Genomic DNA, 288358 nt, shown 5'->3' with positions numbered 1-288358 from the left:
TTTTATGTATTTGTTTTAATTATTTATTTGGAGAATTTAGAGGTCAACCTCCACTCTGTTGGAGCCCCCCCCAACACACACACACAAGAGCATAAGTGAGGCTTGACGCTAAGCATGTTGTATTTAGTGTTCCAAATGATCCCAGAAGTGTTCAGGGGTGTTATGGGCAAGGCTGTTGTAAAATACTTTCAAAATCACTTTCGCTTTCAAATTTGTGGCAACAAATTAGAAAAGGATTACATGTGCACATAATGCTCAGGTGTTCATACTGTATACTTTTGAGAATATCAGTGTACATTATACAAACCTTGACAGCTTCCTCAACAGTCTCTCTTTTTATTTTGTGAAGTTAGAAACGTTTTTTTTTTTTAAATGCAGCTGGAAAAGACCTTGGAATATTTTACCATCTCAGAAATCTTATTTTCCCCTGACTGTTCCAAAGCCCTGATGCTAGAAATTCCATGATGCATTCCAAAAACACTTAAAAAACAAAAAGTCTCAACATAACAGTATATTAGCAAAATAGAACCACTTGAGGCATCTTGAAAGAGCTTTTGGAATCAATGTACTATGTATGTATCAGTGTATAAAGTACGAACATTGTGCCAAGATCATGTTGTTCTTTGTTCTCTATCCATCAGACTTACAAGAAGCGCGGGGATGCTCTGAAAAGCGATCACCGACACAACGCCGTAAAGTCTGTGAATGGCCACTCGAATGGCACGACTCATAAAGAAACAGTAAAACAAAGGAAGCCGAGGGGCGACTGAGGACCTGTACATTCACCCAGTTCCTCTTTAGCTGTGTAACACTTCTGCGAATGTGTTGATCGACTTCCCGAGTCTAAACACTGCAGAGACAGAAGCAAAATAAAAGTCAAAGGATTTTATTGTTGAAGAGAGTAGTACCATTTTGCACACTTTTGTGTCCTGTTATTGTTTATATTGAATTTAATTTAGTAAGAGTAGAAGTACAATGGAGTTTAAGAAAGAAAATAAATAATAACAGGGTCTGAGGTATGTAGAATATTTTAGAGTATATTAATATCTTGTATGTGTGACGGATTGGGAAAACCCATCAGATAGTGTGATATGCAGGTAGCTGAAGTCTTTAAGATAACATGCATATACTGTACACGTTGTGAAGGCTTTTCCATGGCTGTCACACACATTTTAATGACTTTTAATTGAAGGTACTGTTTTTAACAAAAAATTTCGATGTACTTGTATATAAAAAGGAAAATCTTTAGAAGATAATATAAGGATAAAGATCGAAAAATGGAATCTAGAAAATGAAGCAATAATGGCGGCAATCTCAGAAATGAGATCCAAAGGTTTTCTCTTTTTTAAGTTCCATCACTGACTAATTCCATTTCTTACCAATTTCTTGATTTGATTTTGGAGAAAATTTTACAACCCAAGTTATTTTGAATTTCATTAGTAAACTGAGTTAGGAACATGGATTTAATAAGTATCATTTATGTAATACATATTTAATTTTGTATAGATATTATTTGTATTCTACTAAAGTCATCTGAGGACATTAGAATAGAATGTACAAGACTGAAGGAAACTTTAACTTTGTGCAAAGCAGTTAACATGGTCAATTTCACAAATTTGCTTACATTAAAGTAGGAATAGTAGAGCAACTTGAATATTACTTTAATTTTAATACTTTCTGTTCATTTCAGCGGGTCTCAGATTTTCGGACCCTTATTGGTTATACATAAATTTATATGGATATTGTGATTTTCAAGCACATAAAATAAGCTGTATGAATATTACTGCCATCTAACTTAATATTAAGTGCAAAATCAGTTCTAAATCTAACAATCAATTTTATTTTTTGTTCTGGCAGCAGCTTGCAAAATTTGTGACCTGTTTTCTACATAAAATTATATGTAGAATATTGTTTTGAACGAAACAATGAATTACAAAAAAAGTGACTTTAGCTAGGTTTTTACAGGTTGGGTCACATATCATTTCACAAAAACTGAATTTGAATGTCACTTGCCCATGGATTACACTGAAACCTCACTGGCATCCATTTGAATGACAAAATACTCACCATTTTAGCTGGACATTTGCAAAATGCATTAGACTTGAATACATTTTTATGAACTTTTGATGCCAGTGTTTTGTAGTGACGATGCAGGACAGGTTTTCTAATGAAGGTTTTATTTGTTCAAGAAACACTGCTCAATAGAACAGTGGTCTCTAGGGTAGAGCTCAGTGGTTAAGGCATTGGATTACAAATCATTGGATTAAAGGTGCCAGGTTCAAACCCCATGACTGCCAAGTTGTTTGACCCTTGAGCAAAGCCCTTTGCCCTCAACTGCTCAGATGAATAATGAGTCTACTAAATGCTAATTTTAAAATTAATTTAATGTAAATTTAAAATTTTAGAGTGCTAGACGGCTGCTTAGCTTCTAATTGTGAGACAAGGGGTAATTTATCCATGTGGCAGTTCCTTCCTTATAATGATTGTGAACAAGCCATAGCCCTAATTGGGCTAATTAAGTTCTGAGGCCTTGGTGAATCTTATTCGAGAGCTCTTGGGATGGCTAAACTTTTGCATGATGCTCTTCTCCTTTTTTTCACCCTTAAATTGTACAAAATAAACATAGTGCACTTTTCTAACCACAGAAGCAATAAATAGTTATAAACCGAAACAAAATGTACGTCGTACAAAATAACTAAGCCATGATTATTTTAAATCAAAAGGAAACAGATTTATTTAAGTAAAGTAAGATTAGTTGGTTTATGAATACATGGGCATCAATCAGTACAGCGTCTAGAAACATACGGTAATATTCAAGAAAAAAAACGCTTTATAAACCTCAAATGTAAGCATCATTTACACGCTTTAACATAGACATGATACCTTAAGCACTGTTTAATTTGTAAGATGAATATAAAATGTTTTATTCCATTTATGTGCATTACACTTACCAAAATCTTGTGTTTAGAAGTCTAGGCTTGTGAATCATTTACACTAACTGACCACTGTATTAGGAACATCTGTAGATTGGCTTATGCTTGCAGTTATTAAATCAGTCCATCATGCAGTAAGAGTACAATAAAGGTCATGTGCTTTAGGTAGTTCCTGTTCTTGACCTGGACTTTTGCATAGTGCTGCTGAGATCATTGGCTAACTGCAGTGCATACATGTTCATAAACTCATTCAGTGACTGTAATTGTACACTTTAAATCATACCACTACCTGTGGCTATACTGTTCCTCACCATTGTCTTATAAGCATAAAGCAACCTTGCTAAAATTTTAAACTCAATTCCACTTCTCTATGTATGTTCTGTGTTAGGAGTTACATGAAACAAGGCTGCTTACTGTAACATTATGTACAGTATAGTAAAAAAATTTCTTTGGACAATGTAAGTTTTTTTTTTTTACGGCAGTGATCATGTGACGCAGAAAAATGCAGATGCTACAGTAGAAACTAATGTTATTGTGGTTAAAACAAATAAAGGCCTTAATGTTTATTCTGATGTGTGCTTGAAATGTATTTACTTACTTGACAGATTTGTAGAGTTAAATGCACTGGTTTAAGGTCATACTATATTACCCAAATGAGGACGGATCCACAGTGAATCTATCTCCCTTCAAGAGTTCCAATATTCTTTTCGGGGAGTTTTTCCCTGGCACCATTGCCCTTTGCTTGCTCATTAGGAACAAATTGATAATTTATATAAAAAAAAAGTTATGTAAATTGCGAAAATGACCATTGTAAAAAGCTCTAAAAAAATAAAAATTAATAAGAATTAAAATGATTACCATGATGTCCATGGTAACAAAGCAATTGATTTTTTCCTTCCCTTATGGCACAGCCATAAGGGAAGGAAAATTAAATGTGACTGAAACGTTGCACAAGTTTGTCAAAACAATGCTGTGCTGAATTCAAAGGTAAAGGTAGTCTAATAAAATATTAGTATGTACTGTTTTTTTTTGGCCAGGTAAATGTAAATAAGCAAAGCAAGCAAATAATTAAATGAATCTAAAAATGTAAACATTTTCTATTAAATATGAAATAAGCAAACAAACGAAAATCAGATTTCCTTGCAATAGTTTGCATTTATTGGTATGGATGAAAATGTACTGAAAACAAGGGGGGGATGGGGGCGGAGCAAGAAAACGACCTGTAGCATGTTTATTAGGTTGCTCCAGGCATTAGTAATCACACAAATCCACAAAAAACATCTAAATGAAAAGATTCAGCATTTGTGAAAAGGAAGGAGGAAACAGCTGCTCATAAACTTTTTAAAACTACTACTGTACATCTGCAGTTACAACAGTAAGCCAGTGATCAATTTAAACAGACAAACAGTAAACCTGGAAGGTAATGCTTTTCAAAGGTGCTATAAGGACTTCTAAGAAATCCCCATGTAACCCATTTTTTAAACATTCTTTAGCCTCATGCTTAAAGCGAGGAGGGGTGGGGGGATGTGGGGGGGGCCACACGTTTTTTGGAAGGTGCGTAAACAATTTTATATACTTGATGTTCTACATGCAGCGCTACTGTAGCCCTACAGGGGGCGTTCTGAAAATGCAGTGTAGCTCTTCACCCTGGCAAAATACAATGGTGTATACATTTTGTCGAGGTCGAATGCTGTGATGATCGTTTCTCCAGTTGATCTAGGAAAACAAATGTAAAAAAAAAAAAAGTAAAAAGTCAACGCAAAAGTTTGTGATGTACAAAAACAGCTATATGGTTGTATTATTCTAAAGTATAAGGTGGCTGAACCGTGACAAGTTTTAGGTAACAGCGGAGCTCTACCTGTATGTGATGTGGCAGGAGTGATGGATCCACACAAGCTTGTTGAAGCACTGGCGCCCCCCAGAGGGGAGCTGCAGCCCCACATGGAAAGAACGTTCTGACTCGGGCACAGGGTACCGCCGGCCGAACCGACTCCTTTGGTACTCGGGCACCTTCTACAACCACAAGACATCACTTTTATAATGCATTTCACAACTAAGATATATGATGGACATTAAATACAAAAACAATATCAAACAAATAAAGAACAGTTTTAAAGAACAGACCTTTAAACTATTCTTGATCACAGTTTCAGGTGATCAGAATGGCCGACAACATCCTGGCTTAGCAATAAATCGGAGTGTTTATGATGTTCATGATGATGTTTTAGTGTGCAGTATAGATGAGATCTTTATAGTCAAGTGGATTTAAGTACAAAAGACAACCTTAGAAACTAGAAGTAATTTCCCATGAAATGCAATGGATCACAAAAGACAGTTGGAATCAGACCACAGTTTTGGTCATAATTTGGATCAGCCAAAAATCTAAATGAATAAATAAATGCTTCTTATATATTACTTGTAGAACTTAAAGAACACTTTAAGGAATTTTTGCCATCATCTTAAATAAAAATAACATTCAAGAATCACATTTCAAAATCAGCCAAGATTATATGAAGCATCCTTTGGATTTTGCCATTTTTTCTGGTGATGTGGCACAGGCTATTTTTTTCAGTCCCTACTGTTCAAAGAAAGATGGTGTTGGCCTCCTTCCATTAAACCATAGTGAATGAAAAAATTAATTGGCATACTTGTTTATCATGGTAATTAAAAATGGATAATTTTAAAGTAACAAGGTTTATATCAGAGTGGACGTGTTTTCCGCATTTCACCAGGGATTCTATTTGTGTGATTTGGCAACCCTGGTAAGTGCAAAGCCTTTGCAGAAAAATAGCAAATACAAGTGATTAATGCAGACTGAGAGATTGAGTAAGTGAAAATATAATAATATAATATAATTTGTGCATGTGCTTATGAGCGGGACCAAATATAACATCACACAGCAGCCGTAAAAAAAATATATTACAAATTGTACTGAAAACAAATTGCACATTTTTTGTATAATATAGTGATGTGCACTATGGTGGTTAAATCTGGAATTAATTGGTGGTTCATGCACATGCCGAACCGTGCCGGGGAGGAAACGATATCGATCAAGCATCAACTATGATTACTAGACTTCCCTAACAATTGAAAACTTCTTTTGAATTTCATCTGGTCAGTAATTTTCAGCCTGAAAATGAAATTAATCTAACTTTCATCACTATTACCAAGTGTGAGATTTGACACTTTCACATTATTCGTATTCAACATAGTCCCCGCCCCATTAGACTCTTTCTTTTTTTTTCTTTGAGAACTTTAGAAGAATTGTAGAAGCATTACCATTACTTGTTAGCTGCGAGATGTGACATGATGTTGTAGCCCGATTTCATATTTTTGGATAGAATGTTTAATCTTTGTGAAACATTTCAGTTTATGTTTGTAACAGGTTCATTTCTGGTGAACTCAAAACATAAAAAAATTACCACAAAGAAAAGGTGCAACAACACCTAAAGCATTTGAAAAAAACTGCATCAGAACTCCTGGTGATAAACCGAGTTGAGACGATAACTGATTCTTCTTTTTGGATTATTTTTCACATCACATTAGCCGAGGCCAGTGTTAAAATGTGGAGCCAGTATCCAAAATATGTTGCCAAGGTTGACAAGTCTGCAGGCACTTACCTCATCTTTTCTCTTGGATACAACGACATAAACTTTGGTTTGATTGTCTGTGTCCTGGGATAGCCGGTAGTGGCCGATCATGATGGACTCCATTCTAAGCAAAACAGAAATCCACAAGCTGTTTTGGAAGCTGTTTCACGACATGATTGGAATGTATAGGCTAAAATGTTATCTTCAGTAGGAACTTTATTTGTTCCTGATTAAATTTACGGAGATGAATCTTTAGTTTTTGCTCTTATGAAAGTAAAGTATTAAAATATAAAATACAATTTTGCACAGTTTTGCAATGCCTCCTGGGTAAGCTCTGTTCTTGAGTTTGGCTATGATTACATTATCTCAAAGACATTTCACCAGCTACTGCTGACTTGATTCAACTTAGGTCTATAAATATTTGGACAAGGACACTTTTCCTAACATTGCACCTGTCCACCACCATAGTAGATTTAAAATGGCGCAATCAAGACGTGATTGAAGTGTGGATCTCCAGCTTTATTATGAAAGGTTTACCAAAAATCGAGCATTACCTGTTTTAGGAGGAGTTACAGTCATTTCTTTAAACAGTCCTTTCATTTTCACAGACTCAAAAGTAACAGGACAATATAAGTATAATTATAGGGAATATTTTTAATACTTGGATGCAAATCCTTCATCCTATCAATGACTGCCTGAAGTCCAAAAATCATGGGCATCGCCGAACGTGGATTTTCCTTTCTTCCTTGAAGATGCTTTGCCAGGCCTTTATTGCAGCTACCCATTCAATGCCGCTATTTTGAGGGTCCTTCTGATTTGGCCTTGTCTTTAGAAAGTAATAATCACGCTCAGCTGGGTTGAAGTCAGGTGACTGACTCAACCTTTTAAAAGCATTTCATTTCTGTCTTTTAAGAATCTCTTTTGTTGCTTTTTGCTGTACATTTTGGGTTATTATCCATCTGCACCATAAAGTGCCATTCTATCAGTTTTTCAACATTTGCCTAAATCTGTGCAGTCAAATGCAGCATAATACACTTCAAAATGTATCACTTCTTTATTTTCATCAGCAGTCACATTATCATTGCACATCTTCCACTGGCAGCCATTCCACTGCCTCCACCATGTTTGACAGGTTAGGTGGAAAGCTTTGGATCATGAGCCTTTCCTGTCCTTCTCCATATCCTTTTTCCATCATCCTTTTCCATATGCTTTTCCCATTATATGGACAAAATCTTGCATGCTCTGTTCAAATAATCATGTTTCCAAACCGAGAAGGGCTTTTTCTTGTGGCCTTTCTGTTTTTGCGAGTCACTAGTCCTACGGGAAAATTGACTGCATTTACAGTTATGAATCTCCTAATTATAGACCTTGGCAATTAGATGTTGTGAAGGGGTTTTTCCAAGGAAAGTGGCTGTTTTTTTCCAAGGTGAGGGGGTTTTACCAAGGAAAAATGATGCAATCATCCATTTTAGTAGTTTTCTTTAGCCCTCAAGGCCTTGTGTTGCTGATCTCTCCATTGCATCATTTCTTTTTTTTTTTAAAGAATTAGATAAATTATTGGACTGGAATAATGAGGACATAGGCCATAATTGAACATAAAACTGCAGCTCAATTTATTAATTAATCCAAATTAATCGAATTTATGTGAGCATGTGAATGCTTGATGCAATATTTTTCTTAAACGATTTGAATAAAAGATGAAAAGCTAAACTTTAATTATATCCTGAATGATTCATTTTAAATCCATTGTGGTGGTGTACAGACGCACTAATACTAAAACTGTCACCATCACTGTGTTAGTCACTGACTTGGCTCTCTACAGTTAACTCTAAAGTAAGGTTAACTCTTTCTTGTCCATACTTTGTCAATGTTAACAATTTCCTTGTGACTTTCATAAACATATCCCCATTTGTGAATTTTGTGCAGTTGTCAAACTGCACACACACCCAAAAAGAAGAGAGATGTACAGAATTTAAAGGAAAAATAAAAATATTAGCTATAAATGTAATGTAAATGTAAAGGGTTGAGTATAGGTATTTTTCATTTTGCTTTTCTGTTAATATTTACATGAATAAATTTAGCATCAAAACTGTGTTAAGCTCACGACCTTAACTAAAGTATTAATCGGCAAAACACCTCGTGTTCTTGCTGCGCAGTCGTGGAACTATGGCCAGGGGCTCCTCAGGAGTGGTCAACATCATTACTTGACCATCGGGGAAGAACCGTAGGTACCTGGAACATGGACATGGACATGGACATGAACACACACACACACACACACACACACACACACACACAAAGTTGCATGAGAATTTAAAAGACTTCATGTGTTATTGTGAAATTATAGTTCCCCAGCCGTACCTAATTAATCAGATGTGTATTAGATAAGTTTTGTGTTTTTACATTTGTGAACGTTAATGACAGGAAAACACTTCAACTTTCACTGTAGTTAATCTCTACCTGTAATAGTCCACCTGGTGCCATGCTCTGTAGAAGCCATCCAGCGACTCCTCTCCCTGACGGATGTATGATGTTTTACTGATATAAACACCTACAAATAAAGACCAGACAACCTAATCAATTCCTTCATTTAAACCTTGGAGAGGGACTGAAGAATCATTTTTGCACATTCTATGGACATTGTATCCACATTCATGCATATTTGCACACTCCCCGGACATTTCTATTTAAATACTATGTTAATCTCCACAACAGTTCTATATGCTCTATATTTGTACAGCAAAATGTTCTATGTTTTGCACAGCTATCTTTTATATATCTTTCATATTTTTTTATATTTTCTTATTTTCTATAGCAATATTTTCTGTAGCAAACGTTTTTCTATATTTTATTCCATAATTTATTTCTTATTGATAATCTTGCTGGGGGTTTTGTTTTTTAAGGTCACAGACAGTCGTGTAAGCACTTCACTGCATATCGTACTGTGTATGTGACAAATTAAATAAAATTTGAATTTGATGCAGTGATGTATCACCATACTGACTCGAAAATCGAATCCTACAGATGGCACAAGCTAAATTATTTACACATTGGCAGGGAGCACAACATTCTGTGTGATAGGAGTGAATTATATATCTAAAAAAAATCAAATAAAGATTATTAAAATTCAATGGTGATATTTTTAAAATCGTGATGCCAATAGAATTGCAATATAGTATTATGATAATGTTATATTAGCTGGTCCATGATGGTCCCAATATTTATGGTGGTGATTAATAATTTTTTTTTTTTTATGAATATCAAGTTTTCCTGATGTGTCTGCATCAATGCAGACCTACAGTAACTGCTCAAAAATATAAAATTAATAAACACACATACTATTTACCATCATAGCGAACACGTGGCCGCTCTAAGAACATGTCCCTCCAAGAGGTGAACGGCAGCAATTTGGTGCAGCTCCGGCCCCACACCCTCAAACAGGCTGAGCGCCAAATCTCAGGGTCTCTGTGTGGACACATCAACAGCAGATGATGAGTATTATCACAAGACGACATGCAAATTGCCTAGAAGATATATGGACAAAAGTTTTTACGGGCACCTGACCATCATACCCATCCATGGGCCATTCCCTGGAATTTTGCCACAAAGCTAAAAGTACGATTTTGGTGCAAAATTATGAATTGCCTTTACTGGAACTAAGGAACCAAGGGTTGGAATGGAAGAACTCAAGTGGCTTTCCCTGATCCCAACCCCTCTTAACACCCTTGGAATAAATTATAATGCTGACTGCACCTCAGGTGTCTTCACCTGAAATCAGTGCTCAATCTTTTCAACTGAATGAGCTTAAATGCTGCCAGCCACATGCCAAAACCTAGAGCAAATCCTTCCCAGAAGAGTGGTTATAGCTGAAAAATGGGATTGACTTCATGCCCAGGATTTTGGAATCGGATTTTAAAATGCACATGTGAGTGTGATGGTCAGCTGTAAGTGTAATTATCAAATCTAGTACCTGCAGTATCCATATGAACACAAAGTTCCCAGATTATTAGTTACCAGAATAGCAAAAGCTTACTCAAGATCAACCTTAGCCCTTAAAAAAAAATAACAGCTGAAACACAATGCAACAAAAGTTAATACTAAAAAGCTTTTATTTTATTTTTTCCAAGAAATAATGACAGTTTTTTTACACTGACCAGTGTTGTTCCATTCAGTTTTTAATGGCATGCCACAGATGATGGACAAGCTGGCAAGAGCTGTTGGGCACACTAATGCAACACTTTTGTGGCAAAAAGAACCTTGAGCTCAAAAAATTTCTTTCAGACATCATTCTTATTAGTGCAACAGAAAAAAATATGTCCTTCACCTTGCACAGATATAGAAACCCCTGCAGACGAGGGAAAGCTGCTCTAACGCCCGCATATCCAAATCCGAGCTCACCACCCAGCGGAAGATGTACATCAGCACCTCTAGTGGCAATGCTATGGGAACACGCCAGAAAAAAAAGGTAATCTTTAGCAAAAATATCATAATCAATGGCTTTCAAAAACCATCCCTGAGTGGAATTTTTTAATATTACCTGAAATATGCATCTGTGATGTCTCCACTTCGGGCTGACAAATTTTCTGGGAGGAATTCTCTACAGTCAGCTGCTGCTGGAAGTATGTAAGGAGATCATCGATCTCGCCATCATTTTCATTCTCCTCCAGACTGAACGGAGAAAGAGAGGACGTCAATGTTACACCTTATAATACGGTTCAGCCTGTAAAAGCTACACACAACATGCTGCATGCTCAACTTCTACTATATATAGGTTAAGAGCTAATATTTAGCCTTAACTAGCCCCCACCCACCGGTCTGGATCAGGAGATCTGCTGTAGTTGATCCTAAACTCGATGTCAGGAACAAGCTGCATAGCACTCTTGTAGTATTTGATGGCTGCAATGGAACAAAAAATTAGTTACACATCCAGAACACGGCAAGGGTAAGCACAATGGGTTGCAAGAACGGAAAAAGTATCAAAAACTGGGTGGTGAAATTAATTCATACAGTAAACAGTAAATAATTCAGTCCATTCTGAACAAATAAGAACAATTTTAAAAAGTACCTTCATAAACAGCTCCATTTTGCTCCTCCTCAACAGCCTTCAGGAACAGCTCTCGAGCCTGTCACAGAATTGAGTTACATTTGATGAAATGACTGATGATGGTTTTTTTGAGATTATAGATTATTTGGGATTCAAATTGGACAAGGCATGGGAAAGTGTAAAAAATTCATGGCCCAAGATCTTGGTTTTTGGTCCATCTTGTGTAAACCAAACCAAAGAAAAACATTTTTGCCAGATTTACAATATCATTATTAATAATAGAGAAGTAAGAAATCTACCATGCTGTTTGTAGTCACAGACAACTGATACACCCCCCACCCCCCCAATAGGGGTGTGTACTAAATGCGGAATAAAAATAAGCAATTCCCCCTGAACAATATGTTCTGATATAAAAGTACAGCATTCTGTACAATATTTAATTTGAAGATAATTAAGTAGAGCTTTACATTAGTTTATCTTCAAACTGGTAAGTTTTCACACACTCTGAAGCATGAGTAATATAGTAAAATTTTTCCAACCTTCTTATAGATTTACATAAATACCATATTTACTGCATAAACAATAAAACAAGTGATTTACACATGAATCTGTTCATATCTAGGGACATATACATATATAGCCTAATGGTGAAACCAGTTATAAAGGGAACTCATCTGAAAAAATAAGCCTTTTTTATTACTTTTATATCACTATTACTCATATGATTAATAATGAGTTATTGGGTCATAACATATCTATGCCACTTACTTTTTCCTCTCTGACCAACTCCTGTGTCTTTTTTAAATCAGCAGCTTTGGACAATCCAGTCTTAATTCCAGAGCCAGGACGCAGCTCTGACATCCACTGAGCCCTAAAAGCACTAAGCTCCAGCTGAAACAAACGTAAGCAGAGGAATAATACTGGGTCATAATGAGCAATCCCTTCCTATTAGGACAAAACTTAGTTTAGGCATAGGATGAAACACGATGCTGGTAAGTGCTGTTAGATATGAATATGCAATGCTCTAGGTTCCTTTTATCTTTTGTGCACGTCTGTTTGACTTCATTATGTTTAGCTCATGTTGCACTAAGATACTGACGTCATGGTAGTTATATATTGTAGCTGAGATATGAAAGTACTGTAGTATTTGGTAAGCACAAAAATATGAAACAATGTTACACTTCTTGATATAGGGATGGCAATAATGCATACTAAGTGTTTAGGAAGCACCCAAGTGAAGCTGTTGTGTAGGGAAATGGTATTCGAATTATAAATCTACAGTATAGCACTATTGTCAGAACCATCCTGTAACAGAACAGTGCTAAGTTTTGATGTTTATAACACAATGCAAAATGTACAGTCTCGTTTTATTTATAGAAATGGTGTTTCTATATGGTGCTCCTTTCCTGATACTTTTTTGGCATATTTGTGACACAAGATCATTAAACAAACTTTAATATTACACAAAAATAAAGTAAATACAAAATAAGGTTTTGGAGTGGCCTAGTCTAAGTCCAGACTTAAATCCGAATGAGATCCTTGAGCAGGCTGAATTATTAAAACTCTGCAAAGAAAAACATTGTCCTTCTAGTAGTCAGCTTTATACTTATGTCATATTATGTCTCACATGTAAGTAGCACTGGATTAACATCTGTCACCTGCATGAAGGTAAATTTCTAATTTCAAAGGAAAAATGTTGTTGTGCGATCACTAACCCTCAGATTAGAGTCCTCAGAATTTTCATCTTCCCCCTCTTCGACAGAACCAGCACTGGTATTTTGGTTGCTTTCAGCCTGGACAAAATAATCATATTAAAAATAAGACATGTTAAAGGCTTGGTTTTTGTGCAACATAATTGCCCTTTACAATGTAGCTGGACAAATACTAAGTTACTGCAAATGACTAACTTTGGCAGTTAAACATTGACAGATTTCAGGATCTTAGAATTCTCAGGGAAAACTAGTTCATAAAGACAGTACAGTATATGCTAGCAGTATTTTGCCCAGTAGGTACAGCCCCATCACTGGGTCTCTTAAAAGCCTATAAAATGGAAGACAAACAGGTAATAATAAATAAACACATCGAGGTACAATAAAGTTAATTTAACAGTTTAGTTCCCTCCCACTGAAATGTAATGGCATAAATAGATAAATAAATACCAAAAGAATTTAAACCAAAAACTATTGTGAGAGACATAATTATTATATTTACAGAGAGAAAAATATATGCTATCTAAGCATTTATAAATTGCTAAATAAAACTATTATAGGTCCATTATTTCTTTATGTAATTATTTACTATATTTTGAGCAACTGTAATGCACAGCTATGCCCAGAAATATGATAAACATATGGACTGACAGAATGTAATAGCTAAGTTAAAACAACACAAATACAGAGGAAGATAAAATATTAGTATTTTAGGTATTACAATAAAAACATCTAGACAAATATAAACAGTCAATATCTGTGTCATTTTTCAAAACAATTAATCGTTATAGAGTTTTAAATCTACCAATTATTAATTTTAATTATTAATTATAAGACTTGGTTACAAATAGTGCATACAGGTTTATCAAGAGCTCAAAAGAGGTTCCGTTTCTTTCTTAAAAAAAAAAAACCTCTTAGGACCTTGGACGATTCCAATTAAACATTCCTAAAGTCCCTGACAGAAAATAATCTCCAGGTCAAACATTGTGCTTGCTGTTCTCTGCTTGACAGACTACTTATACTGTTCAAAGGTCTTCAGTCTCTCCTTATTTATTTGTATTAAATTAAATCAATTAATTTGTAAAATTTGAAACAAATGTTTTACTATGACAGTCCACAAAGTGCTTAAAGATTTGTTTATGTAATAACCTCAGCAGCAACCACATTTCCCCCCTCACCTGATCATCTGTCATTATCTGCACCCAATTCTCACTGGTTCATGTCTTAAGTTCAAAGTTTTTTTTCTCAGTACAACTCTCCTGTTCACAACACTGAAGGTTAAATGAGCTGAGAAAGTAGGTTTGATTAACTAATAACTGATCCCCATTGTTTCCCAACAATCACTGATCACTTGTGCTTGTGAAATCATCAATCAAATCATTAATCATCAATGTTTGCCCCAAATGTATTTTTTATTCATTATAAACTTTTTTTCACAAGCAATAAAATCATTTTATTCCACTCCTCATCTTTTTCTTTATGTCTATTTATTTTAATAGCAATAATAATACCCTTAAGAAATGATAATATTAAATGTGACAGGAACTGTGTTATACAGTTTTATTTACATTTTATTGATTATATGCAAATTACCCCGTGACGTCAGTTAGCGACATCTAGCAACCTTTTTGAGAGTGTGCGTAAGCTTGTTGACTTTGCCATAAATAGCGCTCACAGCACTTCCGGGAAGCCATGACAACACTGCCAAGTCTTTAAGTTAAAGGTACACCGTGTCGAGTTGCTGTTTAACTAATTTAGCTTTTAGCCAGAAATACACTGTATAAGTTGACGAGCTGAGGATTAAACTTGTTCTGCGTGTAAACAAACTAATCGGCTTAAAGCCACACAAGCAGCATAAACGTAACACCTTCTACAGTTCTTTCTCCCACTCGTATTCCGGATAAACATGATGATTGGTTACTTATACCCCGCCCCTGTGTTCTAAACGCTGATTGGACAAGTCGGTAGGCGGGACTTGCCGGAAGGCGGGTGGGGGGAAAAGTGACGTTACACGTCATACAAGTTGCATTAGCCGAAGTACAAAGCTAATTAGCTAACTGGCTTAATTAAAGTGTGATCAGACATATTTACCATTTTGGCGCTTTTTTGATGCTTTGTCGTGACGCGTGAAACCGTTCAGTAGCGATGTTGTTTACAGATCACGGTCGGAGAAACGGACGACGCAGCGAGCAAATTTGCGAGCACGCCACACGGCAGCCATCACGCCTAGCGTCGAGCAGAAGTGCAGCAGGAACAAGGTCGCCCTCACTTCAGTTGCACACAGCATAGGCATGTGAAGCCAGCCTCGAGGAAGTGTTTCTTATCGCTCAAACACACAAAAAGTCTTTATAATAATCAACGTTTCACAGAGTCCTACTACCACCACCACTAATAATAATAATAGAAACACAACAATCAAGGGAGCACGTTGTCCTGGTTTTAATAATAACGAATATAAATAAATGTTGTATAAATTAATAACAGTTCAAAATATATATGCTGCCTATTTATTAATAAAATGAATCTGAAAGTGGTGTCTAATGATTACGATAAATGAATTGAATGAGGTCTTCAGGTCTTCTTCCACCTACTGTCTTAGAAGTTTGGAAGGAAACCCACAGACACAGGGAGAACACAAACTCACCCACATATTTAACCCAAGCTGAGAACTGAACCTGGAACTCTAGGGGCTTTAATTAATCAATAATTATTTATTTATTTTTTATAAATATAGATTTTGTAAAGTTTTTCTAAAGTTACGTAGTAGGAGAGGCGAGTTGCTCGGTCTGTCCGCTGTGCTTCGGTAAGCTTCTCTGGCACCAGGAGAGACTCAGTCAAACACACACACACGTTGTCTGTCAGAAAGGTCTCTGTTTATTAACAGCAAAAGATGGGGTTTATATATGTTTGACCAAACGCCTGTGCCATAGACATATGTTACTACAAAGAACATGAACCATTGTAAATGTGTAAATGTAAATGGTGAGATCCTGAGGAATCAAAGGAGAGGAAGATAGAGAGGTGTCCGTCCAGAGACAGATCACAAGATGTTGGCTTGAGTTAGGGGGAGAGGGGGAAGGAGACAGAGGGGGAGAGATAGAGGGGAAGAGAGACATAAAGAGAGTATGGGAAGGTGAGCGTGGGAGCGTTCACACCTTAAGGAGCAGATGCAAGAGGAGACAGGAAGATAGCAACAGGAAAGATTTAACACGTTAATATCAGATCTATGAGGAAGAGAGCAAGAGAGTAGAAATAACTCCTTTAGATATAAAGGATATTCTAACATAGGATATAAATAATTCTAACAGATTTATAAAAATCTATGATAAACTGTCTCATTATGATTGTTCCTAGTTAACTAGGAAAACTAAGACTTACCTCTGCTGAGGGATGCCAACCTCAGAAAGTACCAGCACCACAGATTTACTACTGTACATCATGTGAAGCATGTGAAAATGCTTTGATTTTGATCACAATGCAACTTCAACCATTGTTTAACTGACCACACTTCTTTCAAGAAGTTCACCACTTAGTCATGTCACCATGAAAAAATCAACAGACTAATTTTACCTACCATGAGACTTTCAAAGCAGTGTAAATTGCATTGTGCAGTGCTGACTTTGTTTGTAGCCCAAAATGCTCAGCAACATAATTTTTTTACCTGATCTTTTCTTTTAGCCGGGACCAGTATGGCCTTTTCGTCATCAAGGCATTTACACTCATATAACTGCTACTACCAAGAAGTTTTTTGCAACATTTTGTGTAAATCAAGGCTGTTCAAATCTAGCCTTGGAGGGCTAGTGTCCATCACGTCTTTTAGGTAGATATTTTTCCACTCAGACACAGCTGATTGAATTAAATTCCTAACTGGCAGTTAATTACCAGGTTTAGTAAATGTTTTTAAGTGTTCTTGAATTACATGCTGTGCTGGAGACTGGCCCTGCAGGACGATTCAAACAGCCCTCAATGTTGTAGGTTAAAAACTTCATTAAATCAGCAGTTTCAGAAATACTCAACAGCTATGTCACAAAGTCATTGACAACACATTGTTTCCAACTTTTAATGTTTAAAGTGAACATTAACTAATGATATTGTCCTTTATTTGCATAATTTAACACCTCGTGCTGCTGCCAAATTATTACATAACTAACCCATTGAATAATTGTGGTCCTATTATAGTGGTGGCTTGCAAAGGTGAAAAGCAATGAATTACATTGAAAACAGATGCCAGTGATGCAGAACCAGCTGAAAGTGAAATGCCAACAAATTCTTATAAAGCAAACCCCTGGTCATATTTAAGCGACCACATTGATTTCAAGCACAACAAAGGGAACAGATTTATTATGCAAGGGTGTTCCATTTCCACCCCCGCTGTTAAAAAAAGTAACTCAGTAACTTTTACCCTGAGTAAATTTTTAATAAGCTACTTTTTACTTTTACTTGAGTAGATTTTTATAACGGTAACTTTATAAATCACTAAAGTCACAATACTTTTACTTAAGTACAAAATTTTATTACTCTTTTCACCTCTGGTTGCCACTGTTTGGTCCCTGGGCAAGACCGATAAACCTTTGCACCATATAATCCAAGAGTGGCATGCAGTGCCAGTCCAAAGCCCGATTGGAAAAATGGGTTGGTTACGACAGGAAGGTACTGAGCCCCTTTGGTGACATGGGGTAAAAATATTGTGTAGCCATGACTTAATATGGTATGAGAACAAAATAGTATAAGGCATGGCTACAAGATGCTATGTTGTGACCATGACTTAAAACCGCATAATAATAAGATCATTCAAGTCCCAGATGTGACAGGATGATTGTTGTTTTGGAGTTATGCTATGCGTCTAAGTCAGTAAATAAAGGTAATCATACATCTACTGTATACTAACAGTTATGAATAAAATTGATTCAAATTTAGGCATAGGCTACAACAGGCAAAATGCTATGAGGTGGCCACAACACAGGATCTTGTGGCCATGCATTATACTATTTTGTTCCCATGACTTAGTAAGTCATGGCCACAACATAGTATCTTGTACCCATGCCTTACTAAGTCGTGGCCTTAGATATTTTTTGTTTTTCCCCAATGTCATACCAGAGAGGCTCTGTAGTATGGGCATCTGTCATAAAACCTCATCCAGTCAAATCTCACCGTCTATAGCACTTTATCCTGCATACAGGGTCACGGTGGTATGGATGCTGGAGGCTTTCCCTGGGGACTTGGGGCACAAGGTGGTGCCAATCCATCAAAGGGCACACACTACTACTTTTAAATAATAAATTAACCTAATCTGTATGTCTTTGGGCTGTGGGAGAAAACCGGAGTACCCGGAGGAAACCCACAAAGCATGGGGAGAACTCCATGCAAACTCCCTGCACACAGACCCAAAGTGGAAATCGAAAGCAGGCCCAGGAGGTGCAAGGTGACAGTGCTAATCACTACGCCGCTGTGCCACCTTTGTGACAGATCTTGCTTATCATATGATCCGATGCAGCAACCCTTAGAATAAAAAAAAAAAAAAAAAGTAAATATATTATTATTATTATTATTATTATTATTAAAAAATATATAAAAATAATTTATTATATCACTATAAACTAGTATCAGCCTGGGTTTGTTCTGGATTTAATGTATAAATGTGAACAGGTAATCATTACTAAAGACATGTATGACAGCAACAGGAATTTTATGATTATTTAAACGTTAAGCAAAATTTTAACAACATGGACTATTTTTAAGCACTTATCCCTTCACCCCCTACACAAACACACACACACACACACTGGTAGACAGAGTGTAAGCGCTGCGTGAGCCGCTGTGTTGTGTTTTTGGAATCCGAACGCAGTCAGTTCCCGACTGGAGAAGGAGGCGGCCGCATCTCTGGCCGGGGAAGCTGTTTACTTACATAATTGTTATTATTTTTTAAACCTTATTCACAAATAATCAAACACTAGGATATACTATAAGAAAACAAGACGCGCGTTTGAACTGTAACGGACGCAGAAAGCAGCGTTGCTCCGGGTTTAGTGGACTGACGCCTGCTCGTTTGTCTAGCGTGAATCATCCTTAGCCTAGCTAACGTTACAGCCGGGATGCCTCGCATTAAGCTGCAGGCCTAGAACATTCTGCGTTCTTTTCATCTTTTAGTCTCGGGACAACCACATTTCCGTCTCGTAATGGAGGAAATTTTCCGAAAGCTTCAAAAAGACGCTTCTGGGAGCAAATATAAGGCGATTCGTGATGGTTGCGCCGTGGCGTGTGGTGAGTGTTCCACCTGTCAGCAGCCTCCAGCGCTCCGCTGTGCGTCTCCACAACCACCGGTTTACTCGCAGTTATTTACATTACTGCGTGTCACTGTATAACAGCATGCGTGTCCAATGTACAGCTACATTTCTTTTAGATCCGTGAAAGCTCTAAGTAAATGTAATACAAGCTTGACTGCTGGATTAATTTGTATGTTAGAATAGACGAGAATAGTAAGCTTTTTACTACATGCTACAGTACTGCTTTAACAACAACAGCTGTATTTATGTGAGTCCTGTACTAAATAGTACAGGCTGTACAACTATTTTATCATACTATACTATATAGTATAGTTGTATTTATGTGATTCATGTACTAAATAGTACAGGCTGTAGAACTATTTTATCATACTATACTATATAGTACAGCTGTATTTATGTGAGTCCTGTACTAAATAGTACAGGCTGTACAACTATTTTATCATACTATACTATATAGTACAGCTGTATTTATGTGAGTCCTGTACTAAATAGTACAGGCTGTAGAACTATTTTATCATACTATACTATATAGTACAGCTGTATTTATGTGAGTCCTGTACTAAATAGTACAGGCTGTACAACTATTTAATCATACTATACTATATAGTACAGCTGTATTTATGCGAGTCCTGTACTAAATAGTACAGGCTGTACAACTATTTTATCATACTATACTATATAGTACAGCTGTATTTATGTGAGTCCTGTACTAAATAGTACAGTCTGTAGAACTATTTTATCATACTATACTATATAGTATAGTTGTATTTATGTGATTCATGTACTAAATAGTACAGGCTGTAGAACTATTTTATCATACTATACTATATAGTACAGCTGTATTTATGCGAGTCCTGTACTAAATAGTACAGGCTGTAGAACTATTTTATCATACTATACTATATAGTACAGCTGTATTTATGCGAGTCCTGTACTAAATAGTACAGGCTGTACAACTATTTTATCATACTATACTATATAGTACAGTTGCATATATGTGATTCCTGTACTAGAGTATATAGCACAGGCATTTATGTGATTCCTGTACTACATAGTACAGGCTATAGTACTGTCATACAATATAATATAGTACAGTAGTTGTTATGTAGTTCCTGTGCTGTTTCATACAAAGAAAGGCTCTGATTTGCATCACATTGCTATATCAATACCAGCTGGGTTGCATCTATATTTAATATTAATCTCCAAACCTACTTATAAAGTGCACTTTTACAATCCTCATCAGGCAAATAAATAAGCAGAGAACATCTTAATAACTGCATAACTAATATATACAGGAAACAGGTCACCTGCCTTATCGTGCTTTGTTTAAAACCCTCAAGTAAGGATAACTAAATGCTAAAAAGTAATTCAGACTAGAAGTGTGTAAAAGCTGATTCATGCTCCACACTCATAAAAGCTGAATTATTAGTGTTGAATCTATGATAGAGACTTCACAAAGATCATTTTGCAAATAAGAAAAATTGGACTAAACAATAAGCATATTGCGTATACAGGAATGAGTATTAGAGGTGTTTCTATCTGTAAATCAGTTTCATCCTAGAAAAAAGGAAAAAGCAAAGCACATTATGAACCCTTAATGTGAATCTTCTAATATTTCATGTTTCAAGATCTGCTTTTAAAAGAAATATACTGCCTTAGAAATGTGCTGAAACATGTGCTGAAAAAGGCATGAAACATCGTATGATGACCGTAATATTATTTTGTCACTGTACCTTGTTTTTGTTACTTTGTGTACTATGTGGTTACTGAACAATCTTTCCAGGAATTATGCACCAGTCCCTCATTGATGTGTTAATAACATACTGCGGCATATACAACAAAATAAGACTAATGCGATTAGGCTGGGCTAAAGGTATTTTCTAAACGTTTGCATAATACAGTTTTTGGTTTTGTTTTTTTCTCTGCTTGTAACAGAAACTCTGGAGGCTCAGAACGGATCAGTTAAGACACCAGCATTTAAGGTCAGGTAAGCAGCGTCTTGGATTTCATTCCTGCTGCCTCAGTGAACGCTCAGGCTGAGTATTATGCTGCCATCTATTTGTTCTCAGCTCCATCCACCGGACATAGCAGCGTCGGCATATACTGTATGTTTGTTGTAAACGTGCACCATGACACCTGACTAATGAGGTTTTTCTCCTTTAGGCTTGTTACTGAAATTACGTAGTGGCCTTGCAGGCTTGGAATAAATTTTTGTCAATTTGACAAATTTGGTGTAAAAAAGCCACTGATTGCAAAGTTGAAGGAAACCCATGAACCCTGGAGCTGTAATGATGTGATCGTGCCACCATTAAAATTGCTTATCGGTTATTCAGTTTGACTTTTTTGGGGTACGTCTTTCTGGTTCAACAAGGTTCCAAGCAGCTCAAAATAAACCGTAACTATTTTAAACACCATTGAGGAACGTGGTCTTATTATTTTCGTACAATAATAGATGTTGTAAGTTGAGGTCAACCTGCTCTTAGACACAAGCTGTAAGAAAATACACACAGTATGTTGGTCAGATTTTCTGTCAATGGTCTGAAACTACCTGAGGTCTCAATGCTCCACAAAAAAGCATATTAATAACAATATTGTTATTATTCACTTAAAATTATCTTTTTTATTTTTTATTTTTTTTGCTTTTTGATTTGCATGCTTAAAACCAAGTGCTTAGTGAGATGGGACCCGGGTTTGGAAATGCTTTAATGCCTGTGACTCTATGATTTTAGGGACAGATGCCTCCTACCACTTAAGCTTGCACTTGAGTCCAAAAACCCAAAGCTGGCACAGACAGCTCTCACAGGAATGCAGGTAAGGTCGTTTTTCTTTTTTCAGAAAAATACAAACCTGGTACAGTTTGCAGTTTAACAGTTACTATTCTATTTAATGTTAATTAGAAAAAGTTTTAAAGTTAAAACTGTAAAAATAAGAGCCAAAAAAGTTCTTCAGTAAGCATAAAAATTGCAAAAGGTCTGCAGGTTGAGGTTTTCAACAAGTCCTTTTCTGACAATTTTGTAATTAAATAATTTATACATTTATGTATTGCATTGCTTAAAATTATACTTTGGATTGTGCAATATTCATAATATTCTAGGTATAATAGGATAGATGTGATGAGCTGATTTATTTGTTAGTACTGTATTTTTAGCTTGTAAGAGGTGGCAGAACATTTAGGACAAAAGTGTAATTTAAAGTAAAGGATGTCTAGAGAACATTCTGTTTAAAAACCTCACTATCCCAACATGATGCTGTGACAGAAGATCCTGTGCGAGGATCGCTTTGTCACTGTGGAACCAGAAGTGCCAGACAAGCAGCTGTTAAATCAAATGCTGGATGCCGTCAGCGTGACTCCCATGCTTCATGAAGATCTACAGGTGGAGGTTATGAAGGTCAGTTCATATATTTATAGTAGGTCTTTATTACATTCTAGCGTACACAAATATACAAAAATTGTAAAATGTAGTTTTTCCATCATCTCGTGTCTAATGGAACACAAGACATTGGAATGCATCTTATTTTGGTTCTGTGGGAACTGCAAGACAAAAGTTAGACAAAGCAAAGAAAATTTCAACATATTATGACTGTATTTGTTGCCTGGTTTTATCTGAAGAATAAGCCATTCGGGCACTATTGACATTTTAGCTATCTCTAAGACAGCATTTACAGTTCAACAAAAGCCACACTTCAAGGTTACTACAATACTACAATATGCAGGATCACATTATCAGGCAATGAGAAAGTGGATATTTGGGAGATATTTCCCCATTTTCTCCATAAATTGGTCATCCTCTGTGTCGCATGGCACTAAGATGTAAAACGCTATCGATCCTCTTCTAAATACATAATCTCACAGATGCCCAGTCAGGGAGGGAGTATATCTTTTTTACACAGACAACACAGCCAATTTTGTACTTTGACCTTGCTAGGGGAGCTCAGAAGGTGGACTTTTGAATAACATCCAAACACAGAGAGAATCTTGTTGTTATGTAAGCTGAAGTTACATTTCTTTTATTAGGTTTTATCTGACCCTTTCCCAGTAAGCAAATTAATGATACGAGTCACCAATCATTTGTATAATCCCACATGTTAATCATAACTTTAGTATTATACTTTTAAAAATGGGTAGTTTTATACTAAAATATACGTGGGTGAGTCAAAAATGATCTGCACTGCGGTTGTGTTAAAACTGTTGGCCATTTTGTAAACTTTGTATTAAACTTAGTGTTAAAGAATCCTCACTGTGGGCCTGATGGCTTGCAACCCTAAACATTTTTGTGCTAATTGGCCGAGCTCTCTCATAGGGGAGGGATGAGAGCGGATAGCGCTGTCCTCCGAGTGTGTTACCCCGCCCCCAACAGTGCATGAGTGAGCAGTTTGAAAATATGCGGTCGGCTGGCATCACGTGGTTCGGAGGAAACACGCGATAGTCTTTGGACATCCCGACTGAGTGTTAGTAATAGCCTTAATGTGGGTGCCCCCTAGTGACGGGGGAGGAATTGGATACATCTAAATTAGGGAGAAAATCTGGGAAAAAGCAAGGATATTGTATCAAGAGATAATGTCTTTACATGTATACATGTGCAACCTCACACATGCACTGCTCCATCTTGGTATACGCAGGGATCAAATCTTTCTGGTTTATATTTATTCTTGAAGATAATTGACAAGCAGATAGAGCTTATAAGGCAAAGTGCATCTGTGACCTTGTATTAGAACTGTAATTTATATGAAATACTACACAAAAAATATCACAATAAAATCAGTTACAGTATTTCTTAATAATCGAGAGTTTATAGTCAGTAAATGTATCAAAATTCTTAATTTTTTTTTAAATCTTAAACATGCTGCATGTTTCTAAATTGTTATTATAAACATTTTGCTCAGTAGAAGCAGATTTTCTTTCATTTTGAATTTCGTTAATTGGAATTACGGTACAGATTTAGGCATAGCCTACTGCAGACTAATTTATGCAGCTCCATGTGAGGTGTTAACGTCAGAATGTGCTGTTTTCCATCTAGCATGCATAATCAATTCAGTGTCTCTGTGCAGTCTCTGCTCTGTTACTGGGTGCTATTCTCTGTCTCAATGTGACACTGTAGAACTTGTGGGATGATGAAACTTGGCCATGTTTTTTATTTCTGTTTCACTTTAAATTTATCTCATGTGTGTTTCGTTGTTACAGGTCTTGCTCTGTATCACATACTCCTCCAGCTTCGAGTTCAATGGAAAAAACATCTTGAGGATTGCCGAGGTTAGAATCAAATCTAATTTATTTTTTACATATGATCTAATCAGGAAAAGGACAGCTAGAGCATTAGTTGGTAAAGTCATGCATAATACATACACAGATATGCATTGAATCTACAATATCCTCCTGTAATTTCCCGTCTGTTGATAGACCTGTGCTTGAAGCATCCATTCATCATATCATTCTCACACACCTAAAAGGACGCTGGCATCAGCAGGACTCAAATAGGCGTCCTCTCACTGTCTTTCTCAGTTGCTCTCTCCCATCTGTCCCTCTTTCTGTCCCTGACGTGTTAATATGACTCAGTGTCTAGCCAGACAAGAACCCATGAAGTACGCAGCCTTGACTAACATCTCCTCCCCTCTCTTTTTTTGTATTTTCCATGACAGTATTCACCCTGAATGATTTTTTTAAAGTCCTTAACATTTTTGCCATTCTGTCACCACGGTGACCGAACATCCTGCTTTGAGACAAGATGTAAAACAGCTTGGGGATGTCTGTAGTTCATTAATGTCTTTCTTATGATGTCAAGCGATGCAAACAGGACCATGAGAAATTTTCCATTTTAGATTTTCTGTGCTGCTGTAACAGATGGCATGCATCCATTACCCTTTGTTTAGTCAATTAATGGTCAGCCTAAAAGTCAAATGACTCACCTTCACAAATGTTTAGTGTTAATAATTTAATAAGGGTTGAGGAACTTAACATTTTAGAACTGGTTGGGTTCAAATCCCCTGAGAAGCTGTTGGTGCATTAAACACAATATAATGCTGATATGGTTGTTTATTTGGAGTTACTGTTTAAAGATCCAGTGTAGCACAGTGATGATTGATGTACTGTAGCTTGGTCAGTACATTTTAGATGACATTTTATATTACCTCAATTAGCGTTTAAATGTCTAAAGCATATTGCTTGTGGGGTTTTGTATGTGCAAACAGAAAGGAGATGTTTTATATTGTGCGTGAATAAATTGGAAGAAAATGCACTAACATCTGGAAACCTGAATGATCTAGCTTATGGGGTAGCTTATGATATTATTATTAGTAGTATTATGATTATTATTATTTATTTTTTTTCATTTTGCATGTGACATACTCAAGTGCAACAGTGTTTAGAACTGTGTCCCACAATAAAATATTGCCCCCCAAATACCAAATTTATGCTTCTCCCACCCAATATTTGGGGCACGGTTGGCTTGGTGGTTTAGGGTTTGGACTACTGATCAAGAGGTCCCTGGTTTAACCCTGATCCCACCGGGCTGCCACTGTTGGACCCTTTAGCAGGTCCTTCACCCCAAGTGCTTAGATATAATCAAGAGCTGAGCTGGCAAACAAACCCCCTTAAGGAACTGCCACAGAAACGATAGTGGGTAGATCTCCAGGGTGGGTAGCAACCATCATTCCCTTTTATGTTTCAGCACCCATTAGTCACTTAGTCAATGCCTGGATTTGGTTGTGGTTTATAATAAATAGTGTGTTTGTGTTTGCGCTTGTGTGTGGTCTGCAGGTGTGTATCCTGACATATATATCAAGTTGTCATCAACGCAGCATCAACACAGCAGTAAGGGCCACACTTAGTCAAATACTTGGAGATCTTGCACTTCAACTAGACCACAGACAGGACAGCTCGGTGAGTTAAGTCATCTATGAACACAGATACAACCATGCACATACAAACACACACTGCTCCATTAGGAAAGAATGAACATTGTCAAAATTTGATCAGTGTGTTCTTGCTGCATTTGCATGTGATACAGAGCAAATTCTGGCCTTTATACATACAGCTTTACCATCCTGACTTTTGTAATAAGATTTGGCAAATATTTTGGTCTTGATAAACTTTGAGTAATTTAAGTTGATTAGATATTCAGCTTTGCAGTATTGTACAAATAATGGTCAGTTGGACAATAATTCTGCGTATTTGGAGAACAAGTTTCATTTGTCGTTTTGTCAAAGGTGATCTTAAATTTCTGTTTGTCAACAAGACATGCAAAATGTACCAGATAGAACTGGCATCATATCTAAGAATTTATTTATTTATATGTATGTATTTATTACAGTAATAATTTAAACTATTCAGTTACATATTGTGAGTCTGTTGTGTTGCAATTTAAGGAATGGCAGAGTGATCTCAATTTTGTTTTTAAATTTTTCAATTTATATTTGTTTGCATTGCATTACACAGATTGCCATAACTCTATAGCTCCAAAATATTCACACATTGACAGGCAGCACAGCAGGTTTTAGAGTTGTACCAAAATCTGGAGAAAAAAAATCTACTCTGGATATTTATAAAATCGTGATACTTATAGAATCGCAAAGCAAATTGAATTGGCACCTAGGTATCGTGCTAATCTCACCCTGGTGATTCCAATCATAAAATCGAGTTAAGTATTTGTTGAGAAGTTTTTTTACAACCTTACTGTGTTGAAAGCCATGACCTATGATGAAGCCACATCCAGATTAAGCATGGTTTAATCGTTTGTGGAAAAAAAAAAGTTATTATTTTCTTTGCTTTGTTTTTTTTTCCCAGTTCTCTAATCAGAATACTGTTATAGAAGTGAATAGTAATATTAAAAATAAACTAGCTGTTTTTTGACATTCTTTGTTTGGTGTTCATAGGGTGCAGATGAACAGGAGCGTACAGTGCCTACAAGCAAACGCAAAGGTACATTTTATTTATGATTGACCAGTAAATTATCCAGTTATCTAGTAAATTAGAATTCTGTAAGGTGCAATGACCCTAATTTATCAGTAAGTTATTTATGGACTAATCATTTGCATAAAAATGATTAAAATATAGTATAAGGTTGAGCGACATAAGTGAGCAGTGAGATCTGTTTTTTATTTGAGCAGTAATGCAGGATGCGTTTGTGTGTCTGTTAGACTTTTCTCCCACAACAGCAGCTCTGTATGAAGATGTGGTGACTGTTCTAACTATATTCTGTGAAAAACTGGAGTCTGTTTCAAGGTAAGTGTCTGGCCCTGCTGTCAAAACTAAAAAAATGTTAAACCTAATCTATATCAGTTTTTTTTCCAGCAATACTGTTACCCTGCCCAAGTGTAATGATCGTTAATGAAATGCGATTGGTGTTAACTGCCACGCTCTGACAGCTGTTTGCCTGTAGGCATTGTTATCATCCTCTCTGTCTCTGTTTCTCCTGTGGGTGATCTGTTATGGTGCTGCCATTTTGTTTTTTCTTCAACAGTGAGAACCAACTGTTGCAACTGCTGTATCTGGAGTGCATCTTAGCCATGCTCAGTAGCTGCCCTCCGACAATGCACCTGAACCGCAGCTTCACCGATCTTGTCTGGTAACATTTCTAGTATATAATAAGCTCCATAAATGGTATTCGTGTGATTGCGTGTATCATAATGTAGAAAATCGCTTGTTTGTTCTCACAAAACAACAAAAATAAAACTAATTGCTTTATTTTTACGTTACCCAGTAATTACCTTTACTCAATAATTTTATCCCAACATGCTTATGGTAGGTGTATCTGATTAATTGTTCAGTAAGTGTAGGTGTATTTGATAACATGGCCTCTTAATATGTTCCACGATACAGGAAGCAGCTGTGCCCAGTTCTAGTGGTGATCACAGGCAACCCTGTGAATGACAAGACCATCACCTCTGCTCATGGAGCTTCATCACAGGAAGTGGATGCTGCACTAGGTTCAGGGGTTAGTGATCAGGGCCGGGGTTCTGGCTGTTCCTCCAGTGCCCCTGCCATGATCGGACCAGTGATCCGTACTATTTGCTACATCGCAGCTGAGCTTGTGCGATTGGTGAACTGTGTGGAATCCATGAAACCTGTTCTGCAGTCCCTCTACCACCGCATCCTGCTTTACCCACCTCCACAGCACAGACTGGAGGCCATTAAGATCATGAAAGAGGTGGGTTTTAAATTTACCTTTATTAACTTTGCTGTTATATTAATAAGACAAATTAGTGTTTTGTATTACCAATGCAAAAATGAGAGAGTAAACATGCTCATTATTTGTACATGAGCATGATTAATAACCCTGTTAGAAGAACTCATGTTTTGTGTAGTTAAAATGTATCCAGTTAATAAAGCTTATTTACTTTTTTTGTGGTCTGCTGCTAGATCCTCGGTAGCCCGCAGCGCTTGTTTGACCTGGCAGGCCCATGCGTGATTGAGCCTGAGACCAGAAAGAGGTCTTTCTCAAAGAGGAAATCATATCTTGACCTTCTTAAGTTGTAAGTGTCAGGGTCATATCAAAACATAAAGGAGCGTGAGCATTAGATATTGTGGCGTATTAGACATGATTGTGTTCTGCTTTTGCAGGGTGATGGATGGCATGACAGAAGCTTGCATAAAAGGTGGCATTGAGGCTTGCTATTCCTCTGTTTCATGTGCTTGTGCGCTACTGGCGGCCCTTGACGAGCTTAGCCAGGGACGTGGCCTGCATATGGACCAGGCACAACTTTTGCTGCGGCGGTTGGACGACTTAAAAGAAGGGGCAGAATTGTTGAGGGAATCAGTGGAACTCAACGAAGCTGACTTCCGTTGGCAGCGCCATGTGCTGTCCTCTGAAAACCCCACCTGGGAGACTCCCATTCCTGAACGCAGCCCTGACATCAGCATCAGTGTCACCACTGACACAGGCCAGGTTACTCTGGAGGGGCATCTGGCTCAAACCACCCCAGAAGACTGCACTAATAATGCTCGATTACCCTCGCCTTCCTCCTGTGGAGGTGCTGCTGGGGAAAGTGGTGCCCCGCCAGATGTGGTGCAGCGCAGCCATGCCCTGGCCTATCCAGACCTTACCAACTTTCTGTCAGTGGAGTCTCGCATGCGCTCACATGGCTCACGCTATAGTGAGAGCAATTTCAGTATGGATGAGCAAGAGCTTTCTCGCACAGAGTTCGACTCATGCGATCAGTTCTCCACGGCTGCTGAGAAGGACTCGGGGCGCTCGGATGTTTCAGATGTTGGTTCAGATAATGGCTCATTGGCTGATGATGAACAGACATTGCGCCATGCCCCTGCCCATCGTCCGCTGCGCACTGGTGAACTTTCGCTGAAGCTGCTGAAGAACCAGGAAGCAGACCAGAAGAGTGCCCGCCATTTTGTTCAGTCTCTGGTGAGGTTGTTGCCACGCCTTCTGGCTCATCACACCCCTACTGATGTGGATGTTGAACTACAAAACTTCTCCTCAACCTTCTGCTCAGGTCTGCAAGTAGGTACGTTAACAAAAAGCATTTTAATGGATTGTTTTAATTTTTTTCAAAAACAGGTGTGGTTAAGAAGAGGCAATCTTTTCCAAAACATTAATGCTTTGAATGTATTTGTGATGGGTTCATGGTTTAAGGTCATTCACTGTGTACAGCCCCCCTTAAGTAGTAAAGGTTAGTTCAAAAATGCTTGCTCCATGCCTCAACAGTGCCAAGCCTGCATGATCGTCTGAGATTTCAACTCCTAGACTTCTGGTCATGGATCAATAATCACTTAAAGTCAGAATTTATTTCATTAGATTTATTTAGCTTTAAGCATAGTCTTTACTAAGTGAACATAACAGAATCAAATGTGCATTTATAAGAGGGAGGAATGGAATTCTGGACCCAACACCTTGCATTTCTGTTCCCCTTTAGGTGGGATCCACTCTGCTGGCTTTGAGGGCAATGAAAATCTGAGCTGCCAGGCTCTAATGAATGCAGATGGATTGTATTTGGTGTCCTACTACGCCTTGCATCTTAACCTCAAACTGAGTAACTGTGGTTACTACCAGAGGAAACCCTCTTCTCCTATTGTCACTCTGGTATGAACGAACATCTCTTCTTCGCTTATGGTGGCTTCTAAATATCTACAAATCTGACCTATCTACTATACATTTGTGCTCAAACATTTGCATACCTTGAAGAAATTGGCATTTATTTGGAAAATATGACTGATAATGCAAAGTATTTTTTTTTTCTTGTTTAAGGATAATGGTCATGTGAATTAATGAATTAAGTCAAAATCACACACTGTAGTTGTCACCCAAACAAAATCCCCCAAACAACCATGATCAAAAGTTTATATATCCTTGAATGCTTGGCCACATTATAAACATGCCAGTTAGTACAGTCCAATCACTGATAAAGAGGTGGAAAATAAGAGGTTCTGTTGATACTATGCCACAGTAAAATAATGACATACATTTATACATCTTGTAAATTCTGCCAACGGTATCCATCCACCCATCCAGGCATTCGCATATCCACAGCTTTCTTCTTGTATCCCCTTTGGCATTTAAATTGGGTTGAGGTCTGAACTTGGACTAGACCATTCCAAAATCGTAATTTTTTTTTCTTTTTGAGCCATTCTAATGTAGATTTATTGGTTGGCTTCAGATCATTATCCTGTTGCATAATCTAATTTAAACCAAGCTATAATTGTCAGACAAATGGTCTTAAATTTGCCTCTAGAATACTGTGGTATACAGAGGTGTTCCTGGTCACAACTCATTGACTGCAAGGTGCCCAGATCCTGATGCTGCAGCATCTTTTTAGTCAGAAGATTCTTTCACCTCCCAACCCTTTCAAACAAACCATACTTGTTCAGTCTTCTTCTAATTGTGCTGTCATGGACTTTAACATTTAACATTCTCAGTGAGCCCTGAAGGGTCTGAGATGTACAGTAGCTCTTGTTTGTTGGGTGTATTTATTTATTTGTATTGCACCGTCTTATGGTTTATAACCCTTTCTAGATTGAGGTATAGCAACAATTGCTTCTCTAAGACCGTTGCTCATGTACTGTATTTCCTTCTTGGCGTTGTGTTAACACCCACCTAAATACTCTAGACTAGCAAACTTTAAGAACCACTGCTTTTATAGAGTTCTGCACAGCTGTTAATAATCAATAATAAAAAACTATTTTATAATAATATATTATTATTATTATTATTATTAATAGTAGTAGTAGTAGTTAATCAAGGGCTTATGATTAGCAGCAGTAATTAGCAATACTGTAGTAGAGGTTTACCTTCTTAAATCATGTGCAAGTTTATTTATTTATTTATTTTTGGTTTCATTTTTGGTAAATAAATAATGGCATGGTGAAAAAAGTTCTGTGTTGTTCGTCTAAGGTTCTATTTGCCTAATACTAAGACCCACTATGATCAGATGATTTTTATTAATATTTTTATGTATGTTGATTGCATCAAATCCACTGCAATGATGTACATATGCAAAAATACAAAAATTGCATCACTTTGCAAATATTTATGGACCTGAGCTTTCGCTGTGTAAAAACTTTAGTTTGTTGCAACTGCTGCTTAAGCCTAGTAAATTTATTATGTGCTGCATACTGTTAAATGTGGTGGGTTTTTCTCAACAGAAAGAGTTTGTGCACCAGATCCAGAGCAGTGGTGTTTTAGTGGTCCTCTCTCAGGCCTGGATAGAGGAACTGTACAGCCAAGTGTTAGAGATAAACCTTCTAGGGGAGGCTGGGTACTGGGAGTCCCCTGAGGAGCACTCATTCCCTCTCATCACCATGCTCACAGGTAACAAACAAACTGCATGGGTGGAGATAGGGTTTGTCAATATGGTCATGTATATTAAATTGTACTTCACTTTAAGGTTGCCTAACACATAAATTTACTTGCAAAAGAAACATTTTATTTTATACTTGTTTGTATTGTACTGCATTTTTATAATAAAATGCACTGAGATAACTGGAGAAGCAGGTCATGGAGAAGCAGGTTCATTGTTAAAAAAATTTGGCTGTGTCAGAAATATTTTATTAAAATCCCAGTATGACCACGGACAGCATGCTTGTCTTAAGAGCGCTATTAGCAGGTTGGTGTAGGATGACTCTGAACACACAGGATCTGTAATAAAATACTGAGATAAAAGCAGTGGCGAAACACATGGCGAAACATGCCAGTGGACAAAAAAACCCTCAAACCAATGTGTAACAGTGGTTCTACTGGTGATACCTGTTTTTGTTTTTTGTTCTGTGTAAGCTTCGACCATGCAGAATGTAGAGGTCTCTTAAAGAATTGATTGGGGTCATCTTATACAGTGATGCATGTAATGCTTGCAATGTTGCTGCAAACACACTGTTTAAAACCTGCGTAAAACACACAGATGTTTTCACATTCACGCATTTCCTGTTCATTCTTCATGCCCCCACCCCGAGCTTTTTACATTTGCAAATATGATGGTTGTTTACTGAAATTGATCTATAGTCTTTACAAGGTTGACAGGTAGGCATGTGTAAAATCTTCCCAAGGGTAGACAGTGTTTAAAACCTTAACAAAGCCGCTACACTCCTCCCAGTATGTCAACTTTAGCGTTATTAGTAGTTAGGACCTACAAGTGATTATTAGAACTAGATGTGCTGATGTGCTACTCCTGAACTAAAAGAATTACAAGCTTGCGTTTTGAAAATATAATTTTACAATATGGACACTAACAAATATCAGCACACATTTCTGTCATCTCTCTCTCTCTCTCTCTCTCTCTCTCTCTCTCTCTTTCTCTCCTCCTTCTCTCTCTATATATATTGTTTTTCAATCTACTCATTCTGTGGTTTTTGTCTCATTTCTTTTCAGATATCGATGGACTTGGCAGCAGTGCTATAGGAGGTCAGCTGATCAGAAGAGCCTCTTCACAGTCGTCCTTTACAACTGATAAAAAAGACAATAACACTGTGTTGGCAGGTACGGTGTATGTTTTTCAGCACCTCCCTCTGTATTTGTGCACGCAGTTTGAGTGTGTGTACACAAAGAGGCGGGCGGGGGAAGCTTTCATTACAGTACAAGCACTTAGGCAGCGCTGTTTCTATGACGACATCTGTCAACCAAGATAAAGCCTAAGTGTTAGTCAAACAAAGAATGTTCCTGTTTTAGAGAGCGGGTGATGTATATCACATGGTGTGGCTGTTCATTACCTTGGCTTTTCTAAATCAGATCTTTGCAAAATACATAGACAAATGCAAATAGCGATTCTCTTTTACTGTACTGTAGAGTTTGCATGACGTTTTTGTATTATTGGAACTGGTCCCAGTCTTAATTTACACTATAGTTATCATAAACCACACACATCTTTTTTTCATAATCAAAAAAAAAGTTTGCAAATTAATATAATTTTACACATATAAATTTTTTGTTTTCAGCAGATCCTGACAGAAACACACTTTCTCGTTGCTTTAGGTATAGTGTTTGCTCGATACATCCTGATCGGCTGCTGGAAGAACCTGATTGACACTCTTTCTACTCCACTAACGGGTCGCATGGCAGGCAGCTCAAGAGCTCTGGCCTTCATCCTGGGTGCAGAAGGTGTTAAAGTACAGAACCAGAGGGAGAGAGAAACCATCTGCCTTAGTCTCGATGGTCTGCGCAAGGCTGCCGCGCTCAGCTGTGCTCTGGGTAAAGAACACATACCATCATAGCTGATGGTAAAATGGAATCAAAGAATTAAATGATGATCGTAAATCATGTACACCCTTGAAGATACTGGAAACTTTTAGACGATTAGACTAATCTAAGCCTTCTTTTAGATTGAAGATGTCAGTGTAGGAAAGTTTAAATGATCCTGACACAACTTTTTCCTTTTGACCTAAAAAATGGGTTTATTTTAGGATCATCTAACAGAATCTGCGTGTAATTCTGTGTGAGCTCTTATTAAATGTGTGAATATGTGTGCGTGGGTGTGTGCGCATGCCTGAATGTAGGTGTGGCTGCCAACTGTGCATCAGCTGTAGCTCAGATGGCAGCAGCTTCCTGTGTTCCAGAGGAAAAAGAAGAGAAGGATCAGGCTGAAGCTGGAGATGCTATTGCTCAAGGTACACTTGTGCAATTAATATATTAGCACATTTTTAAAATATATTTTAATTTTATTCATTCACCTATCCTGTATCGTTTTGTTCTGTATTTTTGATATTGGATAACACAAAGTTACATTTGTTATAAATAATTATTAAGTTTAAATGATCTGTTAGAGTATCTAACACAGGTTTAAAATCTGCTTGTATATTGCAAATATGTTATGTGGAACAACAACTATGATTACCTTGAACACTCTGGTGTTTTACATAAACTATGTAAACTTACATAAAACAACTTTTAAAAAATTGCTATTTTAATTTATGATTGGTCACCATTAATTCATAAAGACATGCATTCATAAGATACAGATCTTTTCACCCTATCCAGAAATGAGTACAGTGAAACCTCGGATTGCGAGTGTTCTGCAAATCGAGCATATATATATATATATATATATATATATATATATATATATATATATATATATTTATTTATTTATTTAATTTTATTTTCATTTTTCCAGATTTTCTCCCTAATTTAGTCATGTCCAATTCCTTTCCATCACTAGGGGTCTCGCTCATTAAGGCTATTACTAACACTAAGTCGGGAGGGCTGAGGACTATCACGTCTTTCCTCTGAACCACATGACGGCAGTCGACCGCACCGTTGGGGGCGGCCTAACACACTCTGAGGACAGCGATATCCGCTCCTTCTGCTTGAATTAGCTCACAGAAGCCCCCGATTGGCTGTACAGCCGTGATTAATGTGGGAGCACAAAGTACCTCTCATTCCTCCACTCTGAGAGAGCTCGGCCAATCAGCTCTCTCTAGACCTCTGGCTGCGAGAGGTTACAGCATCACCTGGGAATCAAACCAGTGATCTCCGGATGATAGGGCGAGCACTTTAAAACTGCGCCACTCGGAGGCCAGCGATATATTTGACTTGGATAACAAACAAGTCTTGGTTTACGAGTACTGAGTATTTTGTATCACGCATGCGCTTCTTGTTTAGATGACGAGCGTCATGTGATCACCATTTCAGCCAACATTTTTCTCTCTCTTGCGCTGTGGAATTGTGGGTAATTGTCTCCCCTGCTGAGTCTTAGTGCTCTTCTCTTACTGGTATAATCAACATCCGTGCACGCCTGTACTGTTTACTATAACACTGTGACAATGTGTGTCAATGTGTGTGCGCGTAAAATATATTTTATTTTGTGTTTGTATGGGTGTGTTTACAGCGCCTGTGTACTGTTTATTATAACACACGTGTGCGCGCATGTAAAGCAAAAGAAAGTCTTATTAGAGAGGTTAAAGATCCCTTTTCTTTCTCTCCCTCAGCATCCTGTTATGTGTGCGCGTGTGTAATTTGACACCATGGCCGTTCACACACACCTTCCTCCTCTCGACTTTACACAGCTCCCCCCCCCCTCCTCGCACCTTTACACACACATACTCTGCCCCACATACTCTGTCGTGATTCTTTTTAAAGGTAAAGTGCAGGTTAACTTGTTTATTTTTACTTAACAGCAGTGATTCCGTTAGCGTGTACTCACATGAGAGTTCTTAGCGATGTTCCTTTCTAATTTTTCCGATAAAACAGTGTGTGAAACTCAAATAAGAGAGAAGAAATTGTTACTGTGTAAGACAAGAAGAGGGGAGGGGCTGATTTCACCTCTCCTCTTACTTTAGCTTCACACACACACTCTCTCACACACACACACACACACACACACACACACACACACACACACACACACACACTTTTAAAAACCCACTGTTATTTTCACATGGGCATTAACGGAGTGCTTGTGTATGCTGATGGTAGTTAAGCATAGAGTGGAGCAGAAGTTGGAGCAGATGGGTCGGGTTCAGGGCGTTAAGCTACACACAGCTCATATGCTCTGCATGGACGCCATCCTTAACGTGGGTCTAGAGATGGGCAGCCATAATCATGATTGCTGGCCACATGTTTTCAGGTATGTCTTTTTGTTTTTCTCGCTTTATGTTCTACTTATATTTCTTTAAATAATATTACTTTGTTTATTACGTTGTCGCACTTTCAGTGCCTTGAAAAAATATTTTATTTGTAAATAGTTTTTATAATTTGACATAAAATGGAAATATGCCTTGAATGAAACTTAGTTAGAAACATAGTTAGAAACACCAGTTTACTGACAAGTCAGCAAGTCAGATATTATATACACCCCTTCTTCTAAATACCTTTTGCACCGTTTCAGAGTGGTGGAGTATGTGAGCTCGCTGGAGCACAGCCACTTTAGTGACGGGACCTCTCAGGCTCCTGTGACCATCACTCAGACTCAGCAAGCGTCATCGATAATGGGAAATCCAGAGTTTTGCTTGGAGTCTGTCTCTGAGCTGGAGCTGACCCTGAGCCACCCAGTCATTCAGCCCACTTCCATCCAGGAACTGTTGCGTGAGAACAGCTACACAAAAGGTTTTGATGTGCACGGTGGCAGTCTCCTGACAGGCAACAGTGCTGCTAAAGTTGTCTGCGCCCTCTCCACACAGGCAGATAGGTATCCAACCTAGTGAGATTTGTCTCCTATTTTTCCACTCCACTTTGAGGCTTATTAATTATAAACATGCATTAATGACTGACAGAAAAACACAGCATGCAGAGGACTATAGTTTGGGGGGAAAAAGCCTTTTGCCAAGCACTTTATTTAATTTAACGATAATCACAGCCCTGACAGATGTTAAATTATTAAGCAAAAAGTGTCACAAGAGAGTTGAGTCTCTTTTACACATCCATAAATGTAGACACTGGCTTTTAATGTTGAAGAATGTGAATATAAACATGATGAATTCTGAAGTCAGTACCAGTTCCTGCCGTGAAAAATCACCAAAAGGTTTTTAATTCTCAGCTGTCTTGATGGTTTAACTTTCATTTTCTTTAATACTTCATCAAAGCACATTCATTATCGACCCTGCATTGGCCTACCATTTCAGTTTCAGGCAACATTTATATTTTAATAGAGTTTATAATGCATGACTCTTTCCTACTTCTTGAAGACTGTTTGAAGATGCAGTGTGTAAACTTAACCTGGTGGGTCTAGTGGGATTCCTACACCAGCTGAGGAAAGCCTCACAATCTCAACTTTTCAACTCAGTCACAGAAACTGGAGACTACTCCTTAGCCATGCCAGGTGTGTCATTATTATATTTTTTTTCACCTAGACCTCAGTTGTACATCAAACACATTTAGTTTCCTTGTTCTGTTCCTAAAGGGGAGGCTAAGTCAACACAGGACAAGCGCAGTGCCCTTCACCTCTTCAGGCTGGGTGAGGCCATGCTGCATATCGTAAGAAACAAATGTCGACCCCTTCTGCACATGATGAGAGCCTGGAGTGTGGTGGCTCCTCATCTGGTGGAGGTATAGAAAAAAATTAAATGTTAATAGTAATAGAGACTCATTAAGGCTTTTATGTGTACCAGATAGGTTACCATGGAGACAGAGTAATTACTCAGTTATTTAGGTCCATGTTTATTGTAGTTTATGACATGCACCTTTCAAACCCTTTTCAAAAACAAAACAGTAACCCAAGTGATTGTGTGATAGTTGATTGTTGTTTTTTCTTTTCAGGCTGCTTGTCATAAAGAACGGCACGTATCCCAGAAGGCAGTGTCATTCATCCATGATGTGCTGATGGAGGTGCTGAGCAGCTGGGCCGAACTTCCACATTTTCATTTCAACGAGGCGCTTTTTCGGCCTTTTGAGCACATCATGCAGCTGGAGCTCTGTGATGAAGATGTGCAGGACCAGGTAAAAAGCATACTGATGCCTTTGTAGTTCCTCATGCTTAACCATAACACAGTTCATTTATGCTTATGAATATATATATATATTTTTAACCACTAGAAATTTGTCATTCATTTAGAGATTTTATTGTTTGTACGTGCGGTCACAATCATTCATACATTCTGTTCTTTCTTCATCATGGCTACAAGGTGATCACGTCCATTGGGGAGCTGGTGGAGCTGTGCTCTCCTCAGATTCAGTCAGGCTGGAGGCCGCTTTTCAGTGCTCTGCGCACCGTGCATGGAAGCAAGAATGACATGAAGGACTATCTGATTGGAGAATACTCTGTGGGTCAGTAAGCATACTCTGTAGGTCATTGAGAATACAATGCGAGTAAGTGAGAATAGACTAATAGTGTTGAGAATAAAATGTAAGTAAATATGTTTTGGGTCACTGAGAAGACTTCCTTTGGGAATGCACCCTTTACTTTACAAGTAACTGAGAATAGTTTGTGGGTTGGTGAAAAAAATGTATTACTCTTTGGTGGTGAGTAAGAATACTCTGAAGATCACTGAGAATGATCTGTAGATCCCTGATAATACACTAAGGTTTAATATACTGCTCATAATTGTTGTTTTTTCTATTACTGTAATGCAGATGCAGTGGCTTTTAATAAATCAACTGGTTTTATTTTTAGGCAAATCCCATGCACCAGTTTTTGACGTCTTTGAGGCCTTTATAAACACGGACAACATTCAGGTCTTTGCCAATGCAGCAACTGACTACATCATGTGCCTTATGAAGTTTGTGAAGGGTTTAGGTATGTTGCCTTTGCTATAGTAGTCTGGTTTCCATTCACATATTTTTATGCACATTTAAAATTTTTGTTTAAGACAACCCCGAAAAAAAGATTAAATGTAATAAAACGCAATCCTCAGATAAGGTACAAGATTGACCTTACTGTAAAAAGAAGATATGAATGATGTAGTCATGTAGAAAATATTAGTTTGTCCCTGATGCTCTCACTGGTGGCACTATTTTGTGCACGTACACAGTTGTTGTGTAGAGTTTTTTGAATAACAGTAGTAGCTGAAACATTAACTCATCTGGATGTGCATCATTTTGAATATTGAGATTGAAACAAATGCTCAATCCACATCCGTTTGTGTAATGTTATGCACAAATTCATTTGCAGGAGAGGTGGATTATAAGGAGATAGGAGATTGTGTTCATGCGAATGAATACAGCTCTACAGACCTGTGCCTTCCTGCTCTGGACTATCTGAGGAAATGCTCCCAGGTAATCATCTGATTTAATAGCTACACACAGTCACCATCTGGCCCTGTGACTAACAGTCAGCAGAAGCTTTTAAGCTGGTAAAACATTTTTGTAAGTGGAATACTGAGTTAGCCATCATGGTATATGATTCATTTGGTCTTTAATATCTGAAGGTTAGAACCTGCTTTAAACCATTTAAAGAGTTTCTGCCTAACATTTAATCTTAACAACATAGCTTTAAATGCCTGTTTCTTGAGTTTTAGAGAATTATTTTTAACACTGATGTTTATGTGTGACAGCTGCTGGCCAAAATCTACAAAATGCCTTCAAAGCCAGTGTTTCTGGGTGCACGACTGGCCAGTCTGCCAATGCGAGCCCAGGAGCGTTCGGTTACCAGCGAGGACGGTATGGACTGTGTTCTAGCAGAGTTCGATGATGGCACAGGTGATTCCTTCAACTGGCTACTTATTAGTTACACTATGTGCTTTGGTCTGTGAAAAACTTTCTGATGATACAGTGGCAGTAAATTGTGGAAAATGAAAAATCATATTTTTAACCAAATTCAGTTTTTCTGCCAATAATATATACATACGTTCATATGCAAATAAAAAAAAAAAAAACGAATAAATAAATAATAATAAAACTGTATTTTACCACACAACTTTTTGTAAGTTCTATATAAGCGCCTTTCTAACCTTTCCTTTTAAATGTGTAAGCAGAGCTGTATTTTGTATTCTGGTGAGTCAGATTCTGAATGGAAAATTTTACTTTAAAATGGGAAAAAAAACAAAAACACAGTGTAGTCCTTCCAAATATATAGTCAAATTTTTTCAGTCCATCACACGTTTGACTCATATGAAAAATCATCATTGGGGTAGGAATGTTTCAAAATTTTATTATATACATACAGCTTTGAAAAAAAATTGATTTTTATATATTCATATATAGTTTTGTTATATCAGCCATAACATTAACACAGCAAAATATTAACACATTGATTATTAATTATACCTCAGTAAACTAAGGTACCTCAGGGATGTCTTGAAACATAATGCAATAACTAGGTTTATTTATTTATTTATTTATTTTTAGAAAAAGCATAAAAATTAATGTGTTGTGTATAGAGTGATTAAAAACGAATACAACGCATGTTATAATAAGGAAAATCTTTGTCTCTTTCATTCCAGGGATTTAAAAATAGGAACAAGGGCAATTTTAAAATCGTATTTGCGCACAACCTCTTGTGGGCGAGCCTTTTTAAAAAACGTTTTAAAAGTTTTTGTGTGGGTGGGGCTAAAAAAAAAGCCATCTCAGTTGAGTAACGCACGCACGCTTTGTTCAGTTTGTTAAATTCTTTACTACATGAGCCCTGGAGGGTTCTGTAAATTTGTATACATGATAAAATATTTTTGATATTAAAATGTAAAAACAGTAAAAATGCAACACAAAATGTATACAAGACAACAAGAAAAACTAACAACCTGATATGAAATGTGTTTTCCACAGGGTTAATCCAGGTGTGGATTTTGCTGTTAGAGCAGCTCACTGCTGCAGTGTCTAATTGCCCTCGACAGCACCAGCCTCCCACACTTGAACTGTTGTTCGAGTTGCTCCGAGAAGTCACTAAAACACCCGGTAAACTATCAAATGCACAAGAAACAACAGCTTACAGGGTCAACTGGATCAGTACCTGGGTTGCTGACAGATCCTCCACTTGTCTTGTGTATTGTTGTCTTGCAGGGCCGGGCTTTGCCATTTTCTCAGTCGTCCAGCTCCTCCTTCCTGTCATGTCTCTGTGGCTCCAGCGAAGTCACGGAGATTATTCATACTGGGACATCGCAGCTGCTAACTTTAAGCATGCCATCGGGCTTTCATGCGAGCTGGTGGTGGAGCATGTACAAAATTTCATGCAGTCAGGTACTGTAGATCTATCGCAGCCTTTACAGTAGATGAGTGTGTGCACAAATGGTTTTACTAATCCAGGATTCTGCATACTGAGACAATGATTTTGAACTGAATGTGTTTTAAGATACCAAAGCAAGCACTCCATTAACAAATCATGGTCAAGAAAGAATTTGGGATGTTTGAGAACACTTTATAATTTAATGTTTTTATGTACTTAAGCTCAATTCACACTCACACGCTAATTGCATGCTACAGGCAAGAAAAAAACAAATGTCTATTCTTTTTATATCCAGGGTTTGATTCATAGTATTTATTGCAGATGTGATTTTGAGTCTGTAGTCTGTTGCTTTTTTAATATTTTAATCATTATGTAAGATTCCTAATCACATTTTTTATTCTGAAATAGTCCAAACAGCAAAGATTATCTTTAAAATACTAAACGCTTGAGCTAAACACACAGGTAAATGAATCTGTTTTTACTGAATAAAACTAGCTTGTGGTTTGTGTGAACGGTGGTAATTAATCTGAATTATTTATCGAGTTTAATGGGTACAGTATAATTTACACTGCACATAATGTACCAGCATGAGCATAACGGTGTGGGACATTATAATTATAAATAAAGTTTACAGTGAAATAAAAAGTGAAAGTGGGAGTTTTAAGAGATTTGACTGGATTTCTGTCAAATTACCTCTTCTGTAAGGACTACACATAAAGAAGTGGTTTTATTTTATATTGATTTAAATATGAAGAATATGTGTTAAATGCTTCAAAATGGTTTCAAAACGTACTGTAAATATGTTTGTCTGATCCTGTAGATATGGTCTATGAGAATCTTATTAACCTGATGTTGAAGGACTTATTCAAGCTGCTGGTGGTTTGTGTGGCTGAACCTGCAGAGACCATCTCCAGAGTTGGCTGCTCCTGTATCAGGTTGTCTGTCTGTCTCTTTTCTATGTCCAAAATCAAAAAAGTGTGTTACTGTGACTTGCTAAAGATGCAATACGCTTTTATGTTTTCAGATATGTGCTGGTGACAGCAGGGCCTGTGTTCACAGAGGAGATGTGGAGACTGGCCTGCTGTGCCCTGCAAAATGCCTTCTCAGCTACACTCGAACCTGTCAAGGTGAGCTATGCATTAACATGTCGGAGTACAGCTGAACACCAGCTTTATAATGGTTCAGACTGCAACAGCCCACAAAGCCTACAGTCACTTTAATCTCCCCTGAAGCAGAACTAGTCATACAGCTATTTCCAGGAGTTAAAATTGTGCAAAATAACTTTTAAGGCTACCAGCTTGATTCAGCTCAGATTTGAGTCTCAGCTAAAATTTGAAATACATTTTTGCAGGAAATTAGGGCTGTTGAATTTGGCCCTGATCACTTACATTGTACTTAGTGACAAACCTTAGTGTGCAGAGCAGAAGAATTTGTAATGACTAATACAGTACCTATGTACTGTACTTACATCCTGATTTTCAATTTTGATTTAAGACAGACTTTAATTTATATAAAGTCAAATTTCCCTTTGTACATCTTCTCTCAACCAGCACAGGGTTACAGTACTTTTATTCACTTAAACATATCTTTTTGTTAATTAAACAGGTGTTCCAGCATAGCGAACTAATTAAAACCTATTTTAAATTAAGCTGAAAATGAGTTGACGGCTAAAAAGGTTCATGTGCTCCCTGATGCCAACATATAATAATAATAATAATAATAATAATAATAATAATTACAAAGCAATGGCTTTCTAATGTTGTGCAAGCAGAGTGGTAGCAAAAAAGTACCAGTTGTACCACACTGTTAAATGTTTTTCTTCCCCTCCTGTAGAATCTGCTTGCGTGCTTTCGAAGTGGGTCTGACACCTTCACAGGGGACGCGTGCGAAGTGAAAGTAGCCGCCCCGACACACTCTGCTTCTGCCGAGGCTGAGTACTGGAGGATCCGCGCCATGGCACAGCAGGTGCTCTAGGAATAACACTTTTATAAGCCAATACATATTCAGTTTTCATTTTGAAATAAAAAATAAAAAAACGTTCCCTGGACATGAAATGACCACTATAAGACGTATAATCAGTAGTGTAACATTTTTTTATTTAATAAATTATATCATGGAGCCAGTGGAAGTGAAAAAGGTTTTTCTTTTGTGCTTCCAGGTTTTTATGCTGGACACTCAGTGCTCTCCTAAGACTCCTAGCAGTAAGGAAGGATTTGAGCATGCTCAGTCATGTGTGCTTATTATTGAACTTCCTGCAGACCAGCAGTCCAATGGCCATGTTCAGAAGAGGTTTGATTCGTATTTGCATAATTTTAGTTCAAGTGTTTTTAATTGTTGATTTTAACCATATTTATTTGGTACAGCACTACAATTTCCTATACACAGGTATTTAGATGAAAAGCCCTTTTAATGACATTAAGAGCACATTTTAAGTAGGCTTGTCTGAAAACAATAAAAAAATTAAAAAGGTACCCTGTAATGGACTACTGTAGCATTTTAAACACAGATAATCTAACATAGATGGTGGATTCACCATGACTCTGGTTAGGAAACCCCAACTTCTGGAGATCATACAAGGATAATCAGACCAATCATGCTACTTCCTCTTGCATCGTTTACCGAGCCAACAATTTTTTTATTGTCTCCGGACATAGTATTGCATTCCTCCCTTTCACTGTACACCACCTCTCTGCACAAGAACAATGAAATTCCAACGGAATCATTGTGTGCTGCGATCTTTGCTCGGTCGGCCATCATTATTTATATTGCATGCGGCCGATGCATAGACGCAGAAAGTTTGAAATCTTGTTTATTATGGTGTTTAGAGACTGTTTTTATTATTACTCCAGTAATTCTACAAGTTCTATAGCCATTGAAAACTGCCTAGTTGGCCTCCGAGTGGCGCAGTGGTAAAGTGCTCGCCCTATCATCTGGGGAGCGCTGGTTTGAACCCCGGGTGATGCTGTTTTCCTCTTACAGCCGGAGGCACGTAGAGAGCTGATTGGCCGAGCTCTCTCAGGGGGGAGGGATGACAGGTACTTGCTCTACAGCCAATCAGGGGCGTCTGTGAGTTTGTGCACGCGGAAGGAGCGGCTAGCGCTTTCCTCCGAGGGTGTTACTCCCCTAATGGTGCGTAAGCAAGCAGTTCGAAAAGATGCGGTCGGCTGACGTCACGTGGTTTGGAGGAAACACGGGATAGTCTTCGTCCTCCCGACTGAGTGGTAGTAGTAGCTTAATGTGGGAGCCCCCTAGCGACAGGGAGAAATTGGCTACGACTAATATTGGGGAGAAAATTGGAAACCACCCGCCACCAAAAAAAAAAAAAGATTTATTCCTATAAAGGGAGTGTTATGTTAAAAAACTGATACACTTATTGTACAAGTGCATTCAGTGATTAAATGTCACATTGTAAATCTTATTTTGTCTTTTTTCTCATGCTGAACATGATGCAGGAAAATTGGGTAAGAGCTTGTATGTCTTACATGACCTATAATCATTTACATCTCATTATTCAGTTGATATACTAAGTGAACCCTAGAAACCATAAATGCACATATAAGTTTGTTTTCACATATATGTGAAAGATAGAAAAGGCTAAAGAAACAGTTTGTTTATCTTTTTAAGAACAAGGAATGAAGTACAGTCATGTGAAAAAATTAGGACACCCTTTGAAAGCATGTGGTTTTTTTGTAACATTTTTAATAAATGGTTATTTCATCTCCGTTTCAACAATACAGATAGATTAAAGTAATCCAACTAAACAAAGAAAACTGAAGAAAAGTCTTTTCAAGATCTTCTGTAAATGTCATTCTACAAAAATGCCTATTCTAACTGAGGAAAAAGATAGGACACCCTCACATGTATTCCCTCTTAAATTGGCTCAGATCTCACACAGGTATATCACACCAGGTGCACATAATTAGTAGATCGTTACTCTGCATGTTGAATGAGGCTTGCCCTATTTAAACCTCAGACATTTAGTTTGGTGTGCTCCTGACTGTTGAAGTGAGAGTGAGCACCATGGTGAGAACAAAAGAGCTGTCAGAGGACTTCAGAAAAAAGATTGTAGCAGCCTATGAGTCTGGGAAGGGATTTAAAAAGATCTCAAAAGATTTTGAAATCAGCCATTCCACTGTCCGGAAGATAGTCTACAAGTGGAGGGCTTTCAAAACAACTGCCAACATGCCCAGGACTGGTCGCCCCAGCAAGTTCACCCCAAGAGCAGACCGCAAGATGCTAAAAGAGGTCTCCAAAAACCCTAAAGTGTCATCTCGAGAACTACAGCAGGCTCTGACTACTGTTGATGTAGAAGTACATGCCTCTACAATCAGAAAGAGACTGTACAAGTTTAACTTGCATGGGAGGTGTGCAAGGAGGAAACCTTTGCTTTCCAAGAGAAACATCGAGGCCAGACTGACATTTGCCAGAGATAAAGTTGACAAAGACCAGGACTTCTGGAATAATGTTCTTTGGACAGATGAGTCCAAAATTGAATTATTTGGACACAACAGCAGAGGACATGTTTGGCGTAAACCAAACACAGCATTCCAAGAAAAGAACCTCATACCAACTGTGAAGCATGGAGGTGGAAGTGTCATGGTTTGGGGCTGCTTTGCTGCAGCAGGACCTGGTCAGCTCACCATCATAGAATCCACGATGAATTCTACTGTGTATCAGAAGGTGCTTGAAGAACATGTGAGACCATCAGTTAGAAAATTAAAGCTGAAGCGGAACTGGACCATGCAACATGACAATGACCCAAAACATACTAGTAAATCAACCAAAGATTGGCTGAAAAAGAAGAAATGGAGAGTCCTGGAATGGCCAAGTCAAAGTCCAGATTTGAATCCCATTGAGATGCTGTGGGGTGACTTGAAAAGGGCTGTACGCGCAAGAAACCCCTCAAACATCTCACAGCTGAAAAAGTTCTGCATTGAGGAGTGGGGTAAAATTTCCTCAGACCGATGTCGAAGACTGGTAGATGGCTACAAGAACCGTCTTACTGCAGTTATTTCAGCCAAAGGAGGTAACACTCGCTATTAGGGGCAAGGGTGTCCTATCTTTTTCCTCAGTTAGAATAGGCATTTTTGTAGAATGACATTTACAGAAGATCTTGAAAAGACTTTTCTTCAGTTTTCTTTGTTTAGTTGGATTACTTTAATCTATCTGTATTGTTGAAACGGAGATGAAATAACCATTTATTAAAAATGTTACAAAAAACCACATGCTTTCAAAGGGTGTCCTAATTTTTTCACATGACTGTATGTAGTAGAACAGTTCTAACAGTCTCATCAAAAGTTTGATGTTTATGCACTGTAGTACACATGCTGCAAAAAAAAAAGTCAGAAAGTTTTCAATATATACACATTGAAGGCAACTGATACTGTAATTCTTTTAATTCTTTTAATTCATTAAAGGATTCCGTTCAGGACGATTGTGGTGAGCTTGCTGTCCCACCAGGTGTTGCTACAGAACCTCTATGACATCCTGCTGGAGGAGTTCGTGAAGGGCTCCAGCAGTTCAGAGAGCCAGGATCGCTTAACACCTGTCTCAGAGCCCAAAGCCTCAGGTTTTCTACGCTACATCTCCATGCAAAACCTGGCCATTATATTGGACCTCCTGCTCGACTCTTACCGCACGGCGAGGGACTTTGACACACGTCCTGGCCTGAAATATCTACTTATGAAGGTGTCCGGGGTGTGCGGAGCCGCCAACCTGTACCGCCAATCTGCAATGAGCTTCAATATCTACTTTCAGGTGCTTTGTTTGGTATAAACTAAGTTACATTTACCTTTATGTCTTAAGTTTTGATTCTGGGAATGTGCAGTGAAATACAGTTAATAATGAGGTAAAAAGAATTAATCATACATCATGCACACAGTCATACGCGGCCAGGGCTCGAGTACACCTGGGAAACCAGATAACATAGCAGCAGAGGATTCATAATGACAGATAGACACATTAACTAACAGTGACTGTCTTGGACTTTGCCCTAAAGTTTAAGCCAAGTGAGAATTTACTTTAGTGCATCAGTATTCTGTATATTTTATTAATCTGTATGATTTTTTTAGTTAATTTTGTCTATCTGCTGTTTTTTCCAGGCTTTGCTATGTGCCATGTTGACTAACCAGGAGCAGATCACTGTGGAGCAGGTGAAGAAGATCCTCAGTGAGGAGGAGGATGAGGAAGAGGAGGAGGGCAGTTCAGATTCGTCACAAGCCTGCTCGTCCGAGGATGAGGATATGTTTGAGGAGACGGCGCGCGTGAGCCCACCACGCCGGTGGCGTACGCGACTGCCTGGTCTGAGCACCCAGCCTGCCGGTGGTGCAGACTGGGCGTGGCTGCTCAAACGCATACATAAGCTCTGCATGGACCTCTGCACAAATTATATTCAGATGCACCTAGACCTGGAAAACAGCACAGAGGAGCCACCTCCCACTACGCGGCCTGACAGCATGTTCTTTATGCCCCTTTTTCCCTCCGAGACCTCCACTCCATCAACAGGAGGCCATTCGGTACGTGGCACACCCTTGGAGGATAATCCCCGCCTTCATGTGCTCAACACGCCCTCCGCTGAGGAAGAGGAGAGGAGGAGGAAGAAGGAGTGGTGGGAGAGCGCCAGCAACAAGCTTTACACCATCGCCACTGACAAGACCATTGCCAAGCTGATGATGGAATACAAGAAACGCAAGCAGCAGCAACAGCAGCAGCAGAACCTTGGTTCTTTGACAAAGAAGGTAGGAGAGAGAATGACACCAGAATCGCCTGGGCCGCAGAGACCTCAGCAGCTCCTCGATCAGAGGACCATGAGGCATTCCTTCAGTGCCGGACCAGAAGTACTGCGTCAGGACAAGAGGCCACGCTCGGGTTCTACCGCCAGCTCACATAACGTTTCCCTCAGAGATTCAGAGGCGCAGATACAAGTAGGTGGTTGTGATCTTTGTGTGACAAAACAACTAATATAATTTTTAAAATATTTTTAGTAGAACTGTTTTTATTATTTACTTCATATATGTTAATGGGATACATTTAGTACATCATTCTTGGATTATTATTAATTTTATTATTATTGTTAACTAACTTAAATTATTTTTTTCTTGTACTCTCAGGCATGGACCAACATGGTCCTCACCATCCTGAACCAAATCCAGCTGTTGCCAGATGCCACCTTTGTGGCCCTGCAGCCGGCCATGTTCCCCTGCATCAGTCAGTTGACGTGTCACGTGACTGACCTCCGCGTGCGGCAAGCGGTGCGAGAGTGGCTGGGACGCGTAGGGCGTGTTTATGATATCACCCTGTGAGGAGCTCGCTGCTTTGTCGTCATTGTGAGCTGACTATAGTTTACTTTCATCCTTGGGATTTGCTGACCGGGATAGAACCTGTTTCTTTTTGTATGCAAATGTATTTATTGTTGTATTCTGTAGTCTCTGTATTCTGTGAACATACATATCTGAATGCTCTGCGGAACAGATTTGAATCCGAATGTTAACAAATGTTTAATTAGCACATGGTATTGACTACTCTCATTTGTATTACTTTCTTATCCTTTTATTATTTATTGCCTGTCAATCAGATTTAATATTTATTTCCAGTGCATACAAAGCCGTGTTTACTTTCTGCACTTTTGTACGCTCATTAGAAATGCAAGTTTATTGCCGCTGACACAAAGTCACATGGCATGGAGACAAAATCCAGTCATGTACTGTTCAGTACAGTACCTGACACATTGCTGCTCTTGCAATGTTCATTCAAACTCAAAGTGTTTGGATGTACAAAGGAAATGCCAATTGGTTTTCTCAAGACAGCATTTCATTGCTATGGTAATATTCGAATTAGTGACTAACGCAAGTTCCTTTAGTGCCACAGGCTAACATATGGATTCCTGTACCATGTATTTACATTTTTACCCTTTAAACAGCTCCAAAATGATGTGCGTTAACCAACATTTTACTGATGAGCATTTACTCTCTCAGTGCTTACAGGATACAAAGATATTTAAATATGATTTCTCCTGGTTTACAGAGAATTTAGATTTGCCACACTGATCAACCTGACTGGAACTAACAAATCTCTTTCACTGACTGTTAAGATTTAGGTCAAGACTCATTATTTAACACATCATATACATGTTATCATCCAAACTGTTCTGTGAAGCATATTTAATCCTTTTTTTTTTTGCCTAAATGTAACGTCAGTAATCATAAGGCTTTAAAAATGCTGGTTCATGTTATCATGCCTATCCAAACTTTGCTTATGTACAGTATTAGTCTTGTAATTTGTGTATCAGTTTCTCATGTCATGTAAACGCATTAAGGGAATGATCTGTTGTTTCGCTGTGCAGCGCATAAATACTGCTTTCAAAGAAACCAAGACGGTAATCTTGCAACAAACAATTCTTTTTTTACCCTAAACCAAATGTTCTTTTCAAGTTTAAAAGAAAAATGGCCAAAAGTTTGTGGACACCCCGACTTCAGCATTACAATATCTCTGAGGTTGGTGTAGAAGAACTTGAGTGTCCTGCACAGAGCCCTCACTTGAATCCTCCCAAGCACCTTTGGGACAGATTCAAACAAGCCTCGTCGCTCAACATCAGTGCCTGACCTCACTAATGCGCTCTCGGCTGAATGGGCAAATCTACAGCCATGCTCCAGGATAAGAAAGCAGAAAGCCCTTCCAGAAGAGTGAAGGCACTCTTGGCCTTACTTGAGTAATTTTATTATATATAAGAGCAAAGCAAGGACTACATCTGGGTGTGATGATCAGGTGTCCACATACTTTTGGCCACATAGTCTATAGAATGACCAAGAGTGCCATTTTAAAGTAGAATCAACTCACTGTACAACAAAATGCCCACATGCAGTACTTAAGTTAAATGCGTTACCCAGAAAATAACCTGTGCTTAATTTGAATGTAAAGGAATCTAATCACATACTTTTTTGTATTTTTGTGTTACTTTGCTGGTGGTGAAAATGACCAAAGATCTGCACTTGTATGCGATGATTAGAAGGTAATGTTTCGTCTGTAGCCTGGAGGAAGGGATGCATCTGCTATGAGGTTAAGGGTGTATTCTAAAAAAAAAAAAAAAAAAAAAAAAAACCCAATCAAATACTAATTAAGGGGTTTTTCTTTGTGTTTGTTAATTTATAAGAAACTAAAATAATGGCTCAAGATTTTTCTATACTTTGTCCATTTGCACAGACGTAATTATATCAACAGTGCACAACTCTTTGTTGGTATCTTTCATTTATTTTAAAGGTCAAATTTTAAGAAAATCTTGCCACTTCTGCCTCTTTACAATTTTCCTGTAATTCTTGAAAAGTTAACGATTCGTTTAAGGAAAAACATTTTGGCTAAAAGACAATACCGTATTTATTCTCTTAAAACGTTTGACCTTAGTGCAATGTACAGTATTTTATTCTTAAATCAAATATTACAATTTAAAACCCTGATTGGTTGAGCTGCATTAGAAGCTGAAATATTTGAATCCTGCATTAATACTCCGGATTTGAAAACAGTAAAAGCGTTACAATACAGCCACAGAGTTGTGTGGTTAGAATACCCTGACCTATGTTACATTGCGTAACAACCAAAGCTTACTGTTACCAGACTACATTGTGTTGTTTACTGCAAATTCGTTAATAAAAAATTCAGTTATTTATTGAACACTGGATTTGACCGTATTGTTTTTGTTAGTTTTATAACAGAATCAGAGTCGCTGAGCCTTCTCATGGCTTACTGATTTATTTATGTTGGGGTATCATACAGTACTTATTAACTGTGGCTCAGCGGCACCAGACTGCTTGTATAACTATATCGTGGCGCTACGTATTCTAATGATTATGACGGCTTTTCATGATTTGCTAATGGCACAAGGTTTTTTTTTTTTTTTTTTTTTTTTTTTTAAACATATGTGTTATAAAAGGTGTTTTATTCATGAATACTCATTTTATGTGACAACACTCAGACTATTGCAGTATACTGTATATGCACATGCTAATTATACATTTGTGTTGTGGAATAAAAAAGTCAAAATGTAGTAAATGTGACTTTTATTTAGACTGACCTGAACACTATACTAAATGTACTAAAATATATTAAGTCATGTGTTTTGAAAACATAAGCCTTACGGAATTAAAACAATACAAATTGAACTGGTACCGGGGTATCGTGATAATACTGTATCTGGAGGTCCCTGGTGATTCGCATCCCTGATATACACTATAGTTTTCGTCTCTATCAGATAAGTTTATTGCTAGATGTTAACAGCATGCTTTTTGATCCAAAAAAAGAACCGTTTCAAAAACAATCACAGTTTATAGTAGCATTTATTAGTAGCAACATATCAGTTCTCACTGTGCTCTTAAAATAAATTTGAAAACAAATAAAATCTTACCTGGCATCAATGGAAATTACACTATCACGCTGTCACCTTCACATCAGACTCAATGTCAGAATAAACTTAATAGCACAGCATTAGGGTGTTTAGGGTATAGGATGTTTAAGTACAGAAAGCAGTTTTAAGCTTTTCAACGAGATGTTTCCTCATCACCATTACACCTAGGTTTTTGAGCAGTTCTCAATCTAAAGTCCCTTTCTGAAACCCTGTGACTCTTTTTTGAAAGGTCAAAAACAGAGGAGATTTTAAATGACTGGAACTGGATTTAAACCCATTTAACTCCTTCAAAACTTGGAAGGATAGCGCTGAACCATCATCCTTATGTAAGAAATGTGATCGGTAAAGTTGCAAAAAACTAAAAAATAGTTATAATATAGTATAACTATTATATAATAGTAAAATATTTATTTAAAAAATCTGATATCACCCAAATGAGGATGGATTGGATCTGGTTCCTCTCAAGGTTTCTTACTGAGTCCTCTTGAGTTTTTTTTCTTCACCGTCACCCTCGGTGTGCTTATCAGAGACAATCCGATCTTTTTAATTTATACATATTTTCTTACATATATCATACTTATTTCCCTAATAAAAAAAAAAATAACTTATTTGATGAACCCACAGGATTGGTACTAAACAGCTGTGCGGTCAAAAGAAAATTACTTGTTAGTAAGATAAATTTTTAAAAAATGGCTTCGGACTGTTATGGATCATAAAGATTGGACTTTGAAGCAATAGAAAAAGGTCATGTGGTCTCATAAGTCCAGACTGACCCTATTCCAGAGTGATGGGAGCATTAGGGTAGGAAGGAAAGCACATTGCCAAAGCGATGACAATTTTCCGATTCAATGTAAGGAGTTGATCAGAAAATCCTGATTTCCTGGACAAATCTTAACATATTAATATGCACAAAAAGACAGCTCTATCGACAGAAATGTTTAACTGATAAAGACTAACACAAGGGCTATAGTAACTTTATTAAGCACTCGCTACAACCATGGTGAGCAAAAAAAATTACATTTAGGCATTTGGCGGATGCTCTTATCCAGAGCGACTTCCTTTTTTTTTTCTTTCTTTATGTCATTACACATTTGAGCAGTTGAGAGTTAAGGGCCTTGCTCAAGGGCCCAACAGTGGCAACTTGGTGGTTGTGGGGTTTAACCCTGGGATCTTCTGAACCGTAGTCCATCTCAGAACAAACAGTACATCAAACCATTAGGTGAATGGACAACAGATAGCAAGCTAAATACAGTGGAGAATGTTAAATCCTCAGCTGGCCTTTATCCAAACAGCCTTTGACTATCCAATACTGTGTAAACAGATCAGCTATAGCGTTATGGCCACTGGCCTAATAGTGGGCAGGTCACCCCATTTCACCCCACCCCACCCCTTTGTCACCCAAACATTAATGACCTGCATGTTCTAACACATTTCCACTGGAACCAGCATTAACCTTTTCAATAATTTTAAAACACAGTTTCGAGATCCCACATAAGCTGCAGTTGCTCTGACCCAGTCATCTAGGCATCACAATTTGGCCTGTGTCAAAATTGCTCAAATCCTTACACTTGCCCATTTTTTTCTGCTTCCAACACATCAATTTCAGGAAAAAAGAGCGCAAACCAGCACGCACCATTACAGTACATACAGCACATCACTGTGGGACAGGCGGGTGGTCATAATTTTATGGCTGATCTGTGTACACACTGTAGGCTATGTAGAAAATGAAAATATGCAAAATAATAAACAGCCATTCAGAGTTTCTTTAGTTAAATATTTACTTCATTGTATAGGCATACATTTTAACTCAACAGCTCAGACAAAACATCTTACACAGATAAAACACAGAACAATCCACCATTTAGTTAACAGTAAATTAAAAGTTATAGAAGTAAATACTGTGACATCATGTGTTTCTTGTGTTACGTGTAGGATCGTGACTCGTCCCCTCATAAACAACCTTATTCTTAATTCCCTCCTGAATCATCCTCTGTTGTACTCGCAGTTTTGCATTGTTATACCGACAGTAGAACCTAAAACAAAAAAGACAATAAACAACTGAACTTATTTATTTTATTTTTAAATTTATGAAAACATTTATTTAAAAATTATTTATTTTTATTTATCTTATTAATACACTAAGTGAATCAGTTAGTATTTACTTATGGTTAATTTTTAAATGTAGATATTTAATAATTTTTTTTGTCTTTTGACATTTCCTTTTTCCATCTGGTAATGAAACACATGGATAAAAACATTTTACTTCGAACTGTGGTTGCCATGGTTACAGATCTTAACACAAATTTTAAGTTTCTGTAATAGCCCAAAACTACGATGAAGAGTTAAGTAAAACAAACCAAATTAGTTATCATTCAAACAAACTTCACCACAACAATTTTTTGTTTTGGCATACAGTAGCAAATTAAACATCTGTAACTCAAGAAAACAAGAAAAATATTGCCACTGTTTGGGATTACACACCATGAACCAAGTGTTGTGAGCATAAATCCAGCCATGCCAACATGGAATGAGCGCTTCACTCTGCCTGATGGGGGAGAGGACATGAACATGTTAATTAAAAACTATTGCAAGCGTAGAAAGCTGCACAATCCTAAATTAACAGATCACTATAAAAAACTGATGCAGTATTGCCCTCAGCTCTATCTTTGTTTGTTTGATCACAATTGCACTGATCTAGATGTGTTGCCTGTTGACCTCTTGTTCGTGGTACAGTATGTATTCACGTGTGCGTGCACGGGTTTGACATCAAAAACTGTGGTGGTAACCCTAAGCTTTGTTCCAATATTTATGTCTGTATGCGCATACATATAAAGCTGTCTGTATGCGCATACAGCCTTCGGCCATAACATTACCACCACTGAACATGAAAGGAAACATTAACATTGTAAATTATACACCAGCAAATAGATGATAGGCTCATGGGCACCCAAGTCTCATAGGGACACAACGCATCCTGTCCGGTCTGATCTGATTCCACAGAACCCTGTGAGTTTGTTTAACAATTACATGCTTAGATTGTATTCCAAGTGAACTGAGCAAATAAGATTTTTAGTAAATAGAGTAGAGTGTTAGCATTTGTGAGGCTTACTAGTAGCCAAAAAGTGCCCTAGTGCTGCAACAACAGATCCTCCTGCACCATGCAGAATAGCTTCTCTAGCGCAAGGAGTTTTCCCAACGTCCAGGATCCCTAAAAGTTTCACTTCCTGTGGACAAAACAGTGACATAAGGTCTTAGACAGGATTCGGACAAAAAACAAAAAAAAAAAAAAATCAGAAGAAGATGAGGGGAAATTATTCTATCAAACCTACATTTTACTAATTGTCAAATAAGAGTATCTAACTCTAACAGATGTAAAACCTTGCTTTTAAAAACTATTTTCTATATTCTTAACAATCATTTAATTTTGGTTTCCAACAGTAACGTTTATTTAGATCTAATTATTAATGCAGTGAGTAAGCAGATCCTGCTACAATAGAACATGTTTTTTCTCATATTATCTTATCAAAACAATCCTAAAAACCACAACACTTGCCTGGGTTTTACTGTCAGTCTCCTGTTCTGCCATTCTTATCGCAATATTACATGAGCATGAGTTTTATGAGCATAATCTATCCAGTTTGCATAACTCGGTTATTTTATAATAAGGTGAATGACATTGGCAAGCACTCCATGCAACTGCAATATTGTGGTCCGTCAATGACTTTTCCTGACAGAAACATAGACTGAAATTTTTAGTTCCGGGCTTTTTCTTCTTCTGTGGTTTTATTGGTGCCACCTGCTGCTTGAGTTTGGAACATCAGCTTAGCAGGAACACAAAAACAAAACACTTACTCATCTTCTATGTCGCTTTATCCTGAGTCGCAGAGGGCCAGGAGCCTATCCCAGGAAACTTTAGGGACAAGGCGGGGTACAGCCTGTGTGGGGTACCAATCCATCACAGGGCACACACACATACACATACTTACACACTATGGGAAATTTGGGGACGCTAGTTAGCCTAACCTGAATGTCTTTGCACCAGAGTACCCAAGGTGGGACTGGGACTTAAACCCATTTAAATGATATTTGTATACCTATTACAGTAGTTTCACAGTGTACAGTATACTGATAGTTGATTTGTTCTTCTTTTCTTAGCTGATATCTTCTACTGTGGAATATAGAATATTGCCCCTGTTTATCCTATACCTGGATCTTTTAAACCATCCCTATATATCATTAATTTTTTATTACCTATTGTTTTTGTATGGTTTTGCAGTATTAACCACCTTGGGATGAGTGATCGGTTGTCCTTGATTTGTTTGTTTTAGAAAAAAAAAATCTAAATTCCAGGTGTCTCTGGTTTTCTTATTTAAATAAAAAAAAATAATAATAAGGCTGTAATTCGAAATAAATTTAACTAATTCAAACAATAATACAATTATTTTACACTTTCAGAAACAAGGTACAAAATGTAACGCTATTTTTCCTAGTCACTCAGCTGGTAACCTCAGGGACTATGATAATATAATATAATATAATATAATACAATATAATATAATATAAAAGTGCATAATAACCTTATATTAGTGTTATTAGGTAGACTTTAGGCTGTCAAAAATGCATGTTGGTCAAGCTCCAGCACTTTTTAATAAAATTTTCTAAATTTGGACAGTGTACAGTACAAGCAAATAGCAAAATATGCCCACCCTGTCATTGACACTGATTAAAGTAAATACATTTTGAAAGTGATTATTTGGTAAATAATAAAGTACATATTTGGAAATCTCAATTCAGTCTTCTTCTCAACAATTTATTTAAGTTAATGATAAAAGTCTGTTGATTATTAAATTTCTAAATGTGGCAAAAACACCTCCAGGGTCCGGGTTTGATTCCTGGCCAGAATCGATTCCCGTCTCTATGTGCATGGAGTTTGCATGTTCTCCCCGTGCTTGGTGGGTTTCCTCCAGGTACTCCAGTTTCCTCCCACAGTCCAGAGATATGCAGGTTAGGCCAATTGGTGTTCCCAAATTGCCCGTAGTGTGTCAATGGGTGTGTGAGTGTGTGTATGTGTGTGTGCCTTGCGATGGACTGGCACCCTGTCCAGGGTGTACCCTGCCTTGTGCCCTAAGCCTCCTTGGATAGGCCCCAGGTCCCCCGACCCTGAATACAGGATAAAGCGGTATAGAAGATGAGTGAGTAAGATGATGTGGCAAAAACTTTGCACACATGTTCACCATGTCAGTGACTTTATTCAGTATGACAATCACCCCGTGCACAAAGAAAACGCCATTAAGTCAAGGTTTATCAGCTATGAAGTGGACTACATAGAGACCTGACCTAAACCCCCTAAATACTTTTTACATAAATTTGAACTCCCACTATTCCCCAGGATTCTCTTTCAACATCAGACTCTGAATGCATACAGCCCTATTCCAAAATCTGGAAAAGCTTTCCCAGCAAACTAGGGACTAAATCTAGAATGGAATTTTAAAAATCACATATAGATGTGATAGACAGGTGTCGACAAACTTTTGACCTTATAGTTGACATAAGTTATCCTTAAGGTCAGTTTTTATTAACTATATTCATGTTACCAGGTTAAGGAGGAAAAATAAAGGTACAAAAATGTACAGTAACTCTGATGACGTCACTGCAGCAACTGGAAAAAGCACAGTTTGGTACCAGAGTACGGAGTAAGGATCTTACAATTATAGCCTTGTAGTTACTGGGATCAGAAAAAAGGCTCAAGGTTACCTAGCTATTAACTTAACACAGTCACAAATGAAAGAAAAATGTCCAAATAGGAAGCCAATTAATCCTTTTGGCTGTAGCAGAGGGCAAGATGAACTGCAGGTTTCTAGTGTCATTGTGTACCCTTGAAAAAGTCAACGAGATTATGTTAGAGCACTTAGCTATAATTTCTTTGAGATTCATGTGATAAGGCCAGATTTCATTTCTGCACACTATATAAACGTGTTGAACACTTGCTGGAACTGACAGAAGCCTGCTGAGCGATCACAGTGAAAGCTCTAAAGTGAGATCAGTGATATGATTAGTGTATGATTTATTTACATGTATAACTATTATATATAAGGTAGAAAAATGTAAAAAGTGTGGTCTAAACTAAATAATCCATACTTGCTGACTAACTGCTTGATTAATTCAAGTATTCTTGGTTAGCGCAACTAATAAGTGTTGTATGTTTTACTGTGTTTTATTACAGCATGCCAGCTTCCTCATATTTTCTCCTATTCTTCTTTATGAACTTCTTCTCACCTGCTCAAAGCTACCTTCTGACACACTGCGAACCCGTTAATGAGACCGTCTCTGTGGAGAAAGATGGCTGCCCGAAATGCCTGGCGTTTCAAACCAGCATCTGCAGCGGACACTGCTTCACCAAGGTGAATATATTCTTTCTTTTTTTTTTTCCTTTTTAATCTTTTTCATATAACTGCATGAACACTACTAAAAAAATGGTTTCCCGATCATTATTTACAAGTTTGTAGAATTTGCAAATCTTTATGACAGTTGATTATAGATCAAATACATGTTTTCTATAGGAACCTGTGTACAAGAGCCCGTTCTCTTCCATCTACCAGCATGTGTGCACCTACAGAGACGTCCGCTATGAAACCATTCGCCTGCCAGACTGTCGCCCTGGTGTGGATCCTCATGTCACATATCCTGTGGCACTAAGCTGTGAGTGCAGTCTGTGCACCATGGACACCTCAGACTGCACCATCGAGAGCCTGAATCCTGATTTCTGCATGACACAGAAAGAGTTTATTCTGGACTATTGAACTTCTGCCATGTAGATGTTTTAATCTGACTGCAACGAGTCTATTTTACTCTATGAATAATCAATCTGAACTTGTTGTAAGAGCTGCTTGCAAAGTACAATATACAAAATGGCTTAAGATTATTTGGCTACATTTTTTTAACTTGTATGAACAGGATCAACTTTCCAATCAGTTAAGGTTGTTATAAGTTATTAAATGGGGGTTAAAGAGGGTCAACGACACACATGATTCAACATTCCATTTACATAATTTGTAAAATCATAGGTTCCAGTTTAACGGGAAGTCTTTAAAACAAAATGTCTAGCTCCATTAAAGGATACAATTTCCAATGTAATTATTATTATTACTAACAGAACAAAACTATTCTAATATACTATGATATAAACAACTACCTAACTAAAATACTATAATAAAAAAAACAGGTTTTTATGAATTACAAATCTAATGTATGATCAGCTAATGAACAATAGATTTATTAATAGTTACTCTAAAACTAATACATATATGCTGAACTATGAAACCATGATTGCCGTCAGATCCAAATATGGGAAGTTTGTTTCTTGGGTTGATGCTAATCCCCCCCACCCCCCACAAATATATATATTTATGGAAAGCAATATATCAAGTTATTATTATCCTAAGCTTGAAGATCACACAACTTAAAATGGTCTGGTTGAGCCTAACTGGTCACCTAAAGTGTGTGCCAAATAAAAAAACATGACTGACTTTTCCCAAGGCTATAAAGAGAAAATTTTTATTTAGAAACTTTAATGCACTGAAGGTGAATAAAGCCTCCCCATTCCATTTTATTTACAGCGTGAATTCTGGGAAAGTTGGGACATTTTTAAAATGTGAATAAAATGAAAACTTAAAGACTTTTAAATTACATAAGCCAATATTTTATTCACAATAGAACATAGAGAACATAAATATTTAAACAGAGAAATTATACAATTTTATGCACAAAATCTAAATAAAGCTAATTTCAAATTTGATGCATGCTACAGGTCTGACACTGCTGTATAAATAATAAGAAGGCATAACACTGATCCGCTCATATATTCATCTTTAGTTACTGCTTTATCCTGCAAAGGGTTCGAGGCAATCCAGAATCAATCCCAGAAACACTGTGTGTGAGTGGGTCTGTCAGAAATGTGCTGGATGTGATGTCAGTCCACTTCTTATTAAAATAAAAAAAAACACTGCTTCTCAACCCTGGTCCCAGAGGACCCCTTGTTCAGCACATTTTAGTATTTTTTTCACCCGCCAGCACACCTGATTTAAATGATCATCCAATTACCAGCCTTTCCTGAATTGAAGTGGATGTGTTAGGGCAGGAAAAACACTAAAATATGCAAGACTGTAGTCCTTTAGGACCAGGGTTGAGAACCACTGTGATAAAGACATCTTGTCAATCCACATGTCCTTGATTGGTATTCGTCTTGAGGAAGTGTTTCCATTACATAAGAGGCTCCAGATTATGATATACAGTATAAGCACACCGGACAGACAAAGCGACTTATTTATTCAACTGCGCAACTTTACAGTTGTTTAAGTAACAAGAATTTACTTGCTGCATGAGTTAGGGCTAAAATAAGTGTTGCAGCTAAAACATATTAATCACTATAGTAATAGTCCAATCAAAGGCTCTTCAGAATTTGCTTATTTCAATCCAAATGCTGCCTTTTTTCGTCCAGTGTATATGGTGGAAATGTTGTAAGCTGTGCCAATTTCACACAAAAAATACAGTTAGGTACAAGTCACAAAACAAAATGCATAAGTGTATCAGAATAAAGTAAAAGTAAAATAGAGGGGAAAATATGGACCCCTTAATGCTCACCCAAATGCAACAGGATGCAGACACACAAAAAGAAAGACAATCCACAAGGAAGAGAAATGGAGGAGGAGAATGGAGTGGAATGGAGGAGGTAATTAGAATGGAGGATTTCCATTGTGTCACGATCACTGGTGATATTTAGTTTTGTCAGATCATTTAGTATCATGACCCGTCACTGGGATGATACTGAGACCAAATCCGACAGCATGACAGTTATGAGGCTGTGACTAAAACCCAGAGATGGGTGACATTACTACTGTTGTTTAAGGAGAGATTTAGTATTTCCATAACCCAGGGATGATGACACTTTTTTAGGAGAATTTAATTCTGTAAAACTACTTTGCGGCAAATTGTTAAAAGCGTTATGCAAATAAAATTGATTTAACTGAATACGAATAGCCCCCCCAAGAAACCGTCACGTACTGTATGTCACCCTGTATGTCTAAAAATAGTCATCCCCCCACCCACCCCAAAAATATCTGCTGATTGCAAGAGGACATTATTCCTAGACCGCAGAATATGGGTGACATGATTTCAGTGAGTGAGAGAGAGAGAGTATGTGTCCTCTGTTTTCCCCATGTCGTCTTAAGTGTAACTTTTTTAACTTAGCTGAGGTGCAGCAAGTGTTTCATTTAAAACCTCACCATGCATTAAACTAGGGTTTGTGTTTAAAAGGTTTTGTGTACAAAGTGTCTGTTTTGTATTCGTGACAGTAAATGTATACTGTAAAGTTCATGTGAGGATTTGAGTGATTTCAAAATTCTGGTTAAAGAGTGCAAAAGGTCTTATTATTTAAGCAAAATATCCTTGTGCAAGAGTTCTAATAGAAAAGGAATGCCAAATACAATAAAAATGTAAAAATGAACAAATATGCAGCATACAGTATTACAGTAGAAATCACTATACACAGACATCCTATGCCTCCCAGGAGATACAGAAGCCTCCAGCATACAGGTGGCTCCTGGATCTTCCATGTGACCGGGGATGCCTGCATTACGGTGGCCGAGAAGTGCAAAACAAAATAACAAAAATGAAAACAATAACAAGACAGAAAACAAAATAACAAAACCGAAAACAAAACGACATATCCACATACAAAATACCAAATGAGAAAACATAACAATTTTGTCAAACCGGAAAAGATAGGTATAGTTTGCGAATGAAATTCTTATCGCTGATTGGATGAGACATCTTTCACTCAAGACATACAACCAGCACTATCAAGTAAAGTCAAAATAATTTTTAAAGCACATTTAAAACAACGTAGTTGACAAAAGTAATATATAATCACAAAATACTGAAATAGATCCTTAAATGAAAATACATCTAAATGTCCGTGTGGCTGCAGTACTTGTATATTTTAAGTGACATATGTCTTGTCCAATCAGCGGTAAGAATGTCATTCGCAAACCACACCTACCTTTTTTGGCTTGTTGATTCTTACCGATGATTGGACGAGACATCTGTCACTCAAAATATACAGGAAGTACTGCAGCCACACGGACATTTAGACGTATATTCCGTGTGGCTGCAGTACTTCCTGTGGATTTTGATTTGTTATACTGTATTTGGTTTTGTTATTTTGGTTTTGAATTTACTATTTTGTTTTTTTTAGTTTTGTTTTTATTTTGTTTTTAAATTTGTTATTGTGTATATAACAAATGCAGGAGTGATATTTAAAAACAATTGAACATAATGAATAGAAAAACAATATTCTTCTTTTTAACAATAAATATTTACAAAAATAGAATATAAGAGGTAAACAGTATGCAATAGAATTTAAAATGCAAACATTACTTAAGTTACATGGAGGTAATTTTAACAGAAGCAACAATGTTTTCTAGAGGTTGTGATAGGATGGGGATGGATTTGGTTCCTGCGCAGGGTGCAAATACAGTAGTGAGCAGGGAGAGCGAGGCTCCAGCACTGGGAGGTTGTTTAAAGATTTTGAGTATTTCATGAGAAGTGTAGTTCGTGGAGACCCCTGGTAGTAGCGAGAAGGAGTTGTAGGCGCGAGGGTGTGTGATGCGGAAAAGGCGGCAATGGCACCATGAAATTAAAAGGTCTGTCTATCATCTGCGTCAACATCTTGCTTTTGCCTGCTTTGCTCACAGGAAACATAAACTGTTTCTTTTGCAAGTCCATAAAGGTGGTCACAACGCTGTTCACATCTGTTTTTGCGTTTCTCTTTCTTCTGTGGTTTGCTGGTCTTGTGCCCCGGTCTGAGGTCAGAAAATAACTCAAGGTTACAACCATAAAAGCATTGTTGATAAGATGCTGGCATAAATTAAATTCTTTAAACAACAAGTAAATTGTGAAGAATTGTGTGTAAAGCTTATGTGGATCATTAGTATCTTAAGTGCCTCGGAGATGTATTGGAATATAAGCAGAAAGGTTATTCATAAAATAATGCACGAGTAAAGTACCTGTTACTCCAATAGCCACATAAGTACAACACTTGAGTTTAACGCAATCTACTCTTTCAAAGTGGCAAATTATCTGCCGCGATGGAAGTGTGGTAGATGGTGTCTTGGCACAAACGGGTTCTCACTCGACCACATTCAGCTCGATGGTTTTTGTCCTACTATTCTGTTCACGGCACCATACTTGTCCTTTGTCTGTTGGGCTGCCTGACTCCCTTCTAGAAATAGGCTTCCCACCAAAACACAAACTTATACACATGCACACAAAAGATACTATCCCTCGAAACAAAGGAATAAAATAGCACATTTTTAATATACATTTTTAAGAACACTGTGCGCTGAAACATTGGGGAAAAAATCCTTTTTTTGTTTGTTTTTTCAAAGATTATTCCTAAAAACACATTTTTTTAAAGACAGAAACATGGAAATAATATCTTTATATTATTTTATAACTAGAAATATTTAATTCTTTTTTAAAGACCATCCCTAGAAACAAAAAAATTAATAACATCTTTTTTTTAAAGAGCCTGGAGCCTGCTGAAAAACATTAGAATTAAATACTTTTTTAAAATGTTATCACTAGAAGCAAAGGAATAAAATACCACATTTTTTATTTTTTTACTGTCCCCAGAAACATGGCAATGAAATACTTACCTACTTACCACTTTTTTTTTTTTTTTTACTTACCACTGATATATGTTTAAAGTAATATTTCAGTTGAAATACTTACTATAGATGAAATACTAATACTGGTGCTTACTGTAATTCGCATTAGCAATTAATTAATTAATTAGGATGTTAATGGAAACGGGTCCAGAAGTACTATCTAATTGTTGCCAAAGTTTACAAGGACTGGTGCGGTAGGTGTAGTAGATCCGTAAATGGAAAGTTAGACACCATTCAGACATGGCAGGTTTCCAGGCAACTGAGGTCATTCTTCAGAACGCATGTAATGCCCTCGTATCCACCCAAAGGCAAGACCGTATCTGGAAAGATTACTAAAGGACATGCGCTCAAAGTTAGGAAACGTGCTTCTTGAGGAGGATGAGCGCCTCTCTGAATCACGGCGATCCAACTCCTCATCGTCGTCGTCATCCTGCTCAACATCATCAAAATCTTCACTGTCACTAAACAGCTCACTGTCCAAGGTAGAGGATGATGTTGAATGCAGTTGAGTTCCCGAAAATGATCTCTCCAAATCATTCAGCTCCTCTTCCTCCGAACGCTGCCTTCGACTGGGAGGAGGATTTTCATAGTTGTCCTCTTCATCTGTCACTTGTTCCCTCCTTCTTCTCTCCCAGAAAACATCATTGTTGCAACACACAATGATGTTGTGATAACGCGCTAATCTAGGGAGCAAGCTCCCCAAAGAGGAGGAGCTCCTCTCTGTATTAATGAGATCATAAACCTCGTCATCATTATCTTCTTCTCGCAACCACGGTGTTCTCCTGGGAGGCATGTCTTCGTCAATGTCCTCTTCGTAGTTGTCAGATCTACTTACCTGGCCATAAATGTATTCATTGTCATTCAGCACAATCTCCACGGTGTCGTAGTGGAGATCACCATCAGGTGGCATGCCTGGCAGAACTTCCTCCATCCATGTTCCTGTGTAAAGGGAGATGAAGAGACAGTGAAATTTGTAAAAAGGAATCACTTATTATACAATATTTACACTAGATTTGGAAAGATGCATATACAGTACAGTATATCCTCAGGAGTTATGTCACAGCTGCATGTACAGGTGTTAAATAGGGCTATTACAATATCATGGCTTTAAAGTAAGTCACGGTGTATGGTCAGAGAGGTAAATCACTCTTAATCTTTCCAAAACACAGATTATGAAATAGAACTTGATTTATTACTGTTCGCTTTTAATCCGATTGTTTTCTTACTCCAGTTGGTCTCTTTCCTTCTGCGTCCATTTCTGCCTACCAAAAAATACTGCAATCCCCTCCCTCTGGACTCGGCCACAATCACACTACCCCTAACTGTACAGGATAATTAACAATGACACTGCTGACCCATATTTAAAAAAAAAACTATTTTTTATTTTAGCTAAGCTAACTTTGCACACTGCCACATTAATTATATGTGTGTGTTTTAAAATAAGCCACCTTTCCTTTTCTTTTCTTTTCTTTTCTCTCTTTCAATTCAATTCTCAACAATTACAGATGATACTGTTTTTTTTTTTTTTTTTTTAGATATACATAGCAATGTGCAAGAGACTCTGTTATTAAGATACATTGCCATAAATACATCACCACCAGCTTAAGCGTTTCTAATCTTATTTAATATCATGATATCATCAAACCTTGTTATTATTAGACTCATTATTAGACTTTTAAACATTTTAAACCAGACAACAGCAGGCGACAGAAAGTAGGACTTGTTACTATTTCAACACTGTTTTTAATAATTACATACAACTATTTTAACACCAACATCACTATAAGGTAATAGCATTAATAGCTGTTTTAACACTTTTTGCCTTTTGTAAGACTAGTATCTTTTAAAGTCTGATCACATCAACAATTATTTTTTTCCTATTAGGTTTACAGTCACAGCTAAACCTAGGAAATTAATTAATAAATAAATAATAGGTTAAGACACATTTAATGTGACTGTAAGCATTTGTACTGATTTTAACACTGTTGTTGTTTTCTGGAGTGTTTGCTGTTTTGCAGGTGACAATATTTAAAAAACAACAACAATAACAATCAGTAGTTACAGTATTAAACACAACCGTGTGCTTATGTTGCAGGCTAGTTAGCTTAGCTAATGTTTCGGAATGATGCTTCTACAGTATCTGAATTTAATTAACTTTAGAAACCTAGCCTTGTTTTCACTAAAATAAAGTGCTAACAAGCCATGATCATTAAACCGTTAGCCGAATGTTTTATTTCTGCCCACAATTTTCCCCCTACTTTTCATTTAGTTTCCTGCTTTAACACTGTCTGTGGTATAGAGAGATTATCATTAATTATCAAGTCATTAACTCACCGGTGGTGATGATCTGCCCTCGGCTCTGAGGTTCCTCCTCCTGCCGGAGTCGCCAGGCGTCTCCGCTCATCCTGGAGCTCATCTCGGCTGGTCCCGATGTAGATCCCGGTGCAGGAGTGATGCTGGATCTTTCTGCAGGAATCAGATTAATCTCGCTGATTGATTACAAGCGATGCAGAAGTGCTTTAGATCCAGAGATGGTGCAGTAAAATTGCAAAGAAGAGAAGAGTCGCAGAGAAAATCTCAGTTGTAGTTATCGCAGAGTAAAACTCAGCAGTAAAGCTCCCTGAGTAAACTCGGCTTTACTGTACATACAGCAACGTCAGAGCGTCAGCGCGCGATTGAAAAATAAACATGATGCATAACTGCCGTCACCATGGCGACCTGACGTCGCTTCTCAGAGTGTCAAAGCGCATGCGTGTCCACATATTATCTTCATATTTAATAAACATAACATTTTCTTCCTTCTCTTTAATTTGTTATATATATATATATATATATATATATATATATATATATATTTTTATATTTATATATATTTTTTTTTAAGGTCACAGGCGGTCGTTTAAGCATTACACTGCATATCGTCCTGTTAATGACCGTGTAGGTAACAAATAAAAATTTAATTAGAATTTATTAAAACATATTTTATGTTCATTTTACATACAGCTTTATCCTGTATACAGGGTCAGGTGGGCCTGGAGCTAATCCAAGGAGACTTAGGGTACAGGGCGGGGTATACCCTGGACAAGGGTGCCAATCCATTGCAGGGCACACAAACATACTGTGGCAGGGTTTTCGACTGGCAACCATCTTGCTTTGCGGGAGGGGGTTGTTGTGTGTTCACCCTGTTGGGGAAATGTGTTTGGGTTAGTGGCTTCGGCCAGGTTGTGTGTGTGTGTGTGTGTGTGTGTTCTATTGACTAGTGATGAAAAGTTTGAATTATTTTAGTAATTCGGTTCCTTGAATCTCGTTCATCAAAATGAACGAATCTTTTTTTGAGTCATTTAGTTCGTTTCGTTCTTTTGATCAGAAAAAAAATATATAAAATGTTAAATTTTCAATAAACAGACCCCGAACACAACTACATACACACAATTTGGCTATGGTCTCCGTAATATAAAATATTACAATGCAGCTAAAGACATATGATAAACAGAATAAGCAGCTCACCTCTCATATCTTCCGACCCGAACCGTTCGGGTTTTTGTCACGTGACTCCCATAGACGCTGGCGTTTCCTGTATACTGCACTGCATAGAGTCTATGGGAGTCACGTGAAAAAAAGAACGAACGACTCAGGGACTCATCAGCAGAACCGTTTAATACTGTTTCCTGTGTAGTACTGCATAGCGTCTATGGGAGTTACGTGACAAAAGAACGAACGACTCAGGACAGAAAAGACTCAAAGGTAATTACTCAATTCTGTTTCCTGTATATATTACATTACATTATATTATACTATATAACATACGGAGGTTTTGCGATGCTTTGCGCATGCGCGCCCAATAGAAAATGAACGAATCACTCTCCGAGACGACTCGTTCATCTGAGTCATATTAAAGATTCGTTCAAAAAGAATGAATCGTTCATGAACGACCCATCACTACTATTGACTTCGTGCTGTGGCTAAATTGAATGTGTTGTTCATGCTATGCTTAATAAAGTATTCCCAGCCATTTGCATTGGGTAGCAAGGAAGCTTACTCGTCTCTCTAAGTTCCTTCTTAGCGGTGAAAAACGCAACAATACTCACACTCACACTACGGGCAATTAGGGAACACCAATTAGCATCATCTGCCGGTCTTTGGACATTGGGAGAAAACTGGAGTACCCGGAGGAAACCCACCAAGCACGGCGAGAACATGCAAATTCACAGAGACGTGAATCGAACCTGGCCGGAAATGGAGGTGCAACTAGGCCACTGTGTCGCCCACATATTTTATAATGTTTTTACATTTTATTGTAGATTATATTCACACTTATATTTCAGTAATATATAAATAGTAAGCCTTGTCTTAGTACTGTATGTACAACAGTGGCAGGTGGAAAATGTGGTAGGTGGGGGTGTGCTGCATTGACTAAATAGAAGTATTTGTTATAATTATAAAATCTCTAACAACTGCAGTCGAAATCTACACTCAAAATCTCTTATGTTTTGTTTGTTTATTATCTATGTTTATTTTAGATTCTTACTTGCAAGTCTTAAAATAAAAGACGCCAGAGCGCCCCTATTGACCAATACAGGTCTACCGTATCTATCTATCTAAATAGATTAAAGGTTTTGTCTGTACAGTAAAACCTTAGATTGCGAGTAACTTGGTCTGCCAGTGTTTTGCAAGAGGAGCAAAAGTTTGTAACAAATTTTAACTCGATCAACGTGTAATACAAAACTGGAGACAGATTTTAATGAAACTTTGCTAGTCCTTCTGTATTTGGCTAAAGTTAAATTTTCAGCATAAATGTATTTCTTTGTATCAATAATTCAGGGAGAGAGTTCTGCTGTACAGAAAGACAAGGACAGTGCATGCGCTTCAACCTGACATAATAATAACACTAATCAGCTTATTTTAAGCTTCAAACCTTTGACTTCTACAAACTCTTTTCTACAAAATTAAATTTATCTTAAGGTTTAGTATCTCCCCTGTTTGGTAAATAGAGAGTGAATCATATTAGAATTTTGAAAAAAAAAAAGGAAAGTTTAAATTTTGTGTTAAAACGACTCCAGCATGTTAAAATTCACAGGATTGTGGTGGCTTGTAGGTGCATTATGGTCTTTTGTGTGTCCTCCACATACTATACTCCGTCTAAACACGGTAAACTATGGTGTTGTTTGTCTTTGTTGCATGTCGCGTATAGCCACGCCACCTCAGGGGGAAAAGGGCTATATTCATCCTAGTTGTGATGTGATTTGGCACATAACTGCTCATAACGTCACTTCTACTCAACATTTTGATTTTATTTATGGTGTAGGTTTAACATAAAATACCTAAAAAGTGCAGTTGAAATCATTAAAAGAGCAAGTTCTGACCAATGTACAGACAAAGTCGTAATTTTATTTATATAGATGACCAAACAAACCAAAATGATAAGTCTCTTTAGATATATTTTCTCTAATTGTATAGACTTTGACACTTTTCCTGGGCGTAGGCTTGTCATATCCCATATGCTGCTCTGATAACTTCAGTGAGTGCAATAAGTGGTTAAATGACACAGACTAAAAATACTTTTTGACACTTTCTTGTGTTATAGTTCAAAGACAAAAAAATAATTAGACACATAATTATCCAGCTCATTTCCCTTCAAGAATCTAAAAATAATTCCCAGCACTTCTCACTGTTGAATGAATACATGTTCACTTTTTAAGTTAGATATTTGTTTTATAATATTTATAAGATACACTGGAGATATATAGTATTTATTTCTCACTCAATGCTGATGTCTAGAATTGTCCGAGAAAAATTATCCAAAAAAAAAAAAATTTATCAGTTGTTGAGCAGTTAGGACAAGTCAATCAGCACAGCGCTAAAAAGAGTCATTGAGTACCAAATAAAATGATAAAACTTTGTTTTTTACCTACCTATATAAATGCAAAGTGTAGATGGTAGATGTTCTAGCCAAAAGGGTCAACACATTTATACCTTTTGCAAACAAAAGGACATCTAAAGTACAAATAGTTTATATTGGTCATTGATATATTGAGCACTCCTGCTGAGTTCTACACTGCGATTACTCCTACTGAGATTTTACGCACCATCATCACATCTTAAGCACTTCCACATACGCTGCGATACATCAGCGAGATTAATCAGCGATCAGTCCTGCAGTGAGACCTAGCATCAATCCTGCACCGGGATCCTCTTCAGCCAAGATGAGCTCCAGGAAGAGTAGAGCCGCCCCGTGACTCTGGCAGTGGGGGGAGCCTCAGACCAGAGAGCAGTTCATTACCACCGGTAAGTTAATTACCGAGTTCTTGGTAAAGCAACAACAAGTAGTCCTTTCATATACCTGTACCAACTTCAGGGGTTCCATCCCAAAGTGTTGCCGCAAACAACAACAGTGTTGATAAATGCTTGCAATCACATTAAATGTTTTTTAACCTACGATTTATTTATTAATCTAGGAAGTTCACTCTAACTGTGACTGTGATCAGAGTACAAAGCAGAAATTCTCCAGACTGTACCGTCCGGCAAGTCAATCTGGACCCAGCCCACCTTAAATTAGGAATACAATAATGCAGTGTGATAAATTGTACCCTTCCTATTTTAATTTAAATATTGATAAAATGTATTTGTGACTTGAAGGTTTTCACATGACTATCCAGCATGAGTCTGCCAATAGCCAAGTGTCTTAGTCAATGTGCGAAAATAATGATGAGATTGTGAGGAGAGCCTGGGCGGAGGGCTGCGTGGATGTGGTATTTCCAGTGGGGCGTGACATGAGATGAGTCACAGAATCATCTTTGAGCTTCAAAAGTGTGTCCTGTACCAGGGACAACAGCTGGCCATGATCTATGACTAGATGGTCCTCTTCCAAAATCAGCAGCTTGCAACCACACAGGTGAAAGAATCAAAATCATGAAGACTTTCATCAACACAGAGAATATGGCAAACAGTATTGTAAAACCATTTTGTTTAATCATGGTGTACAAATATTAGAGACATGACTAATGATGGATACGACTACTATTCTTTGCTTACAGTTGAAGGGAGGAGCTGTTAGGAAATCCAGCAAGTCATCAGAAAACTCAACTTGGCAGCAGTGCCAGTGGACACTGCAAGACCCGGATGAGGTGCTTAATCTTGTGGAGGAGCTCTTCTTCCTCAGCTATGTCCCCTGTGTGCTTTTCATGCTTAGGAGCTCTATGATTCTTTCCAGGGCCATTCACGTAACGTCTAAAAACCAGTGAAAAAAAATACTTTCTCCATCATTCCCAAGCGGAGTGGCATCTGCAGTTGCAACCAAAGAGGTGCACATGACAATGAGGAAGTTGCAAGATTTAAATGAATTTCCAGCACCAAAAATACCTTGTAATAAACTCTAGCACTAAATTTATTTGTTGACAAGTGGAAAGAAAAAAAAAAACATGGGTGCTTCTGATCTTTCAAGCATAAAGAAAACAATGAGAATTTTGCCAGCTGATTCAGGGAGACAGAGTGAAAGAATAAAGTTGATTGGTTGATTATAGCACTTGCAGCATTCTGTAAAGTTGGGATGTTTTATCTGGATGTGCATGGAAAATGCATAAGCGTTGCATTGGTGACGCTCTCTAACACAATTGAGCACAGTAAAGATGCAAAAAAGTGTACTGTAAATGGTGTACTAAGACAGTTAAAATGCACAGCAGCTTAGTCTGAGAAATGGCACTGTCTACATTTAATTAGCTGCCTAAACCTTGGCAAAAAAGGTGAAGTCACTAGACAGAGAAACTGGCCTTTTCTTTGCACATTTGGATCGTGACATCCTTACAACACAGGGGATGTGGGATGTAATGTTCACTGACAGAAGAGGCTGAAGTCTTTCTTTTCCGTGCCCACAGATAGAACTTAAAATCTGTTAGCCAACTCACTGATTTTGGATGGGTACATACATTTCATTACATTAAATTATTGTACTGTATTCCTAATTTGAGATGGGCTGGGTCTGGATTAATTCAATTCAATTCAATTCAATTTTATTCATATAGCGCTTTTAACAATGGTCATTGTCCCAAAGCAGCTTCACAAGAAAAAAATGAAAGATTTTTTTTTTTTTTTTTTTTTTTAAGAAAGAAAAGAAAAGAAAATATTTGGAAGTGTGTATGTGTGAGAAAAATGTGTCTAGATAATAATTAAATGAATGAATGATGAATGAAATGTCTCTGATGAGCAAGCCAAGGGTGACGGCGACAGTGGCAAGGAAAAACTCCCTGAGATGGCAATAGGAAGAAACCTTGAGAGGAACCAGACTCAACAGGGAACCCATCCTCATCTGGGTGATAACAGATAGAAATAACATCAAGTGTGTTGTGCAGGTGAAAGTTCAATATATCAGAAGTTGTGTAGATTCAGTTCAGCAGTAGGTGCAGAGGGCAGATGGGGTCAGATCACTGGAAGCACAGGAGCAGGATGTGTAGCTCCAGCCATCATAAAGCAGAATCTAGCTGGAGCAGGTCCTTCTCAAGATGCTTTAGAAACCTCGCAGGGTTGGCCTTTGTCTACTGAAGCTGGCACAATCTCCAGATGTCTCAGGATGGGTAGAAAAATACAGAAAAGATGGAGAGAATTAGCGTAGTTGCCATTCAGGATAAGTGTAATGGAGTATGAGGTTATGGGTTGAGTTACGCGTATGCCAGATTAAAGAGATGCGTCTTGAGCCTACTTTTGAATTGGGAAACCGTGTCTGCTCCCCGAACAGTGTCTGGAAGGCTATTCCAAAGCTTTGGAGCCAAATATGAAAATGCCCTGCCCCCTTTTGTAGATTTTAAAATTCTGGGAATTACCAGAAGTCCGGAGTTTTGTGATCTTAAGGGACGTGGTGGATTATAGCGTATCAAAAGACTGGTTAGGTATGAGGGAGCTAAACCATTTAAAGCCTTGTATGTAAGTAGTACTATTTTGTAATTAATTCTAAATTGAACAGGTAGCCAGTGCAGGGATGATAATATAGGTGTTATATGATCATATTTTCTGGATCTAGTGAGAACCCTGGCGGCTGCATTTTGGACTAACTGTAGCTTGTTTATTGAGAATGCAGGACAACCACCTAGTAATGCATTACAATAGTCCAGTCTGGAGGTCATGAATGCATGAACTAGCTTTTCTGCATCAGATACGGATAGGATACTCCTAAGTTTGGCAATATTTCTAAGATGGAAAAAGGCTGTTTTTGTGATATTGGAAATATGATTTTCAAAAGACAAGTTGCTGTCTAATATCACGCCCAGGTCTTTTACTGTTGAGCTAGTAGTAACAGTACATCCTTCTAAACGCAGGCTGAATTGTGAAAGCTGTTGTGTGCTGGTTTTTGGGCCGATGAGCAATATCTCTGTCTTATCTGAATTTAGTAAAAGAAAGTTATTGGTCATCCAATCTTTTATGTCCTGGACACACTCTGTTAATCTAGACAACTTGGGTATTTCATCTGGTTTTGATTAACTTGTCAAGGGGTCCCAATTCGAACCAAAGTTTGGACTTAGAGGTACGCATGTTAATATTTACATCATAAAATGTGAATCTTATACACAAAAAAATGCAGGTATAGGTAATAAATGCACATTCAGGAATGTATGTACTGTAAAGTGTATTAACAATAATAATAATAAAAAAGAAATTTTAATTGACAGATAAATATTGGCAAACATCCTCTTAATGAGATCGTTTGTCCAATTATTTTATTTTAGCCATAATAAATACGTTTGAATATAAAATCATACATTTATTAGTTAAATATTAAAGTTTACATTACACAAGCAATATGTTTTAAAGTAATTGCAATGTGATTTAAAAAAAAATCTAATTGTGCAGGCTGGGATAGACGAACATCGGTTATTTAGCTTTTTGTTAGACCTGAATAACGTCCAGCTCAAACTGTAGCTGCATGACTCTAAATGTTTCATCAAGTTGACCTTAATGGAACCATCAAGCATATCTGTGCTTCTGCGAACCAAGATGTTTCAGATCAGTCAAAAGAAAGAAAGAGAGAGAGAGAGAGAGAGAGAGAGAGAGAGAATGTATTTTCTTTTGGCTGTGCTTTCACTTATACCACCCTGGCTTTGGATCTACTGATAAAATCATGGCATGGAATTTGCTCTGATCCTGATGCTGCTGCTGCAATGCCAAGAAATGACTCTGTTCATCATTTTTCTTTGTGGTTGCTAGTTTCGAATTAGTTACATGTTTAATGTAGGTATATAAATGAAAATAAAAGAACATCATGTTTATCATATAGTAGCAATAGCTGGACGAAGTGTCATGTATCCACTAGAGAGCTCTAATGAGCTGTAGAGGACTGTTTTAGACGATAGCCTTGTGTGTGTAACATTTTGGCCTAGTAAAAGGAAATAAAGAAATATGTCCTGATTTAAATTCAACTGAATGTGTGTGTGTGTGTGTGTGTGTGTGGTAGCTCAGTGGCCTAGGGTTCGGAAGGTCCCGGGTTAAAACCCCCATGACCACTAAGTTGCCACTGTTGGGCCCTTGAGCAAGGCCCCTAACCCTCAACTGGTCAGATGTATAATGAGATAAAAATATAAGGCTCTGGATAAGATGACGTAATCTGCCAAATGCCTAAATGTAAATTTGTGTGTGTGTGTGGAGGGGGGGGGGGAGGGGGTGCCTATGTGCCTATATGGTACTGTAACACTTCCTATAGTTAGGACAAATACAAACAGCTTGTGTCTGGACAATGCTAATGTATTTCCTATCGCCTGTCGATACATGTTAATGATTGTTTTTTTTTCATGTATGGGAATGTACGTGTCACAGGGAACCTGGCCAAAAGCTTAAATATGGTCTTTTTGCTGATAATAAACACAGCTCTTCAGACACATCATCTGTGCATGTGTGTGTGAGTCTCTCTTTCTCCCAGGAAGGAACACCAGTCAGTAAAGTAAACTACAGAGGTGCTGCGAACACATTAGCAATCATTCTTAACAATAAAATAATTATAATATAATATAATATAATATAATATAATATAATATAATATAATATAATATAATATAATATAATATAATATAATAAAATATAATATAATATAATATAATATAATAATTCCAAATAAAACTTAACAAAAAGGGCACTCTTCATAAACCTGACACTCTGCTGACCAACATGACTTTACAGTGCCCAGGAAAAAGTACTGTATTTGGGGCAGGCAGTGAACAGAGCTTTGAGAGTGAGTCTACTTGCACACAGTCACAGAGTGTGCTTGTGTAACTGGGCAGATGTACAATAGATGGGTGACAGAACACTGTGCTTTAAACAACTTCAGTTGTCTAAGTGATTCCTAACAAGGAGTTAGGTCAGTATTGATCATAGACAATATCTCCACTGAATAACTTCTTGACCATCCCTACATCTGGACAGCCATCACTCCTGCCACTTGACCTCCTTATACATGTGGTTCAGATGGTACTCAGTCTGAGACTAAACCTGGCACGGCCGCCACTCTTGCCTCTCAAACTGCAATTAAAACCAGCCTGGCCACAATGGTCAGTAAAGCACCTGCTACTAAACCTGGCACAGATTCCTTTCAACCTACACTAGACCAGGCACTCAACATACTACTACACACTATATTTAGGGTTTTTGTTTAAAGCTCTTATCCAAAGAAGAGCTTTTTATTCTCGAAAGCACATCCTCATTCTAGTTCACTTGATCAAAGGCTTAAAATACAACTAGTCTAAAATCCCCTTGGCAAGGATATTACTGTTGCCAGTGTGTGATCTCCTAAGCTGTGTGCCAAGACACGTTTGTGCATCATTACCACAAGATGGCAGAAGAGTCTAACAAGGTAAAGACGGATTAATTCCCCTGTTCAAAGAAGCATGATAAAACTAAAATAGCCAAACTATGCTCTGATTAATATGCTACATATTACATTTCCTACATATTGAACAAGCGCTACACTACATGTGACCTAATATAATAATATAATTGTTTGCAGCACCGTCTTAGTAGCTTCAGGTTGATAATATCCAACACGTTGGATACATTCCACTTATTCTGTGTCGGGTCATGCGGAGTCAGGGCACAAGGCTGGGCACACCCTGGATGGGGTACCAACCCATCACAGAGCACAAGCACACACACTCTCACACACCCAATTATACTGGAGTACCCAGAGGAAACTTACCAAGCACAGGGAGGACATGCAAACTCCATGCACACTGATCCACTCTGAAAGTTTGGGGGAAACTATGCTAAACACAAAACCACCATGTTACAACTGATGTAACTCTTAACCATACTGATAATCTGTTGGTCTATATATTTACCTGACTATCAGGTAGACAAATTCAGGCACAGAAGTAATTTCTATAATAAATAACTGATAGAAATTGCTATGAAATTTCCCAGATGATTGTCTGGTTTAGTTACAGTTTTAATATCAAAGGAAAAATCCATGCGTACTAAAAATAACAATAATTTAATTAGTGAGATCAATAAGAATTAACTTTGAGAATCCTGAGAACAAAAAATTTCTGATTCATCAAAGGCTCCTGTGGATCAACTTGCATATATTCTTCATAAAAGTTGTTTTGGAACAAGGCACTGACTCATGATTTAAATAATTAGGAGAATATAATCTGCATAAGGACTCATATTTAAGACTAATTTATTCATTAATTCCTCTTCAGTTATTGCGCTATTCTGTTCAGGGTTTCTGGTGAATCCAGAGTCTATCCTGGGAACACTTTGTTCAAGGGGGAAAATCCACCCACAGATCCATCAGACAGTCATTCACATATAAGTGCAAAGTAGTGAAGTCATCCTGCCTTCTTTTATGCTTTTTTTGGATAATGAGAGGAAACCAATCTAAACATGGAGGAAATCAACACAAATATTATAGATCAAACTGGGAAATCCTGGATCTCAGACTGCTGTGTTACACACTGTGCTACAGTTCCAAACGAGTGTTGTGAAATACATAAACAATAAAAAAAAACCTGTGTACCAGTCAACAAAACATTACATCACAGTCATTATATTTATACCTCTTTAGCCTAATGATGGTGTAACGTGTAATAATACCTAGAAGATTGTGGTCTGGATTCCCAGAAACACCCACATGGGTAAAACCTTTACAAAATTTAACGAGAAAGCAAGATGGAATAAGGCGAAAGTGATGCACTATACAGTATAAGTACAAGAACAAGACAATATCTATATGTCTATGTGTACAGATAGCATTGTGCAAAAGTCTTGAGGCTTATTAAATTATGTGAATTGAATGATAGAAATGGGAACGAATGGTTTGCTGTTACATGACTTAAGATACAATTTAAAAAATGCTAAGAACCTTTGTTAATGTACAGTACAGTAACAATCTCAACAGCAAACTCATTTCCCCTTCCATCTGTACCAACCATTCAGCATTCAGCATTCCCCATATACTAATTACTGGCCTGATTATCTATCAGCAGATGATCAGACCTTTTTTATGCTTGATTCAGGACTCATAGGTAACTGTGTACAGGTACTAATATGCAAAGTTTAAAAGAGAGTCATAAGTAGGGCTGTGATTAATGACTGGAAATCCAAACGGAAAGTATCTATTTGTTAGGTTCCTTTGGGACTAACAAAAGAGGACACTATTTACTCAAGTAATCTAGAAGTTCAGGAACTCTCTGCCAAATGTTGCTTTTTATGATTGCCAATCAGTGCCTTTCCAACTCACAGCGGCATCTGGAGGTGTTGCAGGTTAAAGGATTTCAGTGTGGTGAGACCATGCTCCATCACCTCTGGTCCTCAGTGATTGGTTCTGCTTATGACTAGGATGTGTTTAGAGGGGCATTACCCTCCTACTGATGGGCTGTTAGATTGCTGGGCATTTATCTTTTTTTTATATATATATCTTGCAACTGTTCTTTCATACAACCCTTAAAACAGTTAAGCCTGTTGCATGGTTGATAGATAGGTAGATGGTAGGTATGTGGGTATGTGGGTAGGTAGGTAGGTAGGTAGAAAGATAGATAGATAGATAGATAGATAGATAGATGGATGGATGGATGGATGGATGGATGGATCCATTTTAAAAAGGACACAGTTGTTCAACATTTCACTATTATCAAAATAAAATGTCTCTTGTGTGTGTCTTGTTTTGAACAGTCTTGTTTTGAACAGTGCTCATAAACCCATCTGTATCTGGCATGGAAAAGAGCTTATCTCTTAAATGGTGCCCTGTTAAATGACATTATTTTATATTAAATTAATTAGAAGGTTAAAGGCTTGTCAGACTGGCCAAATAGTGGAGCGGATATCATCCTCAGACTTTCAGTGTGATTCTGGATGATTGGTATAATATAACCTCAAAAAGGTCAAGTGTTCTTCTCCCATCTTCTTTTCCTATTACTACTGGCCTGTGGCTTGTCAGCAGTCGGTGGTGGAGAGTGGTGCATGCTCTCTGGATAAGGTCTTCCAGAAAAAAAAAAGAAAAAAACAGCCTCAAAAGCTTTGCTCTGCTCCTCAATCACTGACTTTTTCTGCCCTTAAAAGGTTAAAGTAAGGGAGAGATATTGCCATCCAATTAGACCTTGTTTGTTAGGGGCCTATGTGAACATTCCCCTAAAAAGGCATCAGAACATATTGTACTAAATAAATCACAAACCAAGAGTATCCAACTTTCCTTCACAAATAAGGATGTACTGTAATTACCCACAGTAGCATGAGAAAAACCTAATTTCTAGTTGTATTTGTCACTATAACTTTTTAAAAAGCGTAATTATATTATTAATAAAAATATCCCACCTTTTTCATCTAAACTGACCTGGACGTTTCACCAATCATAGATAAGGTGCTATAATGTTCCCAAGTAACAAAAACTTTCTGATGTACCTATCCCCAAATTTTTACCCGAAGTCCACAATTTTTCTTGTCAAAACTGCATAAAAATACAACGTATTGATTTAATCTTGCTTTGTAGCCTTTATAATGAAAACTAAAGGCTATATTCTATGATGAAAGAGGTCTATTTTTAGAATGCATTAGTTTATTGGTGTGATCCTTTCATGTGCTTTATTTCAAGGCTTTAAGCCTGACACTCAAGGCGTATGCTGGTATTTTGAGCTTCCTGTGGAGGATACTTTTGGCACTGACTGTAAAGAGAGAATGGATGAATCACTTTTGGGAGGTAACGTACTGTAGGAGACTGGGAGCGAGCTAATCTTAGGTGAGTGGGTGGAACCAGGAATTGAAGGTGAGAGAAAAAAATTCTACTGTATAAGTATCTATAAGTTCTATAAGAAACCAGATCATCTTTAGCTAATGTGCAGGTCTGAAACTGGAGCAAAGCCTATTTTTTTTTTTACGTCATACTATGTAATTGTCACATTAAACATATTGGGTACTCATTCAGTCTCCAAAATAAATATGCATCTACCCCCCCCTTTTTCCGTAATACCTTTTGTTTGTATATGCTTTATGTGGGTATGTGTAGATCTATGTATTCTTTCCTTTGATTGTGTACTGTTCCTGCTGTACTGGGTGACCCAAAAGTCTGGGTTCATAAGCAAACATTTATTTAAAAATGCAATATAAAATAGGGCAGCACAGTGTAGGTGTAGTGATTAGCACTGTGGCTTTGCACCTCCAGGGCTGTGGCCTTGATCTGTGAGCGTGGAGTTTGCATTTTCTTTTCATTCTTGGGGATTTCCTTCTGGTTCTCTGCTTTTCTCCCACAATCCAAAGGCTAATTGGCATTTTTAAGTGTGTGAGAGGGTGTGTGATTGGGCCATGTGATATACTGCTATCCCATCCTCCCCCCCTTACCATACCCTTTGGATTAATAATGCTGTGTATTACTGTATGTAATATTTGTCATGAAAATTTATTATTCTCTAAACTCTCTATGTATGATTATTTTCGAACTAATAACGGCGATTAGGCAAACAGAATTCAATATTGTAACAAGCTGCTCACAGGCTCACGTAAGTTTGCGTAATTTTTCGTGCTGTTCGCATTTTTGCAATGGCCAAGAGAACAGTTCAAGTATAGCTTTTGACATATTTCCAAAAGAAGAGAACTGAAGGTGTGATACATATGTGCAAATCCTCTCAGTAGAGACACGATAAAAAAAATAAGGATTCAGTTTAACATGGAAGTTTTCGAAATGATTGACGGCTTTAACCATTATAAAAGAGTTCTTTACCCAATTTGTGTAATTTCATTCTCACTTTAAAAAAGAAGCTTTGTTTTTTCATTAGACTTTGTGGCTTTACCTACAAAAATTTGTTGATTTGTGTGTGGGTGAGAGAGAAAGAGACTGGTACGTAGTCATTTAAAATAAATTATTTCACTACTAATGTTTATGTAAATTTTTATTGTACTCTTGTAATCCTCTTCAATTAAAAGCCATGGAAAGGATAAAATTATAGTTTTGACAATTGCATGTTTAAATGCATGTGTTTTGTTTTAACGGCTCCAAGTTTATTTAATTAAGCTAATTTTTTGTTAATTAAATTGTCCATAGGCGACACGGTGGTGTAGTGGTTAGCACTGTCGCCTTGCACCTCCAGGGTTCGATTCCCGTCTCTGTGTGCATGGAGTATAGATGTTCTCCCTGTGCCTGGGGGTTTCCCCCCACAGTCCAAAGACATGTAGATTAGACTAATTGGCATTTCCAAATTGCCGTAGTGTGTGTATGTGTGTGCCCTGTGATGGATTGGCACCCTGAATACAGGATAGATCGTGAGTGAGAGTGAAACTGTTTTTAAAGATTTTACTTATTTTGCAATAAGTTTGTATGGATTAAATATATAATGCATTTATAAACAGAAAGTAATTATGGCACAGTAGAGTCTCTCCCTTAACTGTAAGAAGACAAACTAATCTAAAGAATATCTTTCTGTATTCCCACTGGTGGAGAAACTCGCCAGTGTTGTTTTGGCCCTCATTAGTGAGGCGCTAACAGTAAGCTAGCAGTCGTAAGGGAGTGTGAGGCGATTATGCTAGCACAACGTGGGCATATAACATGTTTGTAAAGAACATATGTACAAAAACCATGTGATTAATTATCAACTCATGCCATGAAGATCTTGAGAAGTGTACCCACCCACTCATTATAGATTATGTATACCAATTAATCCATAAGTAAAGAAAACAGAGCGTGAACAGATTTAGAACTGGATTTTAGTGTTTGTTTTGCTTGTTCTGACAAGTGTCCCTCATGGATTTCTTCCCTTTAAAGGGCTGTATAAAATATTCATGATCTTTTGTGAGGCAATGGGAGTTTTTGAGTGTGTGTACATGTATGTGTTTGTTTCCATGCTGCTTCTTAATATTATGAGGTGTCTTTGCAGAGTCCTCCTAACAGACAGACAGACAGATGCCCCATGGCCCTCATTACTCAGGCAAATAAAATGACCCTGACTGGCCTGATAATGGGTCTGTTGTGCTCTGTTTTAAATTTTGGCTTATACTTTAATGGCCAATTGACCTAGACTTTTTTTTCTCAAAAGTTTGCCTGGTTGGGGAAATCAAGTCGCCTAGTCCATTTTCATTAAATGAGTAATTCTAAATGCAAAGTCCAATTTGGCCAAAACCTTTGGCACAAAAGCACATGTGGTGGTACAGTGGTATAATGATTAGTAATGTAGCCATGTACATTTAAGGTCCAATGTGGTTTCCCACCTCTGTGTGCATGTTTGTGGATTTTGCCTGTTCTCCCTGTACTTGGTGGGTTTCCTCTGGGTACTCTGGTTTCCTCTCACAGTCCAAAGACCTGTAGATTAGGCTAATTGGTGTTCCTAAATTGCCCATAGTGTGTGAATGAGTGTGTGAGTATGTGTTTGTATGTCTCCTGCGATGGATTGGCAGTGTCCAGAGTGTACCCTGCCTCGTTCCCTAAGTCTCATGAAATAGGCTCCAGGCCCCTGTGACCCTGTATGCAGGATAAAGAAATATAGATGATGAGTGAGTAAGTGAGTGGTACACATGTTCAAGAGGCCAAATTTCATTTTATTGTACCTCTAGAGGGCACTGTAACTAAAAAATGCTCACAGACCCAAGACCATTTTGGCTAAGGAACTTGATGTTTGGTGTGGTTTCTCCTAGCAGAATTTCGCACAACTGACTGAAATATCATTTAAACCAATTGTGTAAAAATAAAGATGGCCACCAACATCCATCGAAAGTTTAGCAGATTATAATTATTATAAGTAGGCAGTGGTGGCTCAGGCGGTTAAGGGTCCGGGTTGCTCATAACTGAGTTGGGGGTTTATATAATATGTCCATACAAATTACATCACTGTCTATCCTAAAGCACAGAGAAAAGAAAAGAGGGTTGTTGGTCGAGCTAACAATCCGGACCTGTAAAAAACACCATTGCTACACAAATGTTGCCCAATTTGCACAACATCATGGAAGGAACAAAATAAATTAATAACATAAGGAAAAACCAACCACTGTGGGAGTCGGTATGGACGCGCATTATCAGGACAGGGACAGCAAGTTTCAGAGTTGTTGGCCACAAGGTGGCACAATAGCAACCAAATTTACGTTTGGGTCTCCATGAACGCTGAGGTAGAATTGAAATTTTCTTTTAATAGGCAAAGTCGTTTCCTGATAAAGACCAACAAACTTTTGGCGTGTCATCCAAAGTAAGATAAACAGTCTTATTATGTAAATGCACAGTTAGAATTCCACAAAACTTGGTGTAATTGAAAGAAGATTAGAAGGAGGAACAAAACGTAACGGGAAAAATGTATTAGTTACATAGATGTGCTATAAAAGATAAATAGATTGTGTTATAAAAAAAAAAGCAAAAATGATGTGTTAAATGTGATTCATTTAATCTTAACAATTGATTCTTACTATAATTACTATACCAGACTTTTTAAAGCTTTATCTTTGGTGTCCAGTGATGTTTATTCATAGATTTTTAGGGAGGTTTTGACAAAAAAAAAGAAAAAAAAACCTTAGTACCGTAGAAATAAGAATAAATAATAAAATGTGTCTTATAGCCTGTAGCATTTTTAATTTAAAATTAATGTGGTCATCTCTTAAGCCGGAGAGACTGCCTTAATAAAAATAAAAAGCATACGCAGAATGTGAAGACTCATATCATGCTTTTTAATAGGTGTTATGCTGCTAGGACGCTATTTATTTATTTATTTATTTATTTATTTATTCGCGATTTTGCGTCATCGTGCATTAGGCGGCACGCGCAGGTTCGCGCGCGCCCGAGCCTATAAAAGCGCAGCCGCGCTGAGGCGCGTGCTGAAGTGACACTCAAGCACACATGCATCCTGTTGCTGCTTGAACCTGAGAAAAAAAATAATTGACCAAAAAAATACAAAATAATAATCAGTGCGTACTTGTCATCGTATTGTTTTGTGTGGAAAGAGATTTTAGTGGAGCAGAAACACGAACTCTAGCGCGTGAGAGGCACTTTACTGCCATGCTGCACCACCTGGATGTTTTGAACAGGTCTCTTTTTATCCCCTGACATTTTTTTCAATGCACTGAAATTGATTTAGTTCATGGACAACATCACTGGAACATATAATGGATTAAAGACGGACATCAAAAGAGCATCAAGGACCAACTACTGTTGCAAAATATTTCAATAGATATCTTTTTTTTACGCGCTGCATCCAGACGCGCATCTTTCTGACTTCCATCAGCATCATACTGCGATCCTGAAGCGGTGAAGGCGAAAGTGGAGCGCAGATGACTTTCGCGCGATATTTGGGTCTCATTTGCATTTGCTGAAATAGAACAGAACAGAAAAGAAGAAAGGAGAGGAGAGGAGAAAGAAAGCAGGAAGACCATGAAGATGTCCCCTCCAGACCGAAGGAAAAGCATGCGCGAGCTGGCGCTGGAGATCGGAATCCGAGTGATGCTCTTCGGAGTTTTCGCGTAAGTAGCGGGTTCCAGTCTCTCAGCAAGTCGGCCGACGTGGAACAAGATAGATTATATATATACCACTGAATTTTTACAGAGTGAGTTAAACAAAATGTGTCATTTTAGGCAGATGGTTTTTCAAAAGCAGTTGGATCAGTTAGACCTTTATTAATTTATATAGTGCTTTTGGTGAACAGAGACAGCAGAGAATCTCGCGATGCACGTTTTGTCAAGCATAGTGGCACCGATGCATGGTTTAAAACTGGATAAAATATCCCACATGCTGCCTGAAGCCGTATTCACCATGCAATAAATTTAGCTATAAAAGCAACAAACCACGTGACCCGAGAGAAAGAGAGAGAGAGAGAGAGAGACCAACAGGTCAGAAGCTACTGTTACAGTTTGCAGTAACAATATCTCATTAATGATTTTTTTTTTTTTTTTTTGGTAAATGGGCTAACACTGTGAATAAAACACATAACACATTATTCATACCTGAATGAACTACTGTGATGAATGAGTAGCTACATGGTTGAATGAATACATGTAGTGTATTCGATCCCCTTTCACAGTGCTCATTTGTGACAATAATACCGCCATCATTTTAAATTAAGCATAAAACAGTCTCGTTATCTATTTTCCTCCTGGGAACACTGTGCACAACGCAGGAACACACCCTGAACGAGATGATAGTCCGTCATGGGACATCATGCAGTTTAAGCTTAAGGGTAATTTAGAGAAGCCATGCCACTTACAGGCAAGCTTTGCTGATGATGGAGGCCTCTGGAGAATATTTAGGGAATGTGTGACTATCTGCTCAGAATAACCAGAGCTCAAGATTGAATCCGGGATCTGTGAGGTGGCGGAGACATCCTTGAGTAGCTTTACATGGGTCATACAAATCCTAAATTCCCATGTGCCTGCTGAGTCGCTGACATTTCATATCAGACATTTTATATCTGATTTCACTTTAATTAAAAGTTCTATTTAATACTAGGCTTAAATATGATTTATGTTTTTATGACAGATTTTATGATTAGTAAGTACCACCGAGTCAAATTAGCCCTCAAATTTAACTGTAAAACTGTTATGTGCAGAATGAATAGACACATTTGCATGCTCGTATGTAAAAGGTATTTCACATGAGTTGAAGATTTACCACATATTACTTTTTAATTATCATTCTCCAGGAGTAAGCACAAAACTAATCCTCCCTACTTCAGCTTGCCCTACTTACTGTACATACACACAAAATCAAATCCCATGTTTGAATGAAAGCAATGCCCCATAAACACTGCTAAAACTGCGAGCAGGGAGTTTAAGCTGGATGAAGTAATGTGAAAGAGAAGTAATCTTGGAATTATATTAGCTCACGACAGGTGGCCATTTCTTCCTTATGGGAGTAATGGGGTGATCTGGATCTATGCTTCTGGGTAAAGTGACGTGTAATAAAATTGAATTAAGATTTCAGCTGTTTTATGTAAATCGCTTATGACAAGGTGAACCAACCAAATAATTAGTAATAAATTAATTGGACCAGTGAAATGGTGCTGCCAGTCCACTGTCCTCTTTACTATCATTTATGAGAAAAGTGCTGTTTTGGCATACAAGCCAGGATCATGATTATTGGCTCTTTGTGCAAACTGGGTAAAAATAGCCTGATTGAGTTGTCTGAGATAAATGTATGATACACACAAATATATCAATAAAATGCATGAACAACAAGCCAACAACTGGCAATTACAAGCCATTTGGCTAAACAATACACATAAAAACTATATTTCTTTCCCCTTCATGCACTGTATTGTAGAAATTAGAGTATACTGTATAAATAAATACTGTACATGTTAATCAAAATTATCTGCTTATGTTACTACGAGAATAGTAATGCTTTAAATATATAGTATATTATTATATATTAAAGAAGGCCACAAGGTGGCTTAGTGGTTAGCACTGTCGCTTTGCACCTCCAGGGTCCAGGTTTGATTCCATGCCAGGTTTGATTCTCATCTCTGTGTGCTAGAGCCTGCATAAGATTCTTACAGGTACTCCAGTTTTCTTCCACAGTCTAAAGACATGCAGATTAGGCTAATTAGTGTTCCCAAATTGCCCGTAGTGTGTGTACTATATGTGTGTGTGCCCTGTGAAGGTTTGGCACCCTGTCATGGGTGTACCCCACTTCGTGCTGTAAGTCTCCTGGGACGGGCTCCAGGCCCCCCGGGAAACTTTATACAGGATTAAGCAGTATAGATGATGAGTGAGTGAGTGAATATATATTAAGATACATAGGCATAGAAAACAAAGGACAATTGCCCTATTTTCCTAATTAGAAAATAAATGTGTACTGTTATTTTCCTTTGGTAGATCATGAGGCACTTTATGGTCTATGAGTTTTACACCTCTGTATACTATTTGCTCTGCATGCTCAGTCAAACACTTTGCTCAAGACGGGGCCAAGTTTAATGGGCTTAGAAATAACATGTGCCAAGAAGTGTCTTTGTAAAATGTTGATTCTTAGCCAAGATTTTGAAAAATAGTGTTTGACAGACCAGTTGCACTCTGCGGACAAAAAGTGATTTGCCAAGTTCTAAAGAGCAGGCAGGCGAGTAAACGCTTTGACCAAGTCCATCGTTTTCCACTTCAGTCTTTCCTCTTCACACCTTCCAGATCAGTTGATCAGTCGCTCAATTTTACTAACCCTGGTATTAACCATGAGGAAAATAAGAAGCAGGATCACTAAGCTGGCAATTTAGTAAACACAAACATGACAACTGTGGGGAGCATGGTTGGAACTGCTCAACTGAAACACCTACAGTAGTAACTTAATATCTGTAACTGATTCTGGTTTAAGTAATTCTATTAAGTTTAGTTAAATGGTCATTCTCTCAAAGCAGCTTAAGAGAATTAAAAAATATGTGAAGGAGTTCAAAACAAAGTGTGAGGAAATATATATAAATTACAATTAGCAGTTTTTCCCCGATGAGCAAGCCAAGGGTGAAGGTGGGATGGAAAAACTCCCTGATATGACAATAGGATGGAACTTTGAGAGGAACCAGACTCAACAGGGTACCTATCCTCATATCAGATAGCCGGGATTGACGTGACAAGGGTTATTCTCTACCTTTTCATTGGGTAGAAGGTCAGGCTGGGAAAATCGAAAAATAATCAAAACCAAAGTTCAGAACCTTTAATCGATGTAACTTTGCTGTTGTTAATTATTCCTTTTTTTCTCCTTTTAAAATTTTGTTAATGTTAAAATTATTGAATTAATTAATTAATCATATTTGAGGTAAAATGTTCAATTAATTATGATATAGTATACATGTTGTCTAATGTAGTTTTTTCGAGTAAATTCAGCATCCACATCCTAAATATGGCAAACATCTGTAAATAATAGAAACATGAACATCACATGTTAACATTTTCACATCTCATGTCATTGTGCGTGTCGAGGTAAACCGTTTGTGCATTGATATCTATAGGCACTTATACTGTATCAGTATGTTGTTACATGAAGCAAATTTTAAAATTTTAACTTAACATTTTAAAATTTTCTCCTAAGACTGAAGAATTAGGTCACTGCAGTTAAAGTAGTTTGTTGAAAATTAAGCAAAACTTTTATGTCTCTTACTTTATAGCTCTTTAAATGCTCAATACTATACAGTATATGGAACTTAATTGAAAGTAGTTGTTCAGTGGTTTAATTATATGGATAATTAAGGTTTGTTAGTTAATTAAAATGATTGTATATGGTCCCTGTTCTGTTTAATTGTTGTACAGTTCTACATCAAATCTTAAAGAGCTGAAGGCTTTAAATTGACCCTTTTATCATAGGCAATCTTGATAAAGCAATTAAACTTTATATTAAAGCTTTTATAATAAAATAATCAAAACTATAAAACATTTTAACTTAATCATTGAAAAAACTAAAAGCTACTAAAAGCTTGTTATTTAGAGTATATAATAGAAACACTATTATTTTCAGTTTCTTTGCCTGCCATTAAATAATGCTCGCTACACCACTTGTGTGAAAATGAGCGTATGCTTTCCTCCTCTATAACTTTATTATACATGAGGAATGGGCTGATCTGTTTCTTTTTGCTGATTTTTTTTTGTTCAAAATTTCTTCTTTCAAATGCATTATTGACTTCACCACATTTTCTTCCTAGCTTGCTCATTTGTCTTTGCAACTTCTAAGTGCAGCTTTGAGCCTCACAGCACAGAGCCTTCTCCTTTGTGGGCTAAGTTTTAAGTGGCTCGGTTGGTTGGAAATACATTGCTCATTCAATTTCATTGGCTAAAGTGCAGAAAACAGACCCTAAAGACTTTGATTTATTTTAAAAAGCTTTCATTCTGTCCACAGTTTTCTAATTTAGTGTTAAATGGAAATCTATCATCGGAACTGATTACATGGTTTTTAAAAGTTCCTCTCATAGAATCCATGCTGACCAGCTTTACCGCTTGATTGATTGATTGACTGAGTTTTAAATGTATTGTGCTCAAAAGGACACCATGTAACCAAAACTATGGTTCTACTTCAAAGTGTTTAACAAGCTTTGAGACACACAATTGTCTAGAATGTCTTAATATGCTTCAACATAAAGACTTTTCTTAGCTGGAATTAAGCTTCCCAAACCTGTTCCAGCATCACAATTTGCTTGTACTCATAACATTGTGCACCAATATTGCAGTTGAAGAACTCTGAACACACTGAACACCTACAGTAGGGTTGGACTAGGACACTGACTGTGCACCAGGTACTGTATTTGTCCTATATTAAATCTTGACTTCACTAATGCTCTTGTGGCTGAAAGCTAGAGCCTTCCGAGGAGAGCAGAAGCTGTTATAATAGCAAAACAAGCAACTAAATCTGGAATCACACATTGTAATGAACTTTTATACATTTATGAATCTATGCCGGACATGAATATCGCCTTTACTTGATGTCACTGTTCTTTCAGAACAGAAAACATCACACATTTAAATGAAATAATATACAGTTGAGTAGATTGCCCTAGGTCTAGAAAAAATCCAGAAACCCAAAAAAAGCGAAACCAGAATGAAATTAGCTTGGCTCTCTGATCCTCTGAGCCATTACCCATTATTTTATTTTTATTTTTTTAAAAACCGTCTTAGTTTATTAAGTTTACTAAGTTTTATTAAGCAAAATTAAAATAAGGACAATTCATTATCTTATTTCATTGTATTTTCCCTTGTTGTTTTGTTGTTTGTCTTTCGGCTGCTCCTGTTAAGGGGTTGCCACAGCGCAGCTTCTGATCTACACAGCCACTTGACACAGGTTTTTTCCGGATGCCCTTTCTGACGCAACCCTCCCATTTTCTCCAGGCTTGGGACCAGCACTGCATCCAGTGGCTGGGGGTTGAGTATCGGGCTGGGTATGGAACCCGGGCTTCCCGCATGGCAGGCGAGAAACCTATCCCTGAGCCACCTACCACATGTAATATTTACAAATTACATTCACTCTTTGAATATCATTTTAATATACATGCTTTTTAATGTACCAACAAAATAAAACACGAAGCAAAATGCAGAGCCTAATGCAACTTAGAAAGTTAGTCATTGTGCTATTTCATCAATTATTCAGTGAACTGTTATCAAATCAGCCAGGTCGTTTAACACATCTGCTGTTTTGTTTCCAACTGTGATATGCAAATCTGCCTCAAGCGCCGAACATTCCCAGGTCATCATTTGCCAAAAGTGCCAGGGTATGTTGCTGCAAGAAGCAAACATGTCATCTGTAATTTGTGGCATTTATGCACTAAAAAAGAGCCTGAAAGTGTAATGCAAGCTCATTACAAAGGAAAATGGAGGTGTGACATTTAAAGTGAAAGCGAAATAGACCAGCAATGGCAGAAAAGTGAAAGACTTCAATCATCTGTCACATACAATATACAGTCCTGATAATGAGGTTTTGTGCAGTTTTATTTCATTTATAGCCACTATTCAAAACTGAACAGAACAGTGATTTAAATCCTTATATAAACAAAAGTTAAATCACTATATTCATAACATTTACAGTGAATATTACAGCTTTTCTCAATTGCTGTTTCAAATATTTCCTGGAAAAATTTTTTTGCCTCTCTTTACTAATTAGCAAAATTTGATTCACCAGAATACAATTAATTGAATTGAATTGAATTGAATTGAATTGAATTACATAATTATAACAGAAATACTGCAAACACTGTTTTGGGAAAAGAAGAAAACAAAAACAAAATGAACTACTATTTAAATCACTCTCTTGCACATGGTTAATTCACACAAGTAAGCTACAAAATATACCAAAGCCATTTTTCATTTCACAACACAAGAGTCATAATTACCTGTCAGATGAGTACAGGAGAAAATAAAGGAACAGCTTTTGGTCTTTATGGTGTATATTTTGTCTCATGGTGAATTTCTTCTGCCGAAACCATGCTGAAAAATAAATTACCAAGAATTATAGAGTAATCCTCCTCATTCAAGTTAAAACATTTAATATCATACTTAAATAGACACCTTTTTCATTTTCAATCTGAGTTTACAGCTAGGGAGGGTCCCTGACCTGAACATCTTGCCTCATCACAGTTCCTGAGAAAAGCTGCCCTAAGGAGCTCAATGATTTCAGACAAGTGGTGTTGACTTTACACATTATGGAGACCTTTGAGTGACTTCATCCACTCAGACTTTAGGTTTGTCATGCACTGGATCCATTGCAGTTTGCCTGCCAGGAGAAGGGTGGTGTTGACGACTCACACCTCAACTAAGGAAAAGGTCTTGTGAGGATAATGTTATTTGATTTCTCTAGCACTTTCAACACCATCCAGCCCCCCCTGGTGCAGAAAAAAAAGGACCTTGAACAAAACGCTGCCCATCATGTCCACTCTCTGTATGGAAATTTTGCCAAGTATGTTCAGTGGCAGACTTCTTTCACAGGGCTGCTCTACTGACAGGCTCAGGAGATCCTTTGTTCCCTGATCCTTTGATCCTTTAACACCTCTTTATAGTGCTTAGGGATGTGATTGGAAATTTTGGTCAGATGGTCCCTGTACCAAATTACTTTCTCAGTTAAACATGCTCTCCCTCATAAAGTACTTAATGCTCATAGTCATATTTATTTATTTATTTATTTATTTATTCATCTACTCATCATGAATACCCTTATCGGTACGTGTACCCTTATCTTGCACTACATCAGTCTTGCACCATTGACTTCGGCACTGCTGTCATTTTAATAGCTATAACTCATTGCACATCTTAATGTTCTGTCCACTAATATTCATCCTCACTCAGCAATATTTGCACATATTAATTTTATTCTCCTAATAATTCTTATAAATAGAAAAGAGTATGGTATGACAAAGGATGGTCGTCTTACTGGCACTGCATTATACATAATTGACAGTCTGTATTTGCTATTACATGTCTATTTTAAATTATGATACTATCCTTTCTACTGGATGTTGGAAATTTCTTTCAGGATCAATAAAGTGTCTATCTACCTACCTACCAACCTACCTACTCAGTTAGTGCTGATAACCTGTTGTGCATGCCATCACTTATAGCTATGGCTTATAGAATTTAGCTCTATTGGAGACCACAACTTGTAGGTATTTCATTCTGTTGTAAAAAATATGATTGTGAGATGTTTGTTTTCTTTACAAACCTTACAGCTTATAGTGGTTATGAATTTGATCCTGGGCTCAAATGGAATTTTCTCCCAAATTTCCCCTTAAGGATCAATAAAGCATGCATATTTAACCTTATTTTCTCATTAGCATGCATATCTAACCTTATGTTCTGTGATAGACCATCTCCATAACTGTGTTCATCAGTAAAAGAAAACACCACTTAGAAACATCCAACTATACTGTAGTGAACGCTATAGTGATCCGGAATGGATGAGTCAATATTATTGCTGGTCTGTTTGAAGGCCCAAGACATCACCATGGTTAGATTTATAAATACAGTGGATAGATGTACTTTATTGACCCCGAAGGGAAGATCTGGAATTGAATCCATAATCTTAGGGCTGCAAGGCTGAAAGTCTATAAAACTATGCCAGCTCGTTACTACTAAGGTACTCCCTGATGTATTGTATTACTATGTATGCCCAATAATGCATTTTGACATTTTGTATATTACCTTATTTTTTACAAAAAACAATGGGGTTCATCCATTCTTACTGGAGATAAATGTCAAAATTTCTTATTGTGCTTCAATTATATTAAAAAAATAGTTTGTTTCATCCATGGGCAAAAATTTGGCACAGTGACCGCTGGGCTAATCCTGTGGCAGGGACACTATCTATGGAGGAGATTCACACAATATGAATGTTGGTGTGTGTTTCCTCAAGCTCTTCAGTTTTCCTCTGCATTAAATAAATAAACCCTATAGATGGATGCTCTGCTAAATGGTGTGTGAATGTGTATGCATGGTGCACTGTGTTCCTGGTTTAGTCTCTGGATCCAGAACGACCCTGAGCATTTATAGCACCTGCTATCATTGTTCTGCATCTTATCTCAAATGTGTGTCAGAATTGGAAGCAGTGAGACAGAAAAGACGTGGCCCTAAGAAATTTCCACGCTCAGGATTGGGATTTGTAGTGATTCATAAGGTTGTGGTTCTATTTTTCAAATCACAGAATTATAGTTAGAGCAAAACAACCATGGATGGAATAGTGCTACTGTACTTACTGTGCTGTGTTATGGTAACTAGTATGGCTAAATTAAATGGCATAAATTAAATAGGGGGAAAAAAGCACACATCTTTGTCAGCTTTGTACCAGCAATCAATTACAGAACACAAAGAAATGATTGTGTACAGATCATATTGCTGCCTCTTTTCACACACGACATTTGCTATGCAACAGCCCTTTATTACAGTACCTTTCAGTTGCCTATTATGGGAGCATGTAAATGCTGTTTTGTGTGCACTCACGTAATGGACACCCAGTCATCTATTGTAATCCCTTGATATAATGAATGTATAAATAATTAATATTGACAAATGTGCTTCTCTGCCAGGATAATTACTGCCAGCTTCATTAAACACCCACTAAAGACCCGCCGATAATATGGGAAAGTTTCATTTAATCAAAGATGCACATGAACATATACACATAATGTTATGTATAATTTAAAACATTGTTGAATATTTATTTAAAAAAATCTGTTAAAAAGTAATTAAGACAATGTAGGTGGCAAAGAATTAATTGTACCCTATGTTCCCCCCCCTTAGAAAACTATACAAATCTTTAAAACCTAACAAAATATGGATTTTACAGTTAATTTCACTTCCATTTTCAATTTAATCTCAGTGTAAATCCCAACATGACAGTGTGTATTCTAGGAATGGGAATCACCAGGGACCTCCCGATACAATATTATTATGATATCTAAGTGTCCTTTTGATTTGCGATTCTGTAAGTATCATGATTTTATAATCGATAATGTAATAATTTCTCCATAGAACACAGACTGCTATGTTGTGTGAACATATGAGTACTGTATGCGCCACCTTTTGGATTATAGAGGGACAGCAACATTTTACCACTTCAAATGCAAACATATATAAATTAAAATATATTTTTAAAAGGGGTCTTGTGGAATCAGTGCGAGACTGCCACACAATGGTGATATGTAACGAACTCAATTTCTTCCCCTGTATCTAGTTTATGCAGTAGGATGGAAAAAAATAATGCCAGTGTTGGTTTCTGTTCTTTGTCTAAGCAATGCTTTAAATAATAAACATGCCAGCGCTCTACTTCTGATAAGCAAAAAACTTTAAAATGGTGTCAGTGGGATTGTTAAATTCACATAACACGGTAGTTTGGTGTAGATGTGTTAGTGCTGAATGAGCATGAGGCGAATCAGCCAGCGCAGCACGGCATCACCGTGTTTTTATGTTTGTACTATTAAGTTATTTTTAACAGACTCTTACTGAAGATGCTTCTATACTCCAAATAAAACCCCTTCCTTTGGTGATCTAGGATACCAAAACGGGACAGCAAAAACACCACCTGGTCTCTTTATAATTTTTACCTGTTTAGTTTAAGAGAGCCTGTACACTTCGATTCCTGTTATTGCCTGAAAGAATTGAAATCCCATTTCTTTTTTTGCTTTTGTATTCTGTTGACCTTAAGGTTCCACATTTTGTGCATTCTGAGCTTCCTTTCTGCTCAAATGAATATTTGCATTACCATATCCTTTGCCTGAATCAGTCGAACCTGTTCCTCCAAACTCTCTCGGCAAAAAATGTGTTTTTGACTGCTTCCTTGATGTCGTTTGTGACAATTTATATGAACTATATGAATAATTCCTATATGAATTTGATCATTATCTCTGATATGTAGTCATAGTATAGTTTATTAGTCATGATTATTCTCACACTTTAGTGCTGCACAGTTGATCGCATAAAAATCTAGTTCGCAATATTGACTATATTGAATATTGAATATGTGTAACTATTTAATTGCAACAGGCCGCAACTTATTACAAGTAATATACACAGAATCAGGAATTTATGTAGAGTTTGTCAATAATTTAATTAATTGTCTACTTTTTAAAAAATACTTTTAAGGTGACGGGCAGTGTTGGGGGACATTACTTTTTAAAGTAACTAATTACATTGAAAATTACTGTCAATAAAAAGTAATCAGTTACATTTCTGCGTTACTTTCTAATAAAAGTAACTAGTAAGCGTACTTGTCCATTGCAGAAAATTAAAACTCCTTTGTGATTCCTCATGCATGTTGTTTTTTCGTCAAGACCTTTATAATTATTCTACCATTATCACTTAGCATCACCTATAATCTGTTTGGACCATAATCTGTTACAATCTCAACTGTGCGGTTTTGCGCCGGTGGCCGCAAGTACAGTTTATCATGATTCACCGCGATCGTTGTGATTACGTTTCCATCTTCACGTTACGTTTTTTATAAACTTGTGAAGCCCTAGCACATCTGCAATCTGAAAATTCTTACACACACGCACACACAGAAAAACTACAGACGCAGCTCTCAGAAACAAATCGTCAGGAAGCCACACACATTATAATGCAATAACGCGAAGCAGTGAAAACACTGACAAAGAAAAACTCTCAGTGGAATGCAATATCAGTGCAGGATGTAGCAATGGTATGCAAGTATCCATTATTTCTAGTTGATAGTATTCAGGTGATGTCTGAAATACCTATGTATTTCAAGATTTGTGTAGATTTCTTGGGGGTCATAAATCAATTTACATAATTTAAAGCTTGTTTTCTTTTTTAATTGTTTTATTTTCCGTGACACTTTTATGGGGTTCAAGGACAGTGTGTGCTTGAGCCGCTACATCAGGACAGCTAAACCAGTGGCTGAAACAAGAGTGTAATGATCATAAACCATTGAAGATGTCATAGCAACGCTGATGGAAGAGATCCATAATTTTCAGGCAGTGTGTGTAGAGATTTAGAGCGAAGTCTTAGCTGGGCCTAATAATAATCGAAGACAGTGTCATGTTTTAGGAAGTGCGTGCACCGTGGGAATTGAACTCTGAGCCTCATTTAGTTTAACTGACAGAATAATAATGCGAGGGGGGTAATGTATGCATAAACAATCTATTTTCTGAACAAAGCCTGCTTCTGTAGTAGCCGATCACATTCAAATGTTACTCAGTGGGACAAACGTTACAAGATTTATATGAACTTTCAAATAAGTATAGCTGTCAGTTATCTACTTTTACTATGAGGGTATAAGGCTGGTTACAACAAATGTCACTGTTACAATACGAAATGTATAAACACTATATGCTACAAACAAGACACATTTGAGTCATTGTCATGAACTTTCATAAACTTTTTGACCAAATAATGACATTTCAACTTAATGGTCTTTTGAATTCCCGAATCAGATTGGTGAGCAGTTTTTGATCAATCTTCTGTAACAACACAGCCCTGAAAGCAATTGCAGCTTTAAGGAAAATCGCCACCTTGTATAAAGTCTTGTTTCTTTGTGAAAATTTACTTTTTACCGTAATAGCTAATATACATACATTTGTATGGCATTTACATAAAAAGGTTTTTACTTTATATGCTTTTAGGTTTATACGTTTATATATCCTTACAGTGAGGTAAACCCTTACATTTATATTTTGTATTCATAATTTTTATGTATTTATTTTTTACGTGGAATGAAAAAATTGAGTTTCAATTATTTCTTATGGTAAAAATTGCTTTGATTTACAAGTGTTTTGGAATACAAGTCCACTTCTGGAATAAATTATGCTCGTAATCCAAGGTTCCACTGTACTTTCCACACTTGCCATAAAGTGATCAAAGCATCTCTAAATGCATACAGTAACTTTCTGACTGAAACCCACGGTGGACAGGCTGCAACAGCAAAATGTATTTAAATCTGCAACTGCCCAAGCATAAATATCTCTCATGAAATATAAAAAAGATGTTTCATATGTTGACATTACATCTACGATGCTTGTTTCTGACAGATTATCCAAGAAGCACAGCATGGTGCTATAGTATAAAGGGGCCGGATACGCTGGTTATGTTATTAAAATAGTGTAGCTATGAGAAGTATCCAGTTAATTCAGTTCCTTTTTATTATCTGCACTGCAGTGACATTTTCATAATGACATATGGTCGAATATAGATTGCGCATGAATACTGCAGAGATGACCAGCAGGGTGACTTGAATTAGAATAAAGTTTTTTTTTATTTCTCAGTCTCACTTTTATTTTGGAGATTTATTTAAGAATAGAGTTTCATTTAAGTCCTGGATGAAAGGGTTTGCATTTATATTATTAAAAAAATGTCCATAGTGTGTCTGACTTTAGACTATTATTACTGTCTGAGCATGCTCTTTACTCCATGTCTGCAAACCCCATGAATAGTGTAAAAACAGTTGATTGTCATATTACTGTTTAATTAAATGCCACCTTTGCATTCTTTTTAACTAATTGCAGAATTATTAACTGTGGGAGGCTTTTTTTTTTTTACTACATTGTAAAATCATGTTGAAGGCATCCTAATTCAATACTCTAGTTTGAACAGTTGATTTTGAGATGTGTCTGCTACTTACAGTTTATAGTTTTATAATTTTTTTTTTTTTTTTGAGGCAGTAGAGGTAAGTTTTAGTCTTGCTTGCATGGGGCTTAATGGGTTTTGCAAATTTACTCAAAAAGATTTAAAAAATCTCTGGTATTGTTCTAGAGTGTAGAAAATAAATCACAAAATATAACATTGAATTAGAAAGTGTGTCCAAACTTTTGACGGGTAATGTACAAAGAAGAAAGTGAGCCAGTATAGTAATCTGGATGCGGAATCTACACAACATGGATAAATGTATACTTCCCTGAGAAATTAGGTCATTAAATATAGCAGTTATCATTCTGTTGTGGTGTTACAGAAGCCCATACATGTCACAGTTTCTTGTTCAGGTGAAGGATTCGAAATGCAAGGTACAAAATTATAAAAGTTCTCTAACCTTTCTAGGAGTTAAAGGCAGATGCAATTGCAGTTTGATGTTTTATTACAGGTTTGAAAACAGAAAGTGGTCAAGAGATCATCAATTAAGTAAGTGTAGAAGTGTTAAGCTCAGATTTGAGACCTCAACCTGGTTAATTCATAAATGGGTAAATAGGCAGAGCAAATGGAGGCTGGCAGTTGGTTGGAAACGGCATACTTACCTCAGTTAGAGTACAGTACCACATGTTAGGTTTACTTAACTTAAGCTTAGCTAAAATAATAATGTAGCTGTAGTGTTACTTTGCATGTAATTAAACTCTGTCTTCCGTACCTTACACATTGTCCTGTGCCAACTCCTACATTTCTTGTGGTTTAATGACAAGGATTCCAGTGATCTGGTTAGTTAAAGTTATGTGATTCGGCCCATAATGCAGCTGTTACTCAAATTGGCTATGTCCAAATTATTCATTATTTATATTTATAATTATTAATTAATAATTTAAGCTGATTACATTATAAAAATCACCTCCATACAGCTGTAATGATTCTAGCTATGGAGACCAAAACCATTTTTGTACTAGGTTGTAAATAAGTTTATGTCTCTTGTAAAGTTGGACATTTTAACTTATGGGGTCTATAGGGATTGCCTCACTTTTGAAGCCTTTTGGAGGAATTTAAGGAACTTGGTACATCCACTTTCCACTTGTTTATATAATGAGTGAAGTTAATTACTGTAGATGTATGATTAGAAGTCAGACAGAGTGTATCTGGGTTAGGAAGTTCTATGCATATTTGCACACCATCTTTCTTCCAAAATATCAAAATTTCTCAATTTCTTAAATGTTCTTGTACAGTACAGTATATTTCTATTTGTACAGTATATTTCTATTTTTATGTACAGCATATTTCTATTTTTAGTTCTATTTTTCCCAGTTCAATTTAATTTTTCTATTTAATTTTTCTATCGTATTTCTTTTATTCATATTTATTTTTTATTATAAGCTTTAATTCTCTTTTAAGGTCACTGGCAGTCGTATAAGCATTTCACTACATTTTGTACTGTGTATGACTGTGTATGTGACAAATAAAATTTGAATTTGATTTGAAATTTGAATTTGAAGTGTAGTTATGCATGGCAGCCGTGTTTGTAAGCCATAGTGTGTTCTGGGAAACAGAGTTTCTTGTTGATTACATGTTGACCTGACAATATGAACACAAATGAAATGAAAGCAAAGTGAACCTCTGTGTTACTCTATAGCTCTTGGTGATGGTCTTATGCGACATGACATAATGTAATATCCTGAAGGATTTTCTTTACTGGACATGATCTACAAGGAGAAACTTTAACAAATAAATGGTTTGCTTGGACAAAGTTCATAAAAAAAAACTTGTTTATGTCAAATGAACATGGGCCTCCTTAGATTGTATTTTAGGAAGATTTTTTTATTTAGTCCAAATATGGCACAGCAGAAAGAAAGCTATAAATGCATGCAAACTGAAATCACAACTTCTTCTAGATATAGTCTAGCTGCTATTCTAAATATACCAACATTACAGCACAAAATAGAAAAAGTCAATAGAAGCAAAACTGGTAATTTGTCCAGTTTTAGATTCTGATAAAGACAAAAGCAGTCACGATCTTGCCTGAGCTTCTCACTGGTAGCTAAAGTGCAAACCTAGGTAACAGTCTAGGACAGCTAAACGAGCATTTAAGATGTCGCCACATATTACTGCCAACACAAAAATAATTTAGTTTTAAATGACCTTTTTCATTGCTTGCATTTTTCCACGTGGAAATGGATTATGTGATTACATTTGAGTGCTTCATTACGCATAATTGAGGTGGTGTATTCGACAGCCTATACCTACTGTAGATCATTCGCCAAACTGCCTATTTGCCGGTGATGGTTAGTCATCTTCATGCCGGTTTTGGATAGCTTCAAGATATATGAATATTGAGTTACTCTTCAAATGTCACTATGTGATTTTGATTATAGGTCTCAGTAAATGTGCAAGAAAGCATCTGATTTTCAAATGCCCAGTGGTTATTATAGATACAGAGTTTTAATAAATTACATGTTATATGAACGGTGGTAATTGGTAAAGACACTGTAACAGAGCAGCTTTCTAGAAATCTAGATGTAGATTAGTGCAAAATGAGATGTGCAAAACATAAAAAGAAATTAATAAACTAAAATAACCAAACTAAAAACAAAATAACAAAACCCGAAAAACAAAATAAAACTGAAAACAAAAAAACAAATTTCAAAACAAAATAACAAAACTGAAAACAAAATAACAAATTTCAAAACAAAATAACAAAAACAAAATAACAAATTAAAAAACATTTCAAAACCAAAAACAAATTAACAAAACTGAAAACAAAATAACAAAACTAAAAACATATTAACGAATCAGAAAATACAATGACATATCAAGAAACAAAATACCAAATAAGAAAACACAATGACAACTCAATCAAACTGGAAAAGGCAGGTATAGTTTGCGAATTAAATTCCTATTGCTAATTGGAAAAGACATCTGTTACTCATGACATACTGCAGCCTCACGGCATTTAAATGTCCATACAGCTGGCATACAGCTTATGAAAACCCAAAATGTCAGAAAATTAGAATATTACATGCAATCAATAAAACTTTTTTGTTTTTATTGTACATAAAACAAATTGGACGTCTGAAAAAGATTAGTTTGCATATAATATTTGGTTTGGGCCCCTTTTGCAGCAATTACTGCCTCAATGTGGTGTGGCATGGATGGATCAGCCTGTTACACTGCTGAGGTGTTATGGAAGACCAGGATGCTTCAATAGCGGCCTTTAGCTCCTCTGCATTGTTCGGGTCTCATGTCTCTAATTTTACTCTTGGCAGTGCCGGTTCAGGTCAGGCGAGTGGCCAATCAAACACTGTAATCCCACGATCATTGAACTAGGTTTTGGTGCTTTTGGCAGTGTGGGCAGGTGCCAAGTCCTGCTGGAAAATGAAGTCAGCATCCCCATAAAGCTCGTCTGCGAAAGGAAGCATGAAGTGTTCCAAAATCTCCTGGTAGACGGCTGTGTTGACTCTAAACTTAATGAGACACACTGAACCAACACCAGCAGATGACATGGCTCCCCAAATCAACACAGACTGTGATCCTGGGTTCTCTGTTTCCAAATGAGATTCAAAAGGTGCTCTTATCAAAAAAGAGGACTTTGGATCACTGAGCAACAGACCAGTTCTTTTTTTCTTTGACCCAGGTAAGACGCTTCAGACGTTGTTTGTTGTTCAGGAGCAGCTTGACAAGAGGAATACGACATTTGAAGCCCATGTCCAGGGTCCATCTGTGTGTGGTGGCTCTTGATGCACTGACTCCAGCCTCAGTCCACTCCTTGTGAAAGTCCCCAACACTTTTCAATGGCCTTTCCCTGAAATCCTCTCCAGGCTGCGGTCATCCCTGCTGCTTGTGCATCTTTTTCTTCCACACTTTTTTCCTTCCACATAAGTTTCTATTAATGTGCTTTGATAGAGTATTTTGGGAACATCCAACTTCTTTTGCAATTACCTTTTGAGGCTTTTTCTCCTTATGGAGGATGTCAATGATGGTTTTCTGCACAACTGTCAGGTCAGCAGTCTTTCCCATGTCTGTGCTTCCTACTGAACCAGACTAAGAGACCATTTAAAGGCACAGGAACCCTTTGCAGGTGTTATGGCTTAATTAGCTGATTAGAGTGAGGCACTTTGAACCTTTTCACAATATTCTAATTTTCTAAGATCTGGATTTGTTTTTTTTTATGAGCTGTAAGCCATATTCATCCCAATTATGACAAATCACAGCTTAAACTATCTTGCTTTGCATGTAATGGGTCGATCTCGTATATTAGTTTCACCTTTTAAGTTGCATTACTGAAATAAATCTTTGCAAGATTTTTTCAATTTCTTCGAGTTTCACCTGTATATATAGTAAAGCACTAATGTTTTCACATCAGTCAGCATGGTTGCAAAGGGATTTCACAGCAGCTCTAGCAATACCGGATTTAAAAAAAACAAAAGCAAGACATCTGTCTTTCTTCCTTCTCCTGGACCTCCACAAATACAGCTGACTAACTACTTGCCATCCTCTAGAGCAAAATCCCAAGTGTATCTATATAAAGGAAAAGAAAGGTTTTGTCTGTCCATTGGTCATAACTCGTTTTTTTCGATATCTTCACGTTTCATCTTCTAATTTTACCAGAAATTAGTCTTAGAAAAATTTCTTTCTTTATGTCTGTTCAGTTGATTTTGTCACAGCATCACGCAAAACTGGCTCGCCAGAACTGCCTATTCCTCAAATTAATTGTGCCCAATAAATGAAATCAAAATGTTGAGCTAGAAGGCACATTATGCGTTTTTCGTGTCATATTACATTACACCATCCACTGCTTTTTTTGGACAAAGATAGCATTTTTTCCTCGCAAGATGGCCGTGGCTATACGTATCACTCAACAGAGCCAATCAACACGATAGTTTACCGTGAATTACACTTGTAATTACAAATGTGAAAAATGAATTGAATAATGTAACTGTGATATCTTTGAGATTATACACTAAAGAGTTAGTGAGGACTAGTTCTTGGTTATAACCCGTTATTGCGAAGTGCAATCTTTAGGGTATTCTTGCACGACCATCAGCAGCAAAAGCTTTTTGTGGTGTAAATCTCTACACTGTCACTTTATTTTACACATTTAAATCAATTCTTCACATATCCCTGTTTGGGGGGTTGGGGTCAGAGAGCAGGGTCAACCATGATACGGCACCTCTTTAAGCAGACAGGGTTAAGGCTCTTGCTCAAGGGCCCACAATGGTAGCCTGTTAGCCTGGTGGAGCTGTGACTTGAACCACCAACCTCCTGATCAGTATTCCAGAGCCTTAACCCCATGAGTTACCACTGCCCTATGTCCAGTGTATAATGTCCAACTGTACTACCATGTCAGTAAAACATAAAAGGAGTAAAACATAAAAAATTAGAAATAAAAAAAATACGAATAATAAATTGGGGCAGTGCATTTTCAGCTATCCATTAGTATCTCTATTGTATCAATGTGTTTGTATGAAACTAGAAGCTGTACAATTACATGACATCTTTGAAAGCGTGATAGCATGAAAGTATCTATGAGACATAGATTTGGGTCAGAGTTGTGCAGAGGTGTGTTCCTACCTTTCAGTATAATGCGTTTTTGCATTTTAATCAGGGAATATGGGCTTTGTGGAGTAGAATGTCATGAAATGTGAAAATGTGTTGAAAAAGGATAACAGTGAACTCACTGTACCAAAGGTTTGACAAGCTTTGACAAAATTTTAAGAATCACGCGTGATTAAGTAGTGATGCATAATCAGGGTTAAAGCATTAGTTAGAAAAAAAATAAATTTTACCTTTTTAATTTTCAGTGCAATCACTTTTACCTGCCAATTTTGCACTTGCAAAAATCAGTGTCAGTGACTGTTATAGGTTTTTGCCACTCCGAGTGACACAAAATGGTTCATTATTAGTCCAACTTTAATGAGCACAATCAAGACATACTGTATCAGAGTGGTGTACTGTTCAGTGCCTCATGTCATTTTTTTCACACTCATTCGGTTACTGAGAAGGCAATTACATACTGAACTGCTTCTAAGATTATGCAGATTTTTCTTGCAAAGATTAGAGTAGAAATGAATATGGTGAGATAACAGTATGACCGGAAATCTATGACTTTTGAGGAAAAAATGCTCTTTCTTTCTTTCTTTCTTTCTTTTAAATAAAAAAAAATATACAAAGCTTTATATTTTTGTACTGCAACATACACTACTCACGGTATAAGCTTTTTTTACACAGTTGCAATTTTTTTTTTGCATGGATTTAATTGGTGGATTTGTGCCACTTCAGTGTGCTAGGGTGAACACAGCCATATTAGATTTAGCAGTGCGGACACAGCTTTAATGATATGCCCAGAGTAAACTACATTTTGTGTCAAAATTAATATAAGGAAAAATGTAGTATGTGAATTATGAGCTAAATTTAAAATTTGTACCCTGAAAAAGTTGGGAGGTGGGCAACAAAGGACTACTATCTACAGTGCATTACATCATCAAAAGATTTAGAGAAACTGGAGAAATCTCTGTGCGTATGGGACAAGGCTGAATACTTTTGTTGGATGCATGTGGTCTTCGAGCCCTCAGATGACACTCCATCACTCATTGGATCTCTATGTTCTTATTTAAAAAAAAATAATGGCTCATGTCCTGTGAATAAAAGTTTTCCTTTTATTCACATTTAAAAAACGTCCCAACTTTCACCGAATTCGGATTTTACAATGTTCAGATAAAGATTTACTATAATGAGATCATAATGAGATTACTTTTTTTTTTTTCATTATAAGCCTTTGGTTTTCATCTGTAATCCGAGAATGGAAAGATAATAATTTTGGCTTGAGCTGAACCTAAAAAAGGCACTGGACACTAACAATGCTCACCAGACAAAGGCATTTTTTTACTAGTTTAGTGCCACCCACATTTTTGTTTAAACTACTTTTAACAACATTGTTTTAATTTCACTTAATTAAAACCCGAATGGGACAGATATGGAAGCTTTGCTGGACTGTGTTAACGGGGAGGCTTCAGACTGTGTATTTGGGCTTTCAAATACAGTATGTCAGGTAGAACAAAAGTTATCATAACTTTTATAAACGATACAAAATGTAAAAAGACGTCACAAAATGAAAAACATTTTTTTTTGCTCAGTCATGTTTGGGTAGTTAATTAAAATGAACTAAAATAAATTTTATTATATTGCCTATTGTGTGTTAAAAAATAAAGGCTTATATCACTCTATACTGCACAAACCTGAGTTGTATATATGTTTGTTAAAAAAAACGGCAAAGTTAATCATTGCTAAACGGCTCTGAGCTTTACGAGCTGGTCTCCTACTCTACATTACCCACTGTTTTTGTCATGCACACTCAAGCCGCGACAGGCAGCTGAGTGGGCCACGGCAGTGCTTCGAGCAGACACCGATACCGCTCATTCTTACAACGAATTCACCAGCCAGCTCAGACTCACCTTTGAACATCCTGCGGGCGAGGTGGAGACCGACACAAAGCTCTACCACCTGCGGCAGGGAGGATTGTCCGTGAGTCGCTATACTGCCGAATTCCGCACCCTCGCAGTACAGACAGCCTGGGGAGACGCCGCGCTCCGGACATCCTACTACGAGGGACTGGCTTCACGCATCAAGGATGAACTGGCCGGACGAGAACTCCCCGCCACACTGGAGGGGCTAATCCAACTCGCCCTCCGCATCGACCAGCGCCTCCTCTCTCGTCCGAAGCCAGCCCCAAGGACCCTGCCGCCTGCTCCAATCCACGCCTACACGTCACCTCGACCATCCACCACCTTCACTCCCGCCATCACTGAACCTGTCGGATCTCCACCTCCTGCCGTGGTTAACACCGGAGCCGGGGAACCCATGCAATTAGGACGCGCCTCCCTAACCGTGACAGAACGAGAACGCCGGTTCCGAGAAGGTCTGTGCGCCTATTGTGGGTCAGCGGCCCATCACCGGGCGATCTGTCCGCTACGTCCGGAGCGCCTACAACTTGGTGCGTATCAGAGAGGGCGATGAGTGGAAGACGGCGTTTATCACACCCACTGGACACTACGAGAGCCTGGTCATACCCTTTGGACTCTGCAACGCACCCTCGGCCTTCCAACAATTTATTAATGACGTCCTTAGAGACATGCTGGGCCGATGGGTGTTCGTCTACCTGGACGATATCCTCATTTATTCCCATAACCTCCAGGAGCACATCCAACATGTTCGGGCGGTTCTTAAGAGATTGCTCGCTCACCAACTGTACTGCAAGCTGGAAAAATGTGCTTTCCACGAGCACTCCACCACGTTCCTGGGTTTTGTCATCTCGCCCCAGGGTGTGGCCATGGATCCTCAGAAGCTCGAAGCTGTGCGTCACTGGCCCCTACCCAGGACCCTCAAACAGCTTCAACGTTTTCTGGGGTTTGCGAACTTCTATCGTCGCTTCATCCGGGGCTACAGTACAGTTGCAGCACCATTAACTGCTTTGACCAGGCCCTCGCTTCACCCATTTCGCCTTACACCTGCTGCCATCGCCGCCTTCCAAGATCTGTGTCATCGTTTCACCACCGCTCCCATCCTTCTCCACCCAGACGCCAACCAACCTTTCGTTGTGGAGGTGGACGCGTCGGATGTGGGCGCCGGCGCCGTTCTCTCTCAACGAGGTCCAGACCAGAAACTGCACCCGTGTGGTTTCTTCTCCAAAAAATTCAACCCCACTCAGCAGCGATACGGGGTAGGGGACCGCGAACTGCTGGGCATAAAGTGGGCCTTGGAGGAATGGCGTCACTGGCTCCAGGGCGCCAGTGAGCCGTTCATCGTCTGGACCGACCATCAGAACCTCATCACCATCAGGAACTTAAGACAACTGAATCCACGACAGGCACGGTGGGCTCTATTTTTCGAACAGTACGATTTCCACCTATCGTACCGCCCGGGGTCCAAAAACACCAAGGCCGACGCACTTTCGAGACAACATGACGAAGACCTTCCCCGGGTGGATCCCGTGCCTGTCATCCCCGCTTCCCGGATCATCGCACCTCTTCAGTGGAACTTGGAGACTAAGGTCCGCCAGGCACAGGCCGCAGAGGCCGGGCCGGCAGGCGTGCCGCCTGGACGACTCTACGTACCCCAGAACATGAGATCAGACGTCCTCCAATGGGGCCACTCCTCCGCGATCGCCGGACACCAAGCGACGAGAAGGACCCTCTCATTCATCCAACGGGCGTTCTGGTGGCCGTCCATGAGAAGGGACATCATCGAGTTCGTCCAGGCGTGCCCGGTGTGTGCCAGGGCCAAGGACACCAATCAGCCAGCCCCGGGAGAGCTTCAACCACTTCCTGTTCCTCGGCGGCCCTGGACGCACATCGCCCTGGACTTCATCACGGGCCTGCCGGTTTCCGAAGGGAAGAACACCATCCTCACCATTGTTGACCGGTTCTCCAAGGCTGTGCACCTGGTGGCCCTCACCGGACTCCCATCAGCCAAAACCACCGCTGAGCTAATACTGGAACACGTAGTCCGCCTGCATGGGTTCCCCAAAGACATCGTCTCGGACAGGGGGCCCCAGTTCACCGCCCGGTTCTGGAAGGCCTTCTGCCGTCTGATCAATTCCACCAGTAGTCTGTCATCCGGATACCATCCTCAGACTAATGGTCAGACGGAACGGGCCAACCAACAACTGGAGCGCTACCTAAGATGTTTTGTGGCCGACCGCCAGCGCTCCTGGGCCCGCTACCTCACATGGGCAGAACTTTCCCACAACCTACACGTCTCCTCAGCCACCAATCTAAGCCCATTTGAGGTATGCTATGGTTTCCAACCTCCGATGTTTGCCCATCAAGAACCGGAGGTCGACGTACCATCGGCCCAACAGTTGGTCCGTAGGTGTCGACGGCTCTGGAACCAAGCCAACCTCGCTATCCAGAAGGCCAATCAACAGTATACCACTCAACACTGCCGTCGACACCCTCCGGGACGTTTGTACAGAGTAGGTGACAAGGTATGGTTATCCACAAAGAACCTCCACCTTCATACCGAATCCAGGAAACTCTCACCTCGCTTCATAGGACCATACCGCATCACCCTAAGGATAAACCCTGTCACCTACCGGCTCCAGCTGCCTGCGGCGCTCCGGATCCACCCGGTTTTCCACACATCTCAACTCAAACCCTTCATCACCTCTCCAATGATTCCACCCACCCCCCCTGCTCCTCCTCCCCGCATCATTGACGGTGGTCCCGCCTACACCGTGCGTCGGATCCTCGATTCACGCCCTCGGGGCAGAGGAACCCAGTACCTGGTCGATTGGGAAGGCTACGGCCCCGAGGAACGATTGTGGATTCCGGCCCGGTTCATCCTCGACCCCGAACTCATTCTCATCTCAGGTTAGTTCTTGACAGTTTTATTTTGACCAGCTGATGATACTGGTGTCTGATAGTGGTATGGTACATTGCAATGGTATAAATAATGGTAAATGGTGAAATTGGTATGTTTACTTTAAACTCGTGAAAAAGAATCAAGTCCATTTAAGAAAGTAAGTCATTGTATTAAAACAGACATAATATCAACATGTAGCTGCACAAGGCCAAAGTCATTTTACTTTGTAGAGTCTATTTAACCCTTCGATAGTTCTTTCAGGAAGCTACAATACACAAACACACAATACTGTATATTCCACAGGACCAGATAGGACCTTTCATATACTGTATCAGTAAATATATAATTAAATTTGACTTCAATTTAATAATGACTTAACATAATAAAACATAGCTAAATGGTTCTGAATGAAACCAGGTCGTCACATCCCATTAAGGATCGCTTCTTGAATTTTTCCAGATGCTGATTCTACTACTTTTGATGATCTTAATGTTATTTACTGTAAATTGGCATTTAAACAAATCTTTTTAAACAAAACTCTTTTATTAAATTCTTCAATGTACCTGTAACATTCCAACAAAGATTTTTTTGACAGTTTTATAGTCTCTTGACCATTAGCAAGTTACATACTGTACAGTTGCTGTAACATGTTAATATTTTTTGTATCTGTATTTTGTCAGCTTTTAAAGTTTATGAAAAAGTGCTATGTAATTTAAATGTAAGAAGCAGCATTACACTAGAATGTTACAAATTATCACAGAAATGACCCAAATTGCTATACAGTCTAATCAACTTTTCTTTAAACGTATAAATGTTATGGCTTTAACCAATTACTTTTTGAGAGCTCTGATGCAGTGACAATCCCTCATTAGTACTATCTTTTTTTGTTGCTGTGTTTGGAAGTGTAATGGCTTGCAGCTTAAGTGATGTAAATGATTCTAAGATCTGTTATTATTCTTCTCATAGTTCATTGTCAGACCTGCCCTGTTAAAATATTCCACATGGCTAAAAATCCTTAGGACTTAAGTGTTCATGGGAGGTTATTGCTGTCTTTTATTGGCCTCTCCAAAAGTTGCTGGCAGGGATAAACTGAGCAAATGAAATCGATTGATGAGCCACTTATCACTCTCAGGAAAGAGTTTGCCCCATGCCTCTTGTGACTTTCATTGCAAAGTCTCATCTTAGCCTTGTGTTCTTGCTTTGCTATATTGTTGTGTGGATAGTTTTCCTTGCCTTTTGTCTTGTAATTTCACATATGGATTATCTTATATGTTGCTGTGTACAGTATGCGTTTTTTAACCAGTGATAAACTTTTATGTAATACATTCATTATGACTGTCTGACAAAATTAGATAATAGCGAAAAATATGCTTTTTAACTCTGCAGGAAAAAAATATTTCACTTGTATTTCTGATATAAAAACATTATCAACCCAATAATCCCTATTTCTGTGTCCGAGGCTGTGCAATATAACTGTGAAATAGTTCCGTGCCACATAGACTTATGAAGAAGGACAATTTTACATTGATTAAAATACAATAGTTTCTATTACCAAACTAAAAAAATAGATAACCCTTTATTTCTTTTATAAAATTACACATTTATAAAATGGTGTTTTTTTCTAAGCAAAAGACTAAGTGAAAAATGAGAAGTGTTACTAAATACAGTTAAACCTTGGATTGCAAATATAATTCGTTCGAAAAGCATCCTAGTATTCCAAACCACTTGTATATCAAAGCGATTTCCCCATAAGCAATAATGGAAACTTCAATGATTCATTGCACAACCCAAAAATATTCATATAAAATTAATTTATAGAAAATCTAAAATAAAAATAAAACAAATTAACCTGCACTTTACTTTTACAAATAATGAACAGTCACTACGCTTGGACACAAAATTTATAAAAATGCTTTACACGCTTGCACTGACATTGACTGTACGAGTGACGCAAGTACTGTATGGGCAATGATTACCCACAATTCCACAGCACGGGAGAGAAAAGAACCATTGGCTTAGTTACACGTGACGTTTGGCATACAGAAGCAAATATGTATTACTTGTATTTTGATACATCGCTCGTTTATCAAGTAAAATTTTTATATAAAAGTAAAGATTTTCTCTTTTTGCAAAACACTCACAGAAAAAGAAATGATCTGTGATTGGTCATTGGGAGCAATAGTGACCAGCGAGTGGTTCTTAAGAACAATGGTGATCAGTGAATGGTTGTTGGGAGCAATGGTGATCAATGAATAGTTGTTGGGAACAATAGTGATCAGTGAATGGTTGTTGGGAACAATGGTGATTAGTGAATGGTTATTGGGAACAATGGTGATCAGTGAATGGTTGTTGGGAACAATGGTGATCAGTGATGGTTGTTGGGAACAATGGTGATCAGTGAATGGTTGTTAGTTACACAGCCCAGTCAATAGAGCAGACCTGTTTTCTCAACTCATACTGTACAGCCACTGTAAGTAAAGTGATGTGATTTGATGTGTGCTGGAAACTCATCAAGTTCAGGACAACCTGCTCAGAAAGTTTCTTCTCAGTAGGCTCCTTTTTAAAATTAAGGCTGCAGTGGTCTACAATGTTGCTAAATATAGCAACAAAGTCTTAACAAAGCTGGCTATGCTGAGCTGCACACTCTCATTAATATTCATGGATAGTCTGGCCTAGCTTAACCACTTATATTTCATCAGAAAATATTCAATACCAATTCACCAACATAACAGTTGACAGTCATTTAATGTCTGTCATACAGATCAGTATGCTACTAATGAAGTGGATAATGATTGCTACTTACCCATAAAGACATAATTGGCAGAAGAGCTGAAAGGGACCTTTGCATCACCAGCAGATTTATCTAACTTAGCCCCCTAATCTAGTCACTATGTTACTCAATACAATCTGGCATCATTACCTTCATAAAGTACATGCGTTAACAATACAAGCATTTTTACATTATTTTTGTTATTGCTATTATTTCTCAACTCATTATTGTTTTACTTTTTGACTTTCGGGATATATTGTCATCCACTTTGGATATTATTAAAAAAAAAGCAGCATGGCTTATAGTAACTGGGTGCCTCTCATTCAGTTTACTGTTGCCATGGGTATTGAGGAAAATGTGATGTTGGGATCTCCACAGCTGCCTGACTTGTTATCCACCAGCCACAACTTGAAGTAGTATTTTTGTGGAGTGGAAAAAAATCCCTCTATACTTGCAATTTTTACAGTTAAATTTGAACACACACATACAACATTATCATACTGAAAGATTTTTACATCTTCTACCCTACAGTAGTTTTGTCATCTAATGGAGGATGATTGGATAATGTTAGTGTGGAGCCTTGCTGACAACCCTGCCATGTCTACATATTTACACAGAGCAAGGGCCGGTGTAATTCCTGGCTGTTGTAAGTGATTATTGGCATTGCCTTTTAAAAATGTTTTTACCCCCTGCTGCCAGTCTGATCTAAAAAGACGATCAAATCACAACAAATAACTCAAACCGAAATTGCAAATCGAATTGCTTACATTTTAAGCAAGTACATTATTATTGTACAGTCATGGTAACATTGTTCTCTGGGGGAAAGCAATGTGACAGATCAATGTGGAAATATGGAAGCTTAACAAGATTGTTTAAAAAAAATCTCTTTAACCCTGCATAGATAGCAGACCAATTATCGATGATTGAGCAGAGAAGAGAAGCGTTTATAGGCAAATAAATCTAATAGAGTCATTAATTACACAGTGCTCATTTTGCCAAATAGTGTCTGAATTATTCTTAAGCTGATGCATACAGTTCATACAGTAGCTTGATGGATTGAACTATAAAAGAAAGTTTTTCTAGAACATTTTTTTGCTCGTGTACGTTATCTGGCTAGGCAGAGACAGTGTGTCACAGTTTTACTTTGGCATAAAATCAGATGCTTATCAGCACAGTCCTGTCAAACAAAGTTAGAACTAGACTTGTGATAAGATGGTAACCGTTTTCATCTGTCAATGTGGTAATTTTCGTACAACGGTTTATAAAGGTTAATCATCTGAAAGCTTTTTATAGGCTTTGCTTTACCTCTGCAGCGTACTGCTTACACACATTGTTTATTTTTCTCTTCACCATTTTCCTTCATTTTTTTTCCTGGATCTGCTATTTATATCAGTTCATGATCATTTACATGCTACCAGACTCTTTCTTGATTTGAAACAAAATCTAAAATACAATGTGTTGTGAAGCATTAGCCCAATCTGGCAAATGATTAGTTTTAAGTTCATTTTCATACAAGCTTTCATTAATCATTTATATATTCACTCATCTTCAGTCACCAGCTAATCTTGATCAGTGTTGTGTTGGATCTGAGGTGTTTCCTAGGCATGGGAGATGGGAATACTCCCTGGATAATATGCCAGTCCGTCAATTCTGCCTACAGATACAGGATGTTTGGGAATGTTGGAAGAAACTCAAGAACACTGAGAAAACCGTGTATCCTTATTTAGGTTTATTAACCACAGACTTTCCCCCCAACTTTCTCTTCATGAGTATAAACATGTCTATGTAGATATTTTTTGCATATATTTACTGTTTCTCATCACCTCCCCAAAAGATGTAGTTAGATGACTTCAGTTAGATAGGCTAAATTCTCTCTACAGTAGGTTCGCCAAAATGTGTGTTTAAATGAGTTTGTAGAAATCCTAATCAAAACTACCAAGTTGGCGTCTTTAAGTGTCCTTTATATCAACTGACGCACCCTTAAATGAGTTTGATTACAGTTCCAATTTATAATTTATGTTGGAAAGTTCAACTTAATTTTATTTGTACAGTATTGTGCTTTAAACAACAGACTTTTGGTCTAATTGTTTACTGATAGTTACCCTTCTTTACACAAGTTTCTGTAATTAAGGCTTGTTGTCAGCAGTGCGGAGCGAGTAGGCGTAATACCTCTATAATTAGTTGTTTCTACAGATGCCCACATCCACTATTATACTACAAGCCCCCACAGCTTCATGCCACACAATACAAAGTAGTAGTTTGCTAACATGTAATAATTAGATAAATGAGTTTCCCATATAAATGGCAGCTGTGGAGAGATGCCAAGTTTCACGTCATGCAGGGATTGTATTAGTAAATGAGCAGCTTGAGTTTAAATATACTTTCTCAGATACATTTAATAGCAGTAAATATACACAGATAATGGGTTTTAGTGATATTTTGTATATTTTGTCAATCTCTGACCAATTAATGTGTACAGTAATTTGGGACTTAAGGGCTAGCGACTGAAACATGAGCTTCATTTAAAAATCAGCTTCTGCCCATATGGAAATGTAATATCTGAACATTCATGGACACATATATCCATATATCTGACTCTACAAGACCCTTGGGGGTGTGCTGTTGTGTCTGGCACCAGGATGTTGGCTGCAGATCCTTTGGGTACTGTGAGTGGCAAGGTGGGGCCTCCGTTAATCAGACTTGTTTGTCCGGGATATTCCATGGATGCTCGGTTGGATTGATATCTGGGGAAATTAGAGGCTTGATCAATAGTCTTAACGTTCCATCTGTGACAAGCTGGGGTGCACTGGGTGTTCTGATAGCTTTTTTAAATCAATTTGTGCTTCATTGGCTTTTATGCGGGATCGGACCAGACAGGCTGGCCTTTGGTCCCCACAGACATAGATCAGCCATTCAACAAGTTACTGGTACATACTGTAATTGATACTCTGAGTTGTTCTGATCTGTGTACATGTGTTAAGTTAGAAAGTCTGTAATCAATTAACATTAATTAATTTAATTTGATTTCCAGAAAAAATTTAACAAATAACTGAAATAAGAAAAATCATGACACTAAAAATACTTTTATTTTTGAAATATACATAATGCAAATCAATATTAATTTGTTTGAGTGAAATTAATAAATAGATTTGATACAAACAAGTTTAGTATTCTAAACAAAAATGTACTACAGGTTCACTATATCTTAAAAGTACATGAATAAGATACTCACCATAATGAGATTAAATAAGATTCATTGAAACATGCTGACCACTGTAGCAGCAGCTAAGGTGTCATTTTACACACAATTAGAGTTCCAAAGTCGGCCCAAATACCTGATTTCTTCCTTGGGTGCTGCAGATTGCGGTAATGCCGGACTGGTATGGTTTGAAAACTTACTGAAGAGCTCTTTTCAATAGTAATATAACACAGTTGGGTAATCAAATAACCTGTAATGTATTCACTTAGTGCAAATGCATTAGCTGCATCATAAACTGAATGCTGATTTAGATGATATGAATTGCACATTTACACAAAGCAAGTCATCAAATTTTTGCATCATGATGCATCGTGACATGATGCACCATTATTCGCCTAATTCATAATCATGCTCAATTACTATTTTGTCTGGACAATTTTGTACTAAATGTAATTCCTAATCACAAATCATAAGGAACAATGCTATTGCAATGCTTATTGTAAATACTTATTTTGTATTAGCTCCATGTTTCCAGCAGACTGTGATAGATCATAGATCGTATGCAATTTGAATGATTAAATCACTGGGGCATTTGTATTGCAACAGCTCATATCGCATATAAATAATATATATTTTATTTATTTTATATAGTTATTTGACAAAATAACTCATATTTAATATAATACTGTTAGTATATTTAAGATGCCATAAACAGTGTGTGTTTTTTTAAGGAGAAAAACAGGGCAATGGTGGCTCAGTTGGTTGATGCTCTGGGATGCTCCGGCCACACTACTGCAGAGTTGCCACTGTTAAGCCCTTGGTTAAGGCCCTTACCGCTTTGCCCATAAAAATTACTCCACCAATGCAGTCTAAAAGCCCAGGTGAAAATGGAGGTGAGTTTTTAGGCTAGAAACTCGGCTACGTAAAAAACACTATTGCTACCGAAACAATGAAACTCATTGGCCGCTGTGCTCAACAGCATGAGAAGAACAAAAAAAGCAGAAAGAAAACAATATCTGGTTACATAATGATTCATTTGCTTCTGTACATTCATTTATTTAGTGTTATTTCTTTAGTAATTGGTAAATTTACATTCAGTGTATTAAACATTTGGCTAGATTTACTTTTTAACTGCAAGTTTGTATTTGGTTAATTTTTATACTCACTCATTGCTCAGCTTCCAGAGATTTTCCGTCTCCACCTCTGTTTTGTCATTTGCAAAGATTACATCCAGTTTTTGGTTTAGTTCTTGATTAGGCCTTCAATTTCTAACCTTTACAGTATAACCAATTTCTAACGTGTCTGTAGGTGGGGTTGTATCTTTGAGAAGACTCCAATTTTCAAATTTATGATTTTCCTTATTTGGGGAGTGGTAGTTCAGATGGCTAAGGCTCCAGGTTATTGAATTGGCAGTCTGAGAATCTGGGTTCGAGCCCTACTGTTGGTGGGTTGCCACACCCCATACTACCCAGCCTCTACATGCAGTGCTGGTCCCAAGCCCGAATAAAATGGCAGGGTTGCATCATCATGAAGGGCATTCGGCATAAAACCTGTGCCAAGTTGTTGTGCAGATTGATAGTCTGCTGTGGCAATCCCTCTAAAGGAGCAGATGAAAGACTAACAATAAACATGATTTTCCTTATTTATTTATTCATTATTGATTTTGGCGTGGATTTTCACAGCAGATAATTTGGAAAGGGAGAGATTTTCTCAAGTTCAAAGGGTCAATAATCATCACTGTTTTTGAATGGCGTTGAGATGGTGATTTTAATACAGTTTTGTCAGGTCAATCTTTTACAGTATAATATCATAATCATCCCATATTCTCCATATTCTCATTTTCTCTCAGTGTAGTTGTACCAAGATTCACACCAGTTAGCATTTTTTTTATGCTAGATATGTAGGGTTTGGAAGTGTATATATGCTTACATTTGCCCAGCCTTTATCAACAAGGAGGGATAAATGTCATTGTTCCGACATAATGAGACAATTATGTTTTCATGTACTTTATTGAACTCCTATTTATGGATGACTAGAACAATCAGGATTCAAATTCATAATCTCCCAATGATTGGGCGAATGCGCAGACATGCCTATACAGTAGCTTTAATCATCAACTACATCTTAGACCTACTGGAACCCATAATGCCACTCTTAATGAAAAATAGCTTTGACCTACATGGCATGATTATTAAAAACTTGCAGAAACAGTAACAAAAGTTTATTCATGTATTTATTCTTTCAACAAGCATTGAGTAAACAAAAAGTTTTTCATCACTTGTTACCCTGCAGATGTCACTTTCCCTGCTTGGTCAAGATTGTTACTGAGTATAATCTATAAAAAGTATAATATATAAATTTAAAAAATAACTTTGCTTTTCCTATTTTCGGCTCTCTGTCTGTGGAGATAGTACGTTCTCCCCATGCTTGGTGAGTTTTCTCCCACAGTCCAAAGACATGCAGATTTCTTTGTGCCCTGTCATGGGTTGATCAGGATGTACCCCACCAAGTGGCCCAAGCCCTTTGGATAGGCTCCATGCATCCTATGATGCTGAATAGGATAAATAGAGAGGCAGAACTTTGTCTTAGCTACGAAAATTATTGGTCATTTTTTATAGCAACTGTTACTAGCTGTGTTTTCTGTCAATTTATTCCTACTTCTTGAATAGTAACCATTATTCTTAATCAATTGTGTCAGCACATTTTCAGAAACTTCAAATTATGCAGTCATTATTTATAACTACCACATCAGTTTAGTCAACACAGAAGAAATAATTCAAAATGTTTAATTCATAGGTCAAGATTAAATAAATCCATCATTGAATAAAAATCAGTGGCTCTGAAATGCAATTACTTTTATTTTTTGCTAAAACTAAGACTGTCAAATGTTAAAGAATAGTTTTAATATGCTAGTGTTAATATGTCCTCTTGTTTCTTACTGAGACAGTCTAATTCTTTATAAGTTGAAATTTCTGTTTTTCGACTACAGTGCAACCTAATGTCACACACCAATTAAAAAAATATTTATATCACTTTTGTTTTTCCAGTAATGTGAAACAAAAAACAGAACATTATGTAAATTAGGAACTAATAGAACTAAACAGGACCCAAGAGGACATTATATTAAATGTGAACACGAAATTAAATTACCTCCTTATTCACCATTACTTTTGTGTGTTGTATGTGTCTATTGTTTGGTCAACCTCACTTTTGTTATTGTGCCACGCATTACACCAGATAAAAATGGTGCATTTCTTTTCTACCCTGTCACAACCATCCTCACAAGCAGCATCCATATGGACAAACAAAGATATGAGAGGGGTGGGAGAAAAGATATGAGATATGAGAGGAGTGGCAAAAAGTCCCACTAAAAACCAAGGATGGGTAACAATTTATTTCTTGATCTGCATCGTAAGGGAAATCTAAAGAAAAAATAATTTTAAAAATAATTCCCAAGAATATAATTCTAATGTCTATTTGTGGACCAATTTGTCAATAGTCACTAAATTAACTTGAAATTGACACAATAATATGACAATATTATTAATATTATATTAATATAATAAACATCATATTATTTTTCTTTTCCTGACGTGTGTATACATCTTTCTGTTTGTATAATATAATAATATAATAGATTATAATGTAGATTATAGTCAATATAATGAAACTGGCTGTAAAAAAGGATAAGACCATTACCCTAACATTTTGCTGCATAACCTTCAAAGGCATACACTGTAATCAAGCAATTACTGCAACAAGCAGTGAAACTTCTGCACCTGTCGGCAGGTACTTTGGCCCACTCGTCACAAGAAGGCTTGAATGTTCCCCTCTTCAAACTGCAGGTTTCAGCTTTTCACAGATGTTTAATAGGATTTCAGCCATTATATTAGCCATTATTATGTGTCAGCTATGTGTTTTGGGTCGTTATTACCTATGATCCTAATCTGATTCAACCAAGTTAATTGACATCAGGTCTGTAACATGATTAGCTATAAAAGGGAAGTCTTAGGGAGGCAGAGGCTCTCAAATTTGTGAAAGAGTGCGTAAAAAGATTGGGGAAAACTTTACAAACAAGGTTCCTCAACCTCAAATTGCAAATCTCATCATCTACAGTGCATAACATCATCAAAATAATCAGAGAAACTGGAGAAATCTCTGTGCATATAGTACAAGGCCGAACACCTTTGTTGGATGCTCGTGGTCTTTGGACCCTCAGATGACACTGCATCACTTATCAGCATGATCCGCCATTCCATCTGCAGATGCCAAATAATGCCAACTAAAGCTCTATCCTGCAAAAAGGTAGCCTTATGTAAACACGGTCCAAAAGTACCGTCATGTCCTGTGGGCATAGGCTCATTTAAAATGAACTGTTTCCAAAGGGAAAGGGTTCTACTGTATGGTTAGACATGTCCAAAGTTGATGGAGATCGTGAACACTGGTCTCCTCTGGGCTAAAAAGGAGGGATTTTATCAGCATTCAGTTTAAAAGCCAGCATATCTGATGGTATAGGGTGCATAAGTGCATATGGTATGGGCAGCTTGTGTGTTTTGGAAGGCACTATGAATGCTGAAAGGTATATAAAAGTTTGAGAGCAACATATGCTCCAAGGAAGGCCTTGTTTATTTCAGCATGGCTTCTTCATTTACCACAGCATGGCTTCTTAGTAGAAAAGTCCTGGTGCTAAATCCCAACCTCTCCCTGGAATTCAGGTTGTACTAAGGTATGCACACAGATTACATAAGGCCTTTATATCACAGCCCCACCCCTCCTTTGAGAGATTTCAAACAAGGCCTGACACAGGGCCACCAAAGCACTACGAACCAACTCAATTCCTCTGCTCAGCTCTGGGAAGCCCACACAATCTCTCTCCCTTACCCTAAATATCACATCTACTGTAGCAACTACCACATAAGCTGCCTAAGTGGATGATGTCAAAGCTTACCTGTCAACCTCTGAAAGGACAGCTCAGCCAGAGCCATGAGCCTTGGAGGACTGGGCTCTCACCTCAGCACCATTGCTTTTAGGACAGGCACAGCGCCTTACTGGCCCTAAGTGTCCAACCATGAAAGCTGAAACCAGCAATCTTTGGCTACTCTGGCCAGCAGTATTTTTTAATAATGTGGAAATTACTAATAATAATAGTTTCAGAATTTCCGCCTTACAAATGGAAATTCTGAAACTATTGTGATTGACTCATAAGTGATTCACATTAGTGTTAACATTAACTTGTTAATGTAATAAATTATTTTATTTGTTCAATTCATTAAATGCTGTATAATATTCTAAAACTATATAATAGTTTCTTATATTAATATTTATTACTTATATTTTCATGTTTCTTGTTTAAAAGCTATACTAATCAACAGAGCATGGCAATGCAACATGCAGAAACATAATTGAATAAGAGCTTTTCTAAGCTCTCATTTAACTGCGTATTACCAGGCAATTTGTGGCAGGCTTATTAACCCAGTCGGAAGTTTTATTGATAAAGCTTGCCAAGGTAGGGTTACTTTTGTCATATATATTTATATTCCATTCATAACTTCATAAAGTATTTTTTTTTTTTTAAATAAAAGTCAGTTAGATAGAAGTATAACTGGGCTACGTTTTTAAAGTGTTTAGTGTAGATCATGGTTTTCTCTTTTACGATGAAACCACTCTGCCAATTCTCATTGCTGTCACCATTGTAAAGAAGCAGTTGAGAGCCTATGTCATTCCCACCTTAAACATCATAAATGGGTACTAACAAGTGGCAGTCACCCTGGAAGTGCTGACTAAATCTATATTTAGTACAAGCACCGGCCACTGGCAGATTCTCACTTGGGCCTCAACAGGGCGCCAGCGACTTTTTGGTAGTTCTTGTCTTTCGGCTGTTTCTTTTCAGGGGTCGGCACAGCCAATCATCTGCCTCCATCTAACCCTATCCTCTGCATCCTCTTCTCTCACACCAACTAACTTCATGTCCTCTCTCACTGCATCCATAAATCTCCTCTTTGGTCTTCCTCTAGACCTCCTGCCTGGCAGTTCCAACCTCAGCATCCTTTTACCGATATATTCACAAACGTTCCAGTGCTGCCACTCTGCTCCAATGGCTATAGCTCTTTGGAGCCCTACTGTTCCCGCCTGCCAAGCAGTGACACCGCTAAACTCTAACTTGCAGTTCCCTTACCTTTTAGGCAACACATACTGTATGTGAGCACAACCTCTGCACACCCTCCAATCTGCACAAGCAAGGATTTATTTTTTACTTGCTTCTTAAAAATGAATAAATAAATAATTTTCCCCTGCACTACTGCCTTCTTGAATGTTCATGACCTCACAGTTACCCACAATCAGATAGCATCGCTGTCAGATAGCGACAGCAGTGGCAGAGAGAGAAAAGAATATTCCCCTTAATAATAGTGAATATTTATTAGAATGTTACATTAGAACTCAAAAACAGTAAACAGAATACAGAATTCACATTGGAACGCAAAAATATAGCGAACCATTAAAAAGTGTGCTCTGGTAGTTACTGCTTGCTATAAACACAGTAAAAAGAAACATTTACAGTTTTGTGATTATTACAAAATTAAATTATCAAACAAATTTATCAAACTATCAGAAGAAGACACAGTTAGGTTGTGTTTGCACTTAATATGTATTTATATCTTGTGTAACAGTATGCTGCCAAAGTCTGGGAGCACACTTAGCCAAGTGGGATCAATCCGAAAGAGCCAGTACTGCAGCGATTCATCATCAGTCAGAGGGAACTGAATTAAAATGTTCTTTTGTGTGGCTGCTGGAAGCCCTCCAGCTCATATCTTAGGACCTAACATAACCTGAAGGATGTCCCATGATTGTATTTACGGTGCCAGTCTCTTTTTCTCAGTTTTTCCTGCAACTTGTAAAACGTAACATGTTCATTAAGCTCCATTTGGACCACCCATGACTGTCATCGTTTTAACATAAAAATTTGGTGTTCCCGAAAAACCTTTCTTTCTTTTAAAGGCTTGATGCTCCCGTCTCAGGTACTGTGCTCAACTCTGAGCTCACAGTTTATAAAGAAAGTGGCACAGTAATACATCAAAAGAACTATTAACCTGCTCATGACGTCAAAGATGTTTGCTATGTTTATAGATCCATTAAGCTCTTTTTATGTCGAAATGGCACAGTACAAGGCCACTTATGCTCTTGTCCTTCTCTCGGCTGCTCCACCCAAGTGAAAAAAATGTATGCTAAGTATATTAAACACTAGATGCCAAAGCATATTTAAGTATACTTGCAACCAGACTGATGACTAGTACTGTATACTTGAAGTTTGCTATTTTGGAACAACTAATTTTGTACTAAGTACATGTAAGTTGTAAGTAAATTGTACAAAAGGACAATTTAACGTGTATTAAGTATACTTTTGTGTGCTAAAGTACACTTAAAGTATACTAATATATATTAAATGTATCATTACAGCAATACATTAGTACTGCTACAGCAATTAAAAAAAGTTCATTAAAGCAATTTTTTTACTGTGTTACAAATACACAAATAATATACTATGAATATGTTCTTATTGCAGCAGTAGCATGTAGTTATACTTCTGGCCAATTACAAATACTAAAAAAGTACACTTTGTGGTTAATACAAATTTTTATTATATCATACAGTACACACAGTCTTCTATAATATTGCACTGTACTGGTGTTACCAGTACACTAAGGTGTTTAGGATAATTTACAAATGCTGAATGCATTTTCTACACTATAAAATGTTTTTGAAAAACATTACAACAGTATACATCGGGGGTGTTGATTCTAGCTGGTACACAGAGACTGAAAACAGGCCTACAGAACAATATACCAGAAGCAAAGTACATAAGATTTAGAAATAACACATTAGACAATACATTCCATAGTTTAAACTATGTACCTAATTACAAACTACCTAAGAAAAACCATGAAATGTATCGTATGCCGATGAAAATAAATAATAACAATAAGAACTAATGCATGCAATGATGCAGCTTCCAGCCATAAATTCAAACTAGAAAACTAAAAAAAAATTCAAACTTGGGCTGGTATTGCTACTTATGGTATCCCTACTCTAGTCTCCGGTTGGCTGGAATAGTTGCAGAGTTCTAACGCTGCTGCAGTCCCTGCAAGTGAAGCTTCAAGATATTGAGCGCACAGAAGTGAGAGAGTTCAAAAACACATTAATGAGCTTAAATGCACAAAAGTGAAGAGAAATTCAGCGTGCAAAAACGTGTTTGAAATCATGCACGCACAAGAGAGTGGTGCACTAAATATAAGCATAAATAAGTACATATGAATAAGTACACTTACTTACTTACTCACTCACTCACTCATCTTCTATACCACTTTATCCTGCATTCAGGGTCGCGGGGACCTGGAGCCTATCCAAGGAGGCTTATGGTACGAGGCAGGGTACACCCTGGACAGGGTGCCAATCCATCGCAGGGCACACACACATACACACTCACACACTCATTCACACACTATGGGCAATTTGGGAACGCCAATTGGCCTAACCTGCATGTCTTTGGACTGTGAGAGGAAACCGGAGCACCCAGAGACGAGAATCGAGACTGGCCGAGAATCGAACCCGGACCCTGGAGGTGCAAGGCAACAGTGCTAACCACTACTGAATAAGTACATTCAAACCTAACTGAAAATAGGTTTTTAAATATTAAAACCCTATATTATATGGAAATTATATAAAAATAGGTATATTAAATATAAAATTATATATAAGTATATTAAAATTTGTATTCTAATGTACTGTATACTTCCTGTACATTGTTACAACTATTATTTTGAGCATATTTTTGTAAAAATATGCCAAAAATAACTTGAAAAACAAAGTTTAAATAAGTGTGCTTTGGAAATTACACTGACCTTTCAATTAAAGTATATTTTTCTATAATATATTTTTGAAAAGTTTACTATAATACTGTACAATTATTTTAAAACATGTTTAAAGTTTAATTCCAAAAATTGGTAACAGCATGATGTTGTGAAGTGATATGTATAAAATGTATCATTTGCCCAGGATCAATTCTATATTGCTATATGAGGCTCAATAGATTTAGTAAAATATTTAAAAATACTTAATGCGAATGAGTTCGCATTATAAGATTTTATCCCACCAACACATACCTACACCTGCTACCAGACCAAACCCAAATTAATTAAATAATTTAAAGAGCACTGCAGCACTAAATATTCCTTGGCTAGGGACAGATCCACTACTGATAAGTGAGCAGAACATGGGATTAAAAAGTCACTTTCAGATCTTCCAGAACATGTAGCAAAGCATCTGTTTGAGACCAAGATTAGGATCCTTTCATATGGATGTGAACGTGCTGTCTGATATAAAGCTCAAAAGATTGCACAGTGCATTTACAAAGTTTATTCATTCATTCATCCTTATTAACTGCGTGGTTTGATGAGACAACTATTGTCTCAGAATCAACTGAATTTGTGCAAAAAAGGCATAGATGAAACAGATATCACTAACCTAAAGGTTAAAGAATAATCACTGAAATAAATAAATTAAAATTATTTCAATTTAATTTTTTAATACAGTGCTTAACACTTTCTTGACATATAAGTAGTTCACATGCGCTTTGTCTGCCGAGTGTCATGTGATCACAACTGAGCCAATGGTTCTTCTATCTCTCAAGCACTGCAGAATTGTGGGTAATCGTTTCTCGCGTGCATCTCTCGTGTAGTCAACATCTGTGCGTGCATGTACTGTTTACTATAGCATTGTGACCACGTGTGTGTGCGTGTAAAGCATTTTTTTTTTGTGTCCAAGATGACTGTTCTTTAGTAACTGTACTGCAGCAATGTCTCTTTGAAAAGAAAAAGTTAAAAAGGCTGTAGCAGTGCTCGAGAATCTGTTTAACAACAATGCAGTGACACATTTTCCTGAAATCCTCAAAAGCAGGCAAAAGCAAGTGTCATTAGAGAGGTTACTTGTTAAAGATGTTTGGTGAGAGGCCAGTGTTTTCATTTGTGTGTGTGTGTGTGTGTGTGTGTTTGTGTGTGTGTGTGCGCATGTGTCTGTGAGAAAGTTGTCCTACACAGTAGCCCCCTACCTCCTTCTCTCATTTCTTGTTTTACTTCAGCCATGATTCTTTCCAAAAGTGCAGGTTATTTTTATTTTATTTTAATTCACCTTGATATACGGATGCTTTGATATACATGCACGCTTCCGAAACAAATTATGCTCGCAATACAAGGTTTCACTGTGTATTGCTTTTACCAGTGATCATTGTTGCAAAGCAGCTTTACAAAATCAAAAAAAAAATATGGAAATGACTCAAAAAGTGTGATTAAATACGTATAAATTGTAGTTAGCAGTTTGTCCTTGATGAGCATGGTGGCGAGGAAAAAAACCCTGAGATGATTGTAGGAAGAAACCTTGAGAGGAACCAGCCTCAACATGGAACTTATCCTCCTCTGGCTGACACCAGATAGCAGGGATTGATTTGCAGTCGTCTGTGTGGTGATTGGCTGAAAGTTCAGTATAACAGGAAATTTGTTTAAAATAAGTTTTTTCCAAAATCTGGTAATTACTATAGTTTTTTCAAAATCTGGTAATCAGTATAATCTGGTAATTTTCAAAATCTGGTAATCACTATAATCACTAGTTGAGCCGAATTGTGAACATAAGATATGTAACTGAGAATGAGGAACTGTCAAAGGTACAATTTACAGTTTATGCTGACAGTGCTGGCATTTCTGCCTCGGGTTTTTCCTACTGTTCCTGAGGGAAGGGGCTGAAAAAAAATTTTAAGTAAAAGAAAGGAAAACATTTTATAGAAAGAAATAAGTAAAGAGCACCATTCCATTTACTTTCTTTACACAGCTTTCTTTGATTATCACTAGCTTACTTTAACAACCCCACCCATGTGGGTTAGGATAAATTTCATCTAGACACATCTCTCACATGAAATAAGTCATGTGTGATTCTGTGCTGTCACCTGTGACATTTGCTGTGTGAGTAATGAGAGTGCCAACAGTGATAAATGTCACTGGGTAAGTGCATATGCCTCAGCTAGGGATGACAGTAAAATCTTTCTTTTCTTTGTTTTTGTCTTCTCTAGAACTGGAGGAACAAGCATGCTAGAGGAAAGGCAGAGAGATTTCCTGTACCCTGTGGAGCTTAGAATGTGTCAGGGTTAAAAAGGGCATGGTTGTGGTGAAGTGCACAACTCGACAGGCCTTGGGAATGCTGGAAAAACAAAACTTGAAGTAATAAATGCGATGACAGACATTTTTGTACAAAATTTACATTTCTGCCCTTTATTTATAGAAGAAGCCAAAAAGAGCACCAAATTTAAAATGTAATGGCAGTCGTTTTGGTTGATTTTAATGGTTGTCGGGCAGTGGTGGTTCAATTTCATTAAGGCTGCCGGTTACTGGGTTACTGATTGAAAGGTTGGGGGTTTAAGGCCCTCTATTAACAGTTTGCCACTGTTGTACTCTTGAGCAAGGTCCACTGTATCCTGGCGGACAATACGCTCTGACCCCAGCTTCCTAACTGGAATATGCGAAAAATTCATACATGTGACAAGTAATTGAATAATAGTGGCATACAGTATGGCATTTATTGCTAAGCTCTGGTAGAATATATAGACTATAAGAGTGTAAATATCCAAGAATAAGAGCAAGAACGAGAGGTCTTCGATAAAATAATATGTAAATATAAAAATGTAATTTATAGGGCTGCAACTAACGATTATTTTGATAATCGATTAGTTGGGCGATTATGTTTTCGATTAATCGATTATTCGGATAAAACCTAACCGCTCCTTAAATTTGATATTTTGCTTATAACTATTAAAAAAACCATAAATCAGGGTATTATTTATGTATAAAAATAAACTTTTAAAAATGCAAAAGCCACATATAGAGTTTAATAATCTTTAATTTTGACATTTTAAACCTTAAATGAAATGTAGTATATAATATATATATGTATATGTGTGTGTGTATATATATATATATATACACACACACACACACAGTATATATATATATATATATATATATATATATATATATATATATATAGAGAGAGAGAGAGAGAGAGAGAGAGAGAGATAAATACACTGGTCTATTCAGTTGATAAGATATAAACAGATAAAATAATGTAATTTTGTATAATAAAATGATGTATGCATAAGTAAAACCACAGTAAATTACAAGTTAACTTTGTAGTGGACTATAAAAAACTGTAGAAATGCAAAAAGCTAATAGTCACAAATATACTGTTATTTGCGTTCGCTGAAAACCACAACAATCACTAAATGTAATATTCTCCTGTTATTCGCATCGTGTAAATTAAGATGATCTAAAGTAGCGCCATTTAACTAATCACTATTGCTCGTTAGGTGATTGCGCAATGTGATGCTAGCGAGTAGCGCGTGAACAGATCTAACGTGACTGTCCCGAAGTTAGCAAACAGTTTAAACAAAAGCACTTAAACTATAGAACTATTACACGATGGAGATACAGTTTTTACTGACCCTGCTGACGTTTCGCCATCCGTAACACCAACATGTTTTCTTTTTAAGTGTTGGTGCATGACATGCCATGAAAGCTCGGTCTTGCATAGCGTGCAGGTTACCATCTTCTTAGAGGCGTTTAATGTGACCTGCTATCAAACCTTGAAAGACTCGGGGCGCGCGCTTTTTCCTGCAGACGCTTCTGTAACCTCCTTTGCGCGAGCGGCTGGGTATCTGTGTGTATTTGTGCATCTTGTGGTCGCGCGCCTCAGTGACGTGAGCAGCCCAACTAATCGATAACGGCATTCGTTGACAACGAATTTCATTATCGATAATTATCGATTTTATCGATTAGTTGTTGCAGCCCTAGTAATTTAACAACTAGAGATAGACAGCTAGGAAGTCCCCAAATAAGTAGGCCAATGTTTTAATAAACTACTTCCTAAGACAGTATAATAAAAAATCCTTGACAGGAGCCAGACTCAAAAGGGAATGCATTTTAGGGCTTTTGAGTGGTGCAACAAGAAACCATGTCAAAAAGATTCACAGGGCGTCCATTTAGATGCAACAAAAAAATAAGGAGGATTTTACTTTAACATATTTACTTTGATGCAGAGATCAATTATGTTCAGTGGTCAGATGTGACCCTGACCAAATCAAAAAAGACCATGTTCATTGAAGTAAACATACTTCTGTTTGTTTGTTAGTTTGTTTGTTTGGTCATTTCATTCTTTACTACTAAGTGCCTGGTCATGGAAGGGGTGGTGTAAATTAAGCCATTAGTTCGTTCATCTTTTGGTAAACAAAGCCACCTTAATTTATTAGAAAATATTGGACAGGGTGCCAATTCATCACATGGCACACGCTCATTCACTCATTTGGGAATGCCATTAAGCCTAACCTGCATGTCTTTGGACTGTGGGAAGAAATTAGAGTACCCAGAGGAAACCCACCAAGCATGGGGAGAACATGCAAACTCCATGCACACAGAGGTGGGAATCCCTGGAAGTGCAGGGTGACAGTGCTAACCACTACACCACCGTGCCACCAAGTTAAAAAAAAAAAAAAAAACAGTCCTGCTTTAGTTTAGAGCAATTATGAATTGAAGTGATGTACCGTAGCTAAGGTTGGAGAACTGCCAGTGCCAGAATTCACACATCATGCTGACAGTACTGGCATTTCTACTTCTGGATTTTTTGCCAGGGTTTCTGGGGTGCGATAGTGTGGTTTATTAACAAAAATACAGCCGGAATGTGTTAGGGGGATGAGGTAGTAGGTTGGGAATGTGTGTGTGTGAGCAGTGTCTGAAATTGCTCCCTCATGCACATCCAGTATTTAATATATAGGCTGTAATGTTCAGCGTGCTTTACAGGGCAGTAGTCACAGAGATGGAATTCGGAAAGCACATAACCATAAACTGCCGCCTTAAATTAAAATATGTCAACAGAATGAAAACACAATTTGATTTTCTGTAATAACGCATAGCTAATTACCAACATATACATGACTAAACTTAGATAATAAATTACTAAAGCCAATAAACAAGGTTGTACGTATATGTCCAGGGTCATCATGACTGCATGACAAAAGGAAATGTAAGTGTCATTATCAAATGCAAGGTCATAATTAAAGCTAGTTATAATAACAGAGTAACTAAAATATAATTCCCAAAGGAGTAGAGTAGAAATGTTTTAGGGTGTACTTATATGTACCTATATATATATAATATATATATATTCTCTCTGATATATTGTTTGTTCTGTGGATCACTAGTAACCTTGCAGTAAGTTTGTCACTGAGTTCACTTCAATTAAATTTTTATTTGTATAGCACTTTTAACAGTTATCATTGTCCAAAGCAGCTTTACACAAATGTATAAATTCATAACATGTTATTTTTAAGGTGCACAAGACTGTGCTGATGTAAGGGTACATGATACATGCCGTGAGCCCAAATGAAGCATATCATGAAGCTTTTATATTGCAATAAGTTGACTTTTTTGATATATTCCCCCATCATTACTTGACAGAGTAAAAGAGAAAGAGTTTCAAAGAGAAACTGATCATAGTATGCCCACTGTTACAAAGTGGATAAGGTCAATGTACATTTAGTGCAGAGTGCAAGCAGGTACTCTGGCAAGACGAACTAGGACGGTATAACTAAAAGGGAAAGTCAGAGGTTAACACAAACATGAGGTCACCCTGGGTCATAAAGCATCCAGCCACTCCACCATAGAAGTAGGATGCCGATGAATCCTGTAGACTCTAAAAAAAAAGTCTTCACAAAATTTTTACCTAAACACATATGTTTTAAGCTTGGACTTAAACAATGAGATTATGTCTAAAACTAATGGGATGGCTATTCAATAAATGTGGGGCTTTGTAGAAGATGGCTCTTCCCCCTGCTGTACCCTTCACTATTTGTGGTACCAACAAGTAGCCTGCAACTTCTGATCAAAGTAGGAGTGATGGATTATAAACGAATACTTTACGTGGGTATTGGTGTAGGCGACCACTCAGACATCGGGCGCTAAAGGTATTTTGTAATGAATGTGATTTTTTCCCAGCATTTATTCATTCAGGTATTAATAAGTAAATTCTGCTTCTTCTAAGTCACTAATTTACATAAAGTACAGTCCAAATTCATATTTAGATATCTCACAGAAAAATTGTGTAAATCATGGATTATAATCTCTAGTAATGAGGTTCAGAGTTAATCTCAGTTGGTGATTTTTCCCCCTCAAGGATAAATAATTCAGTTAAACAGTTATTAACAATTATGAGATTTGTTAGGTGTATTTAAAGAGGAAATTAATTTGGACTTTTGGCTTTTTAAGGGGGGGAGTAAAGTACATTAACTTTTGATCACCCTTGCTTTATTTATAAGTGTACTCTATAGCTGCATAATATAAGTCCTGTTTAAAGACATTAACCAGGCAGCCTTGTAGGAGCACTAACAAGGTGGTCCAGCTGAGGCAATACTGTACATATGTGTAGAAATTGCAGAAAAATTAAACTGTACAGTATTTGCTTTTCACTGTATGTACTTGTAAATAATGATCAGTATTTAAAAAATACAGTAGACATTGTCCATGTAACACACATAAGCATTCCAAATACCCCAAATCAATTAACCTGATTTTTTTAACCTGGCTTGTACAAACCTAATCTTTTCTTGTTTAATTATTATTAAAGTGAATGTGTAAATTGGGTTTTAATTAAAAGTGGATGGTGAAAGTGTGTATTGGTTTGGGGATGAAGGGGACCACTCACATTTTATTGGACACTGTAACTTCCCCTGGCCGTCTTTAGGACCACTAGTAGATGTCAGCTTTCCTCATCTGCAAAGCTTCTCATGTTTATCCTTTTTCTTCTTGTAAGGACCCAATAAAAGCCAACCAACAGGCATCTGCACCTTGCTGTTCATTTATCCACATTGACTAATTTCTCACTTGCTTGCCCAGGCACTTGTAGTTCAATCACATAAATTTATATTGATTACTGAAAGAGCATTGGGTAGATCACACCTTGGTCTCTCATAAAAAGGCAATAAAGTCTGTAAATGGAAGCAAAAGAAATTCAATGACCATTTGCAATTTACTATCCAATCAACTGCCACAATGTTGATACTCGGAGCAGGGCAGAGTATCAGTAAAGAAATAGCCCTAATGCAAGTCAAGTCTAATTCTGATTAAGCAACGGAAAAGAGGCAGAATCCACCCCATCCTGAATCTAAGAAGCATAAATGAGTTTTTTTTTTAAACTGCTCGTTCATATATTATGCAAACTCTTTTAAATACATGTGATAAGCACAATTGGTTATAATCTTAAATATACTATAAAAGATGCATTTTTTTCAGTATGCATTAATTTTGTTGTTGAATACAGTTTCTCTGTTGTCAGCTTTGGTACCAAGGACATTTACAAAGTTTGTTTGAGTTGAGAGGCCCTGCAACATCATGCTGTGGGTGTACATGCTTATCTGGATGACTTGTTGTTGGGTGGATTATCCTACCATCAGTTGATGTGCCAGACAAAGTAGGCCATGGGCTACTGGACTCCTCTGGGCACCTCTGTTTTGAAGCCTACTGAATATAAAATGTTACTATTGCATAAATTTGAATTAACTTGATTTTGTGTCATAATATTTTTACACACTGTTAAATCAGGACCATGAGTGATTTTGTGTAGTTTTTGTTTCGTTTTAATATTTGGTCATTTTTAAAGCCTTCATAATAGACATACAGAAGCAAGAAGCAAAGACACCCAGTATCCTGATAGGATGTATCTGCCAAAATCTGTTACATTTTTGTCCAAGTAAGATTATTTAGTAATATATTTTTTATAGTTTGTTGACTTTTCTTTAGAGACTTTAAGAGTGAAGACTTGTCACTATATATAATACTATGCTTTATAGTTTTATGTAAAGTTATAGTTTATTACATAACAGGCTAAAATTAACAAATGTTAAAATTATTTTATTTTAGATTTATATTAATTTAAGGACAGAAGATTCATCTGTTTTTAGCTGATATCATTTTATAATGTTGCATATATCCTCACATGAAGCTTAATTAATGGCTTGTAGGCACGATTCGGAAGTTAATCTTATACATAATGTATTGCAATATGTAATAGACTTCTGATTTTTTTTTTAATTTCTAAACATTAAAGATAACAAAACAAATATTTTTTAGCAAAATGTTGTCCTTTCATCACTGATGTGATCTATAGAACATGGCCAGGTTGGTAAAAAACAGTTTCTATTTATTGAGACTATAAAAATACACTACCAGTCCGAAAACTTTTGACCATCACTGTGCAAATTATGTAATTTAAAGCCCAAACATTTCCTTTCTGCAAACGATCTTAAAAACTTCCTTTCATATACCCTGAAGGAAAGTGATAACATAAAGGCTAATTCTACCTATTAAACATCATGATGATATTAAAGTCATCAGAATTTATGCAGTGTTAAAATTTTGCTTGATGTTCAGTAGGCTCTAAAACATCAGAGGGGTGGTTGCACAGGGGACACCAGTAACTCATGGCCTAAAGCTTCTGATCTCAGATTGTGGAAAGACTAGGACTGAAAAAGGTAAAAAAAGGGAGCACCAAAAAAGGGACTTTATTTTAAAAGAAAATGTAGCTTACTGGGTAACTGTGCAAGTGTACTTGAACACAGGTCGAGGAGTGATTTCTTTTATTAAATACCCTTCGACAGGCTTATCTACTGGGTGCCACTCACTGACCTTTGTGAACATGAAGCTCACATCTATCTTTACCACACTTTACAGACTGAATGTTGTTTTTTTGCAGCTGATGTGCTTTGTGGTGAGTTAAATTATGGTTATACTTAGTGATAGTGATTCTTATCTTCAATAAAGGATACCACAGTCTTGAGCAGCATTTGTCTTCAACTAAAAATGTCAGAAACTTGCCATAGCTTATATTATCAGCACTATTTATGTATGCCTCCAGTTCTTGTGGGCTGCAATGTATTATGGATTTTTTTAATGACTTTGATATAAGATTCTGGTAGGAGAAAAGAAGGGAAATGAAGGAGTGAATATGTACAGTAACCAAGCTTCTTCTAGTAAGCAGAGGACCACCAGACAACCTGTGTCAATCAGGCTGATGGTGAGAGAATGAAGGTGTATTACAGTATATGGCCAAACGTTTGTGGGCACATAACTATTAAATGCATGATATCTGCTTTGTAAACATCCCATTCTATACATAGTGGAAATATAACTTTTACAAAAAAAATTATAAAACATCCTTAATACAATTGGCAATTTCCATAATAACACACACCAATAACCCTCCACCTCATGATGAATTGTGTAAACACATACAGAATGGTGTTATGCAGGTAATTGATTGAAGTTCCTCTTTGTATGGGTGATTTTTACCAAACCATTAAAACACCATGGCCTTGATGATTTTAAATATAAAATGTATTTAAAAAAATGTTTTATTAAAAATAAATACTGTAATTTCAACATAAGAATTGATATTTTTTTTCTATTTTACAGCATTTTCTGCTGAAATTCTAATTACCGCATTACGTCCGACTGTGTTTGAATGAGTGTTATTTTGTAATTTAAATAAATTATCAAAAAAATGAATAAATGGATGTTCTACTAAATTATTTTAGATGTTAGACAGAATTAGTTGCTGAATACTAATTTATTATAATAATTGAAAAAAAAAGGAAAATGACGCCCATGCCTGATGTTCTTATTCTCCGCAAAAAATTTTTTTAAATAGCATAAATAAGGTACACACATAGTACATACAGAATTAAAATAAAGTTTGATTATTAGTGATGGAGCACATAGCACATTGGACAGATACAGGACACTTCAAGATGGCTACCAGGAAAGGTCATCTCTTTATATCTCTCCAGTTAAATATTAAATATTCTATTGTCAGAATGGTAACCTAACATTTTGACTATTATTACTGAAAAGTTTTTCTTGTTAGATTTACAATTTTTTATGTAAATGTACTTCTATTATGGTCTAATTATATCCACTGAAAAAAAAATTGGTAAAGCCATCATGGCTTCTCTATAGTTAGCAAAACTTCCTGAGGCTCCTCATCCTGCCAGTCGCGGTAAAGAGAACCTACAGTATGTTTCAGGAATGAGAATTTAAGCATATTTTGTATGACTTTTAAATCTCTTATGTAGACAGTCAGCAAGTGAGAAAAAAAAGCTTTGGTAAAGGCCAGATTGACAAAGGTCAGGGAAAAATTATACAGCAACCCAGAACTGCTCAAGGAGTACAGAAGGAAGAACCTAGCAAAAATAAATAAATAATAATAACCCTACAGTGTTACACTCATCATCTCTCTCTCTCTTGTAACTGTGCATGACTATTAATAATAAAATGTGAAAATGTATTTGCTTTTCTAACAGTGTTGATGTTTTCGGTAATGAGAGTTTTTTTTTTTTTTTTTGTAAATTATATGTTAAATGTTAGGTAAATGTTTTTAAATGAATTTGTACAAAAACTCCAGACTTTGTTGCTAATGAAAAACTTAATTTTAGATTTTGAGAAATTTTCATGCTTGAAATTTTTGAAACCAAGATTTCATGAAAATCACCCACATTGGAATCTTTTGGACACCCTGTAGATTTAGGAGTGTGGCTGTGGAGATATTCTCATTTAGCCACAAGAGCATTAGTGAGGTGGGGCATTGATGCAAGGAGGCCTGGGATGCAGTCGGCATTTCAAATTATCCCAAAGGTCCTCAGTCTGGTTAAGGTCAGGGCTCTTGTGCTCAATGTTCTTCACTCCAACCATGGCAAACCATTTAAAAATATAACTTAATTTGTTCAAATTGGTCCAATGAAGGGAAACTATTGATACAACATACAAAGACATTCTGTACAGTTTTGTGCTTCCAACTTTGCAGTAATAGTTTGGGAAATGCCTACATATGGGTGTGATGGCCTAGTGTCCACAAACATTTGGCAAGGCAGTATAACAAGGACCTTAAATAAACTAACTATAAGAGGTTATGGTCAGTTGACATCAGTGAACTGTTGGTAACCTCAGCAAAGTGGTCTTTATTTCAACTCAAACACATTTCCTGATATGCAATTGCACTTTTGACCTCGCAGCAAACAGTTATAGAAGGGATTTATTTATGGTTGTACTACCCAGTATTGCTTAATGAAGATGCAGCTCCTTTAGAGTTTATTTTTCATGTTATATCAGGTTGTTATTCCTTGCCACAGTTGCTTTGTACAAAAAAAACTCCAGAATTTTTATCCCTATAAAGCTACTTTGTGACAATGTCTATCGTTAAGGCGCTGTACAAATAGCATAGAATTAATAAAATTGAATAGATTTTTTTTTTTTTTTTTTTACTCAGGAAGGACCTATCAGAAATACTCCATTTTAGTTGTGAAGGAATCCAAGCTGGTGGTTCCCAAATCAGTCATGGAACCAGTTACCCATACGTAACTGTACATCATTTTAAATTCTGTATTTTTAATAGTTGTTTTATTATTCATTATATAAAATTGTGCCCACTATATAAAAATACATTTCTTGACCAAAAAGTGACCATTTCACAGGTGTAGAATTATTGGACCGCATCAAGCAAAGAAAATAACTGAAGAGATTTGAAATTATTGTAACTGGGTGAAAAATCGTTAGCTAATTAGGTTTCGTCTAAGCTAGTTTTGTTCATTTATGTTGTGTGGAGCCCCATAGCAAAATTTTGTTGCTCAGAATGATGTTTTTCTAGTCCCATGAGACTGAAGTAAGCTTTCTCATTACAAGATCAACTTTGTCTGTTCTATTTCTCCTAAAGCTTACTTAGAAGAAACAAAGAGACACAAATCTGAGACATACATGGGAAACAAAACTACATTTAATGGAGAAGCAAATGTCATACAGTGGGGCAAAAAAGTATTTAGTCAGCCACTAATTGTGCAATTTCTCCCACTTAAAACGATGAAAGAGGGCTGTATTTCATGATAGGTATACCTCAACTATGAGAGACAAAATAAGAAGAAAACCCCAAAAATCACATTTAAGGATTTTTAAAGAATTAATTTGCAAATTATGGTGCAAAATAAGCTTCAAAGTAAGTTTTTGGTCACACTCCAAACTACACAATGACCAAGACTAAAGAGCTGTCAAAGGACACCAGAAACAAAATTGTAGACCTGCAAATATTATAGTTTTATTAAACATATCAAAAATCCTCAATTAACAGCATACAGTGATGATCCACAACTAGCACCACCTGAGAACAGTTAGTGTCCATAATGCCCTCTGTCCACCACAACATTAAAACCAGGATGTTAACAATATTAAAAATATTTGTTTACTATTAACATTAATTTGATTAAAATTTTTTGAAAAGAAAATTGGTTGCTTGGCGTTCGTAACAGGGACAGGAACAGGTAAATGTCTGGAAAAGCTTTTTCTTACCGGGTACATCAGTCTTCTCTTGTGGTAGATGTCCAACTAGTTTGTTTAAAGACTGCAGCTCCTGGAGTTGCTGGGTATGTAAAGGAACAAAAATGTATTAAAAACAATTCAGATTTCCTTAAACAGTATTTAGCTACTTCCTTCCCATCTGTCTGAAGGTTGAGAGGTGGGCTTGAGCTCGTGAGCTGACTGATGATGTGGTGGTAATGCAGACTCGGAAACAATTTCCTGCATTTACTTTGTTGATATTTTTGTTCTTAAAGGTTCCTGAGGTGGCATGCTTCTGAAAAGAACCCAGTTAAAATGAAGTGTATATAATTACCAAGATTTCCACAAACAAACATTTTGGTCTAAATTTATAAAATATAATTAACTGATGTCTTTAAAGTTACATGTTCGGGCAACTACTGTTAAACACTTAAAACTTCATAGTAAAACTACTGAGTTGAAAACTGCTGCAGTGATAGCGCTGTTCTCTGAGTGTGTTACGCCGCCCCCAAGGGTGCGTGAGCGAGCAGTTTGAAAAGATGCGGCCGGCTGGTGTCGCATGGTTCGGAGGAAACGTGATAGTCTTCAGCCCTCCTGACTGAGTGTTAGTAATAGCTTTCTCTGAACCGTACTAAACTGAATATGGTTGAAATGACTTAAAAGACTGCTTGAATTTACTTGACTTGACTTGGTAAAAAGTCAACAGTAAAAACCATAACTACGTTTAATAGTGAAAGTAAGAGCATTTCCATACGCACACAATGTGATGAGAACACACAAGAATAGGACTAAACAGCTGTGTGGCCATAAGAAACCCATCCATTAATGAGGCTAATCTGAAAAAAGCTTAAATTTGCTAGGGAGCATAAACATTGGACTTGAGAGCAATTGGTCAGAAGGTCTTGTGAGTTCAGACCGGCCCTATTCCAAAGCAACTTGTACATCACTTTAAGGACAGAAGGACATGAGCAAATTTTTTTTTTGAGTTGGCGATTTTGTTTTTGGACAGGTAGTGTAAATGAAAATGTACCATGCAACTTCTTGTCACTCCACAAGGCTCAATACAACTCAGAAACAATGAAAATAAATGTAAGAACTATACCAGCCTATGAAAAAACTTTTACACTTAAATTTACACAAGAACTTCCATAATTTCATCAGGGTTTCCTGTGGGCTTTTTTTTTTTTTTAAAGCACAATGTCTGTGCTTTAACTCCCTCTTCCTATGGAGAAATTGTGGGCTAAATTATTTATTGTTTTTTGGGATGACTCATTCACTACCATCAAATCAGAGACCATAGACTGTGTTGTTTGGAGGCAAACGCTTTCCCGTGTACAGCATTAAAAATCCACAGCTTTTTTACTTGTCAGCCACCTAGTGTGTGGACTTCCCACGTCATATAAAAGTTATTTTTTATCAACTGTGCTGGCCATATAATTTGTGTGGGTCCACTCTGCCTACATCCAGAACCCATTAGCAGGACAAAGGAAATAAAATCAGTCAGATGAATATGATCCCACGGGGTAATTAAAGAGGCTGTTACAATGTCAGCTATTAGTATAAAGCCACTTTATCTTCACATAAGTTACAACATGCAAGTTCAGTGTTCTAGAAATAAATGAATGAACAGTTAGAGCATTTGTTAATTGCTATCCAAACACATTTGATCGTGAAGGAGGAATGTAAAAAGCATTACAAATGTCTCTCAGAAAAGCTAATATAAAAAAAATAAATAATAAAACTACATCAAGATAGCTATGAAAGTTAATATATATATATATATATATATATATATATATATATATATATATGTGTATACATATATGTGTGTATATATATACAGTGGAACCTCGGATTACGAGTAACGTGGTTTACAAGTGTTCCGGAAGATGAGCAAAGATTTTTAATAAATTTTGACTTAAAAAACGAGCGTTGTCGTGGTTTACGAGCTCCGAGTATCATGTATAACGCATGCGCTTCTTGTTTTGACACCGAGCGTCGCGTCATCACAACTAAGCCAACGTTTTTTCTTTCTCTGGCGCTACGGGGAAATCATCTCCCCTGCTGGGTCTTAGTGCTCTCTTACTGGTATAATCAATCCGTGTGTGTGTGTGTGTGTGTGTGTGTTTCTTTCTTTCTCTTGCGCTGCAGAGTGTATGTGTTATGTGTGTGCGCGCGTAATTTGACACCACGCAGGCTTCGCACACACACTCTCTCGTCTTTAGTGTATGGTGTTTCAGTGTTTAAGTGTGTGTTATGTGTGTGCCCGCGTAATTTGACAACTTTGCCAGTTCACACACACTCTCTCTCTCTCTCTCTCTCTCTCTCTCTCTCACCTTTAATGTGTTTGTGTGTGTGTGTGTGAAACAGAGAGGTAGTGCTTCACTCACACACAACCGGCACGGTGTCAAATTACAATATAATTTTCATATCAAGCTATTTTATATATAGAAAAAGGGTGAAGAGTGCTTGGGCCCACTCATCGTTGAAGCTGAAGGTGTCCAAAATATGCTTTAGTCTCTTCAAACATTTACTGTAATGTTGAAATGTTTCTGCTACTCATGATCTGTAAAGCCTTCATAACGGCTCTAAACTGAGGTGCTGTTTGTTAATTGATGATATTTGAGGCTGGTAACTCTGAATTAACTTCTCCACTGCAGCAGTTTTTGTCTTGCTTTCCTGGGCAGGTCTTCATGAGAGCCAGTTTCATCATGGTGCTTGATGGGTTTTGCAAATGCACTTGACAATATTGTTCTTGCAAGCTCTATTCCAGAAAGGCTGACCTTCATGCCTTAAAATAACAACTGACTGTTTTTGTTCCATAATTACCTAATTCCAAATGTGTTTTGTTATTAAAATATAGAAAATAAATCACTAAACGAAAACAATGAAATTTGCAAGTGATCCCAAACTTTTGAGCAGTACACTGCGTTCCAAATTATATCTTTCTCTGATTTTCATAATTAATCAATGCAAATGACAGTTAGTATAATTTTCTAGTCATCAACTATTAGGGTATAATTTAAATTTTTTCGGAAAAACCTCCTAATGATAACAATATTTACTTTAAAAATAAAAAACGAAAAATGCACTGTTCCAAATTATTATGCACAACAAAGTTAAAAAATTTTATAGGTTGTAAAAAACTGAAAATAGGCTTTTGTTGAATTTGCAGCATTAGGAGGTCATATTTACTGAAATCAAAAACTATTTCAATCAAAAATATCCTAACACGGCATGTTACATCTTAACATAGGACCCCTTCTTTGATATCACCATTACAATTCTTGCATCCATTGAACTTGTGAGTTTTTGGACAGTTTCTGCTTGAATTTATTTGCGGAATGTCAGAATAGCTTCCCGGAGCTGCTGTTTGGAATCAAACTGCCTTTCACCCTCATCTTTTAAGGATTCTCCAAAGGTTCTCAATGGGGTTAAGGCCAGGGGAGGATGGTGGCCCCACCATGAGTTTCTCATCTTTTATTCCCATAGCAGCCAGTGACACAGAGGTATTCTTTGCAGCATGAGATGGTGCATTGTTGTGCATGAAGATGATTTTGCTATGGAAGGCACGGTTCTTCTTTTTGTACCATGGAAGAAAGTGGTCAGTCAAAATACTTTGCAGAGGTTATTTTCACACCTTCAGGAACCCTACAGGGGCCTACCAGCTCTCTCCCCATGATTCTGGCCCAAAACATAACTCCAGCACCTCCTTGTTGACATCGCAGCCTTGTTGGGACATGGTGGCCAACCATCCATCCATCTGGACCATCCAGGGTTGCACGACACTCATCAGTAAACAAGACTGTTTAAAAATTAGTCTTCATGTATGCCTGGACCCACTGCAACCGTTTCTGCTTGTGAGCATTGGTTAGGGGTGGCCGAATAGTTTATGCACAGGTTTATGCATAGGTTTATGAACAACTGCAAGCCTTTAAAGGATCCTACACCTTGAGGACTCCAGAGGCACCAGCAGCTTCAAATATCTGTTTGCTGATTTGTAATGGCATTTCAGCAGCTGCTCTTTTAATCTGATGAATTTTTCTGGCAGAAACCTTCCTCATTCTGCCTTCATCTGCACGAACTTGTCTGTGCTCTGAATCAGCCACAAATGTCTTCACAGTACGATGAGTTTTCGTGAAATATCTAATGTTTTCATACCTTGTCCAATTTGACACTTTTCGAGATCCCTTTTCTCCCATATTGCTTGAAACCTGTGGCCTGCTTAATAATGTGGAACAACCTTCTTCAGTACTTTCCCCTTAATTGGGCTTATCTGGCAGACTAATTATCACACATGTCTAAGATTCATTTCAGTGATCCAAAGAGCCCTGAGACAAAATACCATCCATGAGTTTAATTTAAAAACTAAACATTTAATGTTTATAACACTTAAATCCAATTTGCATAATAATTTGGAACGCGGTGTAGTGTATATAATTTATTTATTTATTTATTTTATTAGTATTAAAGTGTTATTAATAATTTTTATTTGCTTATTATTTAGGTTGATCTATTATTAACCCAATAATTAAAACAAGGATGCGTTCCCTTTCAAAGGCTACACTCGATGCTGCGTGAAAACGCTATGGGAACATCTTGTCATGTTGCCGGTTGTGAAGCATGTGTGTACCAAACACGCCAAATTTTTGGCTTTTATAACCTCGGTCAGGTGACGTCATCTGATAGGACGCACCTGCAGGTTATAAATAGGAGTGAACCGGAAACATTCCTCAGATTCTTGTCTTCACCTTGTCTAGTTGTGAGCGTGTGTGTCTAACCAGCAAAAATAAGTGTTTAACTCACCGATAATGGCAGAGTTTAAACGAGATGTCCCTCCGTGTGTATAATCCATATCGGAGGGCGATCTCTACACTTTACTGCTTCGATTAAGTGCTACGCGCGCGCCTCGCATTCCTTGAGAATCTTCGAGCCGCCGCGCATTCCTGGGGCTTAAACACGTGCATCCGGCAGAGCAGTGAGAGACGGATTTAAAACTCCTTTCTTTCGCGTTCTCATCGGATCGAGAAATCCCTCTGTCCGCTCGCAAGCGCGCGCCGCGCTTCTTGTGAATGGGCAAGGATAAACATCCTCTCTTGCTTCCGCGGAGATGGTAATAGGCTCTAAGCACTTAAAAATAATAATTAAAAAAAACAAAAAAAACATAGACGGCAGGTTCTGTCGGGTGGCCGGGGGTGGAGCCTCAACGACGCTCTCTCCCCTTTTCTTAGCAATCTCCATATAAGTTAACCCTTTCATGGAGTAAGCTGTATTCATCCCGTGTTTTCCTGCCATCAACTTATTTATTTATTTAAATATAATTGAGGTAGAAACGCGGAGTTATATGATGACACCCAGATAGAAGAGACGCTTCCAGGCTATCTCTCTTCTGGGACATCATCCTTCCTGAAAAGCTATTATTTCCTTTCAAGTTGTGTAGACTTTTTATCTTCCCTGGAGGGAAAAGCTTTTCAGGCAGCAGGTCAGGTTGGCGCTTTGCACACCATGGCGGTTTTGCACGCCTACCAGGCTGACCTGCTGAGAGACTTGAGTACTGGCGGGGCTCTGCAAGGTAAGGCGTATTGGATTTACGCCGGGCCACAGACTTGTCTCTTCGTGCAACAAAGCAGACGGCTCGTGCTATCGGCCGTTTTATGGCTGCTATGGTCTCCGCGGAGAGGCACTTGTGGTTGAATCTCAGGGGCATTAAGGAGAAGGATCGTGTATTCCTCCTCGATGCCCCATCTCGCCTCCCGGCCTACTTGGCGATGTCGTTAACTCGGTCGCCACTAGGTTCATGAGGCGAAGTTTGTATAACAAGCCTTCGGGAAATTCCTTCCCCGCCTTGCTCAAGAGTCGGGACTGTCGGCCACCCAGTCTCGACCGGGATCCGCCTCAAAAGAGGTCAGACTATATTGTCTTCACAAAAAAGCCCTGAGGTTCATGTGCCCAGGACCGTGGGGGGTGGCCCCCCAATGGGGATAGGCACGCAGAATTCCTCTTAAAGAATAAAGTGTTCTCCCTGGCACCCCCAGGAGGTTGGTGTTCTTGCTCCGCCACCACTGGTGTTTCGGGCAACTCCAGTCTCCAATAAAATGTTAGTTCTTCGGGTTTTTCCTGCCGTGTTTCAGGATGCCGAACATCTAACATCCCCCCCCCCGTTTAACCAAGCCACTGAGCTTTGCCCCTTTCTGAGAAACTGGCAGCGTGGAAGCTACTGCCAAGTATATCTCCTTGGGCACTAAGCACTGTACAGAGAAACTACAGGATTCAGTTCTCACATCACCCTCCGCGTTTCAATGGCGTGGTCTCCACTTCCATGAAACCGGAAAGTGCAAGAGGAACGGGGGGCTGCGTCCAATTTTTTAGATTTTGCGGGCTTTACCGCTATCTAAAAATAAATCAATGGAAATATTGCCACAACACAGGAGGTTCCTGAGGTTCGCTTTCGGGGGCGAAGCTTACCAGTATCGGGTCCTTCCATTTGGTCTAGCTTTTTCACCCGCACATACACAAAATACATGGATGTATTTCTGGCTCTTACGACTCCAGAGCATCCGTATTGAATTACATGACTGGCCGGCCCAGTCTCAGTAGCTAGCGCTTCGACATCAGCATGTCGTTCTAGCTAATCTTTGTTTCCTAGGATTGAGATCCAATGCCATGAAAGCATGCTCTTTCCTGTTCAGAGGACAACATTTTTGGGTGTCACATGGAATTTGAGCGTAAGCGGGCACAGCTGTCTCCCGCTCGTGTCGAATCCATTCTCAACACCATCAAGGAAATCAAGCTAGACCAGAAAGTGACCATCACTTTCAGAGATCTTAGCTCTCATGGCAGCTGTATCCACGGTGACACCTTTGGACCTTCTGCACATGAGAGCATTTCAGTTGTGGCTAAGAACCAGGGGATTTTACTCTAGGGCCAATCCCCAATAAGGGCTACGCGCCAGGTGCTTCGTACCCTTCCTATGTGGTTCAGACCCCGGTTTCTGACTCTGGGTCCCACTCTAAGTTCGTCTTGTCGTCGCAGATGCTAACGACAGACGCTTCCCTCATGGGCTGGGGTGCGGTCTTAAATGACCATCCAGCCCAAGGGAGCTGGAGAGGCCATCTTTTTGCGCGGCACTCAATTGCCTCAAAATCATGGCTCTATTTCAGGCCCTAAAGCACTTCCTCCAGCAGTTGAGACTACCATGTCCTAGTGCGGGTGGACAACACTATGGCAGTCTCGTATATTAATCGCCAGGGCGGACTGTGCTCGCGCCGCTAAATAGCTAGCGCACCAGATTCCTGTCCCTCAGGGCGATTTACATTCTTGGAAAATCTCATGTAGCGTAGGTGGACCTCTTTGCCTCGCAAGATCAGCAAATGTCCCCTTTACTACTCTCTGACTCTAAGTCAAGCTGGTCTTCCAGCCAGCGTAATTAAGACTATTCTAAGTGGTGTTACCTCTCTAAGAGGATCGGACAACTATTGCCCTCTCCTATGAGGCGCGTGGGCTCACTTCGCCTCTAGGAATCAGGGCTCATTCAACCAGGGGAATCGCCTCATCAATTGCATTAGCAAGAGGTATTCCCTTGCAGCAAGTATGTGACACGGAGGGTTGGTCCTCTCCACACACATTTGCCAACATGCATCCTATTGTTTTTAAGCCTTCTGTCCTCCGCCTTTACAGCTTCGGAGCAGGAGAGACATCACTTACTGTGTCCAGTACATGCTCTTCAGATTTACATCCACCGCATTAGCCAGTGGCGTAAGTCAGAGCAGCTTTTACATGTTTGAAGCCGCAAGCTGCGTGAGAGATGTTATTGCCCTCTCCTATGAGGCGCGTGGGTTCACTTCGCCTCTAGGAATCAGGGTTCATTCAACCAGGGGAATCGCCTCATTAATTGCACTAGCAAGAGGCATTCCTTTGCAGCAAGTCTGTAATGCGGAGGGTTGGTCCTCTCCGCACACATTTGCAGTACGTGCTCTTCAGATTTATGTCCACCGCATTAGCCAGTGGCGTAAGTCAGAGCAGCTTTTACATGTTTTGAAGCCGCAAGCGGCGTGAGAGATGCTATTGCCCTCTCCTATGAGGCGCGTGGGCTCACTTCGCCTCTAGGAATCAGGGTTCATTCAACCAGGGGAATCGCCTCATCAATTGCACTAGCAAGAGGTATTCCCTTGCAGCAAGACTTCACTTACTTTGTCCAGTACGTGCTCTTTAGATTTACGTCCACCGCATCAGCTAGTGGCGTAAGTCAAAGCAGCTTTTACATGGCTGGGGCCGCAACGGGGGGTGGCCCCCACTACACTGGGCTTATTGCCCTCTCCTATGAGGCGCGTGGGCTCACTTCGCCTCTAGGAATCAGGGCTCATTCAACCAGGGGGATCACCTCATCTATTGCACTAGCAAGAGGTATTCCCCTGCAGCAAGTGTGTGACACGGAGGGTTGTCCTCTCCGCACACATTAATTACATTTATAGTTTGGATGTTCATGCTACTCCGGGCTCACGGGTCCTCGAGTCAGCTACCCAGACATAGTTCTGAGACCTTCTCGGCCTTGTGCGCACACGCTACACAACCTTGGAGTCCAGACACTCGCAGTGCGGCGGCGTTGGCACTCTCGTTCCCATAGCGTTTTCACGCAGCATCGAGTGTAGCCTTTGAAAGGGAACGTCTCGGGTTACTTTGCTGTAACCCTGTTCCCTGAAAAGGCGGGAACGAGATGCTGCGTCCCAATGCCGCACTGCCTATGTGACCGGACGTCCGTTCAGACAAATCAATCTGAGGAATGTTTCCGGTTCACTCCTATTTATAACCTGCAGGTGCGTCCTATCAGATGACGTCACCTGACCGAGGTTATAAAAGCCAAAAATTTGGCGTGTTTGGTACACACATGCTTCACAACCGGCAACATGACAAGATGTTCCCATAGCGTTTTCACGCAGCATCTCGTTCCCGCCTTTTCAGGGAACAGGGTTACAGCAAAGTAACCCGAGACGTTCTATCTTAAAAGTCACCCTCTAAATTGGTGAGTCACCTTGTGCGGATGCTAATGGATGCCATTGACAATTGTTAGCATTATATTCGCACAACTCATATCATGTCCTATTTCATAGAAAGAATTGCAGACGTTAAGCAACGCATACATGTGATTCGTTACTCCTGGGATGAGGAAGTGATTTCTCTTGCCAATTTAATGAGCAGTCATGCCAGCTGCTGTTTTGAAGGGAAATATCCTCGCTTCACTGATAATATGACAAAGAGAACCAGCGTGATTGCTAATCTTGCTTACAGCCTTGAATTGTCTGCTTTTGGATAAATAGCTGGCGCCTGCATATTGTGCTTTACTCAAAATATGAAGGTTTAAAACTTCTAAAATGAGATTATATAATGGTTTTCACACATGTTTTTCACACATGTTTTGGTTTTCACTAAACCTTTTTTTTATAGACAATCTTGTGTGTCAAGGAAAACTTATTTGACCAAATATTGTATTTATCATGTTGCACAAAATGTTCATTTAAACACTTGGTGAAATTGCATCTTTAACAAAGCCATAGTAGAAATCAGAACTGTTTTTAATAGTGAAAGTAGGAGCATTTTCACATGCACAGTATAATGACAGCTTCTTATGGCCACACAGCTGTTTAGTCCCAATCCCACAGGATTGGGACTAGACAGCTGTATGGCCATAAGAAAACCACTCAAGCAATGTTGCATCTTGGTAGGGAGGGAACTAAAGGAGGTGATTCACCAGAGGGTGTGTAGATTTGAATTTTCTGCTCACTACAGTTGTAAAGAGTGGTTATTTGAGTTACCATAGCTCCCAGTAATCCAAAAATCAGGAAAAAAACAAGGGCTCTTTTTATGCCAGTGCATTTAAGATACAGATTAATGCAAATATGTTGTTATTTCCCTTTGAGTTGTAATCCATATTGCAATCAATTCATTTAAATAATAGTTTGTAGCATCAATGATGTTATTACTCATAGTTGTACTTTCTATTTCTTGTCATAATTTTATAACAAAAAGATTCAGCACTCTTTATACTCTTGCTTATGTGAAATAATAAAAGTGTGAAATTGCTTTTTGCTGCTGGAGCTAGTGTGAAGCAGAATATATAAATGCTGTCACACATAGAACTTTAAATCTCCTGTGACACGATTTGTTAAAAACAAACATACATGATGTTATCCATTATAGCAAGTTATCCTCCAGCAGCCAAAAGTGTATAATTGTAATCAAACTTAACAAGCAGCCTATTTGTTGAACAATGAACATTGAGAGAAATTGGAGAAAACACAAAACGAGGATTCATCACATTTTGGAAACAAGCTATGGTATATAATTTAACAAGATTAGGATATTTCCCCAGGCTTATTGTTGAAATGATCCTGACAGACAGCTAGTAAAGTGTCTCTTTGTTCATCATTGATTTTATCTTTACTGAATTACACTTTCCTGTGCATTGGCCTGATTTCTGTATATTCAACTTTTTGCAGGTTTTTATTTAACTTTTTGCGCGCATTTCGTGTGTGTGTGTGCTGGCATTGAATTTATAATAATATGCTTATGTGTGCTCACAATGTCAGCTTTTAAGGTAAATGTTTTCTTGCATGTCACTCAGATTGCTCAGCAATCAATACACAATTTAACTGTACTAGCTTAGACAGTTTTTTAAGTTACCTTGCACGATATACTCTTTACTAATGATTGGATATTTAAAAGCTTATATCCGTATGTGGTTATGTGGTTATTCTTTCTTCTTGCTTGGAGAAAAGCAAGAGCATTATTGGGTGTAAGCACTATAAATAATAAAATGCTTTATTGTAAATAATACACAAGCTGTATTCATATCAAATCAGAACTTTTCATTATGTAGAAAAACAAAACACTGTTATAAGAGTAAAAACTCCCCTTATATCTCTATATAATCCCCTGGTCCTCTAACGCACGTATCCTAGCACTTCACCAGTGCTTAAATAGAATCAAGGTAGAAAATTTTCCCAGTACGCCAGAGCCTTGATCAGACTGCCTGCTTTTTTCTGGCCTCCCAGGAACTCCTTAAATTGCCCAAATATGGGGCTTTGAGTGAGGTTAGGACTGTAGGGGGCGTGTGACAGGAACTCCTAGCTGAGTTCCTGTAAAGCACAGCACAAATGGTGTTTGTGACTGATTGTGTGTACAGTTCTAGCAGACAGAAGCATCTTTCTTCCACAAGTTGGTGATTTCAACACAAGTCTGGTTTGACTTGAATGCCTCTTTGTATATTTTAGAGCTACCTACATTAAAAAATCATTTAGAGTACTAATTGTCAGACATTCTCTTTGCAGTGTGAAGCAGGTCACTTTCATGGGTTTTGGTTTGTTTGGCGAGCTCACTGTTAAGAACCTCGCTGAAGGCCCATGTCTAAAATGAATGATTCTCTAGTCTTTTGTGGCATAAGCCTCAGATGAAAAAGTAAACTATATGAAAAATTAATGAATGGTTAAATGTTTTAGAAAGACAAACCATCAGAGTTGATGCAGTTGCAGGTAAAACTGATTTATTGATGAAAGATACACCAACCATAGTAGACATGGCAAACTTGGCTTTTAGAGACTAGAAGCTAGAGGCTGGTGATTAGCAAACAGACATAAAGTGGAAACAGAGTCGAATATACAAAACTACCATCCACAGCAGTGCAAGATAAACCATGTCTCAGTAACAACTAGACTAATAACACTGAAATGGTGGCCAATATTGTGTTATATACAGTAAATAAAAGTGTATGGGTAAGAACTAACCGGTCGTAAAGCTTTTTCTAATCATGTAAAACTGTCAGGCTCTGCTTTACATCATAGGCTGACAGTCTCATCAGCATTTGGCAATGTGCTGTAGGGAAATTACTTAAAGGATTTCCCAGACTTCTGGCTTCTCCTGCCTCTTGAGGTTCTATTATTCTTTGTTGAGGCTCCAGCCTTGCTAAAGCCACCCAAGAGAGATGTGTAGCCTGCTGCTCATTTATTCACATCCAGTCATCTTGCACCTGCATGCCTGGGGACTCGTATTAACACACATCGATTACTGAAAGGGCATTGGGGTGATGCGCACTTTGGTCTTTTAAAAAGAAATAAAGCATTAAATGCAGTAATGGAATCAGTATGTATTGTCTGTGAGTTAGGGAATTGGTATTCTGATATGCACAGGGGTCTGAGGGATCTGTTTAATATTAGACAGGGCTGGCTTCGAAAGAATGGCTCTATGCTGCGTACACAAATCAATGACTTGTGAGTTGTGACTGCTGGTGAATTATAATACTAGTTGAATTTATGTCTGTTCAGCTTGGCGGGTTCAGAGTCTTCCAGTGGATTTGGATGGTTTCCGGCATGCCAGCAGACAGCCCACTGGAAGATGACTTTTACTGTTTACTCATGATTTATTTTATATCTCTATCCATCTCTATATATTTATATCTCTGTCTATCTATCTGCAGGTCTACCTGTTCAACCAAACGTTAATTCAAACATTTAAATTGGCCAATCACATGGCAGGAAGTCAATGCATTTATGCATGTAGACATGGTCATGACGATCTGCTGAAGTTCAAACTGAGTATCGAAATGGGGAAGAAAGGTGGGGATTTTCACACAATCATCTCTACAGAGAATGGTCTAAAGAAGAGAAAATATCCAGTGAGCAGCAGTTCTCTGGGCAAAAATGTCTTGTTGATGCCAGAAGTCAGAGCAAAATGTTTAGACTGGTTTGGTCTGATAGAAAGGCAACAGTTACTCAAATAACATTTATTTTTTTTACAACGATGTATGCCAAAAAGCATCTCTAAACACGCCGAACCTTGAAGCAGATAGGCAACAGCAGCAGAAGACCACGCCCAGGGCCACACCTGTCAGCGAACAGGAATTTGAGGCTACAATTCTAATTTGCTCACGAAAATTGGACAAGAGAAGCTGGGAAAAATGTTGCCTGGTTTGTCTTTCGCTCTGACATTTGGATGGTATTGTCTTCGGTGTAAAAAGCATGAAAGGCATGGATCCATCAGGCTGTATAACCAGGCTGCTGCTGGTGGTGGTATTATGGTGTGGAGGTACATTTTCTTTGTACATTTTTAACTACTTGGACAGTATTGTGTATGGGTGGGTGAAAATTAATTAGCAAATAATTAATGACTGTGGAACTTGTAGTATCACTGAAGCGTCACCCCATTTTGCTCTTACTGTGTGTTTAGATCAGCATTTTCTAAGGATGTTGGCTGAGACAATGTGGTTCTCATGAAAAAGTCTAGATTTTACAAGTTAACCAGTTATTAATTCCAAGGGTTCCCTTACTTTTTCCACTAGCATTTTAAATGTTAAATGAGTGTGTTCAATAAAAGACATGGATGATCAGATTTTTTATTTGTTATTATTTTAGGCATTTTATTATATTTGTCAAAACTTATGTTTTTATGATAAATTAATGCAGAAAACCATAAAATTCCAAAAGGTTTACATACTTTTTCTTAATACTTTACACACACACACACACACACACACACACACACAGAAATACACGTTTTACATTTTAGAGGAACTGCATGGATCATATGAAGGTATAGTACTTTGTAAATAACTGTTCTATATATATAGTAATAATATAACTTATATCAAGAGATTTATTGCATATTAGTAATGGCCTTGCCGTTCCTGCTTAAAAGCTTTAAATAAAATAAATATCTTAGGCTAAATGAATGTTGAATAATTACATAATATGGTTCATCTGGTACTCAAAAACAATAATACAGTACAAGAATAACTTACGGGGTGTGTATGCCTGCTATATATATATATATACTTGTTTTTGTGTGATCCGCCTTTTAGGTGGATACTGGTCAGCGCTGTGCCTTTGGCGAGCTTCTGTCTAAAAGCTTTTTGCTTGTGCATTATTGTGTCTACCTCTACGGGAGATATGTTTGTTTCAGGGCAAAATAGACACTTTTCCATATGTCTGATAAAGAGTGCCAGCTCCAGCGTGTGTGTTGACACCTAGCAGGATTGATGCTATTTCCAGCCTCTGTGTGTTTGTGTGTTTACTCCCAGCCGAGCTGTTACTTAGACATCTGAACCACCAGTAGCCTGGCAGTAGATCAGCTCTCAGGAAAATGGCAGGCCTTCAGGAAATAATATGAGTGATTCTCATTTGAGGGTTACTTCAGAGAATTGAGAGAGGCTTCCTGTCCATCTATCTACAGTGTGTGTGTATCTATCTATCTATCTATCTATCTATCTATCTATCTATCTATCTATCTATCTATCTATCTATCTATCCATCCATCCATCCATCCATCCATCCATCCATCCATCCATCCATCATTGATTTCCTTACAGTTCTTTGTGTTTTGTCCTTCTCTATTACTTGTGTTATTTTGTCTAAATTCCAACAAAGCTACCTGATTCTCATCATCAGGGAAAAAATATAGAAAACGGATCAGATGTAATTTAGACAGATGTAACATAACAAAGTTTATATTAGCAATCCATTCATCAGCTGTAATGTAATGTACTTAATTGCCACAGTGACTTTTGAAATCTGAAGTCTGTCACAGGAATGACAGAGTTTCAGCATGATATATATATATATATATATATATATATATATACACTCTGGACAGGATGCCAACCTGTCCCTGGGTAAATGTGCTCATGGAAGAATTTTATACAGTAGCTAGCTAAATAAAGATTTGTTTGTTGTTACTCATATTGATAAATATACTTTATATTGGTCACTGTATGCAAACTGAAAAGTGAAAACTAATTCTGTTTTTTTTTGTGATAATCCACCCTAGAATATTTTAAGATTTGTTCCTCCAGAAAGGAAAAAAAAGTATTTGTTTGTCATTACATGGATCGGACACTGAGCATCACCTATAAGTCTAAGACCATTAGTTTTTCATTTAAATGAATAGATCTGGTGTAAATGAATAGCCTGTATGTAGTAATTAAGGTATCATTCTGAGTTTAGCATGAACTCCTTCACCTCCTGAAGAAAATGAGAACCATAAACTGAGAGAGAGATTCAGTGAAGAGCTCTGCCAACTAAGAACAGGCATAGGTTAACGCTTAAAAACATCGATTTCCAGGATATTGTATATGATTTGTGGGCGTTAGGGAGCTGCTGTCAATGTGAGGGATGTCTGCATGAGCGATATCAGAAATGAATGAATGAAGTCTTTGTCGCTCGTGCTCATCACCCTTAATTCTTTAGTTGCAAACTGATCCGTTCACAGTTCGCCAAAAATTTGAGCGTGTTGAACAGCACTCTTTTAGCCGATTCATGCATAACACTGCTTCCTGGCATAATCATGCATAACACTGTTTCCTGGCTTTTCTTACTAGAGCTGTCAGAAGCAAATCAGACCGAAGCAGAGAGGAGACATGGATAGAGGCACCTGACACAAATTGCCAAATGATTATTTGCCTATGAGTGGACAGCCATGGCCAAAACTTTTAAGAACAACACAAATATTCATTTTCACAAGTGTTTTTAGATCTTTTTGTCAGATGTTATTACAAAAGTTTAATTACTAGCATTTCATAAGTGTCAAATGCTTTTACTGACAATTACATTACATTTATGCAAAGTTAAACTTTGGATTGCGTGCATAATTCGTTCCGTAAGCATGCTTGTGTATCAAAACACTCTTATATCAAAGCGATATAAAGTAATATAAAGAAAAACAAAACAAAAACTAACCTGCACTTTACCTTGGAAAATAATCGTGGCTGTAGTGATTGGGACCACAGAAGGGAGAGAAGGAGGAATGGAGAGAGGGGGCTGCTGTGTAGGATGACTTTCACACATACTTGCACACACCATGTTCCATGATTTTCACTCAACCAAGCGTGCACACACAGACACATGCGCACACACACACGCACCTATTAGAAGGTAGGGAGGCGGCTGCTGTGTAGGACGACTTTTACACTCACAACAGTTTACCGAATAGAGACTTACTCTCACACAAGCGCACGGGTGTGTATGTGTGTGAAAGTTGTGTGTATGTGTAAATTATGTCCTACACACACACATAAGAACACAAAATAAAATGGTCCTACACACACCCACATAGAAACACAACGCGCATGAATGTTGACTATATGAGTGACGCACGCGTACTGAGACTGAACATAGGAGACGATTAACCACAATTCTACAGTGCGAGAGGAAGAAGAACCATTGGCTCAGTTGTGATCACGTATTGCTTGCAATCCGAGGTTCCACTTTATTTGCAGTGTTAACGCTTATTTTTGGCATGCTGTCTATCAACTTCTGGCCCACATCCTGACTACTTACTACTCCTTACTATAAACATTTACTTTAAAATGTCCTTCTAAAATAGATGCACACATGGACACATGTCTGCAAAACGTATGGCGGGATCAACGAATAACGGTGTGTATGCTTGTTACTGGGGTTGCCTCTCTTTGCACAGAGTTATTAGTAAAAGAATTGCATCTAACTTTTTTCCACTGCATCTCCAGAACACAGCGTTTCCGATGGAGACTTGTGCTGCTCTCGCTCCTTTTATCTGTATTTCAAAGATAGATTGTCTCGGAAATATGATAATTTTGGTTGCTCTTCATGCTGTATGTAGATGCATTATTGATTTAAAGATTAGACCTGGAACAAAGGATGGACTTTTAAATGGCAAGAGATTGAAAACTTAAATCCCAGCTGTGCCGTTTTTTTCAGTCAGTCTGGCCAATGTATATTTTCTCACATGTGTATGGAGAAGGGCAGCACTGTTCAGCTGCAGTGTGACACCGCATGAGCAGCAGTTTGAAAATACACATAGTCAACAGAGAACATTTTGCATTCAGGTGTTGCATCAGAGAAAAATAAACACACACCAGTCATACCCCTGCTATCTCAGGTTAAGCCTATTCAGATTAAACCCTAAAAACCTATTTTTGTCTTTATTGAAAATCAGGACCCTTAATAATAGTCGATGCATGATTGACACCCTAAGTCAAGTCATTAGTATGCCTTTTACACCTCTAGTGTCTTATCAGCTCACAGAACTGAAGTGTGATCGCACCAGACACACTGCACACTCACCTCACTGCTCTGTGATTGTGAACATCTCTGGCACCTTTCAGTGCCACTGCTCTGCTCTTTAAAAAAAAAAAACATATGAGACACCTTATGTTTTTTCATTGTAGATACCCTAGTAGTCCTCTTTCTAGTCTGCTTTCCATGTGGTAAACTCCCACCAGTTGTAGTTTTTATAAATAGAAAGGCTGAAAAAAAAAAAAAACGCCCGTCCGTGCAGCACTACAATTGTGGATGTAACGGGCATAATTGACTTTTATCTCTGTTTGAAATTTCGAGTGCAGAGTTAAGGGAGAACTGTAACAAAGTAGGGCGTGCTTTAAAAAAAAAAAATTACTTGAAGCGTATAAGAAGTGGGATTGTTATGCTTGCCAGTGAACTGCACAAGGCAGTATTATGCATGACAGATTAATTAACTCAAGTCTTCACTTAAAGCACTTTTTAATTAATGTTGCATGAATAACACCTCCTGAAGTAAATATGCTTGGTCCAGAGGATTATAAGCACTGCCTTTCTAATTGATAAATAAGGCTGATACACTACCTTCTGGAGATCTAACCAACCGAGTCATTATCAGCCACTTTATGGTAATTGCAAAATTACATTTTTGCATATGATTTTAAATTACATGTCATGTATCTTATAAGCCACTATTACCATTTGCATGAACAAGCTCAAAAAATGATGAAATGTTCTGTATGGGGAAAATATATAGTTTTTTTTTTTCTTTTTCCCCCCAAAGGTTTCTACACTGTGCTTTGAGAGATAGATAAAATGAAAACAAATAGGCCACTTAAGTAAGTCCCCTAACATCTGTAGGGATCGGTATTGTGTTTATGAGCTGCAGGGAGGCCAATCTGTTCGCAGAGGAATCAGTGTCAGAAGAACCAAGGACCCATACAGCATTGATGAAAGAGAATAGCCGAGCCTGACGCCAGATCAGGAAAAAATTAGCTACACAAGTCACTTTCTTTAAATTCACACTTTCATCTCCTCTGTGCTAAAAGCACAAACACAGAGGATTGTTTACAATGATTGATGGAAGATAATTCCCTGACACAAGTTTATGGGTAATTATGCTTGATGAAAATGCTTCGAGGGGGAGAAAAAGGCACTGAGAATGCGTTCATGGCATAGATACAGCTACACGCAATCTCAAGGCAATGACCGCTTGTTTATGAGTCTCAAATTAATTTGCGTTATTGTTGGAATGCACTCACTGCCATGTTATTATATAACGAGGAGTGTCACAGTAATATGGATACTTTACCATATTTTGGCTTAGGCTTGGCCATAATAGCCCTTTCTGTTTTTTGGGAGCAAATTGAACAAATGACCTCATTACTTTTCCATTAGGCAGCAATTTGGTATAACAGATTTCAGTGTTAGCAATCAGATGAATATTTGCAATGCTTTTTACGTTTGTCATTTTTCTTATATAATTAGACATTTTACAAGACGTGCGAGAGAGCTGCAATTACCTGTAATTCACTTTTGCAAATTGGTGTCTCCATAAATGATTTTTCAGCTGCCTTTGAACCTCTTCAAAATATTCTGCTCTGTTTTTACCCATTAGATCTATCCTGGCAGCTTGCAGAGAGTTTTTCACTGGCTTTAGGTTGAATTATTTAGTCTATGCTAAAACAAAAGAAATAACTAGAATTATGGAAGTGCATTATGAAAGTATATGTGTATGTAGTTTTTGTTTGGGGCACTAATGTGAATACTGGTTTGACTGATGAAAGACAGTTTAATGTGTTAGTTGTATCAGATTTTTGCTTTTTGTTTTGTTTTGATTCAGTAGGAATGTTTACAGGCAATTTTTTTTCTGATTGTAATCATTCTGATTAGAAAGTCCACATTAACTGTTTACATGGATGCTGATGCTAATCTGATAAGCAGTACATTTACATTTAGCCAGAATATAACTGTTTTAAGCTGCACAGAGTGGTGCTGAAGATATTTTTCCTCCAACTGTGAAATTAGGTTAGGCTTTCAATCTTTTTGATAAATCCCTTCTTCTGCTATATGAGTTTTTTGCAAGAATTCAGTCTCATCTATTATTCTTTAGATGCTTTACTGTATGTGAAATGCAAGCCAGTCAGTGTCCCTTCTTCAGTCAAAGACCTAGTGGATGGAAGTTAACATACAGTAAGTGGAAGAGAGAGCTTTGCTCACTCAGTTTACTGATCAGGTATGGAAATGAAACTTTCTTTCTGGAAATCTAATTATACCCCCACATGGGGCAAACATGCAGAACAAACATATTTATTCAAACAATAGAAAATCAATTTGATCAAGTGTTTACTTGGCTAACATTTACCTATTGAATGGATTATTAGTCTGTTCTGATTGAAGTGTTTATATAATGTATTTTTTATTCTGATTAGACTATTCTTCAGATTTTGAGTGAATTGGATTGGAGTGAGTTTTGGATGCTGATACTCTGGTGAGAACCTATGGAACATTTTATTCACTTGTGTTCATGGCAATAGAAATCTCATTGGCTGTCAAGGCATTTAAATGGTATCTTTAATAGGGGGTGTGAGGGCGGCTGACCTGAGTGCATGGCGCAGTATCAGCGAGTGTGGTCATTAAAAATGTGTCATGAATTACATCTTGACTAACAAAGTGTAGTTCTCAGTGCTGAAGTTCTTTTACACCCAACAGTGTCTCTGCATGAAATCCTCAAAGTTCCCTGTTCATAAATGTCCTAATGTAAGTACTATCCATGTAATCTTGTGCTCATTTTCATCTAGCAATTTTGCTGCTGTGTGTGTGCGTGTGTTTTTACATTGCAATAAATATTTAAGGAAACCAGGAGCCTTTTCTCATTGCAGGAGTGGAATTTCTGTTACAGTATGGTTTCAGGAACCTTGAAATAGACCCGAAGCATGAAATTACAAGTTAAGAAAAAAAGTTAAGTTCATTGAATATCAAAGTGCATTGTAAAGCCAATGATTGGCACAAGGCTACTTAAAAACACTCCTATTCCAGTGTTATGATATGTATTCCCTGCTGGACATTTTTTTTTAAAGTTTGCTACCGTCAAAATCAATTTTCTTTTCAAGATTACATTCTCACTGACTCCTCACTGTGCTCTATGCTTAAAATAGAGTGCCTATACAGTACAGTATATACTGCAAACCAATATGTTATTAAAAGCACTTTTCAGAATTTAGTATTTTCCTGCAGATCTTAACAAATAATAATAATAATTATATATAATAATATATAATTATTATATAATAATAATAATTTATATATATATATATATATATATATATATATATATATATATATATATATATATATATATATCTTGTGCAGGAATAAGAGAAAAGTCTATTTAAGGAATCCTGGTTTAGGTGGCTGAGGCTCTGTGCTGCTGATCAGAAGGTTGGGGTTCGAGCCTCACCATTACCTGGCCACCACTGTTGGGTCCTTGGGCAAGGGCCTTAACCAAGATGCAAGCCTGGATAAAAATAGGAAGGTTCTGACAGGAGGACATCTGTAAACAGGTAAAACTTGTTAAAGATCTTGCGGATCAAATTATTTGATGTGGCAACCCCCAGGTTAAAAATGACAAAATCCCTTTGTTAAACATTTCTACAGACTCTCGGTGGGATTCATATCTGGACTTGGACGTGACCTTTGTACCCCATTAAACGCTCATGGATTGCTTTGGCCATGTGTTTGTTAAGTATTTTGCGAGCTTAGGAAAAATAAAAAATGTTCTCTTGAGCATCCACCTGATTTTTACTCCATCCATTCTCTTATTCATTTTGACAAGATGCTAAAGTTAAGATAAGATAAAGTGTGTTCTGTTGTCTCCAGTGCATGTTTCCATATTTTACTGTGGGTTACGTGCCACACGTATCACTTTGAAACTTGGCTTGCTATGATTACACCAATAACACATTATTTACTTTGTGCACCATTCCTCCACTCTCAGCCTAGGCACTCTGTAACTCTCTACAAGTTCCCCTTGGCCTCATTATGACCTTACTCACAAGTCTTGTTTTTGCAGTGATGTTTGATGGAGGGACTTGTCTCGATAGTGAGTGGTGTGGAGCAGTTTCCACTTCCTTACTATTAATTAAGCAGAGCTCACTGGGATGTTCAACCTCTTAGATATAATAGTACACCTTATTCCTAAATCATCCATATTCTATTACTTTATCTTGAACTTCCTTCGAATGCTCCTTAGTGTTTTTTTTTTTTTGCTTTCTTTTTTTCAGACTGACAGTTTCTTCAACTATCACTAAACTGACAGCTCAACTGAAATGTTTTTTGTTCAGCTGTTTTAAATTTTCAGAAATGAAGGCCAACCATAACTCAGGCGTGTCCTTCAATAGACAATTTCTTTCATCTGAAGGTTGCAGATCCTGAAGGGTGTGAATACTTATGCATTTCAAGCATTTTATAGTTTCAGCTTTTTTTTTTTTTTTTAATAAATGCTGCCATTTCTTTTTTTACATTTCTCATATAGTATACAGACACATCTGATCAACTTTAAGTTTAATGTTTTATGAATGTCTTACGGTGGGCCTATAGTATGAAAGAAAACGTTTTGCTGTCATCTTTTCTCTGTTTTGTGAATACTGACCTAAGAATAGTTTCGTATCACCTTTTATATCTCATATTTATTCTCTCGGAGCACAAGACTTATATTAGACACATTGGTACTATTTGACATCTCATCTTTTCAGTAAATGTACAATATGTTATGTGTAGAGCATGAAAAATTGGTTTGAGAAATCAGCCGTTTGCTCTATAATCACAGGAAACAGAAGATCTTTCCATAATGGCTGACCAGCCACAGTCTGGGTTGTGTAAATTGAGATAAATGAGTAACACTTTCTCTCTTTCTCTCTTTCTTTCTCTCAGGTTCACTGAGTTCCTGGAGCCATTTGAAAGAGTTATTCAGCCAGAGGAGCTGTGGCTCTACAAGAACCCTCTGGTTGAATCAGATCTCATCCCCAAGAGAGTCATGTTTGTAAGTCACATTTTTGGTTCGATGTGCTTGGAGAGAGATTTTATTGACCCTTGCACAGTGTCTTTATTGGCTCGGATCTATTGAGTGTCCAAAGTGCAGGAAGGCACAGAGATCAGAGTCAAAGCTGTATTTGGAATTCACAAACCCTGGTATGGTAAGGTCAGAACCAGAAAATTACTATAAATAGAGGGACTAGAAAACAGGAGCAAACAAGACAAAACCGCTTATGACTCATGACGCTCATGACTAGTTTACAGATACAGTTACCACATGCAAAAAAATTGAATTAAACTGTTTAACGTCTTGAGATTTGAATTTCCTCATCTGAGGACATGATATTAATCCCAATGACACTAGGCCTAGGTGCCTCCCCAGTGCCTCTGGTCCTGCCATGCGTGGATACAGGCCGTTGGCAGTGGGTTGGATTTATTCGTCTGGCGCATCCCAGAGATACTTGATCGAGTTGGGATCTGAAGGTTTGGTTGATAGCCCTGGGGTCTTTGCTTGCTAGGCTCTCTGTGCACTGGGTGTTCGGCTGCCTTTCTATCATGGCCAACATTGGCTTATTTAGTGATCAAGTCCTCCAAGGTCAAAGTTTCCGCCCCATCTGAAACGGCTTGTTACATGAACAATGGAAAAGGTGAGATTAGGAGGGAAGGTCGTTAGAGAGTAGAGGGGAGAGAGCTGTTAGGAAGACAATAGGGACAATGGCTTTCTTAGTGGATGTGTGAAGAGGTCTTGATCTTTCTTGGGATAAATAAAAGGGCAGCATGAAAAATAGGATACAGGTTCATCCTGGTTTGAAGACATTGATTAAGTTAATAGTTATCAGAGGCTAATGAAGAGAAATAATATATAATTATATGAAATACGTGTATATGGCTGGAAATAAATAACAACCAAAAAGATGGCTTGAATCACACATTAACACCATTTCATAACCAGAAATCTAGTTTCAAACTTTGGTTTCAGTTCTCAGACATTTTTGTCATGATGCACTGGTTTGTTCATGTGCACTTCAGTTTATCCACATGCTCTACATGCATGAGGATGCACAGTTGCAGATTCAGCATAAACATTTGTATCTGCTGTCCCTGCTGTTTGCCATTACTGTCCATTGGCACCTTGTAGCACTATTTTGGAATATGTAATTTATGTAGTTTTTTCTATGTTGCAGAAAAACAAGAAGGCAGTAAGGGGAACTTTGCCACTGGGATGTGGTAGGGGTGCCCACAAAAACTAATGTACACAGCAAAAGGTCACATTATCTTGAAAATGTTTAAATGTGGTGCATTTATCAAATAGAACAATTGCGCCTATGACAGGACCACACTACGTAATAAAAAGGCTATTAAGTCTAAAATGAAGTAACTTAATATAATTCCGGGAAGTCATCTCCACAGGATAATTGGGTCAACATTGGAAGCTGTGATTCATTTAAATGCTTTGTGAATAATAAAATACATACTATAAAATCTTTTGGATTTAACCCAAAGTGCACATGACCCAATGGTCATTATTGCAAAACAGCTTTATAGAAAAAAAACATGCAAATAAGTTTGAAATGTGAGTAAATATGTCTAAATTATAATTAACAGTTGAGTAAGCTGAGGGTGATGCTGGCAAGGAAAAACTCCCTGAGATGACAATAGGAAGAAACCTTGAGAGGAACCAGACTTACCAGGGAACCCATCCTCAAGAGATCCTGACTCCTCTGTGTCCGTTGCAATTTCTCATCACTGTTTCTCATCAGTAGCACCTGATAACTATGAGCTTAATTAATGTCTTCAAACAGGATGAACTTTGGCAAAATAATTATACCTAAGTCTCTTCATATGAGGATTGTAGAAAGATATATAGACAGTGTAATCTGGAGGGTTAAATAAAGACACAAAGAGTCAAAAGGTTAATGATTAGACCTTGTAAATACACTGCTATAACTCATTCACTTTAATTTATGTGGTCTTTCTCCAAACAACAATCTCCAAATCCTCGGACATGTAAAAAACCTCCTGCTCATGTGACTTTTCTTTTTTTTCTTGTATTTATCAGTCTCACTCCACGGCTCTGCTCTCAACCAGGGATCATGCCAAACTTTCTAGCAAACTTGTTAAAAATTGATAGTGCAACTCCTGTTTACTCAGACTGGTATATTTCTATTCAGATACATATCTGACATATAGATAGGTACAGTAAAGATGCACCACAATTTTTAATTTTCCCTTTTATAAAGGAAGGAGTCTGCACATTGTGATGATTGACTTTATAGGTTGCAGTGATGCCACTTTTATGCTCTTTATGGCCCCATCCTCGGCTTACGTCCAACAAACTGAGAGCTTGTCCACTAGTAATAATTACCATGGGTTTTATATATTTTTTAAATGAAGCCAAGAACTTGGACGACTTCTAGTGTCTACTGCAAGTCCCTGTTATATAAGAGCAAGTCTAACTAACTTAGCTTTTAAATTAATTACGAAAAGCTATTTTGTAATTTTTAACTTAAGTTATGGTTAATATTATTTACGCACGTATCACAGTAATCAAAGACTTGCAAGGATGAAACTCACTAACACATGGGCTTTTATTTATTTATTTATTTATTTATTTATTTATTGACCTCTGCCTTTAAGTTTTTCTCTGCTAAGCCAAAAGGTTTGAAAATTGCCATTTCAGTCTCATACGCTATCAAGAGCAAAGGGTCCATGAGTTATATACTGTACTGTGCAATTTTCATTAGTAGAACTTGTGTTATATATGTTTAGCATGTCTGTATTATTTACAAACCATGCAATATTACCAAACAACTTAACAGTACTAAAGAGCACTGATAACTTTGTCAACTTTGCTCCTATTTTTATGCAAAACCCAGAAGCCTACTATACATCAATAAAAAAAAATAAAAAAATTCCATCCAAAAACTAGTCTATTTAGTAATATGGTGCTTTCTTTACAGGCATGCAAATATTCGTACGTAATGTTATTTAACTTATATACTGTATATAAAATGTAACTGAAAAGGTACCATATGAAAATGAACATATGTAAAATCATTTGTATTAAAGATGCATAAGACGTTTGGATAGTACTGTATAGATTGTTCATTGTAATTGATTTTTGTATTATTTATGTATGGCTTTTAATCTAGCAAAACCTGGACCAAATATGGATCATATCTCATTGCTGATTTATATAGATTTTGATTACATTTGATATTTTAGTATTAACAGTAATGTTTATACTTGTAAAAATATATATTGATTTGTGGCGATTGATTTCTTAAGATCAGCAAATTGAAAATTAGAAAAATAGATTTTGTGTGGGGCCCGGTGGGGACTGGGGATGGGTTCTTCATGACCATTTTATTTCTCAGCCCTGATCTGTTTCAGAGTACAAGGAGACAGTGATAAAGGTTAGATGTTTGTGCTTTAACAAGCTATTTGCTTTAAGTCCCTCCTTAAATTTGGACTGACCAATTTTGTTGTCAAATAAAATACATCTTAACAGCAATATAAAAATGAAAAGAATGTAATAAAAATAAATGAGAGACAGCTACTTTAAATGAATGCTAATTAAATGAATGAAAACTATTGAAAACTGTTTGTCCTAGACAAAAATTATCTTATTAATGATATTCATGCAAATCGCATAATAACTGCAAATGTCTTAGTTTAACAATATGGGTTCTGCATTGGGTTCTGTTCCCAGGCAATGATGAACCTCTTGATCTAGCACATCCTGTATTTTTGTGTTGAACTGAAAATTAAGTTGCTGTCAGAAGTTTCCATGCGCTCATCATGGACATGGATTTCATGGCAATAGTGGGCTTGCAGTACATTTTAAGCTGGTCTGTTTGTACTTCATACATCTATATAAATAAAAGAAATGTTTGTCTGGACATTGGACAGAATGATATCTTGACGTTTTATACATTGGAGGACCTGAATGTGCCCAAATCCTACCTGTTGTGTAGGAAGACTTTTACCCACACACACTAGTTTAGATGTCAAGCAGTGTCAAGTGCGTGGATAAACACACAGACACAAACACGAAATGAAAGATACGTTACATGCACACACATGGTCACAGTGTTATAGTAAATAGTACACGCGCACACGTATGTTGACTATACAAATGACGCATGTACTGGGATCACGCATGAGGGCCAATTACCCACAATTCCACAGTGCGAGAAAGAGAAGGACCATTCACTCATTCAAGAGGCGCTCATTTATCAAGTCATAATTTATTACAATTTTTTTCAAATTATTACAAAAACCTCGCAAACTAGGTTACTCGCAATCTGAGGTTCCACTGTATATGTAAACTGCTGCTGTTTCACTTTTCTGGGAAGGCTTTCCGCTAGATTGTGCTTGGTTGCTGTGGGGAGCATTAGTAAGGTCAGCCACTGAGGTTGGGTGAAGAGGCCTCTAGTGTTCCAGTTCATCCCAAAGGAGTTCAGTGAGGTTCAAAGCAGGGTACATTGTCATGGTGAAAAGCATTTGGGACTAAGTGTCATCCAAGAAAACCTCTTTCTCCAAATTGGAAGTGTCAAGCTCGCAAAAGACCTACTGATGGAAAGTTTTAACCAATAATCTATTTAGAAGAGTAAAGTGAGATCTTTAACCCCACAAGGACTTACCAACTGTACTCATAGGGGTGGTAGCATCATGCTTTAGAGCTGTTTAACCTTAAATCATCAGCTGGAATTGTTGAACCTTGGTCAAAATTCAGTGTTCCACCAGAACATTGACCCCTAAAATATGTACCATGAGATTCATGTTCTTGATGAACGTATTTAAATTTCTGACTGCAAATGTAGTGAACACCAACTCTTATAAGTGTTTATGTAGTTCTGTCTGAATTCTCAAAAGCAGCGTGCCCAATTTTGATAATTAATCCCCATCCGCAATACTGTTGCCCACTGTACACTGGTCAGAGAACACAAAAAGGTGACCCTGATATATGGGCTTGTGCCTTCAGCATGGTAGTCATTCACAGAAAAAAAAAACTAACAAACAACAACAATCTTTTTTTTATAGCATTTGAGCTTACTTGTTGCTCTCTCTGCTTTGCTCTGTTCTTGACCAGACACCGTTCAACACAGTTAAAACTGTTGACACCATTGTGTTTTTATTTTATAATATAATAATGTACATTAATACTGAAGACATCCAAAAAAAACGTATGGAATTATTTAGTAAACAAAAAAAGTCAAACAACCCAAAATGTGTTTTATATTTTAGTCCAAAGTACAGTAGCTGCATTTAGCTGTCATGGCACCTGGATCATCAGATTTACAAAGTAGTGACCTGGAACGGTTTTTAATTTACATGTGTGCCTTGTCAAGAGTTAATTTATGGCATTTCTTACCTTCTTAATTTAGATCATCAGGTGTCTTGTGCAGAAGAAGGATAGGTACACAATCAATAGCTCAATTAGTGCTACTACAAGTTCTGTACATATCCATATTTTGGCAAAAACAATTAAGTTAAGTACAGAGAAAAGACAGTCCATCATTTTAACTTTGAATGTTTTGAAATTTTAACTTTAAATGTATCTCCAAGTGCAGTCACTAAAACCATCCAATACTATGATGAAACTGGCTCTCATTGAAAGGAACAACACCAAGAGCTACCTCTGCTGCAGAGGATAAGATTATTTGACTACATAATTTTATATTTGTTCTGACATAATTTTAATGTCTTCAGTATTAAAGACAATTGAAAACAATAAAAATAAAAGGGCATTAAATAAGGTTTGTCCAAACTTTTTTGTTCTAACTCTTAACTGGTAATGTGTGTGTGTGTGTGTGTGTGTGTGTGTGTGTGTGTGTGTGTGTGTGTGTGTGTGAAGGGTAAGTCATTTTAATTTTAATTATCCACTTCTTCATCAGAATTAAATCTTCATTGTCATAGATCCAAACAGGTGAAAGACTGATGGAGCAAGATTAGGCCCATGGAGAGGATGCTTTAACACCTCAAAATGAAGTTTTTGAAGAGTGATGACAGTGTAAGCAGAAGTGTGCAAACAAGCATTGTCATGCAAGATCACAATGCCCTTGGTTAGCAGTGCTTTGGGTTTAATTTGAAGTATGGGCTTCAGCTATTCATAATAATAAATTATCTCACTGTAACAAGCTGTTGATTATTGAACATTTTTTCTGATAATGTTCCAATACTGGCCCTTAAGAACCCTCAAAAACTGTAAGCACTCAATTTTCTAGCTAATGGTGGACTTCTTGGTGTGCAGTTAAGGATCTCATTTCATACTCTGCCGTTTACACTCCGGCTTTTAGTGATGAATCCATGTCTCATCACCAGTAATGATTCTTGAAAGAAATTTTTACCTTCCTTAGAGTAGAGATATCCAAATCTATGATACAACTTCCATGAGTTGTTTCAGCACTAGGTACAAAAATTATAAAATTGATGCCTGCTGCTCTTCTTTCATGCAAATCACAAGGGAGAATCAATTTTTTGCTTGCACCACAGTTACAAAGAAACCGAAATACAGTTACACGTTTTCACACCTGCATAACAGTGACTGAGGAGACAGTAGTCCTGAACAGAAAGCGCTGATAATACCACAGAAGATTTAGTATGACAGAGTGCGAATAAATTTTGACTTACCCTTGTGTGTGTGTGTGTGTGTGTTTGCTGACTATGCTGTGTGGCTCTTTTGCCTTCAGAACTGCTTTAATTCTTCATGGAATTAGATTCTAGAAGGTAATGGAAACATTTTTTTTTTTTGAGATTTTGGTCCATACTGACACCATAGCGGAGAGTGTGGACCAGGTGACAGTGTGGAAATCTGCAGTTTAATCTGGGGAAGCTCCTGTTCCACCAAATCCCAAAGGTGCTTCAATGGATTCAGATCTGCTGACAGTGGAGCCCATTTGAGTACAGTGAACTCATTGTCATGTTTAAGAAACCACTTTGATATGATATTAGCTTTGACATCTGTTGAAAATAAAAGAATAGACATGGTCAGCAACAATACTAGCACTTAAACAGTGCTCAACTGGTACTACGTGGTCCAAAATGTGCCACAAAAACATGCCCCATACCATAACACCGCCACCAGCCTGAACTGTTGATGGAACCATGCTTTTATCTTATTTATGCCCAATTCTGGCCCTACCATCCGAATGTTGCAGCAGAAATCAAAACTCATCGAACAACGCAACATTTTCCAATCTTTTGTTGTCCAATTTTGCAAATTGTAGCCTTAGTTTCCTGTTCGTAGCTGACAGGAGTGGCATTCAGTGTGGTCTTCAGCTGCTGTAGCCCATCTGCATCAAAGTTGAATGTGCTGTGCATTCGATGTTCTCAGAATACCTTGGTTGTAACAAGATGTCATTTGTGTTACTGTTGCCTTTCTATCAGCTTGAACCAGGAAATTTGATTTGGAGAACTGCTGCCAATTGGATACTTTCTCTTTTTCACACAATTCTCTGTAAGCCCTAGAGATGACTGGGTGTGAAAATCCCAGTTTATCAGCAGTTTTGGAAAAACCCAGGCCAGCCTGTCTGGCACAAACACCCATGCCACATAGTCACTTAAATCACCTTTTTTCTCTATTCTGATATTCAGTCTGATGCTTCAGATGATCATCTTGTCCATAGGGATTCATACTTCATTCTGCATTCATACTTTTTTTCAACTAATATCATAAATCCTTTCACTATGTCTTATAAACTATAACAATATTTTATATTTTATCTATGAATCCGAACACACTATACTGACTTGTCTTACGACTTGATCTCCACAGATAGATTTTGGCTCAGTGTACTGAGATTGTGTATTATATTGTGCTTTACACAATTTTATTGTCCTTTGCCAACGTTTGTGTTTAGCTTCGTGTTACTTCATTACTTTTCCTAGGCCAGTGACTTCAGGGGAGAAAAAACCCTCACATGCACAAATATTTGTTCACAAGTGCATAGCAGTTAAAGAGAAAAAGCACTTCCAGTCCACAGCTGATGTCAAATAACAAGCAAAAATTCATGAATCTGGATAATTAAATATAAAAAAAACTGCTGTTAACTAGCGAGAGGCAAATACAAAAGCTTTGCAACATTATAAAACCATAAACACGAAGGCAAAAGAATTGGTCATGTGCAAAATGACATTGGCAAGACTCTGCAAGAAATAACAAACTAATCCTGTTAGCCAAGAGTAGAAATAACCGTTAAAGTAATACCTCCAAGTCATCTGTGCTATTAAAATAGGATTAGTCATGTCAATTATGGTAATTTGTTTTCATTTAAAAAGCTCCAGCATATAACGAGTCGCTTCTTTCTGAAGCCTCCAACCCACTACCCATTAATTACAGCAGGTAAAGGTCACACTAATGCTGAGCAAAAAAGGAAAATAATGAACACATTTGCAGGTTGGTAGTAATTACTCAGATATAGGGAAAAAAAAAGGCCTGGTCTTGCTTTATGTGTAAGTGGATGTGAACTGGGAGTCATTCAGGGTTGTGTAGGAGGATTGATGCTAGTACAAAACCAAAGCACTAGACCAAAGCAACCCCGCATGAACATCTTTTTATTTTAATACATTTCATTTCATTATGAGATTTGTTTGTTCTTTGTAAATACATTTTTTATTTTATAATGATGGATGTCTCTGAGAAGTACAGTGTTATGCATAGATAATAGTATTACTTTGACCTAGTGTGGTTTTTCATGGTACTTGGCAAAATCCTACTGAAATGAATCTGAGCGCATCAGTGGGGGCATTTGTATTATGGAGGCTGATTTGGATTATATTTCATAATGATTGGTTACTACAGAACTATGTTATGTAATTTATTATAGCTCATATGATGAAAGCACAAAGCTTACTTTTTAGTCTTAAGTATTAAAAAATATTTAGAAAAATAGTTCAAACTTGTTGATATACTGTAGTGGTTAGCACTGTGGCCTTGCATTACAAGCCTAGTTTGCATGTTCTCCCTGTGTTTCGTGGGCTTCTTCTGGGTACTCAGGTTTTTTCCCACGGTCCAAAGACATGCAAACTAGACTAATTGCGTTCCCAAATTGCCTATAGTGAGTGTTTTTGAGTGTGTGTGTGTGTGTTTGTCTTTGTGTGCTCTTCTGGAATGGGCTACAGGGTTCCCATGACCCTGTAGCCCATCCCATGCGTGTAGAGAATGAGTGAGTAAATAATCAATCATGGTTGATAACCATGGTAACTAATTAAAGGTCAATGTATAATGATAAGGCAAATCATTATTTAATATAAATCTATAAATATTGGTGTTCATTCTAAAATATACTTAAATTTATTTTAGTATAGAAAAAGAAAATCATATTTCAATTGCATTTTATTAATACGGAATGAGAGTTTATTAAGCTACAGTATGTTATGCCTTGCAAAATAAAATTCCTCGAAAAGTTATTTTTTTACTGAAATATAGTCTGAGAAATCATTGCCATTCTGGAGAAATAATTAATGACTTGACAATTTGACCTTGAACTTAAATAATAATAATAATAAAAATGATAATAAATAAAAAAAATATTTCTCTCATGGTTAAAATCTAAGCCACTTTAGTAGATTCTGTTAATAAGAGTTTCCATTTACACTTTAGATCCAGTAATGAATTCTGCCATTATTAAAAGCTTTGTTTGAGTAGTTGTTGCATCATGGGAGGGATCTTTTAGTTAATTTTATTAAAATGCAATTACCATTTTTTTTTACAGTAAATAGCTTGTAATAATGAATGATTGTATTAATATACAGTGGAACCTTGGATTACAAGTATAATTCGTTCCGGATTCGGGCTCGTATTTCTAAACATTCGTAAATCAAATTTTCCCATAAGAAATAATAGACCTCAAATTATTCGTTCCACAGCCCCAAAAAATAAATACATAAAAATAATAAGCACATAATATTAAGTTAAAAAAATAATAACCTGCACTTTACCCACTAAAAAAAAGTAAAAATAAATCCAGACAGATAAGTGTTTCCGTTATTGCACGCAGGCGCTATGTATGTGTGTATGTGTGTGCGTATACTGTATGTGTGTGTTGTTGTGTGAATCTAAAGTAAGCTTCCCTCTCCTCCTTCTCGTCTTACACAGTTACCCTTCCTCCACTCTTTTCACACACACGCGTGTGCACACAACGGAAACACTGTTTTATTGAAAAAATAAACAAGAAATCTCTATAATGACACTTAATTGAGTGACATGCTAAAGAATCACTGCTGTAAAGTAAAAATAAAATAAAAGAATCGCGAAAGAGCAGTGTTTCTGTGTAGAGTAGAGGGAAAGAGTGTGTGTGTATGTCTGTGAAGGTGAAAGTAGGAGGGGTCTGTATGTGTGTATGTGAAACGCGTGTGCACACAGACACAAAGAGCAGGCTGATACAAGGAGAGAAAATAGATTTTTAACCTCTCTAATGAGACTTGCTTTTGCTTTACACGCGCGCTGTACACGCACGCATACAGACACAAAATAAAATATGTTTTACCACACACAGTGTTATAGTAAACAGTACACGCGTGCATGGATGTTGATTATACCAGTAAGAGACGCACACTAAGACCCAGCAGGGGAGACGATTACCCACAATTCCGCAGCACAAGAGAGAGAAAGACCGTTGGCTCAGTTGTGATCACGTGATGCTTGGCGTCAAAATAAGAAGCAAATGCGTGCTACATGATACTCAGTACATGTAAACCAAGACTTGTTCGTTTTTTTCAAGTCAAAATTTATGAAACATCTTTGCTTGTCTTGCAGAACACTCACAAATGGTGTTACTCGCAATCTGAGGTTTAACTGTATTATATTATTAAAGTAAAATCAGCATTTTTTATTTTATTATTTTTAAATACAATTTACATATGTTTATTATAAATCATTTTTAATTCCTTTTAGCATGATGACTGGATGATGTTTATTTATTCATGCAGGCTATATCATTCCTGACCCCACTGGCTGTGATTTTTGTGGTGAAGATCATACGACGAACAGATAAGACTGAAATCAAAGAGGCATGTTTGGGTAAGTCCAAGAGAAATTAAGTTTTACCTTCTCTACCAATCTTGCTTTCTTTGGAACTAGAGAGCTGTTACTATTTTATTTTTATTTTGGCAAAGAATCAATAGCAAATATATCCCCTTGTAATTGAGGTTAGCTCATAAAAGGTCACTGCCACGTCACAATCTCCCTTGTCAATGAGGTGAGAAACTAGATTCTGCATGGTGTAGTGCTCTAATACTTTGTTTCTTGCTAAATGTCTTATTGGTAAATCTGCCATATTAAAGTGGTGTGCATTGATGCACAGCAAGCCAGTAATTCTTTTATTACTGTCTCCGCTGATCTGTATCAAAGTTGTGACCTTAGAAAACCTTAGTAGAAAATGTAACCAATCATGTTTTTCAGAGTGTGTTCATGAGAGTAGCAAAGTGGAAGCAAATTTGAAAAGAACTAAACAAAAAACAAAAACTGTGAATGTGTAGTGTACCATATTATGCCCTGAAAGCATTACTGTAGCATTAGTACTGACTAATTAACTTAAGAGACCACTACAGTACTGACTAATTAACTTAAGGGACCACTGCAGTACTGACTAATTAACTTAAGAGACCACTACAGTACTGACTAATTAACTTAAGGGACCACTGCAGTACTGACTAATTAACTTAAGAGACCACTACAGTACTGACTAAGTAACTTAAGGGACCACTACAATACTGACTAATTACCTGAAAAATTTGTTACATATATGGGTCTGCTTGCTCAAGTGAGCAACCATCTGGAAAATTTCGCTTAGCCCTTCGTTTGAAGTGAGGTCCCGAAAAATCTTCGTTTGGAGGGCTATCTGGCCCTTCCCCTTACCCCTACCCCTCCAACCAAAAAAGAAATGAGACACCCCTACCCCTTCACGTGAACACGCCAAACGGAGTGGTAGGGCTAAGTGTAGGGGTAATGGGGTAGAATTGGGATTGGGCTTAAGTAATTTAAGGGACCACTACAGTACTGACTAAGTAACTTAAGGGACCACTACAGTACTGACTAATTAACTTAAGGGACCACTACAGTACTGACTAAGTAACCTAAGGGACCACAACAGTACTGACTAAGTAACCTAAGGGACCACTACAGTACTGACTAAGTAACCTAAGGGACCACAACAGTACTGACTAATTAACTTAAGAGACCACTACAGTCCTGACTAATTAACTTAAGGGACCACTACAGTACTGACTAATTAACTTAAGAGACCACTACAGTACTGACTAAGTAACTTAAGGGACCACTAGAGTACTGACTAATTAACTTAAGAGACCACTACAGTACTGACTAATTAACTTAAGAGACCACTACAGTACTGACTAAGTAACTTAAGGGACCACTACAATACTGACTAATTACCTGAAAAATTTGTTACATATATGGGTCTGCTTGCTCAAGTGAGCAACCATCTGGAAAATTTCGCTTAGCCCTTCGTTTGAAGTGAGGTCCCGAAAAATCTTCGTTTGGAGGGCTATCTGGCCCTTCCCCTTACCCCTACCCCTCCAACCAAAAAAGAAATGAGACACCCCTACCCCTTCACGTGAACACGCCAAACGGAGTGGTAGGGCTAAGTGTAGGGGTAATGGGGTAGAATTGGGATTGGGCTTAAGTAATTTAAGGGACCACTACAGTACTGACTAAGTAACTTAAGGGACCACTACAGTACTGACTAATTAACTTAAGGGACCACTACAGTACTGACTAAGTAACCTAAGGGACCACAACAGTACTGACTAAGTAACCTAAGGGACCACTACAGTACTGACTAAGTAACCTAAGGGACCACAACAGTACTGACTAATTAACTTAAGAGACCACTACAGTCCTGACTAATTAACTTAAGGGACCACTACAGTACTGACTAATTAACTTAAGAGACCACTACAGTACTGACTAAGTAACTTAAGGGACCACTAGAGTACTGACTAATTAACTTAAGAGACCACTACAGTACTGACTAAGTAACTTAAGGGACCACTATAGTTCTGACTAACTTAAGGGACCACTACAGTACTGACTAACTGACTTAATAAGGAACGATATGTGCAGTTGACTGACTACCATCATCATGGAATCATGCCTTTTGTCATGTAATAATGCTAAAAAAAACCTACCTATCTATCAAACCCTAAGCAAGTTAGAGTTAGCACAAGCTCTGCATCTATTGGAGGGTTCTTGACAATTCTTTTATTTAGGAAATATTAAGGAATTCAGAAGTAGAGGCATAACTAGTTTTTAACATAACCGAGAGGAGACTGCACAATAGGTTGGAGGTCATCTATAGACTGAGAAACACTATAATAGTACATATAATAATAGTATATATAGTACTATAAAACAAGAGCAGGCAGAAATCATGTTATGTCCTTTTTTGTGATTTTGTGATCTTTTTTTTTTTGGTGAAGCAGGTACGGATTTTGTGCAATAATTTATTTTACCGGCATCAGGAAGTGTCCTGGCTGAAATAGCACTATAACAGTAGACTGGACAGTCAGTTTGTCAGTCAGCTGGATTTCAGCTATCCTTCCCTTAAACAACCACCGACTGATTCACTGTTATTTGCTTGTTTAATAACCACGTCTTCTCTCTTAATGAAACTTTTCACTGCTTTGGGTTCCTCTTTGGGAAGATTAGTGTTTGTTTGTTTGATTGTGAGTTTGTTTGGTCAAATGGACAGTGGTGAGACCAGAGATGCTTTACAGCTTAGGGACAGTGTCACTGAAGAAAAGACAGGAGGCAGAGTTGGAGGTAGCAGAGGTGAAGATGTTAAGGTTCTCCTTGGAAGTGACAAGGATGGATAGGATCAAGAAGAAGTTCATTAGAGGGACAACTCATGTTAGACGTGTAGGAGATAAAGTCAGAGAGGCCAGATTGAGGTGGTTTGGACATGTTTAGAGGAGAGATTGTGAATATATCGGTAGAAGGATGCTGAGGTTTGAACTGCCAGACAGGAGGTCTAGAGGAAGACCAAAGAGAAGATTTATGGATGCAGTGAGAGAGGACATAAAGTTAGTTGGTGTGAGAGAAGAGGATGCAGAAGATAAGAGCTATTTCAATTTAACAGCTGCCAATTTCTTTTCATTAGTGTTGTTCATGAAGGGGTAGAAGTCTGAATTGAACCACGAAATTTGAAATAGGAGTCAGGGTGTATTTTTAGGTATGGTTCATCATAATTCATCGCAAGTTTTGGCGATGTGATTAGGTTTCCATCCTTCTGCGCATCGGTCCTCGCATACAGTAGTCAAACCACATAGGTGAGATAGGGTATAACAGCAGGAATAACAGACGGGGCCGGTTATCGGGGGCGGGGCTTGTAGTACGACTTTCTCACACACACACACACACACACACACACACACACACACACACACACACACACACACACACACACACTCACAAGGGATTGGGAATAACTGCTGTCTGGCCCCTGGATTACATAAATTGTCTAAATAATGGATTACATTTTGAAAAAAAAACTAAATAACTGAGTACTTAAATGGCGGACCTAACGCGTTAGATTACTCGGTACATCAAAAAACTTATTCAAGTACTCTAACACTTTACTTTGTTACTTTGTAACAAATAATGTAATAAAGTTACTTTGTAACGCGTTACACCCAACACTGACTAAGTTAATTTTTTAGCCATCCACTGATCATTCATTTAGTGGGAAAAGGAAGGCATTGAGGTGTCAAAAAATACAAGTAAGGAAGCTTGAAAAATAAACATTACAAAAAACTATCAACATTCTTTTGCACATGTACTTTACAGCACAGTGAAGTACTTTTTCTTTTCATATCTTAGGTTTTGTTAGGGGCTTGAACCAGTGACCTTTTCCAACACCTCTGTAACCGTCTCGGGTTACTTTGCTTTAACCCTGTTCCCTAAAAAAGCAGGAACGAGATGCTGCGCGACAGCACTATGGGAAACGATTTCTCGTGACCGGTTGTGAAGCACGTGTGTGTCAAACACGCCAAATATTTTGGCATGTATAACTTCAGGCAGGTGATGTCAACCGATGAGGTGCACCTGGAGGTTATAAATAGGCATGAACCGGAAACACCCTCAGGTCAATTTTGTCTGAAGGATGTCCAGTCACGCATGCAGTGCGGCATTGGAGCGCAGCATCTTGTTCCCGCTTTTTCAGGGAACAGGGTTACAGCAAAGTAACCCGAGACGTTCCCTTTCAAAAGCTACACTCAATGCTGCGCGACAGCGCTATGGGAACGAGAATACCCACTTCGCCGCACTGCAAGTGTCTGGACCCCCAGGGTTGTGTAGTGTGCGCACAGTACCCCCAAGGCGTCGTAGACATAATCCTGGGATGCTGACTCGAGGACCCGAAAGCCTGGCATCTCCCTATGAAGCCTGACCGATGTCTTGCGAAAAGGCAGCCTGCTGCATGCCATGCTTGGAAGCCCCTCTTGCCGGAGCAATAGATGAGGCAAGCTTCCTGGTCAAACGGCCCTAATCACTAGAGGCAAAGTATGCCACACGCCTCATAGGCTAGAGCACCAGCATCTTTAACCCGACTTGTCTAATGGCGGCCGCCCTTGGGCCGTGGCCTCATGACACATGAAACCCTGCTCTAATTTACGGCCCTGGCTTAATGCAGAGGTGTGCTGTAAATTGAAAAGCATGAGCTGGACACAGCGAATGAAGACTTACTGCTCCGGAGCTAACGGCGGAGGACAGAAGGCTTCGACTGTGGGAGATAGTTGGGTAAGAATGCAAAACGGCTTTTTTTTTTTGGCAGAAACTTCCAGCACTGGAACAGTTTGGCAGTGGACTGGGTCTACATGTTTTATGTCCTGGAATGTAAAAGATCCTGAAGGACAGAATTTGTCCTGTCCTCCTAGGCTAGGGCACTAGCATCTCTAACCCAACTCGTCTAATGGCGGCTGCCCTTCGGCCGCGGGCCCAAGACGTATGAAACCTTGCTCTAATTTACGGCTAATGCGGAGGTGCACTGTAAATTAAGAGCATGAGTTGGGCACAGCGAATGAAGTCTTAATGCTCCGGAGCTAACGGCGGAGAATAGAATGCTTCAACTGTGAAAGATAGTTGGGTAAGAATGCAGAACAGCTTTTTTCTAGCCTGTTGGCAAAGCCTAAGCACACTAAGGGGTGCTTTTCACCAGCCCCCTAAGTGAGGACGTAGGCGAGAAGCAGCTACGTATGTTCTTAGTGTACTAGGGCAAAAGCCTGAGGTCAACTTTCTTGCAGAAGCTCCAGCACTGAAGCGGTTCGGCAGTGGACTGGGTCTGCATGTTTCGCCATGTCCTAGAATGTAAATGATCCTGAGGGACAGAATTTGTTCTGTCCTCAAAGCAGAACCTAGTGCGCTAATCTTCTTAGCGGCGCGAGCTTAGTCTGCCAATATTTACAAGACTGCCGTAGTGTCCACGCTAGGACATGATAACCTCTTGACTGCTGGAGGGAGTATTTTAGGGCCAGAAATAGAGACATCGTTTCGGGGCAATTGATGTGCCACACAAGAAGATGACCTCTCTAGATCCCTTGGGCTGGGCGGCCATCTAAGGCCGCACTCCGGCCCCTAAGGGAAAAACGTCTGCCATTATCAACTTGCGACGACAGGACGGACCTAGAGTGGGACCCAGGGTCAAGGACGAGAGTCTTAACCACCTAAAAAGGGTTCAAAGCTCCCGGCATGTAACCCTTATTACCTCTGGGGATTGGCCCTTGGATGAAATCCCCAGGCACTTAGCCACCACAGTAGCAGTAAAATTTACTTCCTGCTTAGCTTGAACTCCTTTAGAGTGTTCAAAATGGGCTTGACGTGCGCAGGAGACAGCTGTGCCCGCATTGCGGTCGGATCTCACATGACACTCAATGTATGCTTTGTGTAGGAAAGAGAACGCTTCCCGTGGCGTTGAGACTCGATCCTAAAAAAAACGAGGTGAGCTACGACGACATGTCGATGCCGAGGCGCTAGCTCCATGGAGAGGGTATGAAACTCTCAGGACGTAACCACTTTTGCCTCTTAGTTGCTTGAGGGAGTATTTCGAGGCCAGAAATAAAGTCATCGTTTCAGGGCAATTGATGTGCCACACGAGAAGATGACCTCTCCAGCCCCTAAGGGAAAAACGTCTGCCGTTAGCAACTCGCGACGACAGCACGGACCTACAGTGGGACCCAGAGTCAAGGACGAGGGTCTGAATTACATAGAAAGGGTACGAAGCTCCCAGCGCGTAACCCTTGTTGCCTCTGGGGATTGGCCCTTGGATGAAATCCCCCGGCACTAAGCCACTACTGAAACCACTCTGGGAGCGGTGACGTTACCACCTCGCCTAGCTTATACTCCTTTAGAGTATGCTATAATAAATTCGGCGCGCGCAGGAGACAGCTGTGCCCGCATTGTGCTCGGATTCTGCATGACACTCAACTTCATACCTCATGTAGAAAGGAGAACGCTTTGTGGCGTTAGGGCTCCACCCTAAGAAGTGAGGTGAGCTAGGGTGACGTGTTGATGCCGACGGAGGGGTGGTGATAGTGGTGGCTGTTAGGTGTTCGGTGTCCTGAAACACGGCAGGAGGAACCCGATCACCCAACACTTTGTCCTGAGGATACTGGCTTTCCACAGTGCTTTGTGCTTAAGGAGACATAGCTGGCAGTAGGTTCCCCGCTGCCAGCCTCTCTAAAGGTGCACGAACTTTGACACCTCGGCTTCACTGGAGACCTCTGCTCTCTGGAACACCAGTGGTGGCGGAGATTAAACCACGTTTTCCTAAGGATGCTGGTCCTCTTCATTGCTCCGTACCTAAAGAGACATAGCTGGCAGTAGGTTCCCCGCTGCCGGCCTCTCTAAAAGGTGCAGCTCTCAGTAGGTCAGTCTGGTATGCCTGCAAAGCGATTGTGTGCAGGGCTGCACCAGGCTGACCCGCTGCCTAAAACTGTTAGTCTACACGCTTGGTGGGGAGTGTGGATTTTTCCCAAGAGGATGAGCTCCCAGGAGAGAGATAGACCGTGAGCGTCTCTCTGATCTGGGACATCATCATAAAGGACCGCGCTTCCATCATTGAGGCCCCTCCTCCGGCCACCCGACAGGCACCTGTCGGCTGACCTTGAGCGTTTGGGGGATTAATTTAATTTATTTATTTTTACCGCAAATCAAGGTGTACGCGTTAGACCGCGCGTTACCACCTCTAACACCAACTAACACACTGGCTCATCACTAGAGGAGCGCTCTGGAGTGATAGTTTCCATCTCCGTGGAAGCGAGAGAGAAAGTTCTTCCCCCCTTCACAAGAAGCGCCGAAGCGCGCTGGAGAAATGGAAGGTAAAAGACTCATGATCCGGCGAGAGAAAAGGAAAATACTGTCTCGTGCGCCTCCGCCAGATTTGCACGCAAGAAATGCGCTGCGGGGTGCGGTTTCGCTTTAAGACAGCATACCTGAGCGCGCGGGACTTTAATAGGGAGAAAATCGCAATACTTGCCTGCTCCCTGAAGCCCGAGGATAGCATGCTCTTTCCCCAAACACTCAAACAGAAAATGCGAAGATCGTCCTCAGCGAGATATTCTTTTACACAAAGGGACTACTACACACAGACTCGTGTCTAACTCTGCCATCTTACTGGTGAGTAGTAAGACACTTTCTATTTTCGCTTTCTGTTAAAAAATGCTTGCACACACGCACACAACATGGATCCTGAAGAGAAAATGATCTGAGGGTGTTTCCGGTTCATGCCTATTTATAACCTCCAGGTGCACCTCATCGATTGACGTCACCTGCCTGAAGTTATACATGCCAAAATATTTAGCGTGTTTGACACACACGTGCTTCACAACCAGTCACGAGGAATCGTTTCCCATAGCGCATTGAGTGTAGCTTTTGAAAGGGAACCAGAGGTGTTGCTTTAGCAGATAGCTAGGATATCGACAGTGATAGATTTAAATAATCAAATGCTTATGAGGCTTGACTGCAGTGATTAATATCTTTCAGCTATAAAGAATTGTTTTTACTCAAACTGATTTGGTGAGCAGTTTTTTATTTCTTAAACAACCATGTTGGAAGACATATGTTTCAGGAGGGTCAAAATATTGGCCTGCATTAAGCAAAGAAATCAACTAAGACGTCTCACCACTTCATTGGTTGCTTGATTACGTTTAATTACATACGTAAAATGAATAAAATGAATAATAATTTTTTGATGTTTAAAGTTAAAATGATTTTTAGGCAGTTTCAGATAAACCAGCAGACACTGCTGAATCACAACTGCAGTGACAGTTTGACCATTAAAACTCTCAACGAAATGCATTTATTACTTAATTAATACAGTTTCTCACAAGGTTTGCTCAAGATGTCCTCTTCAATATGAATTCTGAGGCTAGACACTTCCTGGCACTGTGGCCTTGAGGCTTCCATTTAAATTCCGTTTCTATTTTTTATGCTTATTTTTTTGGCTCAAGACCATATGTGTTATAATTTGTGTTGTTTGTACCAATGGTGCTAGGAGCCTGAGGCACAACAGAAGTCATTAGGGTAGAGAGCTGAACACAAATCCAATTAAATCAAGCCAGAGAGAGAGAGAGAAATCTATTGCTCAGTACTGCACTTCAGAGATTCAAATCTTGCACAGCGTTAAATATTACAATTAAAGCTTAGCCAGGAAAGCATAAAAACTGATTTTATTATACCCACAGGAGCTGTGTTTTTGTCGTAAGGATGTCAGTTAGGATGGTAAAGTATCAGCATGATAAAAGGAATAAATTTGTTCTGTTTGGGATGGGAGTTATGACTCTTTGCAGATCACCTACGGTTAGTCATATCAGCATAATTGAGAGAGTAATTACTGACTTCAGTGCTCACAAGATGTGGATTGATGACTCAGACAGAATGTAAAGTGAAATGATATAAAAAGAACATTGATAAGGATTAAGCTTTGTTTGAAGATTTGGCTCATTCAACTTTGCAGAGGCAATGTGTTTTAGCACCACTCTGGGTAATTCTGGGCTGAGAATGAAAAGGTGGATCGATTTGGTTTGACCAGTGCAGTTATAATTGATCTCTGTTCTGGGGCTTTTTACTTACAGCTACAATTCAAAGAGTAATTGAAGACTGTACTGGCATTATCCAACCAGCTATGAGTTGAATAATGAGACTTCCTACCTTCATTCATATACCTGACACTGCAATACATCAAATTTACAGCATACAGTCTTTGCAATATATGCAGACACACACACACAAACACACACACACAAACACACACACACACACACACACACACACACACACACACACACACACACACACACACACAGTGGACAAGTCTACCTATAACTTCTACAATTCAACTGAAAAACAAATAAAAATGTATTTGTCATAACACACTTGGCATCAGTTGATTAACCCCAATAAAGTGTTCTAGTAGCCATTTACTTAGTAGTATCTTACAATTAAAGTCATGATCTATTAAGAGCTTACAAAGCATCAAAGGGAATTTCCAAGGCATTAAATATACCATGAAACATAGTAAAGTGACATTACCAAGAACCGGACATCACGCCAAAAGTGATGAAATGACAAGAAGCCTCATGGAGGCTGCAAAAAGGCCAATTTAAAGGAGTTGCAGGAATTTCTGGCATATACTATGTGTGACAACAATCTCCTGTATTCTTCATGAAACTGTCAAATTTAAATTCTATTTGTCACATACACAGTACGATGTGTAGTGAAATGCTTATACGACCGCCTGTGACCTTACCATTTTTAAAAACAGTTAAACAAGAAATAAGAGAGAAATAGAAAAAGAAGCAAGAAATAAATAAATAGTTTAACTATAAGAAGTTAGACCAAAATATAAAAGTTTTCAAAAAATTATAAATATATAAGAAAATATATAAGAATATATAAGAAATATAAAACTTTTCTGTATAAGACCAAATAAATTTTAATTTAAATGCAAATAAAAAGTGGAATGAATGAAAAATGTCCGGAAATGTGCAAATGAGCATCGTGAGTGCAAGTGTGCAATATTTGTGCAAATGTTGCAATGTGTGTGCAAATGTGCACTGTCCATGATTGTCCGGTCTACAGTGTGTTGGGGTGTGTGCACAGATGAATAATGTCCATGAGTGACCATTTCTGTGCAAAGTTGCAAAAATTTGGAGATGATTAGTCCTGTGTGTTAATCTGGTTAAGAGACCATATCGTACCTGTCTAATATGTCGTTATGGTACAGTAAGCCGTACCTCAACTTTCTATAGGGTAAGCCTTTTCTTACAAAGAAGAACATGCAAGCCTGGCTTAATTTTGCATCAACCTACAAGAAGTCGACAAGTCTTTGGTTTCCAAAACCATCTGAAAACATGTAGTTAAGTTAAGCCTTTATGTCAGGTTGAACCTTGGATTGAGAGTTTCATGTTTTATTTTTCATACTTGTTTTGTGCAAGCTTTGATACATTTCATTTCTTGTCATTTGATAAACCAAAATAATTGACAAGTCATTTCAGCAGCAGGCTTTTTACCCTTTTCTTTCTCTTTTTTATATAAAAATGCACCAAAATGTATAAATAAAAATTTTAAAGACAGATCAAAAAGTTAAAATGAAACCGCTGAGAAAGAAAAAAAAGGCATCAAGGACATCAGCGTCAAGGAAAATTAATTTGCTGTGTAATATTATTTGATTGCCAAAACTCACAAAGCATGAATGTGAAAATAAATACCTTGCTAAGGGAAATGGTAAGAGATATTTACTAGGTACTGGATCAAGGGTGCAAAACTGGAGATAGTTTTTCTAAATCTGGAAAATGAAGCAGTTTGACCATCCTGAGCTCATTGTTCTCTTAACAAGTTCTCTTGCAGTAACACTGAGCCTTTGTGTCATTCAAAAAATCTGAGGTATTTTTACTACAATGTACATAATCACATTTACTATGCGGTACAATATGTGATGTGTATGAAATTAATATATTATTGGACAAACACATATGCTTATTTATTACAAGCACTCTACTAGTGTTCTGACATTGACTTGAGTTTACAGTTAAACCCTTTTTCTGATTCATTAGTTTGGGTTAAAATTTGGTATACGGTTGTGGAAAAAATAAGTATTCCTACAATTCATTGATATTTTTATTAATGAGGGAATAAATAACAATTTTGTGTTAATGAACAAACAAATAATCTATTTAATAAATTGAACAAAGATAAAAAAAATTAAAACATTATTATGGCACTGTTCAAAAGTTTGGGCACCCTACATAATCAGTACTTAGTACCACCTCTGGCCGATATCACAGCTTGCAAACGCTTTTTATACTCAGCTAAAAGTCTTTCAATTCTTGTACTAGGGATTTTCTCTCATTCTTTCTTGCAAAAGGCTTCTAGTTCTGTAATATTTTTTGGTCGTCTGGCATGCACAGCTCTACCCACAATCTACCCACAAATGTTCAATGATGTTTAAATCAGGGGACTGTGATGGCCATTCCAAAACCTTCAGCTTGCATCTCTTGAGGTATTTTATAGTGGATTTCGAGGTATGTTTATGATCATGTATGAGCCATCCTCTTTTCAGTTTCAGTTTTTTTACAGATGGTGTGATGTTTGCCTCCAGAATTTGCTGGTATTTAGTGGAACCCACCCTGTGCAGTGTTTCCTGTGCCACTGGCTGCAACACAACTCCAAAGCATAATAGATCCACCCCCATGCTTAATAGTTGGCGAGGTGTTCTTTTCATGAAATGCTGCTCCTTTTTTTCTCCAAACATGCCTTTGCTGATTGTGGCCAAAGAATTCTATTTTAACTTCATCAGTCCACAGCACTTGTTTCCAAAACACATCAGGCTTCTGGAGATGTTCTGTTGCATATTTTGGACGTTGGATTTTATGATGAGGACGCAGGTAAGGTTTTTTTTTGCCAAAGGTCTTGTCTGTGCAAGCTCGCAGTGGAATGGTGCACCATCACTCCTGAGTCTGCTAAATCTTCCTGCAGGTTTTTTACAGTCAAATGTGGATTTTGATTTGTCTTTCTAACTAGCATACGATCAGTTCTCTCTAAGAGTTTCCTTAGTCCTCCAGATCTCATCTTAACCTCCACAGTTTCCCTGCATCATGGGCATCAATAACTTTCATTTTCAGAGTCTTACCCAGCTGCATAGAGGAACCCAGGGTTGTTGAGTGTCTGCAAGTGTGTGCACAAGGTTTGAAAAGTCAACGTATTTGTAAAGCTTTAAAATTGGCATTTACCTTATGACAGCTGTTGCCATGCATCAGATCTAAGGAGCTCATTAAGTCTGAAACCTTGTAAAAAGAATCTCTGGAAAAAGAGACTCTGGAACTCTTAGAGGGCCCAAACTTTTGCACAGTGCCATAATAATGTTTGAATTTTTCATTTTTGTTCAATTTATGGCATAAGAAACAATTATGCATCAATGTTTGCTGAAAATATTGTGCATTTTTTCTATTTATATATTTTTTATCCAGAGTTTTTATTCCATTAAAGCTGCTTTGTGGCTTTTCCACAAAAACTAAACCGACATGCAGGAACTAGGTGGGCCAAAATAATTACACCCATTAATTCAATAATATGTAGACATCAATGAATGAAACAATCTTATATATATAAAAAAAGGGCCAAAATCAATCCAGAAAGATGAGACATCCTTTACAAAAAAAAGTTCACTTCAAGTTATTGTTATTGTTGCTTAAGGGTTTCTACATATTATTGAATTACAGGGTCTATTTTTCCCATCTGGGTTTTGAATGTTCGTTTACTTATTAAAAACTTATTGAAATCTGGATATTGAAACCTTAGGCCGTGTGTTTTTTTAATAGAATTTGGCAGACTTGTACTTGAAAGTGATACTTGAGAGAAAAAACAACTATAAAATGACTTCAACATAGAATTTAAAGTCTGCTTTTCGAACATTAATTGAGTAAAAGTCTCAAAGTATCTGATATTTACTGTACTTAAGTATCAAGGGTTATTTTTGATATTTTATGTACTTATTGGGTCTGATTATGAACTTTACTATGGCTTTCTTATAGTAAAGCATAATATAAAATATATTCCACACCTTCATAAACATCAATTTGTGAATTAATTCCAGGTCAAAAGAAGATCAGTGATGTAGGCATAAGTGGTACCTGATCCACAGCAGGATGAATATTTTAATTCAGTGAAAACACTTCTTGCAAATAAGACGTATGAAACGGTATCTTTGTCACCACCACAAAGTTTAGTCATTGTTGATTGTGTTGATGCTGTATTGATGACGCCGGCCTTCTGTGCTTGCTAATTGGCAAAAAAAAAGGCATTACCTCACCAACTGGAAATAGTGCTGTAATAAGTAATGTAAATGTAAAGTATTAGTACAGTACACATGTTATTTAGAAAATGTAGTAGAGTACAAGGCAAAGTTGCTGCAGTAGAATTATAAATAATGTAAAGTACAGAAAAGTATGTTAAAAAGTCTTTGTGCTTCATTACATTGCAACACTGGAAGTTGCTGATGGATAGAAGTATAGAATTAAAGAAGGGTATATTTCTTCTTTTCATGACTGTAGGTAAAACATAAGGCAACACTAGACCGAAAGGGTACTTAAAATGGAAAAGAAGCAAAAGAATGAGAGGAGGAGCTGTTTTCCAGACATAATTCTCAGAGATGTTTGACATCTGGCATTTATAAGAGTTATAAGAGATACATCAAGCACAATAAGGAAAGATTATCCATGCAATCTGTCATCCATGAGGCAGACGGGAACTTAAGTATAAACCACTTATTACCATTCTAAATCATAAAGTAAATCATGGTCAAACAGGCAGAGTTCTGTCATCAGGCAAAAACAGCAATAAAGTAGATAATGACACTGTAAAGAAGAAGAGAAAACAGACATAATCAATACAATGTTTAGAAAGACACCGAAATGTCAAACCTTTCAAGGAGTGCTAGAGATGTAGCGCATATTTATACACAGAAATGAATGTGTGGTTAAAGGTGGAGAAACAGTCTGGTAATTTAAAATACAAGTAAGTGAAAACAAGGTAGATTTTAAACTGGGTTGGATAGGAATTAATACTAGATCCTGGCTTATTAGAGGATGAAGATGTTAAGTAGAATAGCCAAAGATTAACTAAGCTATCGAGTAGAACCTGAACGAGATATTTGAACTAAAATCATAAGGAAATAACAGCTGATAGAACAATAATTTATTAATTAAAATTGGGCAGTGACATGCAGGGGAGGTTATCATAAGTAGGCCTATTGTCATAATTTATTTTGAACATTGTTTCACTAAAAGCTTCAGTTTCAGATTTGTATAGGTTGTTTACCAATAAATGTTCAGAACAGAAATAATGATGCAGATGTAAATCAATAATAGGGAGCTAGAGGAACCCGTCCTCTTTTAAGGAAAAATGCAAAGTGTAAACTTTAAAAGGCTTGCATAAAAACATGCAAGCTGATTTCCTATCAGAGTAAATTACTTTACAGAGCACTGCGTCTTTCATGTAAACAAATAACTCTTCTGTAAGTGGCATTAGTGTGTCTAAACTGCTTGTCTAAACTTCACACAGGCATTGTTATTTGTCTCTTTTTTATGGCTAAAATCAAATCTGTCTTCTGTTCTACAGCTGTGTCTCTCGCACTAGCACTGAACGGCGTCTTCACAAACACCATTAAGCTGATAGTCGGCAGGTAATACATGATTCGGTTTGTATTTCTGTTTGCATCAGCACTTATGATTTTCACATCTACTCACTGGTATTATGTAGGACTCGGACTTTTTATCCTCCCAGTCTGTAATTTATTAGAACCCTGCAAGAATGATGAAGAATGTTTTAACATTCAGCAAACTCAAAATTATCTTATGAAATTAATATTATATATTTACTATTAGATCATAGTGACTTTTTAATGCTGTACTGATATATTTGGCAAAGTCTGTAAATCTGGTTCATTTTTTCTGGTCGTTTTATAACAATTTTTCGGCATGACTTTAATGAAGTCTAAACCTAAAATACTGGGTTGCATGTCTGCCCTAAAAATAAGTATCTTTTTTTAGCTGTTGATGGCTGCACATAGCATTTTACCTCGAGTTCCTAGAGCTAGCACTTTAATGTGTAGACGTGTATAAACTTGATGATTTAAAAATTATTATATGTTTTAGGCCAAGACCAGATTACTTTGACCGCTGCTTCCCAGACGGCCAGATGAATGCGAAAATGCTGTGCACGGGAGAACCAGGCTTGGTGTCAGAGGGCCGAAAGAGTTTTCCCAGCAGCCACTCTTCCTGTAAGTGTAATATCTCTTTGAAGCACCTTGGAGACAGGATTGTGCTGATGCGCCCTGTATTTATTCCTGAGAAGTCCAAAACTTTCTTAGACTCACTATATTGTCCAGTCAGTAACTGGGTAAATGAATGAGTTTTAAAGCTTGAAAAGATGACATGATGTTCAGTATAGCAAAAGGTTCATTTCAAAGCAAATTATGATCCTGGATAAACAGGTTAGAAAGACTGCCGATGCCAAATAGAGTGCACTTTCTTGTATAATATGAAAAAAGGAGTAGATTCTTGGAGCTATTAGCCTTTTATTAAAGCAGAGCACTAAGAGCACACATAAAAAGGACAAAATGTGTTTGAAAAAGCATTTGTGTCTGACTCCTTTTTACTGTATGTGTGAAGAACCAAACAGAACCTCAGCTCTCTTTTAAATTGTTTTAAATGGAGTCGAGGCAGGAAAAAATGCAGTCTTTTTTTGTAATAAAGTGAAGTTTTAACTTTTTGAGCAAACAACATCAAATCCAAACAATATGAAAACTTAAGAAAAAAAACCTCTGATGTTAAATAGCCTGACTAATGAGACAGAACAAGATGCAGGTAAATGTAATCGGGAACTGTAAAAATGTGACTAGTTAAGTGCATGCTCAGAAACAGAGCCTGGAATCAAAAGTCAACACAAAGTTTTTGCAAAACACATAAGTCAAAAGAAACAGCAACAAATACTGGGATAACAAAGACAAAATGTCAAGAACTAACCTGAGGAGACCAGAAGACGTAGCTTTACCGGTTAGCCCTTTGTAGCGTGAATGGTAAACCCAAACGCGGAGTGACACGAATCATCACCGTCGAGGTACGGGGAGTGGTTGGAGCTTTCCAGGGGATGGTTGGTTTATTTCCTTGGCCCTGGCGCACACCGGGCACGCCTGAACGAACTCTGTGACATCTTTTCTCCTAGAGGGCCACCAGAACACCCGTTCGATGAATGACAGGGTCCTTCGGGTCCCCTTGTGTCCGGCGACGGGTGAAGAGTGGCCCCATTGGAGAACTTCTGGTCTTAAGTTCTGGGGCACGCCTGCCGGTCGGGCCTTCGCAGCCTGTGCCTGGCGGACCCTCGTTCCATTAATGGGGTGCGATGATCCGGGAGGAGGAGATGACAGGCATGGGTTCTGCCCGGGGAAGGTCTTCATCGTGTTGTCTTGATAACGCGTCCCCTACTCTGTATCGCTGCTGAGTGGGATTGAATTTCTTGGAGAAAAAACCACAAGGGTATAGTTTCTGGTCTGGACCTCACTGGGAGAGAAAGGCTTGTTGGCATCTGGGAGGCGAAGGATAGGAGCAGTGGTGAAGCGATGACACAGTTTTTGGAAAGAGGAGATGGCGGCGGGTGTGAGTCGAAAAGGGTGAGAGGAGGGCCAGGTCAATGCGGTTAATGGTGCTGCAACTGTACTGTAGCCTCGGATAAAGCGATGATAGAAATTCGCAAACCCAAGAAACCGTTGAAGCTGGTTGAGAGTCCTGGGTAGGGGGCAGTGAGCTTCTGTGGGTCCATGGCTGCACCCTGGGGCGAGATGACAAAACCCAGGAATGTGGTGGATTGCTTGTGAAAAGCACATTTTTCCAGCTTGCAGTACAGTTGATGAGCGAGCAATCTCTTTAGAACAGCCCGGACAGGTTGGATGTGTTCTTTGATGTTGTGAGAGTATATGAGGATATCGTCTAGGTAGACGAATACCCATCGGCCCAGTATATCCCTTAGGACGTCTGTTGGTCCGAGGGTGCGTTGCAGAGTCCAAAGGGTATGACCAGGCTCTCGTCGTATCCGGTGGGTGTGATGAATGCCGTCTTCCACTCATCGCCCTCTCTGATACGCACCAAGTTGTAGGTGCTCTGGAGGTTCAACTTCGTAAACACGGTGGCACCAGAAAGGGGGGCCAGGGCTGAGTTGGTGAGCGGCAGCGGGTGTCGTTTTTTTATGGTGATCTTGTTTAGCCCCCGATAGTCGACACATGGGTGAAGTTCGCTCCCTTTCTTCGTAATGAAGAAGAACCCCGTGGCCGCTGGTGAGGAGGAGGGCCGGATGGTACCATGACGTAGGGCATTGGCGACATACTCCTCCATAGCTTGCGTCTCAGTGGCCGACAGGGAGTAGAGGTGGCAGGCGGCTCTTCTCTTGCAGAAGGCTTCAGCCAGGTCTCGATATTTAGGTGAAACACGTCCCAGCCTGTGCCCGTAGGCAAAGTTCGGTGCAGGTCGGCCCCCAATGGAGGATCAGGTTTTGTGTCCATGAAATGAGACAGTCGTGCTGTAGCAGCCAGGGATAGGTAAAACTGCACCTGTTCCTGATGATGGTATAAGTGATGAGTTGGGTCTGGTGAGTGACGGGGCTGGAAAAAAGGGGCCGACCGTCGACTGACTTGGCTGGTAAATTGGCTGGGATAACGCCTCGATCTTCACCCCCATTTCTTTGGCATAGGTGGAGTCAATGAAGTTACCTGCGACACCAGAATTGGTGAACGCGGTACTTCGGACCCCTTTGTGGGCAAATTGGAGGGTTACCTAAACCGTGAGGCAGGAGGTGGTGGCGTTGGTGACGGTGGAGAGGTGGATGGTGCCCGGTGAGTCTCTCCCCCTGCTCACCGGGGCTGCGCGTTTTCACGGACGCAGTCGGCAGTTCGCCTGGTGGTGGGCCGCCGAACCCTCTCGAAACCGCCGTTCTTCTTCTGCCATGGTCAGGGAGGCGCGCCCTAATTGCATGGGTTCCCCGGCTCCGGTGTTAACCACGGCAGGAGGTGGAGATCCGACATGTTTAGTGATGGCACGAGTAAAGTGGGTCGGTGGTCGAGGTGGAGCGTGGGCGTAGCTAGGAGCAGGCGGCAGGGTCCTCGGGGCTGGCTTCGGACGAGAGAGGAGGCGCTGGTCAATGCGGAGGGCGAGCTGGATTAGTCCCTCCAGTGTGGCGGGGAGCTCTCGTCCGGCTAGTTCGTCCTTAATGCGTGAAGCCAGTCCCTCGTAGTAGGATGTCCGGAGCACGGCGTCCTCCCAGGATGTCTCTACCGCGAGGGTGCGGAATTCTGTGATGTAGCGGCCCACGGGCGATCCTCCCTGCCGCAGGTGGTAGAGCTTGGTGTCGGTCTCCACCTCACCCGCAGGGTGTTCAAAAGTAAGTTTGAGCTGGCCGGAGCTCTGTGAATTGTAAACCCAAACGTGTAGTAAAAAGAATAGGCAAGATAATCACGCTATTTAGTCTAAGGACTTTCACAAATGGGGAGCAAGGGAAAGACACGATTTAACACGCGTCCTATAAACACACAATACGAAAGCAAACCCAAGAAAGTGAGTACTCACGAATCCGAGGCAGCATGGGCGAACTCAATGACCAAGCGATGTGCTGTGTTTTGTTTATTCCTCTTATACTTCTTGGTTCGCGACCGCATTACTTCCGGGTCCTAGTGCCGGTCGCGGATAGAGTGTGCATGACACAAAATGCTAAAAGGCATCAAATGATTGTCAATTTCTTGCCTATTAGTCTCTTTTTTAACATACTATGAGCTTATGAAATACCTCAGTCAAGACTCCTATACTGTACATATGATATGAAACACAGATGCATGCATTTATCGCAAGAATGAGAAAGAATGTGGAAGGAAGACCCTCAGAAAGCTATAGTTATCCAAAAAAATAAGAAATGTGTGAAGTGGAAAAAAAGATTTCAGTGGAGCTGAGGTGCTTGCGTTGCATTACAAAGTGCTGACAATAAATCTTTTTTTTTTGTCCCTCAATTCTATTGTACAAAATATGTAGTCTTTTGACATTAAAAACAAACAAACAAAAGAAAATTATTGGTATAATTTAGGCATATTAAATATGAATAAATAAATTGTTATTTATTTCAATTTAATTAAATGTTAAACATTAACAGGACCAAAACCTCGGCCACAGTTATGTGAACTTTTTTTTTTTTAATTAGAACTGGAATAGGTCAGATTTAATTAGTGATCTATTTATAAATAGAGACAATTCCCAAGCTGTAGCACCAGCTGGGGAAGCTCTGTTGTACTCAAGTCACTTAATTCCAAGCCTCATAGAAGGCTTTATACAAATCTGATTATGAGCATAACAGGAGAACGAAACGTGGGCCCAGCAGGCAAGCCATTTTTGAGTAAGCCAGGCATGAGGATCTTGAGGATTGTTTTACATACAGTACATGCATTTAACAAGTTTTAGCGAGCTTGTGCCTCTTGTTCTTGGCTGCCAGGTGTGGAACTGCTTCTGATGTTGTCTGCCACAGGATTCAAAATGTTGTGAGTTCTGAGATGCTTTTCTGGTCAACACAGTTGCTGCTGGCTGGAAGTTGATTGATATATACATATTATATATACATATGATATAAACATATATTAATATAAACACCAGTCTGTGTAAAGACTAATATGAAGAATGATGTGAAAAATCCCAAACTTCTGTAGTTTCTAAAATATGTAAGTGGATCGCAGTGTTATCTGAAAAAATGCTCTTGCTTACAGGTCAAACCGGGACTTTTGATTTTACACAGTAACAGAACACTGTGGACCTTAATGAGAGAAAACAGAATGTCAAGGTTTTGGATAACTCACTGGTGCATCTGTTGGTAAATCGATGAGCTTCGCCCCACCCTTGCCAGGCGTCGGCAACCTTAAACACTCAGATAGCTATTTGGACAGTTTCCCACAGAAAAAAAAACACTGGGAGCCACAAAACCCTTTTGACATCTAAAATGAAGATAACACTGCATATAGTTTTTTTGCCTGTATGCTATGTATAAAAAAAACTGGGTTGTGTTGCATGAAATCAATGAACTGCTACAGAGAAAACAAAAATTTATTTCTTTATGCAACAAAAAAATTTTAAACTTTGAAAAAAAAAATGCTGGGTTGAACGTTACTTTTAAATAAAATATTCCATGTCTGTTTGAGTCCTCCTCGTATTTATGAACTTAAATTATCCACCTGCAGCAAACAAAAAATGCTGTCTACTTCCCTGTGCCGTCATCCTTTTATGGCGTGTACTGGAGCGTGCAGTCAGCTCTAATAATAAAAACCAGAGGTCGAAAAGCATAATCACATCGCCGGCGACAAAAAATTAACCACATATTATTTTAATGTTCCAAGATCACCATACAGTAATCTTCATATTTAGAATTACATAATTTTTTTTACTAAATTTAAGTACACAAACTAAAATAAAAATTGTTTAAATTAAATACGTATTATTTATTTTCTACCCATATTCATACTTTACACCCCTATACATATAAACCTATAACCTTAATTTAATGCCTTTGTTAATGATTGTAAATAGCCGCTAACACATTTCTTATTAGATGCTAACTGCATTTCATCAGCTTTGTACATGCACTTTTCAAAACGACAATAAAGTGAATGTAATCTAATCTAATCTAATAGTGAATATAGTGAAAATATTTTTTGGACTAAAAATGCTGTACAGTCTGAAATTTTCATTGATCCTAAACTTATTTAATTTTTTTTTGCCAAAATAAATCATTTTTACACTTCTTACACATACTTACACTTACTAGGCCATCTGCATTATATAACACTCATATTAATGCAATAGCACTCTGTAACTTAAAAGGCCAAATTATACTGATTATAAGGGGTTACTGCTCATAAAGCAAATATTTGGCACATTGAATTTTTCAGCTGATTAAGGTCAATGAAAAGCTACAGTAACAGCTTGTTAAACATTATGATTTTCTTTGTCATGTATTTCATGCATAATTTGTAAGGATAAAAAAATGAAATATGCAAATTTATGAAACATTAAAGTGCCATTACAAAGTTTTAATATAACTGAGCAATATTAGTGGCTTTTTATTCCAGTCTGGCAGATAGTCATAAAGAAGAAAATATGGGTGTGTAAAGACTCGGACTGAATTTGGAAACATCTGAACAAGAGAAATTATGTCTATGAGCCTTTTTTCAAACCAGTGGCTATGACTGCTATTTTCATTTACATTTTATACTGTATAATATTTACATTTTTGTATTATATCACACACAAATCCTAAAATGTTTTGCTTTTACCTTAAGCTCTAATATCTGACCCATCACATCAAATTGAATATTAAGTCGCACTTTGGGTGATTTATGTGTATTTGCAGAATTTTGGTATAAAAAGCTCAATTTTGGTCCTAAGTTTATTACTGTATCATGTCTGGTTGCTGAGATATGGACAGTGTGAGTTTGTTCATGATGAGCCACTTCCCTGGAAAATATATCATACCAGTATTCCCCTGCTAACCCTAAAAATATCTTCACCAGTAGTTGAGTTAAAAGTACAATAACAAATCAGCAATTCTTACATAAAATGTGCAAATGAATAACCTGGATTTATTTCTTTAAGGTATGTGCTAAAATTTGTTCATTAGATCAATCCATCCCTAACCCTAGAAACCTTTGTAGCACAACTAGGGACCGTGGAGGCCCCTAGTATTATTTATTGTATTCATTTCCATTTGCACAATCGTGGTAGAACCTCCGGTCAACATTCTCACACTACAGGTAGTTTGGAAATGCCATTTTAATCCTTTTTTCTTTTGCGTCAGCTTTAAGGCCCAAGACTGTAAAACTTCTGCTTGGCACCATGGGCATTTTCTTTCAGAAGTAATGAAGGCAATCCAGAATCCATACATTCCATGGCCAAATGTATGTGGACATCTAACCAAGACAATCATACTACCTGTGCATGTTGGACATTCCATTTCAGAGATTGACCCATTTTTGCTGAAAACTGGCCCCACTTCCCTGGAAAGTTTTATGCCATATTTTGGAAAGCCCACACATGGATGTGATAGTTAGGTGTTCACAAACTTTTGGCTGTATTGTGTAATTTACTTTTTTTCCTCTTGTAAAATATGTTGATTGTCCAAAAGTGGTACTGTCTTAGAGTTTTTAAAGAGGTCGGCATAACAGATAAAACAACCCAAAAACTTGTGCAATCATGTTTTTCACCCAGTGGGCAGAAACCAATCATGAAAAAGTTTGTGACCAGAAAAAGGCCGACAGTTAAGTGATGAAAAACACAGTTTGATTGGTTAAACTCTTTGACATGTGAAAAGTTGACCATATAGAAACATTCCACAGTTTCTATGAGAGAAATCAAAAAGTGATGTGTAATAAGTTCTCTTGTCAAATCCAAACACCAATTGCAAAAGCAACAAAAGCAAAAATGCCGTCTGCAGCCACAGTAAAAAACAAACAAAACAAAAAAGCACAAAAAAGACATTAGTGCCAAATCACAAATGATGACAAATTTGTGCCTTGGATCATGACCAACTGCTTTCTTTTGTTGAGGAAGTACAAATTTGTCAGCTAATGGAGCATGATTAATCAGCTAGAGCGAAAGCTTTTTCATTGTCCACTTTGGCAATTATAAGTGTTTTTCCCCTAAATTACTGCACCTTGAAATTTCTTTTTTATACACATAGTACAGTATTGCATATTTTAATAATAGGTGTTTCTTTCCAAATTTTTCTTAGTTCTTTTAACCATGTTTTATTCAGGTATTTTTTTAATATCAGTGAATCAGTATTTCCTGATGTGTAATAATTAACCCTAAACCTATTTGTTGTGGGTGGTTAAAAACCTTTATTAAAAATATGAAATGAATGACTTTCTAGTAAGCTAGCACTAAAAATTAGTCATTAAACAGTTAGACATTAAACTCTGTATATCTCCTCCATACCTGACGGGGAAAACAGAATGTGTTATCTGAACATTATCATAATCTTTGAACATCTCACTTGAATGCAGCAGGAGGATCTGTAAGATGTATGTGTAAGCACCAGGTGGGCTTTGCATAGTTGAAATTGCCTGTGTATTATAAATGCATGCATCAGCACTTCTAAATAAATGCATTTCCAGCTTGTCTAAACTTTTCAACCTTCAAATATTTCCCAACGTCAGGTCAAATGAATAAGCGTTTCCCTACAAATGAGATGGAAAGTTTTAAATCACAAGCCTGTGATGAAGTCAAAAGTTATTTATATGCTCATTTGAAATTCCTTTCATTTTATTTTTGTCGTGATAGTGAGAGCAAGAGAAATCTCATGAACTAAAAAGCTCTTCCAAAGACTACTTGTTTTAAATAGAGTCCCGTCATCAGGTATTTAAAGATGAATAACATACCTTAATCTTTGTTAAGTTGTAGGAGTTCCAGCAATACATATACAATATTATACAAGATTGCTCATTTTAAACAGATTGGTACATACAATGCCTGACCAAATAAAGTGTTACAGTAATATTGGTTTGACCGTCTTTAATGTTGATTCCCGCTCACAATGTGGTGGCCAATTCATGTGAGAAATTGATTCCTTCTGCTTCCAGAATCATAATTTTACGACCACTATTTCCACTATTTCCAGCAATGAAACAACACACTGATTGGATCACCTGGTCATTCAGTTCAGGTTATCGTCTGACTTTATTTTATTTCCACATAACTTCAGCTGAGTCTAGACCTGATTAGCTGAAGCGATTCCAGATCATAGCACTTGTACAGTTGTAAATCTTTTTTTTTCTTATTAGCCTTACTTCCAAGTAGCGGCCAGACTGCTATTTAGTGCCCATCCTGTGAGTTTTCGTCAAAATAATGTGCATTAAATGTGGACTTTCCCCTCTTTTTTTATTAAATGAAAAAAAAAAAAAACTTTAGGAAATGCTGTATTAGCACAAGTAAGTTTTTTGGTATCTTTCTACATAATTTCCACTTTGTTCAAAGAACATGTTTCAGTAATGATGAGTATCTGGATTCCACTAAAATACAAAAAACAGCTCTTAATTGAATTCTAATTTATGTCATACCTAGGTTTTCACTAAACTATATAGTATGTGTGCCAGAATTGTTTACCCCCACATATTTTCAATAGAGAGAAAGATAGATAGAGTAGTTTATTAATTACAAAGGGAAATTGTATGCAAACAAATGCAAACTAATTATAATTTACCAGGGTTCCCCTGGTTATAAACTATGTAAAATGCCTTTGTTATCCATTAATGTGCAACAAAATAAAAGTATTTTCACAAAAATGAAACAGATGGATGTTAGGCTACAGAACTCAAACCAAATCTCATCAAAAAACATTTGCATGCAAATTATTTGCATCATCTTTTATATGCTGAATGACAATTTTTTGGCACAAGCAAATACTCAATAAACTTGAATGCTCTGTATAGCATTACAGTATCTCTAGCTTAATGAGTTTACATTCTAAAAATCATTAACATTTTGCAAATACCCAAATTATGCTGTATCACATTACCACCTGATATGCAAGCCTCGTTGTGATTGTAGAGAAGAAAAGTTCGACTGTACTCATGAGTCAGGTAAATCTAATTTTATTTGGTGAAAAGTGATTTAAAACATAAATGATCTAACATATTGATTTGAAAGATTTAATACCTTGTGGGTATGCCAGAACATTAACATTTAATGTATAGACTGTAATTTAGTTGCATAAGATGCACTGTAAAACCAAACTTGCTTACAGTACTTAAAAGTTTATTGGAAACATCTTGCACTCATAACCTTTAACACAGTGAAGTTTATTAACTTGAATATTATTAGTACACCTAACATAGCATAATTAATGTTCCTTTAACTGGCTCAACATTTATGTTAGTTCAACAAATAGTTTTTAATCCCTCAATTAAATAGATTGTGTTTTTAAGCACATTATTTTTGTGTACATATTAACAAGGATCTAATTGTCTTTAGTCCTATATTTTATATCCCTAGACCTAGTGGGGACTCATTGGGAGCTGGGGTATGGTCAAGAAAAGGTACCTGGCACCAATACCTGGGAGCTTAGGCCACAAGGTGGGGAACACCCCGCATGCCAATTCATCACATACTCACTTAGACACCCAATCACACACAATGGCCATTTTGGGACCCCAGTTATTTTACAATGCATGTATTTGGATTGCGGAGGGAATCGGAGTACCCAGAGGAAAACCCCAAAGCATGAGAAGAATGCAAACTCCATGTACTGTATACAGGCTGGAGGAGAGATTGAAACCTCCATCTCTGATTTAGGTAACCTAAAGGTGCTAGTCTAACTGCTGAGCCACCGTGCCACACCTACAGCACCTGGTATACTCAGACGGCCTTGCAGTTGCTAAACAGACCTGACTCTGCTTAGCTTCTGAGATCAGACAGGATCTCATTGTGGTATGTGTGCAAACTGTAACAATATTATGTAGATATTCTTAGAGCAATGTTTTTAATCAAGTCAACTATTATAATACAGCTAGATGTACAAAAATGTATTTTGTTCACCAAACTTAAATTAAGTAAGTGCTACTGCAAAATGTGATGAATGTTTGTGTCAAATTAGGTATTATATCTACAGTAAAACCCTAAATAGATGGAATACCATTAATCACAATTCAGTTTTAAAAACTTTTGGGACAGTTGGAAATTTGGTAGAAATTGAAGCGATGAACATATTGCCTCTAAGTTGCATTGGTTCTTGTGGAAGTTTCAAAATCATTCTTAAACAGCCCTTTTTTTTTTGTAACAACAAGCTGTACGAGAGAAAACAGCTTGCCAAGAAAAAACAAAATGTACAAAATCACCAAGTTTCATTAGAAGTAACTGGCAGGGTTTTGTGTGATCAGCTAAGAAAATCCCCACAACCTGGTTGCTTCTGCCAGAGGATTGTTGACTTCCCCACAGAGCTTTCAGCAAGATGATGAGCCAAACTTAATCAATGTTTAGCAATGATCACCTCAGTCTCTTGAGTAAGTAAGAAACCCTACTGTAAACAAGAGGTCTGAATTCAAGAAGGACAATAAAGAAGCTTCTAAAGAATCTCATAAAGAGTGTTTTAAGATCCATCTACAAGTATCTCCAATCTCATTACTTTAAGAGAGTGCACTTCTTCTCTACAGGGCAGATATTACAACAACAATGAAAATCTGCACTGCTTAAAAATATTGTTTCTCTGTATGTTTCAGCTAAACTTTGATTTTATAAAGGGTGGCAATGATTTTGAAAGACATACTAAACTTATTATAATGATGGCTTTCTTTTATAGCAACTTTATGAAATTGATCCAGCTCTCTCTCTCTCTCTCTCTCTCTCTCTCGCTTTCGTTCTCCCTTTAAGGATGTATGTTGTACAAACTCATAGTCTATCCTATTTAATCTTGTATACCGGGGGGGGGGCTGGAGCCTAAGCCAGGAGACTTAGGGTGCAAGGTGGGGGACAATAATCCCTACCATTAAAGTGGATAAATAAATAGAGTAAGCTATATACTGTATAATATTGTGCAAAAGTCCTGGGCCACCCCTTATTTTTTTATATTAAATACAATTAAATGATGTAGATTAAATAAAGAAATAAGAACAAATGCTTTACTATGACAGGCTGCAAAGTGCCCTAATATGCAACTTACTAATTGATTGTTTATTCAACAACCTCAGAACCAGCTTCATTTCCCCTTTCATTTGTTTCAACCACTCGCCATTCAGCATCACCAGTGTACTAATCACCAGTTTGATCATTTATCAGCAGATCCTTGTAAGGTGGGGCCTCCATGGACTGATCTGGTTTGTCCAGCACATCCCACAGATGCACAATCAGATTGAGATCTGGGGTATTTGGAGACCACTTAACACCTTGAACTCTCTGACATGTTCCTTAACCCATTACTGAACAATCTTGGCAGTTTGTCAGTGTGCATTATCCTGCTGAATGAGGCCACTGCCTTTAGGGAATATTGTATCCATTAAGCGGTGTACTTGGTCAACTCTAATGTTTAGGTAGGTGGTAAGTGTCAAGGTAAAATCCACATGAATGACAGGGCCTAAGGTTTGCCAGCAGGACATCTTTGAAAACTGCCTCTGCCAGATGAATACGCACATGGCTGTAATGATGTAAAGAAAAATGTGATTCATCAGACCAGGCCACCTTCTTCCAGTTGCTCCATGGTTCAGTTCAGATGCTCACGTGCCCATTGTAGGTGCTTTTGGTGGTAGACAGGGTTTAGCATGGGCACCCTGACTGGTCTGCAGCTACTGTCCACAGCACCTTAAGCAGCAAAGTGTGACGCACAGTGTTCTGACTCATTTCTGTTATAGCCAATAATGACCTTTTTTAGCAGTTGGTCCTTCAATAGCTCTTATGTGGGATTGGACCAGATTGGATAGCCTTTACTCCCCATGTACATTAATGATTCTTGACAAAATATTACACCATTACTCAGCAGATAAGCAAGCAGGTTGAGATGTCCCATATTAGTCGTTATCCCAAACACCTCCTTCCCACACCAGACCCACTCCACGTCACACCCCCACATGCTCCACATTATGTGTGGACGCATTAGCATGATTTTGTATGCCTATACTTGGTTTTTATGGTAGAATCATTGTAACATGTTAAGTTCATTTCAGGATTACCTGAAATAAATTAGTTTTCTGCAATAAGAATATCTAATTAGGTATCTTTCGGATTTCTAATTCCAATAACCAAGGACACCTACAGAATGTGAGAATGAGATATTCCACCTGAGAAACTGTCAAAAGACACGCGTAACCAAAAGGAATGGATGTAATTTAGTGTACAGCATGTGCATCTATCTGAATATGTGCTGTGTAATGTGTGTATGAATGTGAATGAACCTTGTACTGCAGAAGCTTTATGTTAATGACATTGTCAAAAATAAAAGTTAATATGCAGGAGTGGATTGACCCATTCCTTTTAATTAGGAGTGATATGGTGTCATCATTTGAGCAATTTAAAGTAGTTCTGAGAGGTTTTTTCTGCATTTGACAATTTAATTTTGATTTATTGATTTAGTTTAGAAATGCAAAAAAAAAGGTAGATAGTTGTTTGTTATACTGATTTTCTTGATACTAAAAGCAAAGTGTAACTCATGTAGATCTTTTGTAGATTTGTAGTTTTTTTTTTGGAAAATGGAAAGATTATTCATTCATCATTGCTAACAACTTTATTTTGTTCAGCGTCACTGTAGATCTGGAGCCTGTCCTGGAAACAGTGGGTGTGAAGCAGGAATACAGCCTGGTTAGGACCCAAGGCATGGTGTACTGACTCATTCACTCCATGGTGTAATTTCTCTAGTACACCTAATGACAGGTTCCCCCTAGGAAACCTTTGCATAGGAAAAACTCTGCAACGGTAATAACTCTAAAGCCCAGTTCTCACTTTTAGAGTTGAACCACTATAGTTGATGAACCACTGTAGTTTCAACATCATTGCTTGTCATAGACTCTCTAGACTCTCTCTCTTGTTAGGGTGTTGCCCTCATGTGGCTGCTTTCCATCATCCTGATGGCATGTGACACAATGCTATGATGTCATGTGACACAGTACTGCTATAGCACCAAAACTGACTGAGGACAGCTAGGTATATGGTACTGTATATACAGTTGACCTATGGCAGACCTAAAAAAGCCAATTATGAAGTTGGGAACTGGGCTTAAAAAGGTTGGTCTGGTTTCTTCTGTCAGGTTATATTTTCATGCAAAATGCAAATTACCTGTAAAGTGCACATGCTTGGAATTTTTACAGTTAGTTGGAATTCATCACCATGCACATACGATTATAAAAATAAACAAGTCTTACTGAAACTTTCATACTTTTATTGGAAATGATTCTGTTTGGCCTACAAGATAATTTTTACACCGCCTTCCACTGTCTGTTGTTAAAAGTGCTAGGTAATAATACAGTACAAATGGCTGGGGCGGCACAGTGGCTTAGTGCTTAACACTGAGGTTTGGCACCAGGGTTGAGGGTTTAATTCCTGCCTTGGGTCTATGTGTATGGGTCTGCATGTGCTTTATGAGTTTTTCCATATACTCCAGTTTCTTTCCACAGTCCTTAGACATGCATGTTAGGCTAATTGTTTTTTCCAAATTGACTGTAATTGACTGTACTACACCCAGTGGTGTAGTAGTCAGCACTGTCACCTTGGGTTTCCTCCAGGTACTCCGGTTTCCTCCCACAGTCCAAAGACATGTACGTTAGGTTTATCGGCGTTCCCAAATGGCCTCTAGTGTGTAAATGGGTGTACCTCGTCTTGTGCCCTAAGTCTCCTGGGATAGGTTCCAGGCCCCCCCGCGACCTTGAATACAGGATTAAACGGTATTGACGATGAGTGAGAGTGTAAGTGTATGTGTGCTTGTGAGTCGTGTGATGAATGGATTGGCTCACTGCCCAGGGTGTATCTTGCCTTGTGACCTAAACCTCCCAGATTATAAGTGGTATAAAGAATGAATTGGAGTAAAATGACTGGTAAAGGTTTAGCATAATACTATTTTCGTATTTATATTTATTTTAGAGTTGAATACTAATTGATATTTATTCATTTATCAATACCTATCGCATACTGAGTGGTGGGGGCCTGAGTGAGGATACACCCTGGACAGGGTGCCAATCATTGCAGGGCACACACACACATTCACTAAAGATAATAGTGACATAAAAGTGACATAATTTCATGATTTTTTTAAAATATAAAAAAATTGTATAATGGGTGCATGTGATTAATGCTCCTTTCTTTATATAAACTACAAAGCATTATTTTCATGATAGTCAGCAATCTCAGTTTATCCCAGTTCATCTTATTTAGCATTTAACTAATTACTAGCCTCTTTGTGTGCTGAGCTCAACTTAATTAGTTACTTTATCACAGCAGTGGATATATGAGGCAGATTAGAGGTTTGTTGGAGTTGAATTGATATTTAAAGTTGATGTTTGTTGGAGTTCAATCTGAATACGATCAGCAAAATATAATAATTTAAACCAATTTATAATAATTAATGGTTGAATAAAATAATAAATGAGTAAATCTAATAATTAATGGGTAATAGTAATTACCCATTACCCATTATAATAATAAGGAAGGGCAGTCCAAATATTGCAATAAGGGTTTTGTTGTAAGGGGCCAAAGAATATTTAGCTTATTACGAAAAACACTTTTTCATTTGAATTTTTAGGTTAAGTCCTCTATATTTTCAGCTAAAGCCTAAAATACACAATAAAGCCAAATGTTTGTGGTCATCTGAGTATTACATCCATACAGTGTCCACAAACTATTGGGCATATAGTGTGGGTAAAACCTACATTTTCAAACTTACAAGCAAAAGTATCAAAAATATTCTTTACCTAAGCCCTACTGATAAATACACAAGATAAATTGATTTATAGGGAGAAATAAACCAATCACACACACACACACACACACACTAGCTTGCAGACAAGGCAGGGAGGTGGCTGCTATGTAGGACGGCTTTCGCACACACACATGCACGCACATTAAGACCGAGCATGGAAGACGATTACCCACAATTTCTCAGCGTGAGAAACAGAAGAACCATTGGCTCAGTTGTTAACACGTGATCACCTAGTTCTACTAAGTTTACCTGAGCCTCCAATTACTACATGGACTCCATATTAGCATCAATTAACATCAACTGTTATAGCTGAACTGCCTGCCACCTAACACACAGTATGAATGCAGATCAATTCCTGCTTTCAGTCAGGTTCCTCTCAACGTTTCTTGCCTCGGCTTGCTCATCACGGACCATCCGACCATTTTGATTCATACACATTCACATTCCATACAAACTTAAATAATTCTTTTGATTGTGTAAAGATGCTTTGGGACAATGACAATTGTTAAAAACGCTATACAAATAAAATTTTATTGAATTAAATGTAATCACGCTCGGCGTCAAAACAAGATGCGCATTAGTGCCACATTATACTCTATGATACTTGATCGTATATCAAGGCTCGCTCGCTTATCAAGTTAAAATTAATAAAACATTTTTGCTTATCCCACAGAACGCTCACAAACAGGGTTACTCACAATCCGAGGTTTCACTGTATATCATATATAAAAAAAATAGTTTTAATACTATTTGTTTTAATACATTTTTAAAACCATTTGTATTGTTGCTGTTGTGTGCAAGTCTATTATTAAAAATCCAACTTTAATATGTTTCTGTTCAGAGTCAGGATACCAAAGCTTTGTCTTAATGGTGACACAAATTGTATTTTTATGATTTTTTTTGTAAAGAAGCTAAACTAATCATTTTGCTTCATCTTTGTATCAACACACTCATCCTTCCAGCTACTTGTGAAAAAAAAAAACTGCTAATAAATCGTATTGTTATATTCTACAGTACTTATTGTTGCATCAGTCATGACGAAGATGCAACAATAAGTACTGTAGAATATAACAATATGTTATAATGTAAAAAAACTTTTCTAATAGCAAGATGCGCACGACTACAATTCTCTTGCGTTTTCAAATGACAGAAGGTAGATGGCTATTTCACATTTTGTAAATTAGCTAATACATTACATTTATTACATTAGCTAATTATATTACAGTAGCATATAATTCCTAGTTATTAGATAAATAGTTTGAAGTTTATTTACAGCGATCTATAGTAACCGTGGGTGAAAATCTATCTCAGTTTTGTTTCAGATAAGTTTTGTTTGCTTATACAACTAGTGGACCTGGTTTGTGTAATAGTTACATTTTATACATTTAAAAAATCTAGTGAAAAGTTTTGTGTTTGTCCTGTATTTTTATTTTACTGTCCTCCGTTTTCAGATGCCTACCACATCCCTCGCATCAGCTTAGAATCTCATGCTCAAATCACAATTTCCTGTTGCACGTCATACTCTCAATCCCAGCATGTTTTTTTAGAGCATTTGGAAAATGCATTTAAATTCAGAATATGATTAGTTTCGCTTGTCAGTTCAGAATTAATACACAGCATCTAAAAGATGAAAAACAAGACGTAGAACTTGTTTGAAAATGCTTACAACTGCACTTCCAATCTCTCTTGTCTTTCTCCTTCATCTTCTTGTTGCAGAAAACGTCCACGATTAAAAAGCTGTCTTATAGATGACCCAGTTTCCTCTGCGTAAACCTCTACTATAACCTTGCTGCATGGGAGACTGCCTAAGCAAGTCACACTTCTGTTTAATGACCCAGTGCTCTCATTAGCCTGCTGTTTATATTCTGCAGGAATTCTTAAATTGCTATAAATATGTATGAAGTATAATTATGCTTGTCCTACTTTGGTTCTATGGATATCTGTGAATAACTGGAGCCACTCAGGTCTAACGGAGTGGTCTGGATGGCTTAATTATTCCGGACTAGTAAAAGCACTTGGCAATGGACAGAAAGAAATGTAATGCTTCATTTGCTGAATAATGTAAACTGTAGAATGTTACATATTTTAAAGAGAAAATATTAGACTACTCTTGTTATATTAATTAATACATAGTTAAATTTTTCCCCAGTATAATCAAATCATAGTATTTTACTCTACTTTAAGTTTTCTGTTAAATGGTTTGATGACCACTACAGAGCTTAAAAAATAGGCTAGTAATTAAATCCCCAGAAGATTATAAAAGACCAGAATTGTCTTTTTTTTATTTTTATTAAATGGTTTCTCTGGTGCGTATATTGTGATGCACAGTGAAAAACTTTAGTTGCATATCCCAGCTTAGGGGTGTGGTCAGAGCTCATGGTCAGCCATGATACAGCGCCTCTGGAGCAGACAGGGTTAAGGGCCTTGCTCAAGGGCCCAGAAAATTTATTTTATTTTTTAAAGTATTAACTCAAGGTTATTTTAGATGCTTAACTTATACCTTATTACAAGTAATTTTCTTCTTCACAACTTGTATGAGTAAATAACTGTTAAATTAGCTTGTTAAATTTGAGTGTTTTTGTACTCTTTCCACCGGCATATAAATAATATGAAATATTTCCTCATTTCTATGCAGAGATGCAATGTAGGAAGCTGGAGTGAGGGGTAGGGCTTTTAAGCGTTTTTTACTCCTGATCACTTTTAGCCATTAAATCTATCCTTCAGTCCAATTTAAATCATACTTGTAAGCACAAACGTTATTTCTTTACAACAATAATCTAAAACATACAATGCCTGGCCAAAAACAGAAAAAAGTGACATACCCTAAGATTTTGTTCGACTGCCTCAGGCTTTCACAACAGCTATGCAATTTGGGCAAAAGGATTCTTCATGCTTCCAGAACCGCTATTTCACTATTTAGTCCTGGAATATGCCTGTGGCATCAGGGCAGAAAAACTGATAGCCTGCTCATTCAGTACATTCAGGTCATCAGACCAGACCAAATGAAGCAAACTTAGATCATTACACTGCCTCTAGAGGCTTGCACAGTGTGCACTATATGCATGATGATCTACAGTATACTGTTAAATGATTAATACATTATTCATTTATGATATCTCACTGCCCTGTGATGATAGCATCTGTGATGATTACAACGAAACACCAGAGAGAAATGCGTGGTTTATAAAACCTGTGTAATCTGATGATTCATATTAAATGACACTAAAGCATACGGTTTGAGAGCAGAATGGTGTCAGGGCACATCTAGACTTGAAACCATGTGACCAGCCAATCTCAGAATGGTACATTATGCTATTCTGTGATGTGTCCCTTTACACTCTGGTTGTATAATAAACTGCTCAAACACTTAAGCTGAAGTAGTTTGTTGGTGCATGTTATCCAGTATGTTAATGAGATGCTTTGCAACTTATAGCTGATCTGTCCTGTTGGAACTCAATGTAGGCAAATGAGTTACGATTACCCTGCCAATAAAACACATAGCCACAGAACAGTATTCAATTGTTTCTGCTATGCGTGTGGGTCAGATATGCCAAATCTGCTGTTAAGATTGCTGTGAGCTTACCTAAAAAAAGATATGTGTCTGACCTCTTTTGTCAGATTAATACCCCATGCAAGAACTTTTCCAGCGCTGCAAACGCTTTTAAAAGGGAACCAGATATTAACTATTCTTTTCTTCTTAAGCTTTCAGAGCAATATGCTGTGTAAGAACATGAGCAAGAATCTCGGGAAAACTTGGCTTTTGATTTTTTTTTTTCTCCTTGGGGTGCAGCATGTGTGAGTGGCTGTGCAAAGTGCAGAGTGGTTGTACTCTATCTATCTATCTATCTATCTATCTATCTATCTATCTATCTATCTATCTATCCATCCATCCATCCATCCATCCATCCATCCATCCACCCACCCACCTACCTACCCAGTATATATATATAAGGGCTGTGTTAATGCATGTGATTTCATCTAGAAAATTTCTGTTGTTTGTTTGTGCCTGTTATCCAGTATGTAAATTAGATGCTTTGCAATTTATACCTGATCTTTCCTGTTGGAAAGATCTAGAAAATCCTCAGGTGCCTAAGACTGTACAGTAGGTTGTTGTTCGGCTCTGTGGATCTGGATTTGAGCCCCGCCATTGCTGGGTTGTCGCACGCCATACCGCCCAGCCATTGCATTTAGTACCAGTGTTATTCGAGAGATTTTAATGTTTGTTAAATGTTAGTTTTTGATAAAACTGCATAATACTGTATGTTTTCTCTATACAGTTTGTCCTGCCTTTCTTTATTTTAACATTTCACATTCATAATACAAGTAAATCTTGAATCATGTATAATACAGTACAAGTAAATCTTTGTTTATTTTATTTTATTTATTTATGATTAATCACAAACTACTGAAATTAACTAGTTTTTTTTTCACGATTGACAGCAATATAGTTTAGGTGTTAAGTACAGCCTCATATAAAGTCAGCCTATTTGTTGCTGATGCAGCAACTTTTAGATAAAGGCACCAGAGGTAGAATGTGTATGTGCGCGAATTGAAAGATTTATCACCTGACTTTCATTTTCTCTCTGTTTATCTGTTAATCCTTCATTGTCTCTTGTTTGTCACAGTTGCTTTCTCTGGCCTGGGCTTCACCTCCTTTTACTTAGCTGGGAAGCTGCACTGTTTCACCGATAGCGGCCGTGGACGCAGCTGGCGCCTCTGTGCCATGATCCTGCCCCTCTACAGTGCAATGATGATCGCTCTGTCTCGCACCTGTGACTACAAACATCACTGGCAAGGTAACAGAGGCCCTGAACACAATCTTGAAATTTGCAGAAGCATAAAGTCTACAAGCACACCACACCCGTATAGTTCCTAATAACTGGTGAAGTCAAAACCGAGTACTGGGAAATATTCTAAAGGCTGTTTTAAGAGCACTGCAACGCAATAGGTGCGTCATCCTGGTAATGTCCTGGTAGATTTAGGAGCCTATTTAATGCAGAACTTTTTGTCAGTGGTATATGGATGAGTAGTGTGAAAGTTATGAAAGATACCTTACCTGAAACCTGATAATAGTAACCAGATACCTTACCTGCTTTTGGCAGTTTGGATTTTTTGATTGTTTGTTTGTTTTTTTCTTATTTGCATTTTCACCCCCACTCAGATAAACCTGTTTATTATGGAGCCATATTTCCAACATTGCTTTATAGGTGGCATCTGCTTTGTAGTTATTTTTTTTCTCCCACATTACACCATATGACCTACACAAGTAATGTATTACCTTATATTATATATTACCTATTTTAAGATATACTATTCACAGCAGAAATTGGGCTATCTCTGATCAAAATGTTCCAACATCAGAAATAACAGTCAGGACAGAACGTGGAGGGACTTTCAATACCAGCATTATCTACAATGATAAACGTTTATTAGATCATAAGTATAAAAACAAGTAATTTGTTAAGTTTTTATTAAGCTTAAAACAAAAAGCTACATTTATCTGTGTGACTTCTCTGGTTAATTATTTATAAGCATTGTGTTCATGAGGTTAAATATAAAGAATTGATTTTGCACAATATTCAGCAGTTTGAGACATTAACCACTGTTCAGCTTACATCAAAGTAAAGATAGACAAACTTTCATAAATTGTTCTCACAAGTCTTGTATTATTTATTTATTTAGTTATTTTTGGCTATATGTTTACAATTCAGTTTTTACAAAAAGGTTCAACACATAGTCGGTTAACAGACAACTTAACAAGCTTCAACACAATATGTATAACAATATTGAATATATACTGTATATACTGTATATATATATTTTTTTCCGTCATAGATTTTTACGTTAGCTTGTTTCGAGGTATTTCACACAGTATGCATGTTTACGGGACATGATTTAAAGCACAACAGAATTTGAACTTTAATTGAAGATTCTAGTCTCGTGATAGTTCTCCTAATGCTTCACAGGAGACGACTAGAGCATGTCACTGTGTACATACTGTGCTTTCCATTGGGTGTGATCTGATCCTGCACAGTTCATTGACCATTTGACTTGAAGGCTGCTTCTGTGTTCAGTCAGGTAAAAGATTTTTTTTAAGAGCTCTGGGGAGATGATCTTTAACTATTAGTGAGACTGACACTGACTGAATGTGCATGGTAGAAATTCTCCACCAAGATGAGAAAAGTGTTTTTTATTTTTTTCTGTGCCAGGGAAAGAAAGCGGTATATCTCTGCAGGATATGCACAGAACTGTCAGATTCTGGATTGTTATTCCAGGTAGCCAGAACACTTCATTTTACTGAAATGATTCTACCACAAATACAAAATTACATATTTATAGTTTACACTGTTTAAGATTTCCCAAGATATATATATACAGTATATATATTATAATATATATATATATATATATATATATATATATATATACAGTATATAAATATATATACAGTATATATATATATATATATATATATATATATATATATATGTATTTTTACAGACTGAACCAACAGTTCTTTCTCTGGTAGCTCCATGTAATTAACAGACAGTATAGACAAAAAGAGGCATGGGTTGTTTGTGGATTTATATATATATATATATATATATATATATATATATATATATATATATATATATACACAAGATTTATCAACTTCAGAGTATGTACACACACTACCAGTCAAAAGTTACCATGGTTTCCATAGGCGTTCCTGATTTTCACTGTGATTAAAATATGCATTAATCTCTTTTGGACAGTTAATATTGAGATATGTCTGCTACTTACTTATACAGTACTCTGTATAGCCTCCATAACTGCTCTAATCTGAGCTGCTGTTTGTTAATTGGTGATTTCTAAGGCTGGTAGCTTGCAGCAGAGGTAAGTTTTGGTCTTGCTTTCCCGAGATGGTCTTCATGAGAGCCAGCTTCATCATAGTGCTTGATGGGTTTTGCAAATGCACTTGACACAATACTGTTCTTACAAAAAGATTTCCAGATCAGTAGATCTTGAAATAATGACTGTTGTTATTTTTTTGTTCTTGTCACTTAATTGCATAATGCCATATCTGTTATATAACAAGTGTCTAAGATAATACTATATCTAATCAGTTTCAGCTAAATGTTTTTTAGGCTTGGGTTTGGTATGTCAAAAATAATTATAAAACATTTATCCCCAGAATTTTTCTAACCCGTTTTTTTTTTTTTTTCCAAGCACAGAATTCAGATTTAGATTAAAGGAATCAATTTATGATGGTATTTATACTGAACTAAAATTTTTAGTATTTTTGAAAACACTAATTACAAGTTTGATTGCTAATGATGCATGTAATTAACAAACAGTCTAGACAAAAAGAGGCATGGGTTGTTTGTGAATTCATCATTTTTAAGTCAAAATCACTACAACTTTGTAAGATCTTCTTAGGTTGCATTACTTAACATAATATAATAACTCAACTCAAGTGCTGTAAGTTCTTGAGTCTAATTAGTCAGAAGGATGTTGATGAATTTTCTTTAACCGCAGAGCTCTGATTGCAGCTGTTCTGTCTTTAACATAAATAAAATATTTATATAAATGTGGAAGGTGTAAAATGCTCTATTTTAGTATTTTTATTTACATGAGCTATGAGGGCTTATTTAATTGTTTGCATTTTAAAAAGTTAAACTGGGTCAAAAGAAGAATTTTATTAAACACTTTGACAGTGCTGAGACATCAAATCCAAATGCGCCTGGTACATAAGTAAAATATCTTGAATATAGTCACATGAATGCCGAAATTCTTTTCCTAAGATTTGACTTAAGCAAACATAAAATATTAAACAATTTTACACAGGGTAAATGATAAAAATGTTACATTGCCTTGTTGTAGTGGCAAAGATTTTCAGGCTTGCAGGGGGCCTGGAGCCTATGACAGGAGATTTGGGGCACGAGGCAAGGTACACCCTGAACAGGGTGCCAATCCTTCGCAGGACACACACATACGTACATGCTTTTTCACACACTACGAACAATGTGGGAATGCCAGTTAGCCTGATCTGCATGTCTTTGGACTGTGGCAGGAAACTGGAGTACCCAGGGAAAACCCTCCAAGCACGGAGAGAACATGCAAACTCCATTTACACTAACCCGAGGTGGGAATCAAACCCCGATCCTAGGTTGCAAAGCAACCTGATCAGAGGATATAATCTGAACAAAAAACATCAGATAATCAGAAATCAGAAAAATCTGATCTGTCAAATTGGGGTTAATAAAAAATCTCCACATAATTTAAAGAACAGACATATTTGTGCTGGGAGGTTTCTTAGTACCTTGACAGTCTGGTTTTGTTTTTTCATTTTTTTTACTTTATGAAAAAATTTAGACTTTCAATGCAATGACTATTTATAGTCGATATGATAAAAACTTGTTTCAATAAATTAAATGAAAAAAGTGAATAGGCAAATTGCTGTGGTATAACAGGAATCAAAAGACTTTAAAGGATTCCGTTGAAAATAGTTGATGCAATGAGGCTATAATAATAATCACCCTGTTCTCTCATATGCAGAAACACTTGCAAGGCTAACCTCAACCTTGGACTCCTCAGAATATAACCGGTCCTTCTTACAATAGTGAGGCGTTATACTTGCAATAACATGCACTTATATCCAGGCAAAAACTTTCAAGGTCTTTTAAGGAAAGTAGGAGTTATTTCATTATTTTATGCAAGGCATGTTAAAACTCTTTTTAACATCCATTACCATGTTGAGGCAAAGCTTTGTAATAAAAAAATTCCGGTACTGTAATTAGATAAATATAAATTTAAATTACATTATGCTGTTAAAAAACAATGCAAATGTATTGTGAAGTGTGGTTATGGTGATTATATATATATATATATATATATATATATATATATATATATATATATATATATATATATATATATATATATATATACACACACATAAGGCACTCAGTGACGTTGGGGACAGAGCCACATGCAGGAGGTTTTACTTTAAACAAAAAAAAAATCAAGGTCAAGACAATTTGTTTTGATACTAAAACATATCCAGAATGCAAATAAATCTGATACAGAGACCAAGGAAGGGTCAGTAGATGAAAACAGACCTTCAAAAACATTTAAAACTTTAAGAAATTTAAATCAGCAGAGAGAAATTAGAGACATCAAGTGTTATATTGAACTTCCAGTCGGCTAACACACAGATCAATCCCTGCTATCCGTTATCACCCAAACGAGGATGGGTTCCCTGTTGAGTTCCTCTAAAGGTTTCTTCCTACTTTCATCTCAGGGAGTTTTTTCTTGCCATTTCCGCCTTCGGCTTGCTCATCAGGGACAATCTTTCAACATTTTGATTTATACACATTTTACCAGTTTATACACATTTCCATAATTTTCTTTTAATTGTGTATAGCTGCTTTGCGACAATGGCATTTGTTAAAAGCGCTATACAAATAAAACTGAATTGAACTGAATTTAAGTTAATAAGCTAAATAAGGTACTTTGCAAAATCACAAATGAAAAACATGGTTTAGAAATAAGTCTGAAAACAGAAAAAACTAAGACAAAAACAATGTTCATCCTCCACACAGACTTACAGATTACCCATAACATTAACACCACATAACATTTATGCAGTAACATTTATAATCAATAATATACCAGTAAACCAGAGACCCCAGGGTCATGGGCACTCAAGAAAAGCCAATACAGTTTAAAACACAGATGAAGATCAATCCTGGCCATGATAGAAAGGCACCAGAACACCACATTCTGACAGCAATTGGGCCCAGCAGGCAAAGACCCCAAGACCGTCGACCTGGCCTCCAAATCCCCCAGATTCCTCAGAGCCACACCACCAGGGCCCAGAGCCACTCCAGTGGCACAAAGAGAACCCAAAACCTAGGTGGATATAAAGTTACTGTTATGGCTGATCTGTGTTTATCGACTACCTGGAAAATGAGCATTGTCTTGAAACATGTTACAAATATGCGTACTCAGTAATGGAAGGCGAGCGTAAAGTCACCCTTTACACATTCTTCTTTTCTCAGATGCTTTTGTTGGTGGTGTGATCGGCCTACTGTTTGCCTACATCTGCTACCGGCAGCACTACCCACCGTTTCTCCACACAGACTGCCACCTGCCTTATGCCAGCCTGGCACTGAGCACCACCCGACATGCGCCAGTCTCCCAGGAGGTACCTCAGGCCACGGACAATGCAACGAGCCTGCCTCTGGAGGGCATCACCGAGGGGCCTGTATGACTAATGGAGTCCCCGTCCTTCACCGCCCGCTTGGTATGACCCACACAGACTGGCTGACTCTTGTACATTCCAGTGGGTCGTCCAGTTCCTGTTCATTTTATCCTTTGCTGGTCCTCTTTCTTTTTCAGTCTCGTGCTTAGTATTGATTTACCAGCCTTATTTGAGACACACACACTATACATTTTGATGAAGAATGTAAACTACTGTATATTTGTGTAGTGGAAAAGAGAGATTAGAAAAAAGAAAGAAAGACTCAATGTAAAATCGGCCTGATTAGTATAAACTGAAAGACAAATGATAGCACAAAATAGGCAAAGTCTAGCATGTTGTATTTTACTACCACAAATGTGGAACTATTCGTTTATACTGTATGTACTGTACTGTATAATAATGATTATTTGAGGGAAGGCATTGCAACAATGTCACAATCTGCCTATTTTGATGTTTAGTTAATTTTTTATTCATTTTTTTAGTATAATTCTCCAGTTTCATAGTTTGTCCAGTTTTGAGGTATTAGTTTGTCACATAGTGTAGAAAAAAAGTGCTTTTTAAAAGTGCTTTGGGAACTTGAACTCCCTGGTTGTTCATGATTTTATATATATATATATATATATATATATATATATATATATATATTATATATATATATATATATATATATATATATACACACACCTCCTATGTTCATTTTTCCAATCGCTTGACCTACTTTGACCCAAATCCTTCACTTCTTTTGTTTGTTTTTCTTATTCTCTGTCACATATGCCTGACTCAACAATCAGTACTTCCTTTTTTCTTCATCCTATTCCCCGTCCTGAGGCTCTGATCGTGTATTCTTCACCAATTCCCAGTGGTAGTGGTGCCATACCGTCTCTTTGCCTCTTTTCTATTTTCTCCATTCCCTTCCTCCTGATCTTCCTTATTATTTTATTTTTGTATTCATCCCTCATTTTCCATTCAGTTTTCACGCTGGGGCTGTATAGGAATTTGAATACAAATGACAGCTAAACACTATATGGTTGATATCAAGTAGGTGCTGTTTGCGTGTGTGTGCTGAAGAACGGAGGAAACCCCAATCTGAACCTGCATTAATTTTCATTATGCGAGGAGTGGCTGCCACTGTTAATCAGCACATTAGAAGAGAATGGAAAAGGAAGCTTCCAGGCTCTTATTTAGACACAAGTGTGTTCCCTGGGCTAGCTGTGACCTGCCACAATCAAACCCCTAATGGGATTATTCATTAACATGCCAGTAAGTACTTGTATCTTAATAGAGCAGACTGTGGTGATTGAAATGAGTGAAGAGCTATGGTAGTTTTATTTCACCCTCAGAAGCTTAAGCTGGTGTCTGACAAGTAAATACTAAATGGCATTGCATAAAAAAGTAGAATTATATAGTATAAGTATCTTGTTTGTTAGTTTATATGTTTATTTCTCTGTACTTTCTGGTTGTTGAGTTTTGTTTAATATTTTTTGTGTATAATACGTTGGGGAGATCGTATTCTACCTATCTGAGAGACCCATGAACATACACAAACATAACCAAAGTCGGAATAATTGTCTCTCAAACTGACATGTTACTGCACCCACCCCTTGCCCGTGAGGACCTGTAGTTCATGAGGAGAGCAAACAGTGTTTTAGGCACTTTATAATTAACATTTCTAATACGCTTTGTATAAGTGTATTGAATCTGTTTTTCTTTTTTCCCCTTAGGATAAAATCCAATGCTAAGAAAAACATTTTCAGTGCATCCCTAATACAGTTAATAACTGATGCTGGTCAAACGTTTTGACACACTTTCTAAAACAATGCAGTAGGCATCCAAAATATGCAATAATGTCCTTAGAACAGTTGATATTGGGATGTATCCGCTACTTATGCTCTGTAAAGCCATAGCGGCTCTAATCTGAGGTGCTGTTAATTTGTTAAGTTTAAGGCCAGTGATTTTTGAGGAAGGTCTTCATGAGATCCGGTTTCATTATGGTGCTTGATGGGTTTTGCAAACGCACTTGACAATACTGTTCTTGCAAGACCTATTCCAAAACAGCTAACGTTTGCAATTTCTGCAAATACAATAGTATTGGTGCAACGGTGCCACCTATTGGACTGGAGTGTGGCGCAGAAGAAAGAAGATGATTATAAACGTGTTACACAACACAAGATACACAGCATTTTTGGATAAAATAATTAGGGCCACCTTAAGTTATTTATTTATTTTTTTAAGTTCTGACTTTTTTCTTAGAATTCTGACTTTTTCACAAAAATGTGACTTTAAACTCAGAAATCAGAATTTTGACTTTTTTCCTCAGAATTCTGTCTTTTTCCTTTTGAAGGTGGTTCTTTACAGGTACCCATTTTTCTGACTGTGTAAAAAAAAAAAAAATTTACATTCCCTGTTAAAGTAAAAATTTGGAGCTTAAAAGTCAGAACTCAAACATTTTTAATGGTGGCCCTAATCCTCTTTTGTATATTTCCATGCATATTAGATACTTTTAGCAGTTTTCAATACTTTATACATTTAAAAAATATATAGGTGCTTGAAATAAATTTACAATAAACAGTATCGATTTGAATTGAAAATTGCAATGGCTCAAAAGTTAACGAATCAAATCGACAGTCTAGCTACAGAACGTTTCACAGCTCCGGAGAAAAAAATGAAATATAAAGACTGGCTGAAATATCAATGTTCCGAGATAAACGTGGATGAGGCATTAATTAATATTGGAGCATGCAAATTGCCAACCTAAGTGTTAATTGTAATAAAAAAATTCATAAAATTCATAATTTGCCTTCCTTTGGAAAGACTATTTAGACATTACCTATATAATTTGCCAGCCTCTGTTTACTCATTGGCATAGACTTAGCCTCATGCAACTGCTTTCTTTCTTTCTTTCTTTCTTTCTTTCTTTCTTTCTTTTTTCTTTTTCTTTCTTTCTTTCTTTCTTTCTTTCTTTAATGAGGATATGCAAACAAAAGATTATGGCTATGCACCACATGTTTCTTCACATATAGCTCTGTTCTCTCCGACTGACTAAAAGAAACCGAATTACCTTTGCTGTCAGATTTTAAAGAGAAAAGTTTTTCTGCAATTTATGGGTTAAAAAAGTGCAATATTTTCACCAGTGACCATAAAAACTAAACAAAAGCCAACAAACCAAAAATCGCACGGAGAAGAGAATGAAATAAGTGATGAAACAGCATTGTTGCAATTGGACGACCAACAGAATGTACGAGTACGGATCTTTACTCTGACTCAAATCCATCTAAACCTGCCCTGTGCTCTAAAGGACCTTTGAAAGTAGCTGAGCTTGTATGAATTCCTAAAAGCCAGAGTAAGTAAAGTTGCAAGATAAGCTACAAATACAAGATCTCACTCCTGGCTGTAACCATTTGTAACTTTTCATACATGTTAGCTTGTGCAAAGCTTTATGGATTGTTGATGTGACCAATATTCATGACTGGACTGTTCCCTGAAGATAAATCCCCATTGTGTCCCTGACTGTGTGATTGCTAAAAGCGGACCCTTAAGCACATGTCTGCTGGCAAGTAAAGACCTCATGCATGTTTAAAAATGACTTCTGATTACATCATCAACAGACGTCTTGCTAGTGCGATTGCAAAGACAAGCCACACGCTGGCAGCTGCCATCACTGTCAGAGGCATCGTTTGTTCAAGAACTTTGTGATTCTGATCTGAAGTCTGGATGCCTTGTTACACACTTTTCACAATTTTTAGAAGGAATACTTACCCTTGGGGCAGTACATTGTGACAAATACAGATATGATTCTAATAGGAATAAAGTATGTATAATGGAATATAACAGAAACTGTATAATGGAAAGCTCACAGGTAATTTAACAATTTGTAAAATTGAGTACAGTATAGACATTTTGGATATATACTATATATAGTACACTTTCACAATTCACTTTATAGTAGAATCTTTAGAATAAAAACTGGAGTGTGTGTGCGTGTATGTGTGTGTTTATATAGTATATACCACCCACTTTAGTAAAAACACCTTTGTACAATCATGTTTCAGCATGACAATGCATATATATATATATATATATATATATATATATATATATATATATATATATATATATATACTGTATATATATATATATATTAATATATATAAAATAATAATGCAAAAACAGGTCAAGAGCTTCAGTTAATATTTAAAACAATTTGGATTAGATATTTAAGATTTTATTTTTCAAAAATGACACGAATTGATAAATTGGTGTCATTTTTTTATTTTTAATTGCGACATAATTGTTGGTGGATAAGAAATTGCTGATCTGGAATTCTGACACACGGGAGTCTCCAGAGCTTACACAGAATGAGCTGACATTGGTAAATTGTTTTTGTATGTTGCAACATGATTGACTGCATTAATTAGCAGGTGTACAGATGTTCCTATTACAGTGGAATTTGTATATCTATAGTTACACACACCTACACACACACAATATTATGGAGATGTTAAGTATATTAAAAAGCGATTTTTAAAATTGTGCATGTACAAAAAATTGTGCATTTCTAGGGTATAAAGCATTGCTTAGACAGACAAGCCGCAGCTTTCCCTAGTAGTTTTGACTACTGCAGGAGAACAAAGAGCTTTCTAATTATTATCTTCATATACTGTTAAATTTGACATTTTAGACACTAATCTTTTAAACAAAGTTTAGTCTGAGTTTTTTTTTCTCCAGCCCTATTAAGTTTAGTAAACTAATGATAACTATATGCTTGTACTTTATGGTTAAAACGTTGTATACACCTGACTAACACACCTACGACATTTATGGCTGTCCGCCAAATTATTGCCACAAAGTTAGAAGGTTACAGTTGTGCAGCATACAGAAAACTTTGTACGATATGCTTTAGGATCACAGTTTCTCTTTACTCATCCTGTACCAGCATGACAAGTACAAATAATCTGCACAGAGCCCTGACTGCAACCCCATTAACCACTTTAGAGATTGCACACCACCTCCTCACCCAACACCAAAGCCTGACCCTGCTAATTGCTCTTATTCTATTAATGAGCAAAGATCCTACCAGCCATGCTCCAAAATTTATTGGAGGGTCCTCCCACTTGACTGGAGGCGCTTTAAACAGCAAAAGGATGGACCAACTCCATGTTAATGAACGTGGGTTGGGAATGTTTAAACACGGGATTAGGTATCCATGTACTTTTGGATATACAGTGTAGTTAGTTTTGCAAGAATAAACTAAAACCTTAAAATAGTTCGAGGGAGAAAGAAAATTAAGATAAGATCTCTCAAGATGAGAGATTTGGGGCCAGATCATATTGAAGGATCTAAAGCATACATCTGCCAATAAAACAGATTTAGTGAGGTTAAAATAAAGACTCTCATTATTTGTTTTGGACTGTTAACTTATATTAGTGTACTCTTTATACTTATTAAAAAAAAGGTTGTAAATGTTGACAGGTCTGAACTTGGCTTGTATGAGTTTATACACAATAGGAGCTACTGTACTTTGCTTTCTTTAACACAAACAGGCACGTTTCTGATAATAGAAAATACATTTAATATTTTGACTTAATTACAGTATGTTATAACTTATGACACGACTGTAGAAAGCAGTCATTAAATAAGTGGTCAATAAAACCCTATTTTGTGGTTGATGTGGCTTGGCAAGGTCTTTGCTTTGATATAGAGTTTTTAATTGTAAGTGGAATTATTATAGTTAGATTTTTTGCAAGCGTGGGCATGTCGAATTGCATATTTTACTGCTTTTTAATTAATTCAGCCGAAAGAAATGAAACCTTTACTTTGTCTGTCATTACATTGGCTTACACCTTAAATATCTAACAAATTTGTCGTGTCATGAGAGATTTTTATTCCATTTCCTATTCATGATTGTAGAGACGTTGGCGGTACTGTACAAAAAAAAAAGTCTTTCTTCTTCTTTACTTCCATTTTGTTTGCTGATCCTTTCTAAAACTGTTCCATGTCCACTTTTGGTGAAAACTGTGTTATAGCCGTGTTCTAGGATAGGAAGGGAAAACGTGTTCACTAGTGTCAAACGGCATGCCGGTTTTAATTGTTTAAAAGAAACTATTTTATATGGAGACGCATGTCTTGGCCTTGAAAGCATTTTGAGTCGTGTTTCTGTTCATTATATTGTGCGTGTAAAAATATTCTACCTATAAGCCGTGTATGAATCATGAATATGGGGAAAATTCTTTACTTATGACTGAATGTTTTTGTGGGATCATAGAAAAGAATGTTTGCACTGATATCCTATTCGAGCTGCTACTGCACATCAAAATCTTTATTTAGTTCATGAAAATTTAACGTTAGGTTTATTTGACATCCTATTACAAGAATGGCATATGTGTCTTATAACTTATTTTAAAAACATTATTTTGCGGTGTGTGTTAATTACTCTAAGGTTTTTAGTCGCAATGGATGTTGTATATGTCGTATATGACATCCCTGCAGGAGCCCAGTATGTGCTGCTGCTTGTGCTTGGTGGAGGTTTGTGTTGTGTCGTTATGCATCAACCTGCAATTATACGTATAAGAGAAAGCATTTTCAATAAAGGATTGTATGCTAAGTATTGACTTTGTCTGCTTCTTCTATACTGGGTGGCCAAAAAAGTCACCACCTCAGAACGGTCAAATTATTCTCCTGCATCAAGTACTGGAAACATTTAAAGAGATTTAAAAATTCCTGGAATTGGGTCAAGAACCCTTTCAAACTTTTTAAGAATGTGTAAGGACAGTGCTTACCTTTGTGAGATAAAAAAAAACATGAATGGAGAATGAAGATGGATGATGAGTAAAAATCACAGCTATGTTTAATAGTGAAAGTAAGAGCATTTCCACATGCTCAATAAAAACCCACAGGATTGGGACTAAACAGCTGTGTGGTCATAGGAAAATTACTATATACAGTATATTACATATATATATATATATATATATATATATATATATATATATATATATATATGGCCAAAGGTTTGAGGATATTTAACCCAAAAACCATATACCTATTTAGATCTTCCCAAAAGTGATGCCATAAATTCAGAAAGCATGAATTTGTAATGTATGTCTTTATATGCTTTATATGCCCCCCCTTCCCCCCCGATGAAGCATTTATTTTGCATAGTAATTTTATAGTCTTTATACTAAAAAAAAATTAATTGGATGTCAGCAGCAGTATCTCTTTTGCTTGAAGAGCTTCTTCACCACCACATCCACTTGTCATCCCTGCACTTAGTAGAATTTAAATGATAGTAGAGATGAAAATAAAAATGCTCGAAAAGGCTGCGAAGTCCTGGGTCTAATTGGAAAGAAAGCGAACATGCAGCAGAGAACAGTGATGGTATCTCTGTGTCAAATACTGTAAATTTGCAAGCCTTGGTTTTATGAAGGCACACAGTGCAGGCCACAGTGCAGATTAAACACCCTCTAGCAACAAACAAAGAATGTGTGAATGTTTCTATAACTGGATTTTTGTATGGATGTCAGAGAGAACGCATGGTCTGTGTCACCACTCTTGAGAGAACAGATGGACTGGAAAAAGAGAGTTTTTTTTTTTTTTTTTTTTACAAAGCAGACCACTAATCCTATAAAAAATGGGATCCCTTATTAATCGCGATTAATCACAATTTTAGAACACTCAGATTCACTTGTATTATAAACATGCAGTGTTGGAATTAAGAAATGCATGATAAACTGAGGAACCCTAGCTTAGAGCAAACAGATTATGCAGTTTTTTACTGTAATATTATCAAACATTAACATTTAACAAATCTTTCATTAAAATCTCTTAAATGGGACTGTAACTGCATGCAGTGACTGGCTAGTATGTGGTGTGTCAACCCACCGACGGCAGGGCTCGAAACCAGATTCTCTGATCAGAAAATTCATAGGCTTGAGCCTTAACCGTCTGAGCCACCACTCCCACTTCTTATATTTAATGCATTCTTGTAAAAGTAGTTACCCTTGAAGGTAGCTCGAGCACACAACTTTTTATATTGAAACACGACACGAATCTTTTTATATTGAAATATTAAAACATCTTTAGTAGTACGACGGAGTATTAGGGCCAATATGAGATTAAAAAAAAGATTTGGAAGGGGAAGTTTAAAACTCAGAAGTTTCAAGTTGTAAGTCGAAATTTTTGAGGAAAAAAAATTTAGGATGAAAACTTGAAAATTTAAAAATGAAAACTCAAAAGTTTTGTGTTTAAAACTTAAAAATTTGTAAGTTTTTTTCTATCAAGGAAGAAAACCGCATATACAGTACTGTACACTTTGCAAGTGTTTAAAAGAAAATACCCTACTGACTTACATTTAGGCATTTGGCAGACCCTCTTATCTAGAGCGACTTACATTTTTATCTCATTATACATCTGAGCAGTTGAGGGTTAAGGGCCTTGCTCAAGGGCCCAACAGTGGCAACTTGGTGGTTGTGGGGTTTAAACCTGGGATCTTCCGAACCGTAGTCCAATGTGCCCCATTTGATTTAGATGACTGCCTTTGGTTATCATGAACTACAATGCATGGAAAGATGCAAGGCTATCACTGGTTACATCAACACGCAATATAAAGGGATTTGTGGTACAACAGAAAACAATATGACAGGTCGATAAACTAATCAATCCTCATGATGTGGACTTCAAAGAGTGGACTCCAAAATTGAATCCATATGCTATAGGGATAAATAGATGTATCGATGGTTTTAATCGTTTTGTTGAATGGATAGAAGCTTATACAATAAATAATGACCCCAAGGTTGTGGCTGATTACTATTGGCCCTAATACTCCATTGTAGATAACCTTGCATCTGTTCATGGTGTTGTAGTTTCTGATAAGCAAAGGCAATTTATCAGAAATTCCTCATCCAAGTGGTGTTTTATTCTAAATAGGCTCAGCTTACAGAAATGTCTCTTCAAAGCCTGAATGCTTATGATGATGTGATGACTCTGGGCTAAAATAACAAGTATTTCCTTGTTGCTAAATCCAAGGGAAACGTTTAATTAGATCTTCAGGCACACAAAACAAGAGATGTCTGCCAAACATTGTAAAGTGTACTGTATATGCAGTTTCCTTCCATGACAGATAAAACCCCACATATTTTTGAGTTTTAAACACAAAACTTTCCAGTTTTAATCTCGAAACTTTCAAGTTTTTTTCTCAACAATTTCAACTAACAACTTGAAACTTCTAAGTTTTAAACTCTGACATTCCCTGCCCCTCCCCTTCCAACTCATATTGGCCCTAATACTTTTTTCGTACACTTGTCTTATTATCCACACTAAACATACCATTATCACACACAGCCGTGTAAGCAAGCTGTAATTATTGAGGGCCATTAGGATCAAACTTGGTCATACGATTAATTTGTGTTAAAAAATAGTACTGCGTTAAAATTTCTAAATTAATCATATGCGGTAACGCATCAATATTGATGGCTCTAGTTTGTACATATTCTAACACACTAAGATGTGTTATATCACTGGTATTGTATAGTGCAGGCTGTTCCATACTTTTGTATATAATATTAAGAGTTTTAACATACACAGTGGAATTTTATTTTCTCTTGGTTGCACAGTGTCATACTACATACCACACTATGGAACAATCATGTAACATATTGTAGCACATGTACTATTGTATATATCACATATGTACCACACTTTCATATGAATCACACTTTCTACTACGTACCACATTATGGCACATGTACTGTACTAGATTACCAAATAAGCACCATGGTTCTGTAAAAATACCATAATACTATATATCAAGGTACAAATTCCTAGGACTACAGTACCATGATATTGTTAATGGTTACAGAACCATGGTGATTATTTGCCATGTGTCATTTTGATAAAAAATTGCTGGTCTTAAGGGATCCGTTTCTGTCATTAGTCATTCCTCATGCTTCACTGACTGAATGTCTTGTTTTGACAACAACTATTTTAAATAGCTTTAAAAAGTTTTGAGGCATTTTTTGGGAAATTAGTTGTATACTATGTTTTATTTCCCAAAAGAAATGTTACCATGGTATAGGTACTGTGATAGGTAAAAGGTACCTGTAACATGATTTATAGCGCCATCTTTAAAAGTAGCATGGTACTTATTTGCTGATATATTACTGTACATGTACCAAACTATAGTAAATGGTTCTGTCGGATTACATGCTTTGGTACCTCGTTACATGTACTGTACTTATTATAGATTGATACATGGTTCTTTCACATACTGTAGTATGGTACAAGGAAAGTAAGTATGTAAGTAAAATGAATGTGTATGTTGAAAATCTTAATATTATAAACAGTGCATCCGGAAAGTATTCACAGCGCATCACTTTTTCCACATTTTGTTATGTCACAGCCTGATTCTAAAATGGATTAATTTTTAGGAAAGGTTACAGAAACATTTCTGCTGTGGCACATGCACAATAGGGACTAAGAAACATTATTTACTAAATCTTAGTGCAAGTGTGCATAATCGGTGCAAGCCAAACAGGGTAGAGAAGGATGTTTTCCCATGGACCTTTGAAGAAAGGAGTTAGAATGCCTTTCTATCACCAATATGAACACATTGTGACTGTTGGGTAAAGTTATTTCCACTTTACCCAATTTTCATGGTGGTCAGGCAGTGGACATGACTATCTGCACACAACCACACTGGGGGTCACATTGTGTGTTCTGTGAAATTGATGTGACTGGGAATTAGAGTGACGCATAAACTCTACTCTACAATTAAAATTGAGTAATTAATCATGTCTATAATGTTATAATATAACCGTTCAAATAGAAGGAGGCCTGGGGCACCTCCTTGACTGTACACAAGCAGCTCACCAAATATATATGTTTCTATTTCTGCTGTGCAAACACCTAAGAATCTTTTTTTTGTTTGTTTATAAGATTTAAAAAAAAAAAATTCTAGCAACCAACTGTGCTCTATAGGCCAGGCAATAACAAAAATTTAATTCCTTGTCATAAATAAGTCACAAGTTGGTTGCCAAACTGCACAAACAATTGCCTGCTTTTTCAGTGCAGCTAAACTTTCAGTACTAAAAAAAAAAAAGCCACAAAGGAATCATGACATTAGGGGGTGTCCACTGAGAATCTCTGCTAAAACATCATCTGGTACAGGTCTATAGCAAGTACAGTATGACCAAACTCCGTTCGCACTGATTCTGGGTTTGTGTTAATGACATGCTCCCAGGAGCAAATCCCTCTTCTTTGTGCATTTATTCATTATCCATCAAGTAGATGGCTGCTGTAGAGGAGTACAACCAAAAGGCCCTTAGGCAAACACTTGTTCATCTCGATTGCTTTATACCAGTCCAATGAAACAGACAACGTAATTCACCATTTATGGAAAGAAAAGGATTGTTAGAATTTGTAAGCATTCTAAATTTTGCAGTCGACCATAAGAAGAATGGAATACAGACTATTTGCATGGGTTAATATGAAATATTACAAAAGCAGCATTCCATAGCTCGCTCAACAATATTCCTTACAATTGTAAACACATAAAAAGAAGTACATTGGCCATTTATAAATTAATTATGTATTATTGTGGTTTGCAGTATTTCCTTTTCTATCAAATTTGTTTTTTTATTTCCTTGTGTTATTCAGTGATCTTTTGCTAATGGCAGATTCAATATAAAATAGCCTGAGCCAAAGAACCAGAATTTATTATACTTTTTAAAGTACTGTAGTCTTAAGGAATAGTCCAAATACACTGCCAGTGCAGTCAAAGCATACTTCGATAGAAAAAAAACAACAATGGAATACAATCAGTCATGCATTGGCATCCTCAAAACCCAGATCTTAACATTATTGAGGAATAATGTAATAGAAGTTTTAAAATGTCCTTCAAGAAGCCTGAAAAAACTATTCCTTCATACCACTTCTGGAAATAACAAGAAAGCTTGCTTAAGAGAGTTCAGGCTTTATTAAAGAATAGTGTTCACAACAAATATTACCTTTAAAGCCCATTTTAATTGTATGCTTTGACTGTATTTTTATGATACTGGAGATTCTGCTTTCCATTTGGTTAATAAAATAGTTGTTTTTAAATGTTATAAGAAAAATGAAACAATGATCCTTAAGTCTGTGCGATTAATTTATGTGTATGTGTGCATGCAATTTAATTTGCATGCACACATACACTTCCCAGGCACTTTGTTAGGAACTCCAGTGCACCTGCTCATTTATACAATCATCAAATCAGTTAAACACCTACCTGCTGTGCCGCAGTTAATGTTCATATCAGGATGAGAAAAAAAAATGGTTTTATGTCGTGGACCATGGTGTGGTTGTTGGTGTCAGACTGCTTACACTGAGTATTTTGGACCCCAATGACCTCCTAGAATAATGATTTCTAACTGAGAATGCCCTAGTGAGGACTTTAAGTCTGCCAGAGGGTATGTGGATATATTTTATTTAATAATAAAAAAAACAGGCTATCCCATTGTCATCCAAGGCTGACTGGTGTCAGGACACAACCAGTTTCCCATCAGCCTGAATGTGCTGTAACACCTTAAAACCAGGTGTTGCGGGTCATGTGTGGCTGAAGATGTTAGTTTTCTAGCAAAAAAAGTCAAAATGGAAAAATGGTAAAAACAACATTTCTCTACTACTTCTAACTACATACCAAAAACCATGAAATTTACTTTATGCTGATGAAAATAAAATAATAACAATACAAACTAACGCACACAATGATGCTGCTTTTAGGAGGAAATTCAAACTAGAAGTGGAAGACTGGGGAGCTAATCAGAAAACAGGCAGTCCGAATCCGCCCGCTAAAAATTTTTTTATTGCTGAAATTATTATTAGTTTTTTTAAATATACCAAAAATACATTGAAAAAGTAAGTTTAAATAAGTATATATACGACATTATTTTTCAATAATATACTTTTGGAAATTGTACTATAATGCAATTATTTCACTGTATATTTAAAGTTTAATTCCAAAATTTAGCAAAAGCATGATGTTAGTATACTTTTTATATACAGTATTAACTGGTGGTAAAACTTTTTGTTAGTATATTTGCAATATACTATAATATAGCTGTAATACACTAAAGTGTATTTTTTTTCCACTGGGGTGGAAACTGCTACAGATCCACCACAGCCACTATGTTTTCTCTGTGGATAAAGGATGTTGAACTCCAGCCCACTTAGAGGGGGAGAGAGAGAGAGAGAGAGAGAGAGAGAGAGAGACGAGACCAGATCAAGTATTGGTATGAGCAATTGATTTTTCCAGTGTAAACTGACAGACTTCAAATTTTACTTAAAAAAAAAAAAAAAAAGAATAAAACCCTGCTTCTCCCAGCAGTTTTAGTTTTGGTAGAAACCATGGTTGAGAAGAAAGCAATCAACAGGTTCAAAAACAATTTGAGCACTATTGTCTGCTGTCGTATCGATGACGTGTCCCTCTGCATGGTTGGCCAGGTGCTGGATACGCTGAAACAGACCACACTGTTTGCGAAGGAACTGGATGACTCAACAGAGGATAGCTAGAAGGCTCATCTGATTGCCTTTGAACATTACAAAGAAGAGTCTGGCCTAAACAAGAAACTTGAAGGCAGAACTACAGGTACCAGTGACTACAAGTGATTTACAGCTTTTCCAAAAACACTGACTGGAAACTGTGTGGTCACATATGCAGCATATACGGGGTAGTGGTAGAGGGGGGATGGGACGGGGGGTGGGGGGCTGGGGGGAGAACGGCCTGCTCAGACACACGAAAATCGCAATCATCCAGTTTATTCAACATCCAGTGCACATACTGCATTATTCATCGTGAAGTTTTGGTTAGTAGGAAATTGAATCCAGAGTTATGTGATTTTGTGAAAGATGCAGTTAAACTGATTAATGTTATCCAGTCCAGACCAATAAATTACAGACTTTTTAAAAGACACTGGATCGCACCATGACCAGGCACTGCTTCACAATGATATCTGGTGGCTGTCACGAGGTAAAGTTCTGGAGAAGCTGTTTGAACTTTATGCTGAAGTGTGCTGCACCACAGGCCATACTGTTTGAAGCCCCAGGGGGGATTGCATGTCTGGCATATCTTGCAGATGTGTTCACCAAAATGAGCTCATCCATACAGGGCAGGAACATGCATATTGAAAACGTATGACAAAGTGAGTAGATTAATGAGGAAATCCCAACTGTGAGAGATGAGGGATGAGGATGGAGATGCGAGCGATTTCGCTCTTCTTAAAGCCCTAATATTCACTTTTGTGGAGGGAAAATGTAAATCAAGTTGTATGAGATACGGTACAATTTCCTTCTGTTTCTAACATGCTATTTCATTAAATTTCAAATGTAATCATTTTAAAATTATTAACTTTAATAACATGACAAGATTGGTGAATGGCTTATTGTGCATATTTTTTAGACCTTAACATTAGAAAAAAATTTCAGGTGCACTGGCCAGAGTATGATGAAAGATTACTTTAAATATTTATTATTATAAAGCGTGCTACAGAGTGGTGCTGATTTGGAGAGGCAAAGCCCTTTGTTATTTCAGCAGCACCTTGTCGATTGCATGGCTGTGTTTGGAAATGTGTCAGTTTGTGCATTCTATTGATTTTTACATGGGACTTTTCATAACTGTAATAAGAGCCAATATGTTTTAATATTCTATGAGTGTTCTACAGAAAGATCCTGATTTATTTAATAATTGTATTTTCATCAGCACTTACAATATTTAATGACAGTAGACACATTTCTCAAAAATACCAGTAAAAATGTTTTACAATTTATTATTATTTTTTAAAATTAATTATCTATACAAATAATTTGTCTGTATGTACCAGAACTCGCTTTAACAATGATGTGTTTACGTTTTGTCCTTTAGAGAACCTAAACCAGCTTCAGGAATTTTTTTGTCTTTGCCAGCACTTAGAGATTTGCCTGAAGTTAAACTTGTGCCATAAACGAAATCAAAATTTTTAAGTAGAATTGTTTGATTGTAGAATTGAAGTTATGAGCAGTTATGTGCCGGAATATAAGCTGCAAGTTTTTTTTTTTTTTTATTAAGGATTACTTAATATTCTCACAGCTGAAATAACAGCGCTGAAGTGGTATAAGTGGTAAAAACCTTTCTTTATCTGATCTACTTTTTTTTTTTAATTCTCATTCACTCTCCAAATACCAAACAGGGAGTGTATTTGACTGACGATGAAGTATATCTTAGCGTAAACAAGCTGTAAGATACTCAACCTTACAAAATCTGATTTCTTTTTATTAATAAGTTAAGCAGAGAGTTCTGCCGTACAGAAAGACAGGCAGGCCAGGTTGTAGGCTTTATCCTGAAATAATAATATCGCTGATTTCATTAAAGCTGATCAGCTTATTTTAGGCTTTCCCCTTTTAATTATTTCTACAAACTCTTTTCCCTTCAATGACGGGTACCAGCGCTAGTATATAATATGAACCAAGCAGATTAACCTAGAACAAAAAATCTTTGCTCACCCCTACATTACAAAGATCACAAAAACAATCATAATTAAATTTTGTCCATTTCCTTATTTCACCTAAATGAATTCATTGTTACATCATTGACAACACTCATTGTGTTTAAGGATCACACTTGATATGTGATTCTGTATGTCTGTAATGAGCACTGAGAGCTTGACTCACACTTACTTTATGCTACGCATCTGCTTTGAATTCCACAGTGTGAAAATATTGAGTAATAGTTTGTGCAGGCTGGTTCAATATAATTTTTTCCAAGTTGGTCCAAATCTTGTTTTGCCCGTGGGCCCTGAGTTTGACACGTTTTGCTGACAGACATTCCGGCAAGCCCTGCAGGCAGCGTGGAAAGTCAGATGGCGAGCTGCAGTGTACACATACCCGGAGACAGCTTTTGAATGGTGTGTGGTCTTTAATTTGCTATGCTGTCATTCACTGGGTATGTTCAGCACTGGAGGTTATTTGCATGCAGGTCCACACACAATCTACATCCTCTTAGCCTGGGCCCAGCAGCACCACTTGAGAAGGTGGTGCTCAATACACACTGGTTTAAGAACTCAGGCCACCAACTCGTTGAGAAGCCCTCGGTCCTAGGTCATGATGCAGGAAATATTGTTTTTAATGGCTGGAAGCAGTGTTCCACTTTTCACTATACAGTACAGTACATTGTGAGCACTAAAATACTAAGTGTTTACCAGACTTTGATGCCAGGTACTGTACTTCTTAAAATTCTTCATTTGGCCTGATTCTAATTATAAATAAGGAAAGAAATAAAGGAACGCAATGATCCTTCCAACTACCATGTCCTTAGACATCAGGTAGTGCTGCTGCCTCAGAGCCCCATGGTTCCTAGTTTGATCCTGATCTCAGGCCACTATCTCTATGGTGGAGTTTTTCACATGTCTGTTTGGGTTTCCATGTGTTTAAATGTACTGGTGACTTGAACTCACCAGGAGGTATGAGAATCTGTGTGTTTGATGATCTGCAATGGCTTGTTGTCCAATCCAAACGTGTATTCTTGAGTTATCCCAAATGTTAATTATACACTGTGACTCTGGCCAGAACAAACTGTTAATAATGCTGGTTGATTGAATATGTTCCCGTCATAATCAACATCTTATTTATTAAAAAACTTGATTGTATCACTATTATGATCAGAGTTTACTTGGAGAATGCGAACTATTATCAGTCAGGCATGAAACATTTCATTGCTTTAGAGTACATGAGGTTAAATTTGTGATTTTATTAATTTGAATGAGTCACTAAGTCACTAATGAGTCATTACTATGTTGCAAATAAAGGTCAGTCAAGTTATCATAAATTATGCCTTGGGTACATCGCTTCATGCACTTCTCTTCTTACCCTGATGCACCCATCACTCTGGAACAGGGTCAGCCTGAACTCATCAAACCACATGACATTTTTTCCATTACTTTACAAATATCGTGAATATTGGCGGCTTAATGGTTAGCACTGTCATCTTTCACCTCCAGGGTCTGGGTGCATGGAGTTTACATGTTTTCCCCATGAGCATGGTAAGCTTGGTGGGTTTCCTACCACAGTCCAAAGACATGCAGATCCGGTTAATTGGTGTTACAAATTTCCAGTAGTGTGTGAATGAGCAGATGAGTGTGTATACATGCATGTGAACGCTGCAGTGGACTGGCAGCCCATCCAGGGTTTAACCCGCCTCATGCCCCATGTCTCCTGGGATAGGCTCTAGGTCCCCTGTGACCCTGTGTATAGGATAAAGCGGTATAGATGCTGAGTGAGTAGCGTGCATATTTTTATACATGAAATGCACACTTAGGTGTTATAAATATTAATTATATTTATCATTAGCTGTCTTTTTTGTTTTTTTGTATCATTCGGGATACTCGCTGCTGACGCTCTTTTAGCCATGTATTTACGCCGTGCAGTGTTGCTTGTTCCCCTGGGGTTGTTGTTGTCTCTAAGTGAAGAACCTTACACGAAAAAAGCTAATTATTTGTGATTGTATCCATGCTTGGTTATCTAAAAGTAATTATTTGTGATTAGGCACTAGGGGAATGGTAGTAAATGGTACCGCACTTCCTTGCTATCACTAAAATAAGAAAGAAAGAATGAAGTTTCTCAGACCCGAATGCTTCAGCTGTCTCAAAAATCTCAACAACAGAAGAGAAATTGTCACTTACAAGTCAGGTGAGCATAATCCAAATATTTTCTGTGGAATTCATTGGCCTCCTAGCAAGAACTTTCATGCAAATAAGAAAAGCTAATCGTACTGTAACAGCTAAACATTTGTTGCATTAGGATCATGTAAATTGTTTTGAATTTGTGATACTATGCAGTTCTTCCAAATTTTCACCTCCCAAAAAAACATTTTTCACAAAAAAAAAAAATGTATAAATACTACAATTTAACAAAGTAAATTAGCAATTTTTTTCAAGACTGGAGAGACGACCAAGCAGAAACAAATTGGGGAAAATCGAATTTATACTGAAGCTGATGAACATAAATCATTTTGATGTCATGCATCATTTTCATAAATCAGATGCAGATTTTTTTTCAGCAGAGTATTGATGAATAAGGGCCTGTGTCCCTGTGTATAGGGAGCTTACGCTAATTAGCAGAGATGCTAGGTTAATCATACATCATCTAGCCGGCATGTTAAAAATCGTTCAAGATTTTTGCTTCTGACATCTGCAGAGGGTGATGCATGTGAAGGATGTTTTCTGTAGAAGAGGGATGTTCCATTGTGGTCTTTGTTAATAGCATGTGACTACCTTTCCAAGAATAATTGGATAATAATCGTAATCACGACAAGAGTGCATGCAAACATGGAAGTGTGTCTGTGAGAAAGATAGAAAGAGAGAGAGAGAGAGAGAGAGTCTTTTTCTTCCTCCATTAGCCTGGTGGAAAATGCTTTCCAAAAGAGCTGGTTCCACATCTAATCTTTTTTTTTCTTTCAATTACTGTGCTGTCTGCACCTCCTTCAGTCCTCTGGCCTATGACATTACTGCTTCATAATGTCCTTCTTTCATCTGAAATGAGACATGACCATTACTTACAAACAGAATTACAGATTTTTCCCCCTTTTTTAACAGAGACAGAATCGCGAGTCGTGTCGGAAGACAATCCGTTTTTTGCAATCTTGTCTTGCTACGATTGAGCCGAGTGTTATTGATTACCTTTCCTTCTTCCATAGTGTTCACCTACTGTATAAATAGGAGACGTAACAGCTGTATACGAAATTGTATGCCGTACGGAAAAACTTACATTTTGCATGGAGGATTTATTTGCTCTAATTAATAATAAAGGAATTAAATAAGCACTCTGCATATAACCTTGCAATAACCTTCTTTATCATTTTATAAAGAATGAATAAATGCATGTTTTTTTGTTTTTTTTTAATTATTTAAAACAACACTGCAGCCCATTTTCCAACTATGCTTTTATTGGAAACGGCAAAATGAAGGTCCAAATGAAGTTAAAGTACTCCTTACAAAATGAAGAATGAAATAGCTCTAGAGTAATTAAAATGATTCTGAATTTACTGACTGTCATTTTAGTCCGACAAATATTAGTTTGTTCACTTAATTATTTATTTATTTACTTATCCATTCTGTGTTCTTTTTGCCCTCTCTTCTATCATTAGCATTTTTACCAAAGTTTAAAATCTTACACAGGTTAGAGGGTGAGGGAAGATACAGTTAGTGTTTAGTTAGTGTGATATTTTTTGGTTCAATATAAAGGCATAATATAGGCTTGGTGAGCATATAATAATTTGCAAGGTTATTTTCTTGTGTTAAAAATGAGGAAAGAATTAATAATTCTTAGGCTGAGGAAAACAGATGCTGTTTTTAACCACACATTTCATCGTTTCTGGGCGTGCAAAGAAAGACATTTTCAGCCGAGGCCGAATAAGCTTTGACAAGTTTGGCATTTCAACAAAAAAGTGTGAACTGAAGCTATAAGAATGAGGAATGGACGTTTAGACTCAACGATAGGACCTTTCATTCTTTTCTGATGTTCATGTCTTCAGGAAAAGGGTCAAAAGGGCGAATTATACCAAATGGCCATTGGTGACTCAGTGGTAGGTTTTTTTCCTGGTACTATATAAAGGAGCCGTAGATTTATGGCTCAGCCACTGGAGCTATAGGGCAGCTTTAGTGCCGTTCCCAAGCCTGAATAAAAATCGGAGCATTGCATGTGGAGGAACATTTATTGTATAAACCTGTGCCAAAAATAAAAAGTACTGTAGTATAAACCAGATGATCTGCTATGGTAATCCCTGATGGGAGCAGCTGAAATAACAATAACATCAAATCTCGGGTGTCAATTACAGTATATAGTAGGACACATGATCTGATACAAAGCAATGTTTTTCCAATGAGATCCAGATTCAATGAGCCTGTGTCTACTGTAGAGTCAGTTTCCTGTTCTTGGCTGACAAAAATGAAATGCAATGTTGCAGCTTATCTGCCCCAATTTTTTTTGTCTTGTGCATTCCGAGATGCTTTTCTGCTCACCATGATTGTAATGTCTCTCCCCCTATACACACACACACACACACACACACACACACACACACACACACACAGTTATTATAGCCATCTTGTTAGCTCTGGCCAGTCTGTTCATTCTCTTCTGACCTCTCTCATCAACATGACATTTCTGCACACAGAACTGTATGAGAGACCCTAGAGACTGTTGTGTGTGAAAAATCACAGTTCAGCAACAGAGTTCAGCAGTTTCTGAAATACTCAGACAAGCCTGTCCAGCACTGCAGACCATGCCACAGTCAAAGTTACTGAGATCATATTTTTCTCCATTCTGAACAGTACATGTAACTCCTCAGTGGTATTTGCATGATTTCATAGATTGAGATTCTGCAACATGATTGACTGATTGTATGATTGTATGAATGAGCAGGGTACATGTGTTCTAAATATCCACTTACAGTCAAGTCCACAAATATTTCTGGATGTTGACAATGTTATTGTTATTGGAGCTTATATTTTATTCTCTCCAGGTTCGGTCACCCAGTGTCCATTTTAACATCAGATTCAGTACCCAGTATGTATAAAGTGTAAAATGTGTAGTGTAAAATGTATACAGTATGTTTAAAATGGACATATGTAAGAGGCACTGTTGATGTATTAAAGTGTCCCATATTTAGCTATGATAAGTCTTTATTTGTCTCATACCCAGTACATTACTGTATAGTGAAATGCTTTACTCGAATATCCCAGTTTGGGGCTAGGGTCTTTCTTTAACAGGTTTAACACAGATCTCATAAACATGGTGTACCCCTAAAGTGTGTGTGTTCATGCTCCAGCTGAAATACCACTCAGATAATGGATTTTTTAATTCCTCAAACTTTCTTTATTTTCCTCCTCCTTCAAATGCACAATTTCAGTGACTATGTAACCGAGACACCGCTGAGCCACGCTATTCCATAGAACAGCAAAGCTGAGAGACAAGCCAGGGAAGGTAGCTTCTTATATGACGTCATAATAGGAGGAAAATTTAATTGGCCTGGTTTAGCCCTAACCAATACAAAAAATAAATAAGGACCAAAGCAGAACGTTTTTTTTTTATTATTATTTCTTGTACATACCGGAATTCCATCTGAATGACGAATACACTTTTTGGATAGCCCACTTTCCATAAGTGGATTATGGACTAAGTATAGGGTCGCCTGTTACCTAAAATTGGTTGGAGACATCAGGTGTATAGTATATAAACGCACCGCCATAAAGAATATAGCATACAATGTTTTGTTTATCTTAAATAAAGTAATGTCTCATAAAATAGATTTCTAGCTAATGAGCTAATTAACAGTAAAAGAAAGAACGCTGTACATAATTCAACACATTCTGGTAATCCTGACGGAGGCCACAGGGATGCTAAATGTTCTACATGTCCCTCTTTATGAGGAATTATACTGTAACAGCGCTGGCATTCAATTAAATTAAGCAAAGGCCATCTGTGAAGGAGATACTCTACAGATGTAGAGAATGTCTAATTACAACAATAACCCAGAGAATTCTCTGCTTCTTATTTATTCTTCATAATGTTATTCAGCAATCATTATCAATAGTTCAGCAAACATACTAAAGACCATAAGCAATGTTTGTAGATACGAATGTAAAGAATTTCTAATGAAGTTGTGACCCACAGAAAGGAGGTTTAAGGTGTTTATTCTCTCAGAATAAAACAGGCTTGTTATTTTGGCCTTTTACTTTTACTCATTTATGGTGCTTTCCAAACCCTATTTGAATCTTTATATGATGATGTGTTGAAATATAAATGAATCATAACACTGATTTATTTGATATTTCTTGTTGATGAATATTTAATAAACGCCTTTAATAAAAATAAAAAATTTGTCATATGACTTGTATTACGCGCTCATGACAGAAATACACACTGCACATTTATTTATATACTATAGTTTATGCTCACAAACAATTAGTATACATTTAGTATGATGATTACATTAAATGTTTTTTATAGGCTTATTATTGTACACATGATGATTGTGTGTCATTTGGGAATTTTCATAACCACAGTAATATTGCAGAAAAACAACTGGACCAACGGTTTCAATTCCCTTCATTACTCACAGCGTCCTTTCCCACCTTAATGTGGAGAGACCTGACTAAATGACTTGCGGCCAATCCTAAAATGTATTTATGCTTGCTTTTTCCCCGAAGTAAGGCGCAAATGCGATTTCTCTAATCCAAAAACCAATTCTATTATGGCACTGCTGGTAGATCTAATAAGATTTACCTAAATCTTGTCCATGCGAGAGGGTGTACAGGGTGTAGAGGCTGCCTAATCATTTTGCTGCAGGTGGATGAATGCCAGATTGGGCTTATCTTCAGCAAGTCTGCAGTTTGTACAGTCAAACGACATTGTAAATTTTAAGCAAGGCAATTGCAAGTTCAGCAAGCCACATCATGAAAATTCTAAAAAAAAAAAAAAAAGGTTGTGTTTAAAATCTCTGTGTTTGTGAAACATGTACATTTACCATTCACTTTTACAAGACCACCAGTACAACTGTGCTTAGTTATGCAGTTATTTATTAATCAATCATGTGGCAGCAGCGTAATCCATAGAACTTACAGATACAGTCAAACCTTGGATTTCAAGCAAAATTTATTCCAGAAGCATGCTTGTATATCAAAACTTTTGTATATCAAAGCAAATCTTTTCCATAAGAAATACTGGAAACTCTGATGATCCGTTCCACAACCTAAAAATATTAATATAAAATGATTCATACAAAATCTAAAGTAAAAATAAAATAAATTAACCTGCACTTTACCTTTGAAAAGCATCCTAACAGAGCAGTGTTTCCATGTGTGTGTGTATGTGTGTGTGTCTGTGCGCACACATGCACGTGTGTATATGTGTGAAGCGGAAGTCGGGTGCGGAAGTGGAGACGAAGCGGAAGTGGAGTGTTTGTGTGTGTGGGACAACACACACAAACACACTAACGTAAACACTGCTCTGTCGAGAAACTTCTTTAACAAGCCTCTCTAATGACACTCACACGCTCTCTTACACACACACACACTAAAAGAATCACTGTTTTCTGACAGGGAGAGACTCTAGAAACTAGATCTTTAACAAGGAACTTCTCTAATGACACTTGCTTTTGCTTTACGCGCACACACATGTGGTCATTTTATAATAAACAGTACATGCGCGCACGGATGTTGACTACTGTATATAAGTCAACTGAGCATGGGAGACGATTACCCACGATCCCGCAGTGCGCGTGAGAGAAGAACCATTGGCTCAGTTGTGATCACGTGATGATCATGTGTCTCAGACAAAGCGCATGCATACTGCTTGTATACCAAGCCCTTGCTCGTTCATTAAGTTATAATTTAGTTTAAAATTTTGTCTTCTAGGACAAAATTTTATAGGATACCCACAATTAAGGTTCCACTGTATGGGAATAAAGCTTCAGATAATGTTCAAATATCCGAATGGGAAAAAAAAGTAATGTCTTTAAAAAATTACCTTTACTATGGCATGGGAGGTGGTGCCAGATAGGCTGGTTTTAATATTTCAGAAACTGTTGATACTCTGGGATTTTTACACACATACAAACAGAATCTAGAGTTTGCACTGAATAGTGTGACTAACAAAAAACACTGAGTGAGTGACAATTGTATGGGTAGAAATGCCTTGTGGCCGGGAAAGTCCAGAGCAACAACAAAAGACCACATCACTCCTGTTAATGAAGAACAAGAATCATGGGCTGGTGAACGGCAGTTTCTAAAAAACTCAAACCATCTTATCTAGGAGCAATAGCCATGCCATGGTTAAAGTCACAGAGATCCATTTTTTCCCTCTTGTGATGAATAAAGCTCTTGACCTGTATCTGCATAATTGTATTCATTGTTCTGTTGCCACATGATTGACTGGCTGGTTAAATTACTACAGTACATGAATAGTCAGGGGTACAGGTGTTCCTATTAAAGAGAATGCGAAGCTTACACGCTTTTATTTCTGTTCATTACATACTAAGCATTTTTTTCCATATTTGACTTTGGCCTATACATATAAAGATGTGTAATATTGCTCTATACCCGCTTGCATAAGTATATTAAACTCAGATCAAGGGGAGAGAGGACTTAACAAAGACAGGGTGGTAGGCAGTCTTCTCATATTTAGTTCATACGAACATCAAGTAGGCTAGAGTGCTGGTACTGTAATTTGATAGAAATGCAAATCAAAGCATAATGCTGACGATAATAATGGTGAAGTAAGGTGTTTACATGCGCAGTTAACTTCTTAAATTTGATCGCTCTGAAGACGTGCAATAATCCTGTATATTTTCGCAGCTCAGATAGTAATTCTATCATATGGAGTCATAGGCAGCATCCAGTGAGGTAAATAACATTTCTCCTGAACCAAAGAAGCAAGATACACATCTGATTTTATATATATAAAATAAAAGGGAAGTCACTACCTTCTATACATCTAACTATAAACCATTTTTAAAAAGACATAAGACATTGTTAATTGATAAGTTGTACATTGTAGTCAGTTGCTGTTGTTCTGAGGACACTTTGTTTTGGGTAAATTTTTGTACCTTTTTTTCCCCACCACAGCTGATACCAGATATGACAGAAATATTCTTATTTCTTTTGAAAGGCAATGTAACCCCAAATAGCAGTTGCAAGGAAAAGACATAAAAAAAAAAAAAGTACAGGAGTTGTTGGTGGATGAAACCATCTGTGACACTCCAAGATATTGTACCACTTCCCATAACACATGGCTCCTTGCTGTTAACATGGACAAGTACAAAACTACTTCCTACAACAAATGCACAGAATTATGAGGGGAAAGAGCTTCAGGTTGGACAGGTTGGATCCACAGTAGGAGCTTGTGCCAGGGACGGAGAAAAGCAATGGGTTATGAAACATCATCTTCCAGTCATAATGAGCTTGGCAGCTCTAGCAGACAAGCTAAACACATTTTTTACTCGCCTTTAGGCTGTAGCTAACAATACTATTAGTGCTACTAGTAATATCAGCGATCACGGCACTATCAGAGATATGGTGTGTGTGTCAGAAAGAGGAAAGACTGCCATCATCTCAGAGCATGACGTGAAGAAGGCTTTCATGAGAGTGAAAACCAGGGGACAGCAGAATAGAGGACAAATACCAGGTCAGTTTTTGTGATCCTGTGCTGACCAGCTAGCTAGAACTAGAACTCAAGCCCAGCTAGAACTCTCCCTGGCCCAGCTTGTAATCTCCACATAGTGTGAGTTACCTAATTGGTCCTGTCTCAAAGAAACCCCAGGCTGCCTGCCTCAACGACTATTGCCAAGTAGCCCTGGCTTTAATTGTGATAAAGTGCTTTAAAAGGCTGGTCAGGGACTTCTTCATCTCTTCATTCATTACCCAACACCCTGAATCCACTGTTGACTTCAGGAGGACTGGAACTAGCTCAAACACAATTTCCATCCTGGGAGAGGAGGCAGTGGGGGTGAAAAGCTTCCTCAGAAGCTACCTCAGAGTTCACCTCGATAACAAACTGGACTGTAACTGTAACACAGAACCATTTTTACTACAAACTACGTTAGTTTGCAATTTGATTTGTATAATTAGGTTAATTATACAGGTTAATTGGCTTCGGTAGCAATTGAATTAAATTGTATCCCAAGCCCATCAGTGTCTTTACCCCTATGTGTTTAAGGAACTTTTATGCATGAAAAAAAGCATCCTGATGAGAAGCATCACAGCCTAGTCGAGGGTCATCCATTCAACTGAGCAAACAATCCACAATGAGCTCCCTGATCTGTAATCTTCAGCAAGCAGTGTTAGATGAAAGCAAGATGACAATGCTCTAGTCTATAAGACCATTATCTAGTCTCACTTGAACCACTTTCCCAACCACATACCGCTGTTCAGAATCGTTTATTACTACACTATTGGTGTCCCTATGATTTAGTAGTGGTGTAAATAAAGGCTTTTTCAAACCAGAAACACCAGTTTAACATTTTATGCTATGACTGCATTAATTTACAAAGCACCAACCAATTCAACTAAAAAAGAAAAATAGTTAAAGTAGTTAAGGCCACAGAAAGTCAGTTTGGTTGCCTATGGAAGAAAGGGCTGGACACATCATGCTTTTATAACCATTTTTTAGTTTTATCTGTTCCGAAATGTCTCCCAAGAAAGTTGTTTCCATTTACCACTTGTGTTATAGCAGCTATAAACAGCCATTTCACCATCAGCCGTGAAGTTAATAATCCAAATAATGTAGCTGGCCATGTCACAAAGAAACAACCAGGTATAAACTCTTTAGTTCTATTCACATTGCAAGGATGGAAAACTGACCTTTCTCCTGTTGGATCAGGCCTGAATCAAATTAAAACACACAATTTGTTTTGAATCACCAGTAAATAAAACTTAAAATCATTCCTTTGTTATGTTGTTGTATACTATGTTCTAAATTATCATATTGGAAAATTTGTATACCTACAGTACAGATTTAATTAGATATAATTGTCTATACTGCTGAACCCTGGTTATACAGTAATAGATATTTTAATACAAGTACATTGCAATCATGGGCACCAGTAGCCATAATCCTGTTTGTACTTTGCACACATTTTTTGCAAACAATTATTTTGGGCTAGTTTTTACATCACTGGCGTCTGGTGGCCAATGCACATTTCTGGTGCTTATTCATGTCGTTGGCAATGTAGGCTGGTTTATTTCACCTAGCTCAGCGTTCGGCAACCTGAGGCTCCGGAGCTGCATGTGTCTCTTTCATCCCTCTGCTGCGGCTTCCTGTGACTATATCATTACTAGAGTATTTAATTAAAATTAAACTTGTTAGTTTTTTAAATGTATTTTTAAATTTGAGGATTATAGTGATCTTGTAACATTTTAATGAAACGTTAAATTTTTTGTCACTCAAAATATGTGTCCAGTGCCATGTGATTTATTGAGCTTTTCGAGCCTGGGTTTCATTCAGGTTGACAGCTGACTGCACGCTCCAGTACACACGATAAAAGAATGACGGCACACCGACGTAGACGGCATCATTGGTTTTCTGCAGGTGGATATTTGAGATTGGCTTTCTATTTCATAAATACAAGGAGGACCCAAATACGGTGGACATTTATTTGAAAGTAACTTTTAACCAAGCGTCTTCCTTTCCTGAGTTCAAAATGTTTTTATTGCGTGCACGAATAAGATTTTGTTTTCTCTGTAGCAGTTCATTGATTTTATAAATGCAACACACTATAATCATTTTGTATATAGAATGAAGATAAAAATGGCATACAGTATGCAGTGTTATCTTCATTTTAGATGAAAAAAGGGTTTTTCTGTGGGAAACGGGTCCGAATGGCTTTTTGTGTGTTTAAGGTTGCCGACCCCTGACCTATCCCAATAACTGGCCGAGAAATGAACAAAATAAAACAAATTAACATTTTTCATGCTTTTGAATAGAGAAAGTGACCTGCTGTATACAGTAAAGATACAAGCAGGAGTAACAGTATCATAGGCTGGCTTTTGAAATGCATGTGGTAAGGTAAGAGTTTATAGGTAATGTAGAGTAATGTCCATTGTTGCCATGGAAGAATAATTAAAGTAAATAAATGACAGGGGAGGGCAACACAGTGGCATAGTGGTTAACACTGTGGACTCGCACCTCAATGGTCGGGGGTTCATTTCCCGTAATTCCAAACTATATTGTGTGTGGAGTTTGCAACTTCTCCCTGTGCTTGTCATGTTTTCTCCCACAGTCCAGAGACATTGGGCTTTAGGCTTATTGGTGTTTCCAAATTGCCTGGAGTGTGTGTGCATGTGTGCTCTGCGATGGACTGGCACCCTGTTTTTTTCACATTATTTCATCATTATTTTCACATAATTTCAAGATATTTTCATGTTGTAAAATAAAAACAATGTATCTTAAAAATAGTGAAAAGATCATTTTATACTCTATGTAACATATATTTCACATTATAAAGCAACATTAAAAAGCATATACTGTAACAAACTTTTCACATAAAAACATGCAACTTATTATTTTTTTTTATTATTCTATTTCAGTGGCAGCAATGTCCTTCTGTAGTAATGTTCAAAAAACCCTGAATCCATCACTCTCCCTTTCTGGCTTCTCTTACTCGCTGTGTAGTCGTGTGTGAATTGCACCTAGACTTTAAAGGTAAGATATGAGCAGTTCGGCGGTTCTGGTGCTTAGTATGAAATATAGTCCTTCCTTTGACCCAATAGCTAACCTCCAAATTCACACAGCTTTAAATAAAGTCCTTAAAAGAGACCCAGATTTGCAGAAAATCTGTTCAGAAATCCATGATGTCCATGTTTCGAATTCCTTACTGTAGCACGCAAATTGAATACAACACAATACTATACAGCACTCAAGTTCGGCGCTATACATGGCTCAACATGGCTCAAGGTCATATGCGTCTGTACACGATATGCTTAGCTTTATTTTTTTTAAAACATGTTTTTCTCAGGCTTCTGTTTCCCTCCCTTTCTGCAACTGTTTGTATGTATGATTGGGGAAAAAACTGATTTTAATCAGGTTACAATGGTCATGTTAAAATATTATAATGCAATATGGATCATCAGGTTTTACACAAACTTGTCTATGGCAGCTCGAGGTCACACTGTGACCAAAACAAAAAAGGGGACATATGCAGTACTAAGAAACTGTAAGTCATTTTTTTAAGATTCTCTGAGCGAATCATTCGTACTGAGTGGAATGTTGTGTACAGTATGAACACATGTATCCCTACATAGGATTATACATTATCCAGATACTGATATTCAGATAGATCACACGCAAAGTGTAAAAGGGGCATCAATCACTTCTGAATAGAAACAAATCATTCAGCCCCACTCAACTGGCATGTCATCAATACTAGCAATCTGTTCAAATCATGAGGTGCCTGCCAATTTTATATTTCGAAGAGAAGCAAAGATGCCTGCAGAGAGGTGACAGACTTTGTCCCTGAGAGATCATGAGAAGCTGAACATTATAGCGCCACAAGAGCACTTTCCTGATGGGAGGTTGTCTTTTACCAACAATCTGTGGACAAATACAGTACTGAAGTGGTGAATCTAGATGCAAAGCCCTGAAAGCTTGTGCACAGCATCGGATTACACCCTGGATGGGATGGAAATCACAACAGGGCATCATTCATACATATTTACACATCCATTCAGACCTAACCATAGATTGTCCACCGACTGGCATGTTTTGGGAGATGGGAGGAATCTGAAAAACCCAGATGAAATTCATACTGACACACACTGTAAGATGATATTAGGATACTCTGGAGCTGTGAGGCAGCAATGGTACAAACCTCATCAGTGCGTCAACAATACCAGTAAGATCGCAATAAAAAACTGGCACATTTTACTGCAAGAAAAAGTTTTGCCTCCTCATTGCTCAAGACTCAGGGCTTCATTTGCTATGTATGAATGAAATGTTGCTTATGTTGCCACATTGAACAATCCTATTTAATTGGTTGACTTACAGCAGCACACAATGCACTGTAGTTACTGTAGGAGGTGTAAAATGACTTCCAATTTAACAGGATTTGTCAAATGTAAATGCACCCTTCAATTGGTCACTGGGGAAAATGCATGGCCTTGGGTTTGGCTGTGAAAACATAATTATAACAATTTCTAATTGTTGCTCCAACATGCGACTTGCTTAAATCAAGCGAGGTTTCAAGTCATTTCAGAGCTGTGTTAATTCAATTCTTTGCTGCCACAAATATGGTCATATCTAATTTCTTGTGTTGTCCTTCATACTGCACCACATTTCATCAGTTATTGCACTTAACCATGTGGATAAAGGGCATATGTATGACTTTTTTGTAGTCAGAGGAGAATTCCACATGCTCAGAATATTTTAGCAACCTTATTTTACTGGTGATGAAACCCATCCTCTGATGTGTTAACTTCACACGGTTATTAACGTTCTTCCCCTGGGGGTTTCCTGATGGCTAAATGAGTAGGAGAAAGAATGGTCCTTTCTTTGGTATAAAACTGTAAGCTTATATATATATATATATATATATATATATATATATATATTATATATCAGTATATTCCCATCTCTGTGTGCATGGAGTTTGCATGTTCTCCCCGTGCTTGGTGGGTTTCTTTCCACAGTCCAAAGACATGTAGGTTAGATTGATTGGCATTCCCAAATTGCCAAGAGTGTGTAAACGAGTGTGTGAGTGAGTGTATGTGTGTGTGCCCTGCGATGGATTGGCTCCCTTTCCGGGGTGTACCCTGCCTCGCACCCTAAGCCTCCTGGGATAGGCTCCAGGTCCCCGCGACCCTGAATACAAACTAAAGCGGCATAGAAGATGAGTGAGTGAGTGAATTCCTATGGATGGGGCATATTTTCAATACCTTATTGGCCCTAAATATTTTAAAAACACAGAACTGCATTATGAATATTCATATTTCCAGGGGTGGCAATTACTTGCCTAATTGTGTTTAGTTAATGTAATCAATTGAAGATCTAATTTGAAAATGCATGCTGAGATAAGTTGTGTTAATGTTCCTTATTAGACTATCATCAATTCTAGAGGCTAAAAGAACTGGCTAGAGAGCATGCCTACTCTCTACTATATTACTCTGACAAATATTGCTCATTACTAATATTTTACTTCTGGTCTGTTAGGAATTATCAGCCTACATAGTATTATTTGTGCATAAGACAAACAAACCTACAGAGATTGAATGATGTTTTAGTTCAGCAATCTTCATTCTTATACAAAATTGGCTGCAGTCTTTCCTCAATCATGTTGCATACTGTAGATTCATCAAGATGCTGGAAACATTCACTAGAAATTTTGTCCACATTAACTTGATAGCATCACACAGATATGGCATGGTTCGATAGATTAGGCTTATTGGTATTCCCCAAATTGCCCATACTGTGTGAATGCGTATATGTATGTGTGTGCCCTGTGATGGATTGGCACCTTGTCCTGGGTGTACCCCACCTTGTGCCCTAAATTTCTTGGAATAGGCACCAGTAAGTGAGCATCAGTATAACAGCATGCTACTGCTCTAATAAGAATATACTCATAATATATTACTCATGTATCATTGCTGTATTGTACTTATACTGTAATACATAAAATATATACAGTACTTTAAGTTCATTAATTACTGTCAGGTACTGTATGTATGTTACACAGCCGTATACTTTAAGTGTACTAAGTATACTTAAAGTTGTTCCACTTTGGCACACAAAAGTAAACTTAATACACTTTAAATCTTGCTTTTGTACAATTTAATTACAAATTAAATGCGGTGAGTACAAAATTAGTTGTTCCAAAGTAACAAATTAGTCAGACTGCAAGTACACTTGCGTATGCTTTGGCATGCTAGGATTTAATATACTTAGAATTTTTTCACTTGGGATGTCGACCACACAGTGGGTCAGGCCACTGATCTGTAAGAAGGAGGGGGGAGATGGAAAGGATGGAGGGAATGGGGGGGGGGGGTAATCACTGAGCTGTTTAGACTGCAAGGCTCGTGTCAGATTTAAACCATGGGTTGAATCACCACTCAGGCACCATAAGGAATGTCTGTGTCAGACAGCCTTGAAATGTGACTGCTAAGACAGTGAGTGAATATGTTGTTTCCCAGAGATTCAAAAACTGCCTTGCAAGTGCAAGTCTTGCATCATGGTTACTTTAACTTTTAAGTCTAATAAAACAATGCAGGGAACAGTGAAAGGTTTACAGAACTCTGCAGCTTTAAGCGAATAAAGAAATGCTTGTAATTATACAATAACCTACAGTCATCTAAGCATCCCAAGTGAAAAAAAAAGTATGCTAAGTGTATTAAGTCCTAGCATGCCAATGCATACTTAAGTGTACTTGCAGCCAGACTAATGACTAGTATCCTCGAAGTTTGCTATTTTGGAACAACTAAATTTGTTAAATTAATAAATGGCATACAGCTTGTAATTAATGCATTTCATTGTGGTAGGGGTGGAATAGGTCTGTTTTTTTTATATACATTGCATTTTATAGCATCATCTAACAAATGTGAGTACACCCCTTACATTTTAGCAACCACTTTATTATTCGTTGTCAAGGGACAATACTATAGAAATGAAAATTGGATATACTTTAGAATAGTCTAGTGCAGCTTGTATAGCAGTACAGATTCACTGTCCTCTAACAATAACTCAACATGCTGATTATATATAATTTTTTTTTTATAACCTGTAAAATTTGTATATTAAAAAATACTAAAACTGTTTAATTTCCTAGTTTATGGGAACAGGCCAGCTATCAAATCATTCATAACTTGCAATTACCAGGACCTCATCATCATTGTTTAAGCCTTTTGTTTAAGAGTATTTTCTTATGTATTAATTCTTACTATGCAACATTAACGTGAATGTGAGATTAACCCTCCCCACGTACACACAAACTTATATTTAATATCTTTTATAACACTTTCAGCCAAAAATACGAAAAATTACATACATTTTTGCCTAAAAAGAGAGTGAATAACAAGAACCTTGTGGGCTGAGTCAGGCTTTTCTTTCATTCTCCAGTAGCCGTTAAAAAGGAATTTCAGACCTGGACAAATGATGAAGTAAAATCCATTTCCCCCACCATGCTGTGCAATACTACCTCTGATTACTTCATCTTGTTGATCATTTTTCAATCATTTTTTTAAAAAACTTTTAGCTCATAAATTATATGAGTCAGGACTGTGGCATTAAACGTCATCAGCATTCTGTAGACATTTGAGAGTAATATAACTTTCACGTAACAACTTTCTCAGGAAGTAGTTCTGAGATAAATACAGTAAGTCGTGCATTGCCTATCATATGTAAAATAAATCTAATGCATTGATTTTTATAAATTGCTTTATAACGCGCACTGGCAACGAGACATTATACATGCATAGTGTGTTATTTGATTCCAGTTCTTTTTACCACATTAAAAATATCCTCCTCCGCTGTCACATCTAACTAAGACTTATGCTGTAATAGCCACCATTAGAAAGGCAGGAGCATGATGCTGTTAAGACCTTGCACGTTTAAGCCATAACTCTATGTACTGTACCATTTTTAAGTTTAAAATTTATCCTGTCTCATTGTCAATGCCACTCATGGCACCTCTGTGGCTCAATTTTGCCCTCAAGGATAAGAGTAGAGCAGCGCATTCTAATGAAATGGAGAGGTATCATTAAGACGACATGACTGTTGGACTTGATTAGGGTAATTACTAGCAGGCAGACATATGCTAGCTCCATTAGGCTCTCCTGTGCCATTTGCAGTGCATCTGCTCTCCATCAGAGCGAAACGAGGGCATCTTCAGTGATTGACGGGTCTTAATGCCGATTTACTTTAAGCTAGGTAAAGATATGAAGCTAAAATAGAATTAGCACATATACTATAGATTTAGAGTTATATTATTAGAAACATTTTCAGATGATTAATCCTTATATCTGCAGGGTAGAATGTTAAAATCGTTAGTGGCAGTATAACCGTATGTCTGTTCTCCGTAGCTTCTGCAGCTGAGAGTCTGTTTTTTGGAATGAATTCCAGATTAGACACTTTAACCAAGTTTTTAATATTTCTTTAGTATTTCTTGTATCAGTGATCTAAAATAATTACAAAGTTTGTCGCACATATTTTTAACTTTAAAATATGCATAAAATAACAGTATGCCAGTTTTCCCAAAACCTTCATAAAACCTTATTTGTACTATAAATGCTCATTAATAGCAGCAGAGGAACTCAATATATATCCAGAGAAATTAGGATTCTTGTTATCCCTCTGCTGGCTTTGGCCACTATTTAAGTTTTAGTTCCTTTTTGTTCAGTGGGCAAGGTTTTGTTGAGATTTTAAGTCATATGTTGATGATTCATACATCATGTGTGTGTATAGTGTATATACTGTACAGTCAGGCCCATAAAGTTTGGATCAAAGACTCTGGCTCTGTACACCACCACACTGAATTTGAAACAAAAACACTCAAGACATAAGTGAGGTCAAGACTTTTATTTTTTATCTTGAATTCTAGGGTTTGGCAAAGGTATGGCCTTAACCGTTTGGAAATTAAAACCATTTTGATAAACACACATTTCCAGGGGTTTATAACTAATTAAACAAATGACTGCCAAGCAGTTGCTTGGTCAGGTATTGCTCCATGACTAATCAAGCAAATAAAAAGAGGCCTGGAGTTGGTTCGGAGTGTTACACCTGCATTTGGTAGCAATTCACTCGAACCCCCAATATGAACTTCAAAGAGGTGTCTATGGAGCGCATTCTAATGAACTCTATGCAAGTGAAAGAGGAATAAATATTTAAATAAATAAATAAATAAACCCATCAGAGAGATAAAATCATTGCAACAGATTCCATTCCTAAAAAGAAGGAATTAACTGACAAGCTCAGCAACTGCAAAAGGCCTGGAAGACCACATAAGACAAGGTGAATGACTGCAAAATCCATGGTACAGAAGAACCCTTTCACAACATCTAGGCAAGTCAAGAACTTGTCAGGCGTGTCAATAGGTAGGTGTGTCACTGTCAAAGTCTCCAGTCAAGAGATGACTTTAAATCACTGGTCAAGAATAGACTTTACCAGCAAACTTTGCCAGATTATTTGGACTGATAAAACCAAAACTTGTACCAGAATGATGGGAAGAGAAATTATGGAAAAAGAAACAAACAGCTCATGAGCCAGTGTATTCCACATCATCTGTCAAATGTGGTAGAGGCAGAATTATGCATATGTGTGTGTGTGGCTATCAGTGGAACTGGGCACTGGCATTTATTGATGACCTGAGTGATGTAGTGATGAAGTGTACAGGGCTATACACTAAGATTCAGACAAATGCTAAATAACTGATAGGACTAAATAACTAAATAACTTCATATTTCAGGATAATGATCCAAAAATACAGAGAAAGTAAAAGCTACCCAAGAGTTTCTCATCAAGAAAAATGTATATTCATGTACACATTAATTTAGGAATTTGCTCCTAACACCAATGTGGTATGTGTATAAAAGCCACCTGTCCACAAAATCTCTATTGTCCATTTAAACCTCACCACCATCGGTAAGACCAAAGAGCTGTCAAAGCAAGTCAGGAACAAGATTTTAGACCTGCACAAGGCTGGATTGGGCTACAAGACCATCAGTTCGAAGCTTGGTGAGAAGGAGACAACTGCTGGAGCAATTATTTACAAATGGAAGAAATACAAAGTAACCATTAATGGCCCTATATGCAAGATTTCACCTCATGGACTAAGAATAATCATGAGAAAAATGAGGGACCAGCCCAGGACTACACGGGAGGAGCTTGTGAATGATCTCAATGCAGTTGACACTAAGAACACCACAGTCCCTACAGTCAAGCACGGAGGTGGAAACATTATGCTTTGGGGCCGTTTCTCTGCTAAAGGTACAGATTGACTTTGCTGCACTAAGGGGCCAATGGATGAGGCCATGTGTTGTAGAAAGTTTGGATGAGAATCTCCTGAAGGTGGGTTGTGGATGGGTCTTCCGGCATGAAAATGAACCCAAAACATACTGCCAAGGCAACTAAGGAGTGGCTCAAGAATAAGCACATTAAGGTCATGGAGTGGTCTAGCCAGTCTTCAGACCTTAATCCAGTAGAAAATTCACGGAGAGAGCTATAACTTCGAGTTGCCAAGCAACAGGCAAGAAACCTTAAACCTTTAAAGAAAATCTGTAAAGAATAGTAGATCAAAATGCATCCCAAGATGTGTGCAAATCTGGGACACAACTACAAGAAACATCTTCCCACCGCTTTCCAGCAACGGTTTCTCTACCAAGTACTAATTTGGGGATCAAATACTTATTTCCCTCATTGAAATGCAACTTAATGTCACGATCTGGGTGTTAGGGGCTGTTGTAGCTGTGGGCACAAATGGCAGGCATAGGCGCAGAGGTTTTTTAAACCTGAGTCTTTTAATAATACAAATAACAAAATATGGACAATAAAAAAACAAGACAAACAAAAGAACCAACAACAAACTCTAACAATACCCAAAAGCATAGAGCAAGCCACAGGCTTTTTGGCGAAACACAGGCTCTACGACGTTACACACAAGATATAAGCTCTACGACGTTACACACAAGTCATAAGCTTTATGGCAAAACACAGGCTCTATAACTTTACACACAAACGGGACAAGAAAAGACTAGATGCACAGAGGGACCAGAGAAGGGATCAGGGACACAGAGAGATTAGGGACATGGAGTGATGATAAATAGCTTATCATAGCAATTAACAAAACATGGCAATTAGCCACACATACAATTAGCTAAACTTACCACTAACTAAACACACAGGGATATCTCACACAACAAACCTAAAACAAACAAAACTAGAGCCTTCTTATAAACACAAAAGAGAACTTAAATTCAAAAACAAAACAAAATGCACACACAGTAAATACAAACAATGCTCAACCCAGTTTTACAGAATAAACAGCTATTTATAGGCAATCTAATCAACTACCTCGGTTCAGGTGAGCATCCGCATCACCTAACCGAGGTGCCTTTTGGGAAACTGTATTATGTGTGTGCATGTGCGTGTTTGTGTATTGGTGTGTGTAAAGCTAGAATAAGAGAAGAGGAGGATTCAGCCCCTCCCCCTCTCCTCCTTCTTATCTTACACAGTAAGCCTTTTTTCTTTCTTAATTGAGTTTCACACACACACACACACACACACACACACACACACACACACACACACACACACACACACATTAACGGAAAGTTGAGAGTGTGTGTATGCCAAGGGGCATGGTGTCAAATTACGCGTGCGCACACATAACGGCAGGCTGATACAGAGAGAGAGATATTGGACCTTTAACCTCTCTAATGAGACTTTCTTTTGCTTTACACACGCGCACACACGCGTGTTAAAATAAACAGTACACGTGCACTGTACACACACACTTAAAAACACAAAATAAACTATGTTTTACAATGGATAACCACAAACTCGGTAATAGTGTTATAGTTATAGCGTGCACAGATGTTGATTATACCAGTAAGAGACGCGCACTAAGACTGAGCAGGGGAGACGATTACCCACAATTCTGCAGCGCAAGAGAGAGAAAAACCGTTGACTTAGTTGTGATCACGTGACGCTCGGCATCAAAACAAGAAGTGCATGCGTGATACATGATACTCTGTATTTATAAACTAAAGCCCGATTCGGCTGGGACTAGTTTTACAGGGGGTTCTGTTTCACAGATTTACTGTGTGATTTTAATCCCGTCCAAATCTGCCATGTCTGTCTTTCTCTCACACGACCTCTGTAAAAATTCCAGAGCAAATTACCTACTGTTTTTCAGCAAACTAGGCGGTCCTCTGAGAAATCTAATCCCGTCCGAATGTGAATGTCTGTGATTGCCGAATTTTTTTATTTAAAAATGCGTTTTCTTTTGTGTTTTTTCGTCAACTTGAACTACCGTACTATCTCTAGCGCGCTGGTATTCAAGTTTGCGCACCAATAATGTGGACATGTGGACATGTGATCTTGTTCAACGCCCACATGTAAAAACAGACACTCCTACTCCTTCCGTAATAAACACGAAGATGTTAGTCCCGTCCGAATGCGTACATGAAATGACAGACGTCATCTGAAAAAAATTCTAACTCAAACAGGCGTTTGGAAAACTAGTTTCATCCGAATAGGGCTTAAGACTTGCTTTTTCAAGTCAAAATTTATTAAAAACCTTTGCTTGTCTTGTGGAACGCTCGCAATCTGAGGTTCCACTGTATATATAGTTTTGTTTGTTACTGAGGTGAATCTCAAAGCAACAAGGTAATCCCGATAGATACACACATACACACAGACAGTTAAAGTAAACATAATTTCAAAAAGTGAGTTTTATTGCACTGCTTATACAGTAGAAGTATACAAGGCAGTCATTCTGCATACTCATTTCTGTAAGTTTAGGAAACAAACCCCTGTTTTCAGTGCTGCAGAACTTTTCCAAATTGTGATTATCCAGTTTACTCAAGACTAGTCTGGGCCTGTTTACTGAGAGACTTCACCTTGTTCTTATTTTCACACAGCACATTTGGTCTTTTCTTACAAATATTTTTCTGATGGCGACTTATCTGCAGTACAACCTGTCTTGTCTGACTCCTCAGAAATGCCAATATGGAACTAATTCATGGAAAAAAAAGAATGATGGGCAAAATATAAAGGTGTCCGAACTCTATAGCCGTAATAGATAATAAATAAATAAATCTATAAATGAATATATACATTTTATATAAAATTTTATATATAAAATGGTGTTTTATATATAAAACATCATTTTTTTTCTTTAATTAGCTTGTTTTGTTCTCAGTAAATACCGGGTAAGATACTGATTTGGATAAAAAGGGTTTCACAAAAACTTGGACCACAGTGATTTTCAGCTTGTGTTAAAATAACTCTATTTCAGAAAAGCAGCCCATGATGACTTATTAGCTAATTAGCAGCACAAAGAGTGGTTGCAGATCCTAAATCTAATTATTGGATAAAAATCAGGTGCTGTAATAAAGATAAAAGCCTACAGACCTACAGTACCTGATTAATCTGACTACAGACTCTGATGTGCTATCTCAGTCGTACCTGATACACTGGGGACTCTACGTAAATTAATGTTGTGCTGTATTGGAGAAGAGTCAAGTCACCATAGAAATGTACTATACTATACTGTAGGAAGCCTCCAGCATTATAACCTAATATGCAAATACATGCTCTAACAATCTTGGCAGCATGCCACTCTCAGGGTAAGCTTGTGGTCTTTTACTCATTGGTGCTCATGCCCCTTGACAAAGTCAACAGTCAGTAATTTAAAACCAAAGCAAACAAACGTGTAGCTTTCCCACTGGCCTGGTGCTTATTTTCTTCAGATTTGGTTTCGCTCAGTTTATAGACACCTGTATGCTCGGCTCACTGGTTAACTACAGAGAGAGCACACACTATATGGCCAACATCCTATTTTATATTAAGGCCCCCTTTTCTGGTTAGAACAGCATTTACTCTTCTGGGAAGCATTTTATTTAGATTAAGCAAATTCCCACAGCCAGCAGTTTTAACCATAATAGCATTAGTAGGGCTAGGCACTAAGGTTGCATGAGAATGCCTAGGATGCAGTCCTTTTTCCAAATTTATCCCAACGGTGACCAGCTGGGTTGAGGTCAGGGCTTTGAACAGAACACCCAAGCTCTTTTACTTTAACCTTGACACACTGGGGCTCGAGTTTTGTAAAAGGAGTTCGAGTCAAGGGCATAACCAGTCTGTTTACAGCAAACCTTAAGAAAGGCTTAAAAATATTGGATAGGCATAAAAATTGTAAAGCCACATTCACAGTCCCTAGAAAATTGGACCTTCATCTCATATTTGGTCTTAATCATGATAGAACTGTTCCAGTCATTGTGTGACTTCTCAAATATTCCAATGTACAGGAATTTGCCCAAATTGCTTTTGCTCCTTTTTTTGTGTTCAGGCCATCAATATGACTAATATAAAACAGTGCTGCTTAATTTTTAAAGCTAATACTACTGTAGCATTTTAAAACTATTTTACAAATGCAATACAAACACAGGGGTGAAATGGTCACAGTAACAAACAACTAAGCAAAAAGGGGGGAAATGCAAAACAGGAGAAATGTATACACACAGATACAGACTAAAATAATCAAGTATATATACTGCTACAAAATAATGAACCAATAATGAGGACCAACGCGTGGAAAGATGGAAATCTAATCACAGCGCCAAAACTTGGCGGTGAATCGTGATGTACTGCACGAAATCACGTAGGTGAGATAGGGCTATTAGTAGTTAACAGATTATGGGCCGAACTTCGCTGAGTGATGATGGTAGAATAATTTAAAAAGTAACGTCTCCCAAAACTGCCTGTGAGCTTTAGTAATTAGAGATGATTAATCAATAATCAATTTTAAGTGAAAATTTAACTAATTGAAATGTACTCACCAGCTTGTATTGCATTTAATGGATACGTGGACATCCCATCTGTGGTCTAACCTTAGCTTAGCTATTCATACTTGCCAGGCTCCTTGCATGCTTGCTAATAACAGACTTGACAAGTCTGGTCTCCTTAAAGCCTTTTGTGAACTTTGGATTAAGTCGGCATGCCTCTGATCCACTTTTCCTTCCGCCATTTTTATTTTCACTGAAGTAGGAAAAAAAACCCTAAACTAATAGGAAAATGTGCATCTGCTTATCATTAATTAAAAATGTTTAAACAACTATTGTTTGGTAATATGGTTGACTATAGGTTAAAGGAATTGTTTGAGTTTTTTCTAAATCTCTCTTAAATCAACATTGAGGTGCATATATATATTTATTACAATAAGTACATTACAATAAGTCCTGGTCGTTGAAATTTTCCTGCTCTGCACACTGACTGTGTTTGTCACCTGCAACGTAAGTCCAACGTACAGTAATCACATTTCATACAAACTTCCATAATTTATTTTGATTGTGTAAAGCTGCTTTGCAGCAACTTAAAGCACTATACAAATAAAATTTTATTGAATTGGATTGATTTAAAAACCTAACTAGCCCTTTAATAAAAAAAAAAAGTGTGAAATTTGCAACCCCTTAGTAAGTAGTTGTACTTAAAAGAAGCTAATGACTTGGGCGCAGGCAATAGAACAGTTGTGAGATTGTGAGATTTGAAAATATTTAGTTGAACCCACATGCTTTTATTATAAATATATGCATGAGTTTTGATACTTAAATTTAAAAAAGGTCTAAGTGAATGCTTGCTCGTGTGTTAATGGGTTTACAGTTATTAAGCATGATGAACATGGACCAAAATCATCTGAGCAATAAAGTAGTACAGAATGTCCCATGGAACTACATAAATACAGTATATGCAAACAAACAATAATAAGATATAGTATAACAAACCAAACAAGATGAATACTTTTTCACATTTATTATTTTGGAAAGCATTCCTATGACATTTCAAGTAGCTGAATGACCAAAAAAAAAGGAGAAAATCTTTAGTCTTTTGCTAGAATTTCCTGTCTTGGCATCTGCTGTGTTGTTCTTGACAGAACGCTGTGGGAAATAAGTGCAGTGCTTTGGCCTTTCCTTAAGCATAACATGTTTTAACATCCAACATAAAATATATATATTTAGACCTGAAAACCTAAGAACTTGATATCATATTTATGTTGGACTCATTATATGGGGAATCAGCATAAAGGATTATGAAATATACTATTCTGCACATACCTGCTAGACATGTTTCTCTATGCAAAAACAACCTTGTAATTCAAAGAAAAATCTGAAATCTAATGTTGCAAACCTTCAGCATTATAACACATTGTATTGCATCACATTGTAGACTAAGCCTTAAATTATACATTATGGCTACATTTCTGGTACATTACCGTTCTGGATATTGTTATTATTTATCCCCAGGTACTTGTTATTACAATTAATGCAACTTTCCACCATTGTCAAAAAAATCTACTACAAGTTATTATGACATTATACAGTATGTTCTTGGTATTACATTTACCACTGAGACTTGTGCAAAAGGAGGTCAAGTTGAAATGATCAAGATTATTAAGTGTTTTTTTGTTGTTGTTGTTTTTTTTAATCAGACACGTCAATCTCGTTTCACGAAACATGTCCGTCTCAAAACTCCCGTTCATTCCTGCGGTACGCTCACTCCGTTTCAATTTGCAGAAGCAAATGAAGCATGAACTCCAAAGAGATTTAAATCACACTCCTGTCTTTTATACTGTACATCGTATGCCTTACTTGAAACCATGATCAACATTATCTCTGACTGTGCAGCATGTAGTTTTGGAATACTCATTACTTTTTCAGTATGAGAAACCAGAAACACAAATGAGTTAGGGCAATATCGCCTCCTCTGTTGTACACCACAGTTAAGTCAACTGTTTGTGAAACTGGCTTAATGATGCTTTTACTGTTGCATTCACATTTCACTGCTGGGTTCGTCTGTGTTCAAATGTGTTGTACTACATAAAATAATTCAGGCAGTTTTATTTAGGTACTGTAGCTGGTTAAAGTAGCCAATTGTGATGAAATACTGTGGCATAAATAATGTATATCCACAAAACTGGGCTGTAAGAAATAGGGCAGGGTGTGAGGAAATGGGTAAAAATACTGCTTTAGTGTTGCTGTTGTATAAGAGAGGGTGATGATAATGCAAACAAAATTGTGGACCGAAGCAGATTTAAAAAATGAAAACCCCTTGAACTGATGGATTTTAAATGTCCCATGCGAGTTGTTTAACTTCTCTCTTAATCAGTGCAAAAAAAGCAAATAATAAAAAAAGAGGTTATTCTCAACGACATGATGATACAAACAAATCAGCCATAACATTAACACATCAACACTGATATATACTAGTAAACTGATGACAGGATCATGGACACCCAAGGCTCATGTGGCCTGTCTGGTCCGATCTCATGAAAAAGCCAATGCAGCACAACTTGCCAAAAAAAGTCTATCCTGGCCATGATAGAAAGGCACCAGAACACCTAATGCACCACAGCCTACCATGCCCTGGCGCTGCAAGAAAAGACACACATGAGATACACCAGACAAACAAATTTTATCCACAGAGCTCCCAACCCACAACCCACAGCAACCAAAGTGTTAAGTGACATATTACAGAGGTCAGAATTACGTAAAGGTTGTTTTTACCCATCCACTGTATTTTATAGTTGTCTTGTTGAAACAGGAAACTCTAATGGCAAATACTTGGGGTGTGATTTCCCAAATAATTGTCCCAGCTACAGTATCTAGTGAATCCTTGCAGTAGAGATAGAAGAAAAAACGGATTAAGTTATGACTCATGATTATTTTGTGTGCCGATTAAGGTTTCGTCATGCTAACGCAAAATTTTTTTTTATTATTTAATTTATAATTCATTTAATAAGCTAAATGTAATTATTCATGTTCATGAATTCATAACAACCTATAACTTCCAAAAGGTTTAGGTTCTTAAAATTGTAACAAAATCCAAAGAAAGAAGTTCCATAGAAATGGGATATTTATAAAATCATGATACTGTACTTACAGAATTTTAATATGAATTGATTCAGCACCTAGGTATCGTGATAATATTAAATTTAGGTGGTGACTGGTGATTCCCATCCCGATCTGCCCGGCTGTAAGGAAGTCCCGAGATGCCACGTATGTTCAGTTGTTAAGTGCTCCATAGCAAAGAGGCAGAGAAAGCTTAAGTTTCATATGCGGATCTGCAGTTTATTACTTTTAAAGTAGACATGTGGCTTTTGTTGATATCACTGCTGCTTTCTTTATATGAAAGTCAGACTTCACACCCTGATGCCTACAACACTGGGTGGCCTAAATAAATCAGCTACGAGCGTCCTATTTCACTATAAAAGGATCATGCAAGGAAGAATTCTACGAGGGGAAAAAAAAAAACCAGACTGAAGTTTGCAGGTGATCATAAGCTTCATGGAAAAAAGCTGGTTAGATAAAAACAAAAATTGATCTGGTTGTCTATATTTATCAATGTTGGGTATAAAGGATACAGGGTGCTGCGAAGCCCTGGGTGGCAGCAGCATGCTGCATTGTGCACTTCAAAATATTGATGAGCAAGATTACGTGGAAAAACTGTGACATAATACTGCCCAATAATAAGCCCAATAATCTGGACAAGAAAAATGAATCAATAGAAATATTTTTCCCATGTTGTTCTTGTTGTTTTTTTAAAATCATTTGGTATGTCATATGGTATGATGGTGGTGAAAATTACGTTCAACAATAACAACCTCGTCATTACCTATTATTATTATATTTGTAATATGAATAATGTTAATACATGTTCATAAAAGTCAATATATCCTGTGATCCCGAAGGAGCCCTTGCGGCAAAAACAAGTTTGTCCAAACTGAATGACCACCTAAAGCAACCTCTTCTTCCTAGCTCTCCTCCAGCATCCGTTAAGCACCAGAAGGCATGTATTCATTTGTATCTGTCTGTGTAAATGTTTGTTTGTGTCTGTCTGTGGGTCTGTCTATTATCCAAGCTGCTCAACATGTGGAAATAGTGCTTCAAAAAATGTGGTTTTCTTGTAAGATAAATCTATGTGGGTGTCAGAGCATGACATTGGCCATCAATAATTTCCACTGTGGGAAGGCAGGGGATCCCTGGAGCAGCAGGCATCTTTAAATGAAAGTGAATGTAGGAGCTCAGTGAGGATGGAGAGGCAGGGGAGATTTCATTTTAGAGGGGATATGTTGGGGGAGTCATTATGGTGAAACCCATCAGAACACCTAAAGAGACATCCTAAAAGGCTCTTTCAGAAAGAAAGCTGAAGTGTTTATCAGAAACAAGAACTGAACCTTTAAGTACAGGATTGTGGAGCTATTTCGAGTGATGTTCCCCATGTCAGTGAAGTGTCTTTCTGTTACTACTGTGATTTTCTTTTTGTGCTATGTTTTTTTTTAATTCTACAATGGTTTGGAATGTTTCCTTGTAAGCCTTCTTGATTACTTCTTGATTGTACAGAGCAAGTGGTGAGTGTAAGTACTGTAACCTCACCAGCGTGCATTGGCATCATATTGTTGGTTAATGGTGTATTTTTATTTTTTTTATCATTATAGTTGCTGCAGGACAAGTATCAGGCGTAAAACCTGTTAAGAGATCTGATGCAAAGGGCCTGAGAAAAGGGAAAAGCACAAGAAAAAAAAAATCTGGGAAAAATATAATGCAAAAGGTTTTTATTAATTATGGAAATTGAAAGGTCATAAATTATTTTTCTATGCAATTTTACGTATTAATGTTAGACATTGATTACATATAAAAACACAAGTGTTTCCCTTTTCTTCCAAAAAGACTTTGGCTGCATTCCATTTCACATTGTAGTTTAAAATTTTCCTTCTTATGCAGGAATTGTAAGGGAACTTCCCTTAACCCTGTGCGTTACCGTGGTAACAAGTGCACCTTGGATACCTGTTGCTGCTGCTGTGTAAATTTCACACTATAAAAATTAAATAAAATAAAAACTGATACCATTACAATATGTATATTATTTAAATGCATATAATTTATATATAAATGATTTATTTATGATGTACCTTTTTTTAGAAATTAAAATATAAAATTAATTTCTCATTCTTTCATATCATATTATGTCATCCTCAATAATAATGATAATTGATATATAGATCCTATTCGAGATCTATTTTTTTCCATACTCCAGCAAGGCACAATGACTGATGGGAAATTATGCATGTCTATTTCAGGCGAAGTGATGAAGGATTGTTTGCTTGTTCCCAGGCGATTTTTTTACCCTACAAGTATTTTCACTCCTTGCGGTTTGGGATCATACTAAACATGACTAAATACCCAGTGCAGTGCAGTTCCAGTCTTCCCAGAAAACTCCTTGCTGAGCGGAACACAGCTTATATCCTGTGTCTACTATTATGAGATGTCTAACATAAGCAGACTTGTAGCATATACTATTGCATACAGCATTAAATATTGATAATCCAGATACAAGTTTCAAGGAACATTATTAATTCCAAAGAGAATAGCTTATAAAAAAGAGAGGGAAAGTATAACAGGACAAAGACAAAAACAAGGAAAAAGACACAAAAACCAGGAGAGCAATCTCACCAAACTTCTGCATGTATGCGCAGAAGATTAGAGAACATATTACACAATGTTGTTGTTCCTCTGTAATCCAACAGGTGGTGCGCTCTAAACTATTCACACATTGGCAGGCAGCACAGCATCATGTGTGATAGGTGAGAATTAGTTACTAAGTTTGTTAAGAATTGTAACAAAAATAAATATTTTGAATCTGGATATTTATAAAGTCAGGATATTTGGATCACGCAATACAAATCGAATCGGCACCTGGCTATCGTGATATCGTATCTTGTGGTCCCTGTTGAATCTCATTCCTTTTGTATACTGGAAACTGCTTTGGCATGGGCATAGAATTTGCATGTTAGCATTAGGTTTATAATGAATTTATAATCATCAGTTGTATACAGTAGTTACCTAAAGCCCAGAGACACATGCCTCACAAATCCTGTTGTTGAAGTTTTGTTAAATTCCTCTTTTTCCCTTTTTTCCACACCGCCATAAAAATTTAATAAACTGAATAACACATGGGAACAAAATTAACAAGCAGTACAGTACATGTCTAGTTTAAAAGTTTAAGCTAGTAAAAAGTTAAAGTTAAAATAACTTCCTCAGTAATTTTTTCTATTATTTTTAAACGACCTAGTCCAAATTAATGTGAATAAGCATATTTTTTTCCTCCACTTATATTATCTATTCATATTTACAAATTTACTGTACTGTGTTACTAGATTAGTCTTAAAGATTTGTTCTTTTGCTGCTTTGAGGTTAGAGCAGAGTGTTTTCCCTGTCACTGATCACCTCTGCCTTGCTCATTAGGTGTCTAGAATTTCTGAAAAGCTGCTTTGGGAAAATCGTTATTGATAAAAGCGCTATACAAATAAAATAAAATTGTTGAATTGATTTGCAGAGTGTACAAATGACTCTAAGGGGTGCATAAATATATCCAAACAAAAGAAAATAGCAGTAATTCATTCAGTGTTCCGTTTCATTGTGAAGAAAACCAGTAGCAAGCTGTGCCTTTCAGACTTAGGCCTTGGGGAGCTCTTTTCAAAGAAAGCAGAATCCATACTAAACTAAACCTAGCAATGAAAAATACTGTAAATGTTATGAGCCCCATGGTACCGTGCACATGCACGTGTGCCCATCATGGCTCTAATTATAGTACTGTACAAAGATTATACAAATTAAAAAGGAAAAGATGGAAAAAGTCAGACATTCGAAGGGCCAGACCTGCTAGAGCAGGGGTCGGCAACCCGCGGCTCCGGAGCTGCATGTGGCTCTTTCATCCCTCTGCCGCGACTCTCTGTGGCTTTGGAAAATAAACACTGAGTATTTTATTTACATTTATTTTAGTTTGTTACTTTTAAATGTATTTCTAGATTTAAAGATTATAGTGACCTTGTAACATTAAAATAAAAGGTGTTTAATTTTTTGTTGTTCAAAATATGCATCACATCTTATATGATTTATTGAGCTTTTAGACCCCCGGTTTTTAGTCAGGTTGCCCGCTGACTGCACGCTCCAGCACACATGTGAAAAGAATGACGGCACACCGAAGCAGACGGTTTTTGGTTTGCTGCAGGTGGATAATTTTAGTTCGTCTTTTTATTTCATAAATTGGAAGAGGCCTCAGATAGACATTGAATATTTTATTTGAAAGTAACCTTCAACCCAGCATCTTTTTTCAGAGTTCAAAATGTTTTTGTTGAATGCAAAAATAAAATTTTGTTTTCTCTGTAGCAATTTATTGATTTTATGAATGCAACACACTACGTTTTTTTTTACGTAGCATAAAAGCTAAAAATGATGTGCAGTGGTATCCTCATTCTCTCTGAGTGTATAAGGTTGCCGACCTCTGTACTAGACTAACAAACCTTCAAAATGCACCTCACAAAACCCAAGAACAAAACAGCATCACACTAATTTTATCAAACAACCAACACTAATTAAAACTAATTAAATATAATTAACTCCCCAGGTCTGTTCACTTGAAGACAAAATCCATCTTTCTTTCCTGCTGAATGAAAAGGGCAATGACCTGATTATAAAGGTAATCCTTGATTTAATAAGTCCAAAAGCAAAGACCTTTAGAGAATTTCACTCACAGCAGTCTGTAAAGTTGAGCAAATCCAGAAAGATCCACAGATTCAACTGTTCATTTCTAGCAAGCAGCTCACTAACTATGAAACCTCCCAATTTGTGGCGTTCAAGGCAAACTTTTGATTGTGTAAAATAACATAACACAGATATGAGAGCAAAAACTACCTTTATTTCTCTATATAATCCCCTGCTACAATATATTAATGCACTTATCCCAGTGTTTCACTTGAATACCATTCAAAGTTTTCACATCTGAATCTCTGGCCTCTCAGAAACTCCTTTAATGGCCTAACCACGTGGAAATGGCTGGGAACGAGGTCAAGGCTGTATAGGGGATGTGGCAACAACTCCTGTCAACTTTCAGTAAGGTGCAAGTGGTGTTTGTGAATGATTGTGCATACAATTCCCACAGACAGATGTGTCTCTGTCACAGGTTGACGGCAAGTTATCCATTGATTTTTAAGAATCAGGCAATGCACTTTCTGAATGTTCATGGAAACGCCCGCAGAGGGCTCCGAGCTAGGGATCATCATTCACGGACATACAGCCTTCTTTAAAACATTTGCAGCATTCAAATGTTTTACTGTGACTCATCAACATAGTGTGCTTGGTGTTTTCTGTAAACGTCAATCGGTTTTATGCCTTCATTCATGGGAAAGAATATGGCAAGAATTTCAGCTTGCCCTCAGGGTCCTAAATGCACGGGCCTTTTCATCATTTGCACGGGCCAAAAAAGGTTTGTGTCTGTAAGAAATACAGTACAACAATAACATGTTTTGGGAAATACATTGCCTGGCCAAAAAAGGTCACCACCTGGATTTAACTAAGCGAATAGTTAATAGCCTTTGATTGGAAATTTACTGCAGTGATTAATATAGTTCAATGGGCAAGAAGTGGTCGGTACGGTGGCTTAGTGGTTAGCACTGGTGCCTTGCAACCCCCAGGTTCTGCGTTCGATTCCTGTATCGGGTCTGTGTGCATCTCTGGTTTCCTCCCATGGTCCAAAGACATGCAGATTAGGCCAACTGGTGTTCCCAAATTGCCTGTAGTGTGTAAATGTTAAAAGGAGGTCCTACCATGGTGGTACAAATTGAGAATTAAAACAATCGTCAGGACTGGCCTCCATGGTCGATGGATGGACAAATTATTAATACTAATGTAAGCATTTTTTTTTCTTAAACAACTATGACAGAAAATGGCGACATGGTGGTGTAGTGGTTAGCACTGTCCTCCAGGGTCAGGCTCCATTCCCAGCCAGGCTCGATTCTAGTCTCTGTGTGCATGGAGTTTGCATGTTCTCCCCGTGCTTGGAGGGTTTCCTCTGGGTACTCCGGTTTCCTCCCACAGTCCAAAGACATGTACAGTACATTAGGTTAATTGGCGTTCCCAAATTGCCGGTAGTGTGCGAATGGGTGTGTGAGTGTGTGTATGTGTGATGTGTGTGCCCTGCGATGGATTGGCACCCTGTCCAGGGTGTACCCTGCCTCGTGCCCTAAGTCTCCTGGGATAGGCTCCAGCCCCCATACCACCTCCTCCCCCCATGCACGACCGTGAATACAGGATAAAGCGGTATAGAAGATGAGTGAGAGAGTGAGTAGTTGAGTGAATTAAGATATATTCTGTAGTCATGGCAAAGATGTTTCTCTGTCCTGAAGGGTCAGATTGTTTAAAAGGAAAAAAATAAAGGAAACATGCACAATTCAAAAAGAACTTAAGAGATTTGGACTAAACATCAGAGGTGGGTTAAGTAGTCAAAATTTTACTCAAGTAAGAGTACTGTAGCTGTACTTCAAAATAATATTACTAAAGTAGAAGTACTACTCAAATACTAAGTAGCTGTGTCATTGTGATATCCGATTAATTTTTTTAGACATTATGTAAGCAGCCAATCAAAATGATAAAATAATGTACAAATTCTGGCATGTACAAATAATGAAATCAATCAAATAAAATGTCTTTAAATGGCTTGGCAGATTGTAACATTAGAACATGTACCAGAGGTCTCACTTTACCATAAACTATGTCCAACAGAACAAATGTAAGAAACTTATATATCTTTAGACTCTAGCTTATTTGCTATTTATATATGCTAACATTAAATGAAACATCTAAACTAACCATGACACGTTTCCTTAGGTTAGAAGTTGTGTTTTTTTTATGCATTATGAAGCTGTTCTTTTGCATTGTGTGTAAGCGAAACATGCTTTGTATACGTTGAGGACAGGGGTGTTCATCTCCTCTTCTGTTGTAGCATTGGAGACAGACGCCTCTGGTACTGTACAAGCGTGTGGGGCCAGTGGTACTGTATGATCTGGGATTGCTTCTGTTGCTCAGCTAAGGGTCCATGAGGTCAGCGGACTATCTGAATATACTAAATGACCTGGTTTTTCCATTAATAGATTTTTTTTCTTCCCTGATGGCATGGACATATTCCAAGATGATGATGCTAGAATTCATCAGGCTTAAATTGTGAAAGAGTGGTTTAGAGAGCATGTGGCATTTTTTGGAGGGCGGCAGTGTACTGCATAATGCCTTTACTGATGGTCTCCAGAGGCTTAAGTTGTCACCACTGAAGAAACCATTTTTATGGCCCTGACTGAAAACACTCCTCTGCCCAATGACAAACACACATCCGAATGGGACTCTAAGCATCCACACGGCAGCAGCTGTTTATGTGTTTATGCAAATGGTAACAGCTCATCAAGAAACAGACCCTCGAGGTAGTCTAGCATTTTAAGATCCTTTAATGCCAACCTGGAGCAATACAGGGAACTCACATGTCCACACCATAAAATGTCATTAAATTAATTGGAAACGGTTGGCAAACTCTCTGATTCAGCAATCAGCTGGTTGTAATTATAAAATTACATTTAATTATTTATCACCTGATTGTTGACACAGATACACCTACATTCAGGAGTTCTTGATTCGGCCAACTGTGCAAGGCGTTCTTTCACCTAGTAAACAATCCTTTTGTTTTTCCTCAGCTGTTTTCCATGCCCTTCAGGGGATTTTAGTGTTCCTGTGTTTACCAGTTGTTTTTTTAAATCCACAACTAAAGTTTTTGCTATCACTCCAGTGGGTTTGTTTTGATTTTTCAGCCTAATGATGGCTTGCTTCATTGACATTATAAAAAGCTTTATGCAAATTATTATTTAGATTTAAGACAACAGATACCGAATTTAAAAAAATTAACTCATATACAGTACTCTAGATTCATTACATGGAAAGTATTCCAAGCATTTTTGGGACAGCTCATAAAAAATAAAATAAAAATCCAGTATCTCAAAATATTAGAATATTTTTCAAAATTAAACAAAAAAGTATTTACAATATAAAGATGATCAACTAATGAAATTTGTTAATTGATGCACTCAGTACTTGGTTGAGGCTCCTTTAGGATTACTGCATCAGTGCGGCATGGCATGAAGCCGATCAGCCTGTGGTAATGCTGAGTCATTATTAAAGACCAGGTTGCATTGATAGCAGCACTTAGCTCATCTGTATTATTTGGTCCGATGTTTCTCATATTGCTGTAGCATCATCACTATACAGTAGTAATTACCAGCATTGGGGTCACCCTAAATATCTGTTTACGACTTTAATCCTAGGATAAAATATTATATATACTATATAGACAGTGGACCAGACTCTTCTAGCTCTCCTTACAGGGTAATCATCTGAAACTAATGCAGGGAAATAATTTGAAAATGGGTTTGCAGACTCTGTGGACAAGAAAAAAAAAAGTGACTTTGAGACTTAGACTATCTGCAAAGAGGCACATCACACATCATGCCCAAACTCTGGCACAAAAACATCAGATTCACTAGAGCAGAGACAGAACTATTGCCTGCAGTGCTTAATAACTAAAAGAGCTTTCTATACAATCTCTGCTGGCTCTACTACAAAAGAATCGTGTACTTTATCAGCATACAAGTGGGTTTCCAAACATTGATTTTTTTTTTTTTAAATGGACTTTAGAGCGGACTTAACTTGCATTAGCTGAATGTTGAACTCAACATGATTGTGTATAAGCTATTGTTGCTATGGAGAAGGCTGCCCACATAAAGGATGCTCCACTGAACAAACCACTCAATAGATGATGAAGGAATCAGAAAATCAACCCAGAGGATGTGCAGTGATTGCAGTGCTACAGGAAGCTTTATATGAGCTCCCAATCAGCTGGTAAAGAGAGAAAGAAAAAAGCAGCTCAGGCACAGAAGCTGCACTGACACCTAACATTATATCTACCTTTGGCTTTTTAGCATTCACACATAGATCACCTACAGTACCAATATAATAGTGGTATTCAGATATGTTTGACACTGCGTATCATTTACAGATTGAATAATGCATTACTGAATTATGCGTTATACACTTGACTTTCAGTTTGCGTCTAAACATGTGGAAACTGAAGAAAAAAACTTTGCAGTTTAGGAGGTATACATTAAAGAAAAAATTACCACTAAATGAGAGATGCAGCAAAGATTGATCTATAATTTACTTTTGTTTAGACAGTGACAAGATAGATTAAGTACGTTGTGTGCATCAGTACTGCATTACAACTGACATTCTGAAAAACAGTATGAATCATGCCTTTATTCTTTTAATAATTCTTCCACCTTACTATAAATGTATCATTTCAGCAACTTTATTAATATTTTAATGAAGAAACTCAAAGCTGTGAAACCCTGCCATTTCCAAGAACACTTACTCCTAAGTACATTATTCTCTGGCCGGAGATGTAGTTTTCTTGGTCTGTTTTATCCATCATTTCTATGCATATTGCCAAAATCAGTTCTCAATACTCCATAGTTTAGTCATTTCTAGGGGTCCTGAAAGCCCTTTCTTTCTGTTAATAACCCAGCCAAAGAATAATCAGTGATTATGACAGTATGCTGTATTTCGACCCACTTAAACCTTTTGGCACGTTGACACAAAGTGCAAACTCTGCTACAGTAATATTTTGTTCTTAATCTGATGCAATTTTCTTTCCTTTTTAGCAATTTATGACTGCCACTGACATGCTTTTCTGTTTATACTCAAATACATTTAGTATGCAGGGCAAATAGGCGACCTGTCTTCTGCTGTATTTAACTTATTTTAAGATGCAGTTTATTCCACCCTAAACATGTAGCCTTAGAATTTACATTACGCATTTAATCATGATGGTATTTTGAATTGATGCACAATTAAATATACATACTTTAAGCATAAAGGAATCTTTGAAATTACAGTAAAACCTTGTATTGCTACTAACTTGGTCTGCAAGTGTTTTGAAAGACTAATCAAAAGCATGTTTTTTGTGTCCAAGTGTGGTGACTATTTTTAAATAACTGCAACAACGTTTTTGCAACAACAGTCCCTGTGAAGAAAAGATAAAAATTTTTGTAGCAGTTTGGGAAATTAAATTGTTTAGTGACAACGCAATGCCACATTTCCACAAAATATTATTTATCTATTTCTTTAAATAGAGGCAAAAGCCTAATTACACAAAAGGTGTAATTAGAGAGGTTCCTTGTTAAAGTCAATGTAAAGTGTTTAGCAGAGGCAGGCAAGGATGGTACAGTAGATGTGTGTGCAATTACTTCCCTCCTCCACTCCTCTCGCTCACAATTTTTCAATGCTAAAGTACATGATAATTTATTTTATTTTTACTTTATTTATTTATTTTATTTATGTGACTATTTTGGGGTTGTGGAACAAGTCATAGGACTTTTCATTATTTCTTATGGGGAGATTTGCCTTGATATATGATTGCTTTGTATTACAAGCAGGTGTCCAGAACAAATGGTGGTCGCAATCCAAGGTTTAATGGTACTAAATAATAAAACATGAACAATTTTAAACACATATGATTGGATTTAAAGTGAGTGAAACCATAAATAACAATAGTCTTCCTTTTGCAGTTCTGTGTCCTAATCTTACAAGGACAAAGAAATATCAGTTTTCCTATCAGCAACGATGAAAAAATAAGTAAACTATTCATCCTTTGTCCATAGGTGTTCATTTAAGGTGGCTTTGGGACCGCATGCATGACTGGTTTATTTACAAACATGAAAATCAATGTAATCCTTACCTATACCACATGCAGTGATGGATAGTCTTAGCAGGTGTAGTACATTTGCGAAAGTATTTTGAGGTTTCCAGGTCTGTAGCGTTATTTACACTAAACATAAAAGAGAAATTTGTTTTCAAGCGAACAGACATTTTTTATGCTTCCTAATAAAAAAAAAATCAAAATGAAATGTCAGGGTATACAGTGGATTCCAAAAGTCTTGCACTGCCTGACTGACCACCTGTAGCCTGATTAAAGCACACAGTGTGCTGGCAAATACATGTGTGGGAATGATTCCTCATCTTCCAGTACCATTCTTTAACTCTTTTTTGTGTTTTTTTTTTTACAGTTTCAATCCTGGGATATGCCTGTGCAATCAGGAAAAAATAAAGTCCATAGATGTAATACCCTGGTCATTCAGTACATTCATGTCACCAGCTGACTTCATTGGGTCGGTGGTAGCTCAATTAGTTGAGGCTGTGGGTTGTTGGGGTTCTGATCAGATGATCACATCTCTTCTTGAAGTTGGCAACTCGGCACAATTGTTTAAGATTTCAGTATCTTATTTGTTCTTATTTGTTCTTATTTCTAGTATTTTTTATCTTCATGCAGGCCAGTAATTTGACCCTTCTTATACTATGACAATTTTTGGCCATGCAGGATAGATAATAACCGAAAAAGCTTTTTCCATTTAACACAAATGTTGTTAATACAACTGACATTGAGGGCAACAACTTAAGTGCAAAGGTAAATCTTAGAAATAGTTACATAAATTTCGCTCACATTTATTATAGCCTATCTACTGTAGCATGTTCCCTTTTTTTGCTTTAATGACATGGAGTTTGTGTCAGCTTAAGGGCACACTATGTTTGTGTAAAACCTGATGATCCATGTTAGATCAAATTCATCGGCGTGTCATCTGACGACACGCTTCAGTGGAAGGGATAAGACTCACAGAAACTCTGACCTTTTGTACTCTTTTTTTTTTGCGCGCTTTGAAAATCCTAAGGCGGAACTTTCTTTTTATTTTTACTTTAAACATAAAAAAAAAATCCAGATTTTTAATGTGATGTTAGACTGTTGGATCCCAATGTAGTTCTAACTTAATTAGAAGTTAGTAACAAGTGTACAAGGGCCTGTTTGAGTACAATGGCATATTCAGGGGCAATATGAAGAGTAGAGTTATGTCCTCTGAGAGAACATTCTCATTATCATATACAAAGCTATGTTCAGAATAAAGTAAGAAGTGTATAAAAATAATACAAGTGTTTAAAGACATTACTCTAGTGACACAATTAAATAAGCAAAAGTATTGTTGAAGTCATTTCTGAATATGGAGCCTGGAAAATCTATTTTAATACACTTTCCAGTATTAAGTGAATAAGATTTAATTGTCCTTTTCTTTGCCATTATTTAATAATTAATAGGAGTTTAAACTACAATTTTAAGCTTCAAGTTGAAAATTGAATGATTTTTTAAAGTTTCTTTTTAAATATTTCAACTAAAGCATTTAATTTGAACTAAGTGAAATCATTTAGAGCTGCTTCTCACTTACTAAACACCACATAGTTACCCTTTATTCACACTCCCAGTGATTATTTTACCCCAAATAGGTGGTCCTTCTGCAGTGAGCATTACTTTGACTCATTGCAAGTTGCTTTGGTGCCACCGGCAAATCCACACATCAGCTACTGTAATGGCTTGTGACTGGAAACTAAAAAGACTAGTAATTGTGGATAATTAATTTCAAAATGTCATGATGTACTTACAATAATAACTGTCATGGGAAAAAAAGTAATTTGGATTGAACAGGGTTGTGGAATGACATTCATTTTTAGCATTTAAAACTTTTTTAAATTGTGTGTGTGTGTGTGTGTGCTGTAGCAAATGCAAGTACTTGGGCTTATGTTAATAATGTGAATGCTTTCATGGGTTAGCATAACATTAAACTAATATTGTTTAAAATAAAGAACACAAGTTCTGCACTTTTTAAACATTTTCAGTATATACATATTGCAATTTTAAATTTACTTAAAAATGTTAATTATTTAAGAGAAACTGATTCCTGGAGATGTGCAAAGAAGCCAGAACTAATGTGACTGTGAAGTAGATCTGGTCCACTTTTGGGCTCAAGACAAAGAATAGAGACAAACAGGATTTAAAAGGAGGATCAACCTGTTAAACAAAAAAAAGTTGTTGAGGATGGAAGAATGTTATGTGTACAAAAAATTAAAAGAGTAAATCCATGTTCAGTTCATGAAATTTGTTCAGAATCTACAGTACTATAGAAAAGTCTTGAACTCCTCATTTCTTTATATTTTGCTTTCAAAGGGAAAGTTTTTGACTCCGATTTTCAGTCCAGTGCCTGTACCTGACCAGTTTCAGAGGCATGCTGTTTGTTTTTTAAGCCCACAGTGACCTATGAATCATTCAAGCGTAAACATCATCTTACTTAAGTTATGAACCATCAGGTGCAGATAATAACAGATGATCAGGCCGGTGATTAGTATACCAGTGATGTGGAATGCTGAGTGGTTGGAACAGACGAGAGGGGAAATAAGGATGCTGCTGAGGTTGGTACACTACGTTTTGAAATTGGATCTTTATGCACATTGCAGCCTGTCACTATTCACATTTGGCAGACACGTTTATCTGGAGTGACAAGCAAAAAGTGCTTTTAAGTTTTTGTCATTGCATACAGTAGATACACTAGATTACTACAGTATGTTACTAACTGTGTTATGTAGTGCTATTAGTCTTCCCTTTCCATAAAATATTCTTCCGAACTGTCTCTGACTAATGGCATTTAGTAACCTAGTAACCCAGTGTAAGTATCTATCCGATATTATCCGATATTAGTTTACCATAAAACATTTGTTCCCATTTCTTTAATTGAATCTACATAATTTAATTTTATTTAATGTGAAGAAATGAGAAGTGGCTCAAGTCATTTGCACAGTACTGTACCCGTCAACTATATTTGATTCAAAATTATTTAAAATAGTGGCTTATAATTTTTTAATAAAGATGTCACAATGTAATTAAAAATTCTAAACTGTCTAAACTGACGCATTGTATTGTGTGCACAGCCTTTGATGACGGCCTTAAATGAAAAGCATTTAGCTACACTGAAACCAAACATGAGGGTTCTCCACTCTCCAGGTCAGGGGTTCATTTATTTACAGTATGAATGAACACACATAAGGTCCTAATTACACCTGAAAGATTTTTGCAAACTAGGACCAGCGATGTATGGTTAAAAATCCACTCAACAGGTCTATCACAACATTAATAGAATTGCATTGAGTCACTGTCAAAATTAAGTCAAAGGAGAATATATCAGTTTGACAGGAAAATGCAATAAATGTCATTTTCAATCTTTCAGTCTTGTATTTAATTATTCTGGTAAATTATTTTCCTCTGGCATGCAAGGCTGTCTATAACAAAGTTTTCCTTTAAAAACTACTCAATTTTTAAGAAGCATATTACAATGGCTGAGTGCAAAAATAAATAACAAAGCCAAAATAACAAATTTAAAAACAAAATAACAAATTCAAAAAGAAAATAACAAAACCAAATACAATATAACAAATCAGAATAAACATAAGACATATCTAGAAACAAAATACAAAATAAATAAAAAAACAACAACAACGTTTCAAAAAGGTAGGTATATTTCGGCAATTAAATTCTTATTGATGATTGGATAAGACATCTGTCACTCAAGACATACAAGAGTACTATCAAGTGAAGTCGACCAAAGTGGTGTATAATCTAAAATACTGAAATCCTTAAATGAAAATACAGTTGAACCTTGGATTACGAGCATAATTCGTTCCGAAAGCGGGCCCGTGTTCCAAAACACTCGTAAACCAAATAAAATTTTCCCATAAGAAATAATGGAAACCGTGTGAACCTGCACGGTGTCAAATTATGCACGTGTACACACTTAAAAGAGGCTGAGAGGGAAAATGGATTTTTAACCTTCTAATGAGACTTTTTTAAACAGTAAACCTTTTTTATTTAAATTTTACATACACACACATTAACAGTCTTCTGAACTTTGTAGCTCGATAAGGCCTTTTAAATGTAAGGTTTGACATGAAGGTTGTTAAAACAATCAGAACAGCGGAACATTTTAATGGCTAACGCTATGCTTGTCATTGTGTTTAACGTCACCATGCTTTAATATCACTACACATTTTTCAGTTTGACTTGGAAACCAATCAGAAAGACAGGGATGACTTGGTTTAGTGAGGATTGCTTTTAAACCCCTTGTTCTTGACCACAAGCTAGAATCATTTTGTGTAATGACTTTAAAAAAAGGCAGATATCGAAAAAGCGTTTTTTCTCATTATATATTTATTTTAAAAATAATAAAAACAAACAAACAAACAAAAGAAAAAGCTTTATGTTTTTTGCTGAGTCAGAGTTAGAGGCAAGCGTTGAATGCCAGGGTTCAGTCCTTTACAGAAGTTAAAGCAAGCTAGCAGTTACATTTTCCAACTGCACACTGACTAATCTAAATGACTAATTAGAGTTCCCAAAATGACAGACACATGGAGCTGACACCCTGGAACATAAGCTTTCAACTTCTGAAATGCTCTTCTTTGCTACAGCTCAGGTATATACAGGACTGTAGTTCACTTGAGAAATAAGTAAAGGGGCTTTTTCTCTCTTAAAAAAAAAAAAAAAAGGCTATCAGTGTGGGCTACTCAGCTTTGTAAGTAGCCCGCACTGATTGCAAGAGGATTAAATGAAAGCACCTCAGCTGAGTAGACAGGTAACAAAGGAGGCAACCAGATTCCAATTTACACATCAATGACTATGAAATGTTGTCATGTTCCCTCTTAAGTGTCCAGACGACAGGAAATCATTTTGCAAACACAATTGACTTTGGCCTAAATATTTTAATAAGCGTACAGTATGAAGGTGTCTGTAGTACCGGCTTGGGAAGAGCTGCTCTCATTAGTATGAATGGAGTGTGTTGTGTCCAAAAAAACAAGACAGTTAGACCACACATACTGTAAGCTAAAATTTAATTGTCATATGTGTGTTATTAAAATCTGCTCTAGTCTCTAACACTAGTGTTTGACTTTTTGCTCGTTTACAGTTTTACTGGTGAGAAGTTTTAATTAACTACATTTGCTTGGGTTCAGGGGTCCGTCCTTTAAACTTTGCATGAACATTGTCTAAGCAGAAATATGTTAACCAAAATCCATTCAGGTCTTTTTGTTTTCTGAATCTTCATGTGGTATATTCAGAATAAAAATATTTAAGAGTTTGATTAGATTGAAAATTGCATTTGTGTTTGTACAAGGATTGGCCTATACCGGATGCCTAGAGTCTATTATGCTTTGCATAAAAACCCCATCATTTAAAATACACAGGCACCTTCCTGTTTAATTGAATTGAGATAAAATTGGGAAATTAAACAACAAGCCATAGTATTGTTTATGAGGTATATGTTATTTCTGTTTATTTGTTTTGATTCATTACAGTCCGTGTTCATGGATCTTGTCTCTACAGCTTGTATCTCACATAACACTGTGAATTATCTGTACTTGCACTCGCCTCCTTTTAATTCATAATGCATATTTATAACACTCAGTGTTATTCAATTTATCTGGAGGCAGAGTTAGTGCCACAACGCTAACACTATTTTAATTAAAGATGAATTAAATAAAATTGATAATTTACGTATATACCAGTAAACTGGTGACAGGCTCATAGACACCCAAGGCTCATCTATGCCAGGAGGACCAAAGGTCTATATATATATATATATATATATATATATATATATATATACCGGATACACTATAAACTATTATATACGTACAGAATACACTATAAAGCGTAGACTTATTTTGAAGCTAAACTTTTTGAATTTTGTTTTTGTTTTGTTTTTGCCACCCAGACTGTGCAAAACCATTATGCCTCCTATAATTGGATTGTAGTTCACAAGACATCTACTGATTGGACATCACCATAGCAACCACTGCAAAATGTTGGAACTTGAAAAGCTTTGCACATTATTTCTTGTACCACCCGCATTCCAACAGCCTATTCATAATTGGTGTCTTGTTTTTACTTCTTGTCATCAGGGACATTTTTTTGTGGTATTACACCACTGCTGATCTGTGTGATAGCGCTTCTTCTTAGTCTGTGTATTTTCTGCATGAGGGATAGACAGAGGTGCAATAATGGGACTAATTTGTTAAACTGTCTTATTTATAAATTAATCTCGCCTCGCACCTCCAAAGTCAAGGGTCTAATTACCGATTCAGATCTGTATGCATGGAGTTTGCATGTTCTCGCCATGCTTGGTGGATTTGCTCTGGGTACGACTGGTTTTCTCCCCAAAGACATGCAGATTAGGCTAATTGGCGTTTCCAAATTGTCCTTAGTGTGTGAATGTGCATGTAATTGTTGGTCGGAGGTCCTACCATGGTTGTACAAATAGAAATAAATACAGACTGCAGAGGTTCTTAGATTGATTATTATTATTATTATTATTATTATTATTAGTCTCTTGCTTTGTCTAATATTATTATTATTATTAATAAAGCTCTAATGTAACTCTGGGGAAACAGATCTATTAAAATAAACTCACCAAAAAAATGTCTGACATTGGTGTCACTTAACATTATCATGAGCAGTCAAAATGTAAGTGAACAGTTTCCATTATGGTGATCAGAGTAGCAGTCAAATAACTGGATTTAATAACAAGTGAACAAAAGCTTGACTACTAGCTGTTTTTACTCTAGCTTGTGTTGGTATTGGAGTATGGGGTTGCAGTGTATCACACTGGGGTTGGACTACAGAAGTTTCTATATGGAAGCTAACCTTGCCTGTCCCATTAAAGAAAATGACCACTAGCACTAAAATGGGCTCCATATGTCTGCTCAGGTTCGAGGGACAATTCATTGTAAGAAGAAATCCTGTGGGAATGAGGCCGGTATAGAGAAAGCATTTCTTTTCTCTCTTCCTTCAGTTTCACAAAATGAAAAAAAAAAAAAAATCTTTCAACTAGAGGCATTGGTGTTAAAGCGGTGGGAGTCAGAACATTCTTTGCTCAAGGTTTTTTACCTTTGTACTGATCTTGTAATAGTCATGTTTATGGTTTATTACTTACCTACACTTAACATATGTCAACCAGTGAAAGAGAATGAGCCAAATGAAAGCTTGTGCCGACTCTGATTGGTGTGTTTGCTGTCCTTCAACATCGACACCATTGTTCACTCATAAGGAAAAAGGAATGGCAGATGTAGATGTAGCATAATGTACTGTAGATGGGCATACTAGACTGCAGTTTTATTTGTACAGCGTTTATACTGTACACAGCTTCTTAGTCCCAGTCCTGTGAGTTCTAATCACATTGTGTGCATATGGACTTGCTCTTACTTTCACTTAGCTAGGGTTTTTACTGTCAATTTTAAGGTGCTTCGCCAAGTGTTTAAGTGATCTCTATTCGTGATTTCTCCCACTTGGTGGAAGTTCCAGGCTTTGATAATGTGTTGAAAGCTTCTTAACCCAGTTCCAGTAATTTATTTATTTTTCACTTGATGCAGCCCAATAATTTGAATAAATCGACAATTTACTGATGGAGACTTGGACACAAAATTGTTCTTGGAAATGTCAGGTCAGAAAGTATTCGAGTGATTGCAATCACAAGCTATCATGGCTACGTTTTTTTTTTTTTTTTTTTGTATCCAGTGCAGTCCAATCCCTCTTCACGTTTATTCTGCTCAGGTATTACAACTGATAAAAATACATAAAAAATACATAATTTTTACATTAAAAGTACCATATTCGACTTAGAATTGTAGTTGAGTTAAAGTAAAAAAGTCCATTTATTTGCACAAAGTAGGAGCGGTTTAGAATACATACAAAGAACACTGCGTGTTGTACCTGTATAACTAAACATGTGACAAATAAAGAATCTTGAATCTTGAAGTAAAGATACTTGGTAGTAAATTATACTAAAAAACAGTAAAGGAGTAATGTCTACTTACGTTCATATGAGTGTTTAAACAAGACATTTGCTTGTAATAAAAATTCTGCAATGTTTTTTATCCTACTTCTGCGTGTGAGTATACTGTATTATATATAATTGATATTGACATTAGTTATTTATTATATTTTTAATTCCCTTATGCTGCTATTAGGGTTTTTTTTTCTCTTAAATTAATCTTGTTACAGCTTATAGGTAGACTAAAACAGCATCTAGTTGAGTTGTGAGTAGAGAAGCGGTCTTAGCCCTTCTGTTAGAAGTGACACATCTCACTTTCTTTTAGATGCTGCTATTATAATTTCTTCAAGTTAACTTCAATCTCAGGATAGGAACAAAACATCTTTTTAAATTTCTATTGCACACATAATCCACCTTGAGCTTGTGCGATATAAAAGTTAATGTTAAATGAAGGCTACAAACTTGAGGTTTGGATTTTGTGCCAATCATTACCTCGGTTTATTGCCAATTCTGACCAAGTGTTGTGTAGAAACCTCCATTATACCATGCTTGGGTGACAGTGCTTGCCAGCAGAGGAAAGCTGACTCTTTTATAATGAACACAATGCAGTTGTGCATCACTGTCACTACACATTTTGCTTTTCTTTTTCCATGAATTTTAAATGCCTGGAGGCAGAATCCAGGGGTTATGTAGTATTGTCTGTATCTAATTATGCAGCACAAGGTTTTCTTTATTTCTTTAATAATAATAGTTCAATTTGACTAGAACTTAGAGAAAAACATTAGAACATTGTTTCTGCCATCTTTTTTTGTGATCTGAATTTGTGCAACAAAAAACAAAATGAAATACTGGCAATAAAAAAAGGTATCTGGAGAAACATTCTAGGCTTATTTTGCAGTAAATTCTCAAAAATGAATGAATGTTCAGGACTGATGCTTGTCTGATGAAGTCAGTGAGAAGTGACACAAAGGCGTGTGGAAATGTCTGTTTATTGCAGAAGCATTAGAGAGATAAGTGATGTCAATGTAAATTATGTTAATTAAAAATGCATATTAGTTTTCTCCATGCAGGGAGAGTTTACAGTACGTAGATGCTCCTAAAATCAAATCCGATTCCAACGTAATGTCTCTAAAATGTAATAACGATCAGGGGCTTACAGTTCTACAATAATGCCTGGATTAATGTGTTTACAAAGTGGACATGAATTATTCATATTTCATATTAATTTACATTTAGAATCTTTAACAACAATGTTTCTAAAAGTCTGTATGAGTCACTTGCAGTATCTTGGTGCGTGAAACAATAAGTACATGTTTACTGACAGCTTGACTCTTCATTAATAGACTGTGTGTCTGAAAACAGAGATGAAGAGAAGTGCCTTCCTCGGAAAAATTAACAAAGCCGAGTAGATAAACTTGAAGCGCTCTCTTAGGAAATCTGTCTCCGTGGTAACACTGAACCACTGAACTAGTTATGATGACAGAAGGCAAGATGTGTGTGTGTGTGTGTGTGTGTGTGTGTGTGTGTGTGTGTGTGTGGGCATGTTTTTATCTTGGCAGGGATCAAACGGTCAATTATCTGGGAGATCATGTGTGTGGTTTCTTTTAAGGTTAGGCATTAATCCTATATCTCCTATATATCCTATATCTCCTTTATCCCATAAACAGATGATAAAGTGCAGTGCATGGAGTACCATCGAATTAATATTAATATAAAACCATAAATAAATCTGAGAACCAATTCCAATTACTTTAATATTGTTTGAATTAATTCAGTTCACACGCTCAAAATAAAATGAAGCCTGTGACATATAATGAAGACAAAAAACACACACACCTCTTATCACAGTCTGCATTCAGGAATACAGTATGAAACTAACTTATCCCTGCAGTAGCTGTGCATCTATTCCGTTTCATGCCACGTTGAACACCATTAAACCACTCTTGCAGTACCTGCATATCCACCAAGATTTCCCACTGCCAAAGTGTCAAACTTCTAGACTAGCTGTCAGCTTTACAGTGACATCTTGACTTGATGTAGTTTCCCCGATGAGACTGATAGGTGCAAATGAAATTCCTCCCTTCACATGCAAGTGATAAAGGCAAAAATAAAGTGATTGTATTTGCACTGGAATAAACTGACTGGCTTATGTTTTGAAATGTGTTCCCTTCTAAGTTGCAGTGTTTCTGTCAGGTTACATAATGTAACACATTACAAGCACCTAGTGCAAGTCAGAAGACTCTTTCGGAACTCTTACGGAATCCCAGCCCCACTACATATCCAAAACAGCCATTCCACCAACCAAAAAATGACCAGGGTGTCCCTGACCCGTGCTCCTGAGATGACCCCGTGACGCTGTATACAGAATAAAGCGGTATAGACAATGGGTGAGTGAGTGAGAGCATTAGCTGTGATTGTGGAGAATACTCACCTGGACACAACCCAATTAAGCATTCTTTTTATTTACTGAAGGCAGGAAGATCCACAAACAATAAACACTTGGCAAATCAGTTTAGCTCAAAAGGAAAACTTAGCATTTAATGAGCCTGTGAAAATGGAATCTGCTAATTTTGTGTACATACTTTCAAATATAGCGGGAATTCTAGGCTTGAATCACATCTTGATTATTTCATTTCATATCCACAGTGGTGGTGTAGAGCTGCATGATGACAAAAGGGGCCACTGTCCAATGGTTTTGTAATGGGATGTCCAAAAGGCTAGAGCTGTCCACATAGCTTTGGTCTTACAGTGTATGTACAGTATTGTTCATTTTGCCTTAAACTTTATTTTATATTTACTAATATTGTATATGGTTTATAAATATTAAAATACAATGGGCTTAGCGTTTAGCATTGTCGCTTTGCACCTCCAGGGTGGGGGTTCAACTCTTCGGTCTCGGGTCTATGTAAGTTTACATGTTCTTCTTGGAAGGTTTCCTCCCACACATACTGTACATGGTGAAAGTGTATGAGTGTGTGTGTGTGTTTGTGCCACGCTTGAGTAACTACCTCTTCCACACTCTTCCCTGCATTGTGCCCTAAATTCCCCAGAATAGGTACGTACCACCCCCAATCCACCCCCACAGGATCAGCTGCATAGACAGTAGATGTGACTTTTATTCACACAATATTCTAAGTGTAAGAAACTCATATGAAATTCATGATTAGATGCAATTTTTGTAAAAAAAAAATAAAAAAAATAATATATATATATATATATATATATATATATATATATATATATATATATATATATATATATTTTTTTTTTTTAAATGTTTGTTTGGTCCTGATTTTGTTCTGTGTAAAGTACAGATTAAGTTTGTATACTTTATTGTGCTAATGTCTTGTTGTAAAGCCTTATTGTACATTTTGTTCTTAAGTTCAAACCTTGCTTTCTGTGTTTCAAAACATTTCTGCACACTCCACATTTTCCTAGTTTAGATACTTGCATAATTCTTTGACCCCTAAAGAGTTCATGCTCTTGCTGGGGGCATTTGTTCTTACAGCTCTTACGGAGGTTTTCTCAGGATGGAGGAGAGGGATGTGACTTTTTTTTTTTTTTAAGCAGTGTTCTTACTTAAAAATTATACGTAGGGTAAAGGAATAATAGGGATGGACAATGAAATTATTGTACAGTGCAGAAGTCTTCAGATGTCCCTTGTTTCTTCATATTTTATTTCCAAGGAGCCAATCTTTCTTGTATTATTTTTTTTTTAATTAAATTTCTCCAGACTTTTGAAAGAACTTTTTTTGGCTCTCTGTCAGTCCAGTCCCTGTACCTAACCAGTTTCAGAGGAATGCTTTTTGTTTGTTAAGCCATACAGTGACCAATGAATCACTGTCCAAAAATGAACCACTGTATCAAAAAATAAGGTCTAACTTAGACATGACCAATGAAAAACAGGCAGAGGTGGGAAGTAACGAGTTACATTTACTCCGTTACATTTACTTGAGTAATTTAAAAAATACTGTTTACTTTTACGTGAGTAGATTTGTGAAGAAGAAACTCTACTCTTACTCCGCTACATAAAGCTACACTCGACTCATTACTTTTCTAACCATTTATTCTACACATGCAGCCGGTGGATCTACCGCATGACTGTTTCATCAATCAAACGCAGCAAAAATAATCACAAGACTCTGTTTGACCAATCAGGTCTTCAGCCGGTGTTCTATAAATTTATCCTACCTGTGGATGTCCTACATATGCTCACTGCACATCTTCTATACCGCTTTATCCTGTATTCAGGGTCACGGGGACCTGGAGCCTATCCCAGGAGGCTTAGGGCACGAGGCAGGGTACACCCTGGACAGGGTGCCAGTCCGTTGCAGGGCATACACACATACACACACTTACACACTCATTCACCGGCAGGTGATATACACTCAACCGGCAGGTCTGTAATCTGTGGAAACAAACCGTAAGTACTGTACCCAGAGGAAACCCACTAAGCACGGGGAGAACCTGCAAACTTCATGCACAGAGAGACGGGAATCGAGCCTGGTCAAGAATCGAACCCGGACCCTGGGGGTGCAAGGTGACAGGCCTAACCAATACACCATCGTCTTAGTTTATTCTACATACAGTACTTTCATTTATTTTAATTTGTACGAGTACTGTGTGTACTGTATAATGGCATGAATAGATTAAGAACTGAATAATGAAGTCCTTCATGGTTGGTAAATCCATTTTCTTTGGTGTTATATATATGCTGTACTATCATATGTGGAAATGTTAAAACAACTGCTGTGTGACTAAGACGTAAAGGCCAGAGGTGTAACAAAACCCAACTGCAGAGTTTTGTTTATTCTTTAAAAAATAAAAATGTCATTTATTTATTTTTGCCCAGGTCAGATTGCCGGCAGTTAGTCCTAGCAGGGATAGTCAAATCCTAGAAGAGACTAAAAACATTGCTTCTTATATTAAGTGTACTTATATCTCAGACTGTGGACTGTTAGGGGGAAGACACTGCTATACTGTACTGTAGTTCTTGGAGAACTTTGAACAATTCAGCTTTTTCCATCTCTTGCGCAATATCCAGGAGTTATCTGCAATGCTTAATACACATGGTGTTTTAGAAAACCTCATTAGACCCCATTAGAAAGGTGTTCTGCTGGCTGTCGTCTGGCTCCACAACGCCTTCTCCCGGAGTGCCACCCTAACCATATTCTTTAAGTATAAACAAGATTACACTATCCCTAAACAATAGCGTGGATTGATTTCCATATAATGTGAGAAACCACTACATATTTTCTGCAGCAACCAGATATTCTCTTAGGGATCAATAAATCCTAAAAATTGATTTGTTTCTAGCTTGGAATGCAAATTGATTTTATTTATGTGGCACTTTTAACAAAACAAAGACATGGTCACACAGCAGCTTTCCAGAAAATTGTATGCAGACCCACACCTGAACTGAGCAAGCCCGAGGGGACAGAAGGAAGGAAAAACATAATGAAATGAGAAGAGGAAATTTCCTCTTATGAATGATGCTAGATAGTGGTAAGCGATGTGGTGAAAGTGGTATATGATAATTGCAGAGGAAGAGTAACAGCAAGCAATGCTAAGAATGTTATAAGTGCTGCATAGAGTAGGTTATGGGAGAATATCTGTTTAATAAAACTCATTATGATTCTCACTCCTGCATTTATTTATTATTTGTAAATTTCACATAATAGCACGGTATTCTCATCTTCGGAAAAGCTGCTTAAAATTGTTCACGGACTAAATCTGTGTATTTAGCGGCAGCTTTAAAAACGTGCTCCACTAGAAAAACAAGTTCTTCGATGGTTAACATTTTTACACAAAAATACAAGGCCGATGTTAAGCGAAGAACTCCTCGAATACATACAACAGACTACAATCAGGAAGCAGAGAGAGAGAGAGAGAGAGAGAGAGAATGTTTTTATACTAAAAACACTACTTTAAGATAATAAAGCTCTATACTTTTGCTCACATACACACGGAAATGTTGGACGTCTATTTTTACTTGAGTAATATTTGCCGTAGGGAGTCTCTGCTTTTCCTCAAATACAGGATATGTGTACTTTTCACTCCTTTGTTTGTGATCATATTGTGAAGAGCTCTGGGGTCAGCATGTGCAGGATTGTCTTTATGATTATGGTAACAGTTCTAAAGTTCATGTTTTCTGCGTAAGATAATTCTCTGAAGAAAAGGCAACCATTAACTGTTTGTAAAAATTGCCAATCGAATTGCATTGTTTCATCTGAACACTCTACATGAGGAAGTGAAGAGCAAAGAAAAGCAGCTGAGCATCATCAGGGTGAATGAAGAGGTTTATATATATATATATATATATATATGCCGTTCAAAATGCATTAATCTCCTTTGAATAGTTGATATTGAGATGTGTCCGCTGCTTATGCTCCGTAAAGACTTCATAATGCCTCTAATCTGAGGTGCTGTTAATTGGTCATTTTTCAGGCTGATAACTCTAAATCAGCCTCGTCTGCGGCAGAGGTAGATTTTGGTCTCACCCTCCTGGGATGGCCTTCATGAGAGCCAGTTTCATTATGGTGCTTGACGGATTTTGCAAATGCACTTGACAATACTGTTCTTGCAAGAACTATTACAGAAAGGCTGACCTCTGTGTCTTAAAATAACAACTCACTGTTGTTTTTCTTGTTGTTACATAATAACCTAATTCCATATGTGTTATTTTATAGTTTTGAAATCCCCAGTATTGTTGTAGAATGTAGAAAATAAATCACCAAACAAAATTAAACAAATTTTTAAGTGGCCCCAAACTTTTGAACGGTACTGTATAACAGTAAAAACGAGTAAAACATTTTTAATCCAATCTTTTTGTTTACATTAGTTACGGGATTTGAGGTCATATTCTTGAAAATTCTTAGGTGCTCCTAGTGATGCGATTCTAAGAAAATTCTAAGAATTGTGGGAGTTTTCCAAGAATTGTCCTTAAATTCTAGAGTAGATCCCAGCAAAGGTAAAAATTATTCATCAAACATCTTAACCCTTTGTACTGTAGAACTCGTTCAAGCGGCTTAGGAATTTGTTAAGCAGAGGAGAAAAGATGAAAATTTGCAGAAAAGATGAGGATTCCATGTTTGCTACAAACAAACCAACCACAGCGCTTACAGTACATGGACATGCCAGCAATCATAATAAAAAGCAAACACAATTTCCAAAACACAAAATAGCAGCTTGGTGAATAGACTTAAAATAAATTAAAGCAACTAAATGTATGTGTGATTTGGGTAGGCAGACTCCCGTCATGCATAATAGGATAATTGGCATTCCCAAATTGCCCATAGTGTGTGAATGAGCATGTGAGTGTGTGTGTGCCCTGCAATGGACTTGCACCCTGTCCAGGTTGTACCCCACCCTGTGCCCTAAGCCTCCTGGAATGTGTGAGAAAAATGACAAAGAGATTGACAAAAAGAGAGAAAAGAAACCAGAAAGTAATTAATAATTAGACTGCCTCTGAATGTACTTTGCTAGTTATGGACCTGCATTACCCAAACCTCATTATCTGCACATCTTCTCACTAAAAGTTTTTATCTTTTCCTTGCTTAGAGTTGCTCTGGGATTGGTCCTAAATCACCTAAAAGATTTCTAGCTAGAAGTTAAGAAGCTAAGTTAGGAGCTTTCTGAGAGGATTATTACAAGTTTCTTTAAAATGACCTGTGATATCCATTCCCAACCCCTGGGAGTGCACCTGCGGCTGTATATAATGGCAAATTAATTGCATTAATACCATGGGTAAATATTAAAGCAACTCAACCTACTTAGTACTTTCAGAAAATAACTGAAGGAACAACACGTATCTGTACAAACGATTGTATTTTAATATAAAGAATATCATCCAAACTAGCACTCCCAAGCCTAGGTGCTAGGATCATAGTATGGGGTGTTTTGCTGGACAATGGGCTGGTAACCTTCAGAAAATACTCAGCCTAGGCCAAAAAATGTCCCTCTGGTCCCTCAATTTTAGAAGGGGCAAATTATTTGCTTGAATCACTATAAGACAATTAAGGAGATTTGAAATGACTGGAATTTGGTTAAGAACTGTACAACACATTTAGCCTTTACTAAGCATTACTAAACTTTATGGATGAAATGTGGACAGACGAACATTATGAATAGAGATCACGTAAATGCTTAGTAAAGATGCATTGTAAAAAATGAAAGTAGACAGAACAATAGTGAATGTTACAGCATTTTGATTGAATTTTATTTGTATAACGCTTTTAACAGTTGACATTGTCACAAAGCAGCTTTACACAATTAAAATAATTATTTAAGTTTGTATGAGATGTGAATGTGTATTAATCAAAATGATAAGACTATCCCCGATGAGCAAGCCGAGGACGACAGTGGCAAGAAAAAACTCCCTGAGATGGTAATAGGAAGAAACCTTAAAAGGAGCCGGACACAACAGGGAACCCATCCTCATTTGGGTGATAACAGATAGCAGGGATTAATCTGCATCATACTGTGTGAGACTGGAAGTTCAGTATAACAGGAGATGTGTTTAAGTTAAAATTGAGGCTAGTTCGTTATTGGAGGCTCAAGTAGACTGTAGGAAACTCCAGTCCTGAACTATTAACTCAAAGGGTCAATAAGTCCTCAGAGAACAGCTGTCTGCATCAGCTGAGAACAGGACCGTCTTCGTGGAAAAGTGGAACCGTCCCCAGTAACCACACGCATCCCAGATAGACCACATGAGGCATCCATGCAACGAGATCTCCAACCAGAAGCAGGACACCAGGAGGCGTCAGACAGGTCCAGGGGGCAGAGGAGGTCTGGATCACTGGTAGCTCAGAAGCGACATGTGTAGCTCAACAGAGAGACAGGAAGAGGGAAATAGAGAGGGAGAGAACGAGGAGAAGAGAAAGAAGAGAAGAGAGAGCTGATCACAGTCGAACAATTCATAATGTGAATGTATTTGTAGTGCAAAGTGCAGGCAGGGACTACAGGGCCCCCAGCTGTAGTTTTAATAATACGCGGTACTGACAAGCAGCCTGCATCCTTTGATCTAAGTAGGCGTGGCGGATTGTAAGACACTAGCAGTTCACTCAGATACTGCGATGCAAGACCATTTAATGCTTTATGCGTCAAAAGTAGTATTTTAAAATCAATGAGAAATTTCACAGGGGGCCAATGCAATGTGGATAAGATAGGGGTGATGTGCTCGTATCTTCTCTCATCACTGCTGCATTCTGGACTAACTGAAGCTTGTTTATGTACCAGACAGTAGGGCATTACAATAGTCCAACCTAGAGGCGATAAAAAACTAGTTTTTCTGCATCGTTTAGTGACAATATATTTTTTTATCTTGAAAGAATGCTATCCTGGTAATATTATCTACATGAGCTTCAAATGAAAGGCTGGAATCTATAATCACACCGAGGTCTTTTACTGTTGCACTTGATGCAAAATGTGACTCCTTTTGATAAACCACTGTGTGGCCACTTGTTAGTGTGACTAATCAGGGGAAAATTGCTAGAAAGCAAAAAGAATGAACAATGGAAAAGTGTCATGTGGTCTGATGAGTCCAGATTCACTCTATATTATAGACAAAAGTAAAACAAAGTGAAAGTACTGTAGTGTCATTCACAAAGCCCAGACCTGAATCTGAATAGAAAAACTGCAATTCAAGAAAAGAAATTAAAAGACAATGCCAACAAATTCAAACAATTAAGCAATTAGTCAATATCATAGAAGAGGTAGTGCTGTTGCTCTGTGATACCTTATGCACTCAGGCTTGTGCAGATGATCACATCATAGCCGTGCTGATATTCAGCACAACAGAATGGTGCATAAGTCTGGGGAAGGTCTGTGAGATATGTTGGGGAGAGATTGTGAAGAGCTTTGAATAGTAAAATTCAGATTTTGCAGTCTATGTGATGAGATGCAGGCAGCCAGTGAAGCTGTTAAGCAGAGGTGTGTATGGACTAAGATCACATAATCATCCACGCCACAAAGTTTTCCAAGTCGATAGAGGAGTTTTTGGAAACACCAACAGGAATATCATTACAATAGACGAAGTGATATGTGACCAGATGTAACAAAAAGCTGAAACAAATCTCTTAAATTATAATGAAATGTCCTCCGGTGGAAATAAAGAAGATACCCTAACATTATTTATACAGGATGTATTTTGTAACCAATAATATGAAGTTGTGAAACATTCCCCTTTAATAAACTCTTTGTATTTCCAAAAATATGAACTGAAAAACTTCTGTTAATTCGCTTGTAACACCCATTAACCCAATAACAGCTCTGGCTAATACTACAGTTTGCACCCTGTGAGGTGGAAAGAAACATATCAGACGTACTGATTTACAAAACACAGCGCAACATAACCAGCAATTGGCCAGCAAAAAGCTCTTGCTTGATGTGGATATTAAAAGTGGAAATGAACTTGAGGTTCATTTCCACAAGAAATTGCATAAGTATGATTGCTCAACAGAAAGAAATTATGCCGTGCGCCTGGCACAGTGAGTACCAGCACTTATTCCAATAGGAAAAAAGGAATGAAAACAATAACAATAACAAAAGGACAACACAGAACACTGCAACCAATTTTACTCAGAATCTGCACGGATTTAAAGCAATGTCAATATGTCAACAGAGCTATAGAGGCAGGAGTTGGGGAAAGTACACAAATCCTGTACTGGAGTGAAATATATATATCCTAGGTAAAGTATTACTGAAGTAGAAATAGAAGTCCTCCATTGTGTAGTTAGTATAGTATAAAAGTAAGTAAAACCACAAAAGTACTCACTTTCAAATGCACTTAAGTATAAAAATGACTGTGTATTAGCTTTACTGTACTCTCCATAGAGTGTCACTGAAACACACTCTCTCTTTCACTGACACTCGCACCCTGTCCACTGTGAACATAATGTTTCATCACTGTCTGCAACTGTCTTTACTTTTGATTTCAAACACCTACTATATGATTAAAAATAAAAAACATTTTATGGAGGAAAGCAAATTCATGCAGTTGTGCACAAAAAAAAAGTCAGCCAGAGTAAACTACCACATTTCACTCTGGTTATTTAATGCAATGTCTTGTAGTTGAGTAGAAAGTACAGATATTTGTTGTTGGATGTAGTGGAATAAAAGTACAAAGTATCCATTAATAAAATAACTGAAGTAAAATGCAGATACGCAAATACTGTACTTTAGTAAATGTACTTTAGTAAGTTACCTTTCAACTCTGCTAGAAGCAAAAGCAGCACCAAAACAAAGTGAAATAAAGACAATCCTTCTTCTTCAAGGATAATGAAGAACGACAATAGCATAATCTTAAGCTGTTGCCTGTTTCAAGGATCTGGCGTTCCACTTTCTGAATGTTGTTGGAACGACTTTAAGGGGTTTCAAGCCACCTCGGCTACATTTACATTTAGGCATTTGGCAGACGCTCTTATCCAGAGCGACTTACAAAAAGTGCTTTAATGTTTACAACATTGGATACATACTTACACTGGGTTAACTAGGTTAATAACTAAGTACCATTAGTCCAACACAACTGAGAAGAGTTTTTTTTTTTTTTTTTTTTTTTGGGGGGGAGGGGGGTTAGTCCAAGTACTGGGGAAACAGATGCGTCTTGAGTCGTCGTTTAAAGATAGTCAAAGTCTCTGATGTACGGACATCTAGAGGAAGTTCATTCCACCATCTAGGTGCCAGAACAGAAAAGAGCCTGGATGAATGCCGCCCTCGATCCCTGAGAGATGGTGGGATGAGGCGAGCAGTGCTGGAGGATCGGAGGGAACGTGGTGCAGTGCGTGGTGTAATTAGCGCAGAGAGGTAAGTGGGTGCTGGGCCATTTTTGGCTTTGTAGGCAAGCATCAGTGTTTTGAATTTGATGCGGGCAGCTACAGGAAGCCAGTGCAGGGAGCGGAGGAGTGGGGTGGTGTGGAAGAACTTGGGAAGGTTAAAAAAGAGTCGTGCTGCTGCATTCTGGATCAGTTGCAGAGGACGAATCGTGGACAGAGGCAGGCCTGCCAGGAGTGAGTTGCAGTAGTCCAGTCTTGAAATAACAAGGGACTGAACAAGCACCTGAGTAGCCTGTGAAGAAAGAAATGGGCGAATTCTTCTGATATTGTAAAGAAGAAATCGACAAGAGCGAGTAAGGTTAGCGATGTGTGGGGAAAATGACAGATGATTGTCCACGGTTACCCCAAGATTGCGGGCGGTGGTTGAGGGAGTGATTTGGTTGTTGTCCATGGATATCACAAGGTCTTGACCTGGAGATAAGTCACAAGGGATAAACAACAGTTCGGTTTTACTGAGATTGAGCTTCAGCTGATGAGCAGCCATCCAAAATGAGATGTCTGCCAGACATGCTGAGATCCGGGTGGAAACCTGAGTGTCAGAGGGAGGAAAGGAGAGGACAAGTTGGGTGTCGTCTGCATAACAGTGGTATGAGAATCCATGCGATGATATGACCTTACCAAGAGACCGGGTATAGAGGGAGAACAGAAGAGGACCAAGTACTGAGCCCTGCGGGACACCAGTAGAGAGTCTACGTGGGGCAGATGTAGATCCCCTCCATGTTACCTCATATGACCTATCTTTAAGGTAAGAAGCAAACCATTGCCACGCTGTTCCACAAATTCCAAGGCTTGTAAGAATAGATAATAGAATCTTGTGGTTCACGGTGTCAAATGCAGCTGACAGGTCCAGGAGGATGAGGACAGATGAAAGTTTAGCAGATCTAGCAGCATAAAGCTTCTCAGTGCTAGCATTGACATTTACGAAGAAGTCTGTTTACAGTGATAGAGGTCTTCTGTAAACGTCAATCACTTATATGCGTTCATAAGACATTTTATCATAAGTCCCAGTTTGACTTGAACACCCAGTGTAACCTATCCCAACCAATGGCAGTGGCATGTGCAACATCTGGGGGCAGTATTAAAGGCCTTGAGGGAAGCTGGCCTCAATACGAAACTAAAAGTGCGTGAGACTGTATGGCTGGGGGTACGACATTACGACATCTGGGTATGATGATTGTGGCCTGCCCACAACCAAAGACCAAAAATAAGGTGATTTCTCTTTATCTCTCAAATCAAATTTATCCTACAAATGTTTGTTACTCTTATTCCTTGAAATAGCTATTTTTCTCTTTTGTTCCTTAATTACACCCATGCCCTGGACAGGACCCTGGTCTCGGAGGTAAGAGGCTGAGTGCTTACAGTCAGTCCTCTGGGGAACCTGCTACTGGTGTTGCAAGAATAAATGCACATACAGTAGATTGCTTTGTCAAGTGACAAGCACCACAAAATAACTTAAAGAAAAAAAAAAAACTCAATGACTGCAATTTCTCAAACCATGACCACTACAGAAAAAAAACAACCAAATAAACAACAACAACAACAACCACAACAAAAAGACCACTTAACAGCTGTCTGGATGTTTTGTAGTTCGGATGTTGTGGTCTTTTCTTCCATATACTGTAAAAAAAAAAAACCCTGATGGTGTGTTTTGATTAAACAATAACACAACCTAATTACAAATATGTCAATGTCATCCAACATTAAGGTGCCACTGGACACTTATAAGAGTTTGGGCTTTTACCGTCCCTAGTTGTGGCCTTGTTTACGAGAGTGGTTTAAAATCACAGGTTTGTATTCACATGGAAAAATTCCTTCCAAATTGTGTCTCCATTGTGCGGTTTCTCACATCACTTGTGTGCATCTCCATAAAGCCTGTCAGCAGACGGAAGCATGACATGCTTTAAAATCTCCTGGTAGACAGCTGTGTTGACTTCAGACTCGATAAAACACAGTGGAGCAACACAAGCAGATGACATGGCAACCCAAATCCCTTTCTCCAGATTCTGGGAGCTTGATTTCCAAATGAAGAGATAAATCGTGCAACGGCCCCGTTTTTTCTTCTTAGCCTCGGTAAGATTCTTCTGATTTTGTCTTTAGTTCTGGATTGGCTTGATCCTTAGAATGCAACAGTTGTAACCTTTTTATATTTTAAAGTACATGCATTTTAAAGTATCTGACTATTAAATAGGCACTTCTCCTTCGGTGATACTTAATGGATTGCTCTTTTACTGAGCTAAATTTCTAGAACATTTTCAGTACATTAGTTACCTTTTCTAATTTTTTTGTAACGAAAGGTTCCTTTTTTTTTTCTTTCTATTTTGCTTTTAGGGCTCCTGCTGTGAAAAAGAAATACTTCTGCTGCATGCTTTCTTTTTTTAAGAGGTGCCCTTTACCAGCAAGCTGCATACAGTATGACTAGCACTGGCATAAATTACTGTGACAGACACAGAACTGGCATATTCAAATGCAAGGTTGAGAGAGAATGTTTTTGTGCTTTTATTACTGTGCTATTTTGTCTGTAATTTATTAAAGAAATCTCACAGGAGAGGGGGCTATGCCTTCATGCCAACGACCACATCACAGCCATGCTGATATTGAGCACAACAACACGACCGCGAGTGTGATATTGCTTTTTATACAACAGTACCATAAACACTATTTATTATCAACAGATTATGATTTGTTTGCTTATTTTACTCCACCAAAACATATTTTTTCGACCCTGCTGGAACCGACTAACCGTGACTGGAGGAGCTGAGTAACCGTGTCTGGTGGAGCTGCCTAACAGTCTAACCATGACTGGTGGAACTGACAAACCGTGACTAGTGGAGCTGGCAACTGATAGTTAGTGTAATTAATTACTGAAAGAAGTTTTAATTTCTTACTATGTAGCCAAGGTTTTGGGTTAAATCCTAAATAGCAATCAGTGGAAAGCTAGTGCACAAGTGGGCACAATCTTTTGTGCAACATGCAAAGTAACGCCCTTGATCTGAGATTACAGAGGAATTTGGGATTCAGCTTTTTGTTAGACGCTAGTTACCTTTGTAGCTCACCGTAGGAGTAAATAAAACACTGAGTCAATTCAAAACAACTTAAAAGAGTAATGGTTATTAGAGAAGTGCACCTCAGATGCAGATGATACATATAGTTAAATGTCCCAGTGGTGTTCTATTAAAGAATTATGGCCACTTGTGGAAAGTCTCTTGTTCAGTCAGATTACTTGTTTGGAGCTAACTGTTGCATCATGGTAATTTAGCTCTTGTTTGCTTTTACATCACAGATTGCTCGCTCACTTACTAACCCATCTTCTATACCACTTTATCCTGTATACAGGGTCACGGCGTTAGGGTTTAAGGAATGCAGGTGAGACATACTGTATGTGCAGAAGTTAGGACTTTATAATATATACAAAAACATAAAACATAACCAAGATCAAAATATTAACCCATGACGATGCTGAAAACAGAACATAACACAGATCAGAACAGCAACACATGCGAGACCAACATAAACACAACCTCCAGGTCTATTTATGCACTTATGGCTAAACAAGACACAGGTGATTCCAATCAGACCAAATCGATGCAAACCACTAAGCCAGCATGCCGCCTCTAGTGTATTGTATTAACATTTATTGTGTATTTAATAGTGTTCTAAATATTTATTAGTAATGCATTATTGCTCATTAATCTATTGCAGTAGAATATTGAACAACAGATTAATGAACAATAATGCATTACTAAAAATAAATAATACATGCTAATACAAGCCAATAAAGGCTGCATGGTGATTTATTGGTTAGCTATCTATTGCAGTATTGCAGTTCGTATTTAAATTAATGCTACACTTTGATGTTGATGATGAAGATGAGATAGACAGGGTACTGCCTGTATAAATTGCCCCTGCCCCTCCCACTTCTCAGGACACTCTCCACCACCAGGCCATCACACACATACACACCTACCACACTTCTCTCACTATTCTTCGACTTGTTAGGCTCTTAATAGTGTATACAGTATGTATGTAATATATGCGTCTCAACTGATGTGTGCAATGTAAAAACAGCCTAGATGACGGGGACCAGGGTGAAGGGAAGTATTGAGACTGCTGGAAGGCATTGGCCTCACACTGCTCATAACCAACTGATTCACCCAGCACAGGCCCTCCTTTTCTCACCAAAGGTATATTAATCTACATTCAACCTACCATTTATGTATAGATAAAAAAAGTGTAGCTGGTGTCTGTTTTTATGTGCCTGAAATTAATGTAACAGGAAAATATTTAACGACTTTGTAGTGTGAAACAACTCGACGTCAAAGTTTATAATATACACTACATCTTTAAGTGTTTTATTCCCATTGTCCCACAGCAACTAAAATGTTTAATTACGGCATGCTTTATTAGATAGCACAGTTTAGTTATTTTCATTATAATGAACTTTTTTTTTTTGCTTCATAAGTTAACAAGACAAAAAGTGCAATCCTAGTCCCTAAAGACAATTCCACATTGAGGCAGCTTTCCTACTCACTTTTATAAAGCCCTGATACTAAGAACTTCTTCCAGAAGTGCTAAAGAAATGTCTCCTTAGAGACAAATAAATAATTAGACATGTTTTTTTTTTGTGTCTTTATGTGGCATGCCTGTCACACAAGGCCCCTTGTTACTTGTTACTATAAAACAATAACATATTGGAATGATTGCATTAATAAAAACCTATGTTTTGAAGTACAGCTGCTGTAATGAAAAAATAATCAACCTCTTCAGAATCAATTAAGACAGAGAAACTAACAAGCAGCGTGGTGTACTTGGGATTTATTACATCATTAACAGGCCCAGTAGACATATGCATAATTCATCTCCAGGAGCCAATGACAATTACAAAAGCACACATTAAAAAACTGAAATAGTGGTTATCGATTAAACTATGGAGGTTGATAACGATTCAGTTTACTCTGGTAGAGAATTATTAAGAAGTCATTTAGTGTCATATGCTTGTTGAATAAATCATTTAATACACTGTTATCTGCTATGACGGCTATTGCGCATGCTTCCCAGAACAAGACAGTAATGTTTAGACTGTATGGTCAAAAGTATGCGGGCACCTCGGTCTTGCTCATCACATTACAAAATGATCGGCATTAATATTGAGTTGTTCCTCCTTTCCCTCAACTAGATCCAGAAGATCTCAGACTGTTGCTGTGGGGATCTGTGCAGGCCACTTCAATTCTACTACCCAATTCAACTAATTTTTATTTGTATAGCACTTTTACCAATGGTTATTGTCACAAAGCAGGTTTGCAGAGTTAAACTTTTATAAAAAAGAAATTAGAAAATTTAAGGAAAAAGTATAACTATATCAGTTTGTCCCTGAAGAGCAAGGAATAACGGATGGCAAAATAAAACTCCCTGAGATGAAAGGAAACCTTGACAGGAACCAGACTCAGCAGACAAGAAACCTCTTTCAGGTGATATCAGATTGTATGACAATAAATCAGTCCCTGTTATATATGTGCACTGTGATCAGTGGTTCCACATAAGTAATTTTTAACCCTGCACATTTTGGTGGCTGCGTTCCAATCGAAGTGTACTTCACAGGATGCTGCCTACTCTCTGCTTCATTTGCAGAGAATGTCAGTAAAGCGAACTTTCTATGACAAAATTAAACTATTCTGTACACCCTGCGAAGTTACCAGCGCAGGCGTCACTTCCTCCGTGCGTTCCCATGGTGACATAAACTCCTCGGATACCTGCTGCTGCTGCCGTGAGAATTTCACACTACGGACATTAAATATTGAATATTTATTGAAACAAAACGTATGCCATACTATTGAAATAGTGTATAACTTGTAAAAAAAATTATTGATTAAGTACAATAATAATTTCTTAAAGCTGTACAGAGATTTATTTATTTATTTTACAGATTTCTTGCCTATATTATACTAAGGATTTCCAGATTAAAAAATTTAAATGTAATTTTTTGTTTCCTTTTAATATGATGTCGTCCTCGATAATAATGATAATAAATATATAAATCCTTATCTTTTTATGTTCCAGTGAGACGAAATGACTGATGGGAATTTTTCATTCCTTTTTCCGGTGAAGTGAACACCTGTTGTTCACTAGTTTCCTACACCGTTCGCAGTTTCCTTTAAACTGCACATTTTCAATCCCTGTGATTTGGAATCACACTTAACATGGCTGACCTCCCTGTGTAGTATACTTCCAAGGGTGAAGTGTTTTCTCAACTTCCAGGAAACCTGATTTAACTAATCAGCTAATTAAAAGCCTTTCCTAAATAAAAGTGGGTGTAGTAAAACAGGGAAAAACACTAAAATGTGCGAGGCATATAGTGCATATCAAAATCTCTTCTTTTTTTTCTTTTTTACTTTATATTTTGTTGTGTACATACCCAAAACATGCCATACAAACCCAAGCCAGGGACCCCCTCACCAACTTGTATGTTTTTGGTTAGGAGCAGATCCTGTTTTTTATGCCCCTTTTGGCATTTTAATGAATTTAGT

At 37.4% G+C, this 288358-nt stretch overlaps 7 protein-coding genes and 1 long non-coding RNA gene across 12 annotated transcripts in view; 4 read left to right on the top strand and 4 right to left on the bottom strand.

Annotated features, from left to right (window-relative positions):
- The window catches only part of elovl5 (ELOVL fatty acid elongase 5), an 18030-nt gene extending 17133 nt beyond the window's left edge, over nucleotides 1–897 (top strand). For both annotated transcript variants that reach the window (XM_053501730.1, XM_053501731.1), the window contains exon 8: nucleotides 642–897. In XM_053501730.1, the coding sequence (XP_053357705.1) occupies nucleotides 642–770 (129 nt within the window). In that variant the 3' untranslated portion in view covers nucleotides 771–897. The remainder of the gene's footprint in view (nucleotides 1–641) is intronic.
- A 3171-nt stretch (nucleotides 898–4068) lies between these two features.
- Nucleotides 4069–15583, bottom strand: fbxo9 (F-box protein 9). The gene is made up of 13 exons (XM_053502183.1): nucleotides 15368–15583; nucleotides 13283–13360; nucleotides 12336–12458; nucleotides 11589–11646; nucleotides 11335–11419; nucleotides 11061–11191; nucleotides 10848–10962; nucleotides 9870–9988; nucleotides 8984–9074; nucleotides 8660–8755; nucleotides 6554–6647; nucleotides 4792–4946; nucleotides 4069–4649 (listed from the first exon to the last, which is right to left on the bottom strand). Exons 1-13 carry the CDS (start codon nucleotides 15368–15370, stop codon nucleotides 4541–4543), a joined length of 1257 nt encoding a protein of 418 aa, XP_053358158.1. The 5' UTR covers nucleotides 15371–15583; the 3' UTR covers nucleotides 4069–4540.
- Nucleotides 15584–19144: 3561 nt separating this feature from the next.
- Nucleotides 19145–51564, top strand: arfgef3 (ARFGEF family member 3). Of its 2 annotated transcripts, none has more exons than XM_053501516.1 (35): nucleotides 19145–19537; nucleotides 21496–21547; nucleotides 22290–22371; nucleotides 22821–22949; nucleotides 24743–24811; nucleotides 26315–26437; nucleotides 27430–27475; nucleotides 27694–27778; nucleotides 28017–28121; nucleotides 28376–28703; nucleotides 28916–29028; nucleotides 29117–30015; nucleotides 30424–30590; nucleotides 32150–32315; nucleotides 33369–33476; nucleotides 33969–34184; nucleotides 34490–34600; nucleotides 36408–36558; nucleotides 36820–37119; nucleotides 37616–37749; nucleotides 37831–37976; nucleotides 38187–38366; nucleotides 38552–38693; nucleotides 39040–39162; nucleotides 39538–39641; nucleotides 39920–40064; nucleotides 41127–41255; nucleotides 41361–41537; nucleotides 42344–42458; nucleotides 42548–42650; nucleotides 43357–43488; nucleotides 43682–43812; nucleotides 46941–47280; nucleotides 47625–48446; nucleotides 48633–51564. In XM_053501516.1, exons 1-35 carry the CDS (start codon nucleotides 19453–19455, stop codon nucleotides 48822–48824), a joined length of 6450 nt encoding a protein of 2149 aa, XP_053357491.1. In that variant the 5' UTR covers nucleotides 19145–19452; the 3' UTR covers nucleotides 48825–51564. The 2 variants fall into 2 exon arrangements, with proteins under 2 accessions (XP_053357491.1, XP_053357490.1); XM_053501515.1 differs by having other exon boundaries at nucleotides 22818–22949.
- A 1755-nt stretch (nucleotides 51565–53319) lies between these two features.
- On the bottom strand, nucleotides 53320–55502 carry LOC128529402 (cytochrome c oxidase assembly protein COX20, mitochondrial). Its single transcript, XM_053502884.1, has 4 exons — nucleotides 55470–55502; nucleotides 55026–55140; nucleotides 54398–54461; nucleotides 53320–53949 (listed from the first exon to the last, which is right to left on the bottom strand). Exons 1-4 carry the CDS (start codon nucleotides 55500–55502, stop codon nucleotides 53823–53825), a joined length of 339 nt encoding a protein of 112 aa, XP_053358859.1. The 3' UTR covers nucleotides 53320–53822.
- A 2637-nt stretch (nucleotides 55503–58139) lies between these two features.
- Nucleotides 58140–58716, top strand: lhb (luteinizing hormone subunit beta). The gene is made up of 2 exons (XM_053501517.1): nucleotides 58140–58317; nucleotides 58477–58716. The coding sequence occupies exons 1-2, from the start codon at nucleotides 58141–58143 to the stop codon at nucleotides 58714–58716; spliced, it is 417 nt and encodes a 138-aa protein (XP_053357492.1). The 5' UTR covers nucleotide 58140.
- A 2603-nt stretch (nucleotides 58717–61319) lies between these two features.
- Nucleotides 61320–63222, bottom strand: LOC128529300 (uncharacterized). The gene is made up of 2 exons (XR_008361043.1): nucleotides 62980–63222; nucleotides 61320–62775 (listed from the first exon to the last, which is right to left on the bottom strand). It is a non-coding gene; the product is annotated as an uncharacterized LOC128529300 (long non-coding RNA).
- A 3-nt stretch (nucleotides 63223–63225) lies between these two features.
- LOC128529299 (guanine nucleotide-binding protein-like 3 homolog) lies at nucleotides 63226–67166 on the bottom strand. Of its 2 annotated transcripts, none has more exons than XM_053502713.1 (3): nucleotides 67150–67166; nucleotides 65977–66108; nucleotides 63226–64581 (listed from the first exon to the last, which is right to left on the bottom strand). In XM_053502713.1, the coding sequence occupies exons 1-3, from the start codon at nucleotides 67154–67156 to the stop codon at nucleotides 63908–63910; spliced, it is 813 nt and encodes a 270-aa protein (XP_053358688.1). In that variant the 5' UTR covers nucleotides 67157–67166; the 3' UTR covers nucleotides 63226–63907. The 2 variants fall into 2 exon arrangements, with proteins under 2 accessions (XP_053358688.1, XP_053358689.1); XM_053502714.1 differs by lacking the exon at nucleotides 67150–67166 and adding an exon at nucleotides 66644–66810.
- A 15800-nt stretch (nucleotides 67167–82966) lies between these two features.
- plpp4 (phospholipid phosphatase 4) lies at nucleotides 82967–208469 on the top strand. Of its 2 annotated transcripts, XM_053502711.1 has the most exons (7): nucleotides 82967–83535; nucleotides 156361–156469; nucleotides 167398–167488; nucleotides 182099–182162; nucleotides 182635–182759; nucleotides 202573–202743; nucleotides 207994–208469. In XM_053502711.1, the coding sequence occupies exons 1-7, from the start codon at nucleotides 83447–83449 to the stop codon at nucleotides 208203–208205; spliced, it is 861 nt and encodes a 286-aa protein (XP_053358686.1). In that variant the 5' UTR covers nucleotides 82967–83446; the 3' UTR covers nucleotides 208206–208469. The 2 variants fall into 2 exon arrangements, with proteins under 2 accessions (XP_053358686.1, XP_053358687.1); XM_053502712.1 differs by lacking the exons at nucleotides 182099–182162; nucleotides 182635–182759.
- Nucleotides 208470–288358: the final 79889 nt, after the last annotated feature.

The sequence above is a fragment of the Clarias gariepinus genome, chromosome 8 (genome assembly GCF_024256425.1).
Source record: "Clarias gariepinus isolate MV-2021 ecotype Netherlands chromosome 8, CGAR_prim_01v2, whole genome shotgun sequence".
Taxonomy (NCBI): domain Eukaryota; kingdom Metazoa; phylum Chordata; class Actinopteri; order Siluriformes; family Clariidae; genus Clarias; species Clarias gariepinus.
The sequence above is the reverse complement of the archived record's forward strand: the minus strand, read 5'-3'. Positions and strand labels throughout refer to the sequence as shown.

Coding starts and splice junctions, on each gene's coding strand:
- arfgef3 (XM_053501515.1), top strand. CDS start 19,453: ATGGAGGAAATTTTCCGAAAGCTTCAAAAAGACGCTTCTGGGAGCAAA. Junction 24,812..26,314: donor ACATCTTGAGGATTGCCGAG/GTTAGAATCAAA, acceptor TGTGGTCTGCAG/GTGTGTATCCTGACATATAT. Junction 30,016..30,423: donor CTGCTCAGGTCTGCAAGTAG/GTACGTTAACAA, acceptor GTTCCCCTTTAG/GTGGGATCCACTCTGCTGGC.
- lhb (XM_053501517.1), top strand. CDS start 58,141: ATGCCAGCTTCCTCATATTTTCTCCTATTCTTCTTTATGAACTTCTTC. Junction 58,318..58,476: donor GCGGACACTGCTTCACCAAG/GTGAATATATTC, acceptor TGTTTTCTATAG/GAACCTGTGTACAAGAGCCC.
- plpp4 (XM_053502711.1), top strand. CDS start 83,447: ATGAAGATGTCCCCTCCAGACCGAAGGAAAAGCATGCGCGAGCTGGCG. Junction 83,536..156,360: donor ATGCTCTTCGGAGTTTTCGC/GTAAGTAGCGGG, acceptor TCTTTCTCTCAG/GTTCACTGAGTTCCTGGAGC. Junction 156,470..167,397: donor TCCCCAAGAGAGTCATGTTT/GTAAGTCACATT, acceptor TTATTCATGCAG/GCTATATCATTCCTGACCCC.
- LOC128529402 (XM_053502884.1), bottom strand. CDS start 55,502: ATGGCAGAACAGGAGACTGACAGTAAAACCCAG. Junction 55,141..55,469: donor AGACTGACAGTAAAACCCAG/GCAAGTGTTGTG, acceptor TTTTGTCCACAG/GAAGTGAAACTTTTAGGGAT. Junction 53,950..54,397: donor CTCACAACACTTGGTTCATG/GTGTGTAATCCC, acceptor TTTTTGTTTTAG/GTTCTACTGTCGGTATAACA.
- LOC128529299 (XM_053502713.1), bottom strand. Junction 64,582..65,976: donor AGGGCAGATCATCACCACCG/GTGAGTTAATGA, acceptor CCCTTTACACAG/GAACATGGATGGAGGAAGTT.
- fbxo9 (XM_053502183.1), bottom strand. Junction 11,192..11,334: donor AGATCTCCTGATCCAGACCG/GTGGGTGGGGGC, acceptor TTCTCCGTTCAG/TCTGGAGGAGAATGAAAATG. Junction 9,075..9,869: donor GCCACGTGTTCGCTATGATG/GTAAATAGTATG, acceptor CTTTATTTGTAG/GTGTTTATATCAGTAAAACA.